Below are 288358 nucleotides of genomic sequence, written 5' to 3' on the forward strand. Positions count from 1 at the left end.
ACCTATCTATCTATCTATATATGTCTCACATGGAATATTATTCAAGCCTTGAAAAAGAAGGAAATCTTGTGATTTGTGACAACATGGAAACATGAATGAACCTGGAGGATATTACTCTAAGTGCAATAATCCAGATACAAAGACAAATACTGCATGATCTCACTTACATGCAGAATGTAAAATAGTTCAACTCATAGAAGCAGAGAATAAAATGGTAGTTGTCAGGGGATGGGGCGAGGAGGAAATGGGGAGATGGTTGGTCAAGGAGTACAAAATGTTAGTTATGCAAGATGAATAAGTACTAAAGTTCTAAAGTATAGCAATGTGACCATATTAACAACACTTGATTGTATACTTGAAATTTGCTAAGAGGGTAGATCTTAAGTGTTCTCACCACACACAGACACAGACACACACACACACACATACCTAACTATCTGAAGAGATGGATATGTTAGCTTGAATGTGGTGATTATTTCCCAGTGTATATCAAATCATCAAATTGTACCTAAATTAATCATCTTAAGTATAGAAAATTCTTAATTTTCAATTAAACCTCAACTTAGAAATTAATTTTTAAAAAAGAGAGTGAAAAGACAACCCACAGAACAGAAGAAAATATTACAATTCATATATCTGATAAAGGTCTAATATCCAGAATATATAAAGCACTCTTATAACTCAACAAAAAGGACAAACAATCCAATTTAAAAAATGAACAAAGGGCTTGAATAGACATTTCTCCAAAGAAGAAGAAGATATACAAATGGCCAAGAAACACATGAAAATATGCTCAACATCCCTAATCATTAGGAAAATGCAAATCAAAACCACAATGAGATGCCACTTCACACCCACTAGGATGGCAATAATAATAATAACAACAGAAAATAACAAGTGCTGGCGAGTATGTGGAGAAATTGGAAAATGATGCAGTCACTGTGGAGAACAGTTTGGTGGTTCTTCAAAAAGTTAAACGTCATAACAGTAACATGGCCCAGCAATTCCACTCCTATGTATATACCCAAAAAAGTTGAAAACAGGTACTCAAATAAATACTTGTACACTAATGTTTATAGCAGCATTATTCAATATGGCCCAAATGGGTAAATAACCTAATGTCTGCCAACAGATGAATGGATAAACAAAAGGCAGTTTATGAATACAATGGAATATTATTCATCTAAAAAAAGAATGAATTGCTGACACTTGCTACAACTTGGATGAACCTGAAAAACATTATGCTAACTGCAAGAAGCCAGATACAAAGGATAACATATTGTATTCCATTTTTATGAAAAATCCACAATAGGCAAATCCATAGAGATAGAAAGCAGATTAGTGGTTGTCAGGTGAAAGTGATTAATGGTTTCCAGTGGCTGGGGCCAGGGAAGAATGGGAAGTGACTGTTAATGGGTGCGGGGTTTTCATTTGAGATGATGAAAAAGTTCTGGAACTAGATAGTAGTGATGGGTGAACATTATAAATGTACTTACTGCTACTGAAATGTATGCTTTAAAATGGCTTAAATGGTAAATTTTTGTGTATTTTACCACAATTTTTAAAAAAGTAAAATACGAATCTATCTTATGATGCGTCCCTTCCATGATCAGTAGTCAGGGCTCAAGTCCTTGTTCCTCCACTTCCTTGTGGAAGACCCTGTACATGACCCACCTCTTAAGTCTCCTCTCTGAGACCCTCAGAGATGACAAGTGGGATCAGCAGAAAGCTCTGTTAAGCCTTAAAGCCATACTTAAATGGGACATGAGGGCCCAGAACCCTGACAGTAGGGTTTGAAATCAGATCATGGGGTAAGAATCGAGGAAGCTGGAAGTGCAGTCACCTGTGCAAGCCTGTAAGGGTTTGGCCTCAGTTTCCTGTTCTAGAAGTCCCAGAGGACACCGTAGAGAGAGACAACCTGGTGAGGGCTGGTTCTTCATGTCTGTTTATCTTCAGTGCCTGCTCCCCAGAGCCTGACCCCAAAGACACAGATCTGGGTTAACATCTCAGCTTTACACATGAAACCAGTAAACTTAGTGAAATTCCCAATCCCTTGGAGCCTCAGTTTCCTCATCTGTTTCCCATCTGACATGGGGATAATAATATCTACTGTGGACTCATGTTTCCTCTGTATCTTCATGTTTCCCATCTGACATGGGGATAATAATATCTACTGTGGACTATGGTGAAGAAATGGTGAAGAGAGATTTTATGCCGTGCCTCATTCTAAGGTTTTGAGGTAGCAGGATAACTTGTGCCAAGGACCTAAACCAGTAAGTCTACTTTATTCTATTCCCTCTCCCCTCTATGGGCCCTCCCTTCTCCCCTCCTTCTCCACCCAAGATTTCAGGAGAGGGTCTGACAATCTCACCCTAGTGGGGAAGGCCTGTCCGTGTGTAAGCACAGAGTTCCAAGACTGGCGGAGAGGGGCTCTTGGGAGAAATGGGGCAAGGACAGGGCTTCCCAGTACCCCTGAAAGCCCAGCTTTGCCCTATTGAAAGTCGCTGTGCTGGATTCTCAACAAGTAATTAATCACAAGCCACTCCAGGCTCACAATCCATTTCCAAGGAAGTTATATTTGTGGCCAAGATAGCAGGGTACCAGCTTGGAAAAACCTCCAGCGCCTGCTTCCCAGCAGGGCTGCCCCTTCGCCAGACGTGGCAGTACTCTCACTCTCCTGGCTCTCTGCTGGTGTGGACCCCAGGCACACGTGCCTTCGTGTGGCTGTAATCACAGTGCATTGCTCAGGCCTCCAAGTTGCGACACAGCTCTTAGCACTTTGCTTTCCAACGCCATCAAGCCAAAGTATGTAAGTCAAACAGCCACGCCTTGCTGTGAGAGGTTCCCCCTCTTTTGGATTATTTCATCAGAGTAAATTCCCAGCAGTGAGATTCTTGGGCTAGAGGATATAAACAAACATTTTTATGGCTCTTGCTGCTTATTGCCAAATTATCTTCCCATATGCTTGTACACTCTCACTATCAGTTAATGAATATACTTGGTTTCACTACAGTATTACTGACTTTGATTCTTATTTAACTTTTCAAATTTTTTGCAAACAGCTTTATTCTTCCATTTTTAGAAATAAAAATTGCTTCTTATAATATTCTTACACTATGGATGAATAAAGAGGCCACTGGTAATTAGACATCTTACAGAAAATAACTAAAATCCTAAAATCCCCTATATACCTCATAAGGACATTTTCCTACATAAATACCATTATGACACTAAGTAATCAAGAAGTCTTTGGTGTCATTTAACACCCAATCCGCGATCATATTTCCCTGTTGCCTCAGAAATAAAGTCTCTTTTCTTTTGGGAAGAAAAGATCTCACACAAAGACCATACAGGATATTTGGATGTTATAATTCTTTTTTTTTTTTTTTTTAAATAGTTACTTTATTTATTTATTTATTTTATTTTTTTGACTGTGTTGGGTCTTCGGTTCGTGCGAGGGCTTTCTCTAGTTGCGGCAAGTGGGGGCCACTCTTCATCGCGGTGCGGGGACCGCTCTTCATCGCGGTGCGCGGGCCTCTCACTATCGCGGCCCCTCCCGTTGCGGGGCACAGGCTCCAGACGCGCAGGCTCAGCAGTTGTGGCTCACGGGCCTAGATGCTCCGCGGCATGTGGAATCTTCCCAGACCAGGGCTCGAACCCGTGTCCCCTGCATTAGCAGGCAGACTCCCAACCACTGCGCCACCAGGGAAGCCCGGGATGTTATAATTCTTAATTTCTTTTAATCTATAGTGCTCCTCACCCTTTTGCTTTTCTTGCCTTTGATTTACTGCATGAACCAGGTCAGTCATCCTCTAGAGTGTCCCCTCCTTCCCAGTTTGTCTGGGCTGTCTTGCAGTGTCATTTAGCTGGAATCTTTATCTCCTCCTCAAGGCTCAGATATGGTCCTGACTGGCAAGGGGGCCCAGAGCTGGGAAGAGGTGGGGCAGGATGTGACTCAGGTTTCTTGCCTTCTGCAAGGCTCCTCCTTGAGGTGCAGGCTGGGTCGTGTATCACAGCTGGCCCTGACATTGGCTGCCCTCCACAGTGGCGATCGAGGAAACCTTCGGTGTGTAAACATGCTCCCCTAAGGCTGCCCTTAAAAATTTCTTCTAGAAGGACACCTGCCCTTAAAAATTTCTTCTAGAAGGACACAGCATGACCAACAGTGTCTGGCTCGACAAATGTTTATTGGCCACTGTCCCTTATGAAACGTAGAGGCTAGTGTGTTGGCAGCTATGCCTGGAGGCAGTCCAGTAGAGGTGGCCAGATAAGGTTCCCAATGGAGGTGGAGATGTGGGCTTGCTGGCACAGAGATAAAAGCTGAGGCAAGGCAGTGGAGGAACCGGCCATGGAGCAGGTAGAGAAGAAAGAGCCAAAGGGGCTTGGAGATGCCCTACAATAATGGAGGAGAAACCATCTAACCCAAGGAAGGGAACTGCAGAATCTTACCCAGACCCCAAATATCCATCAGTAGGAGAAACACTCCACCAGCCAGTCGGTCATACTGGGGAGTACAGCAGCCATTAGATGAATGGCAGAGAGGCATGCACTAACATATACTCCACTCAACAAGACGGTTGATGTTGAAAAAATCAAGCTGCAGAAAAATAGGGACAGATTATGCTATTTATAACGTACACACAGAGATGCTTGCATATGCTACAGGTGGATGCACGTGTCTGTAAATGCATAGGGAAGATCTGCAAGGAGAGTCAGCAAATCCAAACAGTGTTACCTGGGGCCTGAGATTCTGCAAGGGGCAAGTGGTCAAGGAGTCTTGGCTTTACTGAAATAATTTCATTTGCATAAGAAAAATGTATTCATGTATTACCTGAGTATTTAAAATTAATTTAACAATATAACTGGCAAGCTGCTCAGGGATTTTGTGGTAGCTGCTGTTACCTCAGCATAGAGGCTGCCAGGGCTGGGGATGCTCCAGGGGTAGAGGAAACCAGGATGGACAGCTCCCTGGGTCCCAGGCCCTGGTTACCACCCCAAGCACTGGGAAATGCAAGCAAGGACACATGCCAGGCTCCCAACACCTGTCCAGGCCTGCAGCAGGCCCTCCTGCACAGTGGCTGGGGCCCTTGCCCTAGGCCTTCTCTCCCTGGCTTTCCTCCCAAGGATAAGGACACTGGGGACTGAGGGGTCTAGACTCTGGCTGAGTGTGTGCTGGGAAGGGCTCCCCAGTCCACCTGTGTCACGGAGAAGTCTCGAGGTGACTCTGACCCTGGGCTGGGGACACTGGTGCATTGGCTGCCACAGGCCCGGTCTAGGGTCACTCCTCCAGGTCTAGAGCCCCTCGAGGTTGTGGCCAAGGTGTAAGAAGGTGCTACCAACCCCAACCCAACACCACCACCTTGGTCAGAACAGACCCAGATCTGGCCTCAGGGACACTCGTTGGAGGCAGAGCCTGGGGAGAGATTTCCTCCCTCACAAGAAGGCGTCTTCCCTCCTGAGTCGTGCTCTGGACCCTGGACCCCAGCTTGGAGTGGGTGCTCCTCAGGCTCTGGAAGGCTGGGGCAGGACTAACTGACCAAATGAAGCTGCAAAGTAAAAGAGAAGAGCGAGCCCAGGCACTCAGCAGCTTCGCAGGCCCTCTGACAGCTTTGACACTGAAATTTGGTTTCCGTTCACTGCTGTGGTTTGAGTCTTGTGGGGGGACATCTGTTCCTCACAGCTAAAGTGGCCCATTGCTAAACTGCCCTGCAGAGAGGAGGTGCCAACTGGCCCCCACCAGCAACCACATGATCTGTCTAAAATACTTCGATATGAGGCGGGAAGTAGGGCATGATCACGGAGTAAGGCTGATTGCCGTCTCTTGCATCCCCTGGTCCGCCCCTTTCCAGGAATGGAACTGTACAGACACTGCCAGTGGGTGCCCTGTCCACAGCCAAGGCCTATCCTAAGGTCACATGGCATCCCCAGGTCTCTGTCTCTGAGGTCATTTGATTATTCCAGACATATCTCTGCCTCTGGGTAGTGCAGGCCTGAGGTGTTGAGGAAGTGACCCCCCAGGATGAGAGTGGGGGTGTCAGTGTCCCAGCCTCCTTGCCCCTCAGTGAGACCTCTCAAAGAGTGTGCCTCCAAGTCTCTGGAAGGTCCCCAGGGGACTGAGCCCCAGCAGTAGCCTGCTCATTAACACACTGTTTATGGGTGTTCCTCCCTTCCCCACTCCCTCAGAGTGCTTCCCACAGACTTGCACCCAAATAACCTACCGCAGCACTCAGTTAACTATTAACACTTGTGCACAAATCCTTGTCTCAGAGTCTGTTTCTGGGGAAACCAAATAAGACAGCAAACTTTGGTAAATGGCTCCCCCTCTCAGTGCCTCAATATCCCCATCTGTAAAGTGGACATAATGAAGTACAGGTGCCCCAGTGTCAATTCCTCCTGCTTCAAGTCACGGTACTCCACTTTCACTTGGGGAATCACCGTGCCCCATGGGTCTTAGTGGCACCTTTGATCCTGGGCCCAGCCTGCCGTGGCCTGGAGGATCAAGGGCCAGGCAGTCATGGCCAATCGGAGCAGCCCTCCTGGGCTGTGAATCTTGTGGGTTTTCTTTCTTTCTTTTTTTTGAATCCTGTGGGTTTAAGGAGAGAACAGACAGCCCAGTGCCCTGCTGAAGCTACCTACTCCAGCAGGCCTGGCTCCTGCTCCCGCCCAGCCCTGGTTCCAGCCGTCCCACCCACCCCGTACGCTGCCCCTTAGCCTTCCTATCACCCCACCAAGCAAGCCTGGCTCCCATGTATGGAAACTCCAGCCCTGGTCGTCTGCATTTCTGGGGGCCTCCAGGAGCATCTTACTTGTTTGAGCCTGTGACTGCTGAGTGACACTCTCTCCCAAGCCCTCACTAGCAGTTCCCACAGGTACTATGGCCCCCATGTCTTTGGAGACTGATGTGTTTGCAGCCTCCTGTTCCGATTCCTGTCCTGCCTCACTGGGTACCTGTAACCTGAAAAGCATGCACTTTAGTTCTCACAAAATGCCTCTTGAAGACTCGGCCTCTGCCTCTCCCCACAGGAACCCCAAAGACTTGTACCTCCTGCATCCTCCACTCACTCCATCTGCACTCTTCTCTCACTCCAAGACTCTGCAACCCCAGAAACTAAGAAAAGTGCAAATAAGACAGCCATCGATGTGAATAAGTGCACAAGGCCCCTGGCCAGCAATTCAGCTGACAGCTGCGCTCTGTATCCTAGTTTGGGCTCATCCTAGATGACGCACCAGGCATGCAACTGACCCCATACAGTCCCTGGCACATGGAAACGTAACCACCAACAACAACTCCAGCTTCATCAACTCTACCTTCTCCCTCCAGCACCTTCCAGCACCACAGTCCCCACCCCTTCATTTGCCAATTAGTATAACACAGCAGTGGGAAAATAGAGACTGCCTGTCGATAGGGAAGAGATACAGTAATGTGTGGCACAACTATTTTATGGAAGGTTAAGCAGCTTAGAAAAATGAATTAAATTCAAGACAATTTACTTGGAGGGACTTCTATGGTAAACTTTTCAGTGAGAAAAGCAGGATACAGAGAAGAAAATGCAATATCCCACTTTCATAACGTGAACAAAACAAAAGAAACAACAAAAACCCCTGGGTGAGTAGGACCTTCAAGATGGTGGAGGAGTAAGATGTGGAGATAACCTTCCTCCCCACAAATACATCAAAAATACATCTATATGTAGACCAACTCCTACAGAACACCTACTGAACACTAGCCAAAGACCTCAAACTTCCCAAAAGGGTCTTGGTGCTCCAGCCAGCTGTCAGGCCTGAACATCTGAGGTGGGAGAGCCGAATTCAGGACATTGGACCACCAGAGACCTCCCACCCCCACATAATAGCAATCAGCGAGAGCTCTCCCAGAGATCTCCATCTGAATGCTAAGACCCAGATCCACTCAACAACCAGCAAACTCCAGTGCTGTACACCCCATGCCAAACAACTAGCAAGACAGGAACACAACCCCACCCATTAGCAGAGAGGCTGCCTAAAATCATAATAAGCTCACAGACACCCCAAAACACACCACCAGTTGCGGTCCTGCCCACCAGAAAGACAAGATCCAGCCTCATCCACCAGAATACAGGCACCTGTCCCCTCCACCGGAAAGCCTACACAGCCATTGAACAAAACTTACCCACTGGAGGCAGACACCAAAAACAACAGGAACTACAAACCTGCAGCCTGTGAAAAGGAGACCCCAAACACAGTAAGATAAGCAAAATGAGAAGACAGAGAAATACACAGCAGATGAAGGAGCAAAGTAAAAACCCACCAGACCAAACAAATGAAGAGGAAATAGGCAGTCTCCTGAAAAAGAATTCAGAGTAATGATAGTAAAGATGATCCAAAATCTTGGAAATAGAATGGAGAAAATACAACAAACGCTTAACAAGGACCTAGAAGAACTAAAGAGCAAACAAACAATGATGGACAACACAATAAATGAAATTCAAAATTCTTTAGAAGGAAGCAATAGCAGAACAACTGAGGCAGAAGAACGGATAAGTGACCTGGAAGATAAAATAGTGGAAATAACTACTGCAGAGCAGAATAAAGAAAAAAGAATGAAAAGAATTGAGGAGAGTCTCAGAGACCTCTGGGACAACATTAAATGCACCAGCATTCGAATTATAGGGGTCCCAGAAGAAGAGAAAAAGAAAGGGACTGAGAAAATATTTCAAGAGATTATAGTTGAAAACTTCCCTAATATGGGAAACGAAATAGTCAATCAAGTCCAGGAAGCACAGAGATTCTCATACAGAATAAATCCAAGGAGAAACATGCCAAGACACATATTAATCAAACTATCAAAAATTAAATACAAAGAAAAAATATTAAAAGCACGAAGGGAAAAGCAACAAATAACATACAAGGGAATTCCCCATAAGGTTAACAGCTGATCTTTCAGCAGAAACTCTGTAAGCCAGAATGGAGTGGCAGGACATATTTAAAGTGATGAAAGGCAAAAACCTACAACCAAGATTACTCTACCCAGCAAGGATCTCATTCAGATTCAATGGAGAAATTAAAACCTTTACAGAAAAGCAAAAGCTAATAGAATTCAGCACCACAAAACCAGCCTTACAACAAATGCTAAAGGAACTTCTCTAGGCAGGAAACACAAGAGAAGGAAAGGACCTACAAAAACAAACCCAAAACAATTAAGGAAATGGTCATAGGAACATACATATCGATAATTACCTTAAACGTGAATGGATTAAATGCTCCAACCAAAAGACACAGGCTTGCTGAATGGATACAAAAACAAGACCCATATATATGCTGTCTACAAGAGACCCACTTCAGACCTAGGGACACATACAGACTGAAAGTGAGGGAATGGAAAAAGATATTCCATGTAAATGGAAATCAGAAGAAGGCTGGAGTAGCAAGTCTCATATTAGATAAAATAGACTTTAAAATAAAGACTATTACAAGAGACAAAGAAGGACACTACATAATGATCAAGCGACCAATCCAAGAAGAAGATATAACAATTGTAAATATTTATGCACCCAACATAGGAGCACCTCAATATATAAGGCAAATGCTAACAGCCATAAAAGGGGAAATCGACAGTAACACAGTCATAGTAGGGGACTTTAACACCCCACTTTCACCAAAAGACAGATCGTCCAAAATGAAAATAAATAGGAAACACAAGCTTTAAATGACACATTAAACAAAATTGACTTAATTGATATTTATAGGACATTCCATCCAAAAACAACTGAATACACTTTCTTCTCAAGTGCTCATGGAACATTCTCCAGGATAGATCATATCTTGGGTCACAAATCAAGCCTTGGTAAATTTAAGAAAATGGAAATCGTATTATCTTTTCTGACCACAACACTATGAGACTAGATATCAATTACAGGGAAAAAAACTGTAAAAAATACAAACGCATGGAGGCTAAACAATACACTACTAAATAACCAAGAGATCACTGAAGAAATCAAAGAGGAACTCAAAAAATACCTAGAAACAAATGACAGTGAAAACTCGATGACCCAAAACCTATGGGATGCAGCAAAAACAGTTCTAAGAGGGAAGTTTATAGCAATACAATCCTACCTCAAGAAACAAGAAACATCTCAAACAAACAACCTCACCTTACACCTAAAGCAATTAGAGAAAGAAGAACAAAAAAACCCCAAAGTTAGCAGAAGGAAAGAAATCATAAAAATCAGATCAGAAATAAATGAAAAAGAAATGAAGGAAACAGTAGCAAAGTTCAATAAAACTAACAGTTGGTTCTTTGAGAAGATAAACAAAATTGATAAACCATTAGCCAGACTCATCAAGAAAAAAAGGGAAAAGACTCAAATCAACAGAATTAGAAATGAAAAGGAGAAGTAACAAATGACACTGCAGAAATACAAAGGATCATGAGAGATTACTACAAGCAACTATATTCCAATAAAATGGACAACCTGGAAGAAATGGACAAATTCTTAGAAAAGCACAACCTTTCAACACTGAACCAGGAAGAAATAGAAAATATAAACAGACCAATCACAAGCACTGAAGTTGAAACTGTGGTTAAAAATCTTCCAATAGGGGCTTCCCTGGTGGCACAGTGGTTGAGAGTCTGCCTGCCAATGCAGGGTACACGGTTTGAACCCTGGTCTGGGAGGATCCCACATGCCGCGGAGCAGCTGGGCCCGTGAGCCACAACTACTGAGCCTGCGCGTCTGGAGCCTATGCTCCGCAATGAGAGGCCACGACAGTGATAGGCCCATGCACCGCCATGAAGAGTGGCCCCTGCTCACCACAACTGGAGAAAGCCCTCGCACAGAGAAGAAGACGGAACACAACCAAAAGTAAATAAATAAATTAATTAAAAAATAAAAATCTTCCAACAAACAAATGCCCAGGACCAGATGGCTTCACAGGCGAATTCTATCAAACATTTAGAGAAGAGCTAACACCTATCCTTCTCAAATTCTTCCAAAATATAGCAGAGGGAGGAACACTCCCAAACTCATTCTACGAGGCCATTATCACCCTGATACCAAAACCAGACAAAGATGTCACAAAAAAGAAAACTACAGGCCAATATCACGGATGAGCATAGATGCAAAAATCCTCAACAAAATACTAGCAAACAGAATCCAACAGCACATTAAAAGGATCATACACCATGATCAAGTGGGGTTTATCCCAGGAATGCAAGGATTCTTCAGTATACGCAAATCAATCAATGTGATTCACAATATTAACAAATTGAAGGAGAAAAACCATGTAATCATCTCAATAGATGCAGAAAAAGCTTTTGACAAAATTCATCACCCATTTATGATAAAAACCCTGCAGAAAGTAGGCATAGAGGGAACTTACCTCAACATAATAAGGCCTTATATGACAAACCCACAGCCAACACCGTTCTCAATGGTGAAAAACTGAAACCATTTCCACTAAGATCGGGAACAAGACAAGGTTGCCCACTCTCGCCACTATTATTCAACATAGTTTTGGAAGTTTTAGCCACAGTAATCAGAGAAGAAAAAGAAATAAAAGGAATCCAAATTGGAAAAGAAGTAAAGCTGCCACTGTTTGTAGATGCCATGATACTATACATAGAGAATCCTAAAGATGCTACCAGAAAACTACTAGAGCTAATCAATGAATTTGGTAAAGTTGCAGGATACAAAATTAATGCACAGAAATCTCTTGCATTCCTATACACTAATGATGAAAAATCTGAAAGTGAAATTAAGAAGACACTCCCGGGGAGAGGAGAAGATGGTGGAAGAGTAAGACGCAGAGATCACCTTCCTCCCCACAGATACATCAGAAATACATCTACACGTGGAACTGCTCCTTTAGAACACCCACTGAACGCTGGCAGAAGACCTCAGACTTCCCAAAAGGCAAGAATCTCCCCACATACCTGGGTAGGGCAAAAGAAAAAAGAAAAAACAGAGACAAAAGAATAGGGACGGGACCTGCACCAGTGGAAGGGAGCTGTGAAGGAGGAAAGGTTTCCACACACTAGGAAGCCCCTTCGCGGGCGGAGACTGCGGATGGCGGAGGGGGAAAGCTTCGGAGCCACGGAGGAGAGCGCAGCAACAGGGGTGCGGAGGGCAAAGCGGAGAGATTCCCGCACAGAGGATCGGTGCTGACCAGCACTCACCAGCCCGAGAGGCTTGTCTGCTCACCCGCCGGGGTGGGCGGGGGCTGGGAGCTGAGGCTCCGGCTTTAGTCGGATCGCAGGGAGAGGACTGGGGCTGGCGGCGTGAACACAGCCTGAAGGGGTTAGTGTACCAAAGCTAGCCGGGAGGGAGTCCAGGAAAAGGTCTGGAGCTGCTGAACAGGCAAAAGACATTTTCTTGCCTTTGTTTCCTGGTGTGCGAGGAGAGGGGATTAAGAGCGCTGCTTAAAGGAGCTCCAGAGGCGGGCGTGAGCCGCGGCTAACAGCGCGGACCCCAGAGACGGGCGCAAGCCGCGGCCATCAGCGCGGACCCCAGAGACTGGTAGGAAACGCTAAGGCTGCTGCTGCAGCCAACAAGAAGCCTGTGTGCGAGCACAGGTCACTATCCACACCCCCCTCCTGGGAGCCTGTGCAGCCCGCCACTGCCAGGGTCCCGTGATCCAGGGACAACTTCCCTGGGAGAACGCACGGCACACCTCAGGCTGGTGCAATGTCACGCCGGCCTCTGACGCCGCAGGCTGGCCCCGCCTCCTCCGTACCCCCCCCTCCTCGCGGCCTGAGTGAGCCAGAGCCCCCGAAGCAGCTGCTCCTTTAACACCGTCCTGTCTGAGCAAAGAACAGACGCCCTCAGGCGACCTACAGGCAGAGGCGGGTCCAAATCCAAAGCTGAACCGAGGGAGCCGTGCGAACAAAGAAGAGAAAGGGAAATCCCTCCCAGCAGCCTCAGAAGCAGCGGATTAAAGCTCCACAATCAACTTGAGGTACCCTGCATCTGTGGAATACCTGAATAGACAACGAATCATCCCAAATAGAGGAGGTGGACTTTGGGAGCAAGATATATTATTTTTTCCCCTTTTCCTCTTTTTGTGAGTGTATATGTGTATGCTTCTGTGTGAGATTTTGTCTGTATAGCTTTGCTTTCACCATTTGTCCTAGGGTTCTGTCCATCCATTTTTTTTGTTGTTGTTGTTGTTTTACTTTAAAAAATTTTTTTTCTTAATAATTATTTTTTATTTTAATAACATTATTTTATTTTATCTTACTTCATTTTATTTTATTTTACCCTCTTTCTTTCTTTCTTTCTTTCTATTTTTTTCTCCCTTTTACTCTGAGCTGTGTGGATGAAAGACTCTTGGTGCTCCAGCCAGGCATCAGGGCTGTGCCTCTGAGGTGGGAGAGCCAACTTCAGGACACTGGTCCACAAGAGACCTCCCAGCTTCACATAATACCAAATGGCGAAAATCTCCAGAGATCTCCATCTCAACACCAAGACCCAGCTTCACTCAACGACCAGCAAGCTACAGTGCTGCACACCCTATGCCAAACAACTAGCAAGACAGGAACACAGGCCCATCCATTAGCAGAGAGGCTGCCTAAAATCATAATAAGGCCACAGACACCCCAAAACACACCACCAGACGTGGACCTGCCCACCAGAAAGACAAGATCCAGCCTCATCCACCAGAACACAGGCACTAGTCCCCTCCACCAGGAAGCCTACACAACCCACTGAACCAACCTTAGCCACTGGGGACAGACACCAAAAACAATGGGAACTACGAACCTGCAGCATGCAAAAAGGAGACCCCAAACACAGTAAGATAAGCAAAATGAGAAGATAGAAAAACACACAGCAGATGAAGGAGCAAGTTAAAAACCCACCAGACCTAAGAAATGAAGAGGAAATAGGCAGTCTACCTGAAAAAGAATTCAGAATAATCATAGTAAAAATGATCCAAAATCTTGGAAATAGAATAGACAAAATGCAAGAAACATTTAACAAGGACCTAGAAGAACTAAAGACTAAACAAGCAACGATGAACAACACAATAAATGAAATTAAAAATACTCTAGATGGGATCAATAGCAGAATAACTGAGGCAGAAGAACGGATAAGTGACCTGGAAGATAAAATGGTGGAAATAACTACTGCAGAGCAGAATAAAGAAAAAAGTATGAAAAGAACTGAGGACAGTCTCAGAGACCTCTGGGACAACATTAAACACACCAACATTCGAATTATAGGGGTCCCAGAAGATGAAGAGAAAAAGAAAGGGACTGAGAAAATATTTCAAGAGATTATAGTTGAAAACTTCCCTAATATGGGAAAGAAAATAGTCAATCAAGTCCAGGAAGTGCAGAGAGTCCCATACAGGATAACTCCAAGGAGAAACACGCCAAAACACATATTAATCAAACTATCAAAAATTAAATATAAAGAAAACATATTAAAAGCAGCAGGGAAAAACAACAAAAAACACACAAGGGAATCCCCATAAGGTTAACAGCTGATCTTTCAGCAGAAACTCTGCAAGCCAGAAGGAAGTGGCAGGACATATTTAAAGTGATGAAGGAGAAAAACCTACAACCAAGATTACTCTACCCAGCAAGGATGTCATTCAGATTTGATGGAGAAATTAAAACCTTTACAGACAAGCAAAAGCTGAGAGAGTTCAGCACCACCAAACCAGCTTTACAACAAATGCTAAAGGAACTTCTCTAGGCAAGAAACACAAGAGAAGGAAAACACCTACAATAACAAACCCAAAACATTTAAGAAAATGGTAATAGGAACATACATATCGATAATTACCTTAAATGTAAATGGATTAAATGCTCCAACCAAAAGACACAGACTGGCTGAATGGATACAAAAACAAGACCCGTATATATGCTGTCTACAAGAGACCCACTTCAGACCTAGGGACACATACAGACTGAAAGTGAGGGGATAGAAAAAGATATTCCATGCAAATGGAAATCAAAAGAAAGCTGGAGTAGCAAGTCTCCTATCAGACAAAGTAGACTTTAAAATAAAGACTATTACAAGAGACAAAGAAGGACACTACATAATGATCAAGGGATCGATCCAAGAAGAAGATATAACAATTGTAAATATTTATGCACCCAACATAGGAGCACCTCAATACATAAGGCAAATACTAACAGCCATAAAAGGGGAAATCGACAGTAACACAATCATAGTAGGGGACTTTAACACCCCACTTTCACAAATGGACAGATCATCCAAAATGAAAATAAATAAGGAAACACAAGCTTTAAATGATACATTAAACAAAATTGACTTAATTGATATTTATAGGACATTCCACCCAAAAACAACAGAATACACGTTTTTCTCAAGTGCTCATGGAACATTCTCCAGGATAGATCATATCTTGGGTCACAAATCAAACCTTGGTAAATTTCAGAAAATGGAAATCGTATTATCTTTTCTGACCACAACACTATGAGACTAGATATCAACTACAGGAAAAGATCTGTAAAAACTACAAACGCATGGAGGCTAAACTGTACACTACTTAATAACCAAGTGATCACTGAAGAAATCAAAGGGGAAATCAAAAAATACCTAGAAACAAATGACAATGGAGGCACGACAACCCAAAACCTATGTGATGCAGCAAAAGCAGTTCTAAGAGGGAAGTTTATAGCAATAAAATCCTACCTTAAGAAACAGGAAACATCTCAAATAAACAACCTAACCTTGAACCTAAAGCAATTAGAGAAACAAGAACAAAAAAACCCCTAAGTTAGCAGAAGGAAAGAAATCATAAAGATCAGATCAGATATAAATGAAAAAGAAATGAAGGAAACGATAGCAAAGATCAATAAAACTAAAAGCTGGTTCTTTGAGAAGATAAACAAAATTGATAAACCATTAGCCAGACTCATCAACAAAAAAAGGGAGAAGACTCCAATCAATACAATTAGAAAAGAAAAAGGAGAAGTAACAACTGACACTGCAGAAATACAAACGATCATGAGAGATTACTACAAGCAACTCTATGCCAATAAAATGGACAACCTGGAAGAAATGGGCAAATTCTTAGAAATGCACAACCTGCCGAGACTGAACCAGGAAGAAATAGAAAATATGAACAGACCAATCACAAGCACTGAAATTGAAACTGTGATTAAAAATCTTCCAACAAACAAAAGCCCAGGACCAGATGGCTTCACAGGCGAATTCTATCAAATATTTAGAGAAAAGCTAACACCTATCCTTCTCAAACTCTTCCAAAATATTGCAGAGGGAGGAATACTCCCCAACTCATTCTACGAGGCCACCATCACCCTGATACCAAAACAAGGCAAAGATGTCACAAAGAAAGAAAACTACAGGCCAATATCACTGATGGACATAGATGAAAAAATCCTCAACAAAATACTAGCAAACAGAATCCAACAGCACATTAAAGGGATCATACACCATGACCAAGTGGGGTTTATTCCAGGAATACAAGGATTCTTCAGTATATGCAAATCAATCAACGTGATACACCATATTAACAAATTGAAGGAGAAAAACCATATGATCATCTCAATAGATGCAGAGAAAGCTTTCGACAAAATTCAACACCCATTTATGATAAAAGCCCTGCAGAAAGTAGGCATAGAGGGAACTTTCCTCAACATAATAAAGGCCATATATGACAAACCCGCAGCCAACATCGTCCTCAATGGTGAAAAATTGAAACCATTTCCACTAAGATCAGGAACAAGGCAAGGTTGCCCACTTTCACCACTATTATTCAAAATAGTTTTGGAAGTTTTAGCCACAGCAATCAGAGAAGAAAAAGAAATAAAAGGAATCCAAATCCGAAAAGAAGAAGTAAAGCTGTCACTGTTTGCAGATAACATGATACAATACATAGAGAATCCTAAAGATGCTACCAGAAAACTACTAGAGCTAATCAATGAATTTGGTAAAGTAGCAGGATACAAAATTAATGCACAGAAATCTCTTGCATTCCTATACACTAATGATGAAAAATCTGAAAGTGAAATTAAGAAAACACTCCCATTTACCATTGCAACCAAAAGAATAATATATCTAGGAATAAACCTACCTAAGGAGACAAAAGACCTGTATGCAGAAAATTATAAGACACTGATGAAAGAAATTAAAGATGATACAAATAGATGGAGGAATATACCATGTTCTTGGATTGGAAGAATCAACATTGTGAAAATGACTCTACTACCCAAAGCAATCTACAGATTCAATGCAACCCCTATCAAACTACCACTGGCATTTTTCACAGAACTAGAACAAAAAATCTCACAATTTGTATGGAAACACAAAAGACCCCGAATAGCCAAAGCAATCTTGAGAACGAAAAATGGAGCTGGAGGAATCAGGCTCTTGGACTTCAGACTGTATTACAAAGCTACAGTAATCAAGACAGTATGGTACTGGCACAAAACCAGAAATATAGATCAATGGAACAGGATAGAAAGCCCATAAATAAACCCACACACTTATGCTCACCTAATCTATGACAAAGGAGGCAAGAATATACAGTGGAGAAAAGACAGCCTCTTCAATAAGTGGTGCTAGGAAAACCAGACAGCTACATCTATAAGAATGAAATTAGAACACTCCTTAACACCATACACAAAAATAAACTCAAAATGGATTAAAGACCTAAATGTAAGGCCAGACACCATCAAACTCTTAGAGGAAAACATAGGCAGAACACTCTATGACATAAATCACAGCAAGATCCTTTTTGACCCACCTCCTAGAGAAATGGAAATAAAAACAAAAATAAACAAATGGGACCTAATGAAACTTAAAAGCTTTTGCACAGCAAGCGAAACCATAAACAAGACAAAAAGACAACCTTCAGAATGGGAGAAAATATTTGCAAATGAAGCAACTGACAAAGGATTAATCTCCAAAACATACAAGCTGCTCATGCAGCTCAATATCAAAAAAACAAACAACCCAATCCAAAAATGGGCAGAAGACCTAAACAGACATTTCTCCAAAGAAGATATACAGATTGCCAATGAACACATGAAAGGATGCTCAACATTACTAATCATTAGAGAAATGCAAATCAAAACTACAATGAGGTATCACCTCACACCAGTCAGAACGGCCATCATCAAAAAATCTACAAACAATAAATGCTAGAGAGGATGTGGAGAACAGGGAACCCTCTTGCACTGTTGGTGGGAATGTAAATTGATACAGCCACTATGGAGAACAGTATGGAGGTTCCTTAAAAAACTAAAAATAGAACCACCAAATGACCCAGCAATCCCACTACTGAGTGTATACCCTGAGAAATCCATAATTCAAAAAGAGTCATGTCCCAAAATGTTCATTGCAGCACTATTTACAATAGCCTGGACATGGAAACAACCCAAGTGTCCATAAACAGATGAATGGATAAAGAAGATGTAGCACATATATACAATGGAATATTACTCAGCCATAAAAAGAAAGGAAATTGAGTTATTTGTAGTGAGGTGGATGGACGTAGAGACTGTCATACAGAGTGAAGTAGGTCAGAAAGAGAAAAACAAATACCGTATACTAACACATATATATAGAATCTAAAAAAAAAAAAAATGGTTCTAACGAACCTACTGGAAGGACAGGAATAAAGACACAGACGTAGAGTATGGACTTGGGGACACAGGGAGGGGGAAGTGTAAGCTGGGACAAAGTGAGAGAGTGGCATGGACATATATATACTACCAAATGTTAAATAGATAGTGGGAAGCAGCCGCATAGCACAGGGAGATCAGCTCGGTGCTTTGTGATCACCTAGAGGGGTGGGATAGGGAGGCTGGGAGGGAGGCGCAAGAAGGAGGAGATATGGGGATATATGTGTATGTATAGCTGATTCACTTTGTTATACAGCAGAAACTAACACAACATTGTAAACAAGTATACTCCCATAAAGATGTAAAAATAAATAAATAATTAATTAAGTAAAAAAACAAAAAACCTGGGTGTGTGTCTGATTATAGAATGTGGAGAGAAAGGTAAGAAAGGTTAGATACCATATGGTTAGAAATGGATGCCTGGTTGGGGAGGGAGGTGGGAGAGGAAAGAAAGGGCATGAGGAACATAGCCTCTGTGGAACACTAACAGCCCAGCAAATTCCTGTACCTGTGCAGGGAGGTCCTGTCACACGCAGAGGGACCCCCCGTGGCCCAGGTGGGACAAGGTGAGGAGCTGCTTCAGATCCTCTCCTGGGCTGCAAGGGTGAGGGAGGTGGCATCGAGACAGATCCAGGACACGGGAATGCCCATCCTCTCTGCTTGTATATACCTGTAAGTTGTATAGAACTTGAATTTAAAATGTTCTCTTTAATGCACAAATAAACACATTGTTCAAAAAGTATTTAAAGTAGTTCCCTGCCACCTTGGGGGTCAGAACCAGACTGCCCAGTCTAGAGTCAGAGGTCCTCCCACTGGCCCCAGCTATCTGCCCAGTGTCTCTTCCCTACACCAGGGTTCAGTCAGGCTGTGCCCACTAGGCAGACACAGCACCGATCACGTCCCAGATAAGCCCAAGGAGGGAGCCCAGGTCGCCCTGGTAATGGGTCCCTAACCAGTCACACACCTCTGTTCCAAGAAGCAATGGGGATTATTCATTTGCCTCCTTTCCCCAGAGATTTTCAAGGCTGTGACACAGGGGGCTCATATCAGGACAAGCAGGATCCCTCTGTCTCAGCCTCTTAGGTTTCAGGAGTCTCTCACCACTGGCCCATCAGTTCCCTTTGGTCATCATCACTGTCACCATCTCCATCATTGTTATTGCTCTCATCATCACATCATCAACGTCATAGTCATTGTCAATATCACCATCATCGTCGTCATCATCAGGGCAGGAGTGATACGCTGATGATGCTGCCAGGTGCACTCTGCTTACTTGATCTCTTTTGATCTGTACAGTGACCCTGTGAGCTACGTATTGTTATCCTGTATTTCAGATTAGGAAACAGGCTCACACCAGGAATGGGGACTTTTCCAAAGTCACATGGCTCCTTGGCAGATGGTCTGACCCCACAGGTCCCTAAACCTGGGCAGTCCTTCATCGTGTGGAGTCCTTCTCCTCTGCTGGGCTCTGATGGCCACGTGCTACTGCTTCTCACTGCAGACTGGCCCTGATGGTGTCCAATTGTTCATCTGCTGGATTTCTAGGATCACAAGACAGGGGGAGCTGGTTTGGAGCAAGATGATGCATTCAGGTGCCCTAGCAGTCTGGAGCAGGATCCAGCCCCGACCATCTCTGCAGAGGGAAAATCCACACTCTCCACTGGTAGTGGTGGTGGTGGCAGCTAGGATTCTGGCCGCATTGTCTGTTCCTGAGCTAGGACAGGGAACAAGCTTGCTCAGGCTTGCTGCTCTGGGGAACCAGTAATGGGCCCCACTTCCCTGGTATTGCTGATTGTCTGAGACCCCTGCTGAGTAGCCCCCATTGGGGAGCCACCATGACTGCATCCCAGCTGGTGCCGCCCCCATGGTAAGTGCATCACTACATTATCCCTGGCTCTTCACATCAGCCTTGGAGCCAGCCCTACCTACATTATTCCCAGTTCATGGCTGGGGGAACTATGGTTAAGGATTAGGAAGTTGCTGGGGTCACAAAGTTAGGAAGTAGGTAAAGTGTTATTCAAACCCACTTCTGACTGATTGTCTCCAAAACCACTTTGACAGAATAACTGGGGTTTTTTTCCTCTGTATTTCCTGCTCCCTGCCTATCTCTTGTTCAGGCAGTGCTGCAGCTGTCTATCTTCATGGCCTTCTGAGGGGGGTGTTTCCTGGAGAAATGACCAAATGAAGTCACAGGGCTCAGTCAGGTACTTGCTGCGGGACTTCTCAAATCAATGGCTAGGGTCATCCATGGTTCTTAGAGGAAGGTCTTCAGTTACAAAAGACAGAAGATGTTGAATTCCAAAGCAGCGTGTGAGCCCTTAATGGGCAGGTTGCTGAGGAGGCCAGGTCTCCCAGGGAGGTATGGAGCCTCCTGGGGATGTAGGCAAGTATAGTTGAGACCAGCTGGTATGAGCCTCTGAGAAGGGACCCTGATTTCAACTTCCCCCACCTCCCAGGGGGCTACCCAGAGCACAGGCTGGGCCAGAACTGAGAGAGAGGACACCTGGTCTTGCTTCCCAGACGAGTCCAGGGACCTGGGAGTCCACCAAGAAGGTCAAGTCTAGCACTGCAGACCAGAGAGCAGCAAGCGCTCTGGGCCTGAGTGCAGCCTCTAGGGAGACATGTGGGCAGCCACTCAGAGTTCTTGGGCTCCAGGAGGGATTAGGGGGCAGGTAGGCCTGGGTGAGCAGCACCAAATGAAGCGGGATATGGCTGGGTCAGTGTGGGAGTGTGGGCGACCCAGAAGCTGCAGGAGGCACCAAGGCTGAGGAACCAAAGTGGCTACTGCAGTAGGCATCTTGAAATCAGTTCCTCTCCATCACCTCTGCACCCTAGAAGTTAGATGCCACCCTGGCCGAAGGGTAGGAGAAGAACTATGAATGCACTGGTTTTAAAACATAAGGTGGTTGAGAAATTACAGAATTGGAAAAATTTTACCTGAGAGTGGCTTGACAGGGGTTCTGCACCACAAGTCTCAGGTCAGAGGTCAACACAAGCTATGGAAAGTAGAGTCATGGCTTTGGTACATCAGACTGGGATACTGTGGTGTTTATGCCTTGCTTCTCTACTTACTCATGTTTGATGCCCCACAAGCGGCAGGGCATAGGCCTCCTTTGTTCCCCACACTGCCCAGCCAGGTCACACACATTATACGGGTCAAATAAGGACATATTTAATGTCTAGGTAATTGGAGGAGGGAGTTCAGCTTCCAGCTTTGGGGAAGTCTGGCCGTAAGCACAATTAGAATACAGAATAGTTTTGTCACCCCTAAAAAACACCCCCACACAACCCCCTTGTAGAAAACCCAGCCCCTGTACTTAACTCCTGGCCACCACTGATCTGTTCTCGCTTCCTATGGTTTTGTCTTTTCCAGAATGTCATATAAATGAATCATTACAGTTTGTAACCTTTTTTTTTTTAACATCTTTATTGGAGTATAATTGCTTTACAATGGTGTGTTAGTTTCTGCTTTATAACAAAGTGAATCAGTTATATATCTACATATGTCCCCATATCTCTTCCCTCTTGCATCTCCCTCCCTCCCACCCTCCCTTTCCCACCCCTCTAGATGGTCACAAAGCACCGAGCTGATCTCCCTGTGCTATGCGGCTGCTTCCCACTAGCTATCTATTTTACGTTTGGTAGTGTATATATGTCCATGCCACTCTCTCACTTTCTCCCAGCTTACCCTTCCCCCTCCCTGTATCCTCAAGTCCATTCTCTACTAGGTCTGCATCTTTATTCCCGTCTGGCCCCTAGGTTCTTCTGACCAATTTTTTTTTCTTTTTTTAGATTCCATATATATGTGTTAGTATACGGTATTTGTTTTTCTCTTTCTGACTTACTTCACTCTGTATGACAGTCTCTACGTCCATCCACCTCACTACAAATAACTCAGTTTCGTTCCCTTTTATGGCTGAGTAATATTCCATTGTATATATGTGCCACATCTTCTTTATCCATTCATCTGTTGATGGACACTTAGGTTGCTTCCATGTCCTGGCTATTGTAAATAGTGCTGCAATGAACATTTTGGTACATGACTCTTTTTGAATTATGGTTTTCTCAGGGTATATGCCCAGTAGTGGGATTGCTGGGTCATATCGTAGTTCTATTTTTAGTTTTTTAAGGATCCTCCATACTGTTCTCCATAGTGGCTGTATCAATTTACATTCCCACCAACAGTGCAAGAGGGTTCCCTGTTCTCCACACCCTCTCCAGGATTTATTGTTTCTAGATTTTTTGATGATGGCCATTCTGACTGGTGTGAGATGATATCTCATTGTAGCTTTGATTTGCATTTCTCTAATGATTAATGATGTTGAGCATCCTTTCATGTGTTCGTTGGCAATCTGTATATCTTCTTTGGAGAAATGTCTATTTAGGTCTTCTGCCCATTGTTGGATTGGGTTGTTTGTTTTTTTGATATTGAGCTGCTTGAGTTGCTTGTATGTTTTGGAGATTAATCCTTTGTCAGTTGCTTCATTTGCAAATATTTTCTCCCATTCTGAGGGTTGTCTTTTGGTCTTGTTTATGGTTTCCTTTGCTGTGCAAAAGCTTTTAAGTTTCATTAGGTCCCATTTGTTTATTTGTGTTTTTATTTCCATTTCTCTAGGAGGTGGGTCAAAAAGGATCTTGCTGTGATTTATGTCATAGAGTGTTCTGCCTATGTTTGCCTCTAAGAGTTTGATGGTGTCTGGCCTTACATTTAGGTCTTTAATCCATTTTGAGTTTATTTTTGTGTCTGGTGTTAGGGAGTGTTCTAATTTCATCCTTATAGATGTAGCTGTTCCGTTTTCCCAGCACCACTTACTGAAGAGGCTGTCTTTTCTCCACTGTATATTCTTGCCTCCTTTATCAAAGATAAAGTGACCATATGTGCGTGGGTTTATCTCTGGGCTTTCTATCCTGTTCCATTGATCTATATTTCTGGTTTTGTGCCAGTACCATACTGTCTTGATTACTGTAGCTTTGTAGTATAGTCTGAAGTCAGGGAGCCTGATTCCTCCAGCTCCGTTTTTCGTTCTCAAGATTGCTTTGACTATTCGGGGTCTTTTGTGTTTCCATACAAATTGTGAAATTTTTTGTTCTAGTTCTGTGAAAAATGCCAGTGGTAGTTTGATAGGGGTTGCATTGAATCTGTAGATTGCTTTGGGTAGTAGAGTCATTTTCACAATGTTGATTCTTCCAATCCAAGAACATGGTATATTCCTCCATCTATTTGTATCATCTTTAATTTCTTTCATCAGTGTCTTATAATTTTCTGCATACAGATCTTTTGTCTCCTTAGGTAGGTTTATTCCTAGATATTTTATTCTTTTTGTTGCAATGGTAAATGGGAGTGTTTTCTTAATTTCACTTTCAGATTTTTCATCATTAGTGTATAGGAATGCAAGAGATTTCTGTGCATTAATTTTGTATCCTGCTACTTTACCAAATTCATTGATTAGCTCTAGTAGTTTTCTGGTAGCATCTTTAGGATTCTCTATGTATAGTATCATGTTATCTGCAAACAGTGACAGCTTTACTTCTTCTTTTCCGATTTGGATTCCTTTTATTTCTTTTTCTTCTCTGATTGCTGTGGCTAAAACTTCCAAAACTATTTTGAATAATAGTGGTGAGAGTGGGCAACCTTGCCTTGTTCCTGATCTTAATGGGAATGGTTTCAGTTTTTCACCATTGAGGACGATGTTGGCTGTGGGTTTGTCATATATGGCCTTTATTATGTTGAGGTAAGTTCCCTCTATGCCTACTTTCTGCAGGGCTTTTATCATAAATGGGTGTTGAATTTTGTCGAAAGCTTTCTCTGCATCTATTGAGATGATCATATGGTTTTTCTCCTTCAATTTGTTAATATGGTGTATCACATTGATTGATTTGCATATACTGAGGAATCCTTGCATTCCTGGAATAAACCCCACTTGATCATAGTGTATGATCCTTTTAATGTGCTGTTGGATTCTGTTTGCTAGTATTTTGTTGAGGATTTTTTCATCTATGTTCATCAGTGATATTGGCCTGTAGTTTTCTTTCTTTGTGACATCTTTGTCTGGTTTTGGTATAGTCTGTAACCTTTTGAGCATAACTTCATTCAATATAATACCCTTGAGATTCATGTCTTCATAAATTTAAAAGGATTTAAGTTATACAAACCATATTCTCTGACTACAATGGAATTAAATTAGAATTCAACGACAGAAAGATACCTGGGAAATCTCCAACTATTTGGAAACTCAATAGAACAATTCTAAATAACCCATATGTGAAAGAATAAATCAAAAGGAAAATTAGAAAGGATTTTTAAAACTGAATAAAAAGGAAAGCACAACATATCAGAACTTGTGGGATGCAGGTAGAGCAATACTTAAGAGGAAACTAGAAAAGGGAGAGCAAATTAAACTGAAAATAAAAAGAAAGGATATAATAAAGATCAAAGGGGAAATCAATTAAGTGAAAAAATAACAATAGATCAGATGAATAAAGTTAATAAATTTCTAGCCAAACTGATTAGAATGGAAGAGAGGACTCAAATACCAATAATAGAAATGAGAGAGCTTACATCACTAGGGATTTCTACAGGTATTTGAAGAGTAATAAATGAATATTATGAAAAAAATTTACGTCTATAAGTTTGAAAACCTAGATGAAATACACAAATTCCTTGAAAGCCACAAACTACCAAAGCTAACTCAAGAAAAAATAGATAATCTAAATAGCACTATATTCATTAAAGAAATTAAATTTGTAGTTCTCACAAAGAGAACTCCAGGCCCACATGGTTTCACTGGGGAATTATACCAAACATTTAAGAAAGGAGTCATAACAATTCTATACAAGCTGTTCCATAAAATTGAAATGAAGGGACTATTTCCCAACTACTTCATTAGGCCAGTATTATCCTGATATCAAAACCAGGCAAAGACATTGAAAGAAAAGAAAACTACAGACTAAAATTCCTTATCAATATAGATGCAAGATTCTTAAACAAAAGTTTAGCAAATCCAATTTAACAATAAAATATTAACACATCATGACCAATAGGGGTTTAGCCCAAGATGGTAAGTTTGATTCAACATTCAAAAATCAAACAATGTATTTTGTCATATGTAGTGGGTTGAAATATTGTCTCCTAAAATTCATGTCCACTCAGAAATTCAGAATGTGACCTTATTTGGAAATACTTTGCAGATGTAATTAGTTAAGGGACTCGAAATGAAATCCTCCTGGGTTTAGGGTGGGCCCTAAATCCAATGACTGGTATCTTTATAAGAAGAGAAGAGAGGTCACAGATAACAAACATGTAGAAGGCTATGTGAAGATGGAGGTGTGTGGAGATTGGAGCTATCCAGCCACTACACTATGAACTACTGGAGCCTTGAGAAGCTAGAAGAGGGAAGGAAGGATCCTTCCCTAGAGCCTGCAGAGTGAGCATGGCTCTGCTGACACCTTGATTTCAGACTTCTAGACTGCATTACTGTGAGAGAATAAATTTCTGTGTTTTTAAGCCACCAAGTTTGTGGTAATTTGTCATAGAAACCCTGGGAAACTAGTACAACATATTGGGAAACTAGTACAACATATTAAGAAACTGAAAAAGAAAAACGATATGATCATTTCAATAAATGGAGAAAAAGCATTTGACAAAATCCAACAACCATTCCTGATAAAAACTATCTCAGCAAACTAGGAATAGAGGAGAACTTCCTTAACTCAATGAAAAACCTCCAGCTAACATCATAGTAATAGTGAAAGATTGAATGCTTTCCCCCTATGATCAGAAACAAGAGAAGAATGTTCACACTCAAGAGTCAAGATTGTACTGGAGATTCTAACCAGTTCAATAAGGCATGAAAAAGGAATAAAAGTCATCCAAATTGGGAAACAAGAAGAAAAACTGACTTTATTCACAGATGACATGATCCCCTATGAAAATCTGATGAAATATATAAAACTACTAGCTACCAGAACTTATGAGTTTATCAAGGTTGTAGAATTCAAAGTCAATATACAAAAATCAATTATGTTTCTACATACTAGGATTGAAAAATCAGATATTAAAATTAAAAACAAATATTTAAAATGGCATTAAAATATGACATCTGAAAAAAAGATGTGAAAAACCTATATATTGACTCTGCTAAATATTTCTGAAAATTAAAGAATATGTAAATAAAATAAATGGAGAGCTATACTTTGTTCATGGATTGGAAGACTCTTGTTATATGTCAGTTCTCCCAAAGTTGGTCTAGGGATTCAGTGCAATCTCCTTCATAATTCTAGGAGACACCTTTGTGGAAATCAACTAGCTGATTCTAAAATTCATATGGAAATGCAAAGGACCTAGAATAGTCAAAACAACTTTGGGAAAGAACAAAGTTGAAGAGCTAACCCTGCTTTGTCGATTTATACTAAAGCTTCAGTAATTAAGACAGTGAGGTTTTGGCCTAAACATGCCATCTTTTGGATTATTTGGAAAATGTTTAGTATTCCATTTTAATATATTTATTTAATTTATCTTACATATGTCTTTCTATAGATGTTTTAGTGGTAACTCTAGGGATTATGATACACATAATTAACTTTTCACAGTCTACTCAGAATCAATATTTTATTTTTATTTATTTTTATTTTTTTATTTTTTTAAAAATTTATTTATTTTTTATTTATTTTTGGCTGCATTGGGTCTTCGTTGTTGGGTTTTCATTGCTGCACTCGGGCTTTCTCTAGTTGCGGAGAGCAGGGGCTACTCTTTGTCGTGGTGTGAGAGCTTCACACTGCCGTGGCTTCTCTTGTTGCAGAACACAGGTTCTAGGTGCATGGGCTTCAGTAGTTGTGGCACGTGGGCTCAGTAGTTGTGGCTTGCAGGCTCTAGAGTGCATGCTCAGTAGTTGTGGTGCATGGGCTTAGTTGCTCTGCAGCATGTGGGATCTTCCTGGACCAGGGATCGAACCCATGTCCCCTGCACTGGCAGGCAGATTCTTAACTACTGCACCACCAGGGAAGCCCAGAACTAATATTTTAAATTCAAGTAAAATATAGAAAACTTCACCATACCTTCTCCCTTTACATTGTAGTCTTATGTATTACATCTATATCTACATACATTGAAACCCCATCAGACAATACTATAATTTTTACTTTTAACATCAAACATGTTTTAAAGAATCTAAGAGAATAACTTATTATATTTACCCAGGTATTTACCATTTCTGTTGCTCTTACTTTATTTCTGATTTTCCAGGTTTCATTTTCATATCATTTTTCTTCTGTCTGAAGAAATTCCTTTAGCAATTATTTTAGTGCTGGCAACAAATTATCATAATTTTCCTTCCTCTGATAATGTCTTTATTTCAACTCATTCCTAAAGGATATTTTTGCTGGATCTGAAATTCTATGTTGACAGTCTCTTTAACAGCATAAAAATATTCTTTCCATGAACTTCTGGGTTCCATGGTTTCTAATATAAAATCTTCAGTCATTTGAATTGTTATTTCTCTCATCTAGTGTGTATATGTACATATTTCTCTACATATTTCCCTACATAAGTTTTCAGCTGTTTGATTATAACGTATCTGGGTGTGAATTTCTTTAAGTTTTTCCTGTCTGGGATTCACTTAGCTTCTTGATTTTTTTTTTTTTTTTTTTTTTTTTTTTTTTTTTTTTTTTGCCAAGCTTGGGGAGTTTTCAGCCATTATTTTTCAAATATTTTTTCTGCATTGTTTCCCCTCTCCTTTTGGGACTGTGATGACATAAATGTTAGACCTTTTGATATTGCTTCATAAGTTCTGGAGACTCTATTCATTTTTTTCTACAATTTTTCCTCTGTTGTTCATTTTGGATAAATTTTACTGATCTATCTTCAGGTTCAGTGACTCCTTTTCTAATCAGGGAACTTCTTTATTTTGGCTATTGCATTTTCCAAATCTAAAATTTACACTTAGTTCTTTTTAGTATCTTTTATTTATCCACTGAGACTTTCTTTCCATCCATTTCAAAAGTTGTTTGCCCTTACCTCCTGTAGCATGAATATAATCATTGCTTTAAAGTTTTCTTGGAGCAGCATCTGTGTCACCTCTGGGTTGGAGTCTGTTGATTGTATTGTCCTGTTAATGTCAATATTTTCCTAGTTCTTCATATGTCAAGCACTTTTGTCTCCAGGATATTTTGAATATTACATTATGGGACTCTAAGTCTCTTTTAAATGCTGTAGAGAATGTTGTTGGCTTTTATTTATTTGTTTGTTTGTTTCAGCAGTGTTCTGAGGGTTGTGGTTCTAATCTCAGTTCAGTTTTCAAGGCTTTTGCAGTGTATTTATACCTATCCTATATATGCACCACCCAGTGGCTAATCTGGGACCTGGATGGTGGTCTACTATATGGTTCAGATCTCAAAGCTATAGATTTGCTGTTTAGAGTCAGATTCATGTGTATACATGCACAGATCAGAGGTGAGTCCAGGAGTTCATACATAATTTTATGGAATCAGATGGTTTTTTGAGCTTCTACCTCTAAGTAATCTCACAACACATTCCTGCTTCCAGTACCATCCCCTACACTACCTAGTTTTGGCCCCACCTCTGACCACTCTCAGGCGTCTGCTCCCCACCCAGGTGAGAGGGGGTGAAGGGAGCAACTGACTGAGGTGCACTTCCTTGCTTAGGTGGGAGGGGCCAGAGGTGGCAACCAATTGGGGCGCACGTGCTTGCTTAGGCAGGAGGGGGATAAGGTGGCTATGACTGGGGCACACACTAGCTCTGTTTCGAATCTCTCCCAATGCCCTTGGAAGCAGGGGCTGGCGTGTGGGGAGAGTGGCCACAATGGTGGCCCTGCCCCTTGCACGCCACTCAACAATGGTGCCTCACTTCCAAGTCAGTCCACGCTTCCTCCAGGAGCATTCCTAGCTGCAGAGCTCCTCAGTCCCATCCCCTCAGGCTATCTCCGCGCAGCCAACAGCAGTCCTCTCCCGGGGTCCACTCTCCTAACCCCACGCTTCAGCACCCAACCAACCGCCACCCGCATTGGCAGACACCTGTCTCAGGCTGGGGCGCACAGGGCTCTGGTACAAACCGTCCATGCAAGTCTCACTCTTTCCTGCCTGCCAGACGAGCCACTGCACTTTCTTCCAATAGCCCCTGAAGCCCCCCCCCCCCCATTTCCGTGTATTTCACCTCCGGTGAGGGGGCTTCCCATTTGCGGTAACTTCTGCTCTCCTTCAGCTGCCCCACAGGGGGGCGGGTCCCATCCTGTTTCCTTTTTTCTTTTTCTCTCCTTTGTCCTACCCAGTTATGCGGGGATCTTTTCTTGTCCTTTTAGGTGTCTGGTCCTCTGCTAGTGTTCAGCAGGTGCTCTGTGTGAATTGTTCCACTTGTAAATGTATTCTTGATGTATTTGTGGGGAAGTGAACCCCAGGTCCTCCTATTCTGCCATCTTGACCGCTCTCTGGGTATTCTCATTACATATATGTTACAGCTCTTGTAGTACCACAGTTCTTGAATTTTATGTTCCATTTTTTCAGTATTTTTTCTCTTTGCTTTTCAGTTTTTGAAGTTTCTATTGACATGTTCTCAAGCTCAGAGATGCTTTCTTCAGTCACGTCCAGTCTACAAATGAGCTCATCAAATCATTCATTATTGTTACAGCAATTTCCATCACAAACATTTCTTTTTTACCCTTTCTTAGAATTTCCATCTCTCTGCTTACATTGCCTATCTGTTCTTGCATGTTGTCCTCTTTTTCCATTCATGCCCTTAGCATATTAATCATAATTGTTTTAAATTCTCAGTATGATAATATCAATATCTCTGCCATATCTGAGTATGGGTCTGATGCTTGCTCTATCTCTTCAAACTGTGTTTTTGCCTTTTAGTATGCCTTGTAATCTTTTTTGTTGAAAGCCACACATGATGTACTAGGTAAAAGAGACTCTGGTAAATAGGCCTTTAATAATGTGGTAGTAAGGTGTGAGGGGAGAGGCAAGTGTTTCATAGTCTTATGATTAGGGCTCAGTCTTTAAGTGAGCCTGTGCCACTGGACTGTGAACTTCACAAGTGCTTCTCAGTTTTTCACTGCCTTAGGTAGGACAGGATGACTAGAGAGGAATAGAATTGGGTATTTCTCTTCCCCCAGGTAGAAGGCTTAAAGGGAGATGATAATAGGTATTTTCCTTCCCCCAGGTCAGTCAGATAACTCCAATAGGTAAGGCTCTGGCAAAATAGTTACACTTGAGGACAGGCCTTTTAAGAAGAACAGAGAGTTCTGACATATTTTTAAATGGTTACTTTTCCCTCTCTCTGCAGGAAGCGCAAGGGGACTTTTCTCTGATATTCACGGTGAGAATCTAGTAGAGCTCCTGGAGGTAAAACTCACAAAAGTATGGGTACCCCCCGCCCCGGCAAGACTGGTTTGCCTGGAGCTTTTAACTCTCAGACTTGTCCACACTGTGCTTCCAACTTGTCATTTGTAGTTCAGGCACTGGTTCCTCTGTAGGTTTCTGCTCTGCAGTTTCTACTCTGGTAATTTGTGATTGTGTATCAACCTGTCTGTCTGTCCAATTTGGGGGACAGTGGTTTGCCCTATGACCTTATTTCTCTGACAGATCTAAGAAGACTTGTTGATTTTTCAGTTTGTTTAACTTTTTGCCATTTAGGTGGAGTGATGGCTTCCAAGCTCCTTACATTCCAGGCTGGAAACTGGGCATCTCATTTGTTTTTCAGAGTCCTCAAGCTGCTCCACTCATTCTGTCCAAAGTTTTCATTGCATTTAGTGGAGAGGTAGGATAGTGTGCTTATTCCATCTTCACCAGAACCTATGATGTCCCCAATCTGATTTGGGAACAAAGTGCAACAAATATATGGTTGGAGTAAATACTGAGAGGATATTTAACAAAATCTTACCAATTAATTCTGGATGGTAGGATTTGGGGAGGTTTCTTATTCACTTTTCGGTCATTTCCAACATTTCTCTAATTAGCATTATTGCTTGTAAAATTAGAAAAAAAAATCAATAAGCACTCTTAAAATAACCCAGGTAATAATGAACTCACATTCAGTAGTCAGAATCATTTCTAAGGCATAACTTTTGGACTACTTGGACAGATGGAGAGTTCACATGAAGTACTGTTGTGGGGAAAAGACAGCACCCTGATTATGTGAACATTCTCATTCCAGCCCTGGACACCACATCTACTCAGGTGGAAGGAAGAGAACTAGTGCAGATCCTGGCCCATGTTCTTTCAAGCAACAGAGTCCTGAGGCTTTGCTTATTTTACTTTTCACTGTCTATTTTATATTGCCTAAACATTCCGTTAAAATAAAAATGTGAAAACCAAACAAAAGAGTCATTGTCTTAGGCTCTGACATTCCCTTACCCCGCTCTTTGGGATTGGGGACACATGTAGGGTTTGACTGGTGGCCCCCCAAAAGATATGTGTATGACCAAATCCCTAGAACCTTTGCATGTGACCTCATTTGGGTAAAAGAGTCTTTGCAGATGTAATTAAGTTAAGGATCATGAGATGAGGAGCTCATTCTGGATTATCTGGGTGGGCCCTAAGTCCAATGACAAATGACCTTATAAGAGACACACAGAAGAGGAGACAGACACAGAGGAGAAGGTGATATGAACATAGAGGCAGATTGGAGTGACATGGTCACAAGCCAAGGAAGATATCAGCAACCAACAGTTAGAAGAAGCAAAGAATGTATTCTCTTCTAGAACCTCAGAGGGGAGTGGGCTCTGTTTGGCCTTGGTTTTGGTTTTCTGGCCTCCAGAACTGCAAGAGAATAAATATCTCTTGCTTGTGGCAATTTGTCACAGCAGCCCTGGAAACTAATACATCTTCAGAGAGGCCCAACTGTTGGCAGTTAATCCTGCCCAGGCCTTCTCAGTCCAGAAGTCAGTCCCCAGGCAGACTGATGAGAAGTCAGTTGCAATCTGCTGTGGGAAGAGCAGAAGCATGCAGGCAGAGGCCCTAGCAAGAGAGAAGACTTATAACCAGGGAGGAACCCAGCGTTTCTGAGGAGGTATTCTTGGTATAGCTGTGGAACTACCCTATGGAAGTACCTCTGTCGTGAATGCTACTCAACTTAATATTACATCCTTTGGCAAATGTGTGTATCAGTCAGGATAGGGAAGGCCATGCGGAAATAACGAAGAACCCTAAACTCTTAGTGAATTATAACAACAAAAGTTTATTTCTTTCTCATGTTACATGTTTTATAATGGGTGATGTATGGGTTCTGCTCCATGTTTTCTTGTCTCCATGACTCAGGCTGAAGAAGCAGGCACCATTTGAAATATTAATAGTCACCATGACAGTGGGAAGAAGAGCTTTGGCAGATCCTGCATAAGCAATTAAATTCACAAACTCATTTGTCTGACTCATTAGTCATTCAAACCTACTCAAACAAGGAGGGGAGGAAGTGTCACCCTATCATCTGCCCAGAAGATGAAAAGCTAAAAATATTTAGTAAACAGCGTTAACAACTAGCACACTTTCTGTGAATCCAGAGCCCCTATGTCCCACTGATCTTTCAGTGATCACTACAGAGCACAAGGCCTGGCTGAGATTATGTACAGATACTGTTGAATAAAAGAAAGGCATAAAGGAAAGAAGGAAGAAAGGAAAAAAGGAAGGAAGGAAGGAAGGAAGGATGGAGGGAGGGAGAAAGGATAAAGTCCTTAACATGCAGAAAGTGTTTAAGACAGTTTTTCCAAACCAGCAATGAAAATGGAATACAGTAGGAGCACTATAAGCATGTGCTAGATGCAATTGAATTGACTTTTATTTTTGTCCCTTCCAGTTTTGACTTGCAGATTTTTGTCACATCCAAGCCCACAGTCAGACATAGCCCAGGAAAGGGCAGCCTGAAAGCCTGAGGTCAGGAGCAAGGTCAGTGCTGGTGGAGCTGACCTGAGCAGTCGGAACACTGGCTGGGCGTCAGAGCAAGCCTTGGTGCAGTTTCGGTGCCAGGGCTGCTCTTCCCTCCCCCATCCTTGAGGCTGTGTTCCGGTGACCCAGGGCATGCCCAGTTCTGCACACTGTATCATTTGTGTGCCCACCTGACTGCTCTGGCAAGCTCTGTCTGGGCCGATATCTGCACCCTATCTCTAAAAGCCCATCCGGATGACAACACAGACCTGTGACATTGCTTTCATTTCAGGACTACCCTTGAATTAGTTATGACTTATTACATGCAAGTGTCAGAAACCCCACTCAAAATGGTTTAAGAAAAAGAGTGCAAGTAGTTACAGATATGGGTGGATCCAGCAGTCTAAATCAATGCTCTGTTTCTCAGCTTGGCTTTTTTCTGTTAGCCTCATTCTCAGACTTGCTGTTCCCCACTGTGTAGCCCTGGCCTGTGAGACTAGACTGGTGCCAGGAGTATTTTGGGGGTTCAAGAAAAACTTGTGGAATGAATGAATGATGGGCTTAGCATTCCAGGTTTAGATCCTATAGTAGCTTAGCAATTCCAGGAAAAAGAGAGTAACTCTTTCCAAACTAGAGTCCTTAGAGCTGACTCTAATTAGTCTGGCCTGGGTTTGGGTCATACGTTTGTCAGAGTAGGCTAGACTTTGCCATGGTAACATGTAAATCCTGAAGTCACTTACTCCTTATTCATATGACAGTCCAACATGTTTGAGGGATGGGGGCTTTGCTCTAAGTCACCAAGGTGTCCAGGCTCCTCCCATTTTGTGACCATTTTCCATGTGAGGTTTTATGGTTATCAGGGAAAGGCAAAAGAGAGACTATCCCATGTGAGAGATGTGTTAGGGTGCAGGCCTAAAAGTGGCATCCATCACTTCTGCCCGTATTCCACTGGCCAGAGCTGGCACAGGAGGAGAATAAAGTGGTTTTTAAACACATAGTATTACAGGTTGCTGAGGGCTATATGACTCCCTGAGCCAGTTGCCAAGGCCAGGAGGTCTCACTGCTCTGGTTGGCCAGGTCTAGGTTACACACTCAGCCCTGAAGTGGGGGAAGTGGGTCAGCCCATCAGACCTCCTGGGCTGACTGTAGAGGAGGGCTGCTTCCCTGTGGAAAAACAAGGGCATAATTACCAGAAGTGGGGAGGGTACTGGGCAAGCAGAAATAATGCCAACCTCTAATACCTACGTCTTGCTTCTTGACCATCTTCAGCTCCACTCGGGGCCAGCAGACTCCTTCTGAGCACCCTCGTAGGGTCAGGCTGGCAGAAGGTCTCAGAACAACTTTTATTTTACTTGAATTATTCTCAGATAAATTTCAGACCCCTGTGGTCAATCAAACTCTAATTCAGTGAGACTATCCAAGGCTTGTTTTCATAACACAGACTCTGGACAGATAAAAAGATTTAGAATAAAACACTAAATACCTAGAGAGTAATATGTATTTTAATAACTTTAGAAACTGATTATAAATCTCATGCATATTACTTGTAGAAAGAATTAGTCAGCTTTCACCGAGATATGCTACAGTAACAAATGATCCCCCAGATCTCAGTAGCTTACAGCAACAAAGATTTATCAGTATTTCTCACTCATGTTTTATGTTGGCAGTGGGTCAGCAGGCTCTGTTCTATGTATCTTCACTCCAGGATACAGGCCGAAGGATCAGTCCCATTGGGACATGCTGTTCTCATAGCAAGAAAAACAGATCTGGCCAAACCACACAATGGCTTTTAAAGTTTCTACTCTGACATTGTACAAGTCACTTGTGCCCACACTCCATTGGCTGAACAAGTCAATGTCATGTTCAATGTCAGTGGGGCTGGGTAGTATGCTTGTCCTAGAGGGAGGCACTGTAGAGTCACGGTCAATGGGCAGAGACATTTCACAGGCCAAAGAGAGTAAAAAAGTAGGAACAAAATAGTATCTATGACAAGTATAAAAAATAAAATATAATTATCATAATCTCATCATCCAGAGATAACCACTATTACCCTTTGGTGGATTTCTTTCAGTGTATGTTCCTAGGCACATATAAACTAACATTCCTGTCTAACCACAATTTGCATGAATCACTCAAAATATTCAAACAAAGACAATCAAATCCAGGTAATCTAACAAATTGGCATTTCAAACCCCAATCAGATGACCCAATCAGCCTCCCCCAGTCAAATCCAGCCCCCCACAAATCAATTGCCCAGACCAGTTAATTGATTTGGCTGGAGAAACGGATTAATTGACACAATACTGGTAGAGTGTGTACTGCATGCCAGACATTGGTATTTGTGGCCTTAATTGTGTTGATTTGATTACGTAAATTGAGTACAGCTGACTTCATATGTTCAGTACTGTGATTTACAAGAAATATGTATTTGGTCATTCAGATGATGATCAAAGTATATTTGTCCATGGTTCCTGACTCACAGCTCCCAAAGCCCTTGGAATTTTCTGAATGATAAAAGCAATGGGAGCATCTTTTGTTAAAATATTTGACTTCTGGTCCTCAGTTCCTGAAAACAGATTCATAAAGCTGAAATGGGTTTCCTGTTATTCATAACAAGTACCTTTCCATCTCAACTGTGTTTATGTTAATGAGGTGACTTTTGGAAAGCACCTAAGGATGGGGGCTGGTTGCCCAGGGAACCAACTGGAAGAGGACTGGAACTTTAAGTCCCAACTCCTGATTTCCAGGGAGGGAAGAGGGACTGAAGGTTGAATCAGTCACCAGTAGCCAATGTTTAATCAACTATGCCTATGTAATGATGCCTTCATAAAAACCCAAAAGGTGAGGGGGTTTGGAGAATTTCCAGGTTAGTGAACCAGAACACTTTCCTGCGTGACCCTGCTGAATTATATGGAGACAGAAGCTCCTTCATTTGGGACCTCCCCTGTGTATCTCTTCATTGGCTGTTGATTTGTATCTTTTAAAATCCTTTGTAATAAACTGGTAGTCTAGTGAGTAAACAAGATTCCTGAGTTCTGTGAGCCCTTCTAGCAAATTAATCCAGCCCAAGGAGGGGGTCATGGCAACAACTGGCATGGCAGCCAATCAGTCAGAAGTACCGGTAACAACCTAGACTGGGAACTGGAGTCTGAAGCAGAGGGTAGTTTGGAGGGACTGAGCTCTTAACCTGTGGAATCTATTTCCAGGTAGATAGTTTCAGAATTGAATTGAATTATAGGACAGCCAGTTGCTGTCGGAGAATTGCTTGGTAGTGTAGGGAAAACCCCCACCCTCCACACATTGCAATTGGAGCCAAATTTTAATGTGTAAATGAAATTATACCTAACTTTTTATTTTATAAGGATTTCCCTGTGTTGTTAAAAACTTTAAAAATTTTTTCTGTGCTGCTAAAAACTTTTTAAAAAATTTTTGCAAGCACAATTTTAATGACCACGTAAAGGTTTATTGTATGGCTATATCATAATTACTTAACCCAAGTCTTGAATATTTTAAATGCTTCTAATGTGTGGTTTTTAAATAATAAACTGCTACAATCTACATATGTGTTTGTAAAATAATTTCTTAGTACAAAAGTAACTCATTTTCATCATAGTGTATGCAGATAAAAATTAAATTTGCATATAATTTTACCTCCTAGAGATAATCATATGAATATACTTAAATATCATATACATTTATTTATAAACAGAAGTGAGATCATTTAAAATGAATGTTGTGTGATTTTCTGATTTGTCCTCATGCTTGAGTCTCAGAGAAGGGGAGATAACAAGGCAATGGGTAGGTTTAAATCTCTTAATACGTTTTGACGTCCAAAAACGTTGCCTTAATTTGTACTTACTCTGAAAGTGTGTGGGTGTGCCCTCCCATCCCCCACCCCACTACCGTTAACCCTTGAACAACATGGGTTTGAACTGCACAGGTCCATTTATACCTGGATTTTTTCAGCAAATATGTACCAATCTGCAGTTGGTGGAATCCACAGCTGTGGAACCTTGGATACAAAGGGCCAGCTATAAAATTATAAGCCAGTTTTCCACTGGGCCCCTAACCCCTGCATTGTTCAAGGGTCAACTATATAGCTGTTGTGTTGTGATAATCACTTGCTTCCACCTTGCCAGAAGAGACCTTGGGTTGAATCCCAGTGATGGTGGCTGGCTAGCCCCCAAGAGGCAGGGTGCTTTGAGACATCAGCCTCTACCCCACAACAACGGCTGTGGGAGCAAGCTCTGGCCCTTCTCTGGATCTGCAGTGACTGGAGGTCACTGTCACTTTTGGTTCTCGTCTCTGCCTGGTGAATTTGGGTGTGAGCACAGTCCTGTAGCTCACTTCATGGGAGGGCTGGTCATGGTGATATGCTCCTAAAAAATAGAACACAGCAAAAGTGATGCATGTCATTTCTGCGATCAGGCTGTAAAAGAAGGTGACATCATCTTGCTCACACACTCTCTTTCGCTGGCACTTTTTTCTCTATTGCTCTCTTTGGTGAAGCCAGCTGCCGTGTTGTGAGCTGCCCTATGAAGAGGCCAATGTGGTAAGGAGCTGAGGATGGCCTCAGGCCAACAGCCAGTGAGAAACTGAGGCCCTCAGTCTAACAGCCCACAAGTTCTGCCAAAAACCATATGCGTGAGCTTGGAAGTGGATCCTTCCCCAGTCAAGCCTTCAGACACCTTGACCACAACTTTGTAAGTATCCCTGAGTCAGTGACACCAGATAAGCCACACCTGATTCCTGACCCACAGTAACTGTGAGATAATAAATAAATATTGTTTTAAGCCACTAAGCTTTGGGCTCATTTGTTACACGGCAACAAAAAACTAAGAGCTCCTACTACTCAAGGAGTATGAAATGCTTGATTTTTTTTAAATGAAAATACTTTCTAATAGTAAAAGTGTTAAGAAGCATTGCTCTAGATGAGAGGTTACAAAATGATAAACCACAAACCAAAATCAACCTGCAGGTAGATTTTCCTTTTTTTTTTTTTTTGCCTTTGGAGGAAGGGTATATACACAGAGTTTAAAAAACATTTTGAGTCAGAATTTAAAACTTGGGAGATTTCACATGCACTGAAATTGCTAACCTCTCTTGACAAATTGAAAGCTGGGCAGCCGTGGTCCTCATTTCCGCCTGGCAACTGACACCTAAGGCCAAGCAGGGCTGTGCTTAGTTGGGGCATGTATTCACCTGTTTGTTGTAGAATGCACTATTCCTCACAGTCTCCATATCTGAGGCCAGAGCCAGCTACAATCCATCACTGCATTTCCACCATTTCTTATGGTAGAGTAAGAGAAAGTTAAGAGAATGTTAAGATACAGCAAAATATTGTTCCCACACCTTCATCAAAGGAAAATAAACGCCACGAGGATCAGGAGTTCAGACAGAGCACAGTTCCACATGATGTCTGCTGAGGCCAAATATTCAGGATGGCTTCTTCATTCATCTGATGGGGCTTCAGTTAGTATGGCTCAAATTGCCAGGAACTGGCAGGTGTGGCTCAGCTGCAGTCATACTTCTGAAGCCTCCATTCTCACTGTTGTCTGGTTCCTTGTTCCTCCTCCTTCCCTCCATGTGGTCTTTCCCACTAGGCTTTCCAGCAGGAAAGCCGGACTTCTTACATCCAGCTCTCAAGAGTGCAAAAGTGGAAAGGCCTTCTTCAGACTCAGGACTGTCACTGGCCCAGAGTCACTTCTGATTTATTCTGTTTGTTAAAACAAGTCACAGCACTGCTGCCGGTTCCGCCGCGCTCCAGGTATCTTTTTCTGAACAAAAGCTGCCTCATCGTATGTTTCAAGGATGGCTCTTCCTATCATTGTAAAATGGGGTGGACAGGAATATTCAGTGACCACACTTTCAGAAGATGATACTGTGCTAGATCTCAAACAGTTTCTCAAGACCCTTACGGGAGTGCTACCAGAACGCCAGAAGTTACTTGGACTCAAAGGCAAACCTGCAGAAAATGATGTTAAGCTTGGAGCTCTCAAACTGAAACCAAATACTAAAATCATGATGATGGGAACTCGTGAGGAGAGCTTGGAAGATGTCTTAGGTCCACCTCCTGACAATGATGATGTTATTAACAACTTTGATATTGAAGATGAAGTAGTTGAAGTAGAAAATAGGGAGGAAAACCTACTGAAAATTTCCCGCAGAGTAAAAGAGTACAAAGTGGAAATTTTGAATCCTCCCAGGGAAGGGAAAAAACTTTTGGTACTAGATGTTGATTATACATTATTTGACCATAGGTCTTGTGCAGAGACTGGGGTAGAATTAATGCGGCCATATCTTCATGAATTCCTAACATTTGCATATGAGGATTAGGACATTGTTATTTGGTCTGCAACAAATATGAAGTGGATTGAAGCTAAAATGAAAGAGCTGGGAGTGAGTACAAATGCAAATTACAAGGTTACCTTCATGTTGGACAGTGCTGCTATGATAATAGTGCACACTCCAAGGAGAGGATTGACAGATGTAAAGCCTCTTGGTGTTATATGGGGAAAGTTTTCAGAGTTTTACAGCAAAAAAAACACCATCATGTTTGATGACATAGGAAGAAATTTTCTAATGAACGCACAGAATGGACTAAAGATAAGACCTTTTATGAAAGCACACCTAAATCGAGATAAAGACAAAGAACTTTTAAAATTAACCCAGTACCTCAAGGAAATAGCAAAGTTAGATGACTTTTTGGACCTAAATCACAAATATTGGGAAAGGTATCTCTCAAAGAAGCAAGGACAGTAGTTACAAGCTATACTGGCAGTTATTGAAGATACTTGAGATCCATGAACTTCTTTTTGCTTTTATGCTAAAGATCATTATGATAGTGCTGGACACTGCAGCAAATATCAGACTGCTTATACTTGGTCTTCCAGTTTTTTGTAAATTTAGTTTTATATTTTTTGAAGATCATAGCAATACGCCAAAAAAAAAAACACACCTTTTTCCCCCTGTATGAATATACTGTAACTCTTGAAAAATATTTTCTCCAGCATAGAGTACTAAATTTTATTCCCCACACACACACACAAAGTGGACAAAAATGTATGCTTAACAAGGTCATTTTGTGACTTTGGAAATAAGTATGTCTTGTGTTTTTGTCTCACTGTGTTGTTGTCTAAGCCCAAACCCACCTTGAAACTACTGTTTTTAAAACCAAAAAAAGAAAAGTTTTTAGTAAGGAACCTAGTTTAGTATGCTTAAAACCACCGAGAGTTTTTCTTATTCCTTTGTCATAAACACAATTTCTCTTATTACTCCACTACTTACATCTCTAAATTCTGAGCTGTCTCAGTTTGGTGTGTATGTGTGTCAGTGTTCTTTGAGTAAAACTGGAAAACGTCTGCTCTGATACAGATATGTCATAGTGTGACAAATAGAAAACATGAGATTGAGGAATGAAACTAAGGAACAAGAGTGTGTTTCTTTGTGGTGGCCAAGTAGAAGCACTCCTGCCTAAAACCGTTGTCCTAAAAGAAGTTAAAGGCAGTACATTTTAAAATGGGACGTATCACTGGTTCAGTCCTAAAAAGCATGAACAAAAAGTTTTTGTTCTGTTCCAGCTCTGTCTTCTCTAAGTGCAAACACTGTGTTGCAGTGAAAATATCTAGCCATAAGATTTTTTAAAAAATTTATTTGCAATGCTTATGCCTGCAGATATGTAATGTGATCACTGTTTTGTGTTGACAATATTGCTTTATACAGTTCTTCTATTTGAAAGGAATCTGATTCTTTCAAATAAACATGGTATGTATTGTTCTTACGGGGGACTATTTCAGTGGTGTAAATAATAAATTCCTTTTCTTAAAAAAAACAAAAAAAACAAAAAACAAGTCACAGGCTCAGCCCACATTCTGAGGAAATGGACTGCACAAGATATGCACGCTGAGAAGTGTGATACATTGTGGGCCACCGATTTCCAAAATGAGTCCATACCTCCTAAGAATTCTCAGAAATATGCCAGCAGGGACCATCCTAGGTTATTTCACCTAGAAACTAAAGGAGGTGGAGAAAGGTAGCCCCAGAGAAGAGGAAAATATGGAATCACTTGGATGACACACCAAGAACATGAAAAATGGCCCGGCAGCTGGCAGCTGCCACAGAGGCTATATTGTTCCCAACTGAATACAAACAACCTCTGTAGAATACAACAATAATCAGGCAAGGCCACCCCATGAACATGGTGGAACTAGACAGAGAAAATCACACAACCACACAAATACCAACCGTCCCTCTCCTGGGATCCCTGAGTGACTACTGCTTCTTTACTAATGACAATTCTAAACTTCTTTGTTCCTCCTATCTCCTAAATAAATGTTATTCAGAATCGCCAAAATGCCCCTGCATCCAATCTAGAGCTGATCTGTGTTCCCCAAAATGCTCCTTAGAATCATCCAGCACAAGCCCACGTTCTACAAGTCCCTCCCAGCTCCCACGGTCCTTTTAGAATGTGTGCTCTCCCTTTGCTGTAGACCGTCTATGACTGTGTATTCCTGGTGGTCTTTGACTGGTGGGCTTTAACACCATTCATTCATTCAACAATATTTACTGTCTGTCCACATACTTTTTCCTTTCTTCCACAGGTTTCAGACCTGCCCCACCCTCCCAGGGCCTGATTCCGTTTCCTGCACTCTGGCACCATAGAACTAAACCAGTTACACTGACCCTTTCTGGGACAGGGAAGCAGTGTCTTAGCATTGGCCCCAGGAGACCATGAAAAGACATGGCCTCAGCACGTGCAAAGGGAAGAGCTTCATTCAAATCTTATAGCCTTCTGGACCCTTCCCTTCCCTTGCAGGTCTGCTCTCCTGCCTGGACAATGTAACTTATCACCTCTCAGGGGTAGGCTGGGCTGTGGAACTGACTGACCTTACCCATCAGGTCATGGGTCACCATCTTCACTTTGTACCCCCAGCCAGGGACAGGGCCCAGCCCTGATCTGGGATGTTCTGGTGGAATCTCTGAAGAAGTCATGGGGGAGTGAATGCTAAATCCAGTTAGGAAAGCAAAGAGCAGAGCTGAGGGTCAAGGTCAAACCCCACCAGTGGTCAGAGGAGAGGATGAAGTCAACAGAAAAGTTGGAAACAGGCTGAAGTCCCAGAAGTGGTCATTCCGGCCACCATTGCTGAGGCCGTCTCTATGTTCCAGCCATGGGTGACACTTTACATAACTTCCCTCTGAGCTTCTGTTTTCAGGGGTCTCAAGACCATCCTAGAACTCACAAGACTCAATACCAGGTTATATACATGTCTAGGTTTATTACAGAAAAGGACACAAAGTAAAAGCAAAAAAGAAAAAGATGTGCATCAGATAAGGTCCAGGAAGGTCAGGCTCAGGCTTCCAAGTCCTTCCCCCACTGGGGCCACATAGGACACACTTTTCTCTGTAGCAGAGAACTACAGGGACCTGTGTGAAGTATCTCTGCCCAGAGAAGCCCATTCAAGTCTCCAGATCCAGGCTCTTACAGAGAGCTGGTCACATAGGCACATCCTGCTCTGGCAACCAAAACTCAGGATCCCAGAGAAGAAACCAGATATTGGATGGGCCAAAAAGTGCCTTCGGTTTTTTAAGTAAAAATAAAGGACCCATTTTTCATTTTCACCAAGAACTTTATTGAACAACATATTCACCGTTTTGTTCCACTACCTTCTGCCAGTTTTCAGGCAACTTCATAATTCCATCTTCCCAAAACTTTTTATCATTTTGAGCAAAGAACCGTTCCAGGTGCCTTTTACTGTCTTCCAGGGAATTGACATTTTTTCCATTAAGAGAATTCTGTAAAGACTGAAGTCAATGGAAATCCGAAGGTGCAACGTCTAGTGAATACGGCCGATGAATCAGAACTTCCCAGCCAAGCTGTAACAGTTTTTGCCTGGTCATCAAAGAAACGTGCAGTCTTGCATTATCCTCATGGAAGTTTATGGGTTTTCTGTTGACTAATTCTGGACGCTTTTCGTCGAGTGCTGCTTTCAGTTGGTCTAATTGGGAGCAGTACTTGTTGGAATTAATTGTTTGGTTTTCCAGAAGGAGCTCATAATAGAGGACTCCCTTCCAATCCCACCACACACACATCACCTTCTTTGGATGAAGACCGGCCTTTGGTGTGGCTGGTGGTAGTTCATTTTGCTTGCCCCACGATCTTTTCCATTCCACATGGTTATAGAGTATCCACTTTTCATCACCTGTCACAATTTGTTTTAAAAATGGAACGTTTTCATTACGTTTAAGTGGAGAATCGTATGTGGAAATACAGGCAAGAAGGTTTTATTCACTTAACTTATGTGGAACCCAAACATCAAAGCGATTAAACGTAACCAAACTTGCGTGAATGATTTTCAGCGCTTGATTTGGATATTTTGAGTATGTCGGCTATCTCCCAAGTGGCATAACATTGATTGTTTTCAATTTTTGTTTCGATTTGATCGCTATCAACTTTAACTGGTCTACCCAACTGTGGAGCATCGTCCAGCGAGAAATCTCCAGCACGAAACTTCGCAAACCGTGTTCGATCAGTCACAGCACCTTCTCCATACACTGCACAAATCTTTTTTGTGCATTTCAGTTGCATTTTTACCTTTCTTGAAATAATAAAACACAATATGCTGAAAATGTTGCTTTTTTTCTTCCATCTTCAATATTAAAATGGCTAGACAAAACTTCACCTATTTTGATGTCTTTTGTAAATGCATGCTGATATGACAGCTTTCACATACAATCTAACAAAATTGTTTCGATTGAAGTTAAAGACAACTAAGTGCTGCTAGAGCCATCTAACGGGAAAAAACGAACAAATATTTTGGCCCACCCAATACATCAGCTGTCTTGATGCTTGCACAGAAAAATCCTGGATGGTACTTTTCAGCAGTGCCCCATTGATCCAGGCATACACAACATCATCAATCAGTAGCAAAAAGAAGATTCTGAGGGCCACATTCCCAGGAATTGGCCAAGGGTCACTCTTGATTCTAGGCTCCCCCAAAGACATATAAGGATTGAGCAACTAGACCTGCTGTGTTAATTCTTTGCTCACAGCTTGATAACAAACTTGCACATGGGGATTGCTAGCCTATGTACAGAGGAGGAAACCAAGGCTCAGGGGTACAGAGTGACAGTTGGGGCAGGGACTTGAACCCAGGACTGTGTGGGAGGGAAGACACATACTATTAATAAGCAAGGACTCTGAGACTAGATAGGTCTGGGTCCCAGTATTGATTCTGCCATTAAATTCCAGTATTGCCACAGGCAATGTCAGCCCATCCGTATAACAAAAGCAAAAATGATACCTCTCTCAGAGGACCGTAGCTAGGAATGTGTGAAATGGTGCAGGAGAGGTGCTTAGCTCTGTTCATAGCACACCATGAGTGATATGTAAACACGAGTGCTCCAGATTTCAGTGATGATGACATGAGGAGGAGGCAGAACTGTTCACCTGATTCCAGCCAGAAGCACAAAAATTGCTCCAAGGGAAGTGGCAAGAGGTGCACTTTCAGTCCCAAGAGGCTGCCACAGCTCAGCTTGGGACACTATGGCCTTGGACTCCTCAGGACCCTTCCCTGCTGCGTCAGGAGCAACAGATAGGAAAGGCCCCAAAAGGTGATCCTGGCAGCCTCCTTGAGACAGGTCCAGGCTGTGGGTCCCATTGCTGTCATGTCAGCCTTGACGGGATCCCTGGGGCAGGCCCAGGGCCTGCAGACTGTTCCGAGTGCCAGGCCTGGCCTTTGGAAGCCCCTTTCCAGGTGTCTATTGTTGGCAGGACTCTGACAAGGTCCTCTGTATCATGCACCAAGCGGGGGCAGCAGCAGCTGCAGCTGTTTGGTTTGCGGCCACCATCAAACCCTCAGCGAGGCAGCCAGACTGGGAAGGGGACCAACATGTGGGGTAGAATGTATAGACCTGGATCCCCATGGGGGCAGTCACGCAGGTCTCTGGGCCTGAGTAGCCTCATTTATAAATTGGGTGCAACATTTTAATGAAAGGCTGCATGATTCAGAGGGTGTAACGGTCACTGGAGGCCACTCTAGCCCATAGATTTGTGTTACCTGGTCCTCACAGAGCAACTTAACGTTTTAAACTGATTGCCAACATTTTAATATCAGAAGAGATTTGCCTAAAATCTGAATTTCCAGCGTCTCTTTAAAGGTGGAAGGGGACTGTGGCCTGCCACCTGTGAACTGCAGCCCCACAAAACCACAGGTGGCTAAAGCCAGGCAGCAGACACCCCTTCAGACAAGGGCCTCGCTCCCCTCCCTGGTCAGCCACAGGCCCAGCTTCTTGCTCCTCTGGCACGCAGCTGTGTCTGGACCTGCTAACTGCATGGCATAGGCTGCCAGGTGATGCTCCTAGAGTGCCAGGCAGGCCAAGCCAGACTGGGGCCTTCCCAGGCCAGATTCTGAGTTCTAGCCCCAGCTCCACCATATCCCAGCTGTGGCCCCAAGCAGGTACTGTCCCCAGTCCTGCATGGGGGAAGTCACTCTCCCTGCCAGCCAGCTGTGGACATGAGCAGGATGACTGGGAGTGAGGTGAGGGGTGGCAGGGGAGGCCCAGAGTAGGGGCTACACTGCCAGGTACTCACCCTCCTCCTTCATACCCAGGCAGGGAACCTGAAGCCACATCGGGGCCTGACCCCGACCCAGGAGATGCTGGTTGCCTGCCCCCTGACTGGGAAAGAACAGTCAGGGTGGGAAGCACCTGGAAATTACAGCCATGGGGGGAGGGGTGGCTGCGGGAGCTCTGCAATCTGGGGGCTCTGGGTGGTGCAGTCAGAGGTCTCACAGAGGCCTTTCTACCAGTCAGGACCACTGGGGCTCAGGGGCCTGCCTGGGGGTAAGGGGTGTCCCCATCATAGGAAGCAAAAGGGAGGGCGGCGCTTGTCATCCCTACATCTGCTTGCTCTGGAGCGTGTGGGGGCAGGAAACCAGGCATGCTCAACTGCACTGAATCTGTGAGGCTCCTGGGGCCTCTCTGGGAGGCGGAAGGCAGGAAGCAGCAGTCCTCCAGCCCCTGCACCTGCCCTCCCCCTTCTAGCAGCCTTCTCTGACCTCCCCTCTTGAGTCCTTTTCCTGGGCTTTCTCTGGCAAGCTCCTTCAAGACACAGCTGAAAAGTTTCCTCCTCCCAGAAGCTTTCTTTGACCCCTGGGGAGAAGAACTCCTTCTTTCTGCTGGGCGTCCCCAGGGCCTTGGACATGGCTGGGTTGTCCCACCAGCCGCCCACTCTGTATTGTGATAAGATAGTTACAAAGCTGAGTTCTGCACCAGGCCCTGAAAGCCAGGGACAAGGGCTACCTCCTGTGTCCCTGGTACTCAGGCCAAGACTTGGCACAGAGAAGTGACTGGTACTTCCACAGTTCATGGGGCAGGGCCAGTGTGTCGTCTCAGAGCGGCCCACATTCCTACGATCCTTGCACAAGCCACAGGCCCACCCCCAAAAGTGCGCAGCCCCGTGGTGTCAGGGCCTGTGTGCAGCAGGCCCAGGGGACAGGCGGGGTCTGCATGACCTCAGAGGGGTGTGTGCGGGACAAGCATGAAGTCATGCTTGTTTACGAGGCTCTGACACAGCACTCGTCATTTCCTCCCTGCTGAGCTATACAGTGCTTTCCCAGCCCAGCCAGCCTCTGACTTACTCTCTGGCATCACATGTTGTCACCCTTGCAGCCCATTTCAGCAGGGATGACGGGGTCTGAGCTGTTTGTCTGCACTTTGGCTTCGGGATGAGAGACCCTCCCAGGAGCTGTCTTCTTGGGCTTGGCATGGTGAAGGCTGTGAGGTGCCCCAGCTGCAGCTCAGCATGTCTGTGGGGGGCTTGGGGCAGGCAGAGCTGGGATCCCAGCCAGGAGGAATGATCACAGGGACAGAGAGGGGATGCCTTCCTGCCCATGAACCTCCCAGTGAAGTGCCTGCAGGGCCAAGAGTCCCAAGTGAGGAATACCAGGGAACAGCCAGAAGGGCTTCAAAGAGAGAGAGGCAGGGAGCGCTATGAGCCCACATGGATCAGGTGGGGGCAAGGGGCTAGCAGGGGTCACCAGAGAGGAGGTGAAGCAAGCAGGCCTGGAGCTTCATCCCCCAAGTGCTGGCCCTGAGGCAAAATGCCCTGAGGGGCCAGACAATGGAGAGACAGACTTCACAGACAAGAGTGTGCCTGTCCTACCTAAAGGCATTGACATTCAAAAAGCTTAAAACACACTTTGCTGGTCAAAACAGAAATGTGCATAAATACACAGGAACACACACACACACACACACACACACACACACACACACACACTCTCTCTCTCTCTCTCTCTCTGCCCCATTTGGCCCCAACAGTTACTTTGTGGTCCCTGGCAAGAAGCTGTCAGATCCAGAGCCTCACAGCTTGAGAGCAAGTTCTTTTGTCTTCAAGGGTCAGAGACTAGGTCAGGCTGTGCTGAAAAATAAGGAATTTATTGTAAGGATAGTATGGGGGTCTAGCTATTCTCTGGTTCTTGCTTTCTTATTATTGCCTTATTGAAATATAGTTTACATACAGTAAAATGCACAAATCTTAAGTACAAAGGTAGTGAGTTTTTATCTATGCCTGTACCCATGTAACCTCCACCCAGATCAATATAAAAACATTTCCATCACCCCAGAAAGTTCCCTCATGCCCCATCCCTAGTCAATCCATACCTGTCCCACCCCCAGAGGCAACCACTGTTCTGAATTCTATAATCATGCATTAGTTTAAACTGTTCTTGAACTTCATATACATTGAATCATACTGCATAAACATTCTTGTACAAGTCTGTGTGAAGTTATGGTTTCATTTTTCTTGGGTAAATGCCTAGAGTGAGACTGCTAGGTCATAAATTATCAGTATGTTTAACTTCATCAGAAACCACCAAGCAGTTTTCTAGAGCAGTTGGACCATTTTACACTCCCACCAGCAATGCATGTGAGTTTCACTTGATTCATATTTTCATCAACCCTTGGTACTGTCAGTCCTGGAAATTTAAGCATGCGAAGGGGTGGGTAGTGGTATTTCGTTGAATTTGTATTTTCCTGGTGATTAATGAAACTAAGCACATTTTCATATGCTTATTGATCATTTGCATATCCTCTTTTGTAAAGTGCCTATTCAAAATTTTCTTTTCATTTTTTATTGGGTTTTATTATTTTCTTTTTTGATGGGTAGGAGCTCTTTATAAATTCTAGATATTCTATATATTCTAGTCCTTTGTAAGATATATGTACTACAAATATTTTCTCCCAGTCTGTGGCTTGCCTTTTCACTTCCTTAATGGTATTTGTGGGTGAACAGAAGTTTTCTATTTTACTGAAGTCAAATTTTTCTTTTTTTTTTTTTTTTAATTTTATTTATTTATTTATTTATGGCTGTGTTGGGTCTTCGTTTCTTTGTGAGGGCTTTCTCTCTAGTTGCGGCAAGTGGGGGCCACTCTTCATCGCGGTGCGCAGGCCTCTCACTATCGCGGCCTCTCTTCTCGTGGAGCACAGGCTCCAGGTGCGCAGGCTCAGTAATTGTGGCTCACGGGCCCAGTTGCTCTGCGGCATGTGGGATCTTCCCAGACCAGGGATCGAACCCGTGTCCCCTGCATTGGCAGGCAGATTCTCAACCACTGCGCCACCAGGGAAGCCCAAATTTTTCATTTTTTTCTCTTATGATTAGTGCTGTTTACAACCAGTTTAAAAATCTTTGTCTACTCTGAGATCATGAAAATATTTTCCTGTTTTCTTCTAGATGCTTTATTGTTTTATCTTTCACATTTATGTCTATGATTTATTTCAAAGTAATTTTTTCTGGATGGTGTAAGGTAAGGGATCAGAGTTCACTGTATATAAATTTCCAGTTGACCCAGCTCCGTTTATTTAAAAGATCTTCCTTTCCCCATTGAATTACACTGGAGCCTGGGTTGAAAACATATGTGTTAATCTATTTCAGGAGTCTGTATTCTTTCCATTGGTCTGTGTGTCTGTCCTTACACCAACACTACAATGTCTTGATTACCATAGTTTTGTAGTAATCTTGATGTCACATAGTGTAAATCCTCCAGCTTTGTCCTTCTTCAAGTTTGTCTTGGCTCCTTATATTTCCATATCAATATTATTTTATTTTATTTATTTTTTATGAAATAATGTTTTTCTTTAATCTTTTTCTGATGTAAAAAGTAATGCATGCTCATTGTATTCATATAAAATTTAGAATCAGCTTATTGAGTTTACTGGAATTTTCAGATGAATAGCAATGCACCTATAGATCAATTTAAGGAGAACTGACATCTTAACAAGAATGAGCCTTACAATCCATGAATATGTATACCTCTCTATTATTTAGAACTTTATTAATTTCCTTCAGTAATGTCTTGTATTTTTAAGTGTATAAATCTTGAACATTTATCATTAAAATTTTTGATATTATCATATTTAGTATTTTTTGTACCACTTTGGTCTCTTTCTAATGGTAACTCTCTCTGTTCTTATCTTTCTCTCAACCATCGTGTACATATTCTCAATCTAAACTTTGAAAGGAGCCAGTCTGCTTGGCCTATTCATCACCACAGTCTCCCTAAGCAGATGACTGCCCTTGAGTCTGATGACTAACCTGAGCAGGAGACTTCAGGCACAATATTTTTTCACAGGAAGGAGAGACTGTGTGTGGCAGCCACTGTGACTGACACACCTGCTACAGTTCTATAGAGAGTTGAATGGTGTTCCCCCAGCCCAAAGATATGTCCACCTAGAACCTCAGAATGTGACCTAAATTTGAATAAAAACCTTTGCATATGGAATTAAGGTAAAGCTCTTGATATGAGAACACCTTGGATTAAGATGGGCCCTAAATCCAATGACAGGTATCCTTATAAAAGACAGAAAGGAGAAGATACACAGAGAGTGTACAGAGGGCAGAAAGTCATGTGAAGACAGAGGCAGAGATTGGAATGATGCTTCTACAAGGCAAGGAACACCAAGGATTGTCCACAGGCAGGCACCAGAAGCTGGAAGAGGCATGGGATGGATTCGTGGAAATTGCCCCTGAACTTCAATGGGACCAGCCTCATGCTGGGATTCCTGTGGTAGAAACTGAGGGGCCTGGCCAGTTCCTTCACTGTTCTGTGTCATGTTTTTCTGACTCCTCCAGGGTTGGAGGGGTGGGAGAGGAGGGAGGAGAAGTACCATTTTTACTTTGTGTTGATGCCCTCTGGATGTGGCAGATATCCAAATGCTAATTATTTCCTTGGCCAAGTGCCTCTGGAATTCTCTCAGCAACCTCTGGCTACCGTTTCCTTACACTGCCAATGCTTCCTTGTTTGGCTGTGAAAGACCCTCCCTCTGCCCCTGATCTGGAAATTCATCCTGCAGACATGCTCTTGGGTCTTGGCAACTCAAGGCCAGCCACCTTTCAGATATCCAGTGGCCACAGGAAGCTCACTCATCTTGTTGTGCCAGACTATAAATACGAGCCATTCCCAACATGCTGTTTTAGTTAAAGTGACTTTAAAGTAAGATTTAACATCTGGTAGGTCAATTCCTCCTAACCTTTTTATTTTAATAATTTCCTTGTATACTTACTCTTTGCTGTAAGCTTTTAAAGCATTTGTCTAGCTCCCTATCTCCCTTCCCATCTCTTTCCCCCAGCCCCCAAAAGCCAAAATACATTAAACTTCTATTCTGATTTGAGGAAAATGACATCTTTAAGGTATTACATTTTTTGCATCCAAGAATTTAAATGTTCTCTATCTGTTAAATTTTGGGTCTTTCTATTCTGTTTCATAGTTTTTCTCATATAGGTTCTGTATCTTTCTTTTAAAAATTTTTCTAAGATTTTAAAGCTATTGTGAATGCATTTTTGCTTTCTTTTCTAGCTGTTTTAGAAAAAACAGATTTTTTTTTTATATATCATATTTTCAGCCACCTTAAATTCTCTTATCAATCTTAGTAGTCTGTTCCCAAAATGTCTTGGCTTTTCTGGAAGTACAATAATTTTGTTTGCAAATAAAGATAATTTTGTCTTTTTTTTCAAATATAACCAATTAACCAATTAATTATTTTCTTTTCTTGCATTATTTCTTTAGCACCTCAAAAATAGGCTTGAATTTAATGGTGATGGCAGAAATATACTATTTGCTGGTAATTTTAATGAAAATGATTTCAAACTATCAGTAAATAGCATGATATTTGGTTTTGATTAATATGTTTGATTAATACGTTTAACATTTTTTTCCTTCTATCTATTTTATTTGAAATTTTTATTAGGAATGATTGCTAAATTGTATTAAATGCCTTGTTACATGTCTTGATATAGCCACATGCTTTTTCTCCTTTATGTAAATATTTTCTGATGTTGAATAAATTTTCATTTTTGGAATAAGCCCTGTTTGGTCAATGTGTATGTGTATATATATATATATATATATATATATATATATATATATATATATATATATATATATATATATAGTATTATATTTTATATGTAATATATTATATAAAATAATATGTAATATATATAATATATAATATAAAGTTTACATGTGTATAATACATATGTAATGACAAATACAGTTTATTCCAAAAATGAAGTTATTCAAGATCAGAGAACATTTACACAAAGGAGAAAAAGCATGTGGGTATCTATATGTGTATATGTATCATGTATATATATAATATATGTATTTATATTATATGTATATAACTGGTTTCAATTTTCTATCACCCTGTCATAAAACAAATGTAATCATATAAACAAAGTAAAAACAAAATGGAAAATATTAAATTCTAGTTATACACCATTGCCTTTGGAAGGCTCTACAGTGTAGTGGTTAGAGCACAGACTAAGGAGCCAGCCTCACTGAGTTTAAATACCTACTCTACCACTTCATGCGTCCAGGTGAGAAGCTTCATTTCCCAGCCTCACTTATAGATGGAGGTGGCTAAAGAGTTGTAGGTGGGCCTTTTGAGAAAGGCTGACTTTTCATATTTCTGTTCCTTATGTTTCTTCCCCCTTCTTTCTATTTAGACACTGGGTATGATAGCTGGAGGCCCAGTAGCCATCTTTTGACCTTGAGGATGAATGCTACATGCTGAGAATGGTAGAACAGGAAGGTGGAAGAAATCTGGGTCCTGGTGACATCATGGAGCCACCACCCCAACTGTAGCCTGCCTAGGCCCAGGCTGCATTTACGTGGGACAGAAATGTACTTGTCTTGTTTAAGTCACTGTCATTTCCTGAATACAATTTCCAGCTGAAAGAAGTATCAAAGGAGCCAGCTACCCCACTGTAAGGATAGAGTGGCTCTGTGGAGCTTTGCATACAACAAGTCACCACCCCAGCCTTTCCTGTCTGCTGCAGATCAATCCTCAGGAAAGCAGGAGAGGGGGGTCACAAGGGAGTCCCAGTCCTGTGCTTTCCAGCCATGCAGCCAACATGAGAATGCATGAGGCATCAGCCATGATGTCCTGGGAGCCCCCAGGCTGGCTAAGACACCTGGTTATCTTTAGGGGGTTGACTCAGATGCCTAAAACCTAGCCCTCTTGGAACCTAAAGGCCACAGATGTCTTCAAAGCCATCAAGACTCAACTTCCCTGTGTTCACCTCCCTGCTGGCCAGCCCCTCAGCCAAAACCAGTGCCTTAGGCTCTGAAGTGGCCACCTCCCTCCCCCAAAGCCTGGCCTCATTTCATAGAGGTTGATCTTTCCACCAGGAGAATAGTTACCCATGGTTGGAGGCCCTGCCCTGAGGCACCAGGGCAACATGCATGGCCATTTGCAGCCAGAGCTGTTGGGTCCAGGAAGTTGGGCACATGTCAGAAGAGGGACTGCCTTATGTGAGCTCTTCAAGTTTCCCATATGTTTTGTTCAGTGTTCAGAACCACTGGGCAGACCTTTTCTCCCAAAGCCTGTGGGTCGGGGGGCTGCTATAGTCTTTCCCAACCCCATATACCCCATAATACTGTTGCCTGGGAGTTTGTCCAAGTTTGCACACTCACAAACACTGCCCCCTTTCTGTGGGTACCACAGACACCAAGAAGGTGTCTTCTCCCCTGCCTAGTGCTCCCAGCAACGTTGGCGCTGCTTTCCACTTCTCAGTAAGAGCTTCTGCTTCATCCAACTTCTTGCACACCCCATTTCCCACCTTGACCCATGTTTGTCTCCTGGTTTGAGAGGGCAAAATTATCTAAGTTAGGGATGAAGGTGGCATCAGACTGACCTAAATAGCAAAAGAATGTCTCAGATTATGTACCTGAACAGTCCAGGAATGGATTTCAGGTGAGACTTGCTCTAGTTATTCAGACTATATCACCAAGAACCCAACTCTGTTCTCTCTACTCTTCCTTCCATGGTGATGGCAACCTCCTGGTGATCCCATTTCCTCCAGCTTCTTCTCTCATGTTAACAAAACAGCTGTGACAGTTTTATACTCATATCCTTTCCCCACAGAGGTGTCTTCTAAAGTTCCCACAATAAAGAGAGGAAGGGTTGCATTCCAAGAATTCTCAGCAAACAGCTTATGTTGCATTGGCCCTGGTGACTCAGTGAGATAGTCTTAACAAGCACCTTCCTTAGAGTGAAAGTTTTCCTGGCTTTCATCTGGAGAACAACCTTCCCTCTTGTGGTTCAAAGGGGCTGACTTCACCAATAGAGATAAGCAAGTGATCTGGGGCACGGAGGGTATTCAGCCACTGCCCCCTCCTTACTCTAGACCCTAGGTGCTCATTCCTGTTCCCTGGCCTCATTGGGGCCAGGAGTCTGAAGGCAGAAGAGATGGGAAAGCCTTGGGGACATGGGGCCCACAGAACAGGTGGAGGCTGGAGGGGTGAGGGTTCCACTCCACCAGCACCCCCTGAAGGCTATAGCCTGGGGCCAAACTGGCCCACAGACAGTGTGGGCCAGGAGAGGAGGCCTCAGAAGATTCTGTGAAGGGCAGGACCTGTGAGCCCGATAGCCATGGGCACAGAGAGCTTCCCAGAGTAGGTCTTGAAAGAGAGATGGGGTAGAATGTTTCCCACAGAGAGCACGGCCTGGAAAGCAGGTATGCAGGGACAAGTGGCTGAGATCCAGCTGCTGGCTGGACAGGTTAGGGTCCATCCGAGGACCACATGGAATAACAGACAGTGTCGCAGGGGAGGGGTGCACAGAGGGGGCCTTGGAGCATAACATCGGCTTCAGCAGACACATCTGGATCTTTCTTCTTGGATGCTAAGTCCCAACCACATGACCCTTCTATAGCTTCTCCCCTCTCTCAAGTGACCTGTCTCTCCTCCACCCCACCCCTTCCCTTGCCAACCCTGGCTCCCACCGCCTGCCTGGTCTGGCTGCTCAACTGTGCACCAGGCTGCATCTGGTAGTCATTAGTGAACAGTGGGGCCCACCCTGCTTTCTGCACCCAGCCAGGAAAGCACACCGAGCTGGGGGTTGGTGGCATGACAGTGTCCCCAGTCCCAGGCCCAGAAGGAACAGGAGTGGAATATAGGAGGATGTGCAGATTTGGGGCATGTGGACATTTTTGCAAAGAAGAAAGGGGTCTGAGCCAGTCCCTGCAGGGGCTAGTGGTGGGGGCAGCAATGATGAGGGTGGCCACAGGTTTCATGGCCACCACTCTTTGCAGTGGGCACAGCCATCCTCCCTCACAGAGGACGCAGGGCTCGGGGAGGTTAAGGAGCACCCCCAGGTGGACATGGGTAGGGATGGAGCGGAGCTCTGCTGGTCTTCCTGAGACCTCCTCTGGCCCTTGGGATACTGAGGCATTGGGGTAGGTGACCCACCAAGAAGATGGAGTAGAGAGGTGGCTATAGGAGTGGAACCCAGGGGGCCAAGCTGAGAAGGGACCTGGGGAGGAGCACTGAGGCCTGGCCTGGGGGTGCTGGAAGCAGGCGCACATCTCAGACCCTCTTACTGCCCTGAAAAACAGCACTGCTTGGACTTTCTTGTTGCACAAGAAATCCAAAGGTTCTGGTTGCCAAACTGAGCTCATGTTTAAGGGACTACACAGGTATGGAGCAGGAGCAAGACTCTGGCCTGGCTGGAGGGCTAGCCTGAAGCAAGTGCCTTTTACCCAGGGCTTACTGAACTGTCACCACCACCTGGGGTACTATTAGCCCACTGTACAGATGGGAGGCTGCGACTCAGAAATGAGGCCACCTGTGCAAGGTCACAAACTGGGGACTCCTGCTGCAAGGGCCCTCCGCCTAGGGCTTGCCAGTCCTGGGAAGGATGGGGAGGAGGCAGTGGTGCAGGTGTGTTCCTGCAGAGCCTCCTCTGAGAACCCAGGAGGGGGTGGGGAGGCCAGCCTGCTGGGCTGCAGAGTAGAAGCCTTTACTCCAGGATAGGAAGCCCCACTCCTGCCCACTTCCCTGCTCCCGCAGGGTGCTGACCTATTTCTCCAGCACATTCTTGGCAGGGTCTTTTTCCTGCCCCCAGAGAGGCAGACCTTTCCCAGTGACTTCCTGTTCAAGTTCACGGGCATGGGATGCAGACTCACAGTTGAAAGGACCAGGTGTGCAAACTTGGCTGAACAAAGTTTCTTTTCTTCCTCCACAAGAAAAGTGAAGGCCAGACCTCAGCCTCCTACCAGTGAGGGGAGGGGTTTGGCCCAGCCTTCGGCTCAACTGGGAGAAAAAAGAGCACAGCATTCTCAGACACAGGACCTTCTCTATTTCAGGGACTCAGAGTTCCAAGTTTCAAGCCAGTCTCTGTGTTCATGGCAAGGACTGGCTTTGGGTTTCCAGGACAGGAGGCCTCACATGTGTTACCAAGATGGCTCCAGGGTTCTCTGAGCTGCTTCTCTGGCTCACAGATATCGCCCCAAGGACCGAGACAAAGGAAGCCTAAAAGCTCACTGGGGTTCTCTCTGAAAAGACCTTTTAGAGTACTTGGTGAATTTATTCTTTATTGTTATTTGTTTTGCTTTAATTTATTGCCATGAATCATGCTTTCATAAAAAATAAATGGAAACAAAAAAGTTATTTTAAAAGGTAAGTTCTCTCAGACTTCCCTGGTGGCGCAGTGGTTAAGAATCCGCCTGCCAATGCAGGGGATACAGGTTCGAGCCCCGGTCAGGGAAGATCCCACATGCTGCAGAGCAGCTAAGCCCGTGCGCCACAACTACTGAGCCCACGTGCCTAGAGCCCGTGCTCTGCAACAAGAGAAGCCACTGCAATGAGAAGCCCGCACACCACAATGAAGAATAGCCCCCACTCACCACAACTAGAGAAAGCCGGCTTGCAGCAATGAAGACCCAATGCAGCCATAAATTAATTAATTAATTTAAAAAATATATATATATATAAGTTCCCTGGTTGGGTTATTTAGAGCTTTGCCTAAAATGAAGCACAGGGCAACCGTGAAGAAGTATCTTAATGCGTAAGCAGACAGAATCTTCCCCTTCATTCTATTCTAAGAAGAATAAAAGAAGCAAGGCATGACTCTTGAGAAAAAGGTGGACAGAGAGCCTGTTGCAGACCAGCATGGAGACAGGAGTGATTAGACGTGGCAGCCAACCAGACCCTGCAGGTCCTGGGTCTCCATCTCCATTCATCCAGCTTGGATGGACCTAAGGGCCCCTCAACCTCACTCCACCCTCCATCCCATCCCCACGCACTTTTCAACCAACATAAACAGTGTCTACGCATCAGGCACTGTTCTAGAACTGGGCCTACAGCAGTGGACAAAACAGACAAAAATCCGTCCCCTTCTGGAGGACGTTCTCATGAGGGAGATGGGCAAGGGACACAAACCAAGTGGGTGGCCAGCTGACAGAAGCTCTGTTCTGAAGAGAAATAGAGCCAGGAGTGAGGGAGGGAGATGCTGGGATGTGGAGTGTGTGTGGGGGGGGTGCTTCATTATTGAGCACCATGTTCAGGGAAAAGTTTCATTGAGAAAGTGACAGGGGATCAAAGACCTGGAGAAGTGAGAGAGGCTCCCACAGGATTCTGGGTGAGGAGAGCACCAGGCACAGGGAACAGTGTGTGAGGAAACAAGCTGACATGTTCCAGAAACATCCAGGGGGCTGGCCATTCTGTGTGACTGGATGAAATGATGGGTGGGAGAGGGGCAGGAAGTGGTGGGAGGGGCTGAGATGGTGGTTCTGAGCAGAGGAGGGACCCACTTGTAGTGGGATCCCCCAAAAAAGAGATACGTCCCTGTCCCAGAACCTGTGAATGTGACCTTATTTGGAAAAAGAGTTTTTGCAGATGTAATTAATTAAGGATCTCAAGATGAGATTATCCTGGATTATCCAGGTGAGCCCTAAATTCAGTGATAAGTGTCCTTATAAGAAACACAGAGTAGAGACACAGACACAGAGGAAAAGCCAATGTGAAGATGAAGGCAAAGAGAGTGATGCAGGCACAAGCCAAGGAATGCCTGGAGCCACCAGAAGCTGGGAGAGGAAAGAAAGGATCCTCCCCTAGAGACTTCAGAGAGTGTGACCCTGCTGACTCCTTGATTTCGGCCTAGTGAAACTGATTTTGGACTTCTAGCCTCCAGAACCATGTGCGAATAACTGTGGGTTGTTTTAAGTCACCAATTTTGTTATGGCAGCCACAGAAAATGAATGCACCACTGCAACGGGCCGGGGTGAAAGTGGGACCAATGTGGCGGTCATTCCAAGACCCAGCCACCCAGATGACTCCCAAGTCCATCAGGCCTGCCCATATCCAGGGTTTGCCATGTTTACCCACCACCTGGTCTTTTTTTTTTAATGTCTCTTCTTGTTTTAATTTAAATAAACTTATTTCAAAATGCCATATTAGATCACTAAGTTAAATATAAAACTAGATCCATTGTCCATAAATAGAAGGTAACCATGAAAATAAATTCAAAGAAAGCCAAACTGTTACCACATTCTAATGACATGCTCCACCACCTACTGAGTCTGTAGCCACCTCTTTGTGTCAAAAAACATAAAATACCTCTAGTGTCAGAGAAGCGGCAAAGGCCTTTAGCCTCAGAGAGAGCTGCTCCAGCAGCGCCCCTCCTTGTCCCTGCACCCCTGCGGTCTGCATGGCTCTGCTTTGCACGGCCCACCACATGTGGGCCAGCACAGCCTTTACCTCCCAAGTCCCCAAGCCCCCACGAACGGCAGTTTGTGTGGTGTTGGTCTCTGTGTCAGACCCAGTGGGTGGGGGGAAGGATTCCCATAATGGGGGCAGGGACTTGCACCCTAAGGAGGTTGCAGGAAGGTTCATTCCCTGGAAATAAATGGTTAAATTGATGTGAGCTTCTCCCTTGGACGATGGACAGTCTGGGGATGAGCCCAGTTTTATTGGTATTTCTAAATGTTGAGGTATCGGTGAACAAAGTGCACCAATATTGAGTTACAGATTTGTTTTGCTCCACATGGTTTTTAAATCATGTGCACACAGAACTCTGGCTTGAGTTTTTCAAGACACAGGGAGCACACAAAGGAATGACACCACAGGCATGATGTAAACACTTACCAGGTTCAGAAACAAGTTGTAGGAGACCCAAATCTCCAGCTGTGAACTCAGAAGTATAGGAAATGAGTGTCGGTGACTTTGGTTTGCTCTGCAGAATGACTCTGCACCCTGCTTTGTGCTTCAAGAGCCTGACCTCTGTGTAAATCATAAACCCACATGCCTTCCTCAGCAGGGAGTGCAGGTCGAGGTATTTCTTCCCCAGGGCTGTCTGTCTTCCTTTGCCAGAGGTCATAGTTCCTGGCTGGCAGCCCCTCCACATAGCCCCCTCCTTCTGAGTTTCTGGTGCTGCACAGTGTTCCTGTTCCTGTAGGCAGAGGGTGGTGGCAAACCTCGCCATTACAAAGCCTGGGGCTCTGCACTCTCCCTCATGGTTTTCCTACATTCTCCCCACACCTTGATGGAGTCCTTTATTAAACTCTCCTTAACTTACCCTATTGGAATATACCTCAGGAAACACATCCTCAGAATGGTCCCTGGGACCCAGCTGTTTACGTATTCGAGGAACACAGACCACACCTCCTTGCCAGGGAGAAGGGGGATGTGGGATATCTGGCATGCAGTGGCATCATGAGTCCCCAAAGGATGGCTGGTGGTGGCATGAGATAAGTGCATGTGGAGGGCAAGGCGTTGGAGCATCAAGTGGCTGTGATACTCAGTTGCTTAGCAACTATGATCCAGGGAACAGTAACAACCCTAGAGCATCATTTGTCAAAATGTGGCTTCTGTCCACGGACTGGTGCCATCCACTGATTGATTGTTGCTGGTCAGAAATTAGATAAATTCATAAATTGAGCACATTTGGAAATCTTTGTAGCATTTTGATCTAGCTGCAACATTCAAGTGCATACAAGGGCATGACCAATGTTCTTATCGCACAGGGCATAGACCTGTTGGGGCATTGTCAGAGACTCACGGTGAGTCACACGTGGTGCAGGAGTGTCCTTAATGTGTGAGCAGAACCGTGTTACCATGTGTGAGTTTTTAGAATTAGTCTTTTCTATAACACGAAAGTATTTAAAATACGGAATCCATTTCTTTCTTTGAAAGATAATTTAAGTTAACTATAACTTGTAGAATTAATTGTTGTGATTTTGATTAATGAAGAATTACAGATGAATTTTTAAAATATGACATGACTTGCTCCATTTTAGAGAAAAGTTTAAAATGGACATCCTGAACTTGCTCACTTTAAAATCTCTGCATTCATTTCTGTCAACATACCTCTGTGTAAGACTGCCTTGGTTTCTCTACTATTAAAATTACTAAAGCAAAGAATAGAAAAAGCTTAGATGTATATTATTCCCTACATGTAGCTCTGTGTCAACTCAATCTATTAGATTAACAAGCAAGAAGCAAGTCCATTTAAAACTTCAAAAATGGGAATCATTATTGGACTCTTTTTTATTTGCAGTTGCAGAATGACGGAGTTATTAATGTAGTTGCGATTCTTTATATTAATCATCTGTAAGTACACTTTCAGTGAAAGGTTCAGTTGTGTGATTTTAATTTTTTCTTAGGCAATATTGGTTCTAATTATATTTACTGAAAGTAATTTATGTATGCTAAATCTAATATTTTCTATGTCTTGGTTTTTAATCTCTTTTTTAGTAAATCATTTTTACTGTGTTTTACGTAAGTACTGGTCTGCAATGGATTGGAAATTTTTTAAAATGACCCTTCCCCACAGACAATTTGAGAAGCACTGTGCTACAGAGGGAACCTAGGGGCAAGGAGAAGTTCAGAACTGAGAATGCAGGTGCAGGGTCAGGAGGCTCCGCAGCAGCCTTGAAGATGTTGTCATCTCCTGAGAAGCAAGGCAGATGTGAGGGAAGACCACACCTGGGGCCCTAACTGTGATGACAGTTAAATGCTCAACACGGCTGGTACTAGTTACACATGGTAAGGGTGTGGGGAAGAGGGGGACCCTGAGCTATGGTACAGGGACAGTCAGACAGGCACAAATGAGACTGAACTCTGAAATCCCCAGGTGCCCCCCAAGGCTCCCTTGACAACAGAGGCACCCTCCCGCTCCAGGAAGTAGCCATCACTGCACAAAGGCCTCTCAGTGGCTGTGTCTGGGCCTACCTGTACCCCTCAGGACCACTGGACCCAGAGTGAGTCACAGTTCACTACATCCAGACAGAGAAGTCCAGGGCCTAATCTCAGAAGGGGGATCCTAAACCCCCAAAAAGTTACATGGTCTTGCCAATCAATCCAGATGGCCAGGAGCCCAAGGAATATGGAGGCAGGGGCTGTGGCACAGATTCTAATGCATTCATTAAATGTAAGAATATATATAAGAATCAACCGGTTCCTGTTCATTCATGGACGTACCTTATGGTAATGTACTTGCTTGGGTTAAGGGAGTGATGCTGTTGGCTAGCCAATGGAAGTCTTGAAGGAATATGGTTGAGAAGTTGGAAACCTCTGGCACTCTGAGCATAGCGTTTGGAGGCCTAGGAAGATGGGCGTTTGGAGTCACGTAATAGGTGTAACCTGCTCCACTGCTCTCCAGCCACCACCCCTGGAAAGGCCTGGAGTCAAGCCTTTCACAAAGGCACTAAGTAAGGCTTTGGTGAGGGGCCACCCACAACCTTGGAAAGCTCGGTGGTGGCTATCTCTGCAGGCTGGAAACACAGAGGGGGACCACGCAGTGGAACTGGGTTTCCCACCCTCAGTGGGAATAACGGTACCCTGGAGAGGCAGAGGCCAAGTGACAGCATGTAATCAGCTCTAACAATATCCAGGTGGTACAGTTACTACAGGCACAGAGTGGTAGCAGGGTGATCTGACCATGGGAACCTGCGGTGGGGGCTAAATAACCATAGAGCCCTTGAGATGAAATTAATAGGCAAAATGTAACTCCAGTGAGTACAGAGGGGATTCGTGGCCTCTTACCAAGTTCCTAGACCAAGAGAGCCGGGACAGAAGGAGAGGCCATGTTCTTTGAGGAAGAACTCTGAAACATCAGCATTACTTTAAGTCTTCCCTTATGCCTTCCCCAGTGGGACTCACTGTCATTTTCCAGAGCAGCTATGCACCGGGCGAAAGTACCTAGACCTTCTAGGAATTCGATACTGGCTATGAACTGATGCTTACCCTTGGAGACCTGAAATGGTCCGCTGGTCAGAGTGGGGCTTACGGAAGTGAGGTGACAGGTGGAGTCTTGGCTAGGTCCATCTCATAGTGGGTCCAGTCATTATTTCATAAGTCCCAGCATGCACAGAGTGAGAGTAACATGTTTCACACCTAGACGAATCCCCACAGTGATTCCCTGACTCAAGGCCATTATGTGAAGTATGAAGCCTTGGCATAGTCCCATATCCCACCAAGATAGTAAACGGAAAGCAATGCTGTATCACTGGGGTGTACAGGCATTGGCCCACCCTCAAAGACTTGAAAAATGCAGGGTGGGGACTCCCACAACATCCTCACTTAACTCACCTGTGTGTTCAGTGCAAACGCTGGGGGCGGCGGAGAATGCAGTTCCATATGTGGTATCTTTACCAGAGCAAATAAACTCAGCTCCTGGCGCCTATTATCCAGCTAATAAATGTGTCTTTCCTATTCCTGTCAAGAAAGAAAACCCAAAGCACTTTGTCCTCACATACCTTGGAGGCATGTCACTTTCTTCTTGAAATCCCACAAAACAAAATGCTGGTCCATTGCACTGATCACATTATGCTACAAGGGTCTGAAGGGCAGAGAGCAGCAAGCATCCTAGAAACCCTAGTAAGATACATTCCTGCCAGAGTGTATGAGGTAAACTGTGGGAAACTTCAGGGACCTCCACAAAAGCAAAGTTTCTAAGTGTCTGATGATCTTGGACAATGCCTCTAAAGTGAGAGATAAGTTGCTATACATTGCTTCACCCACCAGAAAAAAGAGAGGTAAAAATGTTTGGATTTTGGAGGCAACATATGCCACCTTTGAATAACTGTTCCAACCATTTCCTGGGTAACCTGTGGTTGTGAGTGAGGTCTGGAACAGGAAAGAGCCCTCCCCGGCACAGAGGCCAGGGTCCTGGAGTAAAGCCATGTCCTCTTCTGCCAACATGATTCTCCACTTGAAAACAACTTTCTGACCTACTGCTGGGCCCTGGTAGAGCATGTACATTTGACTTTGGGATAGCAAGTGTTCCATATGACCCAAAATACCCATCAGGAACTGAGTGCTATCTGACCCAACAAATCACACAATTGTATGTACAAAACAGCCTTCCGGTAAGTGCAAGCAGGTCTGGAAGGCACAGTGTGCTTCCCTGCCTCTGCCCCAACTCACTTCGGGTGTTTCGGGGAGCTGCTCCATGACCAGTTAACAGGGAGTTAAAGACCCTGTCTCATGCATAGGTTCTATAGCAAGCCAGCATCAGAACGAAGTGAATGGCAGCTCCCCTACAGCCCCCTCCCCCAGCTGACCCAGAAAGAACATGGTGAAGGGAAATCCTCTCTGTGGAGGCCATGTATAATGTGGCCTTGGTGAGAGGGATGGAGACATGCATGGGCTCAACAGCATGGACTTTGCTGCACCAAGGCTGATCTGGCCACTGCCACTGCTGAGTACCTACCTACCAACAACAGGAGCCAGTGCCAACACCCTCGCATGGGACCACTCCCTGAGGGACCAGCTGGCCATTTGTTGGCAGATGCTGGGTCTAGACAGTAAATGATGTGGTGACCTACATAGAAAGTGCTGGGCTAGTCTAGGGGACAGTCTCATTCTTTGTCCAGACTATCCAGCTGGCATCAGCCCCCTTACCTAGTCTGGCACTGAGCTTTCAGTCCTTTCAGTTTCCAGTAACATCCTACTCACTCCTGACCACAGAGCCTTCCCTGTTCTGCCATTCTCTCAGCTTCTTCTGCCCACTCTTCTAGCCTCTTGGGATTTATCAGTGAACAAAACGGTGGTGGGGTGGGGAAAGCCCTGCTTGCAAGGGTTTTTCGTCTTTCTGATTTTTGAAAAGGTATTTGTAAGACTATGAACTTTCTTCTGAATACCACTTTGGATGCATCCCCCAGGTTTTAACATGTACATTCTTACACAATTTCTAATTCTTCTTCTTCTAGGGTTATTTAGAAGGATTTTGGTTTTTATTTTCAAGTAGTTTTTTTTTTTTTACTATCTTTTTATTGTACTCAGAAAAGTATTTTTCTTGGCTTCTGCTTTTTGAAAAATCTTTAAATTTATCATAAAATTTCACCAACATTCCTGTCACCTTCTCTTATTTAATCCTCACAAAAACTCATCAAGCTAGAGTATCATTCCCATTTCACATGAGAAAATGGAGGTCCAGAAAAGGCCAGCAGTTTAGGGTCTTAGGGACAGAGCAGGGATTCAACCCTAACCCAGCAGGCTGGAAGCTGCTTCCCTGCCATGAGAAGAGTCCCTTGGGAGCTCTCAGCAGGAAGAGTCTTCTGGGCAGCTGCTTCTCAGCACTGGCTTGAGCTTTGCTTCTTCTCAGTGAGTGATAGCAGAGGAACAAGGTTGTCCAGTCAGAGATGTGTGGTCACCCTCTCAGGCCAGAGAAGCCACCCCCTTGGATCCCAGTGGCAGCCAAGGCCCCACTTCGCCCTCACTCCAGTGCAGCAGAGGAAGCAAGGCACTGGCAGGGAGGCTACCTCCAGCCTTGCTCACTCAGTCCTGTACTCCCAGAGGCAGCAGGGTGAGCAGTGGCCAGGCATTGGGTGTCAGGCAAGTAGCCAGGACCATTAGGTGTCCCCTTTTAATAGGGGCAGGCAGGGGAGGGTTCTCTGAGGGGTGACATGAGCCAGTCCTGTGTGGCAATTATGGCAAGGGAACTTCCAGGCTGAGGGAAGAGCAAGGGCCAGGACCTTGAAGATGGAAAAAGTGACTTCTTGTGATGTCCACTCCTTGTCACTAGAGAATCAAGCTCACACATTTGAGCACAGCCCTTGAGGTTTTTCATACCATCTCCTGGCCTCCAATTTGCTCTTTGTTCACACATACACATACAGACACTCATGCACACATACATATATATACACGTACACACACTCAAATACATACACAAGTTCACATATGCACGTGTGTGCGTGTGCGCACACACACACACACACACACACACACTTCCCAGAACATGCTGGACCCCTCTGATAACATTCTGAACTAATGTGGGCCATGGATAGTTTTTTTTGTTTTTTGTGTTTTTTTGGCTGCTTTGAGTCTTTTGTTGCTGTGTGCGGGCTTTCTCTAGTTGCGGCGAGCTGGGGCTACTCTTCGTTGTGGTCCGCAGGCTTCTCATTGCAGTGGCTTCTCTGGTTGCGGAGCACGGGCTCTAGGCGCACAGGTTTCAGTAGTTGTGGCACACAGCCTTAGTTGCTCTGCGGGATGTGGGATCTTCCTGGACCAGGGCTTGGACTCGTGTCCCCTGCCTTGGCAGGTGGATTCTTAGCCACTGTGCCACCAGGGAAACCCCCATGGATAGTTTGGAGGAGTGATGGAGCATGTGCCAAACCTGGGAGTGCCACCCCACCTGAAGGGCCACTGTCAGCACCAGCGTGTGGTCACTTGAGGGCCCCCCAGCTGACAGATGACTCTGCACAATGCCCTGAGCTTCTCTGGCTCCTCTCTCCATCTGTCCAGTGGGTGGATTGGCCCAGAAGGCCTCGGAGTTCCCAAAGCCAGCCATAGCCTGACTCACCCAAACTCTGTAAACAAGCAACACACAGCTTATTTTCTTCATCTGTTAATGACAAGATGAAAATCCAAAAATCCTGTTGATCTGGGAGGGGTGACAGAAAGCCCATCTGGCCAACACCCATCCCCATGGCCAGTGATCTTTCATTTCCCAGCTGTGTTTTTAGGAGAAAATAAATAAGACTCCAAAAGCTGCCAACAGGGTGGCTCTGCAATTGTCCTTGGCAGTGACCCCACAGAGAGCCCCCAGTGATTATGCTCCCTTGCCCTGGCTGGAGCCCCACCCATTGGTCCCTGCTGGGGCCACTTTAGTTCAGATCATGGGGCAGCAGCAGCAGTAGACCCCTTTCCATGGATGGCCCAGCCTCTGCCTGGGCTATAGCTCTCAGACCCTCTCTGGGTTTCCCCCCTGTCCTCTGAGCACCTACCCTATGCTTCATGGTTTGCAGAGCCCATCCTCATCTGTCCTCATAACTGCACAGGAGCTATTATTTCTCAGCCCCTTTTTACCCATGAGAAAACCGAGGCTCAGGAAGATGAAGGGGCTTACAGGGTCACAGGCCAGCAAGAGGGAGCACCAGAAGTCTGATCAAACCTCTGGATTTGGATTCCTTGGCATTCTCTCCCTTTCCCCCTACACCTTCCATCTCTTCAAATCCAGGTCCCCAGTTCCAAACTCTGTCTCCAGCACAGTCCCCTCTCTGAGCTCCAGACTCATGTCCCACAACCTATAGACCCCTCTGCTGGGTGTAGGTGTCCACAGTCACCTCATGTTCAACAGATCCCAAACAGTTGTCCTCACCCCACTCACCCTGCTACCATCTTGTATTCCAAAGACCAGCAAATTGCTCTCCTGTTGCCTCTAGAGCTGAATACTGGGGGCCATACCAAGGCTCTCTTTCTCCCCACTATCCTCTTCTGGTAACTCTGCCTGGGCAACCTCCCAGGTCTCCCGCTCACTTCTCCTGTCACCCCAGGCCTGCACTGAACCTACCCACCCAGCCTCCTACTGCTGCAGAGATCTTTCTAAAGTGCAAAGTCCACTGGGTCACTTCTGCTTAAGGACTTCCACTGAGCCTCTGTGAAGTTCTGAACTTCTGACTGAACTTCAGAAAGCATTTTTATGATTCTCAGCTGATTGAAGATCTTATTTATATTTTTCAATTGTATACTTTTTTTCCAAGCTGAGGAAAACATTGGCCATCTAAGAAATGGCCCATCCTACAGCTTAAGTATAGTCAGGGTGTTCAACATCACTTCACCTGAAGCTGGAAGCATTTGTTTTTGAAGTTGTACATAGTAATAAAATGTCATTGTAGATGTTGAAATGTTTCTATGGTACTAAAAGTTGTATTTTATCAAAAATTAATAATTGGACAGTAAAATAAACTTTTCTTCTTGTCCCCCCCCAAAACAACAACAACAACAACAGAGGAAACCCCAGGCCCCTGTGCTCCACCTACTAGCCCAACCTGAGGTCTGGTTCCACGTGGGTGGGCTTCCAACATACCTCTCTTCTGCCTTACCTGTCCTACTGGTTTGTGAGAGACAAAAGACTACCCCATTAGCCATGCCCGTAGTCTGGTAACAGCACCTCAGATTTTACTTGGGTATGTCCACCCCTACCCTCACTCCCTCAGACACTCAGCAAGTGTGATGGATGGATGTGGACCACCTAGCATCTTCCCCCTTTCCCATCTGGGGACCTTCCCTTTTGCCTCTCATTCCAGGTGGCTCTGGGTTGAACCCTAGTCCCCAGCTCCCAGTTCAGGTCCATGACTGGGGAAGTGAACTCACTTCTCACCCTTCACCAGGGTGGCTCATTGTATAGACCCCAACCACCAGGAAAGGGCACCTGCCTGAGCCCTGAGACCACCCAGAGGCAGGCTGAGTGGGAGACAGCACCGTGAAGACACTGTTCAAGCCCCTGGATCTACTTTCAGAAACAGTAAACTTTCTTTCTTTTTTGCTTAAGCTGATGTTGTAGTCAGATCAGCCTGCTATAACAAAATCACTGTAGACCAGGTGGTTTGAACAGCAGACATTTATTTTTCAGAGTTCTGGAAGCTAGAAGTCAAGATCAAGGTGCTGGCAGATTTGATTCTTCTGGTTCCTGGTGAAAACCCTATTCCTGGCATGAAGACAACTGCTTCTCAGTGCCCTCACATGGCCTTTTCTTTGGTGCATGTGCATGGAGGGAAAGAACGTTCTCTCTTCCTCCTCTTGTGAGGGCATTTATCCCTCAGGAGGATCCCACCCTCAATGACCCTTGCTAAACCTAATCACTTCTTAAGGGCCCCACCTCCAAACACCATCACTGAAGGTCAGGGCTTCAACATATGAATCTGGGGGGACACAATTCCGTCAAACGTCCAGTTTGAGGTACTTTCCTGCTCCATGGACTGAGCAGAGGCCTGAGGCTTGCACTGTGTGGGACTCCAGGGTTGGCGACAGAAGGCAGGAGGCAGACTCAGGCAGAGCCCTGTGCTTGGCAGAGACCTCGGGGGTCCCGTCACAATGAGATGTCGAGGTGCCCAGTCAGAGGATTATAGGGATTTCCTTGTTGACAAATGAGAGAACACAGCATCACGTCCCAATCATCTTCAGTCAGCCAGGTATGAAAGGCACCTGGCACAAAGTCACATGATAGCCAGGACCCCTGGCAGGGACAGTCACCACAACCTGCCTGTGTGCTTAGGGAGCTAAGACAGGGTTAGCATGTCCCTTCTAGGAAAGGCTTCTGTGGTTAACTGTTACCAGCGTCTCTGCCACGATTCCACATATGCACATGGACATGCCCGGCTGGAGGCAAGGGATTCTGATGTCAACCTGTTTTCAGTTATTTTTGCTCATCTGTGTCGGCAGACCCATGAGCATTTCCAAAATATTTCACTCCACAGACTGAGCCCAGTCAGCTTCAGGACATGGGATGATTTGCACCCCTGTAGGACACAGAGGCTCTTGTACTCCTTGCCCCAGCTTCTTTGTTTAGGCGCTGGCTGGCCAGGCAGGCTGTGCCAAGAAGGCCAAGACCTCAGCTCAGCAGACACACAGGTGAGGGAAGTGCCAGGGGCCACCAAGAAGAGCTGGTGGTGTAGGGGATGCTGGCCCCATCATACCCCGTGGGCACTGTCCCTCCCCAATGAGCCTCTGAGGGCCCCAGAACTCAGGGACCTGGTCCTGGAAGGCCTGCATGTGCCCCACAACCCTCAGACTCACAGCACCAGCTAGGCCTGAGTCACAGACCTGCCATCGGCCACTTTCCAGGCAGGACAGAAGACCCACACTGCTACTCCCAGGCGAGGGGCCCGCCTCTCTGCTCCCCAGGAACACCTCAGCCTTAAGGACAAGGAGCCTTTCCTGCCAGCCTTGGAGGCTCTTGATTTTATTTTTGAAGGGAATGATGAAAATGTTCTCAAATTGATTGTGGTGATGGTTGCACAACTCTGTGCATAAGCTTAAAACCATTGAATTGTACGCTTTACACTAGTGAGTTGCGTGGTGTGTGAATTATATCTCAATAAAACTGTTACATATGAAGCAAAACACAGTGAGGATTACACACTACATAGCATCTTTGTAGCCCTCTTTTCTACTGAACCACCGAGCCTGTACCTACCTGTGCTGCCATTTCATGGTGGATACTTTCCACTCTTCATGTAACCAGTCCCCTGTCTACATATATTGCCAAATTTCTCTCTAGAAAGTTGTACTCATTGACACTTTCTCAGGCAGTGTGTGAGAGTGCCTGCCGTCTCCATCTTATGGAAGAAGAGATTGATTTGCTCAAGACCACACCATGAGGCTGCAGAAAGCCAGGGCTTATAGCTAGTCAGCCCAACTCTGGGGCCAGTGTCTTCTCTGCTGTCACAGCTGCCTCTGGTTTGCACTGGCATCTCCATTCCCTCCTGGTCTCCACATCTCCTGCCTGCTCCAGGCCCTGGGGTGCTGCTTTTCCAGTAGCACATGGTCCCCACACAGCCTACTCTGTCTGCTCTGAGCCAGGCAGGAGACAGACATCCAAAGGAGCAGTTACGCAGGGCCTGGCAGGGTGTAAAAACACTTGCTGTTTTCAGACCATCCCAAGTGGTGGAGGCAAAGGTGTGGGGGAGATTTTGTATGTTTTATGGATTACAAATTTAAAAGTCTTAGAGATGTATAACACAAAGGCACTGTGTAGACATTGTTAGTATACTGATTTGAATCAACAAGTTATAAAAAAATATTTTTGAGACAATCAAGGAATATTGACTACATTCCAACATACATCAATGTTGAAAATAAGTAAGTGTCTGATAATATTAAGGTATTGCTATTAATTTTGCTTGGTGTAATAATGGAACTGAAGTCATAAGAGTCTTTATTTGTAAATACACATAATAAATTTTAAACAAATCAAATCATATCAGGACTTGTTCCAGCAAAACAAAACAAAAGCTGGAGGGATAGGTGAGACAAGGTCAGCTACATGTTGTTAATTCTTGACTCTGTGTGATACGTACTTGGGGATTCATTAGACTATTTTTGAAATTTTTCAGAACGAAAATATGTGTATATATGTGTTCATATCTGCTAAGATCAAAAAGATTTTCTAAAGATAGTATTGTTAAGGAAGGTAAGTTAAAAACTGCACAATCTGGTTTCCATTTGCAGGAAAAGGAAGAGCGTTTTTTTCGACGGGTTATTTCAGAACATATGTAAGACATTGCCACGCCAGCAAAATGGGGAGCCCTGCTTTATCGTCCCGCTTGTCTTGTCTCTGAAGGAGGTGTTTTCACCAGTAGAGGCATCAAGGTCTTTCTTTGTGTCAGCTCAGGCTGCATAGAGTACATCTCTGTCCCTAGCAACAGAGCCACTTCACCGATGCAAAGGTGGAGAACAGACACCCAGCCAGGGCTCCTGCATTCTCTGGCAGCTGGTTTCCTGGAGCACTGGTAAGGTGTGAGACCCCCAACTCCCCATATTGCACAGAAAGTCGAAGTTTCGGTAACAGTTGGCTCACAGGCTATATAAACAGGTGGTGGTGCTACCTGCATCCCGTGAGAACCCTCAGTGCATTTCACAAAGATCAGTACTTGGAGGACCATGCCCAGTACATGGAGGACAGGAGGACCTGCCCCCACAGTGTACTGCACGGGAAGGTAGTGAATGCCTACTCAGTGAATGAGCAGGCTGTCTGGAGCCCTCCAAGCAGGGGCCAAGGAGAGGGCACACAGGGCAGCAGTCGTCCTTGTGGGCAAGGGTCACCCTCACCAGCTAAGGCAGGGCCCCTACGCAAGCAAGGACTACGTGCCTAAGAAGTCCAGGCATGCACAGCTTCAGGCAGGACTGGGTCCACAGGCACAGATCTGTTTTCCTCTGTTTTATTTCCACTCCTGGATCTTCCCCACCGGGGTCAAGCTGGTTACAAATGGCAGCCCAGTCTTACACTCTAATACCTTAGTAAATTCACCGGAAGCAAAGTCCCTCTTTTCTGATGGGTCCAGCAAAACTCCTCCAGTATGACACTCACTGGTTCTCATAGACCTGATTTAGGTCCCTTGTCCAGCCCAGACCCAACCCCTGTGATCAGAATATGGTGCCCTCATTATCCAGGCCTGGGTCATGTGCTCACCCCAGGAGCCAGGCGGCCAGCCAGCCCCTGTGATCCAAAAGGCTGAGAGTAGAGAAGGGGTAGTTCCACAGAGGAATCCAGGGTGTTGTCCCCAAAGGGGAGGGAAACAGGCCCAGACGTCTCCTCTGCCCATCGGTCACTCCAGAAGGCACCTTTGCCTGCCTACCTAGTGAACACCCAGACAGTCCCTCCCTGAAGCCTCCTTCCTGCGCCGGCAGGGTCTGGGAAGGTCTCACATCCCACTCACCTCCACCTTCTGTCCTTTCCCGGGGCTCTAAGAATCACAGCCAAATGCCGCTGCTAGACTGGATGACTTGGAGGGACACTTGCACTACCCTTGGAGAGCCCCCTTCTCCACTCCCCCACCCCCACCCGGGAATCTGTAGAATATCAGCAGTGTGAAGGAGAATCTGGCCCAGCTGCCTTCGGGGCCAGGCAGGAAACCCAGGCAGGTAGGACAGGCAGCACCAGCCTAGGAGGAGAGACAGGGAGAATATGGGGGTCAAGCTCTTCTCGGGACACTGCCACACTCAGTGATGGGCAACTGTTCCTCAGCGTGGGGCCCGGATTGCCAGCTCTTCTAATTGGTCACAAGAAACTGGAAGTCCAGGGCACAGCCTGGGCCCTTTTTAATCTTGGCTTAGTAGAGGGGAAAGCAAGGAGACAAGAATGCATATCAGAGTCTCTGCAAGGATCGGTGGCAGCTAGAGTGACCAACTGTCACAGTTTGCCCAGGATTGAGGGGTTCCCAGAACGTGACAACTTCAGTGCTAAAACCACAACAGTCCCTGGCAAACTCAGACAGCCCAGGTCACCCTGGGTTGTGCCCTTGGAAGGAGGGATTCAGAGCATTTCCTGAAGGGAATGTGCAGGGTTAAGGAGATCAGTAGGGCTGGGTCAGCTTCAGGGGGTACTCAGCCCAAGCATAACCACTCTGTCAGGAGCCGGAGAGGGCAGCTGTGGGAGAGGCCGCCAGACAGAACCTGAGGCTTTGGGGAGAGGATGGCTACCCTGACCGTACCCCCCACCCCAGGCCTCCTGCTGGGTTTCTCCCCCTGGCTAGAGCCAACCAGAAGTCAGAGGGCTTGGGACCCCAGATGAAGGCCAGCTTCCCAGGGCACAGAGCAGGGGGAGGGATGAAGAGTGAATCTGGTGCCTTTTTGTCTCTGAGATGCTTGCCTGAAATAATATACTGCTTGGCATGGGTTGAGCCCTGGTAGTGCCATGCAGGCGTTACCATCACCAGCTCCTGTGTCTTGGCCAGAGAGCCTCCAAGGCCTGCACTCTGTGGGGTGGGCCCGCTGCTCACCACTCACTGCCATCCCACAGCCAATGCTTGATGCAATCTCAGATTTTTGCTCATCCCACACAGAACCACACCCTCTCCTGGCCAAGCAGAGCAGAGACCCCCCAGCTTTCTCTGGGTGCAATGGCACCAGAGGTACATCGGGTGCAAAGCTGGCATTCCTGGGTCAAATCCAGTCTTCACAGGACAATCTGAAATTCTTTCTAATCAGAAGTCAAACATCAGCTATGAAACAATTTTTGCAGTAGGGTGTTTTGCCAAAAGCCCGCTTTTGGTTTCAATGTTTGTTGGATTTGCTGGCAAAATAACCACTCGTTTCACACAACTGAACAGATTTAATTAATTTTTTAATAGAAGATTATTAATTTATATAACTTCAATATACAGTCATTAAAAGGGGAAAAAGTATGAGAGACATAACAGAGTATAAATCACCAGATTGGGCCGACACCTACATCCAGATTCAAACAGCAGCTGGGAAGTCCCGCGTAACAGTAATCTGGAGTCCCAACTGGGAAGGATCCTGGGCGGTGCGTCCACCCCACAGGTGAGATTTCAAATTGCAGTTCTGGGGACTTCCATGTATAATCCCAGGCCGCAAACTGTTATCATCAGTTTGCGCGCAAAAACGCAGCTTTGGTTCAATCATAACAATGCTGTTGGTTTCAACGTGTGAGTCACAGGATTTTCTAGATCCGGGGGGACTGGCCAGGTCCCCAGGGCTCAAGAAATTCTAAGACCCACTCCCTTTCTTATCGTAAGTGCTGCTTGACTTGTTTATAACAATTGTGTGTGGGCAGGCACGCGGTCCAGGCACAGGTCACAGGTTGGTCAGAGGCCTACTTCTGCCTCTGAAGCCTGAACAAGACTACTTTACTAGTTTTCCCAACATAGGGCCATGTTGTTGTTTAAATAATGACTATATATGCAAAAAAAAGAGCGTTTGTAGTGGGGGCAGAGGGAGGTGGCATAAAACGTTGACAGTGATTAACCCTTAAAAAAATTTTTATTCTGTATTTCCTAAAATGAATATGTATTTCTTCCGAAGAATGAAATTATAAAGATTTATAATTAGCCCTATTTTTTAAAAAATTAACTTACAATTATAAAAGAATACACAAGTTCAGCCTTGTGGCAGACCTCCTCCTCAGTACCTGCAGGAGAGACAAGGTGAAACAAGTTCTCCAAGGAACTCCTCAGGAAGGTCAGCTCTGTGCAGCCCCAGCCTGTGCTGAAAGGGTGGTCTTCTCTTGCCTCAGAGCTGGGGTGAGGTGGGGGTGGAGTGGAACCATCTGGCGGCCAAAACTTGAGCTGCACAACCCTCCCTCTTTCCCTTGCCCTAGCCAAGCTTCTGAGGCCTTCCTCCCCCAGGCCCTCCCTCTGTAGAAGGATTCCTGCCTCACTTTCCCACCTAGCTCACCATTTTTGGCTGTCCTTAAACCCTGGCCCTTAGCCAGTCTCTCAGACTCTCCCTAGCCATGGGCTTTTTGTACCCCACTCATCCCCCATCCACCTACCCCAGCTCCCAGGAGGGAGGGGGTGGAGGGCTGGTGGGTGGCTTCCTGCTCCACAACCAGGTCTGGTCTCATGCTTTGCTGCTCCTTGTTCTCCCCATCTCAAGTCTGAGCCGAGGCCCAGCTGTCCTGAGTCAGGGTACTCCATCTAGGTATGCCATCTGAGGTCTGGCCCAGGCTCCCTGAACCCCATCTGCTGTGGGTACCACTCAAGGTGCCCTTAGAATCTTGTGCCTGCCCCCAGATGGACTGATCCAATGCAGGGCTCCCAGCTGCAAGCACCAGTACCCTGCATCCCCAGCTCCCTGGACCCTCCCGAGGCCTGGGAAGCACTGTATTCCACAGCTCTGGGCAGGGTTGGGTCTCTGGACAAAAGGAGCCAATATCGAGGTCTGCCTGGCATTTCTGCTCCCAGAGGGGTACAAAGAGATAAGGAAGAACAGGTCATCATCCCAGGTTGCCCAGTGGCCACAGCCCAGCTGGGGCAGTTGGAGACTGGAGGCAAGGTCCCTGATGGGAGTCCTTGGGAGCTGGTAACAGCCCAGCCAGAACTCCTGCAGGAGTTAGAGAGTGGCTTCACCATACCACGACCCTGTAACACTCCCTAGGCCCCAGCAGAAACGTCACAGGGAAAACAGCTTAACAGGGCTTATATCAGCCTTCTGGGAGATAGCAGGCACCTTCTGTGTCTTCCAGAATAGCCATGGGACTCAGCTGTACTGTGTATGCGGTGCAGGAGAGCAGATCTTCGGGTTGTTTGGGAGAAACTAGATCAATGGCCAAATCTTCTGACTATAAAAGTTGGCTTGAGGTTGGAAAAAATGTGCAGGTGAAGAAGCCATGTCTGTGGCAGCAGTTTGCAATCCCAGTGTGAGGTCCCACCCTGCTGGCCAGAGGGGTCAAGGTCACTCCCAGCAAGTGGGGTCATCAAGGTCACTCCCAGCAAGTGGGGTCAGAGCTAGCCAGGGTGATCAGTCTGGGCACTAGACACCTAGCACCCACTGGGAGTAAGCTCAGAGCCCTGCTCCACCAGGTCCTGTGGGCTTCTGGCTCCAGCTGCTCAGGCTTACCCTTCTGGAAGCACAGGTATGGGGCCAGGCTGGGGAAGGTGTCTATGAATGGTCCCACATCCTCCCTCCTCTGAGAGGGACCAAGCCTTGGTCTCTGGATCCAGACCAGCCCCCCACTTCCTGGCTTTGTGACTTTGGTCAGATTGCTTAATTTCATCAAACTTCAGGGGCCTTCTGGGCTGCATCCGGACAGGTCCCAGACAAGGCGAGAGCAGGAAGGGGGTCCAGCCAGCAAGATCTTATGGGCTGGGGCCACCAGCTGCCTAATTGCTCCCCTAGACCTCAGATCCCAGTTCCGACAGGTTGAAGGAATCAGGACTCTACTTGGTTGCAAATGATAGAAGTCACTTCAGAGTGCCTCAAGTGAAGATGGGAATTTATTGAGCTCTGATACTGAGAAGCCTAGCGATAGATCCTGGCTTCAGGACCGGGTGAACCCAGGGCTCCAAAAATGTGTATCTTTCTCCATCCTAGGGATCTGCTTTGCTCTGGATTCTTCACTCTCAGACAGCCTCTCCCCACCCAACCCCAAAGGCGACAAGAAGGTCCCCGGCATCACCACTCTACCCTCTAGCCAGCTGTGCCACTGCGCAAGGGACAAGCTCATCTTTTCTGCTGAATTTCCCATGTCCATAAGCAGATTGATAAGGGCCCAGCATGGGCCACACACTAATCCCTGAACCAATGCCAGGGCCAGGGGTATCTAGTGGTTATGGGGCCAGGCCCAGGCCACTGTCCTCCCAAAGGTCTCTCAGGGGCTGGTCCCAAAGGCAGGGCAGCAGCTACAGATACCTCCACAGGGGTCCTAGCATTCATGCTCCTCCCCACCAGAGAGCTGTGAACCCCCGAGGAGGAGAGGGGGCAGATGTGGACCCTGCTAGGACCTCAGGGTTCCTGCTGTCTTGGTGCTAGCAGAGAGCCTAAGAATATCATCCTATCCCCACCTCAGTTACAGAGGGTAGAGGCCCTGGGGCAGAACAGCCTGATCTCCCAACTCAAGCTCTAGCCCTCAGCCATGGGACCTTTGCACATACCAGTACCTCCCTTTTCAAGTCTGTTAACTTCCTCTGGCAACTGCCCTGACTCTATACTGACCTGCACCAGCCCCAGCCTCAGGCCCAGCCAAGTTCCAGGCAGCCTGGCACCCTCCACATCAGCCAGGCCTGTCCCTCCTCCTTATATCCCATTTGGAACCATCCGGCTCGCTGTGACACTAGACTAAGTGTCTGCTGCCCACCACTTTTTAAGTGCCAGGAGGGCCCAAGCTGGATCTATTTTCACTCACCATTAGGTCCCTAGTACCAGGACAGGCATGAAGCCGGCTGCTTAGGAAAGAGGGAACGACTGAGTGAAGGTGACAGTGCACTGTGGAGGGTGAGCTCCTGAACCAGCTCTGCTGTTTCCTAGCAGGATTACTCAACCAACCCGCTCCTTACTGTCGTTGAGCCTCAGTTTCCTCAAAGGTCCAATGGGTGCAATAAACGCCTACTCCTGGCAGGGCCTGCAGAGCCTTGAGAAGCTAGAGACGGATTACATTAGGAAAAATGCTCTAGAGAAGACGTAAAAAGCTTCGTTTTTTCTCTAACAACACAACTGAAGAGTATCTGTATAGAATTTCAGGACTTTTTTTTTTTTTAAGTAAAATAAAAAACACCAGATGGCTTCGAAGTACGCAAATGTTGGGCCCGTTCTCGTGACCTTCCTCGTGAGACCCAGCCCAAACTACAGGGGGAAGGGGAGGGAACGGCCGGGAACCAGGCGGGGGAACGCAGGCCTCTGTGACTCATGGCGGGGCCAGATTAGGGCTCCCGAGATTAGGCCGGCCGAGCTCAGGCCAGCTGCGCGGAGAGGTCAACCAGCGCCCCTCTGGGAGGAGGCGGCTTCCTGGGTTCCCCCAGCTTTGCTCAATACTTGGGCAATCCCGGCCTCCGACTTCCGGCTCTGCAATAAATCCCAGGTTCGAGTTCTGACACCGCCTCGGCTGCCCAATTTTGGCAAAGTCCCTTTCCATCTCTGAGCCTACCTTGTGCTACGTCTCTGGTGCCCTGAGAGGAGTCTGGCACACAGAGGGGCGCACACCCGGAACACGTGTTATTATGCCCGACATTGTACTCTGTGACTTACACAGACTGCCTTAAACCACATTACGACCCGGGAGGTAGGTTCCATTGTTATCCCTATTCTACAGACAGGAAGGCTGAAGCGCAGAGCGATTCAGTCCCCTGCCCAAGGTCCCACGTCTACTCACTGGTTGAGTCTGGGTCTAAACTCAGGAAGCGTGCTGCCCCCACCAGCCCGTTTCCAGAACCTAACGCCGGACGCCCACGTGCTACAGCCGGGACTTGCGCCTGGGAGCCGCCCCTAACCCGCTGCCCGGACTCCTGGGGGCCAAGTGCCCGCCGTTGTCACGACAACCGGGGGCCAATGGGAAGCGGGCAGGCGGGAGGAGGCCACGCCTCGACCCCGCCCATAGAGGAGGGCTACGAGCTATAAGGGCCAGAGGCCGAGCGGCGGGAGCTAGAGTCCAGGAGCGCGAGGAGCGCACGGGGCTATCCAGTGTCAGCTGAGCGTAGAGGCCCGGAGCCGGGAAGGGCGCGAGGAGCGGCCAAGATGTGCGGTGAGTGCAGCGCTCACCTGCGGCCCCCTCCGTGGCGGCCGCGGGTTCCGGCGCCCCGGCCTCTCAGAGCCTGGGCCCAAGAGCCGGGCCCTGGGGACTGGAGGCGGCGCGAGATGGGGGCGTCGATTTGCCTTGGTCCCCGACAGAGGGACTTTCACGGGCTGGGCCTGCTTCCCCTTGCCCCGGCCGCCGAGTGGGTGTCCCAGGGAGGGGTGAAGGGGAGGGTGTCCAACCCCGTTCTCGAACCCACAGAGGGGAGGGAATTGGTCCTGTCCTAGGCCTGGACCCTCGAAACACAGAGGTGTGTCCGCACCCCATGTCCAGTGAGGAAAGCGCCCCCAAGTCGCCCACAAGGCGGCCAGGCGCAAGCTAGCGCGCATCCCGGGCGCGGGGTGCCCAACGCGGCTCTTAGCCCATCGCGAACACCGATGAGAGGCGACCACACCTGCACCGTCCCCGTGGTGTCTGGAGCAGCCCCTGGTGCGCTCGGGAAGGGCCTGTGCGTCCTCCTCGCGTCCCAAAGTGAACTTCTTGTACCTAGAAGGGTTGATTCCGGATTGCCGCCTCTTCGCTGGAAAGAGCTCTCGGCGAGGCGCGGGGAAGAAGCAGCACCTACCGCCGAGCTTCGGGCGGAATCTGGGAGAGGGAGCCCTGGACTGGGAGCGGGGTCGGGCCCCGGCGTCTCGAATACCGCGGTGACTGGGCGCGGTCCCTCAAGGCTGCGGGACGGTGGGGAGGGCGGCCCGGCCCTGCGCGCACATCTGCAATTCCTTACTCTCCTTGCTGGACCGCCTCCGCTGGCTGGGGAGAGGGCCGAGAACTTCTGCTGGGACAAAAGGTCACTGTGCATTTTTTTTTTTTTTTCCTTGAGTGGGATTCAGTTTCCCATTCCAGCCTCCTGTGGCTGGAGGACCTGGTGGAACTTTTGAAGCCATGAAAGGCCTCTGTCTGACCGTGCTCAGGGCTGCTGGGGTCGGGTGTGCCAGCAGTGAGCCGTGGGCCAAGGTCTGTACAGGCCTTGTTTCTGAGGCCAGGCGCTCCTGAAAAAGTGAAAAAGGACCGACTGACCAAGGAGCAGACAGCTGACTTTTGGGGTGCAACCTCCCCCAGGCCAAGCAGACATCAATTTAAATTCCTGAACCTTCAGCAAAAATGTCAGGACTCCCGGGCGTCATTGGTAATATACATATAGGGCTGCCTGTAGGCATTCCTGGGGAGAGAGATAAGGCAAAGGTGGCAATTTTGCCAAGAAGCTTTGGGTTCCAAACTCCTTAGTGTGGCATTCAAGGCCCTTGGCCACCTGGTGGTTTTAGAGCCAGACTGGTGCGCCAAGACCCTCCCACTGGGCCTGCCCCTCCATCATGAGCAGCTTCCTCCTTCCTCCTCTCAGATGCCCTTCCGCCCCTACCACCACCCTAGCCATCCTGCTTCCTATGTACGTCCACCTTTCTCTGTTGTCCTTCTGAGCCTGGGGGCGCTCAGACTCTCAATTCTGAGTTTGTTCTGCTTTCCTAAAGGGCTGCTGTGTTTTTGGTCCCTAGGGAAAGGATGAGCTTTGGTTTGTAACTACCTGTGTCCTCCCAACAGGGCTCCCTGCTGGCACACCCCACCCTCCAGCCCTCAGTGAAGTCGGGGAGTCTTGTGGAGTTCCTGCATGGGAAAGTTATTTCCTTTTCAAGTAGCCAAGAGAAAGTCTCAGCTGGGTGCTAATGTGCCTTTAACATCTTTCTGACACTTGCCTGAGCACCCCTTGCACAGAGGAAGCTGTCCTGGGCTCAGAGCTCAGAGCAGCAGATGGCTAAAATTGAACCCATTGGTTTGGTTTGTTTGTGGTTTTTTTGTTTTTTTTTTTTGGGATTATGATCTGATCTGTGTATATACGGCAAGTGATAATTAGTTTTCCTTTATGTTTGTTTTCTTTTGTAATGAATTTATTTAAGTTTTAAAAACTTTGGTCAATTTTATAGAAAAATATTAAAGAAATGATTGTGCATTTGGTACAAGGATAGTGCAAAAACTGTGAGGGTGCTCCTGGAATAAACCACTTACCCTCTTCACTTTACATTTGGGGAAATTGAGGCCCAGAGAGGTCTGTGCATACCTTTGTCTGTTGTGTTAGGTCTTTTCTCTGGACTGGCTGTAGCCCTGCTGGGATTTGCCACCTTGAAGCCACCTCAGAGCTCAGATCTCTGGGGCCGGTTCCGCAGTGGTCAGCAGGGGTTGAGCTGAAGGCCTTTCCTTATCAGTTCCTGATGACCGGGCTCAGAGTGCCTCCTGCTCTCCCTTGTCTTTGCTGCTTCTCCCACAGGAAGCTGGACCCAGTTCTAGTTGACCCTCCACACACTAAGCAGATCACCCTCAAAGTTTTAATGAACTGAGAGTTTATCTGAAGCGACACATAGGTACTCATGGGTGGTTTTGTTGACATCTGGGAATTGCTGGCATTTTGCTGACTTTCTGCTGATAAAAAGGCTACTATATTCCCTCTCCCTCCCTCCTTTCCCCACTCTAGAGAATAACTGCTCCTGGAGAGGCCCTGTTTTCCAGGCCCTGGAGCTCTGTGGGCATGGTCCTCCCCTCAGAGAAGGGGCAGGTAGTTGGAGGGGCAGTCCAGAGGCTGACCAGGGACGGAGTAACTCATGAGGTAAATGCTGCCATAGAGGGAAGACCTAGGGCACGAGCTGCAGCCTGGCAGCCCCATGCCAAACCGGCAGCCAGACATCTTTCTGTTTGGTGCACAGAATTTAAACTTTGTTTTTTTTTTTAATTATTGTAGTTACCAAGTAACACAATTGGGAGATTTCACATAAATAGGTAGGACTTTGACTTCTCTTGAAAAAATCCGAAGATGAGCAACTCTGAGTCCATGTTTCTGAATAGTTTACAGTGATCCCTGGGATGACAGGTGCAAGCTCCCCATTTCTCCCACCCTGACCCAGCTGCACCACTCACTGATGGTACCTGATGGCCCCCATGCAGTCTGAGGTTGGGACCCCAGCACAATGGAGGCAGAGACACTGACTTTCCCCAGAAGAGAGAGAGGGACCTGGGAGAGTGTCACAGGCCTGATTTCAAGTATGAGCTCTACAGAGAGAAGAGGGTGATAGGTGTGCCAGGCTGAGGGCACAGCATATGCAAGGGCATGGCGGCATGCATGCTTGGGGATGTGACAAAACAGATTGCATGTCCCGTCTATGAATTCTTAAATCTTCCCTGTCCTTCATTACTACACTTAGTCATCTATGAGGTGGGAAAAAAAGACTTGAAGAAGAAAAAATTCTTAGTTTTTGCTAGAAGGTAAAGCCCTTGCCTTGAATTCATCATCTTTTGTATTAGCTCCTCTGGCTGCTGTAACAAATTGCCACAAACTTGCTGATTTAAAACAACATAAATCTATTTTTCTCACAGTTCTGGAGACTAGTTGTCCAACAATCAGTTTTACTGGGCCAAAATGCAGGTGCCAACAGGGCCCCACTTCCTCCAGAAGCTCTAGGGGAGAATCTGTTCCTTGCCTCTTCCAGCTTCTGGTGGTTGCCGGCATTCCTTGGCTTGTGGCTACTCATTCCAGTCTCCTCTTCCATGGTCACATCACTTTCTCCTCTTCCATATTAAATCTCCTTCTGCTTCCCTTTTATAAGGACACTTGTTATTTCATTTAGGGCCCATCTGTATAATTCAGAATAATCTCCCATCTCAAGATCCTTAACTTAATCACATCTATAAAGACACTTTTCCATTTACAGATACATTCTAGGAGTTAAAACCTAATTTTTTTTTTAATATAAATTTATTTATTTATTTATATTTATTTTTTGGCTGTGTTGGGTCTTCGTTTCTGTGCGAGGGCTTTCTCTAGTTGCGGCGAGCAGGGGCCACTCTTCATCGCGGTGCGCAAGCCTCTCACTGTCGCGACCTCTCTTGTTGCGGAGCACAGGCTCCAGACGCGCAGGCTCAGTGGTTGTGGCTCACGGGCTTAGTCGCTCCGCGGCATGTGGGATCTTTCCAGACCAGGGCTCGAACCCGTGTCCCCTGCACTGGCAGGCAGATTCTTAACCACTGCGCCACCAGGGAAGCCCAAGACCTAATATTTTTGAGGACGATTATTCATCCTGCTACAGTTGGGTTCTTGCTTTCGGATACCTTCTGCAAGAATAGTCCAGTGTTGCCAATCCCAGATGGCTACAAGAATGTTGACCAGAGGGCTACCAGCATCGCCTGCACCACACACACCCAACTCCTCTGGTCCCAGTCATAAGGTGAATGTAGGCATCCGTTAAATACCCCTTCCTTCACTGGCATCATGCCACACACCCAGATGGACCAAATAGTGTTCATACTTTCTCTAGAAGTCAGTTCCCATGTCATATAAATATCGTGCATCTTGCTCTCCGTGTGTGTACGTGATACCCTTCCCACTCATCTCTTCTCTGCAAGAAACAGGCATGGTTTTATTCCCCAGAATCAAGAAGGGCCAGGGCACACACACACACACACACACACACACACACACAGTGTGTTTACTGCACAGCAGTCTTTCACGAGCACTTGTCAAATGCTTACGGGGGCTCACTTGCCTCTTGTCTTAGGTGAGGAAACAGCAATCCAGGGAGATTACTTGGCTCGGGAGAGCTCATCCTTTTGTCCCAAACTTCTTTTGGCTCTCAGAACCCTGTCATATTTGACACTCCCTTCCTCCTTATAACAGTTCAGTTCATGGGTGGATGCCTCAGAAGAGACTGGACTGGAGTTGATGGGGCACAGACTCTGGGGTCAGGACGCCTGGCTTGTTGCCTCTCCAAGCCACAGGAGCCTTGAGAAACAGAGCCCCCTACACAGTAGTGTGCAGATAAATGTTTAACCGCCGGCTCTTTGGTTTGCCAGTTTCTATGGTGTGAATACTCTCACCATGGCTAATTTCAGGTCACCAGCATGAGGTCCCTGAGCATGGAGTTAGGAAGAGATGCACACAGTTGGCTCTTCGGAGCCAGTCTTAGCAGCTCTCTAACACCCCTGCCCCTGCTTATGGGACTTTTGTGGCACTCTCTGGAGGGCTGCAGAGAGGCCAGCTGGGCGGCCAGCTGGGCAGGGGCTCAGCACGGCCTGCCACCCTCCTCCACATCCTCCTCCTCCTCCTCCCCATCATCATGCCATTTCCCCATCAGTCTTATTCATCAGGGGTTTCCCGAGTTCTGAGAAACCTTCTGGAGATTTTGTGATATAAGATTAGTAAATAGTGCTTTTAAATTGAGGAGTTATTTTTATATTTAGCAAAATTTGCTTATAAAGGAATAGTAACTTGAGGTTACAGACACTCTTGGGAGAACGTTCTGAAGATTCATTAGGTGCAAAGCCAAGTAATTTAATCTAGTCATCTCCCTCTTTTTAATTTTCAAAGGAAATATTTCACTGGAAAAAAGAAGTCTGGCTTTTTCATAGCTGAATTTGGCAGTTTGAACTTCTTTCTTTTTTCTTGAAAGTTTTTTTTAAGTACAATTAAGAGTATTTGTATGTTGCTTCCCCTTTGTTTTGGTGAAACCCTAACAGGACAGGGACACCAGGAATTTTCTATTAAAAAGAAAAATGCCTTGCCCACATTTACTGCAGGAAGCAGAGTCCCCTGTTATCTCAGGGATTAGAGTGTTGTGGTAACTTTAACCCTTGGAGTCCCAAGGAGGCCTGAAACAGGGTAAGGCTGTCCCCAGAAGAGCCAACCCCCTCCTGACCCTGAGCCAGGCCTGGGGACTCCTCTGCCTTTGTGAGAGGACCCAGCTGTGCGATCTCTGCCTTTACTCTCACTTCTGTGAGGAAGCAGCAGAAATTGTCCTTCCCACTTCATGAATAAAGTGGCCTTCCCCAGTCTGCACAAGGGAGATCTGGACATCCAGAGAGGCCATAGCTTCCTTTTGCAGCCCTTGCTCCTGGCCCAGTGGCCTTCCCTTCCTGGGGGCCTCACCTGGAAGGGTATACTGCCCACCTCCCCTGGCATGCCACACACACACTCACACACCCAACACACTCACACACACCTGACACTCAAGCACAAACTCATGCACATAAACGTACTCTCACACACATACACACTCAACACACATACCTGACACTCAAACACACACATACACACACACACACACACACACACACACATACTCAGGAATTTTATGAGGCATAAATCCAACTGGCCATGTCTTCCAATTTGGGACTTAGAATAGTATCTAATCTCTAGTAGACTCATGGACTAAGGAGGTCAACCTCTTCAATTCTGAGAAGCATTGGATGGTGGTGGAAAGAGTGACCTAGGTCTGGAGAGGGTCCCATCCTGGCTGGGTGACGATGTAGCTCCAGTGGAGCGAGCCCTACCCTGTATGAGGTACAGGTGGTATCTCTGCCTGGGACTGTTCACCCTCAATCACAGTGAAGGCAGTGTCTTTCATTGGGAAGCTGATCCTTGGAAGGATGGAGAAGTTTTCCAAAACGATAGGCACAGAATCATAATGTGGACCCTGGCCCACCCACTGTAAACTTAGACCTTCTTCCCTCATCCTCCAGGCCCCAAACAACCCCTCCCCCCATCCAATACCCCGAGCACCCCAGGGGTTGTAGAGAAGGTTCCAGGAGTTCAGTGATCCTAGTTCTATCTGGGAATCCAGAGACATTGCCCATCTTGTCATTGTCATTATCTGTCACTTGAAGGTCAAAGCGCCCCTACCTGCATGGATGGACCTCTGTGGTGCTTTTGGTCCTGAGTTCCTATATGATCTCTCAAGCCATATTTGGAGGGAACATTAGAATTCCCAGACCCCCAAGGTGGGCTGGGCTAAGGGACCACAGTCCCCTCTTAAAGGGCTCGTGTCCATCCTGCATCACGTCTGCAGTCTCTTCTGGAGTCCCTCTGAATTTATCTGGGTTTTTCTACCTTTGGAACCTTTTCTCACTCACTTTTCCCATCAGTTTTAAGAGTGGGACCCTGAAAAGCTGTTTCGAAGCTCTGAATGTTAGGATGGCAGTGTAGGCAAGGGGTATACACTGAGCTGCAGTGGTTGGGCCAAGGCAGCCTCTGCCCCAGGGCTGGGCATCTCTCCAACCAGCTTGGAGGTATTTCGCCATCCCTCTTGGGCAAGGGAGGTGTGTAGTGGGAGCCAGCCTTGCTGTGGTTGGCTCTGCCCTGTGGGGAGGGGGCTAGATGGGAAGAGAAAGGTGGAGTTAGAAGCAGGAGTGTCCCGGGGAAGGAGTGACCTCCCAGGGGTCAGGGGAGGGTGTATCAACATGGTCTGGACCTCACCAGGGGAGCTCTGAGTGTGTCCATCAGGGGCCAGATGGGCATCTCCCCACGGGCCAGGCCCCCTCTGCAAGCTATTTCTCATCCCTTGGAGTAGGATTCTAAGACAGGTCTTATGCTAATTTGGGGGGCATTAGTGATGAGCCCCCTGCAATCAGGTAGACCTGGTTGTGAATTACTCAACTCTTTGGACTTGGAGCCAGAGATGCCCTGTCTGTCCATGGGAACCACAGCCTGGATATAGGCATTGTGAGGATTAGACAAGATGAGGTTCTGAAAGTATTGGCACATGGGAAGGCTTCATGAGTCGTGATAGTGGTGGTTGTGATTTACTTTGCAATCCCACCCAGTGGAGTTCTGGGATCCTTCCCCAGGACCTGGTTCATTTATCTAGAAGGCTCTCCACTCCAGTCCTAGGGTCCTCACCGTGCATGATGGTTGGGGGTGGGTAATGCTGGGGCATATACGCCTTTGTGCTTGAGTGTCTTAGGGTTACCCTTACAGCAGTGCCTCACTGCCCTGGTGAAAGGAGCTAACACTCAGGGACACCAGACTCAGCACTACCCACCTCTCTGGCCTTTCTGTCCCTCGTGCTTACACTTGGGGGTTCTCTCTTTTTGTGCATGGTTGAGGGTGGCTGTCTCCAGCCCAGCTCAAAGGCCACCTTCTCTGATCAACACCTCCCCCCCAATCCATTCATTTATTCATGCATTCATTCATTCAAAAAGTAGTTACTGAGCACCTAAAATGTACCAGGCTCTGCACTGGGTTCTGGGAATATAGCAAGGAATAAGACAGATAAACAAGACACGTGTGGTCTCCATCCTCATGAAGGTTACAATCCAGTGGGGAGTCAGACAAAAGACAAGAAGGGAATGCTATATAGGAAATAAACAGGGCCATGTGACTTTTTAAAAATCTGGAGAGGAGAAGGCCTGTAATAGGCCAGGTGGGTGAGCTGTCGGCCACCTTTGCAGAGAGCCGGTCCAGGAGCCTTCTGCCCCTTTCCCACCTCTCAGCTCTCAGCCTCTCCGCCTGCAAGTCTCCCGAGGGGTCGGGTGGTCCCTGTGCATCATGTCCTCTCATGACTCGCCCTGCAAGGCCCCCTGACTGGTCCATCTCGGCACTTCACAGCACGTAGCACAGTGATGAAGCCCCTGTGGGCCAGAGAAATGTTTATGGGATGATTTACATCTTAATCAATCTGTAACCAGATCACACATTTGATTTAATCATCATTTCCCCAAGTAGAAAGCCAAAAATAAATACCAGTAAACTGGTACTATTTTCCTTGTGGTTTTATTTAATGATAATTTCTCAAGGGCTTCCCTTGTGCTGTATACATACCTGCATTTGTGCCGCGTGCTCCCCAGGAGGAGGAAGCTCTTTGCCTGCTCCATTTTCACAGATACAGACACTTACTATGCAGCAGGCACTGTTCCTCTTGCTTTACAAAGACTCCCATGAATTCTCACAACAACCCTAGGAAGTAGGTGCTGCCATCACCACGCTCCACTGGGAGTTCAGTGACTTGCTCCAGGCCACACAGAAGCAAGGAGTGGGCTGGGATTTGAAATCAATATTTGGCAAAGGTGGTAGGCCGTAGCTGCCACCCTCTGTGCTTCTTGCTGTCACAGACCAGTGAGCAGGCGAGGGAGGAGGAACCCAGGCGGGGTGACCCTGAGCCTGTCTTTTTACGCATTGGACCGTGTGCTCAGACTGCTTTCTGCCTTCTTGTGGCTGTTGTCCCTCCAGGTGAGCAGAGCTGGGGAGCCACGGTGAAGTTGATTGGGCTAGCTGACAATCCTGTACCCACCACTCTCTAATTCATATAGCGGCACATGGTAACATACTACATACAGGCACGTGGCAAAATATCCTGACTGTACAAAAAGGACACATGCAGTGGGAAAGGAGTTTCTGCCTTCGGTCCAGCACCCTCGTCAGTGGCAACCACTGCTCCTTGGGTCTTCCAGAAACACGCTATGTGTCTCCCTGCCCCACCTTGGGTAATTTACAGATGTTCTGCAGGCCACTTTTTCCCCTTGACACATCTTGGAGATGTAGCCTGTTTTCCAAGAGAACACACAGCTTCACCTTGTTCTCTGTATAGGGCTGCCTGCATGTGGCCCTACAGTGGCCACGTGTGACCGTGCCATCACTTACCTGGGCCCTGCCAGGCATCAGGCTGTCCCCAGCCTTCAGCTACCACAGACAGCGCTGAGCAACTATCCTAATGCACGCACACTTGAATCCCTGCACAGATATCTGTTGGATACATTCCTAGAAGTGCAGAAGCTTTGTTCAACAGATGTGTACATTTTAATGTGAGAGATTGCCAAATTGCCTTCCAAAGAGAGTGTACAAATTTAAACTCTCACTTGTTGTCAAACTGGTGGATCTTTACTGATTTCATAGGTAAAAAAATGGATTCTCACTGCAGCTTTTATTGCAGATGAAAGGGATTCCAGAAGGGAATTCTGATATGAATAGCAAACAAAATTCCTGGGAAAGCAGCTTTATTCTATTTCATTATTTTGTTAAATAGTAAGAGCACAGTATAGGTGCTGTTTTATTCACTTTCATCTGGTGGCGTGCAGGGAGAATCCAGCCAAGAGGAGAGAGGAGAGAGACAGTGCTTAAAAGAATTTACTGAACAGAGGTTGGTATGCAAGAGATTTCATGTTAAAAATTAGATTTATGCCTTCTTGCGCAAAGACCTTGAAAACCACTTCTTGGCAGCCCCTCTCACCACAGTAATCAACCAAACAGTGCTTGAGTGGCTGCCAAGCCTCCCAGCTGGGTGTGGACACAGCTGGTGGTCCTGATGGCAAGGACCCTTTAGCCGTTCCAGCCAGTTCCAGCCCACCAGGGGCTCTGGCAGCAGCACCTCCCACCAAGGCGGCTGTTCTGGGTCTCAGAGCCAGAGATGCATACGTGCCTGACGTGAGTTCAGAAGTGAAGTTTGGCCCAGAGGATGGGGAATTGCAGGGAAGAATCGGCAAACATACAGCGCTCTTGTAAAAGAATTTCGGATTTAAAAGAGTTGGTATTTTTCCTTTCAAAACATTTAAAACAATTTATGCATATATTTGTTTGATGACCACCTCTCATTCTGACTATAAGGATCATATATGTTTTATTTTCCTTGATATTTGTAAGACCTAACAGAGTGAATGCCACGTAGGAAAAAGCCTCTAGATATTTTGAAAAGAATGAATAAGAGGATGAATCCTGGCCAAACAAATAAATAAAAAGAAGTTGGCGAACACAGTAGATTGTATATAAAACTATGTATTATTTTTTTAAGGCTTAAAGCCAACAAAGGAGACAAGGCCACTGAACAAAATAGAATAAAAAAATATATATCTTTTATTCCATGCTTATGGGAGAAAAATAGACAATAATTTGACTTTTGGAAATATACATTGTCTCCCCTCAGCCCTCCCCCCCCAAAAAAAAAGAGTTGGTGTATGGGCCTTTGTGTCATCTGCAATGCCTGTTAGCTCCCCTTTGTGAGGGTGCAGGTATAACTCTAGAACAATTCCCAAGGTGCCAGGAGAGTTTTGCAGTTTAAAAGACTACAAAAATGGTTTGTGAGTTGCTCCATCCTTCATATAGCCATCTCCCATAGCTATGTGCTCTTTACATTGACTGGAATTTGACGATATCCCTCCAGGGAACTTCCTGATTTTTTTGCAGAAAAATTAATGTTATAGAAAGTTTTACCTAAGCACAGATTATGGTGATGGCTACACAACTCTGTGAATATACTTAAAAACCATTGCATTGTACACTTTAAATGGGATAATATTATGGTATGTGACTTGTATCCCAATGAAGCTGTTAAAATTTACATTAAAAAGTAGCTGTCTTTTTTTTTATATATATGTAAGGTGACAAAAATACATCCTCTGACCAGAAGTGTTTAGGTTTGAAGCGTAGGGTAAATTGTGAGCTCTTGAAGCACAGATGCTCAGCTGGGGAAGCGCTTCTCACCTGACCTGGAAGACAAAAATAGCTGACTGCCAAAATTATCCTTGGCCATTTTTAAAAGAAAACGTCTGTAACTGCTCAGAAACCACAGTGTGCGTGTTTTTAAATATAAACCCTGCCCCTTAATACTCCTGTGCAAATATATCCTGTGTACAGTAGCATACAGTACCTAGGAATGCAAAATATAATTTTTAGCACTGTATAATTTCATCACCTTTTTTTTTGACTGTGTCTAGATTAATTTTAGCAAGTTAAATTTCATATGATGTGACCCTACTTACTGCTTAGGAATATAATATTTACTTTAATCATTTAGTTTAAATCATTTAATCATTCATTCAAATATACTATATTGACTTGAATATAATCTAGAGACATTACAGATATTACAGAGATATGACATGTGGTTTGCTGTATAATCGCGATCATCCCTTAGTTATCTGCAGGCAGGTTGTCCTCTCCAAGGTTTATCTCTGGCAAATTTTTTCCCCAGTTTTATTGAGATATAATTGATGTATTACATTGTATAAGTTTAAGATATACAACATAATGATTTGTATATGTATATATGTATTGGTATGTGTTACATATATATGTGTATATGTATATACATATTGCAAAATGATTACCCCAATAAGATTAGTTAACATTCATCACCTCACATAGCTAAAAGTTTTTCACTGTGATGAGAACTTTTAAGATCTGCTCTCTTAGCAACTTTCAAATATACAATAGAATATTAACTATAGCCACCATGCTGTACATTATATCACCAGAATTTATCTTATAACTGGAAGTTTGTACCTTTTGACCACCTTCACCTAATTCCCTCACCTCTCATCCCCCAACTCTGGCAACCGCCAATCTGATTTCTTTATCTATTGAGTTAGTTTTTTTGTTAGATTCTATATAAAAGTGAGATCATACAGTATTTGTCTCTCTCTGTCTGACTTATTTCACTTAGCATATTGCCCTCAAGATTCATCCACGTTGTCACAAATGGCAGGATTTCCTCCTTTTTTATGGCTGGATGATATTCCATTAATATTACATATATAGGGCTTCCCTGGTGGCTCAGTGGTTAAGAATCCGCCTGCCAATGCAGGGCACATGGGTTTGAGCCCTGGTCCAGGAAGATCCCACATACCGTGGAGCAACTAAGCCCATGTGCCACAACTACTGAGCCTGCTCTCTAGAGCCCACGTGCCACAACTACTGAAGCCCATGCGCCTAGAGCCCGTGCTCCGCAACAAGAGAAGCCACTGCAACGAGAAGCCCACAACCAAGAGTAGCCCCCACTCGCTGCAACTAGAGAAAGCCCGCCCACATCAACCAAGACCCAACGCGGCCAAAAATAAATAAATAAAATTAATTAATTAATAAAAAAATATTACATATATATTCCATGGCTACTTTATCCATTCATCCGTCAATGGACACTTAAGTTGTTTCCATGTCTTGGCTATTGTAAATAATGCTGCAATGAACATGGGGGTGCAGTTACAGGTATCTGGCAATTTTTAAATTTTGCTCAGTCCTTTCTGTCATCCCAGAAAAATGTAGAGAAAACTTAAAAATAATAAAAATTAAAATTGAAAAAATAAACCTTCTTTTAACCCTATTCATCCCCGAGGCAGTGCTGCCCAGAGGTTAGGATCATTTAAGTCCTAAAATCAGGTCTCTTTGGTTCCACTCCTGACTCTGGCCCAGTTCCAGAAGGTAAGGGGAGGGTAATGGCAGGTCCAACCTCTAAGACTGCTTCGAGCTTTGATTGATACCTGTGTAGCAATGCTTAGCCCAGTGCCTGGCATATAGTGAGTTCTCAATAAGAGTTCCCTTTTCACGATCCATACTATTGCTTCCCTGCTTAATACAGATTCATGGTCATTCTATCCACATACATTTATTGAACAAGGACCATGTGCCAAGACGCCTGTGACCTTGTCAGGGGATGTAGATGTCTCAGGATGTAAGTAGATGTCTCAGGATGTAAGAGCAGGTGAACACTTCTGGCCGGGGCCTGGACAAGCCTGCCCTGGGAGGTGGGGTTGGACCTGAACTTTGAGAAGGGAAGGTTTTCCCATGTAGGGCAAAAGGACAGAGGGGTAATGGGATGGGACACTCACAGAGCAGGATAGAGACAGACCAAGGGTCTGTAGTCTCACGCAGGGGAGTGGAGGAGTTTGGAAAGAACCAACATGATGACTGTTTCCTCCTATTTGGGAAAATGTTATTTTAATATATGAATGCAGAAAATAAAGCCAAACAAAATCTTCTAGGCTGGTGGGCCTCCCTTGAAGATAAGGATTCTCTATGAGGCCAAGAGATGATTTTATGTTTGCTGTCATAAAAGTAGTGCTTATTGATGGTAATGCTCCAAGCAGTAGGGCCAAGTGGAAAGTGGAGCAAAGGCCCCAGCCCCTGTTCCTACCTGTCGCAGGAGGCTGGGGTGACCTCCTTTTGACTCTTCTCAGGTGTGTTCTGTGCAAACCAAGGAGTCCACATAGCGGGGACTTCCAGATGGCCCTAGGTGGTTGCTTTGTTTTGCTGATCTTTTCTATTATAAATGTTGCCACAATGAAAGGCGTCTTCTGCGAGTATGTCCATAGGAGAAATTCTCCACGGTGGAATTGCAAGGCCATGGTGTGTGCGTGTGTTCTTCACATGCTTTGTGAGTCCTTTTGTCACTGCAGGAGGGCTGCATACAATGTCCTTCTAGAAGCAGGAAGGGAGTTCTGCTCTTCTTCCATTACGCCTGGGGAAGGCCACACCTTCTTCTGCAGGCAGCCTGGAAGCCCTTCAGTGATGCGCCTCCAGTGGTATCTGTTTCCCCAGAAGTGTTTTCTTCTAAACATGAACCAAGTGTTTTGTAAACATATGGTTTTCCCTTCTTTTAACAGGAATCTTCGCCTACATGAACTACAGAGTCCCCCGGACAAGGAAGGAGATTTTCGAAACCCTCATCAAGGGACTGCAGCGGCTTGAGTATAGAGGCTATGACTCAGCAGGTAGGCTCTGCAAGCTGCTGCCATATAAACATAATGCTTGTTCATTAAAGAAATTTGAAAATTCCTATAGAAAAGTAGAAAGAAAAAACAAGGGTAAAAAAATATCTATCAAAAGCACCCCCCATCAATATCTGTGTCCCTCCTCTGGTCGTCTGGGGTCTGGGGACGGTAGAGGTGTCATGCAGATATTTATTGTTTTATCTAATTATAATTATGCAATTCTGTAATTTTGTATTCTTCTTCTTTCACTTACCTTGTTTTTTTCCATTACCCTAAACACTTCCTAACATAATCTTTCTAAGTGGCTGCACAGTCCTCCACTGGATGCCTATCTCAGAGTTTACTCCTTCATCCACATAACAGGTGGATATTTAGTCTGTTTCCCATTTTTAATTAAGCAGCCTTAGGAGAAAAAGGAGAGCCAGATAATTATATATTCCTATAAATTCTTAACAGAAAGCAAGTCAGATGAAAGATTGCAGGAACACTAGTGCAATGGAAACACCAGCTAAAGTAGCAGAATGCAAAGTGCACAAATGTCCTTAAATGAGCCCGCTGCCTTTGGCGGCAGACGTGGTGGCACCTCTCCTGCAGGCAAACTCCAAGAATTACCCTGGTTAGAAGCCGAGGTGAGGCAACCACAGCCTGGGTTTCAGGCACATGTTCCCTGATTGCTGGTTAGCACTGTCACAGTCACAGCCTCCTCTTTCCAAGTCAATATCCTAACACTGTCTAGTTCTCTTCTGGGCAGCAAGCCTGGGGAATAAGAACTAATAAATCCACAGTTCTGTATAGCCCTCACCCAGGGTCATTCCCTGTAATGAAGCATGGGAGACAAAACTTAAATTCCAATACAAAAAAATCATGTTTATGTTACAGGTGTGGCAATCGATGGAAATAACAACGAAGTCAGAGAAAGACATATCCAGCTAGTCAAGAAAAGAGGAAATGTCAAGGCTCTTGATGAAGAACTTTACAGTATGTGAAAGACATGCCAAGTCAGAGTAATAAATGCAGCCTGGGTCACTTTAAAATCTTGAATTCCAACAGCATTGGAGACTAAAAATATTAACCTACCCAAGCATGGAAAAATAGGAGGGTTAAGTCCATGTTGCAAAACTGTTTCCCAGAGTGTGGGATGGTTTATTTCAGGTGATGGTGTGCTGAGAATTTTTTTTTCAATATTTAGTACTTATGTATTTTAATTTTTGTGGCAAATGATACTGCTTTTCCATTTATGGTAGGGACCTGTAATTTTCTTTTTAGAGTAAGTTTATTTCAGTTAAGTGAGTTAGGTTACTGATAAGTACTAATTAAAGCAAGGGTCTGGCAGAATTCTCCAGAATGGGGCCTTTGTGGTTGATGGTGGGATGTACTTTTGGTGTAGCTGATGTGTCTTCATGTAATGAAGTCACCTCATGTAACAGTACCATGTCAATGCTTAAAGTGCAGCAAACTTATTTTTCCTTCATCTAGAACAGGACAGCATGGACTTAAAAGTGGAGTTTGAGACCCACTTTGGCATTGCCCACACACGCTGGGCCACCCACGGGGTCCCCAATGCTGTCAACAGCCACCCACAGCGCTCAGACAAAGGCAACGGTATGTAGTATAGCCTTGCTCCCCTGTCCTAGTGGTTGTGCCTGGCCCTGACCTGTGCCAGGGTTGATCCACACCCACCACCAACTGGCTTCTCAGCGTCCCTGTCTTCCCCGAGTATCCAAACTGTTGGCACTGGGCCCCAGAAAGGAGGCAGATTCAACCTGACCCCTGGATAGTGCTGACCCCGCAGGCATCCACAGGAAAACAGTGGCACTTCCCATGAATGCCTTTGGCTCTGGGGACCCAGCCTGAGTGGGACTTGGTGGTGTAAAGGGTTGAAGGCCTGGGCACTGTTCCTCAGTTAGGGACCAGGGTGTTCCAGAGGGCTGGGCACTTGAGGAAAGATTGGGGTTCCTTCCTCGTCCAGCTATACCCATCCCTGACCCTGAAGAGAGTGGTCCTGAGCCAGGGCAGGTGGCAATGCTGATCTTGTTTAACGTCTGAGGTGCCTGCTCCAATCCTGGTTCCTGTAACGAGGGCCACCCAGTTCTCCCAATTCCCCCCTCACCATGTCAGCCCCAGCCCATGGGTCCACATCACTTGCCTGAGCCCCCAGGACAATTCTTTTTGTGGTGGTTCTTTTAAATGATGTCCCAGTCTCCTCTCACGGGGGAAGGACTGGTAGGTCTGGAGTTCCCACTGGAAGCTCTCAGGGACTCTGTGGTCAGCACCCAGGGGTGTCAGGGCCTCTGGCAGTAGGACACATGGGCATATGAGGAGAGAGGGCATAATCCCTGACTCCTCCCAGGGCTCCAAGGGCAGACGAGGGTCTAAGACATCATCTGGGCCTTCTAGTGGGTCTGCACTCTGGGTTGGGCCTGGTCAGGTCAGAAGCCCCCATGACCCACACCTGGGCATGATGCGAGAGGGTGTCCAGTGGAGAGAATGATTTCTGGAGTCAGCTGGGATCCCCCACCCCAAGCCGACTCCACTGGAGTCAGCTGGGATCCCCCACCCCAAGCCGACTCCAGAATGTGGCATAATGCAGGTTCTTGCCAAGCCTCATATTAGAGTAGGGATCAGACACGTAAGAGTAGTTGTAGGGTATTTACTATTAGCTAAACACTTGACAAGCCTCACTGCCATGAATTGTCTTGGAAGTCAGGCCACAGGAGAGAGCAGCACCTCCCTGGTCAGTGTCCTTTGCCCCTGTGGACACTGCAGTGCCTGGAGGCAGCTCACCCTGCCCGATTTGGAAAGGAAAGCCTCCCGGAGAGAACAGGAGGGCCCCATGCACCTCTCTCATCAGAGCAGCCAGAGATAGTACAGGGACCAGTCTATACATACACCTACATGGTCAGAGACTTGGGTAGTGAGGTTTCTTTGCTGGGGACCATTCCTTGCATCTGGTCCATGCCCTGAGCCATGAGATGCCCCACTACAGGGGCAGGCACCCTACGCTCAGGAGGGGGACAATAGACCCCACGGTGCTGAGGATCTAGGATATACATCCAACCAAACCCCAAGCCAGATGCAGAGGCTGGTCCCTGGAGCAACAGTGTTACTGAGGTAACACACTGTACCGAGACCATGTGCCCTGAAATGTCGCCACCTCAACCCCAGCCTCCTGCCCACTGAGATGATAGGGTGAACCCCCGCTTCACTGCAGACAGTGATTCTGTGTCCCCAAAGCAGCTAGGCTCCAAGGAGATTGCCCCCACACCCAAATTTGGAAATGCCTGCCGTGACTCAGGATGAGTAATTGAAGAAAATAAAACAACATGGGAAATAAGAAAAGATTTGTAAAATTTCTCTAACGACTCATCAGTGATATCTGAAAAGCATACTTTTAAGGAAGACTTACACCCAGCAACTACATTGCATACAAAAATTACACAAAGAAGTTTTCACAAAGAAAACACAGATTCTAGGAAACAAATTAATGATGAGAAGTTGACAATAGGCTGAGATGAAAGAAAATGTGACAGGGTTAAGAAAAAAATGTGAAGAAACACAGTCACAATAGATATGAAAAAAGTGGAGGACGGGATGGTTGTGAAGACAGTTAATAGATAATGAAGGCTTAATCATCCCTTTTGACATAAATACCAAAGCCTATTTCATGCTACTGTAGGCCACAAGTCAGAGCTCAGTGCGCGGCCAGGTTGGTGGATGCTTTTTATCAAAAGAGAAATGTGTTATTTCCTCGGGTTTAAATTGTAGTCATGGCAGATGTCAGCTCTAATCTCTGTAAGTGAAGTTTGCTTATCACAAGTGTCTGTATGAACAGTTTGTAGGTTTCAAGCTGTCAAATTGTCTTTCTTCACATCTGACTTGAACTTCATTTCTTCATAGCATTTCTCTCTTGACTAAACTTTTCTTCCAGAATTCGTGGTCATCCATAATGGGATCATTACAAATTACAAAGACCTGAGGAAATTTCTGGTAAGATACTTCCCCCGGGTGACATCTAAGTCAAGTGGTATTGGTCTTTCCCAGAAATTTTCCAACCAGCTCATTTCCCTCCAGAAAAAAAGGCAGAAGCTGATTGAGGTCCACTCTTGGCCACATCACCACATTAGACACAAAACTCATCCCCAGCTCAGGCTCCTCCCCAGATCTTGTTGGAGGAGAGAGCAGGGCATTCTCATTTACCTCAAAGGCCGCTGCAGAGTCAGAGCAGAATCAAAAAAACATGAACTTCTTTTTATTAAAGTGTCTGCACTGAATAACATACCAACTCATGCACCAAATGGAATGTGGGGTGGGAAGGCAGGCGGCAAGTGCTTCAAGTATGAAGAGGTTGTGGTATTGGTTGGGAGGTGGGTGGATTTGATTCAATGTATTTGATCATTTTGATTGCTGTTATTTTGCAATGTCCAGATTAATGGCAAGGACAAGCTTCTGAGGTGGGATGATCTCAGGGAAGACTACAATGACTCAGCTGTGTTAGGCTGTGGGATTCAGGCAAACATTTCTCATCCCTTCCCCATTTTCCTTGTTCTTGCCTTAAGTCACTCCAAGGACAAGTCATAAGGGAGGAGAGGGAGCTGGCCAGGCCAGCATTGCACAACAACCATTATCTGACACTCTGTCCAACCAAATATTCCAGGAAAGCAAAGGCTATGAGTTTGAGTCAGAAACAGATACAGAGACCATCGCCAAGCTGATTAAATATGTGTTCGACAACAGAGAAACTGAGGACATTACATTTTCAACACTGGTCGAGAGAGTCATTCAGCAGCTGGTGAGTTACAAGTCTCACCTATCTAAATCATCCCTTCATTCCTTCAGTTTTTATAAACACTTATTAGGCAAACTTGCACCAAGTACCTGAGGATTAAAGATGGCTCATCTACAGTGCCTGGCCTTAAAATGTTACATCCTTGTAGAATTGGGAGAAGTTCTGAGGTTTTGGTAGTAAACATCAAATAGAAACTGCTTTGCTTCATTTTAACATCTCTGAAATGGTGATAGGCCTTCTGATCTGTGGCTTCTACCAATGGTGTGTTGCACAAGGGACCTTGATTGTGGCAGTTCATGTTGTCATCTTATCAGTTGACTTGTGTGCATTGTTGACTTGTGCGCATACATACCCAAGATGAATTTAACTGATGTTGGAGACTTAGAATTGTAGTCTTTCCTCCTGTTTCAGTAAAGCAGTTATTCGTCATGTGGGAGAAATGCCCACAAGTCCTTACTGAGTGGAGTTGGAAGGAAGGAAGAGGAAATAAAGACAGCAGGTGTGGACTTTTGAGAAGTTTGGTTGTAGAAGAAGAAGGGTGCAAAGAAATGGCCCAGTGAAGGGAGAGGGTTGCAGTTCTGAGGCAGGATTGTATTTTTGTGGTAGGAGATATCAGATCATGTCTGTGTGCTGAAATGAATGATCCAAGTGGGAGAAAGAGATTGGTGATGTCCCAGAGGGTTGGACCTATGGAACAAGGTCCCTGCAAAGGGGCACATGGTGGAGGGATTGTCCAAGAGAGACACGTCCTTGGAGGAGGAGGTAGAGCAGACCCAGGCCTTCCATGGGACGGTGGAGGGAGGAGGAGAGGGCTCCAGACTTCCTAGAATCCATCCTTCTGAGCATCAGAGCTGTCCAATAGCTCCCCTGAGATGGGGACAGCTTGGAGAGAGTGTTCAGGGCCGAGGATCTAGAACATCTGGGGTCAGAGGCTGCTTTGGGTACAACACTGTGGTTTAAAATATATGACCCTTTGGTGTTTTCAGTCTTTTTTTAAAAGTAAGTCAAACCCTTTGCCCTGTGACTCCCATTTTGGGGGACCTTAATTTAGAGGACATATTTATAAATAAAAGCCTGTCCCATAACTAGTGTACAGTAAACCAATTTAGTTTTGCAGCATAGTACTTCCTCTTTTCCATCTGTAATTTTAAATTTTGGAAATGTCTCTCAGTGATGGCACTTTTAAACTTCAGCGATATATCTGAAGCAACACAGGGCTCTTTTTGGCAGAGAACGGGAAGAGTTTTTCTATTTAGTCCTACTTCATTGCTGACAAAACCAGCAGGGTGAATGTCAGGCTCCTCAGGTTCTGTCTAAAGCCCCTTCATTTTGGGCAGTTTGAAAGGCCCTTAGGGACCTGGAGATGCTGGCCCCGGGGTCTCTCTGGTTGTGTGACTGAGTTGGCAAACTGGCCATAGCATGAGGCCATGAGGTCTGCCTAGGTTTCCAAACCTTGGAAATCCAGATTTATAGCTGGCTGTACATAAAGTCAAGTACATGATTAGTACAGGATGGTCAGAATGTAGGAGAGAATTTTGCATTGAACTTTTAAATAGGAAGAGCATTTGGAGTCTTGAGTTAGGAGAACTATATTCTAACTCTGGTTTGTACAAACCAACAAGCTGAGGCACAGAGCACAAATGGCAGTCATTGCCATAGAAATAATAATTATAACAACTCATACTTCTGATGTGTCTCTATTATGTCAGGCACTGTCCTAAGCACTTAAAATGCATTAGCTCACAGAAGCCATACAAGGTAGGACTATTCTCATTTCCATTCACCATGAGGCACAAAGAAGGCTGCAGTGATTGCCCAGTTAAGGGGTGGAGCCACGATTTGAACCCAGGCACTAACGTGTGTTGAGCTAAACTTAGGTCGTGGATTAGCCCCTTTAATCCTCACAATTGCTCCCTGAGTAGGTACCATCCCTGAGGCCCAGGGCAGGACCCCTGGCTACGGTTCTCATTTCCTGAGGTTCTAACTGCAGCAGTCCACCCAGGTCATCACAGAGCTGGGAGCTGTTCCTTGTGGACCTGGACAGGGAGGTTTATATTGCTCACAATGAAATCCACAAGTTCTGGTCTTTGATACTTGATTGTGGTACTGCCTGTTTCACTTTCCCCTCCTGACATCACCCTGCGCAAGCTGTCCTATATTCAGCACCCTGAGTGAGTGACCCCAGGACTGCCCGCAGTGAAGAGGCTCCCAGGGAGAGCTGTCTGGGGTAGTGGGCTGAGGTGCAGCAACCTAGCTTAGCCAGAGTAAGTTGTTCCTCACTCTCCTTTCCCGTCTTTTCAGGAAGGCGCATTTGCATTGGTTTTCAAGAGCATCCACTACCCCGGAGAAGCCGTGGCCACAAGGTGAGACAGAACGCATTGACATTTCCAGCAACAAATAAATAAAATAAAATCACTTAGCTTGAGGCACAAAGGAGAAGTAGGGCCCCTGGCAAAACAGAAGGTGCTCACTCTATCTAAGGGACAACTGTGGCTTAGCCACAGAGAATGTACCCCACCATCTCTGTGGCTGGAGCTTCTGATTTTTTTAAAGAGAAACTAGAAAGTTGGATTTTTATTTGAAATCTCTACACTTTTTTTTTTAGAAATTGACAACAAATTCAAACTAAAAATAAAGTTGTATAGCAAGGGCAGGTCCAGGTTTCAGGTCAACTTCAGAGATTCCCTTTAGAAAAAGTATGCAAAATTATGAACATGAAATTAGGAACAAAAATGAATGTTGACTCAGAGGCAAAGAATATACAAATCAATTTTCACTGCAAAGTAAAGGAGCTGTTACAGTGGAGGATTACTGGGCTGAATGTCAATATTATGACATAGTATGAGTGTGTTTCATGTTTGGTAATTGCAATCATTGTTGCTTTTGTTGTGGTCATCCATGTACAATGCCTGGTGTCAGTCTATTTATCTCTTGTAAAAATAAAATATAGTGTGTGTGTGTGAAAAAAAAAAAAATGAATGTTGATTTGAATCCAGTAAAGAAGAGGCCTTGAAGGCCAAGAGCTCAAGCTTTATCACCTTCATGCCAGGTGTGATCCAGGAATCAGCTGAGAGGGCCTGGGTCAGCCCACATGTCCTTCTGTTAGAGCCCTGTGGCCCCCAGCAATGTGTGGATTCACACAAATGGGCATGTGAGTGCCATCCTATAATTTTATATTCAGATGGGTGGATTATCCACCCATCCATCCATCTGTCCATCCACTCATTTGTCTATCTACCCATTTATCTGTCCATCTATCTATCCATCTGTCTATCCATCCATCAATCAATCTGACCATCTATCTACCCATCTATCTATCCATCCATCCAACTAATATTTGTTGAGTATTTACTGTGTACTGGGCCCTGGCGACCTAGTGACACCCAACCTGGTCCTACCCTTAAGGTAGCAGTCCCCAACCTTTTTGGCACCAGGGACCAGTTTCATGGAAGTCAGTTTTTCCACAGACTAGTGGCAGGGGGAATGGTTTCAGGATGATTCAAGCACATTACATTTATTGTGCACTTTATTTCTATTATTATTACATTGTACAACTCACCATAATGCAGAATCGGTGGGAGCCCTGAGCTTGTTTTCACTTGCCACTCACCAATAGGGTTTATTTATTTATTTATTTTCTAATAGCTTCTTCTTTTTTTTTTTTTAAACATCTTTATTGGACTATAATTGCTTTACAATGGTGTGTTACTTTCTGCTTTATAACAAAGTGAATCAGTTATACATATACATATGTTCCCATATCTCTTCCCTCAGGCGTCTCCCTCCCTCCCACCCTCCCTATCCCACCCCTCTAGGTGGTCACAAACCACCGAGCTGATCTCCCTGTGCTATGCGGCTGCTTCCCACTAGCTATCTATTTTACATTTGGTAGTATATATATGTCCATGCCACTCTCTCACCCTGTCACATCTTACCCCTCCCCCTCCCCATATCCTCAAGTCCATTCTCTAGTAGGGCTGTGTCTTTATTCCCGTCTTGCCACTAGGTTCTTCATGACCTTTTTTTTTTTTTTTTCCCTTAGATTCCATATATATGTGTTAGCATACGGTATTTGTTTTTCTCTTTCTGGCTTACTTCACTCTGTATGACAGACTCTAACTCCATCCACCTCACTACAAATACCTCCATTTCCTTTCTTTTTATGGCTGAGTAATATTCCATTGTATATATGTGCCACATCTTCTTTATCCATTCATCCGATGATGGATACTTAGGTTGCTTCCATGTCCTGGCTATTGTAAATAGAGCTGCAATGAACATTTTGGTACATGACTCTTTTTGAATTATGGTTTTCTCAGGGTATATGCCCAGTAGTGGGATTGCTGGGTCGTATGGTAGTTCTATTTTTAGTTTTTTAAGGAACCTCCATACTGTTCTCCATAGTGGCTGTATCAATTTACATTCCCACCAACAGTGCAAGAGGGTTCCCTTTTCTCCACACCCTCTCCAGCATTTATTGTTTCTAGATTTTTTGATGATGGCCATTCTGACTGGTGTGAGATGATATCTCATTGTAGTTTTGATTTGCATTTCTCTAATGATTAAGGATGTTGAGCATTCTTTCATGTGTCTGTTGGCAATCTGTATATCTTCTTTGGAGAAATGTCTATTTAGGTCTTCTGCCCATTTTTGGATTGGGTTGTTTGTTTTTTTGTTATTGAGCTGCATGAGCTGCTTGTAAATGTTGGAGATTAATCCTTTGTCAGTTGCTTCATTTGCAAATATTTTCTCCCATTCTGAGGATTGTCTTTTGGTCTTATTTATGGTTTCCTTTGCTGTGCAAAAAAAAAGCTTTTAAGTTTCATTAGGTCCCATTTGTTTATTTGTGTTTTTATTTCCATTTCTCTAGGAGCTGGGTCAAAAAGGATCTTGCTGTGATTTATGTCATAGAGTGTTCTGCCTATGTTTTCCTCTAAGAGTTTGATAGTGTCTGGCCTTACACTTAGGTCTTTAATCCATTTTGAGTTTATTTTTGTGTATGGTGTTAGGGAGTGTTCTAATTTCATACTTTTACATGTACCTGTCCAGTTTTCCCAGCACCACTTATTGAAGAGGCTGTCTTTTCTCCACTGTAGGTGCTTGCCTCCTTTATCAAAGATAAGGTGACCATATGTGCGTGGGTTTATCTCTGGGCTTTCTATCCTGTTCCATTGATCTATGTTTCTGTTTTTGTGCCAGTACCAAACTGTCTTGATTACTGTAGCTTTGTAATACAGTCTGAAGTCAGGGAGCCTGATTCCTCCAGCTCCATTTTTCGTTCTCAAGATTGCTTTGGCTATTCGGGGTCTTTTGTGTTTCCATACAAATTGTGAAATTTTTTGTTCTAGTTCTGTGAAAAATGCCAGCAGTAGTTTGATAGGGATTGCATTGAATCTGTAGATTGCTTTGGGTAGTAGAGTCATTTTCACAATGTTGATTCTTCCAATCCAAGAACATGGTATATCTCTCCATCTATTTGTATCATCTTTAATTTCTTTCATCAGTGTCTTATAATTTTCTGCATACAGGTCTTTTGTCTCCTTAGGTAGGTTTATTCCTAGATATTTTACTCTTTTGTTGCAATGGTAAACGGAAGTGTTTTCTTAATTTCACTTTCAGATTTTTCATCATTAGTGTATAGGAATGCAAGAGATTTCTGTGCATTAATTTTGTATCCTGCTACTTTACCAAATTCATTGATTAGCTCTAGTAGTTTTCTGGTGGCAACTTTAGGATTCTCTATGTATAGTATCATGTCATCTGCAAACAGTGACAGCTTTACTTCTTCTTTTCCGATTTGGATTCCTTTTACTTCTTTTTCTTCTCTGATTGCTGTGGCTAACACTTCCAAAACTATGTTGAATAATAGTGGTGAGAGTGGGCAACCTTGTCTTTTTCTGATCTTAGTGGAAATGGTTTCAGTTTTTCACCATTGAGGACAATATTGGCTGTGGGTTTGTCATATATGGCCTTTATTATGCTGAGGAAAGTTCCCTCTATGCCTACTTTCTGCAGGGCTTTTATCATAAGTGGGTGTTGAATTTTGTCGAAAGCTTTCTCTGCATCTATTGAGATGATCATATGGTTTTTCTCCTTCAGTTTGTTAATATGATGTATCACGTTGATTGATTTGCGTATATTGAAGAATCCTTGCATTCCTGGAATAAACCCCACTTGATCATGTTGTATGATCCCTTTAATGTGCTGTTGGATTCTGTTTGCTAGTATTTTGTTGAGGATTTTTGCATCTATGTTCATCAGTGATACTGGCCTGTAGTTTTCTTTCTTTGTGACATCTTTGTCTGGTTTTGGTATCAGGGTGATGGTGGCCTCGTAGAATGAGTTGGGGAGTGTTCCTCCCTCTGCAATATTTTGGAAGAGTTTGAGAAGGATAGGTGTTAGCTCTTCTCTAAATGTTTGATAGAATTCGCCAGTGAAGCCATCTGGTCCTGGGCTTTTGTTTGTTGGAAGATTTTTAATCACAGTTTCAATTTCAGTGCTTGTGATTGGTCTGTTCATATTTTCTATTTCTTCCTGGTTCAGTCTCGGCAGGTTGTGCATTTCTAAGAATCTGTCCATTTCTTCCAGGTTGTCCATTTTATTGGCATAGAGTTGCTTGTAGTAATCTCTCATGATCGTTTGTATTTCTGCAGTGTCAGTGGTTACTTCTCCTTTTTCATTTCTAATTCTATTGATTTGAGTCTTCTCCCTTTTTCTCTTGATGAGTCTGGCTAATGGTTTATCAATTTTGTTTATCTTCTCAAAGAACCAGCTTTTAGTTTTATTGATCTTTGCTATTATCTCCTTCATTTCTTTTTCATTTATTTCTGATCTGATCTTTATGATTTCTTTCCTTCTGCTAGCTTTGGGGTTTTTTTGTTCTTGTTTCTCTAATTGCTTTAGGTGGAAGGTTAAGTCGTTTATTCGAGATGTTTCCTGTTTCTTGATGTAGGCTTGTATTGCTATAAACTTCCCTCTTAGAACTGCTTTTGCTGCATCCCATAGGTTTTGGGTCGTCCTGTCTCCATTGTCATTTGTTTCTAGGTATTGTTTGGTTTCCCCTTTGATTTCTTCAGTGATCACTTCGTTATTAAGTAGCGTATTGTGTAGCCTCCATGTGTTTGTATTTTTTACAGATCTTTTCCTGAAATTGATATCTAGTCTCATAGCATTGTGGTCGGAAAAGATACTTGATACGATTTCAATTTTCTTAAATTTACCAAGGCTTGATTTGTGACCCAAGATATGATCTATCCTGGAGAATGTTCCTTGAGCAACCAATTGGGTTTTGATATGAGTCTGCAAGCAGTTGATTTATTACAGTCTCTGTGCAGTCAAACCTCTCTGCTAATGATAATATGTATTTGCAGCCACTCCCCAGTGCTAGCATCACCGCCTCAGCTCCATCTCAGATCATCAGGCATTAGATTCTCATAAGGAGCTGGCAACCTAGATCCCTCGCATGCGCAGTTCATAGTAGGGTTTGCACTCCTATGAGAATCTAATGCCACTGCTGATCTGACAGGAGGCAGAGCTCAGGCAGTAATGCGAACGATGGGGAACGGCTGTAAATATAGATGGAGCTTTGCTCACTTGCCCGCCCGCCAGTCAGCGCCTGCTATGTTGCCTTGTTCCTATCAGGCCACGGATCGATACTGTGGCCCGTGGGTTGGGGACCCCTGCCTTAAGGACTGGACAGTTGTGCAGGAGGACAGAGCAGGGCAGAAGATGGTGATGTTCTGTGATGAGGGTTGGGAGGCAGTGCACAGGGGGCCTAAGGGGAAGTAGGTGTCAGCCTGGGGAAGGCAGGCAGAGAAACCAGCGTGAGCAAAGGCAAGGAGCCCAGAGTGACTGTGGCGCTTTAGGGATCTGCAGTTAGGCCAGGATGGTGATGGGGAGGGGCACTGGTGGGACTTGAGGCTCTTCTAGTCTCAGTGTGTGCTTACTGACACCTTTTGTATGCCAGGCATGGGTGACAAGAGCGAACAAGATTGTAGGGACACTGCCCTATGAAACTCGAGAGCTGGTGGGGAGTGGGGAGGTGGGCAGAGGCCCAGCTCTGCAGGATCTAGGTTGCCCTGTAGTTGCAGGCTTCATTGTGAAGGCACTGGGGAGCCACTGAGAATGCACCTGTGGACCAAACTGTCATAGAATCTAGGCAGGAAATTATGTGAATATATTATGATTTTATTTTTTTCTGGGACAGGAACTAATTTACCATTTGGAATTTAAGTCTTTCAAATCATAGAATTATAAAATGCCAGTTGGTCCCTATCAAATTTTGAAACTCCTTTTAAAATCTATTATCATGTTATTACTAGTTTGCAGAAGAAGATAGTGTGAAGAAGCAGTAAAGCTTTACTTTTCGAAATTGTCTATAATTAATGGCTCTATAACTTCTGGGACAATCTTTGGGATGTCTTGGGAGCACTTTGCACTGGGGACAGGGCTAGATGCGGGGACCCTCTCTTCAGTGCTCAGAGGACATCCAGCCCGGCCCAGGGTGTCAAGGCAATGGGTAACTCGATTCCCTGTTGTCCCTACAGGAGAGGCAGCCCCCTGCTCATTGGAGTGAGGAGCAAATACAAACTCTCCACAGAACAGATCCCCATCTTATACAGGACACGTAAGTTTCTTGAGAAGGACGTGAACAGCGCAGCACTGTTCTGGTGCCGGCAGCTCCCCTCAGAGGCAGGATGCCTTCCTTCACTCTGCTAGGGCCAGGTCCAAAAGGTTTTCATGCAACTGGGACTTGGCTCCAGTTTTTCAAAAGCTTTTTCTTGTGGATATTTTCAAATACATACCAAGTTGAGGGAGCTGCTGCTGTGGTTCTGTTATATAAAGGCACCTGTGCCCTGATTGGAGTGTTGATTTGGTTTGTTTTGTTAATAGCTGATTCAGTGCTCTTACTATTTGGGGATCTTTTACACAATTCGGCTGATGCAGCCAAAGCTAAAAATTGCACATTTCTCCCACACATATTCAAAGGGGAAGTTGGCTTCTTCGTGTTGTTCCAAGAAAATAGTCTAACGGGATTTGTGATCCTTTCCTTCATTTGCTAGGCAATATTGAGAATGTGAAGAATATCTGTAAAACAAGGATGAAGAGGCTGGACAGCTCGACCTGCCTTCATGCTGTAGGCGATAAAGCAGTGGAATTCTTCTTTGCTTCTGATGCAAGGTATCTACACCTTGTTTCCTTTCTTTCCTAGGATTATGTAATCAAGAATGACTGGCTAAACACCCCCATTTCTTACTTACTCCCCCGTTTGAGCTGTTTTCTCAAGGGTCAGCAAGGGGAAGCGGTGATGGCAGATTTCAGCTCTTGGTGGCCCTCCTGAGGGAATCCTTGCCCAGTGAGCACTTTTTACATGGCTGTCATCAGCAGCCCTGGTGGCCAAAGGCAAGGTCTACTGATCTACACAATTTTTTGGGCCTGTACAGAATAAATGAATTAGTTGCCAACATTTTAAAAATGGGAAATTTCCCATAAAAATCTGAATTTCTAGCTTTTCTAAAAACCCAGCAGATCTGAGCACACCAGACTGCTCCCCCCAGCCCTCTTTGGGGCCATTCAAAGTCTGCTCCCTTTAGATGGGGCAAGTGTCTCTAGACCTTTGGTCCTTCCTGAACCTTGCCTGCCTTTGCCAGAGTTCTGACCATTCATAAAAGACAGAGCCAAGATTGAGGGTTTTGGTCCAGTAGATTCCAAAGTGCATGTTCGCATCAATACACCAAACAGTAATTCTGAAATTTGAGAAAGTCGGCTTCATGCCCCTTTTAGTACAAAAAAATGTATACACACACAGAGAAAAGACCAAAACATTTTCCTGCTAGTTGAAATAGAAAACCACCATAAACACCACAATTACTACCTCCTTTATCCAAACCTTTATTATGCCTCTTTCCCACCAGCCTCTGGTAAGGCCTTGCTGTGAAGCAGGGAGGACACCAGGTGAGGTCTCCTGGGACACATGAAGTAACGAGAACCTACAGCCCAGGCTGCAAGGCCTATTTCAGCCCACAGCCAGCATTGTACTTAATGCTGATAGGAAAGGTCAGCATTTCCCAAACTGTGTTCCTTAGGGCACCATTTCAATGAGAAGCTAATATTATTTCAGTGATTCTAGGACATGCAATTATCCTATAGATTTTAGCATCTGTAAGTGGCATCTGGCAATTATAATTTGCTACAGTTTTTATATACTTCTTAGAAGTATATAAAATAATCACGATCTTAAGATCAATGTTACCACTCTATGACATAAATCACAGCAAGATCCTTTTTGACCCACCTCCTAGAGAAATGGAAATATAAACAAAAATAAACAAATGGGACCTAATGAAACTTAAAAGCTTTTGCACAGCAAAGGAAACCATAAACAAGACCAAAAGACAACCCTCAGAATGGGAGAAAACATTTGCAAGTGAAGCAACTGACAAAGGATTAATCTCCAACATTTACAAGCAGCTCATGCAGATCAATAACAAAAAAACAAACAACCCAATCCAAAAATGGGCAGAAGACCTAAATAGACATTTCTCCAAAGAAGATATACAGATTGCCAACAGACACATGAAAGAATGCTCAACATCCTTAATCATTAGAGAAATGCAAATCAAAACTACAATGAGATATCATCTCACACCGGTCAGAATGGCCATCATCAAAAAATCTAGAAACAATAAATGCTGGAGAGGGTGTGGAGAAAAGGGAACCCTCTTGCACTGTTGGTGGGAATGTAAATTGATACAGCCACTATGGAGAACAGTATGGAGGTTCCTTAAAAAACTAAAAATAGAATTACCATAAAACCTAGCAATCCCACTACTGGGCATATACCCTGAGAAAACCATAATTCAAAAAGAGTCATGTACCAAAATGTTCATTGCAGCTCTATTTACAATAGCCAGGACATGGAAGCAACCTAAGTGTCCATCATTGGATGAATGGATAAAGAAGATGTGGCACATGTATACAATGGAATATTACTCAGCCATAAAAAGAAATGAAATGGAGGTATTTGTAGTGAGGTGGATGGAGTTAGAGTCTGTCATACAGAGTGAAGTAAGCCAGAAAGAGAAAAACAAATACCGTATGCTAACACATATATATGGAATCTAAGAAAAAAAAAAAAAGGTCATGAAGAACCTAGGGATAAGATGGGAATAAAGACACAGACCTACTAGAGAATGGACTTGAGGGTATGGGGAGGGGGAAGGGTAAGCTGGGACAAAGTGAGAGAGTGGCATCACATATATACACTACCAAACGTAAAATAGATAGCTAGTGGGAAGCAGCCGCATAGCACAGGGAGATCAGCTCGGTGGTTTGTGACCACCTAGAGGGGTGGGATAGGGAGGGTGGGAGGGAGGGAGACGCCTGAGGGAAGAGATATGGGAACATATGTATATGTATAACTGATTCACTTTGTTATAAAGCAGGAACTAACACACCATTGTAAAGCAATTATACTCCAATAAAGCTGTTAAAAAAAAAAAAAAATTCAGAGGAGAAGTCACAGAGAAACTTGTCTTTGACCTGAACTTGAGTTTCCATTAAGATTGCAATGCAGGGATATTACACATGAAGGTAATCACATAAACTTACTATACTGAAACTTGCAGAGGTTATGAGTGTTGTTCAAGGTCCCACAGCAAGTGCATTGTGGAATCAGAATTTTAAGTGAGGCCTTATGAACTAAAAACAAACAAACAAAAAAACTAGCCCTTTCTGTGATACCATGTTGCCTTTGAAGTAGTTTTTTTGGTGGGTTGGTAGAAACTGGTTCCAGTGTTTCTTGCAGGAATGACTAGTTCTGTCCCCCCACGGCCCCCCACCCCCGAGTTGATCCACAAAGTTTCCTTTAGAATGGACTTGGTAAAATGCAGACATACAAGTATTCATGACGCCTGTGTCCAATCATTTCTCCTGCCATTGACTACTTCACTTCTAGGATTATATGAACAATTCACTGTCTTGAATATGCTTTTCCCTCCTCCAAGAATTCCTTTCTCCCTATGGGGCATCTGGGAAACCCACTTCATTTTTCAAAACTCAATTTACATATTGTGTCTTTTGTGCAGTCTTCTTTTTAGTGTTGTGATCACATGCTCCTTTTTGCTACCCTTGCACTTCTGCATGCCTGATTGTTGCACTCGCTACACTGTATTGTAATTGTATTTTTTACATATCTCTGTCTTCTCCTGGGCAACATTCCTTGGGACCAGGGACTACCTTTTTTCATCTATTGATGTTGCCTTAGCATGTTACTTGTTGTGAAGTAGTTAGTTATAAAAATGAGATTTGATTACATTGAAAATTGTTATGTAAAAAAAAAAAAAGATCAATGTTACCTTGTATTCAATGAAGTATGGTAGATGTTTCTCAAAAAAAAAAAAAAAAAAAGACAAATGCTTGAAAGGAGATTAAAGAATTATTTGTAGGCAATACAATTATATACTTTAAAAATCCACCTGAAAGGCTGTTAGAAGTAATACTCGTGGCTGGTCAGAGTATAAAGGTGTAGAAATTCGACATTCCAGCAGTAGCCACTTTGCTGTCAGCTTAGTGAGGTGGGTGGTAGGGGACCACATCTATCCTGTTCCCCTTCATGTCTCCACAAGTGACTGGCACAGTAGGCTCTCAGCAAACCTTTGTTGAACTAAAAAAGGAATCTATTTACCACAGCTGAAAAAAAAGTTTTAATCCCTTAAAATAAATTTAAATAAAAATAGTCCCAGAACCTGTTTGGAGAAGACTACAGAAGTTTACCATGAGAAATAAGAAGAGATTTGAATAAAGGGAGAGATTCCACATTCCTTGGTAAGAAGCCTTAATATTATTCTGAAAACATTAATTGGTTTAAAGTTAATTTAATAATTAGAAATTATTTTTAAAGATATTGACTCTTCTTAATCTGTAAATTCGATGCTATAATTAAAATCCCTGACATTATTTTGTTTGTTTAGGTTTTTGGAACTTAATAAAGTGATTCTATAATGTATTGCATGTAGATGAAAAAGCATATATTGAAAAATAAGAGTGACAAAGGTGACCCTCTCAGGTACAAAGGCACATAGAGCTCTCGTGACAACAGTGGCCAGCATTGCTGTGCACTTACGGCTGGACACTGTGCTGAGGGCTTCACCAAGACTATCCCATTTAATAATCACAACAAACCTCTGGTGAAGGCACAGTGGTCATCTCCCAGTTTAAAGCAGAGGAACCCGAGACGGGCTCAGAGGGGTCATGTCTGTGTTGCCCGAGGGCACAGGCTGGTAAGAGACAGGGATGAGGATTCCACCTCAGGTCTAATTCCTGGGCCAGTAATTTTGATGACTGCCATCCATTTTGTAAATTAAAACAGTAATTATATTTAAACATGCAGATGTACACACACATGTGAATACAAACAGACGTATTAAGCACTGTCTGAAGGACAGTACAATGTAAGTAGCATTTATCTGCTGGAGATTGAATCGGGCCGTTTTTACTTCTTCCTCTTGTTGCCTGTGTTTTCTGCTTTTTATTCAAAGAATGTATATTGTTTAAAATATTTTTTCCAGTGCAGTGGCTTTCCGTCCTTCTTTGTCTTTCTTCCCTAGGATCTGGAGACACCTCTCTTAGAGCCATAGAACTTGATTATTTCTCTTTTTAACTTTGCATCAGGAGTTTTAAATGCTCATTTTTCTGCACAGGGCACATGTTGGTGTAGCACTTGGTAGAATGAGAGTTTTTTTCTCCCATGGTCCTTCAGGTACCACCTTCATGGTTTTTACCATATCTATGTACCACCTGTACTATTGATTACCTAACTTTCTTTTTCATTTACCAACTTTTCTAACAATTTTATTTTTAAAAGAAACTTTCCGTTTCCATCTCAAGGGAAAAATCATTATTTCAACACAGAGAAAGCTACTATAAAAATAAACACAATGACTGCACATTTCATTAGTGGATAGATCTTATAGTTTGCTTTTAAGTCCCCCCCCCCTTTTTCTTGCCTTGTGTGTGTGTGTGTGTGTGTGTGTGTGTGTGTAAGAAAAGGAGTCATCTGTCCTAATGAGTTTCCCACTATATGGATTTTGTTGAGTGTCTCCTCCATGTTCTTCTGTTCACCGTATTTCCTGCAAACAGAAGTTTACAGGTGTCTAGAAGCTTGATCTTCAGGTTTGATTTTTTCTTTTTTGGCAAGACTATTTAATAGGTAGTGTGTCCTTCCATCAGGAGGCACTATGTCTCATTGTCTTTTTGTAGTACTGTTAAAATTGAACAGGGAGTTCAAAGATCAGGAGCCTTATCCATCCATTATAAAGCTGCTCTTAGCTTTTCATTTCTTCATTTCATTAGCCACTGATGGACCTTGATTAGGGCTATTAATGATTAGGAATTCATAAGTTGATTATTATAATTCTATCATTCCTTCTTTATTAGCTATATTTCACCTATAAAGAGAAACTTGCCTTCATAAACTGTGGTTATTCTGAAAGGTCATTTGGAAAGGCAAGATAAATGTTTCATTCTTTCCCTTTATGATTCAGAATGTGTTGGTTCCTGAGCATTCTCCAAAGGTGACATTGTTTGGATCCTGATTCGAGGAAAGCAATTATAAAAGAACATCTATGCGATTACTGGGGAAATTTGAACATACTGGGTACTTGATGTTATGAAGGAATAACTATTACTCTTAGACGTGATAGTGGTATTATAGTAGGGTGAAAAATAATCCTTGTCTTTTAGAGCTATAAGCTAAAAGGTTTACAGATGATTTGATGTCTGGGACTGGCTTCGAAATAGTTCTGGGTGGAGGGGAGGGGCGGAAGGTATGAATCAATGTTTATATGCCATATCCTAAAATGCTATTCAGTGTTACTGATATGGACCCACATCTTGTAACTGTCAAGGACAGGCCCTATCTCTGACACCCATATTTTCCCTGCTCCAGCGCTATCATAGAACACACCAACCGGGTCATCTTCCTTGAGGATGATGACATTGCTGCAGTGGCTGATGGGAAACTCTCTATTCACCGGGTCAAGCGTTCGGCTAGTGATGACCCATCTCGAGCCATACAGACCTTGCAGATGGAATTGCAGCAAATCATGAAAGGCAGGTGTCCTCTGAGGGTCCCTGTGCAGCAGCCTCATGGGGCAGGTGCTCTGTGGGGGAGCTCCTGAGACTCTCTGCCCTGTCATGGGTGGGCACTACCGCCTTCCTGCCTGCTGTGAGCACCGGAGTCGGGCTGCAGGTGGTCTGTGGTTCGTACATCTCAGGGGATGTGGGGCGCCTGGCCTGGCTACTCCAAAGGGGGCTTCTGACCATGTCCCGGCACCAGGTCTCCCTGCTTGAACTGACCCCAGTCCATCAACTACCTCCCTTTACATATTCTCTGGGACACATTCCTACACCCCAGGCATCATTGCTTCTCTGGATGAGAGGCCTGCAGTAACGGGGGGCTGTGGACTACTTTCTCCTTGTGAGGGGAGCCTATCTTCCTGCACCCACACTTGTGTCCCTACACCCTCCTCTCCACAGGGCAGCCTGGGTAAACGTTTAAGAATGTGAATCATACTCTCTTATCCTGCTGGGTAAAGCCCTCCAGTGGCTTCCCACTGTTCTTAGCATAAAACCCACACTCCCTGCCACAGCCCACAGCCATCCACACGCAGCCTGGCCCCACCTTGCACAACCCTTCCCCACTGTGCCCCTCCCCGCCCACCCTGGCTGCCTCACTGTTACTCAGACAGGCGGAGTGCTTGCTCCCCTGGGGGTCATTGCACTCACTCAGCTTCGCACAGGACCAGCTCCTTTTGATCATCTCCCCTGAAACATCACCCCCTCAGAGAGCCCTTCCCTGGTCCGTATCTGCAATGGCCCGACCCCTCCTCACTTGCTCTGTTTGCTTCATGGCACTCTTTCTACAAGTTCTCTGCCGAGGGCAGCAGACAGGGACACTGTGATGCTTGGCATCACGTGTGTGTGTATCCCAGAGGACACTCCCACCCTGTCTGTGGACACCTGTCGACAGGCATCAGGCACAGCACCTGTCGGGGGTCTTAGATGTCATCCGGTTTCATTCACATCAGAGCCCTAGAAATATGTGGCTGAAAAGATTTTTTGTTTTTTGTTTTAATACAGAGTATAGGAGGGTATTTGGATTAAAAAAATTGCCTATTTCCTTAGGCTCGCTTAATTTGTACTTCCCTAAGTAGGTGGGTGTTAGGAAGTAAAGCATTTTACTTTCCTCTGGCCTTGCCAAGAAGAGCGTGGCCCAGAAAGGCCAGCCATGCATTTGTTACTTACATCCCTCCCTTCCTCAAGTTGCAGGATCTGATATGCACATTGAAGATAATAATCATACCTTACCTGGCTTGTCACCATGAGTATCAGGTGGGACAATACCTAGAGACACCTTTTGTAATCTGCAGTAGCCTTTACATGTGTCTCTGTGACTAACTGCATAACAACTGCTCTTGATTAAAAGCTAAGCAGTGAAAGTGTAACAAAATTAAAATTGACATCCTGTTGATGTTTGTTTGATCAGGTAACTTCAGTGCATTTATGCAGAAGGAGATATTTGAACAGCCAGAATCAGTTTTCAATACCATGAGAGGTCGGGTGAATTTTGAGACCAACACAGGTAATCCCTCGTCCGAGCCCTGGGCCAATGCACAATCCCTGTGTCGTGTCAGCATTAACACACTGCATGTGTCCTGCAGTGCTTCTGGGCGGCTTGAAGGACCACTTGAAGGAGATCAGACGATGCCGACGGCTCATCGTGATTGGCTGTGGAACTAGCTACCATGCTGCTGTGGCTGTAAGTGCAACATGCTGGGCCCTTGATAGTGCCTGGGAGGCAGTGTTGGCTAGGACAAGATGAGTCTTAAATGCTGTCATGCATTTGGCCTTCCAAATTTGGTGCCATGAGCCAGTATGAGAACTGGCATGGAGCCCTTTCTCCTGCAGTTTGGCCTGTGAATGCCTGAAGTTCCCTGCTCACCTGGACGCAGAGGTGCCATTTCATAAACTGTCTTAGAAGCCCAGCCGCCTTTGTCCCTGCGGTGTTCATGGCTGACTTTAGTCCCCATTCTTGTTGGCTTCAGACGCGGCAAGTTTTGGAGGAACTGACCGAGCTCCCGGTGATGGTTGAACTCGCTAGTGATTTTCTGGACAGGAACACACCTGTGTTCAGGGATGACGTTTGCTTTTTCATAAGCCAGTCAGGTAAGGGTTACAGGTTTTCATTAGTTCATCTCAGGGCTCTGTCCTCTCGGTGACACACCATGCAGCTCCCTCCCTCCTTCATCGCATGAAGTTCTCTGCACACAGACAATGTGCCACAATCTCTCATGCACAGGGTCATTCAACCCTCAGAGCCATCAGCCACTGTCCCATTTTATGGGGAGGGCCATGCAGCCGGGTTCTCTCTCCTCCTGCTGTTCCAAGTCCAGGACTTAAGGGACCACTCACCGAGATACTCAGAAATGTGTGCTGGGTTTAAATTAGAGGGGAGTTTAATTCTGCTGGTTGAGAGTCACTTCAAGAACTGTGTGGGCACCATACAGTTGCAACCCAACAGTGGGAGGCATGGAGAGACACTACTCAGGTGTAGAGAGCCCAGGCTACCCTCAGCTCAGGAAACCCTGCCTGGGTGGCATTCTAACACTAGGCTTGGGTGTTTGCTCCAGCTCAAGGCAGGACGGAGGGTCAGGGAGATGATCCATGGCCATATGCTTGGAGACCCCATGAGCTCTAGGAGGATTTTTATAACACTGAATTATGGAAAATCCCAAACTTTTATAAAAGAGAGACTTGCATAAAGAAGCACCTAGGCTCAGCAGTTATGTTATGGAATAACTCACCCATCTTGTGTTCATATTCACTTTAACCCCTCCCCTTCACTGGGTTATTTTAAAGTCAGTCTCAGACATCATGTTATTTCATCCATAAATATTTCAGAACGTATCTCTAAGTGATAAAAGAAAAAATATCACACCAATGTCACTATCACAGTTGACGCATTAACAGCGATACCCTAATATCTTTTTATACTGCTTTCATTATGAATTTTCAATACCATTTCCATTTCAGTAACAAGCTAAGAAAAACTAACACAGACACACCCACCATCTAGCTGACCACCTCATACCCAGGTGCTGCCCTCTGACTTCAGTTGCCACTGTTACCTTTGGGTTTACAATCCCGTCAGAGCCTAAAAATGTTTCATGAATTGGTGGAAGCCACTAACCAAAGAACAGAGGTGGTTTTAATGTGAACATAATGCAGTGGCACCTCCTGAGTGACTTCATAGAAGGGGTTTAAAGTTTCATTTTGTTCAGCCCTTTACATTAAATTTTTTTTAGCTGTATCAAAAATGGGGGCGTTGCCGATGAAGATAGAGCTCCCCCGCTCCCATAGGCGCCGAGGAAAGGCCGTGTGGCACCCCAGTGCACTGGACGCAAGTCTGAGCAGAAACAGGAGAGGAGAATTGGGCCATAGTAGCACCAGCCTGCACTGCAGAGAAGTTAGGACAGCACAGCCAAGAGTGGTGGCTGTGTGAACATTGAATGTTTGGTTTTATGTTCTGGATCATATTTAATTTACCTTGAATTCTTTAGGACTTACAAACCTAGGAAGTTTGTGCTGGTTTATGCATGAACCTATTTAACCTTTTTTATAAAAATAATTTGAGTACACACTAGGACAAGAAATGTTTTCCTTTAAAACAAGATCTGTTTGAGAAACACCATCTAGGGGCATTCTTGCTTTTTAACTTAAATCTCAGCCCATTCTGAATGACGCAGTTTAGAGTCCAAGAAAGGGCACTGGGAGCCAGGCCCACTCTATCACCCACAGCTACTTGGCCTTGAGTGAGTGAGGCATTGATTTCCTCCATCTCTGAGTACCTCATCCTCAAGGGAAAATGGGGATGACGCCCCCTACAGAGTTGTCATGAGAGTTCAGTGAGACAGTGGATGAGCAAGCACTCGCCACATAAATAGTAGCAAAGTCATGAATCTGAGTGAGAATCAGCCAGGGCACAAGGCCAGACTGTAGTGTGTTGAATAGGAAATGGGAAGTGAGAAAGTGGAGGAGTATGTATAAACCACTCTGTCTTAATATTCAAGAGAAATTAGATTAGAGAAGAGCTGGGACAAGAGAATCTTGAGCCATTTTTAGAAAAAATAATCTCACATATTTTTCCTGAAAACATCAATTGTAGAACTTAAATGTTCTATTCAACACTTAATCATGAACAAACTTTTAATAAATTCCTTCCAAATTAGTTCCACTTACTAATCAGCTTTCATCTTCTAGTTACATAAATGATCACAATGAACCACATTAATTGCATTACTAAACACCCAAGTGATCGAGTGACTCCCATATGCCTGTGCTGTCAGGGTCCCCACGTGGAGGCCCCATCCAGTTGAACAGTTTACCAACTTTCATGAGAAAGGTCTTAACATCCCCTAGAACATGCACTTCACACTGAGTGGTAAAATGAGAAGTGATAAATTAATTTCAACCTTCAAATTCAAATCCCTATGAATGTTTTATTTTCCTATTTACTTTTAAACCTGAAGAACTTTCCTTTTTCAAGATCTAAGAGCTAACTGTGTTTTTGGCATTCATAGCCCTTGAATAAAGAACATCTTACATAAAAAAAAAAAAAAAAGAATCAACCAGAAAAATTGTTGAGCATGCATTTTCCTTTCTGAGCACACACCGACTGTGTCTGGACATCAATTTCTGCCTAAGGACCAGAAGTAAATGAGTTGGGGGCTGGGGGTTAAGGCTGGCAGAGCCCACATACCTGTGAGCTGAAAAGAAGGATCTGTGTGGCAGGTGAGACCGCAGACACCCTCCTGGCACTGCGCTACTGTAAGGACCGCCGGGCCCTGACTGTGGGTGTCACCAACACTGTGGGCAGCTCCATCTCCCGAGAGACTGACTGCGGAGTCCACATCAATGCAGGACCGGAGATCGGCGTGGCCAGCACCAAGGTAGAAGGAGCCATGTGGGCACCCGCAGGAGGGCCTCTGCTGGGTGGGTGGACAGGGGGCCAAGAGGGGAGCCCAGGGATCTGTCTCGTCTTGAGTGGTCACCACATGCACATCACCCTGCCTCTGCTAGCACCACTGTTTTGTCCTCAGGCTTACACCAGTCAGTTCATCTCCCTGGTGATGTTTGGTCTGATGATGTCCGAAGACCGCATTTCACTACAAAACAGAAGGCGAGAGATCATCCATGGCCTGAGATCTTTACCTGGTATGTTCCAGAGCTAAACTGCTCATTATCAAATCCTGTGGACTGTTCCTGGCTGCTCTCTTACTTGACTCTCTCCCATAAACAATGCTGTTAATCATTCCCTTCTCCTCAAAACTTTTACTTACCACTGAATCCCTGAAGCAGCCCCCACTGGGCCAAGATTAAAGTCCACACTCGTCACCAGGCCATGGAGCCCTGCACTCTGGGCCCCTGTGCCTCTGACCTCATCGAGCTCCCTCCCGCTCCCTGAGCTGCCTCACTGACCTTCTGATCCTCAGCAATGCCAAGCTCTTTCCACCACAGGGCTTTTGCACTGGTTCTTTCCTCTACCAAAACCCTCTTCCTCCAGCTCTTCATATGACTGACACCTCCCATCACCCAAGTCTCAGCTCAAATGTCACCTCTGGGACCCTCCCTGGCCACCCTAATAGGGGCACTAATCCCCTGCCCAGCTCTCTAAAAAACATTAGCCCATTTCTTTTCTTTATAGCACATACCATGATCTGAAATTACGTGTTCTCCTGCGAATTGGCTTGTCTTCCCCAACCGTGTCAGCTCAGTGAGCACACAACCATGTCTGTCAGAGTCACTGCTGGATGCCAGGTGTCCAGCCAGGGCAGACATTCAGTAGTTGCTCAGGAAATACACAAGAAGGAGTGAATGGCCTCACACCTCTTCCTGGCCCAAACCTCTCCTTCACAGTCTCACCAGACTTTCTTCTGAAACCAAGGGCAAACCCCAGAGAAGGCAGTGAGGGAAAGCCACCATGTAACCATACAAGGTCTAGGGGTCTGAATCTGACCAAGACAACATGCTGAAAATTTATTGACAAGAAAAACTTTCTTAACTTTAAGCCAGATAATAATCCTGCAAAAACAGGACTCTATTCTGCTAAGTAGGCAGTTACCAAGATGTAGACCCAAAGATCCTGGGGTCCCTTTCAGTCAAAACTATTTTCTCAGTAATATGTTATTTATAGTGAATAAGATGCTTTTGCCTTTCTCTCTGTGTGAACATCTGCAAAGGCAATGGTGGCCACCGCTGGCACTTTAGCACATTTCAAGGCAGAGGCACCACACTGTTCCCATGACAGAAATGCACATAGCTTCACTTAGGAATGTCTTTGATGATACGGTAAAATGCATTAGTCTTATTAAACTGCAACACTCTTTAATATTCTATGTGACAAATGGGAGGTATGCAGCACCCTGAGGTTGTTCCAGAGAAAAGCGCCCTATGATTGATTGAGTAACAAGCTGAGTTGGTACTTGGCAGACATCTTCTCAAAAGTGAACCAAGTTATCCCGACGCTTTGAGAAAAACAACTGATAACAGTTTTTGTTGCTAATGATAACCTTCGAGCTTTCAACCGAAACAGGATCTGGAATTCTTGTAGCTGTCAGCTCGAGTTTGACCTCCTCCCAATACTCAGAAACATCTCTGATGAGATCACAGTGATTTTAACAAATATGATTTTTTTAAAAAATACTTTATAATGAAATGTGTCCATTTTTAGAAGATTTGCATAACTCAGTGAACCAATATTTTGCAAATGGCCAATGCAGTGTTATAAAATTATGCACATGTAAAAGACCCACTTAAGTAAGTGCAAGATAGACTAATACATTTTAATGTTAACAAGGTAGGAAAAGTTTGTTGATATGATCTCAGATTCCACATTTGCACCTAGCCTTTTAAGAAATTGTCACTTCTTAAGTTTGGTGTACTATCAAAGAACATTCACAATTATTTGAAAAAGTTATTTAAATATGCCTTCTTTCTCCAACTACAAATCTCTGTGAGGCCAGATTTTCTTCCTATACTTCAACCAAAAAACGTATCACAACAGATTGAATGAGGAAGCAGATAGGAGAATCTGTCTTTTATGAAAAGGTCAGGCATTAAATATTTGCAAAAATGTAAAATAGTGCCACTCTTCTCACTGATTTTTTTCATTTCATGGGTTTCTTGTTATTTTTAAATAAATGAATAAGTATCTTTAATTTTCTCAGTTTCTAATCTGGTAAATATTGATAGCTATAACCCACAAAAATAAAGGCTCTTAGAAATTCACAGTAAACGTTAAGAGTGTAAGGGAGTCCTGAGACCAAAAAGTTTGAGAAGTACTGGTCCAACCTACACTGGCTTTGTTTCCAGACATGGCATGTGGCCCAGATGAGGGGCATTAATATGGAGTGTCAGCTGTGCGGCTGGTCAGCTGGGCATTTAGCCTCTCTGAACCTCTGTTGCCTTGCCTATAAAATGGAGCTAGAAATAACACTTCCCTTCTTACCTTATGTGCGCAGGAAAGTATAAACACAAATACGCATCACCGTCACAATAAAATCCTGGCCGATAACACAAGCTATTTCCCATAATCTACATTTAAAGTCCTTTTAAACTAATACAAGGAAGGCAAGTGTGCAAGTGATGTGAGTTCCAAAACCTTGTCTTATACACCATGACTTTTCTTTGTGAATCTTGTTTTATAATTGGTGTGACTGGCTCTCCCCCTCTGCTATGTGCTTGACTTAGAGCTGATCAAGGAAGTGTTGTCACTGGATGAGAAGATCCACGACCTGGCCCTGGAGCTCTACACACAGAGGTCGCTCCTGGTCATGGGGCGGGGCTATAACTATGCCACGTGCCTGGAAGGAGCCCTGGTGAGCCCCCTCTGACCAACCCCCACCTCCACTGGCCCCTGCATGATGGCAGGCATGGGAGACACCCTGAGAAACCAGCAGGAAAGAGGGCAGGGCATTGGGCTAGGGGAGGGGAGGGTGTCGCTCACTGACCAGGTGTTCTAGCCCTGGCGACAGGGAGATGAGGGCTCCTGATTTCCTGAAGAGAAAGGGGCAGGGCACCCTTATGAGAGCCCCTGAGGTGTCAAGCTGCACCAGGCTCCATCTGGAATCGCTCATTCTTACCTCATGAGTATCTTCTGAGAGGCTGGCAGTTATTGTTTACGTTTTACCCAGGAGGAAACTGAGCCTCCAAAAAATTCATCTTGCTCAAGATTACATAGTGGAAGTGATCAGCCTAAGATTTGAAATCAGGTCCATTTGGACTTTGCTTTTTTCCATTGCCACAAGCTGTCTGCATGGGAGGATTTGGGCAGACCAGAATTGCAGGGTTGGGTCTCTGTAGAGTGTCCCTGTTACTCCTCAAACTTCCAAGGGGAGCTGGGATCCTTCAGGAATGAGCATTGAAATTCCTGCATTTTTTGTGTCAGTGATTGGCTGTTTTGCCCACTGCAGCTATAAAGATCCATACCGGCTCGAGAGAAAGCCGATGGAGTAGGGGTAAGATGCCAGGACCGCAGGGCTACTGAGAGGGCGGGAAGTGAGGTCCAGGGACCCGAGCCTAGTGCTTGCCCTTTACTCACTATCCACCTGCTGTTTATGGATCAACAAGCAAGGTAAATGGGAGACAGTGTCACAGGTGAGGCAGCATTTGGTACCCACACATGGGCATCATCTATAACTCAGCTTGGCTGCCCTCCTCTCCCTGTGGGAGCAAGTGGCTGCTCCCCACCACCACCCCCATTTGGAAGAACGATGCCAGTTGTGGGAAACATTCAGAGTATTACAGGAAGTGGGGAGTGGGTTTGGGGTACAAGCCATGAATTGCCTGACTGCAGTGAGCTTCAGCTCCCACATCCTTCCAGTGGATATTCTGACCCCTGTCAAAGGAGTGAGGGGCCAGGCACACTGCTTCTCAGGGGTAATAGAGGCAATGCCTCGGTGGGGCACACTTTCGGCTCCCCCAGCCCCGTGCCTCTGCCATCTGGTGTGGGGTGCTCAGCTGCAGCTCCTGAGTGTGCTGGTGAAAGATGAGTATTCAGCTGTGTCTCCAAGTTAGTCTTGGGGGAAAGAAAGAAGCTTTTACGCTGCTGCTGGCACAAGTCAGTGGCCCCTCTGTGGTGACTTGGGTACCAGCACTCCAGCCGTCTGTGGCATCCAGGATGGAGCCGCACTCCTGACAATGTTTCCCTGACCCAAATAAATAGTTCTAGGGAGTTGAGAAATGTTTCCTTCAACACTCTCACCAGTTCAATGACGTGGGTTTAATGGTATCTGAAAAAAAATGTGTCTCTCTAAACATAGGGGGAAAACTCCATTAACACCCCAGTGTGTGTGTGATTTTGCTTGACAGTTAAGTTGGAGCAACCCTTTGGAAGTTATTAATGATCTAGAATTGGGGGAGTGATTAATCAGATAATTGAATGAAGGTGTAGAGTAAAATGCCATCATTACAAATTATAACTGTTAGGGAGGCCATGGGGCTGGCTACAGAGGGGAAGGGGGAAAGCTAGATTGACACTGACTTGTCCATCCAAGGGGGGTGGCTATGTCCCAGAGCTGGTCTGGGTTCACAGGCTGTGTGCTGGGCTTTGTGCATGCTCTGGGCAGCAGCCAGCCGTCTCCCCTGGCCCTGGCCTTTTCAACTGCCCTCAGTGCTGTTGACCGCTCCGTGTGTCCATCTGCCTCGTGGCCCTCAGCTCCCTGCTTCCTGGAATCGTTCCTTCCCAGCTCCCCTTTCTCCCCTCTGGCTGATCTGCTCCCTGTCTTCCCAGTGTGACACTGATCCCACCTCGTGTTTCCCCAGAAAATTAAAGAGATAACCTACATGCACTCAGAAGGCATCCTAGCTGGGGAGCTGAAGCACGGGCCCCTGGCGCTGATTGACAAGCAGATGCCCGTCATCATGGTCATCATGAAGGATCCTTGCTTTGCCAAATGCCAGAATGCCCTGCAGCAGGTCACGGCCCGCCAGGTGAGGGCTCTCTGCCAGGCTGGGCCACTGTTCTCCTGTTCTCTTCCACACATGCCCACCTCACCCACCGTCTGCCAGCACCAGCTATGGGCGTTCCTGCTGGGGAGTAGTCATGAGCACACACTCTCTCCTGGGGCCCCTCACGCGTGGTGCACATTCAGAAAGGGACTGGCCAGCCTGCGGCCATGCCCACAGAAGCACGTAGGTGAGGCCCAGTGATCCAGATTGCCCAGAGGGGTCCTGGATCCCAGGCGTGGAGACCAGAGGAGGTCTGGTGGAGAGCCCTGGGGGTAGTTCTGATATTGGCCACCCAGAGTTAGTCAGATTTCACAGGTGAAGGTCACTGTCCTCCACAAGACCGCCCTCACTTCAGCCACTAGCTGCAATCTTTGGGCTTCCTAGGCCACCCACACTTCTGACCAACTGGATCCAAATTCAGGAGTTCCCACCACCCCCTCAGTTTCAATAATTCGCTAGAACTTGTAGAACACAGGCTGCTCTCTCTGCCCCGAACATTCTTCCCACACTTCTCCGGGGAGTTGGCCTCTCATCATTCAGGTCTCAATACAAATGTCTCCCTTTTAGAGAGCTCCTCGGACCTCACCACTGTCTCCCAATCATGTTAAAATCAGGGTTTTACCGCCCTGGTGGCTTTTATCTGAAATTCATTGTTATTTATCGGTTTGCTTATTTACGTTTTTGTTTTCCTACCACTTGACTATGAGCCCCTGGAGTAAGGGGTAAGATCTCCTGCTCTTTGCAAGGCACATGGGAGCCACTCAACAAATGGGTGCTGCATGAACGCAGCAGGAGGTGACCCCCTACCAGGGAAGCATACGAACCTCGCCGAAAAGCCTCCAAACTCTTTGTCCTTTACACAAATCGGATACATCGCCTCACCCATAACTCCAGCAAAAACAAAAGATCACTGTTATGATTGCAATATGTTTATCTCAGAAACTCTGCTGTGTGTGAGGGATTGCTTCTTTCAGAGATGATCTGCGTCTTGTGATCACATTTCTCTGTCTTAGGGTCGCCCGATCATACTGTGCTCCAAGGACGACACTGAAAGTTCCAAGTTTGCATATAAAACAATCGAGCTGCCCCACACCGTGGACTGCCTCCAGGGCATCCTGAGTGTGATTCCACTACAGCTCCTCTCCTTCCACCTGGCTGTACTCCGAGGATATGACGTACGTCTAAAAATTGCACATCACCAGCAAAGGGGAGAGACATAACCCCAGAGTTCCATTTGGTTCTTAAATACTTATTTGGCATAAAAATTCATAAGAGAAATATTTTCATTTAAAATAACTCTTTTAAAGTAACCTATACCCCCTGAAAACAAGATGGGAACTGCAAGATGTATGAAGGCCACATTAAACCATAAGCTTCTCACCCAGAGGCAATGTTAATTAGCAAATTTAATATTTTATTCCAGTCTTTTCCTTGTGCCTGTGAATTTTTAAAGATTTTTTTGAGATAATATCAAGGATGAAATTTTATAACTTTCTTTTTAATATATTACAAATACTTTCTCACATCTTGAACTTGTAAGCAACATTTGATCATTGCACAATATTCCACCGCAGTCTTACAACATAAATTTTAACAATTACTTAACTAGTCTTCTATTATTTAAACTGTTTCTAATTTTTTGGAATATCTGCATAAATAACAATTGCAGTGAATTATCTTTGTACATACATCTTCCTCCCACATTAGAAGATTTATTCTTAGTCTAGCAAATCATTCAACATTTTGGAACTCCTATATTGTCGATTTCTGTTCCAGAAAAGAACCAATTTATGATCTCACCAGAAAGTGTGTGTGTAAAGAAATAGTTTTATTACAATTTTGAGAAGCTTTAAAAAATACATATCAATACCAAAAACAATGTAACAAACATCCGATGGTATATATATCATCCAGCATTGACATTTGCCAACATTTTGTCATTTTTGTTTCTTCTCTTTTTTAATGTTATTGTAAATGAAATAAGACCCTGTAGATAAAGTTGAAGGCCACTTTATCAACCATCCTCAGTCACATTTCCTTCCCAGTCCGTACCCTTAACCAATAATTTAGTGCATCTACTTCCAAGAAAAGTGAATTTTTAACAGTACAAATTGAGCTAGCTGTTTTTAATAGCATGAATCATATCCTTTTAATAGTGTTAACACTGCATGACACATAGGTGCACCATAAATATTTATTGCATAAACTAAACATTGTACAGTTCAGTAAAGTTTCTGGAATAAGGAACCGCTTCCAAGATGCAGGTCTCAAGGAGCTCATGATTGGAGGTGCCCAGGAACACCTGTCTCCTTGTTGTCAAGTACTCTGAGAGTAGGCTTTATAAACACAGTGTGTTGCTGAGACCTATGGGGTCCTGAGCAGCTACTTTCTGTCATTTTAGGTTGACTTCCCCAGAAATCTGGCCAAGTCTGTAACCGTGGAATGAGAACAAGAGTGTGAGGAGACCATCACCACCTTTAATCTGATTCAAGACCTGTCCCAGTGACACCAAGTGGGAAGAAAAGCTGGCATTCTGCGTGTTCTGAGTAGATTCCAGTAGAGCTTGACAGCTTTGACGTGCCTTGTACCCAAGTGCTTTGCTTACAGCAGATAGTGTTTCTCTGTGTCCTGAAGTTGCCAGAGGAGAAGGGAATCATTGTTTACACATGGGATCTGAGTGGACTTTTCCAATACCGTGCAATAGAGATACAGCTCTCTTCAGAGTAACTGTGAACCTTTTTTAACCAACACTAGTTAGTTTTAAAGACAAAATATTTATAATGACAATTGTATAGCTTTTAAGTTATTTTTCTAGTATGTGGCTTTCTGTAGCCGAGGTAACGCCCAGACCGTGCCCTCAGGCTACCCAGTGCACCCAGTCTCCTGGCAGGGGGCATTCATCTCAGATTTGAGCGCCAGGCATTGCCCCTCTGGACTCCTTTCTCCTTTCCCATCCTCTCTTGGCTGCTCTTGAGTCCTGTCCCCTGACTTCAGGGAAGCCCCCTCCCACCATCTTCCTATGCCTCCTATAAGTCCTGTCAAATCTCAACTCCCTTCAACAGTGTCTTCTCATCTAAATTTCTCCGACAACTTCTCTCTGATCATGGTTCTTTTTAAGATCAGGCAGCATTTTGGTCCCTGCTCCTGCCCATAGTAAAACAGCCTGAAAAATCCCATGCAAGAGAGTAGTTTCAAGAGGGCTACCTTGCCCTCTATTTAAAAGCATGCACAATCAAAGTACTATGCAATTTTAAGACAATAAATACAGTACAATTTTTTTGTTTTGTGCGTGTGGATTTTTGTTAATCTCATTCTTTTCGCATGCTTTTGAGGGCTCCTCAAAACAAACTCAGCAATGTCTCATGGGGGCAGCCCTGTTTGTTGGTAGCCGCACCCGTGACCTATGTGCTTCTAGGAGGAAAATGAGGACTATTTTACAGATTGGAACAAAATGCAGGAGATTTGGGACTCTGGAATGAGAATCCACTGAACAGCTCTTGGAGGGGGTTGCCCAGAGCCTAAATGCAGCATACAGAGGTGAAACTCAAATTTGTACTTTTTTCCCCCAGTAAGCCTATAAAGTCACCAATTTTATTAATAGAATCAGGCAGGAAGATAGAAAGCCAGAGACAGAATTCTTGTGGAGTTGGAGTTTGGCTCCCTATGAAAGTGCTATCCCAGACAGCTCGAATGGTGTCTTCATGGCAACTAATTGGTATGTGTAGCTCTAGAATCCCATCAGATCTTTGTTCTGGATTACCTGTGGGCTATTCAGTGACTTTTCCATCCTCTTCTATGCTCTCCTCTGTATCACAGGGGTTGGAAACCGGGGAACTACATTTCCAGGTTAAATTCCACCAGTGAGAGGCACTCCTGGGAGATTTGAAAGACAGTTTAGAAGTTATATTATTCAATGAGAAATTCATATCACTTATTCATATAACTTATTTCTGTGCTGGCAGAGGCAGACAGGAGGTCCTGTTGTGGCCCTTGGCACCAAAATACCCTCTATGGTGGGGCTCCCTAAAATTCACCCATCACTCAGTGCTCCAGGCTGTGGTGGCCACCAGCAGAGCTTTCCTGTGGCTCCTCCAAAATCCTAATTCTGAAGAGTTGGCAGGAGCCCAAGGGGCTGCGATGGCATTCTCTGACCTTCCTCCTGCCCTTCTCACAAATTAACAAGGGTGTAAGTCCTGTTGGAAATGCCTGCTCTGGTTTCTGTCTTCCTGACCAAACAATGACCAATACAACTTCTGAGGTTAGGAGACTACAAACTAGCCAGAACATTTTTATCGGAACAAGAACCAGAAAAATGTATTTCATCCTTAACACCTGAGAGGTGATGACCATCCTGACTGCTGTGCTCATTGTTCCCTTGCTTTTCTTTATAGTTCTACCTGTGTATCTACCCCATACAATAATACTCAAACAATAATACTGCCTAGTCTTGAAATCGGAGGGCAAGCACACACCAGCCACGCCAGGAGCGGGCAGCACTGTCCCTGCTGGGCAGAGGCTCCAGGAGGAGGTGAGTGGAGCAGCCTTGGGTCATGGTCTGACTTCCACTTCTCTGGGAGGTGACAAGGCCCTTTCTGGGGGACTCATGAGCAAGGTCACGAGTGAGTCTTGGGAAACACTGGGCTCTCCACAGTCGGGTGCCTGGCAAGACTGAAGTGTAGACCAGGAGCTGGACATGCAGCAGAAGTCCGGTCAGTGAGAGTGGGCTGCTCTGTCCTTTCTATATCTGAGCCCACCGTGGTCTACCTCCTGCTCTCAGGGAAAAGCTGGAAACTTCTGTGAGTGACATGCGTGTCCTCAGCAGAGCCTGAGGGGAGAGACCCTCATCAGCACATGGTCAAGACAAGCCAAGTACTGATGAGAATCTGGGCCAAGTTCTCCTGGGCTTTCTGTCCTCGGGTTAAGAAGATGGCCTGATGGAAGGGGGGTCTTGGTGATGACAGTCTATGTGCCGGGTCACACGGCTGCAGTGTGGCTCAGTTGCCCTCCACAGCTGCTGCAGAGCTGTCACCTTGGGATCACCTTTCACCATCCTCCAGGGGATTCTCTCCTCATCTCTCATGTCTCTTGCTTCCTGTCTCTGTGTCTTCCTTCTTCTGAGTTTCCTTTATTGTTTTGGTGGAGCACATACTTCTTGAGTAAAGATGCTGGGAGATAAATGTTTTGAGACCTTGCATGTCTGGAAATGACTTTATGACTCACACTTGATTGAGGGTTTAGCTAATTATAGAATTCTAGGTCAGATAAAAATGTTTCTTTCAGAATCATAAAGGTAATGCTCCCTTACCTTGTTCCCAGTATTGCAGTTGAGTCCAAAGTCACTCTGGTGTGCCTTTGTCAGTGACCTCTTTATTTCCTTCTTTTTGTTCCCTGTGTTCTGAAATATCACAACAAGGTGCCTGGGATCTCTTTTCATTTAGTGTTGATTTCAGTCTGGTTACTCATGAACTTCAAGTCTGGGATGTTTTCTTGAGTTACTGTTTTATGGATTTCTTTTTGCTTCTCTAGCCTCTCCGTTATTTGGAGGTGAAGCTGCTGGGGGGTATAGCTCAAGGGTAGAGCATTTGACTGCAGCAGTGAAGCTGCTGGAATGGCCTGTAATTTCTTATCCTTTCTATTGTTCATCTTATCTTTTTTCTCTACTAATTGGGAGATTTCTTCAATTTTCTCTCCCAACCTGTCTACTACCAAGATTTTTCATTTCTGCCAAATGATTTAATTTCCAAGAGCTCTTTTTTTGGCTCTGAATATATATATATATATATATATTTTTTTTAATACATATAGTATTTTTAATTAACTAAAGCCCATAATTTATTCATATCTCCTTAATTTGTATCTAATTCCCTTTTCCTATTCAAGGACATCACATGTCTCCTTGGGCTCCTTTTGGCTGTGCCAGTTTCTCAGACTTTCCTTGTTTTCGATTACCTTGACAGTTTTGAGGACTGTTGCTGGGTATTTTGTATTGATAGAATGTCCTGGGGCTTCCCTGGTGGCGCAGTGGTTGAGAATCTGCCTGCCAATGCAGGGGACACGGGTTCGAGCCCTGGTCTGGGAAGATCCCACATGCTGCAGAGCAACTAGGTTCGTGAGCCACAACTACTGAGCCTGCGCGTCTGGGAGCCTGTGCCCCGCAACAAGAGAGGACACGACGGTGAAAGGCCTGTGCACCACGATGAAGAGTGGCCCCCGCTTGCCGCAACTAGAGAAAGCCCTCGCACAGAAATGAAGACCCAACACAGCCAAAATAAATAAATTAATGAAAAAAAAATGTCCTACATTTGGATTTGCCTGGTGCTATTCTTGTGGTTAGACTGGCGCTCTGTGTTTTGGGGAGGAAGACCCCAGAAGTAAAATGCCATTCTCATCATTTCATATCAAGGGTACATACTATCAACATGTCTTATCACTGTTATGTCAGGTGACCCCTGACTGAGGTAGTGTTTGTCGGGTACTCTATTTTTCCCCCCTTTCCATACTGAATTTTTTGGAAGGAAGCCATCATGCCTATCCCACACTTAAAGAGTAGGGAGTTATGCTTCACCTCCGTGAGGGAAGTATCTACATAAATTATTTGGAACTCAGTACAGATTTGTCTGTTCTCCATTTTTTTGTTAAATCATTTATTTCTGTTACTGTGAAACTCATGGATATTTATTTTACACTTTGAGTCATAACCCAGTGCTATGTTACTTATTTTGTTGTTCAAATTGTTCCAGCTATGGCTATTGGGAGCTCTTTCAGTTGGCTCTTGTGACATGCCCCCTCGTTTGTGTGTGTACTTTGTAAGCACTTCCTTTCTTGCACTACAACTTGCTCTAGGCTCATCTTGTATATTCCCTTCCCCTGCCCTAGAATCAGCAATTGCTCCAAGGACCCCTGGTTTCCTTTATTTGAGAATGGCATTAGAAAACAAGACCTGGGCTCTGGCTGTGTTTTCACTCCTGGGATGTCATTGCTTCTAGGCCATCTCAGCTGAGAGAGCAAGACATAACTTGTGTGCTGAATTTTTTTAATGGTGGCTCTTGTTACAAGGATGCAATATTTTTTCATACTCTTTGAAGCCTGCAATGATTTTTTTGTTCCTTTGGAATTTTCTTCTCTACATAGTCTCTGTTTCTTTCAAGATGCAGTTTTCTGTTTGATTGTCTTAATTTTCTTTGCCATGTGACCTTGGGCTGTCCAGTCAGATTCAAGGTAGGTGGAAAGTCCTGAGCACACAGTGGGGCTTATTTTGATGCCGAGATTCACTGCCGGTCAATCTGGAAGGGGGCTTGTGGGGGGATGGAGGTCAAGCCTTTACTTTAGGCTTCAGGGCTGGTCAGACTTCCAGGGAAGAGCTTTCCAGTCCCTTGCCTTTGAGCAAGGGTCCAATGGCTGGTGCTCTGGGAGATACCTGGAAGAGGAGGGCTGAGGGTCACCGCATTCAGCATTCAGTCATACAGTCATGGGTCAACCCCATTTTCGTACAGCCCCATGCCTTCAGCTGTGCCCCCAGCTCAGACATGCTTTTTTTTTTTTTAACATCTTTATTGGAGTATAATTGCTTTACATTGTTGTGTTAGTTGCTGCTGTATAACAAAGTGAATCAGCTATATGTATACATATATCCCCATATCCCCTCCCTCTTGTGTCTCCCTCCCACCCTCCCTATCCCACCCCTCTAGGTGGTCACAAAGCATGAGCTGATCTCCCTGTGCTACGTGGCTGCTTCCCACTAGCTATCTATTTTACATTTGGTAGTGTATATAAGACACCCTGTTTCTTATTACCAGAGAATAAAACCCAGACTTCTGTCTTTCCCAACTGTTTTCTGCCCTTTCGCCTGCCACGTCCTCACATGAGCCTGACTGACCAGCAAAGGGTGGGAGCCGTGCAAGGGGGAGCCATCAGAGTCCTCCTATGGGGGTTTTCAAACTTGACTTGAGACAGAGGGTCACCCCCTTAGGTGGTGGAAGAGCAGAAGGTGACATGGGGAGAAGGAAGCTGACACAGAGGAATGGGATGGGTAGATAGCCTGTCTCTGGCTTTCAAGGCCTCAGCCTGGCTCTCAAGCCTGCAGTACTGAAGCCAGCTCTACCCCTGCTCTCCCTCAGGTGCAACAATGCAGGAAACTCCCCCAAATTGTCCCCATTGGTTTAAGTGCAGTGTGGCTTTCTATAACACACAACTAAAACAGTCCTAACTTGAATCCTTTGGCACATCTCTGGCCCTGGTAAGGGCTGGGGAGAAGAGAGAGGAGGGGTTAATGGACTGGGGGGAGAGCAGGCAAAGTCGAGGGAGGGGGCCGAAAGCGGCCAGCATGAGAACACTCACATACCCCGTGTGTAAGGTCGGCACCCCGCGTTTGGTACTTTGCTCCTTGAGTCCTCGCAGCACCCCCATCAGGTTGGGGCCACCACCGATGCCCACTCCCCATGGAACTGAGGCTCTCTGAGCCTAATCCCTTGCCCAGAGGAGCACAACTAAGTGGAGAGCCTGACTGGAACCCAGGTGAAGAGGCCCACATGGGGTGGGGAGGTGGGCAGTGTCTGCCAGCAGCAGCATCAAGGGCAGGGAAGGGCAGCCAGAAACGCTCTAATGAGCCTTGGCAGAAGCATGAGCAGGCCAAGGGCAGAAGTCCCCAGCCAAGAATCAAGCCAGGTTTTTCTCTCTGACTACTCCTCCCCTCTCACCCCTACATCCTACCTGTAAGACCTGACAATTCCATCTCTTGAACAGTTTTTTTTTTCCTTTACATCAAGTTTGTTTTGTATAATTTACACACATTAAAAGTCATCCTTTCTTAGGTGCACAATTCTGAGTTTTGACACATATAAAGTCATATGAGGACCACCATAATTAAAATACAACAGAGTAAGCCCATCACCCCAAAAAATTCACTCGTGGCCCCTGGGAGTCATTCCCCTCCCCACACTTGACCTTTGGCAACCACCGGTGTGACTCTGCTTTTTCCAGAAGGTCATATAAATGGAATCATGTATAGTTTTATGTTTGGCTTCTTTCACTTACCATGTTTTTAGTACTTATCCATGCTGTGCTGTGCACTTGCCACCAGGCCAGTCCTTTCTGTGTCAGGTAATATCCTACTGCATGGATGTACCACAGTTTGTCTTTCCATTCACTGAATTATGGACACATGGGTTGTTTCTAGTTTTTAACTGTTTTGAGTAAAGCTGCTATGAACATTCATGTAAGCTCTTTGTGTGAACATGTTTTTATTTCTCTAGGGTATATATCGAGGAATGGGATTGCTGGGTGGTATGACAGGTATGTGTTTAATGTTATCTGAAACTATCAAACTGTTTCCAAAGTGGATAAACCATTTTGCTTTTCCACCAGCAGTGTATGGGAGTTCCATTTGTTCCACATCACCATCAACACTTGCTATTGTCTTTTTTCATACAGCCATCCTAGTGGGGTGTGTAATGATAGTGGGTTGTAATTTAATTTGAATTTCCCTAAAGTCTTGAAACAGTTTTAAAATCAGATCCTTCCTTTTGACACCTGCTGCCTTGGCCCCAGACCAGACCTCATCTTCTCTTACAAGGACCTTTGCAATAGCTCCCTAATTGGTCTTGTGGTCTTAAGCCCCTCATCCCTGAAACTTCATGTGCCCTAGTGATCTTTCCAAAATAAACATCTAACCACACTGCTCACTTCCTTTCTTAATACTCCACAACAGCTGCCCTTTACCTCCACAGCCAGGTCTCCACCCTGCGATGCCCCAAGGCCTAGCAGGTAAGGGATGAGTGAAGTTGCAGGCAGATGTGGGTAATAGGGAGTTGTGGAGACTGTGGTGAACTAGGGGTCTCACCTAAAGGGGCAGCTGCCACTCAGTTCCAGCTGACTACTATGCGAATGTGGGCCCCACGTTGTCAGAGTTTTAACTATTCAAGAGAAACCAACAATTGTTTCCAAGGTGAAAGCTCCCAATTTTTAAATGTTGGCAACTAAAAAACTTACAACACAAAGAAACAAACAACTCTCAGGGTTAAACAAGGCATATCACTTAGCTGAAGCCAGCCTATGGGCCTCCAGTCAGCTGTGCCAGTCCACGCACCTCAAAGCCCTCAAAACTCTCCAGTCCCCCTTCTCCATCTCCAGCAAGACTAGGTGATACATGGTTCCCTGAACATAGCATGCATGTGCTCACTTCTGAACCTCTGGGTCTGAGTGTGCTTTCTGCCTAAAGCACTGGCCCAGTACATTCCTGCTGGTTTTCCGGCCTCAGCTGGGGCTTCCTCCTGTCCAGGAGGCCTTCCTCAACTGCTCCTCTCCACCTGGCAGGCTAGATCAGCTGTCAGTGCTCATGTGTTCCCCCTTCCCCCACCCCTGCAGTTCTCACCACACTTGTGGCAGGATCTTCTCACTTGTTGGCCTCAACCGAAATCCTGTGCACTCTTCCAAGCACAGACCAGCTCCCTGGCCCCCACCCTGTCGCCTCAGCTCTGTGTTCTTAAATGTTCGTTGTACTTCATAAGCCAGAAAAAAGCAGAATCCTTCCAGAAAACTCAGCAGGAAATGCATATAGGTGTGTACGTGTGTACAATGATTTTTGGTACTCACTTTCCATGGGGTGAGTGCTGCCAAGTCAGGGTTGGAGTGTGTGTGAGAATGGGTGTTCCTTCCTAATCTGAGGAGAAGCACCCATGAGTGCTCCATTGTAAAACCACAGCTCCGACAGTTTCCCATAATCCTTGACGGTGGCAATTTTTGTTCCCTGTTTTCTGTTGTGCACCTGGGGCAGGTGGCAGTAAGGTTGAGTGTGGGCAGGAGCCTATCAGGTGGGCCCTCCTCAATCAGGCAACACTCAGGAGTTACAATTTCAAGCAGGGATGGGCCATACTCAGTTTTAGAAAACTTGTTCTGGTGGCCAAGGTGGGGGTGGCCTAAGGGGGACACCGTACCTGGATCCCTTCCTCTACCCTACCTCTCTTCTGAGGTCCTGGTGCCCCCAGCCTGGCCATGGGTCACAGGCTTGCCACCTTCCCCCAGTTCTGCCACCCTGCTCCATGCCCCTCCCCCCCTGCTGCAGAGTCCTGCTCCTTCCCCCAAGTTTGGCCCCTGCCCTGGCCACCCTGTGGTCCTGGCCACCCTGTGAGGGCTGTTCCTCCTTCACAGTCCACCAGTCTCCCCATCCGCAAAGTCCAATTCCCCTCACCCCATCCACGGACCTCTGAGCTTTGCCCCACTGTGTCCAGCCTCCTTGCCTCACTTCCAGCCTTGCTCATCCAAACACAGATCCGACAACACCTCTCCCATAATTTCACACGACTCCAGACATGGTGGAACTAGATCCAGAGGCTAGAGGGTTGTGGGAGATGCCTGAAAAGAAGGTCAGTGTCTATATGTCAATGCTACTCTCTCTCTTCGTCCTAGCTTACCCTTCCCCCTCCCCGTGTCCTCAAGTCCATTCTCTACGTCTGCGTGTTTAATCCTGTCCTGTCCCTAGGATCATCAGAACCATTTTTTTTTAAGTTTCCATTCACTTTGTTATACAGCAGAAACTAACACAACATTGTAAAGCAATTATACTCTAATAAAGATGTTTAAAAAATAAATAAATGCCGCGATGAAGAGTGGCCCCCGCTCGCCGCAACTACAGAAAGCCCTCACACAGAAACGAAGACCCAACACAGCCAAAAATAAATAAATTAATTAATTAATTAAAAAAATAATAATAATAAATAAATAAATGAAGTGATCGGATAAGGGGGGAAAAAAAGGTCAGTGTAAACAAACCCCAGGTCCTAGGGGCCCTCAGCACTGCACTCCCTTCCCTCCATTTACGACTCTGCCATTCTCCTCTGAGACATAAGCTTGAACTCTGCCCCAGGCGCACCATCCTGTCCTCTCCTGCCCTGTCGCTGACCTGCCGAGGATACTTGTCTAAACATGGCCATCTCCTCGCATCTCCGTCCCCGACTTCTGGGAGCACCCCTACAAACTCGTTCACAGTGAGCAGAGGAATCCAAGGTCCTCTCCTCTCGTCCCCACTCCCTCGCCGCCTCCGCCTCCCGGTCCTGGACGCCAAGGCCCCAGCTTCCCCTCGCCCTGGCCCTCGCCCTCACCCCGGGCTCTCCCCCAAATGGGCCGGCTCCGTCTCCCTGCAGGCCAACTCGCCGCTGCCAGTCTGCACCTGCAACCCAGTGGCCCGGCTTTCGGTCCCGCCAGCCCGCCCTCTCCACCGTCTCCCGGCTCCGTGTTCGGCCGCCGCGCCGTGGGCCCCTGTGGGGGCAACGAGCTCAACTAGCGCGCCGAACCGTGCCTGCGTCAATAAGGCGCGGTTCCGATGTGCCGCGCTGCCGTCGAGCGCCGCTCCCCCGGCTCTGAGGGCCCTGGCTCCGCCCGCCGCCCCGCCGCCCCGCCGCCCCGCCCGAGCCGCCCGAGCCGCCCGAGCCGCCCGGCAGTAGTTCGCCCCCACCACCCCACGCGCGATTGGCTGTACCATCCCGGCTTACCGCGCGCTGATTGGTCGGCGCGCGGGTCGGTCAGGCCGGGCGCCGCTGCGGCGGCGGCGGCGGAGGAGAACGGAGCCAGACCGGAAGGGTTCTAAGCGCTCCGGCGCCCCTCACACCCACTGCGGCGGCGGCGGCGGCGGCAGCGGCGACGGCGGCGGGGCGGAGCGGCGCAGAGCGGGGCGGGGCGGCCGGCCGAGCCCCGGGCAGCGGAGCCGCGAGCCGCCAGCGCGCAGCGCCGCCAGTCCGCCCGCCTGCCCTCTCCTCTTGGCGCGGCGGCGGGGAGGCGAGGTGAGCCCGGCGGGCGGGTTAGGCCCAGCGGGGACTCTCGGGCCGAGCCTCGCTGGGGAGGGACGGCGGGAGGGCCGCGCGGCCAGGATCCGCGGAGAAGGGGGGGTTGCGGGGCTGGCGGACCGGGTTCTGTGGGGCCGACTGGGGTCTGCGGGGTGCTGGTGACCCCGGCCGCAGCCCCTCGTCCCCCGGGCTGCCGCAGTCACCCCCGCCCGCCCGGCTGTCAGCACCCCAAAGCTGAGGGCCCGCTCCCTAGTCTGGCCCCGGCAGACCTACCGTAGGGTCTGTGGGCGCCCCCCCTCCCGATTGTTTGGCACACAGCAGCACACCTGCTCCGGGATGCTCAGAAGCCTGGGATTTGGTTCCTGCGACCTTAGCAAAGGCACTGACACTTGATGTTCCTCGGTTTTCCCCTCAGCAAAGTGGGAGAAATGTCTGCCCTTTGGGTCAGTGTTGTTGTCAGTCTATATGAATGTGTGTGAAAGCGCCTGGGCAGGAGCCCAGTGCACATTTGTGAAAAATTGGGCGGCATACTGCTCCTTGCTGGTTTGAGTGTGGCAGGAACCCCCTCCCCATCCGCCCAGAGTCCCCCATACTCACGCTGCTCCAGTGCCTTGTCATTGCACACTCAGTGCCCAGCAACGCCAGAGCAGGCCCTGCCCAACCCACCCCGCCAACCCCCCACCACTCCCCCAACCTAGAGCACCGTTCTCCTGTCCCACCCACCTTACTTGCCTTGAACGTTTAGCCCTGTTTACCTCAGGACCTTTGCACTTGCTCTGTCCAGTGATTGGAGTTGTCTCCCGGATCTTTGCACAGCTGGCTCCTTCTGGTTCTTCTGGTCAGATGTCTCACTTTACACAATACCTTCCTTGACCACCCTCTTTCTTCCCTTAGTCATTCTTTCTCATTATGTTGTTTAATTTTCTTCCTAGTATCTGGTTTGAAACTATTCTATTGATTTGCCTGTTTATTTTCTGTCTCTCCCACTAGGATGTAGCTTTATGAAAACAGGTAGTTGTCTGATTTGTCCACTGCTTTATCCCCAGTGCTTAGAAAGCACACAGTAAGTACTCAGTAATATCAGTCGAGTGAATGAATGAATGACCCTGCCCGCCTGTTGCTTCTCCTTTATGTTTGTTTAGTGACTTCTGACTAACTTGTGAAACTAGTATGCAGATGGAAGCTTGCTTTCATTTTGTGAAACATTTTAATGTCCTTGACCCCTTTATTTGGTAACTGTCAGAACAAGCTGTGATATAAAATCTTACATTTTTATAATGTTTTAGCTGTAACTTCCTTCCACGCATTCAGGAGACATTTACTGAATTCTACATTATCTAGGTCAGGCTTTCTGCTTGGCCCTGAGGACACAAAGGCAATAGCAACAGGGTCCCTTCCTCCAGAGAGCCCAAGAGCCCAGTAGGGAAGGCAGACATGTAGACAGTATTAGGACAGCTGGCTGTAGAGGAGGGGCTGTGCCATGAAAACTTGGAGGAGGTGATGGGTGGTGCTGGAGTTGAGCCTTGAATGATGATGAGAAACTTGTCAGGTGGGGGAGGCAAGAAGTGGGAAAGGGCAGGGTGAAGGAAGAACTTTAGCCCAATGTGGGGTCAAAATCAGCCTGTTGGGCCAGGTGTAAGAGAGCTTGGAGTAGTGGGGACCCTGGAAAACCAGACCCAGCTCACCCAGCAATTTTTAGAAAGAAGTCAGAACTCGACATTTGTATCTACACTCTCTTGATTTTGAAATGTTGGCAGTAGCTAATTTTAAAATGTTTTAAATGCTGTGAACCAAGCAAAATACAGACCTCATTCAGCTTTGTTGCAGGATTGTCGACCGCCAGTGCAGGTTGTATAGGAAGGAAGAGTTGCAATGAGCTGGAAAGGTAGCCCAAGGCCAGAGGAGCTAGGCCCTATTTGTCCAGGTACTCTCATTTAATTGTCACTGGAGCTCTGTGATAGCAGCTATGAAGCCCATTTCTGCAGAGGAGGAAACAGAGGCTCCCAGAGTTTCAGCAGTCTTGTTTCATAACAAGCAGCTGGAAAGTGAAATTTGAACCCAGGTCTCCCCCAGATCAGCATTCTTTCCTGGGTCCCTCAGCTCTGAGTATTCTCTTTTGGCTCTTCATTTGTTCTGGAAGAACAACATCCAATTTAGATAATGTTTCCCTTCATTTAACCCTTTTTTTCCCCCTTCAAAAGGATCCTGCAGGGTTAAAAATAATACTATTTTGACATAGTCTTCTCTGAAGAGTTTTGATTCTCCTGAGTCTCCTGAGGAGAATCCACTCCTGAGGATTTAATTTTCAGGATACCACTTTAAATAATTTGTTGACAGATTAAAATGTGTTTATTTGGCCTCTCTAAATAAATGTTAGAGGATACACCTCAATTTGTCTATTTAAAATAAAATTACTTAATTTTCTGGATAGAGAAAAGTGCCAGATGAAGCAATTAATAGTGAGTAAACCAATTTATTTCATGATGCATAAGGTAAAACAAAACCACATTTTTTTCTTAACACTATTGATTTGGCAGTAGGGCAGCTATTTCTAATCTAAATATGTAGTTATACTTGGTTAAGAAGGTGACATTTTTACATAATTTTCCTTAAGAATTAAGGAAAAATTAAATTTGTATTTGGCCTTCTGTGATTGTATGAACTAGTTTCAACATCAGTCTTTATTTTAACTGTTTATTGTGAGGAATTTCAAACATATACGGAAGTAGACAGAGTAGTGTCTGGCTTTAACAATTACCAACTCATGGCCAATCTTGTTCGTCCCTAATCCCATCCATACACCTCACCCCACCTATTATTTTCAAGCAAATCCTAACTATGATGTCATTTCATCCATGAATTTTTCAGTTTATGTCTCTAAAAGATAAGGATTCTTTTAAACTTTGAAAAGCAATAATTCCTTAATATCATCAAATAGCCAGTCAGCATTCAAATTTCTAGTTGTCTCACAAATTTTATAGTTTCTTTAATAGTTTCTTCATTGGAATCAGGATCCAGATAAGGTCCATACATTGTGAAAAGTTGATATGTCTTTTAAATTTAATCTGTAGATCCCCCTTTATTTCTCTTTTTCTTTTCCTTGTAGTTTATTTGTTGAAGCAATAGCTTTTCCATTATTGGGATTTTACTGATTGTACCTCTCCAATGTAATTTCTTGTGTTTCTGTGTATTTCTTGAAAAGTTGTAGTTGGATCTAGGCGAGGTTTGGTCGGATCCAGGGTGCCTTCCTAGGGGAGTGCACGCTCCCTCTAGAGGCAAGTAGTCCCGGTTGGCTCACACTATGATGTTAGCTGCCGTTGATGCTCAGTGCCTGGACCCATTGATTCATTAAGAGGGCATATTATTTCGGGGACAAGTTTGTATATCTTTTGCCCAGCAAGAACTCATTTTTTTAGAAAGGACTGTGGATCTTTTCACATTTTATATTGGCCTTTGGATTGCCAGTTAAAGTATTGTTAAAAGGTGCCTCAAATCCTCTTTGGAAAATGTTGGGGTGTAAACTAATAGATATGAAAATAATGAGCAAGAATTGTCTCCATTTTAGCATAGGAATTCCTTACAGCTAAGGAAATTTACTAAACATTTGAAGGTGAAATTCAACAAATTTGATTTTATTTAATGTCATTTGGTTTCTTGGTTCTTTTTTTGTTTTTGGATTCTATAAAGTATTCTACTCCTTTTTTCTCCCCAGCTAATTTTACCTTAGAACCTTTCTTAAGCAAGGACTACATACTCTGAAACATTTCAGGAATAGTAAAAATAGATTCTAAGGATATATGGATTACAAATGAAGCAGTTTTTTTTTTCCCCTTAAAAGAGAGGCATTAATATTAACTCTCTTTATGTTAAATGGGTTCTTGCCTGTTGTGAAATTGTTATTTGAATATTTCTATAACTGAATTATTTGGCTATTAGGAGAATGAACAGTGTGAAAACCACCTGTTAGTTTCTCTTTCCATAAGCCAGTGTAGGAAAAACTTGGGGATTTGTTTTAAAAACATATTGTTTTTTTTAGAACAATTTGTTTAAAAAACATATCTCCACTCCTCTACAATGATTTTAAGAGAAATAATAATTGAGAATGATTGCTTTTAAAAAACTCCTTTTCCTTAAAAAAGAAAAAAATATATATATACACACACATAAACATACACACACATGTATTTCTACAGAACTGTAAATGATTTAATTTGTTCGACTATTTAAATATTGTATATCTAAACTGATGCTGCTACTAGTTTGATTTCAGCATATCTAGGCATGAGCGTGCAACCCAGGTCATAAATCCCCCAGCTCTGAATCTAGAATCAAATCCATTTTTCCAATTCTTAATTCTCAGAAACATAACTACTATTATATGTTTGAAAGTGGGTGTCTTCTAAAAATTTCCTGAGAAGATGGCAGAGTAGAAGGATGTGTGCTCACTCCCTCTAGCAAGAGCACTGGGATCACAACTAACTGCTGAACAGTCATCAACAGGAAGACAGTGGAACTCACCAAAAAAGATACCCCACATCCAAAGACAAAGGAGAAGCTGCAATGAGATAGTAGGAGGGGTGCAATCACAATAAAATCAAATCCCATAACTGCTGGGTGGGTGACTCACAAACTGGAGAACAATTATACCACAGAAGTCCACCCACGGGAGTGAAGGTTCTGAGCCCAGCATCAGGCTTTCCAACCTGGTGGTCCGGCAACAGGGGGAGGAATTCGCAGAGAATCAGACTTTGAAGGCTAGCGGGATTTGATTGCAGCACTTCGACCGGACTGGGGGAAACAGAGACTCCACTCTTGGAGGACACACACAAAGTAGTGTGCGCATCAAGACCCAGGGAGAAGAAGCAATGACCCTATAGCAGACTGAACCAGACCTGCCTGCTAGTGTTGGAGGATCTCCTGCAGAGGCAGTGAGCAGCTTTGGCTCACCACAGGGACAAGGACACTGGCAGCAGAAGTTCAAGCCTGTAGGCTCCAGTACTGGGTTGCCTCAGGCCAAACAACCAACAGGGAGAGAACTCAGCCCCACCCATCAAGCAGATTAAAGTTTTACTGAGCTCTGCCCACCAGAGCAACAACCAGCTCTACCCACCACCAGTCCCTCCCATCAGGAAGCTTGCACAAGCCTCTTAGATAACCTCATCCACCAGAGGGCAGACAGCAGAAGCAAGAAGAACTACAATCCTGCAGCCTGTGGAACATAAACCACATTCACAGATAGACAAAATGAAAAGGCAGAGGACTGTGTACCAGATGAAGGAACAAGGTAAAACCCCAGAAAAACAAATAAGTGAAGTGGAGATAGGTAACCTTCCAGAAAAAGAACTCAGAATAATGATAGTGAAGATGATCCAGGACCTCTGAAAAAGAATGGAGGCAAAGATCGAGAAGATGCAAGAAATGTTTAACAAAGACCTAGAAGAATTAAAGAGCAAACACCTTGAAGAATTAAAAAACAAACAAACAGAGATGAACAATACAATAACTGAAATGAAAAATACCCTAGAAGGAATCAATAGCAGAATAACTAAGGCAGTAGAATGGATCGGTGACCTGAAAGATAGAATGATGGAATTCACTGCCGCAGAACAGAATAAAGAAAAAAGAATGAAAAGAAATGAAGACAGCCTAAGAGACCTCTGGGACAACATTAAACGCACCAACATTCGCATTATAGCAGTCCCAGAAGGAGAAGAGAGAGGGAAAGGACCTGAGAAAATATTTGAAGAGATTATAGTCAAAAACTTCCCAAACATGGGAAAGGAAATAGCCATCCAAGTCCAGGAAGTGCAGAGAGTCCCAGGCAGGGTAAACCCAAGGAGAAACACACCAAGACACATAGTAATCAAATTGCCAAAAATTAAAGACAAAGAAAAATTATTAAAAGCAACAAGGAAAAAACGACAAATAACATACAAGGGAACTCCCATAAGGTTAACAGCTGATTTCTCAGCAGAAACTCTACAAGCCAGAAGGGAGTGGCATGACATATTTAAAGTGATGAAAGGGAAGAACCTACAACCAAGATTACTCTATCCGGCAAGGATCTCATTCAGATTCGATGGAGAAATCAAAAGCTTTACAGACAAGCAAAAGCTAAGAGAATTCAGCACCACCAAAACAGCTTTACAACAAATGCTAAAGGAACTTCTCTAAGTGGGAAACACAAGATAAAAAAAGGACCTACAAAAACAAACCCAAAACGGTTAAGAAAATGGGAATAGGAACATACATATCGATAATTACCTTAAACGTGAATGGATTAAATGCTCCAACCAAAAGACACAGGCTCGCTGAATGGATACAAAAACAAGACCCATATATATGCAGTCTACAAGAGACCCACTTCAGACCTAAGGACATATACAGACTGAAAGTGAGGGGATGGAAAAAGATGTTCCATGCAAATGGAAATCAAAAGAAAGCTAGAGTAGCAATACTCATATCAGAGAAAATAGACTTTAAAATGAAGCATGTTATAAGAGACAAGGAAGGACGCTACATAATGATCAAGGGATCAATCCAAGAAGAAGATATAATAATTATAAATATATATACACCCAACATAGGAGCACCTCAATACATAAGGCAAATGCTAACAGCTATAAAAGAGGAAATCGACAGTAAGACAATAATAGTGGGGGCCTTTAGCACCTCACTTACACCAATGGGCAGATCATCCAGACAGAAAATTAATATGGAAACACAAGCTTTAAATGACACAATAGACCAGATAGATTTAATTGATATTTATAAGACATTCCATCTAAAACAGCAGATTACAGTTCTTCTCAAGTGCACACAGAACATTCTCCAGGATGGATCACATATTGGGTCACAAATCAAGCCTTGGTAAATTAAAAAAACTGAAATCATATCAAGCATCTTTTCTGACCACAATGCTATGAGATTAGAAATAAATTACAGGGAAAAAAATGTAAAAGACACAAACACATAGAGGCTAAACAATACGTTACTAAATAACCAAGAGATCACTGAAGAAATCAAAGAGGAAATAAAAAATACCTAGAAACAAATGACAACGAAAACACAATGATCCAAAACCTATGGGATGCAGCAAAAACAGTTCTAAGAGGGAAGTTAATAACAATACAATCCTACCTCAAGAAACAAGAAACATCTCAAACAACCTAACCTTACACCTAAAGCAATTAGAGAAAGAAGAACAAACGGAACCCTAAGTTAGTAGGAGGAAAGAAATCATAAAAATCAAAGCAGAAATAAATGAAATAGAAATGAAGAAAACAATTGCAAAAAATCAATGAAACTAAAAGCTGGTTCTTTGAGAGGATAAACAAAATTGATAAACCTTTAGCCAGATTCATCAAGAAAAAGAGGGAGAGGACTGAAATCAATAAAATTAGAAATGAAAAAGGAGAAGTTAACAACAGACATCGCAGAAATACAAAGCATCCTAAGAGACTACTACAAGCAACTCTACGCCAATAAAATGGACAACCTGGAAGAAATGGACAAATTCTTAGAAAGGTATAACCTTCCAAGACTGAACCAAGAAGAAATAGAAAATATGAACAGACCAATCACAAGTAATGAAATTGAAACTGTGATTAAAAATCTTCCAACAAACAAAAGTCCAGGACCAGAGGGCTTCACAGGTGAATTCTATCAAACATTTAGAGCAGAGCTAACACTCATCCTTCTCAAACTCTTCCAAAAAAATGCAGAGGAAGGAACACTCCCAAACTCATTCTATGAGGCCACCATCATCCTGATACCAAAACCAGACTAAGGTACTACAAAAAAAGAAAATTACAGACCAATATCACTGATGAATATAGATGCAAAAATCCTCAACAAAATACTAGCAAACAGAATCCAACAACACATTAAAAGGATCATACACCATGATCAAGTGGGATTTATCCCAGGGATGCAAGGATTCTTCAATATACGCAAATCAATCAATGTGATACACTATATTAACAAAGAATAAAAACCATATGATCATCTCAATAGATGCAGAAAAAGCTTTTGACAAATTCAACACCCATTTATGATAAAATATCTCCAGAAAGTGGGCATAGAGGGAACCTACCTCAACGTAATAAAGGCCATATGGGACAAACCCACAGCAAACATCATTCTCAATGGTGAAAAACTGAAAGCAGTTCCTCTAAGATCAGGAAAAAGACAAGGATATCCACTCTCACCACTTTTATTCAACATAGTTTTGAAAGTCCTAGCCACGGCATTCAGAGAGGAAAAAGAAATAAAAGGAATACAAATTGGAAAAGAAGTCAAACTGTCATTGTTTGCAGATGACATGATACTATATGTAGAGAATCCTAAAGATGCCACCAGAAAACTACTAGAGCTAATCAATGAATTTGGTAAAGTTGCAGGATACAAAATTGATGCACAGAAATCTCTTGCATTCCTATACACTAACAACGAAAGATCAGAAGGAAATTAAGGAAATAGTCCCATTCACCATTGCAACAAAAAGAGTAAAATACCTAGGAATAAACCTACCTAAGGATGTAAAAGACCTGTACTCAGAAAACTGTAAAACACTGATGAAAGAAATCAAAGATGACACAAACAAATGGAGAGATATACCATGTTCTTGAATGGGAAGAATCAATATTGTGAAAATGACTATGCTACCCAAAGCAATCTACAGATTCAATGCAATCCCTATCAAACTACCACTGGCATTTTTCACAGAACTAGAACAAAAAATTTCACAGTTTGTATGGAAACACAAAAGACCCCAATCTTGAGAAGGAAAAATGGAGCTGGAGGAATCAGGCTCCCTGACTTCAGACTATACTACAAAGCTACAGTAATCAAGACAGTATGGTACTAGCACAAAAACGGAAATATAGATCAATGGAACAGGATAGAAAGCCCAGAGATAAACCCATGCACATATGGTCACCTTATCTTTGATAAAGGAGGCAAGAATATACAATGGAGAAAAGACAGCCTCTTCAATAAGTGGTGCTGGGAAAACTGGACAGCTACATGTAAAAGAATGAAATTAGGACACTCCCTAACACCATACACAAAAATAAACTCAAAATGGATTAAAGACCTAAATGTAAGACCAGACACTATGAAACTCCTAGAGGAAAACATAGGCAGAATACTCTTTGACTTAAATCACAGCAAGATCTTTTTTGACCAGCCTCCTAGATTAATGGAAATAAAAACAAAAATAAACAAATGGGACCAAATGAAATTTAAAAGCTTTTGCACAGCAAAGGAAACTGTAAACAAGATGAAAAGACAACCCTCAGAATGGGAGAAAATATTTGCAAACGAATCAACAAAAGATTAATCTCCAAAATATATAAACAGCTCATGCAGCTCAATATTAAAAAAACAACCCAATCAAAAAATTGGCAGAAGACCTAAGTAGACATTTCTCCAAAGAAGATATACAGATTGCCAACAAACACATGAAAGGGTGCTCAACATCACTAATTATTAGAGAAATGCAAATCAATACTACAATGAGGTATCACCTCACACCAGTTAGAATGGGCATCATCAGAAAATTTACAAGCAACAAATGCTGGAGAGGGTGTGGAGAAAAGGGAACCCTCTTGCACTGTTGGTGGGAATGTCAATTGATAAGAGCCACTATGGAGAACAGTATGGAGATTCCTTACTGAAACTAAAAATAGAATTACCATATGACCCAGCAGTCCCACTACTGGGCATATACCCAGAGAAAACCATAATTCAAAAAGACACATGCATCCCAGTGTTCATTGCAGCACTATTTACAATAGCCAGGTCATTGAAGCAACCTAAATGCCCATTGACAGACAAATGGATAAAGAAGATGTGGTACATATATACAATGGAAGGAACGAAATTGGGTCATTTGTAGAGACATGGATGGAGCTAGAGACTGTCGTACAGAGTGAAGTAAGTCAGAAAGAGGAAAACAAATATCGTATATTAACGCATATATGTGGAATGTAGAAAAATGGTACAGGTGAACCCGTTTGCAAGACAGAAATAGAGACACAGATGTAGAGAACAAACATATGGACACCAAGGGGGGTAAGCGGGGAGGGGGTGTGATGGTGGTGGGATGAACTGGGAGATTGGGATTGACATATATACACTAATATATATAAAATAGATAACTAATAAGAACCTGCTGTATAAAAAAAAATTCAAAAATTTCCTGAAACATCATCTGCCTACCACACCCTTGAATGAAAAGTAAATTCTGTGCATTGCCTCCTGTCTATTGTGTCTTTCACTGAGGTGCTCACCAGCATTAACCATGTCATCAGCTTTTGCACTTACCAGATTTTAATTCACATTTGCAGAATGCAGACATTTGTTGGGATAAGTAGAATGGGTGTCCTAAGGTCAGCTGACATTGAGACCTTGCCCTGTGCTAGGCACTGTGCTAGTTTTCCTCTGAGGTTGATTCTGCAATTATTCCTGTTCTACACATGAGTGTAATTGCTTGCCCAAGTTCACTCACCCAGATAAACGGCAGACCCACTGCTCTCTGACTCCAGAGTCCTAATCTTAACCATTGCACGAAACTGCCTTACCACATTTACTCTCCCACTTAGTTTTGCCTTAACATATATTTCCTGGGCACTCACTGTGTACTTAGTAGAGGATTGAGAAATAGATCTGACACATTTTCTGCTCTTGAGGAGCTCACAGGGTAGAAGTAGAGATAGACTTGCAATGCAAATGAATACAGGATGTGGTGCCAAAAAAGGGACATGCCCGGCACAGTTTGAAAGGAAAGCCTATAGAGGAAAACTTGCAGGAGAAGCAGGTGCTTGCACTAGACTTTGGAGGATGAAGTTTGTCCAGGAGAGCAAAAGGGGGAGGGAAGTCATTTCAGGCAGATGGGACGGCTCAGGCAGAGACCTGAGGTATGCAGTAGCTGGGGTCTGCTGCTCCCAGGTGGTTTGATAGTGCCGAAGAGTGGGCCAGAGGCCCTGCAGAACTCCTCTGCTGTTCTAAGAATTAGAATTTTACTGTCAAGGCAGTCGGTCACTACTGAAGGAATTTAAACAGGAGAGCAGTATGATCACTGCATGTTTTCAACAAATCTCTTTTAATTCCTTATTTGAAATAATTATAGATTCACAAGAGGTTGCAAAAATAGTAGAGAGGTCCTGTACACTCTTCACCCAGTTTCCACCAATGGTTGTATATTTATGTAACTATAGTACAATACCAGCATCAGGCAGTTAGCATTGGTACAATGCTTGTACAGTTCTATGTCATTTTATTACATGTGGAGGTTCATATAATCACCACCATCGCCATCAAGATACAGAACTATTTCATCATCCCAAAGATCTCCCTTGTACTACCCCTTTATAACCACACCACCCGCCTTGCCCCCCACCATCCATAACCCGTGGCAACCACTAACCTGTTCTTTATAATATAGAGAATTTTCATTTCAAGAATGTTGTATAAATGGAATTATGTCCTATGGACCTTCTGAAATTGGCTTTTATCACTAAAAATTGTTACTAAAATTTCATAATACCCTTATGACCCACCCAAGTTGTAAGGTATATCAGTAGTTCGATCATTTTTATTGCTGGGTGATGGTCCATGGTATTGACATACAGCAATTTGTTTAACCACCCACCCACTGAAGGACATCTGGATTGTTTCCAGTTTTGAACTATTACAAATATAGCTGCTATAAGCATTCATGTAAAGGTTTTCAAGTGGACAGATCTTTCTTTCTAATGTGGTATGTATACAGTGGTTTGGAGGTATCAGGAATGGAGGCTGGGAGAGCACTTTGGCTATTGATATGTCTGGGGAGCAATGAGGGCTTTACTCACAACACTGGGTATCAGGCATTGGGCCTGGAGATGGGGAGACTGACGACTACAAGGGGCCGGCAGGAAGAATCCTTGCTGGAGTCACTCACGTCCCTGAGAGTGACATAATAACCAAATTCTGTATCATAGTATGTACTGTAACTTAAGAACTGATGTTCAGAAGAATGGCCCTGAGGCACTGTGAAGTGTTTGGTTATCCAAGAAAGATTAAGTTGTTGTGCTATGCTATTTTTAATACGAATTGAAGTAGGAAAAAAGAACAATTTGATTAAAACTTACAGCAGCAAGCATTGAAACAAAAAGGGTGATTGTGAAAATCTGCTTTTAATCACAGCAGTCAGTTAATTTAAATATTGAATGTCCTGGGTATTCTGAAACATTAGTGTGATTAAAGGTTTGAGTCTATGGATCACTGAATTATCTTCATCATCAGAAGAAAGTGTCTTAGTGGGGTGAAGACAACAAGATGAGATGTGAAGATCTGCGTTATTCTGGCCTGGTCTTGACCAGCCCTTGGACAGTCACTTTACTTTCTAAGTAAAATTAGAGATATTACAGTAGTATATTGCGAAAAACATGGATATAGTAGTCAAATACACCTCAATTCAAATCCAGGCCGTGCCACTTTCCAGCTGAGAATTTGGGCAAGTTCCTTACTATCTCCAAGTTGTTTCCTCATTTGCAGGGTGAGGAGAGTACTATGCACCTCACAGGCTGTTAGGAGAAGGTATATAACTGTGTACTCAGAGCCTGGCCCACTTGCCTTCCTGCCTCCAGTCTCATCTGCCTCAAATCCATTCTCTGTAAAGGTGTCAGAGTGACCATTTTGCAGCTTTTCATTTAAAAGTGTTTGTTTAGTTTTTAAAATGTGAAATATGTGCATAGTTTAAAAAAAAAGAACAAAGTTATAATGGCAAGAATGAAAGTCTCATTTCCCACTGTTTCTCTGCACTTGCTAGCATATTGTGTGTGTGTGTGTGCATGTGTTTGTGTATTTTCCCATACATTGGCATTTACCGTATGCACTCTTCCTTAACTTGCTTTATTTCCTTATATATCTTAGACATCTTTCCATATCAGTGCATAAAGTCCCTGCATTGTTTTTAATGGCTTTATTATACTTTTGTGCCATAATTTATTCAATCATTCCAAGGGTACTTTTTAGGTTATTTCTAGTTTTTTACCTGTTACAAGCAGTGCTACAAACATCCTTGCACAAATATCTGTGAATATTTGTACACATGTATTTGTCAGATACATTTATAGAATTGTAGTTGCCAGGTTAGGAGTCTTGTGCATTTAAATTTTTCCTTAGGTATTACCTATTTTGCTTCCAAAAAATGTTTTACCGATTTATAGTTCTCACCATCATGTGTGAAAGTACCTGTTTCGTCACACCTAGGTTGATACTTAACTTGCACGCAGGTCTTGCCTCCTCCAGGAAGCCTTCCTTTACATCCATCTCTCATTCACACATTCCACTTGTTCTCCTGCTCTGCCCTCTAGACACTGCTCTGCTGGGCTTCTCCCATGCAGCCTGTGCATACCCCTAGCACACTTCCTACGTGGTGTGATAATTATGCAGTTGGTGGTTTGAGGGAAGAGACTGTCCGATTAGTACTCCATTGACAGCCACTACCTCATGCTTGGCACACAGGAGGCCGTCAGGAGTTTGTTAGGAGAACTCAGTAAATGGTAGCTGTCATCCCCACAAGACTCAGACTGTATGCTCTCCACTGTTCTTTCCCACTTTAAAATTTTATAACTATGTAAAGCTGTAGTTAGAGCTAATTTTTCTATTTAGAAAAATTAATCAGATTTAATATTTATAGTACCTGAATTGCTTATATTTAGAATACTAGAGGTAGAGAAAAAAATTTTTAAAGCATTTCTTACTCTAGGCTCTAAACAGGTAGGAATGTTCCTCCTGCCCAATGTTTATATATAGAGTGGGTAGATTTTACAGGTCTCCAGTCTTGGAGAAATAGAGATTTTCGATTAGAGCGTTTCATTAAACAAGCATTCATCAAAGCAGCATGGTAAGTGGGGAGAGTGTGCACATGAGCCAGATGTCTATAGCAAAGGCCGTGCTGATTCCTAACCTCGAGGCACCCACTCACCACACTTAGGTCTGTAGGAGCAGTGTGTTCTTCTAGGAGCTTTTTCAGTGGAAAAATGGTGGGCATTGAACAATGTCGTATGAGAGGGAAGACAGGCCCTCCCTGCTTTTGAGGAGCTCCTGACCTGGCGGAGGGAGGCAGAGGCAGACCTGCAGAAGCCAAGTGAGAGTGAACACGGTAGGCACTGGGTCCCACTGCTGGGAACCGAGGTGAGGAACCAGCACCTTCTGGTGAGGGAAGTTAAGGCAGGGACTGCACCTTCAGTGTGTTGGTAATGTGGTTGCATGAAGAATTCTTAACACCTCTCAATTTGTAAATTGTCTTCTGAAACCAGGTTGAGGTCCATTTTGTTGAAGTACAATCTCAAGAGAGAGTTGATTTCATTAATAGCTAAATTACATGCTTTCTTAGTTTGGTTTGGGGTTCTTTCTCTTGCTCTCATGAAGCCCATGAAGCCCAAGCTTGACAGAGGAGGTGGCTTTGACAGATTCTGTCTTAGGTGATTTTTTTTTCTGCCTAATAAGGGAAACTTATTTTAATTTTAAAATTATTTAAAATCTTGAGATGAAATTATGTTAATTATTGACCTAATGATGTAATGTACTTCCCAAATTCACAAAAGCTAACCTAATGCTGTACCAGTCTGAGTACAGGTTATAACAGCTGTAGCAGAGAGAGTTCCAGAGTTGTTCAACAAGGTTGAGATTAATTTGTGCCAATCTCAATGTGGGCAGGTGGACCAGAATGGGGGCCAGCTCAGTGCCACAAGGTCGTTCCAGACTCTGGCTGGTGGGTGACTCTAGCATCTTCAGCATGTGACTTCCATCTCTGGGTCTGTGACTGCTGATCCCTCAGCCAACAGCAAGGGAGAAAGATAGATTGAAAGGCAAGCAGCTTTCTGTTTAAAAAAATGATCTGGGAGTAGCATACATCACTTCTGCTCACATCTCATTAGCTAAAGGTTGGTCATCTGGTCACACCTGGCTGCCAGGAAAGTGGCCATATGTCATCTCTAGTTGAGTAGCCATTTGTCCAGCAGGAACAGGGTGGCTTCTGTTACTAAAATGAAGGGAGGAGTGGATCCTGGAGTAGGTCAGCAGCCTGGGCCTGTCATGCTGTCCCTTGGCCACTTCAGACTTAACTTGTCCAAAGCCGAACTCTCCGACTCAGCTATCTCCTGCTTACCTCCAGCTGTTTCACCTTTGTTTCTCCCCATCTCCTGGAGGGCAACAAGTCACGTACATTCTTCTTCCCAGCCATGCATTTCCTTCTTTTCCCCACCTGCCACGATCCTGCCATTTTTGTCAGGTCTGCCTGTTTTGAGTCCTACCCATTCGAATCCAACCCTTTCTCAGCTTCCCGAACGATCTCTCTGAAAAGCAAGTGTAAGCCCATGCCTCTTGTGCTTTGATGGCTCCACAGCCCTCAGGCCCAGGCCCAGATGGCTCCGAGCGGCTTCCAGGGCCTGGGGTGATCTGGCCTTGTTTTCTCTCCAGTTTTTTCCCCCCGTGACCCAGCAGAATCAAATCTCAAATGATTTGTCATGCTTAGAAGGCACCTCCAGCTCTCTGCACATGCTACTTCTTATCCCCGCACCCTAAACCTCCATCCTTCTGGGTTTAGGGCTCTCCTTGCATCCGATCTCTTCTGAGTTTACCCGCAGTGAACGCTCTCTGTAAGCTCGAAACGCAGAAGGCAGGCATGCTGGCTGTTCTGGCAAGGGACCTGGTCCACAGTGGTGCTCAAGAAATGCTTTATGAATGACCAGCATTGCTGGTGCATTACAATATGGCCAAGAAATAGACTTCTCTGAGTCTGTCTCTGATCCTTTGCATTTCTACTCCACTTGTCAAGCTGAGCAATTCACCATGTCTGAGCACAGTCAGTTTGAGTTCTGTGCTTCTACTCTGTCTCTGGCAAAACTATCCAGGGCAAATGCCACCTCCTCCATGAAGCTCTTCTTGTTTTCTGCACCCCTGCTCGTGGGTAGGACCTCTTTTGCCTTTCAGCTTTGTTTCTATTTTGCTTATGGCCCTTACCTCTTTATAACTTATATTACAATGTAGATAATAGACTCATTCCTCACACTTATCCCCCAAATAGTGAAGTAGGTGCTGCTTCAAGACCAATACCTCTTTGATCTTGATATATGTCTTCTATATTATTTATCACTTTCTTGTACAAAGGTACCCTGTAAATGTTGAGATGAATTGTCTCAGCCTCTTAAAAACTATAAATAAATTAAGAAAAGGATACTCCTTCAGATGTCAGTAAAATAGAGCAGCATCGTGAGGGAATCATTAGCTACAGTGTTATGGGTCAGATCAGCAGAGGTATATTGAATGGTCACTCTGTCCCAGGGGCCAGGCCTTCCCTTTCCTCCTGTCCTGGGAGTACAGGGTGCCACCGTGAACAAAACAGACCTGTCCCTCCCCTCCTAGAGCTTAGGGCCCCCTTCTCACAGCAGTATGGCTTGGCCAGCTCACTAAGCCTTGGGTCACTCCAGTGTAACACAGGGCTGATAATTCCTGTGGGTCGTTGTGAGCAGTGTGTTACTTTATCTAGCGCAACGTTGGCCTCCCAGACGCAATCCCCAGCCAGTATGCAATGGCTCTTGGTCAGAATGGCAGCTGGTACTACCAGCTGTGCCTCAGCCACTGCCCTGAGAATGGTAAAAAAGCATGAAGCAACAGTCAGTTGGAGAAACTATCCATTTGATTTAAATTCTTTGTTCAGTCTTGTTGTTAATCAATTTCCATGTTTAATGGAAGTCCTAGACGTCATTGTGTTGAAACACATATCATCACTCTAAAAAACCCAGTGGGTAGATATTAAATATTAGGTGTTAGAACAAGCAGGCAGGAATTTGGGGAAGCTGTAGAATAAAATTTAAATTCTGTGTTTGTAAACAGTGTAGAATATTTACCTAAATGGTTTTATTGTTGGCTTTTTAATTTTTAAGAAATGACCAATATAAATAGCTTGCTAACTTTTGAATAAACATTATCAGACAAGAGCCAGGGAACGGAGTAAAGGTAGCTGCCTGCCGATTTCTGTTTGCTTTGTTTTCTGTATAAAATCATACAGGCTCCTGCAGTGTAGGAATCTCAGCCTACTGTCTAAACCACAAAAAGGCTGCTCTGGGGCTGCCAGTTTATACTCATACCTTGTGGATAACATAGTGTCCATGTTATTGACTGTAGCTTATGACAGAGTTCTCTGTCTATGGCTGTCTGTATTGAAGCCCACTAGTGATGTAGGGTTTGGGGAATGTAGGCCAGCTCCGGGACCACCTCACAAAGTAGGAACGCACTCACGAGCATCCACGGCACACACAGGTGTCACCAGGCCTCCAACACCCTGCTGTTCTTTAACTTACCACTTTTACAATCACTTTGGCATCGGACTTGCTTTCTGGTTCGTCACTTTAACCTGAATTTGTGGACACAGCAGAAGACTGGTCCATTTGTTTTTCTGCATGAATGAATTGTAGACATGTTCATTTTGCAGCATCTCCAGAGTGCCTCCATCTCTGGTTGAGACAGCACGGTGTAATCTGGTCCCACCGGAAGCAAGCTGATGAGAATCACATAGTGATGTAGTCTTGTCATGGCTAATAAAAATGTACAAATTCTTTTCTGCAAAGGTTGTTATTTCCTAATCCAGTCCCTTAAGATGTGGTCATGCAGGGTCTCAGAATTCCTTCCTTTCATGATAATCTTGTACCATTAAAATGTCTTTGCATTTTTTGCATGTTGCTTAAGTTCAGAACTTGGTCTAACTGAGTTTACCAACTTACAGCCACGTTGTCTTATATACCGATAAATCTGAAACACTATTAAGTGAGCTATGCATGTATAATTTCAGTAAGAATGCATGTTCATTCTGTTTCTCTTTCAAGGAATCTGACGACTGTACCAGCTCTTTGGAATATCATATGACACTACATCATGAGTGACAGTAAATGTGATAGTCAGTTTTACAGTGTACAAGTGGCAGACTCAACTTTCACTGTCCTAAAACGTTACCAGCAGTTGAAACCAATTGGCTCTGGAGCCCAAGGAATTGTCTGGTAAGTATGGTCTGTTTCAGTAGTGTAGATTGAGTTTTTGTTGTAATAAAAACTTAATAGATCTAAGTCGTCAGAATTTAGAAACACTGATGATAAAAATACCCTTTTCTTTGCTATAGGTTTATAAGCTAAATTGAATCAACCTCTTGCTTTAGTTACATATAGTCAGATTGTAGGATACAAGCTCAAATTCTTAGAATACTGCGTAAATTTAAATAGGTAGCAATTTTTCTTTTTTCTTTGTTTCTTTTCTCTTTTTTTTTTCTTTTCCATTCCCCCTGTCATTATGATATTAGAGTAATAGGTATGACAGTGAGTTGTAACAGAAATTTGGAGTTTTATTCATTTCTTCATCCTGGCCACCTTTCCCCCCTCCCCCTTTTATTCCCAATCACTCCTATTCATTTCTAGGCGCCGTCATTGCAGTGCCTTGCCCTTCATTGGCAGGATGAGGCCAGTCAGTGTCATTATCACCCCATGGATTAACCAGGAAGGGATGCCGTATGAGGGGTTGGGCTGGCCGTCTCTTCCTTGGTGTCTCACTTCAACTATGTGTCCAGCCCAGGACGTCAGAACTGTTGGTCTGACCCTGAACCTTAGTCTCTTGCTTGGTAAGACAGTCAGCTGCCGCGACATCACTGGCCAGCTAAAGGTAAAGTTTTTCACATGTTTTCTAGACTACAGTTATCAGCACTTCCCAAGCTTTTTATCCCTTAGTTTTTTGGCGAAATCTTTTCTTCTTTTTTTGGTCAGTAAAAACAAGATTGTCTTTGCATCTAAAAGGAACTGTGGTAAAGCTAAACACCCAATGATTACAGCTTGTAGGTAAAGGGGATTCAAGATAAAAGAGAACTCTTGGATGTGCTGGTAGGAGAGTTTATATTTTTATTAGAGATGTTGAGTTTAGAGAATCTGCATCAGTGGTTAGTAATTGATCCTCTGTTGTAGAGATATGTGATCAGGGAAGTTAGTTGTTTTCTTCGGCTTAGGTAGTTAGAGGCCCTGGAAGCTGAGAGGAGATGGTAGTTCAGAGATTCCCAGAAAAACTAATGAGGGGGAAGGGGCTGTTTGGAAGGAATGCCTGGCTTGCATCTAAAATAGTGGTGATCTTAACTTCCAATTGATAACATGCTATATTGGTACTTAAATCCAGTGTGCCAGGAAAGTTTTAAAGTGAATGGATGGTTCATATTAGGATACTTTGATGTTAATAAAAAGTTCTAGACAGTAAAATATTCTTTTGATTTATAACCCATCTCTTATTTGGAACTGGATGGTAATTTGATATAGGGAATTAAGCAAGACTGATACAAGGACATTTAATGTAATAACCACATTAAGAGCTTGACTAGAAATTCATAATTAATTGTATAATAGAGAGCTTTACAAGGGTTACGCAGTTAAAATTAATGACTTCATTACAGCATGGTAAATGACAATAAAATTACATGCTACTTTAAAAAATACTGTTTTTCAGAGATTAGTTTTGATTTCCAGTTTTCATATACTACTTCTCATCTTTGTTTTTTAAAGAAATGTTTAATAATGAAATTACTCATTATGGATGTATATTTTTCATTAAAAAAATTCTAGTTTTGAAATGAAAGTTCCCAAATAAACAGTTATAAGCTAAACCTCCTCTGGTAAAAGCAGTGGTAGAATTATAGGATGGAAAGTTCTGAATTTTTAAAGACTAAGAGTCCAGAAATAAACCCATACATCTGTGGCCAGTTGATTTTCAAAAAGGGTGCCAAGATTATTCAATGGGGAAAGAACATTCTCTTCAACAAATGGTGCTGGGACAACTGGATACCCACATGCAAAAGAATGAAGTTGGACTCCTACCTCACATCATGTAAAAGGTTAACTCAAAATTGATCAATGACCTAAATATAAGAGTTAAAACCATAAAACTCTTAGAAGAAAACAAAGGGGGAAGCTTCATGACTTTGAATTCTTAGAAATGACACCAAAAGCATGAGCAACAAAACAAGAAATTGGACTTCATCAAAATTAAAAATTTTTGTGTATCAAAGAACACTATCAAGAGAGTGAAAAAACAACCCACAAATGGGAAAATATTTGCAAATCGTGTATCTGGTAAGAGTCTAATATTCAGAATATAAAGAACTCCTACAACTCTACAGCAAACAGACAAACAACCCAATTTATTTATTTATTTATTTTTGGGTAAAAGCATCTTTTTTTTTTTTTTAAATTGGAGTATACTTGCTTTACAATGTTGTGTTAGTTTCTGCTGTATAACAAAGTGAATCAGCTATACGTATACATATATGCCCTCCTTTTTGGATTTCCTTCTCATTTAGGTCACCACAGAGCGCTGAGTAGAGTTCCCTGTGCTATACAGTAGGTTCTCATCAAACAACCCAATTAAAAAAAAAAAAACAAAAAAACAGGCAAAGGACTTGAATAGACATTTCCCCAAAGAAGATTTATGGCCAATAAACACATGAAAATATGCTCATTGTTAGTCATTTGGGAAATGCAAATCAAAACCACAATGAGGTACTACTTCATACCCACTAGGTGGCCATAATCAACAAAATGGAAAATAACAAAGGTTGGCAGGGATGTGAAATTACAATCCTCATACATTGCCAGTGAGAATGTAAAATGGTACAGCCACTTGTGGAAAACAGTTTGACGGTTCCTCAACAAGTTAAACAGAATTATTATATGACCCACTAAATATCCCTAGATATATTCCCAAAAGAATTAAAAACGGATGTTCAAAAAAGACTTGTATACAAATGTTCATAGCAGCACTATTCTCAATAGCCAAAAGGTGGAAACAGCCCAAATGTCCATCAATAAATGAATGGATACACAAGCTGTGTTATATACATACATGGAATATTATTCATAAAAAAAAATGAAGCACTGATATATGCTACAACATAGATGATCCTCAGAAACATGCTAAGTGAAAGAAGTCAAACATAAAAGGTAGTATTATTATATGAGTCCATTTATGTGAAATATCCAAAGTAGGTAAATCCATAGAGAAAGATGCAGATTGGTGGTAACAAGGGCAAGGGGGAGAGAGGAATGGGGAGCAACTTCATAATGGGTATGGAGTTTCCTTTTGGGGTGATGAAAATCTTTTGAGGTTACTTAAAGGTGGTGATTGCACAACACTGTGAATGTGCTAAATGCTACTGAATTGTTCACTTTAAAATGGTTCATTTTATGTTTATGTGAATCTCCCCTTATTAAAAATTTTTTTGAAAAAAAATGTAAACTGAAAGGTGCCTTAACTTAAGGATATTTGTCATTTTTAATGGATATTTAACCCCTAATACTAATAATATTTTCATGTTATGTTATGCATTAAAATATGTTGTCATTTTCTTGTAACTTAAGTTATATATTATATCAATATATTTTAAGTGTACTTTCACTTACTCTTAGTATTTTCATTTAAATAATTTTATGACAATTTTATTAACGTTTGTAGGAGCAACTTTCACCTCACATACATGTAGAGGCTAAAAGTTTAACACCATCCTAAATGTCACGTCTTGGAAACCCCGATTTCCATAGCCTGAATTTTGATTTTAAGGAAGGATCAAAAACTGGGTTTCACCCTTTTCTGCTCAAGAAAGAAGTCTTTGAACTGATTAAAATAGCTCTTAATGAGCCTCTTGCACAGCTAACAGTTTAGTTTGTGATCTTTGATGTAATTATTCACTTAACTTTGTAACCCAAGCCAGTTATTCATTACCAAATCAAAACCTTTTAGTTCGGTTAACTTTACTGTTGCATGGAAAAGGGGTTAGTTAACTTGATTCAGATTATTGATACTTTTTTTTAGAAATGTTTGTGCAATTATGAAAATTATTCTTAGACTTCTGGGATGTTTTCTGGCTTTTAGACGAGGTGCCATCACAAGAGCTGGGCCTAGATGGTTGGAGACCTGGTTTCCATTATTACTTTACTGCTACTTTCTACCAGAGCCTGTGCTGGCTTCCTCTCAGCCAGGAAGGTGGGTGACTGCGCCTCACCTTCCTTCTAGGCTCGAGGCTTCGTGGTCCCATTGAACTGCAGCAGTGGTGGTGCAGGCAGTGGTAGTCCCAGACGGACAAGAGAGAAACTTTTCCCGTGATACTTCCCCCACATGTCTTCAGAGGATTTTTTCTTGGCGTGTAGATAGAGCAAGAAACTATGAATGGTGCCAGTCAGACTCCTTTCTTCCTCATCAGTGATGGAAGGGCTTGAGTATACCCACCATCAAGCCCTAACTTTTAGAAAACTTCTTATCTCCAGTGGTCCCTTCTCTGCAAATATGGCAGGTTCTTTCCCACGCCCATCACTTTTGTCCCCACTGCATCTCCTGGTTGGAGTCTCCTCTGAAACCCTGCTCTTCTGTCCCTGTTCTGACACTATCCCTGATCTTTTTTTTAATATATAAATATATTTATTTATTTATTTTATTTATGACTGTGTTGGGTCTTCGTTTCTGTACAAGGGCTTTCCCTAGTTGTGGCGAGCGGGGGCCACTCTTCATCGCGGTGCGCGGGCCTCTCACTGTCGCGGCCTCTCGTTGCGGAGCACAGGCTCCAGACGCGCAGGCTCAGTAGTTGTGGCTCACGGGCCCAGTTGCTCCGCGGCATGTGGGATCTTCCCAGACCAGGGCTCGAACCCGTGTCCCCTGCACTGGCAGGCAGATTCTCAACCACTGCGCCACCAGGGAAGCGCCTAACCCTCATCTTTTGAGACTTATCTGTGGAACTCCAGATAATCTCAGCTCATGCTTGGAATAGAGCCTTCTCTCTGATCGAACCAAAGAGTGTGTGATTGGTTTGACGCACACGCGTGCACGTGCGCGCACACACACACACACTCCAGAACTGTAAAATAATAAATTTGTGTTTTAAATCAGTAAATCTGTGGTAATTTGTTATAGCAACAGTAGGAAACTAATATACATGTGTTTTTACATTTTTGAGAAGTAAAATATCATAGTAGCAATAATGCATGGTTTACAAAACTTGTTAATCATCTATTTAAACTAGAGCTTGATAAAGATATAGGGACAGGTGTGCAGGTAAACCGAAGTGCAGGTATTGATACAGGATTAAAATGAGGAGCTGGGATCCAACTAAAATATTCTGACTCCTAATTTTGAATTATTTTTACAGTTGTCTGATTTATTTGTTTCTATGTTTTAGTTCATTAAAACTGTTAATAAAATAATTAGGAAGTAAGTTTTAAAATGTTTATCATTTGAAGTATTTATAAAATTAAGTTATTAGTAGAATTAAGTAATTCAAGGTTTTAAAGCTCTACAGGGAAAATGTGTGTACATTTCTTTCATATATATATATTCACTTTTTCTCTCTCCTTCTAAAATCTCAAGCTGTTTAACCAAAGTAGTAAGGACTATTTGTTTTACAAAACAGTTCTACAATGTGCTTAACTGTTTTTTTTTTTTTGCTTTTATTAAAAAAATTTTAATTGAAATATAGTTGATTTACAAGTTAATTTTTGCTGTACAGCAAAGTGGTTCAGTTATATGTATATATGCATTCTTTTTTTTACATATTCTTTTCCATTATGGTTTATCGTAGAATATTGAATATAGTTCCCTGTGCTATACAGTAGGACTTTGTCATTTATCCATTCTAACATATAATAGTTTGCATCTGCTAACCCCAAATTCCCAATCCATCCCTCTCCCACCTCTCTCCCCCTTGGCAACCGCAAGTCTGTTCTCTATGTCTGTGAGTCTGTTTCTGTTTCATAAAGGTTCATTTGTGTCATATTTTAGATTCCACATATAAGTGATATCATATGGTATTTGTCTTTCTCTTTTTGACTTACTTCACTTAGTATGGTAATCTCTACTTCCATCCATGTTGCTGCAAATGGCATTATTTCGTTCTTTTTTATGGCTGAGTAGTATTCCATTGTATATATGTCCCACATCTTCTTTATCCTTTCATCTGTAGATGGACATTTACATTGTTTCCATGGCTTGGCTATTGTGAATAGTGCTGCTATGAACATAGGGGTGCATGTATCTTTTTGAATTATAGTTTTGTCTTTATATATACCCAGGAGTGGGATTGCTGGATCATATGGTAGCTCTATTTTTAGTTTTTTGAGGAACCTCCATACTGTTCTCCATAGTGGCTGCACCAGCTTACATTGCCACCAACAGTGTAGGAGGGTTCCCTTTTCTCCACACCCTCTCCAGCATTTGTTATTTGTAGACTTTTTTTTTTATATATATAAATTTATTTATTTATTTATTTATTTATGGCTGTGTTGGGTCTTCATTGCTGCGTGCGGACCTTCTCTAGTTGCGGCGAGCAGGGGCTGCTCTTCGTTGTGGTGTGTGGGCTTCTCATTGCGGTGGCTTCTCTTGTTGTGGAGCACGGGCTCTAGGTGGGTGGGCTCAGTAGTTGGAGTTCGCGGGCTCTAGAGCACAGGCTCAGTAGTTGTGGCGCACAGGCTTAGTTGCTCTGCGGCATGTGGGATCTTCCCGGACCAGGGCTCGAACCCATGTCCCCTGCATTGGCAGGCAGATTCCTAACCACTGTGCCACCAGGGAAGTCCCTTGTAGACTTTTGAATGGTGTCCACTCTGACTGGTGTGAGGTGGTACCTCATTGTAGCTTTAATTTGCATTTCTCTAATAATCAGCAATGTGGAGCATCTTTTATGAAGTGTTTAAAAAAGAAGTGTAATATTAGATCTGACAATGCTTAGAAGTGACAGTTACAACCTTAACATGAAATGGTTGGTATAGCTCTTATTCCTTTTTGCTTCCTCTAGTTCTGTACAAGCATGAATGTTGGCCTGTTCTTATACTGTTTTATTTTCTATTAGTATATATAAATAAACATAATGTCCACAACAAAATTTTTGTGATGAAGATATATGCTATAAGGCATAGGAAGGCTATGATTCAGGAGAATTGAGTTCTAAGTCCAGCTCAGATCCTCATAGCAGTAGTTCTTGGGCAAATCATTGTGTCTTTATAGTTACACCTCTAAAATGTATGGTTTGGAAGTTCTAATTTAAGATTGTGGATCAGACACCTAAACAAAGAGACAGGAGAGCAGTAATCAGTGGATATGGAGCATTTAACAAGTTTCTGCAGAGGAAGTGAGAATAAGTAGATAAGACATTTGGCACAAAGAAGAGAACCTATCTATAGTAGAACTCCAAAGAGATTGTGAGTATACAGATGCCAGATACAAAAAGCGAAGATGAAACGGGTGGCTAGAAGTAGGAATGTTAGTTAAAAGTGTGTCTATGAAACAGTTTTGCTAGTTGGCTCCCAACATTCCCACCCCCACCCCCATGCTCAGCATTTGCCCTTAGAGAGCGAGTAAGTAAATGAAGAATTATTAGGCCAGTATCTGGGGAAGGAGAAGCCTAGTAAGAGGAGCCCAGGATTTGGGGTGTTCTTTCCCTTGAGGGCATTTGAAAATTCTGGAGTGGGCAGCTGAGAGACTGAGAGTCCTTTGGACTGCTTTGTGGGGCTATAGGAGACAGGGATTGGAGTCCAGGGCCCTCTAAAGGGGCTTAGTGAACTTCCTTTGCTTTAACTGGGTCCAATAAAGGGCTGCCTCCTAGAAGTAAGGATGAACCAAAATGAAACAGGCCCTTGCAGGAACTGCCACTTAGCTTCACATCATCTCATTTGCTGAACCCAAAGTGAGGTGAGCCCAAATTGCTAGTGCCCCCAGGTACCCAGCAGAAATAAATGTAAATTCTACCTGGAGGAAGATAGCATCATACTGGATATCAAATTATTTCTAGATAGCAAACAGTTTTGCAAGTTCAAGGTACAGCACGTAATTAGAAATAACTAGTCACACAAGGAGATTGGACAACATTCACAAAATCCAGCACAAACAACAGAGAAAAGAAACAGATCCACAGGGGTTATTGGCATTATTGGATCCAGACTCCCAAAGAGTTATGATGTTATGTTCGGGATGATAAAAGACAGTATGAAAAGTTTTTGGTGGAAAATGAAAACTTAAAAAAACTAAATAGAAATTATAGAACTATAAGACATAGTTATTGAATTATGAAGTTAATAGGTGGGTTTAAAAGCATATTAGATATAACTGAAGAGAGAATTGTGATCTGAAAGATAGGTGAGGAAAAAAGTATCCAGAATGAAGCCTGGGGAGACAAAAGGGTAGAAAAATATGGAAGAGAGGATGTATTTATTTTCTATTGCCACATAACAAATTACCATAAACTTAGTGGTTTAAAGCAAAACAACAACCATTTATAATTTCATAGTTCTGTAGGTCAGAAATCTGGGTGGGCTTCCCTGGGTTCTCTGCTTGGCATTTCACAAGGCTGAAATCAAGGTGTCACTGGACTGGGCTCTTATCTGGAGGCTCTGGGGAAGAATTTGCTTTCAAGTGCATTCAGGTTCTTGGCAGAACCCAGTTCCTTGCAGCTGTAGGTCAGAGGTCTCCATTCCATTCCCTTGCTCTCTATCAGCCAGGTGCCACCCTGCTCCTAGAGGGTCCCACATTCCTTCTCACGTGACCCCCCTTCCATCTTAAAGGCAACAACATGTCTAGTCCTTCTCAGGATTCAGATCTCTCTGACTTTCCCCTCTTCCCACCAGCCAAAACAAACTCTGCTTCTAAAGGGCTCTCGTGATTGGATTAGTGCCCCCCCACCCCTTCCCTTGTGATCTCCCTTTTGTTAAACTTGGCCCTCTTGCAGGACATAGGGTCAATATTACTACAAAAAAATCAAATGCCTAGAAATTGATAGAACAAACCACTTCAGAAAACAGTTTGGCATTATCTACTAAAGTAAACTATATGTAATACCACTTTTAGCTATCTACTCGTCAGAAATGCATGCCCAGAACCATGTACAAGAATGTTTATGACCATGTTTTTTGCTTGCAAACTGAAAACAACCAATGTATCTATCAACATTATGTCATATAATCATAACAAAGGAATATTATAGCAATGACACAGAATGAGTTATAGCTTCACACAACAACAGATGTACCTCACAAATATAATGTTGAGTGAAAGAAGTCAGACATAGACAATTTCAAAAACCAGGCAAAAATAAATGATGCAGGGGCTTGAAGATACATGTTTAGCTGGTAAAAGCAAGGAAGTGATTATAAAAGTCAGAAGTAGGGGACTTCCCTGGTAGTCCAGTGGCTAAGACTCCGCGCTCCCAATGCAGGGGGCCCAGGTTCGATCCCTGGTCAGGGAACTAGATCCCACATGCCACAACTAAAAGATCCTGCATGCTGCAATGAAGATTGAAGATCCTGCGTGCAGCAGCTAAGACCCGGCACAGCCAAATAAATAAATATATTTTTAAAAATTATAGTATAAAAAAAAAGTCAGAAGTAGTTATCGTCTTTGGGGGGCAGGAAGGATAGTGATTAGTGGGGGGGGAGCGCTTTGGGGTTGTTGACAGAACATGGTTCTTTGTAATAAATCATTGAGAGGAATAAAAAAGGAAGCAAAGGAATGAATATCAGACAGGCATACGCCTTCTCATCAACAACACTCAACTTTGGAAATCATTGGAGTTCTGAGAGAAAATTGATTTCGAGCTTAGAAGATAAACTATCAATCAAGGATAAAGGAAGAGTAAGATAATTTATCTTCCATGCCCTTTTTTTCTGAGGAAATTCCTTGAGAATGTACTCCAACAAGAAAGAATACAAGAACGTGTAACACCAGAAACAGTGGAAGCCAGAGAAAAGAAATACCAGGGCGATAGCTACACATCAGGCCTTGAAACCCCAAGAAAAATGTCTTCCCCAAAAATGGAATAGATTCCAAACAATAGATAATGTGAGTAAGAAGGTAAGAAGTACTAGTGACAGGCTCTAAAGAGGTATATTTGTCTTCTCTTAATAAGAAAAAAACGTTTATTAGAAACTTGTGGTAGAAAAGTTAGAAAAAGTCATGATCTAAGAAAAAACAAATTTAAAGTGGCATGATGTTTGAGAACTTATGGAATGTTAGAAGAGAATCCATTTAACCTTAATGGTGGAAACAATCACATTCTCTTATGAGTGGCAAGGGTCATGTGATCTTTAGAAATGAAATGTAATCCTCGCTCTGAAATTAGTAATGTTTACATGTGTGCACATACATACATACACTCTGTAAGTTGATTTTCAACTTTTAGACACATCCTAAGGAAGAAACACAGAAGATTTAATTATAGAGATTGAAAGATGTGTTATTAAACTTGACCATTTAAGACAGAAATTGGAGGAAAAGAGATTAGAGAGCTGGAGGAAAAAGGAGATGAAGTGTAATATTCTCATTTTACGTAGTGGGGAGCAAGAGATTCCTTTGAAAGTTGATGCAACAAGTTTAGGCATGTTATTTAAAGTTACAAGGGTGACCAAGGGAAAAGTTAAAAATAACATGAGAACAAAAAACTAGGAGGAGTTGGGGGTTTCAACTAAGTGACTAAATCCTCAGTTTTCATAACGGGGAGTAAATAGCTAATTTCTGAAGTTGATAAATGAGGAAATAGTGATAAAAGTATATTCTTTGGAGTTGAGATATTACTAAAAGAAGTAAAGCCAGGAATAACTGAAGGTAGCTACTCCTGGAGTTGGAACTAGGAATGGGGAAGCATGAGTCCGCTCAGATATTCAGAATTGGTCCATTTGGCTCATTGGACAAAAACTTTTGAGACCAAAAAAGGGGTGTCTGTTTTTAAATTCTCAAGACTGAGAAATATATATATATATAAGTACAAATCACATGTGTATGTATTAATTAATGATTTGTTTCACAAATAGATTTATTTTTAACATTTTATAATCCATATGAATATTACATTTGAATATGGGCATGTGATTTTAATTAATTTATTTATTTTCTTTATTATTTTTTTGGCTGCGTCAGGTCCTGGTTGTGGCACACAGGGTCTTCATTGAGGCGTGCGGGATCTTTCCTTGTGGCATGCGGGCTTCTCTCTACTTGTGGCCCATAGGCTCCAGAGCGCGTGGGCTCTGCAGTTTGCGGCACATGAGCTCAGTAGTTGTGTCACACGGGCTTAGTTGCCCCACAGCATGTGGGATCGTAGTTCCCCAACCAGGGATCGAACCCAAGTCCCCTGAATTGGAAGGCTGATTCTTTACCACTGGACCACCAGGGAAGTCCCTGGGCATGTGATTTTACATCTGTGTATACATGAACACATAATGTGAACTGAATTAAAGAAAAAGTAATCCAAAGTAACATGAAACTTCTAATAATTCTTAACCAAATGCTACAGCAGACAGCCTTCAATTTAAAAAAGTTAAAATTGAATTAAGTTTGGGTTTTTTGGCAAAAAAAAATTAATAGAAGTGAATAAATGCAAACAGTGTTATAAACTGAATAGAATAAATAAACAGAAACAGTATTTTAAATGGTGCTTAGGTTCTCAGATGGTCTTTAGCAGCTTTTAACCCCTGATAAGGAGCCAAAAGGTAACAGTGACAGCAATCATACTGTTAGTGCTAGCTTGAAACTAGTACAGAAGGTACTCAATTTTTCCTGTCTATTTTCTGGAGGAAAATCAATCATAAATTTCAGCTGGGAACTTGAGATTCTGGAAACACAGCCCCTAGAAGATTTTATTTCTTACCATAGTAGTATGAGGAGGTATTTCTAGCAGAATTTTATATATAGCAATTGCTTATGTTAGGGATTTTGTATCTTGGGGATTTACCATGAGCTGAGATTTTGGCTTCTGTTTTCTTTTTAGATTCTTACATCTGGGAAAAACACAATCAATCAAAACTTAGATTTATTATATCCGTCTCATGAGTTCAAACCATTTTCTCCACTGTGATACTCCAGAATATACTTATATTTTACTCTGTGATACCAGTGACTTTTTTTTCAACTTATTGGCATATTTAAACTGAAGATTTTGTTTCCTGAGCAGTCTTACATGCTCTGTATTAAATTACTTGGTTCTGAACATAATGATCTCAACTAATATAATGAGACGTCCATGTGCAAAGGATTGCTGAATCCCATCCTAGCTTCAGCTGCCATGGTGGCGCCTCTGCAGAGGAGTCCGTTTGTCCTGCACTCTCAGCCAGCTCACCTTGCTCTTAATGTGCAGAAGTACCAGAGTGGAAGCAAGCAGATTTTTCCTTATTTGTTATTCATTTAAAAAAATAATACATTGAATGTACATTCTGCATTGCTGTATATTCCAAAATCATCCTAATGGGTTGCCTATTATATTTCTTAATTATAGTGCTGCTTTTGATACAGTTCTTGGGATAAATGTTGCAGTCAAGAAACTAAGCCGTCCTTTTCAGAATCAGACTCATGCAAAGAGAGCTTATCGTGAACTTGTCCTCTTAAAATGTGTCAATCATAAAAATGTAAGTTATGTCTATGTTTCCTCTAATACTTTAATGTTGTCAATGCTGTCATAATCATCTGGGTCTTTGGAGATACAATGAGCTTAGACCTAGGGTAAACTAGTGATAAAAATACTATTTAAATGCTTATATTTTATTGACAGAATTTTTAATCAACATTGGGGATATTGAAGTCAGCAAGAGGCACCATGGTCCATAGGAATTTAGGTCACTCAACACGGATGGGAATGTCAATTAACCTTGTGACCATTTGGTTTTCACTGTTTCCCTGTGTATAAAATGGCAACAGTATTGACCTGGCAAATTGAGAAACATCTAAATACTTTTTAGAACAACGTTGTTCTATAAGTAGCTTTTACATATTCACATTTATTCAAATAAATGTTATTAGATGATGTTATATTCAAGATAGTTGTACTTGGCATCTCTACAGAAATCAAAGCATTGTAAATTTTAAGGAAAAACAGTGTATCTCTAGAAAATGAGGTACTCAGGCACATTTTATGTTCTACTACTGATGCCTGAGCATTATTTTGAACATGATTTTGATAACCTTGCCAGGTTATAAAATTATAAAATGTTAAGTCTGGCAGGGGCTTTGGAGATCCCCTCCCATGTGACCTCTTTTTATTATGGGGTGGGGGGGATAAGTATTTAAAAGTACACTCAACTCTATATGGCTCCTTTTGTTGTAACATTTATGCTGGATTTTTCTGGTGTAGGGCCATTAAACACAAAACTAAGATAGGTTCAATCTTTTGAGTCTGTGTTTTGAGTTTGTTTTTAAATTCTCCAGTGCATGCTTTATTTTACAGGTTTAAAAAAAAAGTAAAAAAGTTTTTTTCTCAGGTTACAAAAAAATATGTTTATTATTTTTTTTAATTCAAACAGTATAAACAAGAAAGAAAAATCCTTGAATCCCACCACCCACAGGTCACTATCATTAACATTTTGGTGAGCATTCTTATGCATATATGTACACACATACATAAATAAGCGCAGTTATGTTATTATGCATCCTGCTTTTTCCCTAGTGGAATGTTGCTAGATCTCATATACATTAATGAACATAGATATAAACCATTTTTTAAATGGCTACATAGTACAGATGCACAGTAATTCAATTAACCAATCACCTATTATCAGATATTTAGATTGTTTCCAGTTTTTTGCTATTATAAGCAGTGCTGCAGTGAACATCCTTATACATTGCATCTTTGCACACTTGTCCAGGTGAATTCCTTGGCCAAGATTGCTGGGTCAAAGACTATGCACACTTTTGGTTTTAATAATATATACTGACAAATTAACCTCAAGGAAGACTGTCAATTTTATACTTTTATTGAGTATCTGAGTATGTCTTTTATTTCAAAATACCCCAGAGCTACATATTGTTGATTTTTTGTTTTACCTTACCAAACTGATAGATGACAAATGATACCTTATTTTTATTTGTGAGGTTGATTTTCTTTCCATATCTCTATTAGCCATTTATTTTTATTTCTTGAGAGTTTGTTTTTCATGGCCTTTGTCCATTTTTCTCTAGGACTGTTGGTTTCTTTCTTATGCATTTATAGAAGATCTTTGTATATTAAAGCTGTCAACCCTCACTTCTTTTCCATCTGACCTAATTTAGGTTGTTTTTGTCATACTGACTTTTGTTGTTGTTGTTTAACATAATCAAATCTCCTAGGTTTCCTGCCATGCTTAGAAAAGGCTTTTCTACACCAGAATTGTATAAATGTTTATTCATATTTTAATGTTTCATGGTTTCATGTTTTAGATTTAAATTTTTGTTCCATTTTGAGTTTATCTTGGTGTAAAGATTGAAGTATGAATCTAGTTTTTTTTCCCCTTGGCTAGCCAGCCACTCCAATCCTATATACTGAATAATTCATCTTTCCCTCAGTCATTTGAAATGATTGAGGACGTGTGTTTGATGCTCAAGCAGCAGAATTCATTGTTTAACTATTGGGGTGCCAGGACCAAGGCCTGTGGTGGGGTCAGTTCTTGAATCCTCCTTACGTAAAGGTAATGTAAATAGGTAATACTATGAGGCATTTCATCTTTATCATACCAAAAATATAAGCTTAGCCTTCACATTTCAAAACTTTTTAGAAATTTGCATATTGTATTTAAGTTTTCAGAGTTAACATATTGCTTTATTTAGTGTTTTTCTACTTGTAATTGCTACTTTTTTATGTTCAGAGCTAGAAAGACATTATGTGTTAAAATTCTATAATAATAAGTTACTGGGGACACATAAACGTGATTTGATTAAAAGTGCATATTATTTCCAAGATGAGAATCCTAATCATTTAGCTTTTTTCAAATGCTGTGTAATAGAATGTTTTGGTAAAAGCAATAACAATAATAATAAATACAAAGCTCTGCTGTGATTTTTTTTGTAGTTTTAATACACTTTAATGTTAAACTTAATTTTTATAATCAAGTAGAGTCATTTGACATGCTGAGATATAATTTTCTCTTTTCAGATAATTAGTTTGTTAAATGTGTTTACACCACAAAAAACTCTAGAAGAATTTCAAGATGTGTAAGTATAATTTTTATTCAGTAATACACTGCTCATCAAAGACTGAAAATTTAGAAAAGAAAGTAACTGCTTTTTTTACTTAGGAAATATAGGTGAGAACACATTTTTAAGTGCTATCCTAGCCACTTTTCTCTGTGGAAGAGAATATTAAGGAAAATGAATAATAATATTCAACTATTTGTGCCTAGATGGTTATCATTTCTACAACAGATAAAGGATGACTGAAAATAATTCTTCAGAGCAGACAGTGCCATTAATGCTGCTGATTTCCTTTACTGAAATATAAAATATAACATGTTTTTCTCTAGTCCCCTGAAAGCCAAGATTGTAGGGTTTAGGTGTTTATAATTATTATTTGAAATGGGTAAGTCATTAAACTTCCAAAATCTGAAATAGAATTATCTTAGTAATGATGAAATGAAATATTAATTTATTATTGAGATATAATGCACAACTTTATCCTAAATTTATTCATGTATTCATTCATTCATTCAACAAATATTTGATTGCCAGGAATTCCCTGGCAGTCCAGTGGTTAGGACGCCATGCTTTCAGCCCGCAAGCCACACGGTGAGGCCAAAAAAAAAAAAAACAAACAAATATTTGATTGCCAACCGTGTGCTAGGCACTCTCTTGAACCTGACATACTTTAGTGACCAAAACAGCAAAAATCCCTTCCATTTTTTAAGAATTGCAGGTGGTCATATTTCTTCCTAGAGCTTGCAGGAAAGCCAGGGAAGATAGACAGTCAACATAACAAATAAGGAAATGATGTCATTCATTAGGATGTGTGGCAAATGTAGAAGAAATGGAGCTGGGTAAGGGGGATCAGAAGTGCTGGGCGTTAAGAGTCAGGTTGCAACTTTAAGTAGGGTAGTTAGGGAAGGACCTCACTGGATTGGTGATATTTGAAGAAAGCCTTCAAGGAAGTGAGGGGGTTAGTCCTACAGATATTTGGGGGAGGGTAGTATCAAGATAGAAGGAACAGGCAGTGTAAAGGAGCAGAAGGGGGAGTGTGCCTGGTGTGTTCTAAGAACAGCAAGAGCCAGTGTGGCTGGATCAGAGGAAGCAGAGGAAAGTTGAAGAGATGGGCTCAAAGAAGTGACAGGGCCAGACACTGCTGGGCCTCTAGGCCATTGTAAGGATTTCCCTTTACAAGTCAGTAAGACTTTCAGCAGGAAGAGTGAGCTTATCTGACTTATGTTTTAAAAGAATAACTTCGGTTTCTGGGTCGAGAACCCACTGTTAGGGGTAGAACACAGAAGACCAGTCAGGAGGCTATTGCAGCAATTCAGGTGAGAGATTATGATGGCTGCATTTAGACCAGAGGGGTGATAGTGATGGTAAAGGCAAGAGATAGGATGCTGACGCTGTTTTGAAGGTAGAACCCCAGTGTTTGCTCCTAGAGAGGATGTGTGGTATGAGAGAAAGAGGAGCTGAGAACAACACTTCGAGTTTTGGCCTGAGCACCAGAAGGATAAAAGTGCTCTCAACTGAGATGTGGAAGGCTACAGGAAGAACAGATTTCGGGGTAGGGTAGAATCAGGAACTCAGTTTTAGTTCAAGATGTCTATTGGACACCCAAGTGGAACTATGAAATAGGCAGTTAGATAAATGAGCCTGGAGTTCAGCAGGGGGGTCTGGGTTGAAGGTATTAATTTGGTAGTTGTCAGTCTATAGATGGTATTTAAAGTCTTGAGACCAGAGACCAGAGATCACCAAGATTGTAAGTACAGTTAGAGAAAAGAAGACCAAGGACCGAGTGCTGGCACTTCAACAGTAAGAAGCTGGGGATAGGAGAAAGGCACAGTCAGCCAGGATTGTAGGACTGGCCATTGGATTTAGCAGCACGGAAGGCCAACATGGAGCCTTGAGGACAGTTTCAGCAAAGTGGTGGGGGCAAAAGCCTGATTAACGTGGGATTAAGGAAAAATGGGAGGAAAAATTGGAGATGATAAGTATAGACACCTCTTTGGGGAGTTTTGCTTGCAGAGGGAGCAAAAATATAGGATGGTAGCTGGTGGGGGAAGTAAGGTCAAAAGTTTTCTTAAGATGAGAGCAATAACAGCATGGTTTCTATGTTGGTAAGAATGATCCAATAGCAAAAATTTTTAAATATAGGATAATTTGAATGTTTGAGATTCTATTTACTATGATATAAAAATTGTTTTGTATTTAACTTGAAAGGCATTTTGTTGTTAGTTGTTTTTATTTTTTGAAAACTTTTACAAACTTTCATTATACATTTGCTTCTTTTCAAGATACCTTATAAATGTTAAGGGAAAACAAGTTATCTTTTTACTTTAGCCAGTGCAGTGACTAGGTGGGAAGTTATTACTATTTCATAAAAATTCTAGTTCAATAACCATAGAGGAATTTTGGATAATTTTCATGTGTACATGGCTGATCATTTATTTCCTCAGGTATTTGGTTATGGAATTAATGGATGCTAACTTATGTCAGGTTATTCATATGGAGTTGGACCATGAAAGAATGTCCTACCTTCTTTACCAGATGCTCTGTGGTATTAAACATCTACATTCAGCTGGTATAATTCATAGAGTAAGTAGTGATACCATATTGTTTTGTTTTGTTTTTTAATCACAATCATTTCGTTGTCATAATCTCCAGTTACAAAAGAACATAATATTCTTTAAAAGTTTGTCAGTGTTGAAAATCCAAATAAACTATGGGATCATGTTACTCTTCCAAATATAGTTGAGATTAGAAGACATTTGTGGAATGCCTGGTTTGCCTGGGCCCATGTGAGCCACCCTGGATGCAGGCATGAGCCAGCTGTTTAGACTAGTACTGCAGAAGAATACTTCTTTTTTTTTTAAGTTTTTATTTGAAAGTAACTTAAAACTTAGAGAAAAATTGCAAGAATAGGACAAAGAACTTTACTCGTTACCCAGATTTACCTGGTGTTAATAGTTTTTCCATATTTGAAATCCCATTTTTAGTGAGCAAGGAATTTGGATTTGGGGTGGGGGAAAGTTAGAGCCAAGTAGTATATGATACAGTTGCTTGAGAAGTCTTACGTGAATTATGGCCCAAGTGTTCATTGCTTACATCGTAAAATTCTACCACTCCAGCATCCCAGCCATACTGGTGGGAGCTTTTGGAAAGGCTCCAAGCAGACCTCTTGACTAGGCCAAGGCTGGAATTTGAATGATGGTGTTGCCTGTCAGGGGGTACATATTTAAAACCAGAGAGATATTCTCTAAGCTGGTTTTATGAGTTTTTGTTATTTTCTTCACTTGTACTACTGTGTGAGCAGATTATGATAGAGTTGTGTTTTTTTGTTTGGTTTTTTTGTTTGTTTTTTTTTTTAGCAACTATAATGTTGAGTGAGACTAGAGGCAAAGATAATATAGTTTTATTGAAAACATTCTTAGCATTCCTTAAATTATTACTATACTAATTTTGTTGACAGACTGTCTTTCAATATTATGTTTCAACAGCAAGAAGTTGTATTTTCTCTGAACTGAAATCTGTGGGGGGAAGAAGATAGTGAGACAAAAACAATGAAGCCTTTTCATACAAAAAAGAATAGAGAGATTTTTGATGGTGTAGTAGTAGTAATTCTTTTGGATCTGTTGGGTGCCAGGAAAGGCTGTTTCCATCACAGCCACTGAACAGAGGCCTAACACAGTAGCAGAGCCCACCAATCCAGAGAGGCCCAAACTCTTGCCCCTTGTGAGCATGAGGCCTGAGTGAGGTCTGCAGCCTGAGGCCAGTCCTGGCCCTCTCAGTGCCTGCTGGGGGCCTGGCACAAAAATTCCTGACCAGTCTTCAGTCATTTAAAATACAGCCTTTGCTGCCACCAAGTGTTCAGTTTAAATTATATAAATACTGTTGACAAATTTGCTTTAAAAATAGTAACACTAGTCTTTTTAATTAAAAATAAAGATTTCCCAGCATAACATTCTATTTCTCTTCCTAAAACATTCACAGACCTTTATATAAATTAAGGCACTCTTAATTTCTCTTAAATATATTTTGTATTAAAGTCTTAACCGAGAATAAGTTCCCAGATTATTAGGCTTCGTTATGTTAGGCCTTATTAATTTTGTAAAAGGAAACAGTTTGTCTTGCTTGTATCTCCCCTCTTGGGCCCAGACATACATGGGGAAGCAATATCCTCCCGTTTTAGGGGGCCTTGTAAGAGCTGCAGCATGCACGTGCCTTTGTTAGGTGATGTTCCGTCCCTGCAGTTTAGGCCCATGCCTGCGGACCAGAAGGTCCAAGGAAGTTTTGGTTTGCCCAGCATGATTCCGCCAACCACCTCTCCATCCCATTTACCTCCCCACTGGGTCTCCCTCCCCTTGTCTTATGCCCTCCTGTTCACACATTTGTGGGTCTGCCAGACTTTGTGTCTGCTGTGAAAGTACCACGTGGTCATTGTGGGACAGGTAGATAAGGCACCTGTTTGCACACCCACCACCCCTCCAGGTCCCAAGAGGTGATGAACCGCAGTTATCCCTTTAGCCTGTTAACGGTTTTCTGTGAACTTTTCCTGTCCTTTTTTCTGTATACTATACCATAGGCATAAATACAAACATTCGGTTTTGCTTACTAAGATGGTTTCGTTCTAAACATAAAATTTAATTACTTGAAAAATAAAACACCTGTAATCCCACCAGTTTTTACCTTGTATAATTCAAAAAATTGAATGGAAGTCCCCAGCCCTCCATTGTCACCTGGAGGAGGCCAGTGATGGCAGTTGGGTGTGTTTCCTTCCTAACTTTACACTGACACATCTTCTTACTGATGCTAATACCAGCATATCTGTCTATACTTACGTCCTTTTTAACTTACATTTTTCAAAAACAGGATCATCTTGTACATATATTGTTCTGCAACTTGCTGAATAAGTTGGTCGATCTGTTTTGTATTTTTATCAGGGATCAAATAGTTTTACAAATACTTACTAAAACAGAGCCCCCACCTCCTCCCTCTTATTTCTGTCTCCCCAGAACAAATTCTTTCAGTTCTTTTAGCTGTTATTTTGGTGTTTATCTCCATATCTTGAAATAATATGATGAGATCTCTATTTGTTGATCTTTCTTCAGTTTGGGACATAAGGTACTGATTTAGCTCTTTTTCACCAATCGTGCCCCTCACCTGCCACCTTTCCTGTCCCCCTGTCCTCCCAGTATAGTTACAATGTAATTGGTTTGGATCAGTGTCCATAGTGTGTTTTACGTCATCGTGACCCTATAAACGCTTTTCACAGCTAAGCCTATATTTGCACCATGATTATATTTCTTCTCCTTTCAACTTTTTGTCCCTAGAGTTAACAACACTTGTCTTTTATTTGTTAGAGTTTTGGTCTTTGTTGTTTGTTTGTTTTAAGGAGAGAGCAGTTTTCCACGTCCTTATTGCTAATTAAACCCTAAGGTTTCTGCCAGGTATCTAAGTCTTCTCTCACTGCATCCAAATGTCTTAGCTGTTCCATCACCTTGATCGTCTCCTGGCGCCTCAGCCCTGCTCGCATCTGGACTGGCTGCCCCCATACCTGATGCAGAGACCTTATCCTGGACCTCGCCCCAGCATTTTCCTGGGGATTTCCTTCACCTCTCTCTGGAGTTGGAGCCCTCTTCCTGATCCCCATCTCTCCTTTGTTTTGGTGGGACACATCCTCCAATAGCTTCCCCAGAAGTGGTGCATGGGAAGTAAAGTTTTTGAGGCCTCAGATATCTGAAACTCTTTATTCTGCCCTATCACATGATTAATAATTCTGTTGGATATAAAATTCTTAGTTACAAATCAGTTCCCCTCTAAGGTGTAAATACAGTACCCTGTTGTAGTGTAGTGTTGTATAGCTTTTGAACTTTCTAATGCCATTCTTATTACTGATCCTTTGCAAGTGCCCTGGTTTGGGTTTTGTTTTATCTCTGGAAACATTTTTTAAAGTTTCTTTATTTCTTGTATTCTGAAATGTTAGGATGATATGCCTTGATATGGAAATTTTTTTCATTAATTGTGGTGGGCACTTGGTGGGCACTTCAGTCTGGAAGAACATGCCATAGAGTTCTGGAAAATTTTTATTATTTCTTTCAGAATGCCTTCTTTACTGTGTTCTTTATTCTGTCTTTCTCTGAAGTACCAGTTAGTTGGAGCTCTTTTTTATCTTTAAAAGTTCTTTTTTATATCATTTTGTTCTTTTTTTTATTGGAGTATGGTTGATTTACAATATTGTGTTAGTTTCAGGTGTACAGCATAGTGATTCAGTATTTTTTCAGATTACATTCCATTGCAGGTTATTACAAGGTAATGGGTGTAATTCCCTGTGCTATACAGTATTTCCTTGTTGCTTACCTACTTTATATATGGTAGTTTGTATCTGTTAATCCCATACCCCTAATTTGTATCTGTTAATTTATATCTGTTAATCCCATACCCCTCTTCCCTCTCCCTTTTGTTAACCACAAATTTGTTTTCTATATCTGTGAGTCTGTTTCTGTTTTGTATATATATTCATTTGTATCATTTTTTAGATTCCAAGTGATATCATATAGTATTTGTCTTTCTCTGACTTATTTCACTAAGCATAATATTCTCTAGATCCATTCATGTTGCTGCAAATGGCAGTATTTCATTCCTTTTTTTATGGCTGAGTAATATTCCATTGTGTGTGTATATACATATACACACACACATACCACATCTTCTTATTCAGTCGTCTGTTGATAGCCGCTTGAGCTGCTTCCATGTCTTGGCTATTGTAAATAGCATTTTGTTCTTCCTGCATGGAGGCACTGTCATCTCTACAAGGCTAGAATTTCTTTGAAGTTTGTTTTTTGGGTTTTTTTGTTTGTTTTTAGGCACGCTGTGTGTGGCATGCGGAATCTTAGTCCCCCGGCCAGGGATCGAACCCATGCCCCCTGCATTGGGAGCGTGGAGTCTTAACCACTGGACTGCCAGGGAAGTCCCTTTGAAGGTTTCTTATTGCTGCCTGCAGTGTTTTTCTTTCCCCTGAGGTTTTGTTTTGTTTTGTTTTGTTTGTTTGTTTTAGTGCATTTGGTCTCTCGCTGTCACATGTGAGGTTTTCCTCAAATGTCTGGTGACCTTTTGTCACTGGTCCTATTTAAGACTGAAGCATTAGAAGGCCAAGTGGAAGTGCATCGGTTGGGATTGTTGAACGAGGGGTTTTTCTCTAGAGCAACACATAGCCACAGGTGTCTCTGTTTGCAGGTCTTTTCTCTGGACATCATTTAGTTTCTCTAGAAAAGGCTCCGGTCTCTTGACTGAGGGAGAGCAGTCTGGCTGCTGCTGGTATGAAAGGCTGTGTGGGGTGGGGCTGAGGTTCTCATGTGGCAAAATGCAGACCTTCACTACAGCGCCCTGTCTTCAGGCTGGGCCCCTCACCCATGCCCTTCCTGTGCCTCATACCAGCAAATCTGTTGGTATTGTGCTTGAGGCCTGAGTCTGGAAACTTGGTTTCAGTTTTTCTAGATAATAGGCCAGTAGGAGTGAAGGAGGAACCAACACCTCTGTGTGGATCTGGGAGGTCTACCTTTACCTTTCTGTGAACCTTCCCCCACCCCAGATCCCTCAGTGTCCTGCTCCCTGCCCCATCCTGCCTTCCACAGTACTTGTCGTTCAATTCCTAAGCCCTTCCCAGGTGTTGTGGTCCACATTATTTCACTGTGGGCCACTCACTGAGGTTGGAATTTACTCCACTCAGCCAAGTCATTTATTCCTCTCTGCTGCCTTCCCTCCCCATAGAGCATGTGGGGTTTTTCATTGAAGACATTAGTGTACCATGATGGCATTAGACATGCAAGAGATGCATGGGGAGAAGGCCTGTGAGGAAGAACAGAGGGAGTGAGTCAGAGGAGGTGGGGAAGCTGACAGGGGTCAGCCCAGTCTGACCCCTTGGAGTAGAGAGGGCACGAAGGAGGGTTGGGAGCTGCCCGTCAGAGGAATCTGGTGTCTCATAAGAATGGACCTCCTTCCCCATGCAGTCATTAGCCAAGAGCCACTGTGGGGTGTGTGACCTTGTCATAAGCAGAGGGGAGGGTCAGGATACCTCAGTGGGGTGTCTGTCAGTTGCACTCCCACAGCAGAGAGCCAGGAAGAAATTTTCATGGCTACCACCATCCACCCTTGCCCCCCTCAGCTCTGCTTCTCCACACAGGTCAGGAGCAGCCCCCTCAGGCTCCCCGTGGGCCTCCCTTCCTGAGGGGAAGGGACCAACTATAGCCCCTTTCACTACAGTTGACCTGGGAGCCACAACAGGTACTCATTCTCTCCATTCTCCATTATTCATACCCTCAGCCATCACCTTGGCAGGTCTCTGTGCCTTCCCTGAGTGTGACCCAGACCTTCATTCCTGAGGGGTCTAAGTCTGGTGGCTCACAATGGGCCACTGGGTCCATGGACCCACCCAAGTCATCTCCCCAGTCCTCGAGTGTGTGATTGGAACTGATAAAGTTGGCAGTTGATACTCTTAGCAGAGTGACCCCTACATTTGTTCTCTGGTCTGTGAGGTAAGAGTTATGATGGGGAAGGCCAAGCGGAAACCTGAAACTGCCCCCCTCAAGATAGTACATCAGAAACATTATTGAACTCTGGGAGGTGGGGGAGAATGGAGGAGATTAATGCTGCCATTAAAACCTAAAGAATGCGAGGATGGTGGTCCCTCATAGCTCAGTTTAATTCACTAGTCCAGCCCTTGAAGAAACTAGATGGATGCTAGACAATGTAGACCATCGAGCCTTAGCTGATCAGCAGGCCTGATTGCAGCTGCTGTGCTGGACACGGTGTCGTTGCTAGAGCAGATTAATACGGCCTCAGGTGTGGCATGTAGCCTTTGACTGGGCAGATGCATTCTTCCATACTGATTAGAAAAGACGATCAGAAACCATTCATACTCATGTGAGATGAACAGCAATATTCTTTCACAGTTTTGCCCTAGGCCTGTATCATAATATAGCTGGAAGAGATCTGGACCAGTCTCCATTTATTACCTGGCCTCCACAACTCACCCCCTACCACCAGCTAGAGGAGGCATGATGTTGCTTTGAGTCTTTGACTTTCAGTGTCCACTTAGAACTTGTGTCTAATACTTCTCCAAATGTCTGCTGTTCCCAGGTACAGTCACCTGAGTAAGGGGTCATAGGTACCTGTGGGGAAATCAAGGCAGTGGACGCTTGTTACAATGTGCAGGGTTCTCCCTCTTAGGACACCTCTTCAGTCAGTGGGTTCTAGACCAAGAACTGACCAGGAATAGCAACGGCCTCAACCTTCCACTCCTCTGCTCTTGCCCTTTTTTGGTTGCAGATATTTCGTGCACCCTTATTGGCTGCCCCAGGGATGCCATCCCCGCACTCTGGGTCAAGCCCCCAAATTTAGGTGTCATTTTTATTTTAAAGTGTGTTTCTTGTTTTCCTTGTTCGGGATGGTTTTCAAGATTTGAAGGGGCAGAACTGTCTTTACTCTGCCATCTTCAAACTACAAGTCCAGTTCGTTTATGGAAAGCTGCTTCTGGTTGTGTGTGGAGACTGATGGGAGAGCAGCTGTGCATGTGGGGAGCCCTCAGGCGCCCTGAGACCTCTTTAAGCACCTTCCCATCGGCAAGCGTTGGGAGGCGGGGCTGCCTCTCCCAGTCCTGCCAGGACAACAATCCACACCTTTGACAGCTTGGTTTGCATTTTGTTATCATAGTTTTCCAGCAGATGGCAGTAAAGTGCATTGTTCCAACAAAATCAGTGCAAGAGGACAATCTTCTGACAGGTGGAGGTGGCTGGAATGGGCATGTTTTCTAATCACGCAGCAGTTCATCAGACTGGCTGGCGGCACTACTCTGATCATCCTTGTTCATGTGGCTCTGTGTTAGTTCAGGGCCAGGTTGGATTTCAGGGGCTGCTGGTGGTAAAGTATAGACATCTCAAATTTTTTAAAAAATCAGTCTCCTAAAAAGAAAGCACTTATTGACGTCCCCACCAACAGTGTAAGGAAGGGTCTGTTTCTGCTTCTTCCTCCAGCACTGGATATTGCCATTCTTTTCCTCGTTGCCAGAAGAGAGACTAAAAATTGTTCCTTGTCATTTGGGTTTTTAATTTTCATGAAATTGAGCATTATTTTATGTGTTAGTAATTTGTATTCTGAAATGCCTGTTCTTGCCATATTCTTTGGTTTTAAAAGGGGAACCTAGAAACAGATTGGTTTGCTTTACCTTAGCTGCATTATTGCCTTCTCACAGGAAGGGGTCACTGGTTTGAGCGTGGGGCTGATTCTTCGCTCACTTTCCTTTGTGCAGAATAGCAGCTGTGGGTGAGTTGGCAGTGCTCCCCGCAGCACATCTCCACATCGGGACATGCACAGCGGAAGTGCTCTGGGGCCAGCCAGGGACCAGTGCATCTGCATGGGCTTGGTGGGAATTTTAATTATGTTTTTAAGTGATATATATTTATAAGTTATATTTTACTGAATTCCGGATGTTTAGAAAGAGAGCGCTTAGCAGTAATGAAACATAATTTTAGCTGATGTAATTTTTAAGTGTTTTTCTGCTTATCCCAATAACACTTGGCAGCCGTCACTCAAGGCACACCTATGCCCGTTGGTGACACATCGATTGGAACGTTTCAGCCAGGTGCTGGGCCTGAAACGTCACTAAAAGTGACGGCCTTACTGTGTGGTGTGACTTGGCAGTTTGACGTTGTAGCTACACGTTGGAAAGCGCTTGTGAAAAGAATAGATGTGGATTGTTTAGAAGTCATAGTTTCTAGGGTGAGTTTGCAGGCTGGAGTCCAAGGCAAGAGTCAAATTCCTGTGGCCTGAGGAAGGGTCTGGGATGTGGGGGATCACCATGGAGAAAGTCCCTAGAGTTATGAAGGAAAAAACTGCAGAAGTGATAGGTTGTGTTGAGAGTGTGGTGGAGTATGATGTGTACACTCAGCAAACATTTTCTGAGAGTTTGCTGTGCCGGACTCTGGGCTGAGAGCTGAGAGCACAGAGAGGCCCTTGAGGCCTCCTCTTACAGAGCCCATGCTCGGAGGGGCAGAGGAGGGACTCTGAGGGTAGTATGTGTGGTGGGGAGTGGTAGGTCCCAGGGAAGGGTGGGAAGTTGGGGTTGGTAATCATGAGATTCTTCTTCCAAGGAAAGAAGAAGCCTTTGGAAGATTCCAGGATCAGAGAAGTCTAGCCATGTGCTGTCCAGTATTATAGCCACTAGCCACCTGAGGCTAGTAAGTACTCAGAATGTGGCTATAATTGTGAATAAACACTGGATTTCAAAGACAGTACCAAAAAAAAAGAATGTAAAATATCTCATTAATAATTTTTATATGTTGGTTACATTTTAAAATGAATACTCTGGAAATATACTGTATTGGAGTAAAGGAAAATATTAAAATTAACTTTACCTTTTCTAGTCACTTTTTTTAAGGTGGCTATTAGAAAATGTAAATTACACATGTGGATTGAGTTATATTTGTATTGGACAGCAGGGAAGAGCCAGAGTGTTGGGAACTGAAGGATGACCAGGCGTGGAGCGAGGGAGGAGAGGGTGTTGTGGAAGCTCTCAGAAGGTTTTAAGCAAAGGAGTGTCATGAAGGTTTCCACACAGGGGTAAGGGCAACCATCTGGCCTCTCTAGGCTGATTTGTATTAGTTTCAATATGAGAGTAGGATTTTCCAAAATGGTTCCAAAATCCCAGGGTTCAATTCTAACTTTCCTCCTTCTCCCAGCACTCTCATATACCTCACAAATCCTTACCAATGTGAGATTGTTTACTTAGCATGCTTTTGGTTCCTTTTATTAATTTAAACCATTTCTGCCCTAGGATTTGAAACCTAGCAACATTGTAGTAAAGTCAGACTGTACCCTTAAGATCCTTGACTTTGGCCTGGCTCGCACAGCATGCACCAACTTTATGATGACCCCCTACGTGGTAACGCGGTATTATCGGGCACCTGAAGTCATCCTGGGCATGGGCTACAAAGAGAACGGTGAGTACAGACAGAACTGGAAGAGGCCGAGATGTGTAAAAATAGTGCTATTCATCATCACTAGTTTTTTTCTCTTTCCTGTGAACTGTATGAAGTATAATGTGGAGACTGTGTTATACATAGATTATCATAGTTCACAGATGAGAAATAATTAATTTTATATTTCCACTGGCTAAAATTATCCACTTTAAAAATTCACTTTTAAAATTAATATTTTTGAACATTTATCAAAGTATAACATACTTACAGAAAAGTGTGCAAATCCCGAGTGTGCAGCTCAATGAGAGCACACCCACATAACCAGCAGCACCCAAGGCCTCCCCAGCCCCCCTCTGGGTCTCAACCCCCAAAGGAAGCCATTATCCTGATTTCCAGCAACATAGATTGATTTTGCTTATTTTTGAACTTGATATAAATGGAATAATACAACATGTGCTTTTTGTGTGTAAAATTGGTATTTTTTTCACAGCAAAACTTATTCAAGCAATATCAGATCTCTTTGAAACTTAGCTTTTGAAAAATTTGTCAAAAAGAACTAAATCACATTCACATGTTAAAAAAAAGAATCTGAAAGTTTGCCTAAGTCATCTGAAATGAGCTGTGCTTCAAGTTTATTCAGATGTTTTATAACCTGTGCTCCCATTCTGAGAGACACAGCTCTGTGGGCTTCCAGTCCTCTGTGGACATGAGAGAAAATTAGGTCCCCTGTTAGCTTCTCTCACCCCACCCCCAGCAGCAAGGGCAATAAATAGCCCTCTGCCTGGGCATCTGAGGCCTGTAATTCAGCTGGGCCCCCACAGAAGACGGCGAACAGCCAGAAGCTGGGACACCTCTGGCCCTCACCTGGAGCCCAGACAAGCCTGTCCCTGTGAGGCCCTGCTGACTTGACAGTTTAAAAAAGGATCATTCTGGAGGTGTGGTGTTCATATTTTACAAAAGTCCCACTGACAAGCTGGGTTTGTCTTTGTTTGGGAGGGGGTTTGAGAAAGGACGTGTGTGGGGGGATCTCTGGCTGGTTTTAATCACCTGGTGTTTGGTAGTGGACATCTGGTCTGTCGGGTGCATCATGGCAGAAATGGTCCTCCATAAAGTCCTGTTCCCAGGAAGAGACTGTATCCTTCACAGGGAGAGACCCAGCACTGACCACGAAGGCTGGGGGCAGGGGTGGGCATGTGCCTGGAAACAGCTTTGTGGGGACAGGCATTTCTTGTTTCTGGGACTTTGTTTGTTTCTGAAGCTGTAAAGTATTGGACTCTTTGGCACTAAAAGCCCAGATTGCTGCAAACTGAAGGCCAAAATAGAGGTCAGCAATATTTCATACTGTGTAAAAAAGTTCACCCGTTACTAGCAATTTATTTTCCATGTTTGTGTGTTTAGTACACTGTTAGAATCCTTTTCCTCACCTTTGTTTTGTTCATGGCACTTCATAATTTTGTCATTTCACTTTATTTTCAGTTGATATCTGGTCAGTGGGTTGCATCATGGGAGAGCTGGTGAAAGGTTGTGTGATATTCCAAGGCACTGATCGTATCCTTCCCGGGGGACCTTCCCGGCCATGTTTTCCATAAATACCAAGGGCAACAGGAGGTCAAAAGGAAAATGTCATAATTCTAGAGGGTATTCTAAGGGGGTCTTGATTATGTTTGTTAAATTAGTGTCACACACCAAATGGTTCAATTTTATGTTTCTTTTTTACTTGACTACCTGTAACAATTTTATTGAGGCATAGAATTAAGTTAAACCAATTTATATTAGTTCTTAATTTTATTAAAAATAGCTTATAAGAATTGTATTTACTCTTTGACAAATGTACCCTGATATTTAAATGAAAATACTGTTTAGTTAATTCAGTTAATTTAGGTATCTAGAAAGTTGTTGTCTATATTTAATAGGCCAATAATTTGTAATTTGTTTAATTTGTTTAATATACTATTTCATTAGTTACCAGGATGAATTAAAATATTTTCCTCCAAAGTAAGAACTGAAGCACACTACATAAGACCTAAATGAAAAAGATTAAAGTAAAAAGTTTGTGAGGAACAATATTTGCTATATTTTTTTGTTTTGTTACTCTTCTGACATTTTGTAGAAAATTTTAGAAGATCCACTTAGAAGGTTATTTTGTGACACACTGGGGAAGTTTAACACACATTTAAATAAATATAAAATGCAAAAGGTTAACTTACACTGTGGTCAGCAAATCATATTAATGACATATAGCATAAAGGAGAATAGATAGATGATAGTTTCAATAGCTTTCTTTTCTCATATTCCTCATATTCTTCCATCTTCAATATTTTTTGCTCTAACATGGTTCTTCACATATACCCTTTTTCATTTGTGTTCTAACCACCTAAAATTTTCATTAGTCTTTTGATTTTGTTTTTTGTTATGAAAGTGGTCTCTGTCCGCTGGCAGATTGATGGTTATCTTTAAAAGAAATTAAGTTGTATAGTCATGTTTTATATGTATTTTATTAAAGTAATTTTAGTTTTTTATAATTTTATGAGGGTGGTTTATTTGTAATATAAATTCTTCACAACACAAACCTGGAATGAAAAGATTTTATTACTATCATTTTATTTACCTCCCTTGACATTTTTCACATCACAGATTTTATGTGAAGTTAAATACAGCATTTTATTTTGTTCTAATGAATTTTCTAGCAGTTTTCCATAGCCTTACCTTAGATTCAGTTGTTTCAAAATGTAAATAAGGAGATCTTTAATTTGCAAATAAATTCATTTAAAAAAGGAAAAGTTGATATATTCTAAAGATTGGTTGATTGATTGATTGATTGATGGCCATGCCACGAGGCTTGTGGGATCTTAGTTCCCCGACCAGGGATTGAACCTGGACCCACAGCAGTGAAAGCAGAGAGTCCTAACCACCAGACTGCCAGGGAATGCCCTAAAGATACATAATTAGAAGTATCTACTTAACATTGTTTGTCTCAATTTTTAATTCATTTTGTGACTTTCCTTTCTTTAATTAATTAAATGTTTTCTTCAGAAAGTACAGAAATGAAAAGTGTAGGAACTCTTTGGTGCACTATTAAGTAATTTAAAATTCTTAATTTACATGTTAACATCTTGCAATGTCAGTAATAATAATTTTATGTATAAGGTCACCTACTGTCATTCTCAGAACACACAGAGATTACATCATTTTCCAAAGACAATTTTGCTAACTTTTTCCAACATTAGATAGAAAAAGATTCCAGAAACCAGATTGCAGTTCTCAGAGATTTGTTTTAGATTCGTAACCTGAGGTAGAAAAGGAACTCCTGTCCCCACATGGCCTATGAGAAAGAGAAAGCTTTAGGCAGGCACCTCCCAGAGAGCAAGGGACCCCGGAGGCCAGGAAGCAGGTTACTGAGGGAGGCTCACTGACACTGTCAAAAAGGTGAGGACTGAGAATTGAGGGATGGTCACCTGCAACTTTGATGGGTGCAGTTTTCATGAAGTGATGGGGGAAAAGTCTGATGAGAGGATGTTTAAGAGAGAATGAGAGGCTGGGAGTTAGAGATACAAGTATAGACAACTCTGTTTTGCTGCAAGTGGGAATGGTAGCTAAGCTATGGATGTTCAGCCGAAGGAAAGTGGCTGTTGCTTTAAGATGGGAGAAAAAAAATTTGTTTGATTGGTGATGGAATCCTCCAGTGGATGGTGTACCAGCAAGAAGAAAGACATTACAGGAAGCAAGAGGGCCTCCTCCTTTGTTCTTTAAAGAACATGTGTCTGTTCCCTAGGTTCTTTCACAGTGATGTCATTTTATTTTTCTAAGACATACCTCAATTAGTCACTTTTTAAAGATGCTGTTTATTTGATTCCTCTGGCTTGCGTTCTCTTGTATAATTTTTATGGTTTTATCAATAGAATCCCTTTCCACATTCATCTTGCCAGTTATCTCAAGCCCCAAGTGAAAGAGGCAAAGCTGGTATTGTCTGCATTTTACAAATAGGAAGGTGAGACCCAAGGGAGATTGACTGCTGGACACCTAGTGAGTATCTAATACACAATGGAGTCGGAAACCCAGGTCATATACTTTGAAAGGAAATAAAACACACTCCTTTGTATTGCAGTGATGGTCCGGGTCAGTGCCAAGTAAAACAGAATGACCTCTCAAAGCTGTCACTGCTCAATGTAAGCACAGCTACAGTGAGAAAGGACATGGTGAGGGCTCAGAAAGTCCAGAGCCTTGGCTCCTGCCCACCCCCTCATCCACCCCATCCCGCCAGGCCTACCCCGCAGGGGTGGCTCCCAGCTGTAAATTGAGCAGTCAGATAGGTCTCTCTACTTCAGGGAGCTTTAGATCTAACATAGTTTTATTATGAGAACTGATTTCAATTTGCCTATATAATTACTACCTAATTTCATGTTTAAGCCTTTCAGTCATAGGTATTCTTCAGTTACAAGATAACTTTATTTTGATCTAGAATGGGAAGGCATACAGACTTCATCGTGTTGATTTAATAAACTGTGATCAGAGTTTATAAAGATGCAGAGTTTTTTTTAAATAGTCTTAACTTGGAGCCCAAACCTTTTTTGAATATTATTTCAGAATGCTTCTGCTGACCCAGTGAGGTGGCCTGGTTAATTACTTGTTGATAAGTATAAATATAATTTAAGTTTTTCCTTGAATGATGCTACTTTATGTAATATGAATATAAGGCATTTCAGTTGTATTTTCCTCAAGAGACTCCTTAGATATTGATCAGTGGAATAAAGTTATTGAGCAGCTAGGAACACCATCTGCAGATTTCATGAAGAAACTTCAGCCAACTGTGAGGAATTACGTAGAAAACAGACCAAAGTATCCTGGAATCAAATTTGAAGAACTCTTTCCAGATTGGATATTTCCATCAGAATCTGAACGAGACAAAATGAAAAGTAAGGTATCCTTTTTTCTTATACTGGGTGAAGCTTTCACTTTATGTTTGCATTCTAAAACCTGTGAACATTGAGAGACAAAATAGTTGAAACCCTCAAAGTCATTTACAGGCTAGAATGAAGGCATTTCAGAAAGAAAGCTTAAAGACCTAGAAATTTTGTCCTCAATAAAGTGACATAACTGAAGCCTGTGGTCAAAATATTTACATCAGTCTGAAAGACTCATGTTAATTACAGCAAATGGAATTCAAACCGTTTTCAGGTATAAAGAATACTTGAATAAAGATTCTAGCCCAGTTGAAGAGTCAGAAATTTTAAAAGGCTCCTTCTCCCCTTCTCCTGTGCCTATCACTAAGTGTTTTAAGGGAAAGAATAGATTTGTTTCTCTCTACAGCAAGATAAACAGTGCCTCATTCAGAAGAGCCCCATCTCTTCTTTGCCTATACTATACATGTGAATTTTAATTGCTGAAACCTAGGTGAGCCTTGTATTTAACCAAGTTATTGAACTTGTTGGATTTTTTTCTAACTACTAATCTCTAGATTTAAAAAAAGTGTATGTTGCCAACATTGTATACAGGTAGGCAAAGCAGAGGCATCTGTGAAGTGTTCTATACTGTGCAAATATGAAATCACTGTGTGGCGTAGTCTGTTTTAATTTCACTTTGATGTGGCATCAAGAAAAAACACTTGCCTATGCTTCATGCCTGCATTCTTGGCAGTGCCACCCTTAGCTTAGCTCCTGCACCCTCCCTGGACGTGGCTTCTCAGCCTTGTGCCCTGTCCTTCTCCCCTCCCAGATTCAGAGGCTGAAAGCACATTTGAAAGCCTGGTTTGTAGTGGAAGTGGCTGCTTGACTTACTGTTAAAGAAAAAGACTCTAATAATCTTGAAGCTATCAACAATTTCTCAAAGTTAATATATTTTTGTTCTGTCTATGCTATCACATTTAGTTCTTTATTGTGTGATTTTCAGGCTAACACTATTACTTTATAAATCTAATATTTGTTTTTACCCTAGCAAGTCAAGCCAGAGACTTACTATCAAAAATGTTAGTGATAGATCCTGACAAGCGAATCTCTGTAGATGAAGCTTTGCGTCACCCTTATATCACTGTTTGGTATGACCCTGCTGAAGCAGAAGCGGTAAGCATCTATTTTGAAAAGGCTTATGTGTAAAGGCAGGGCATACATTTCCTTGGACCTCTGTCTGTTAGTCTGGAATGGCTACGTGAAGTCCTAGATTTAAAAGGACTCCTGATTACAACGAGGCCATGTAACATGGGTCACAACCCCTTTGGGGACTCTTGTTACTGGGGCTCTACTCAGAGTACCTCAGGAGTGAACATGCTTATGCTGTGGTGATATAATTATCTTCATTTATGCAGATGCTGATGTGTGATCATAATATCACCTTTTTTAGGCATCCAGTCAGGCTAAGAAACTTGGTGAAAATCACAAGTTTGTTCATCCTTTCCCCAGAGGTACCTGCTCGGGGAGTTCCACTTCTGAGTTTAGTGCTCATGTGCATTTTTCTGTAGCAGCATTGGTATGGGTGGTCTTTAGGTGGAAGTGAAATAGCCACATAGTGGCATGCTCATTATTATGTCTTGGCCTATGCATTTAACCACCATTTTAAACATTGTTTTATATGAAAAGAATTTGATTTATAAACACCTGATTTTAAGCAAATTTTTGAAGCAGTCCATTTATGAATTGGGGATTGAGTTTGGGAGTTCTAACAGGAAGAAATATAAACCTGAAATGTGTTTTGCAGCTTCTGTATTTCATAGCACAGTACCTTGTCCAGGGTGGATCTCTAGGAAGCAGCCTGTGATTACTAATTTTATAATTACATTTGGGCAGATGTCTTTAGAGTGTGATTATTAAGAGGACTATAATAGCTCTATTTTTTTGGTTAATTTTTCCTCAATTATTTTGATTCTGAAACTGATGGAAAATCATACTTATAAAGAAATCTTTAATAAGCCAAGTATTTAATGAAACTACATCCGTATTATAAATATTTTAGAAGTCTTACAAAGTGATTCTTTTTCTTCATGCCTCATTATTCTTTTAACTATTGACTTTACCTGTAATTTAATTTTTAGCCACCACCTCAAATTTATGATGCCCAGTTGGAAGAAAGAGAACATGCAATTGAAGAATGGAAAGGTAAAGACGGAACTTATTTTGATTGTTACTGATGACATTTCTTGCAACAGGGTGACATCACTTTTTGACAATAGCCTTTCTAAGAGGGGGCAAGAAACCCTGCAGCCCATTTATCCTCTCTCTTCCCACTTCCCAGTAGAAAAAGAACTTGAAGATAACAGAATTAGAGAGGAACGTGTATGAATTGCATATTATTTGCTTCAAAGGAGAAAAATAAAGACTTTTTCACACAATCTTACATTATCAAATCTTGGTTTGTAAACTAAACTCAGTGATTGTATCACACTTACCTTGACAACATGTTGCAAATCGTTGAGTAACCCCAATTCACAGGTCCTTGTAAAGCAGACGTGGGAGACCCCACTGGGGTCATGTGAACTTCTGCTGTATTTGTAAGCCATGTAGTTATATATGTGTTTTAAAATAAGAGTTTAGGGAAAATTGCAGTTCAAAAATATGCAGATAGTTATTATTACCACTATAAGATTAACCAAACAACCCACAGCAAACTAAACCAGTAAAAAAGAGGCTGAACTAAAAATTTTTCATTAAAAAGCAGAATCAGTAGTAATTGAGAACTATGGTCAGCGCAAGTCAAACATGGTGATGTGTCCTTCCCAAGAGCCCCTCCCCGGGATATAGGGATACCAACGACCTGCATGTGCACACACCCATAGGCCTCACTAAGTGCTTGCAATATGCTAATTTTGTTTCATGAATAGCAAAATTTTAGGAAGCTGCTTAGTTAATAGGTAATTAGTTTTTCTTACAAATGAAAATTGAGGAAAACTGAGATTGAAGCCAAGAAAAAATTTAGGTAATTAGATTAATTTCTGACCAATCTGAAGGGGTTATATTTGGAGAACCACAGTAATGATGGAGGAAAACATGTGCAAAAAGATGTGAGAATATCCAGTACTTAAACTGTTCTGTTAGAGCCACTTTGCTAGTACTTTCCCTCCCTCTCTCCCCACCTCTCTCCCTCTGTGTGTCTCTCTCATTCTCTCTCCCTCACCCCCACTTTGTAAAACCCCCATTGTGGATCCAGAGCTACTGTACATTTTTGGCTGTCTTTTTTTTTTTTTTTTTTTTTAATTTATTTTTGGCTGTGTTGGGTCTTGATTGCTGCACACAGGCTTTCTCTAGTTGTGGCGAGTGGGGGCTACTCTTTGTTGCAGTGCGCAGGCGGTGGCTTCTCTTGTGGAGCACAGGCTCTAGGCGTGTGAGCTTCCGTAGTTGTGGCATGCAGGCTCAGTAGTTGTGGCTTGCGGGCTCTAGAGCACAGGCTCAGTAGTTGTGGCACACGGGCTTAGTTGCTCTGCAGCATGTGGGATCTTCCCGGACCAGGGATCGAACCCGTGTCCCCTGCATTGGCAGGCGGATTGTTAACCATTGCACCACCAGGGAAGTCCCTGGCTGTCTTAATAGCTGGGTTGAAAAGATATAATGGATCAAATTATATTTTGGTCTAGGTAAACTATATTACTTAATTGTCTATCACAATTAAAAATAGCACATCACAGTGCCCTTGGAGTGGTTCCAATTGATTTGGAAGCAGGATTTTGAGATGCAGAGAAACTGATGAAGCATTTTAACTTGCATTTCTATTTGAAGAGCTAATTTACAAAGAAGTAATGGATTGGGAAGAAAGAAGCAAGAATGGTGTTGTGAAAGATCAACCTTCAGGTTAGTGATTGCTTTAATAGTTTGATTGCATAATATTTTTCTTTCCCTATTCATTTTTTTATAAGTGGCAACAGTGTGTTAAGTGCCAGCTTGACCAGCATTGGATTTGAAAACTCTTTATGTGAAATAGTCTTCTTTTTGGTTTATCCTGGTGGTGGCAACTAACATTTTACTGATGTGCCAGGCAGCGAACCAACTATATTATGAACATTCTTGTTTCATCCTTGTAAAAGCTGCTGTCAGTTTCGTTAATAGATAAGGAAATTGAATTTAAAGCCTTTTCAATGTGCATGACCCTCTTTGTACTGCCCCCAACCAGTTAAAAAAGAAAATTAATGTGAATCTAGATAAAATGGAATTGGGTTTTCTTTTGAGAAAATTGTTCATATAATTCTCTCATCTTTCTACGTGTTCTACTTAGTGGTAGAAGTCTGACTAACAATTAGGTAACTGTATGAGTATTAGAGACATAGTATATATGGTGTCCTGTAGGGTTCTACTTAAACAAAACTCTTTAGTTATATTTATTTTCTCACTCCACTCCCACTGGAAAGCGCATGCACACACACACACGTAAGTACATGTTGGACTGCTTTTTATTCTTGAATTTTATATTCAGCATGACAAATGTGTCAAGTGTCTAGAGATTATATAATTTCAATACGAATTTAGGTGCTCGTTGTTAACTCAGCACAAATTTAAGACTTACCTCTGAGAGCCTGGATGTTTTGTTTTTGTTCAAACCAGACTAAAATATAGATAGTAGGAAATAGGATAGTTTCATTTGCCTTAACATGTCAGTTTTGGGGATTTAGAAAGCAAAAATAAAATGAACGAGAGTCCACTAATTTTTTTTTTCCTTTTTTAATTTGTATGCAATCCTTCTTTTAGAAGGTATTTTTATTGCAAAAGAATTTTTCAAAGGTTGATGCTTTTTTCCTTGGACTAAGTGTTTATGATTATAATTGAAATGTCTGATGACACTTGAATCCTACTTGGGCTTAAGCCTTTTGTGATACTGATAGTTTTAGGATAAATTCAGCAGTTTTCTTTTAATATCTTTTTAAAACCAGCAGGTATTTTTAAAGTAGTTAATAACATGATTATACATGAGTACATATATGATGTTTAGCCACTGGGAAGAAAGAGAATATTGCAGGGAAAGACGGAGGAATAATTGGGATTTTGAGCCTAAAGAAAGACTCCAGGAAAAGTTCAAAATGTACAGTCAACTAACTTCTTGTTTATACTAATAGTATAGGAAACTACAAAAGGACAGAACTGAGAAATGACCTGAAGTCTCATTGCCTGGATTTGCAGCAGTGTCGTGCCTCAGATTTTATTATATTTGGTTTTCTTAGCACAGATGCAGCAGTAAGTAGCAACGCCACTCCTTCTCAGTCGTCATCTATCAATGACATTTCATCCATGTCCACTGAGCAGACGCTGGCCTCAGACACAGACAGCAGTCTGGATGCCTCAACAGGACCCCTTGAAGGTTGTCGATGATAAGTTAGAAATAGCAAGCTTGTCATCAGTGAAGGAACTCTCACTTCCATGGGCCTGAAATACTTGGGAGTTGATGGAACCAAATAGAAAAACTCCATGTTCTGCATGTAAGAAACACGATGCCTTGCCCCTACTCAGTCGTACTAGGCTTGCCTTGCTTAGATTATAAAATGAAGCAGATTATGTCTAAAGAAAAAAAGTGCAAACCACACTTTTAGAGATTTTGTTCAAGGTCATTTCAGGTGAGCAATTAGAATAGATGAATTTTTTTTTTAAGTTGTACAGTAATAGTGACAATTTCTCATCCTCAGTGACCGTTGGGACTTTTATGCATGTGACCACAAATGCTTGCTCAGACTTGCCCTCTAGCACTTTGGAAATCAGTATTTATAAAGCCAAATAATCTTCAAGGTAGTGCTGCTTCTAGAATTGTCTCTTAATCCTCTTAAGTAATTTGGTGTCTGTCCAGAAAAATAGATTTATGTGTATTAATTGGCCGCCATCATATTATCATATCTTACCTTCTTTTAGGGTATGAGTTATTTTCTTTCGTATTTCAGAAGGAATATAATTCAATCTATATAATAAATTAAAAATGTAACTTATCTTAAATTTGTCATGTTTTGGGCTGAGAATTACCACTGCTAAGACCAGGACACTTTGTTTTCTCTAAATTGTCTTAGTCTGGGTGACTGTACATTCAGCTTTACTGCATGATAAAATTTTAAGTTTTGTTATGTGCTGCTTAAAACATGTATACCTTTAAAATCCTATCTTCCCTATCTCTTTTTTCTTGCTCTTCTGGACTTATTAATTTAAAATGCTACCTAGAACTTCACCTTCTTTATTAGCCACCTAATACCTAAGTCAATAATATGATGGCAAATAGATTCTTGAACCCATCACCTGCTGTTAGAGTAGAATTTTATGAAGTGATCACTAAAGATGATTGCAGTCACTTACTAAGTGCTTGCTTTGCTTGAGCCTGGACTGGGTCCTTTCTTACCTTCTGTCACTCAAGGTGAGATACGTGATTTCATAAGGCAGAGTTTCCCTCTTCCAACACAGCATTCTTACTCGACTTTCTTTCTTCTCTGAAAGAAACCACATAAATCCCCCTTTGGTCTGTTTTAGGAAGCAGACTGGTTCAGAATGCCTGTTTGTGGTTTGTTTTCCACTTTGTGGAGGCATTTCCTTTTCCTAAGGGAAATCCATGAATGTTCTGGAAAAACTCTTCTGAGGGATATGGAGGAAATATCCTAAAGGGTAATAATTAACTATTGAACATTTTCTGATTTTAAACTGCTCACCTGAAATTGATACTTTCAGACTGATACGGAAATCATTCAAAGTTCAGTAAAATACTGAGTATTGAAGTGTCATTGCAGAAATGGAGTTACGATGGTCACATACGGCTACCTGTGCTCATAATGCTTTTCCCTTGAGCTTATTCTGTTACAAATTCATATCTTGTGTTTAGTTATTTTGGAAGCTATTGGATCAACATTGTTCACATTCTATAGAATGTGTTCTGAGGAGGAACTTTGATAAGAAAGTTTATTATAAATATTATCTAAAATATATGATTATCTCTACACCAGTTGTATCTTATTGGTCTTATCACTGGAAACTGGAACCCTTGATGAACAAAATTAATATTGAAGTAATAAATAGTTTTATATTGTGAGGTTTAGACACATTCAACTATAAGATGCGAATACTAACTTGAATTGAGGCAGAAACACCTATTACATGGCTTAGGGTTATTTTGGTTTTGGAGGCCTGATGGTATTGTGAAGCAAGTTATCACTATACATATATAAACATCTTAAAATGGCCTCCTCTCTAATACACATTCTTTAAAAAGACTTTACTAAATCTATCTTTAAAGAGAAAAAGAAAGGTGAGAGTTTTAAAAATACATTATCTGTCCTAGGCTTATGTATATGCAGCACAGGGATGCTGAGGGTGCATCGAGGTTTCACTGGGTGATTGTACGTTCAGCCAGGCGCCATTTGTAAGTGGAGCTAGGTGCCGCACAGACTGGCTTTCTGCTCACTCATTCCTCTGTGTGTTCACGGATGGAGTCTGTGATGGTGTTGACGGGTTTCCTGCCAAGACCACCTTCCATCAGAGACCAGTGAGTGCACCTAGGACAGGCCACAGGGCTGCACACAGCCCAGCTCCATAGAAATACCTCACCCCACTTCAGGGTCCTCCCTCCTGAGCCGAGATGTGCCAGGGCCCTGGTGCAATGCAGATGGTTTCAAACTGCTCTCCATGGATAAATGCTGATGTTGGATAAAGAACTGAAAAATTTGCTCAGTTTTTCATGTTTTCTATTTTATTTTTGTAATTTATATTGTACACAACCCTGAAGTAACTATTTTGGACACATATTTTTATAAACCAGGTAATTTATTATTAGCCTGGAATTTGGACTAGGTTCGTTTTGTTTGTTGACTTAGTTTTTTGTTAAAAAGGAAATGACTGCCTCCCCTATGTCGGGTCTTGATTTCAAGTACAGGTTCCAGAGAGCAGACAGAGTCTGTCAGAGTAGGAGAGCATTCTCGAAACACATCCTGCTCAGTGTTGATCAGCTGTGGAAACAGGAGATGGAAACAGGGCTCTGTGTTTATCTCTGCACCATGAAACTCAGAGCTGCAGTGCTGAAAGGAGAAAACCCTTGGCAGGGCCCCTTACTGACACCCAGAGTCCATAGTTGAAACACTGAATGGGATACTGGTTTAATCCAGATTTGATGCTGTGTAAGTCATGGTAATGATGTATGATGAATTCGTCTGGTTGATTTCTAATGTAACTCCTCCGGTGTTTCACACTGGTAGTAAACACAGGTGTGACCTTTCAGATTGCATATCTCAAAAGTAACATTGCCTAATGTTTTATAATAAAATATATTATGTGTGTTTTGATTGGTGAAAATAATACAAATACATTTTAAAAGAGAAGTGTATAGCATGTCCAATTTTTGTGGTGTGTTTTTAAGTGACAGTTGACTGTGTATTTCTACATCACCATCTCTGATTACAGATTTAACATGAACACAGGTAGATATTGGAGTGTCGTCATTTCAATCAATATTAGCATATGTTTTTAAATTGAAAAGCAAAGCAGTTCTGTTAGATCTCTTACTGAAAATATTCTGCAGATTCCTGAATCTGAGTTTTCAAAAACATGCAGTGTAAAATTGAGTATTCGGAGTAATTGTTTTCTCACAAGGTGTGACCAGAAGAATCCACCAATCAGTCAGTCTTTCCTTGTATTACTTCAGATCCTTAATGGCGGTTGTGTGCTTGTGGTTTTGTGCATGGATGAGCCTCTTTCATTTTGCTTCTGGTTTTGAGGCACTTTAGGATGTTTACTACTTAAAGCCATAGGAATAGAAGGGCCCACAATGACTCACTCTCTTCGCTGCTTAAAAGGACTAGAATCATTGCAGATGGATGAGTATCAATCTTAATTTTAAAGGTTCCTAGAAAAGGAAAACATTTCTCTTGATAATGATCTGGGTTCCATTTCTCTATCTTACCCCCTTCCCACTTTCAGTGTAGATAGTACTAAAATACTTTTAATTTGTTGACTTAAATGGTACATGTAGGTGGCTGGGATTTTTTTTTGGTGGGAGGAAGGGTAGTATTTCAGAATAACTTAGTATATACTTTACTGAAGATTCTGTAGCTACTTGTGTGAATTTAAGCGTAAGCTTACCTTTGACAATAAGGCGGTTATTTGATATTTTTGGTCTTTAATCAGGAAAGCTGGTAATAAAATCCATAATAACAGTGACGGAGTGGCCAGTGACGTCTCTTTGAAGCCAAATGTGACCATGATTTAAGAGGGATGTGCCTGTCATGGCCATTGGGAACCTGTCATTCGCTGTGTCCTCAGGGCCCAGGGGTCCTTGTGAACAAGGGTGTTTGCTATGCCATTTCTGTGCTGTGGGGCTTTAGTGTTGGAAGGGAAATCCAGAATCAGTTCTCTAACCCCCTGCACAACAGTGAGGAAGCTGCAGCCCCTGACCCACATCAGGAAGGGAGCAGCAGGATTGCCCTCAGAGTGCTGTAACACTCGTGCAGATCTTACTCTTCTTATAGTCATGAACACCTTTGAGAGTCTGATGAAAACTGTGATCCTCTCCTTAGAAAAAGGCCATGAGCACAAAATTTTGCCAGACTTTCTGAGGAATCCTGAACCCTGGTGGATACCGTGTTAAGAGCCCCTTTCTAGAAGCAGCTTCTAGATGCTTCGTGGTCTTAGAGGGAAGCAGAGCCTGAAGGAGGGTCTGCTGGCCTTTTCTGCTCTTAGTGGTTCTGCCACTTTTACATACAGATCTTGGGTATAAATAGGGACATTTTTACTCTGAGCCCCAGCACAAGTCAGTGTTCTTGTTCTGTGTCAAAAAGAGCATATAGAGGCTCAGTTCAGTGAAATGGATCGTTTACAGTATTCCTTCCACATGGAACTTAGGTGCAAGGTAGGAACTATAGGCTTATAATACAGACTTCATAGAAACATAGATGTGATTAAATGCATCTCTTCATTTTAAAGAAGTAGTTCTGTGCTGAGCTTTGAAATAAACTCTTGGCTTTATTTTGTCTATGCACTTAGATTTCATAGAGAGTGGGAATGGACGAAGAGGTTCTCTAGTTCATACTGCCATTCAGGGCAGGAATCAACCTGAAGAGGTTACCCAGCCTCTGCTCAGATGGATTTAATGAAGAGAATGCTCCTCCCACTGAATTTTTTGTAGTTTTGACTGTTAGAACGTTCTTTCTTTAACTGAACCAAAACCTGGTTCCCACAACTTCCACCCATTGGTCCCCAGGTCTTTCCTTCTGGTGAAATAGAGTGAGTCTGATCCACCTTTATGAGACAGGCTTTAATACATTAGTTGGAAAAGTAAGCTCCAAAACTTCCCTTCTGTAGCTTAAACTCAAAGTTCTCCCAACCCTCTTTCATATGAAAAAGCCCCCAGAGCCTCACCACCTCAGTGCACCCTAAGAACATGGGCCCAGAAGTGAATGTAGTATTTCAGATACAGCCTGAGTACACGCCCTCCAAACAAGGCCCCACTAATGAACACAGTCTCAGGTGGCCTTAGCTTTAACAGCCACATCACACTCACAGCCTGTAATCCAGCAAAATTACTGGATTTTGTGATGTTGCAGTTAATCCTGATTCTGTCATTCTTCATAAGCATTCTGTCTGCCAGCTTGTGACATCCGTCAGTTTTATGAGCATGAACAGGCCTTCTGAAAATTTATCCACAAGGTGACTAATAACCTTGAGCGGCAGGACGGAGCCTTTAGGCAGACCCAGCAGTCACAGTGACAGAAGCCATGTGGCCAGCACTTTGCCAGCCTCCTCTGTAGGGTTCTCAGCCCAATGGCTTGTCATTCAGCTCATGTGGAGTGTTACCTGGCCATGAGGTCAGGAAGAAGAATCTTAATGGACACCTCAAAGAAATCATGAAGACACTTCAGCAGCTGTCTCTGATCTACTTACTTCAAGAAAAGAAATGAGTTTGGCACCAGGCACTGGTTCTCAGAGTTCATTCTTTTTTTTTTTTTTTAGAATGCAGTTTTAAATTTTATTTATTTATTTATCTATGGCTGTGTTGGGTCCTCGTTTCTGTGCGAGGGCTTTCTCTAGCTGCGGCAAGTGGGGGCCTCTCTTCATGGCGGTGCGCGGGCCTCTCACCATCGTGGCGTCTCCCGTTGCAGAGCACAGGCTCTAGACGCGCAGGCTCAGTAATTGTGGCTCACGGGCCCAGCTGCTCCGCGGCATGTGGGATCTTCCCAGACCAGGGCTCGAACCCGTGTCCCCTGCATTGGCAGGCAGATTCTCAACCACTGCGCCACCAGGGAAGCCCCAGAGTTCATTCTTTTATTTTCTCTTGGGAGGAGAAGGTGGTGAGCTCCAGCTTCCCCTTCATGTCTACACCTTTGAGATTTTGTGGCCACTTAGAAATGTGACCAGTTGCTGTCTCGGTGTCCACAAGTGAGTGAGTGGGAAGGGGAGCAGGGTGGAAACAAGTGTTGGCCTTATTTTCTTTCCATGTGAATAAAGAAGTGATGTTTTGAAGTGCACGCAACTGTGATTCCACAAGGGGCCAAGCTGCCCTCCAGTAGCCTGTTGATTACAGAATTGTGTCCATCCAGCACAGCTTATCACCTTGAACATACCTTGCCTTTTTTCAGCTAATAGCAGTCAGGCTGCTTTGTTTTTATTTGATTTTAATCTGGGCTAGAGTTGCATACAGAATTTCACTGATAGTTAAGTTTGTCCACCTCTCCACATTAAACTTGATTTCTTGGGTGTTTTTAAGCAGCAAATTATCATACTAAAGATGCTATTTTAAAAAATAACTATTTGACCAGAACATTCAGCTGTACGTGTTTGTTCTCAGGTATTCTCAAAGATGGCTCCCTAATGGTACTTGACAGAGGAATAGAATGCAGCAATTGAAGGCCTGCCTCTTCCTCCCCTCACCCACCCTCCCTCCTCCCACAGGAGCTGACCCCCGGCCCCTTTCAGGAACTTCACTCCTACAATCATCTCTGTCCTGTGTCGTCACTCTCCCCACCTCTGCTCCATCATTTCCTACCTTTATGTCACCTGTGTTAAAAAGAAAAAGCTGCTTAACCCTTGAGTTGCTCCCCTTCACAACAGAAATGAAGAGCAGTCTATACTCATTCTCTCCACCTCCTCTTGTCCCATCTGCTCCCTTTTTTAAATAAAAAAAGATATGTGTGAAAACACAATCAAGAATGAGAAACTAAACACAACATATTCCCCCATCCAGAGATGACCACTTGATACTTTATTGTATATCTTTCAGATAGTTTTCTATGGACACATACATATCTAGATGATTTTTTGTTTTGCTTTTTGCCCAAATGAGGTCACACTGTACATGCTTTTTATAACCTACATTTTCCAGTTAATGGTCTCTAGCTGTCCATGTCGGTAAGTTTTCATCTGGTTTAATACCCAGGGCCTTGGGATTTCCCTAGTGTCCCCAAAGTCCTTTTAATAGTGTGTCCTGCCAGGATCTAGTTGAAGCTCTTGCATTCCTGGTGTCTGGTTTCTGGTTGTCATGTTCTTAAGAATCTTTTAATCCTCCATGACACCAGGATTGTCAGGCAGGTTGGCCTGCAGGATGTGCACCCTCTAGCTGTGTGTGGCTGCTTCCACGGGGTTGCATTGACCGTGCTCTCCATCTCCAGTATTTCTTGGATCTGGAATGCATATCCAAAGGTTTGATAGATTCACCCACATCTTTTGGTTATAATACATTTAAGTGATAGTGTGTTCTTCATATGAACTCACACCAGAAGACATTTCATATCTTTTTGACCCACTGTCACCGATGCTAAAATTGACCTCTGGGTTCGGATGATGCCAGTCCAGTCCTCTGTCACACAGTTGTGTTTTTCTCATGACTAGAAAGTCATCCACGTGGGCTTACTTTGGCAGGGGTCCCATCCACCACATATCTCGTGCAGTTAACCCCAGGTGATAATCCTTGCCATGAGCAGGAATTTCACAAGGGCTTAGTTCAGCCATCCCACTGACATCATTCGCTGTCACTCTGCTCTCAGGGAGAGCTTCCCGGATCCGCTCTGGCTGAAAGGCAGGCTCCACGTGTTGTTCCTTCCCTTCAGCAACCAGTGCTCAGAGTAGGGTGTGGGTTCAATCCCTACCTCAAATGGTATCACAAGAAGGTTTATATTTCTGACTCTCTTTGGGTATTTCCAGTCATTCTTTTGGAGACTTAAATTGCTGTAACTGTGGCCAGGGAAGCTCCTTAAAGCTGATTCCTTCCAGTCCTTTCTACTGACTTCATTAAGTTTTTAACTTTTTATTTTGAAATAATTTCAGGCTGACAGAAAAGTTGCAAAAATAGTCCAAAGGATTCTTGTATACCTTTCCTCACCCCAATTCCCCAAAGGTTAACATCTTACCACATGTGCTTGAGCCTTCTCTGCATACATACAGCTATACATGCATGCATGCACATTTGCTTATATAGATGCATGTGTTCCTGTCTACACACATTTATGCTGCCATATAGTCACTAATTTCCCCCCACTGATTGTTTTTACATGCAACCAGATTTTTTTTAAACAAATTATTTATTTATTTATTTATTTATGGCTGCATTGGGTCTTCGTTGCTGTGCGTGGCCTTTCCCTAGTTGCGGCGAGCAGGGGCTACTCTTCATTGCGGTGCACAGGCTTCCCTCTGTGGTGGCTTCTCTTGTTGCAGAGCACGGGCTGTAGGCGCGCGGGCTCAGTAGTTGTGGCTCGTGGCTCTAGAACACAGGCTCCGTAGTTGTGGCGCATGGGCTTAGTGGCTTCGCAGCATGTGGGATCTTCCCGGACCAGGGCTCAAACCTGTGTGCCCTGCATTGGCAGGCGGATTCTTAACCACTGCACCACCAGGGAAGTTCCCCAGACTTTTTTAGTGTCTGTAAATTCGTGTATAAAGAGGTATATGCATGTACTTTACAGACAAAGACACAAGTATACATAGACATATACATAAATAAATACTTTATTAAATGTGGATGTGTTAGTAGTGTTTATAATAGGCAGCATTCGTGTGGGTAAATGTATCCACATGGCTTCAGAGAAACCTACTAAAGAGTGTGTGTGTGTGTGTGTGTGTGTGTGTGTGTGTAATGACTGACAGTACCATGGGGAGAAATAAATTTTAAAATGTAGTGGAAATTTGAATTCACTCCTCTCAGAAATTGACAGGTCAAGCAAGTGAAAAATTAGCAGAGATCTAGAAGACTGGAATGCCACAGTTATTAAACTTTGACTCATAGAGAATATTATACCCAATAGGCAAATTCCTTTTGATCACACATAGAATTTAAAGGAAATTGACTATATACCAGGCCACAGAGGACGCCTCAATAATTCCAAAGTTAAAAATACACAACTTTTTCTGTGATACTGCAATAAATTTCAAAATAAATTTGAAAAGATCTCACACATCTGGGAACTAAACAGTACTCTAAAAGCAATCTAGGTAAAAGAGGAAATCATAAGAAAAATTATGAAATTCCTAAAAGTGCATGACCTCAGAAAAACACTGCATGCCAAATTTGACCCAGCTAAGGCTTAAATACATTTATGAAAAACAGGACAGTTTTTTTTTAATGAGTTCAATGTTCAAGTCAGGAGATTGACAAAAGAGCAACAGAGCAAGCCTAAAGACAGAAAAGGAGTAATAATAAAGATAAGGACAGGGACAAGAAACTGGAAAATAAAAATGAGAGAAAAAAATCAGCAAAACTGAAAGATTAATAAGCTAGATAAACCTCTGGAAATACGATCAAGAAATAATATACAAGTGACAGACAAAGTGGAAAAGGGAAGTTATTATAGACATAAAAGAAAATATACAGTATTCTAATAAATGTGATAATCTACAAGAAGTAGACAAATTTCTATAGAAATATAAAGCACTGAAATTGTCTCAAGGAATGATGGTACTATGCACATCATACATACGAACTTATTTAATCTTCTGAACAGTTCCATGAGGTCAATATCATCTCCATCTTAAAGTCGGGGAAATGGAGGCAGGAAGAAAACATAAGCTCCCACAGCCAGAGAGCATGCAAAAATGGGGTCTGAGGCCAGAGGAGCAGGTGTGCTCTGGATGGCCTCCAGAAAACTTGAATGGATCAGTGGCTGTCACAGAAAGTGAAATGGTAATCAAAGGGTACCCTCCCACCCCCAAATACTCTCCAGGAAAAATTAATCTTACAGATCACTTTTCACTAATTTTCAAGAAACAAACTAACTTATCCAAGATTTTCAAAGCCACCCAACTCAGTTTAGGAGGCTGGATTAATCTTGATTCCAAAATTGAATAAAGACAGATCAAGATGATACCCTTTTCATAGATGCTAACTGAATCCAAGATTGTATTGTTTATTCTTTATTCGCGAATGCAAGGGTGTTTATTGAAACTGTTTCAATAAATAACATATTTTTGTTTTGGTTTTAGACTCTCAGAAAACTAAATAGAAAAGAGCTTCCTTTGGGGAGTGGCAGGGCTTATTCTGGGAAGAGCAGGAGGCAGCAAATGTCAAACGCGTGAGGGTGAGCTAGCAGAGAAGTGCAGGGTGTGACAGCCGTGAGGGGCCACCTCGGACCCATCAGACCAGGAAAGACTAAGGCGGTGTGGCGGTGGCAGTGAGAGGACTTGGGGCTTGTGTGTGCTGTGGGCCTGTGGAACGAGGCTGAGCCCTGCTGAGCATAGGCAGACAGCCTGGCCGAGGCTCTTCCCAAACCCACTGGTCTAGAAACAGCCCAGCAGCCTAGCTGGAGGCAGAAAGCCCCACTCCCCATGGACACACTGCCGCCTCTGCACAAAATCAAAATGCATCCTTCTACAGGACTATGTCGGGACTCCTCAGCTGGACCAGGATGCTTCCCAGGGGTCTGCACTTCCAGGACCCCTCCTGTCCCCTCTTCCCCTCATGCAACTCCTTCATTTTCAACAAACGCCTGCTGAGAGGCTCCCGTGTCCCATTAATAAGACACAAATACTTAATCCAGCTGAGTTGACAACTAAGGACAAGAAGTTGCCTGGGCAAAGGAGGCTCCAATCCTTTTGGCTCCATCTCCAACAGATAGCTCAGCAGTGACTGTGATGGCCTAGAGGGGCTCCTGGCTTCCACCCTTGTCCAGCCACAGCCCGGCCTTTACCCCACACTGGAATGAGCCTGCTACGATGCAGCTGTAACCACACATCACTGCCTCTGTGGCAGCCTCCGTGGGTCCCACTTGACCACATGGGTGTTAAACCTGGGCTCCACTGCCACATTGCTCACACACACTTTTACATGATCAAGGTTGCCAGTGTCACATTTGGGATATTTGGATGTCCTAAAACGACCTTCTGTGCTTTTTCTGCTGGTAAATTCTAAATAATTGAAGGTCGGTAAACCATTTTGATGCCGTGATGCAGATTCCTGGGCCCCACACAGCCGCTCTGAGTCCAAGGTCTTGGGCATCTGTGTTGTAAATGAGCTCCCAGGGAAGGCCCATAACACATCCACTCTGCCCGGTTGTGGGCCCATCGGCGGGCAGCAGCTTGATCCTGACCTGCCTGCCTCCCACCCCGCCCCCAGGGCAGTTAATGGGAAGCATGCAGGGTTTGGGCCACCGCCCTGTTGTGCCACCTGCATAAGTTGCCTGCCTTCTCCATGCCTCTCTTGCGGAATGGTGTCCAAGTTTCCCGTTACCACTATTGCAAATTACCACAAACAGTGGCTCAAAACAATGCAAGTGTATTTTCTTACGGTTCTGTAGGTCAGAAGTCTCACATGGGTCTCACTGAGCTTAAAGCAGGTGTCGGCAAGGCCAGTTCCTCCTACAGGTTCTAGGGGAGAATTCGTTTTCTTGCCTTTTCCAGCCTCTAGAGGCCACCCACATTCCTTGGCTCTTGGCCCCTTGCTCCATCTTCAAAATCAGCAGAGTAGCATCTCTCTGACCCTGCTTCCATACTCACATCTTTCTCTGACTCTTCTTCTGTCTCCCTCTTCTGCCTTTAAGCACCCATTAATTATATGGGGCTCACCCTGATAATCCAAGGTAACGTCCCCATCTCAAAGTCCTAAAAGTCACACCTGCAAAGTTCCTTTTACCGTGTAAGGTCACACATTCACTGGTTCTGGGGATTAGGACTTGGGCATCTGTGGAGGCCATTATTCTGCCCACCACAGATGGAAGGGATCACCGTGTACCCTTTTTAATCAGCATTTCTTGAAGTTTGACCCATCTTCGGGCTGCATCAGCATCACCTGGGGCTCTTGTTACAAGTACAGACTGTGGGGCCACCTAGACCCCCAAACCTGAGTCTTGATGGGGGTCTTGGGGCACTGCCTCTCCTCAAGTGCTCCAGGTGATTCCTAAGCACAGTGACATTTGACAGCTTGGATAAGTGAGATCTTAAGTTGTGGCAGGTGCCAAGGGCACTTAGGATGGAAGGGGAGGTTTATGCCATCAGTCCCCTGAGAAGAACCTGGTGGGCCCATCATGTCACATACTTTCCCCTAAGCTTGGGAGCTGAGGACCCTCAGGAGGTGTTTTCCAGGCCTGCAGATTTAGGCTCTGCTGGACACTGCCCCCAGCACCCAATAATGCCTCCTCTGAACCTCAGTCTCTCCTTTGGGCCACTTTGGGCTCCTCGTGCCACTGAACCAGTAGGCAGTGAAAGGAGTCGGCAGGGGTGGCCACCCCCAGCTATGCCGCCTAGCTGGCAGAAGTGCTGCCTGCAGGCAAGGGGACTCTGGGAGGGGTGGGAAAGGGGGGTGACCTGAGGGAATCTGAGTGTCCCACGGGGGGCCTGTGGCAGGCAATTTTTGCACTCTGAGACTCAATCTCACCTGCTTGCATTCAGCACAGGTGGGTGGATGGCACTGTGCGCGTGTTGGGGTGGCCAGCCTCAAGCTCATGCTTTTCTGCCTCAGGAATTTTGCTTGAGATGTGGATGTACATTCAGCCTTCATGCAGGAGCAACCTGGAAGTATAGGGGACATGGATAAATTTCTCTGCCCCGCAGGAGAATGCTGAGACACTTCCTGTACAGTTCCTTAAAGGGTCTAGGCCTTTATCAGCCATGACAGTAACCATCTGAAAAGTGCACCCTTTATGGGCTGTCCATCCTTCCCTATCTCACCCTCCCTCTTTTCCCCAGCTCCCTGGGATCCTCTCCTACATGAACCACCTGCACCTTATCTCAGGCTCCGCTTCCAGGGACCCCCCCAATCTGTAATGCCAGCCTTTGTCCTCAGCCAGCCAAGCCTGGAGCTTTGTGATGGGGGACCAGACCCACACTCACCTCCCACACACATGCACCACACGTGCCACACACACTCACATATTACAAGCACACTCACTCTCTCTCTCCTCCCTGATCCCTGCCCAGACTCAGTGGATGGTCAGGGCCCTGGTCTATACACAGTCATTAAATGTGACTGTCTTAGTCCACTCAGGCTGCTGTACAAAGTACCACAGACCAGGGGGCTTATAAATAACAGAAATTTCTCTCTGACAGTTCTGCAGGCTGGAAGTCTGAGATCAGGGTACCAGCATGGTCAGGTTCTGGTGAGAGCCCTCTTTCAGGTTGCAGATGGCCACCTTCTCACTGTGTTCTCACCTGGCAGAGGGAGCAAGGGAGCTCTGTGGGGTCCCTTTTATAAGGGTGACAATCCCATTCATGAGGGCTCCACCTTCATGACCTGTTCACCTCCCAAAGGCCCCACCTCCAAATACCGTCACCTTGGGGCTTAGGATTTCAACATATGAATTGTGTTTTAATTGAGGTATAGTTGATTTACAATATTATATTAGTTTCAGGTGTACAACATAGTGATTCCAAATTTTTATAGATTATACTTCATTTAAAGTTATTATAAAGTATTGGTTATATTCCCTGTGCTGTACAATATATCCTTGCAGTTCATTTATATTATACATAGTAGATTTTTTAATTGAAGTATAGTTGATGTACAATATTATGTAAGTTGCAGGTGTACAATATAGAGATTCACAATCAACATATGAATTTGAGTGGGACACGTTCAGTCCATAACGGTTACCCCCCACCAGGGGCTGGCCATGTGATGACTTTCTCCTGGAGATTTGCCCTCATAGTTAAGTTTGCAGAGTTTTCACCAGAGCCAGCTCGGCTCAAGGAGCTGCTAGGAGGTGATGACTGCAGCACATGCTGTACCCTCAACACAGATCTGACCTCTGACCTCTGGGGGCAGCGAGAGAGGATGAGTTTTCACCAGACCCAAGAATGGATGAGTTGTGGGTTTCACTAATAAAATGCACTGGCCAGAGGCCAAAACTGTCCTCGCTGTTCTCTGATTATTGGTGCCAGTGCTTGGCAGCCCGCTTGGTGTCAGGCTCGTTCCTGAGTCACCTGCTCCAGCTGGGCCAAGAGTTGGGGCAGACATGCTGCAGGGGCCCTCACAGGCTCTGGCCACTGTCTGAGTATCTACAGCAGCTGGGACCACAGGATCTCCTTCCTTCACCTATGAGGGCCTACATCAGACTGCACCCACAGGTCCAGCTGCCTCCAGATGTCCCCTAATAGCTCCCTGGCCCCGCAGTCTCAGCAAATCCCCCCATCCACCCTGGCCAGACCCCAGCTGCCTCTCATTTCTCATACTTTCTCCTCATCTTCCCATCACCCAGTCCCCCAGCCCCCTGCCCCTGCCCAGGGTCTGTGCTTCTCAGATGTCCCCTGCCTGCCTCCCTCCCTCATGTGCACTTCAGTGCAGCAGCTCCAGCGGTGGCCTCCTCAGTGGACAAGGACCCCAGCCCCGCCATCCCAGTGTTGGGCTGGTGGGACAAATTCAGGTGGTCCCAGAGCCATATGTGGGTGGGAGGTGCCATCTGGACCATGGGCAACCAAGGCAGCGACTGGGGGTGCTGGGAAAGGTCTCATGGGTGTCACGACCAGTACACCTCCTGCTGGAGGGGCTGCTGACAGAGTTGAGGTGGAGCCCGCCCCTGGGCCACACGCAAAGAACAGAGTTCCAGCTCCTTACCCCCAGGAGGCCCTGACCTGGACCTGGCCCCTTCCACCTGGGCTTCTGTACTCTCCCGCACCCTCTCCTCCTCTCCAGGCACAACTGCCTCCTGTCTTTCTCACAAAAGAAGAGTGCAAGCTGGCCACAGGGTCTTTGCTCCTGCTATCCTCTCTGCCAAGGACAATGTTCCCACAGACCTTGTAGGGCTGACTCCTCCTTTGGGTCTCAGCCCAAACCCCATGTGTCCAGAGAGGCCTTTCCTGAGCCCTTCCATCTAAAGTAGCCCCGGACACACTCAAAGACCTCACCCTGTGTTGGTGACTTCATGGCACTTAGGATTCTCTGAAATGATCATTTTTATTATTCTTTTGTTTGTATGGTTAGTTTTCAGTCTCTTCTCTCTAAACTGTGGGCTGTGAGGTGGCAAGAACCCCATGTCCAGCTCTCTGCGGTATCCTAGCATCCGGCATGGTGCAGAGCACACATAGGCCCTCAGGAAATATCCACCAGAGGTGTGTCCCAGGGCGGGGCTGGGGCAGAGTAGACTGAGATGATAGCTCTCGGGATTGCTCACCCTCTGTTCCAACACCGGACACTCCGGGGACTAGTCCCTGGGCATATTCTGGAGTGGGAAGTTAGGCTGGGGCAGCACAGGCCAAAGGGACTTGATGGATGCAGGTAGGCAGGGGAGGGGCCCGGGAAAATGTGGTGCCTGCATGGGGCCAGACCTCTCCCAGGGTCTAGCCACGGCACCTGCAGCCAGTGTCCCCCAAGCTGGGGACAGCTCAGAGCAGAACTCGCTGCTGGCCTCGAGGCTCGGCTGAAGGAGCTGCTGGGAGGTGGTGACTGCAGCACGTGCTGTACTCTCAACACATACCTGACCTCCGGGGCAGTGAGACAGGATGCAGGAGACCTCAGGAGACACGGCCTTCTTCCCTGTCACGGGCATAGCCCTGCCTCGCTCAGGCAGCTGGGACATGTGCTGTGGCCACAAGCAAGTCCACAGGTTTCAGTTCCTCCACCAAGCACTGCCCCGACTCCAAGCAGCCCCAACCCTGCACCCAGCGTGACAACAGTGCCTCAGGGGTCCCCAAGCCTTTGCTCACAGAGAGGGGTGGGGTGGGATAGGGAGAGACTGGCCCTCCTCCTCTGAGCTACAGTCTGCCAGGGGGCCCTGAAGTGCTGCTCGGGCCTCAGCGTGTCACGGGTGAGTGGGCCAGCTCTCCTGAGTCCTCTCATGCAGCCCTCTCTCCCTAGAACCCCAGCATGTCTCTGAGGCCTGACCTGAGGGTTTGGGCCGTGGGGTGAGAATCAGAGAAGACCCACTGGCCTCAGGACTGGCCTTAGCGCCTAAGCCCCAAGGCGAATCTGCATGCTGGGAACCTCCCCCAACCTGCCTCTGTTTCTTCTTCCCCTTCACCACAGCCTGGTCGTTGGCACTGGTTTCAGGCATGACCCTCACTGGGACCAGCCTCTGGCCCTAGCCTTGTCACAAGGCCCTGCTGCCTCCCTGCCCAGCCCAACCAACCCACCTGCCCTAATACATCTATGAGCCCCAGGCAGATGCCTGCTGTCTCCAGGCCTCAGTTTTGCCAACTGTGCAAGATACCGGCTGGACTCTGTTGTTTTCATTTGTCCAGTCTTCTGGAAACAGCCCTTGGGGCATGCTAGAGCAGAGCCCTACTCCATCCTCAGGCTTAGCACAAGGGCTACTTCACCCTCAGCACCAGGGAGGCAACACCCAGGCCTGTAACCCTCATTCTTCAGGTCTTTGGAAATAGCCAGAGCTGGCCTCCTCAGAGCCTCTGCGGCAGCTCTGGACTCTCTTGGGAATATCAGGCACGTGTGCTCTTTCTGAGGGTGTCAACCCAGGGCTGCTAGGGGCCATTCTGCCATAGAAGTTCTGGGAGATGGGAGAGGTGGATTCCTATTCATAATGTTTAAGCGTCTGCATCTAACTATTCCTGAAAGCAGAATACCTGGACTTCTAATGCTTCATGAGCCAATAAATTATTTTTGCTAAAGCTAGTTGGGTTGGGTAACCTGCCACATCTCCTCAGGCAGGTCCTGACTAAAGCAGAAGACAGATATCCTGACCTCTACACTGGGACAAACCAGGACACTTTTAATGTCCAGGTGGAGCCAGCTGAGAAAGGTCACCGGATCTTGTTCAGGCGCCCTCCTCCATTCTAAAAGTGAAATAGCACACCGGTTATCCTCTTAGTTATCCTCTTAGTAGCTCAGTGTCTTCACAGTGGTGACCCACCCTCCCAGTGGGCCAGTTCCCGGGACCACCTCCCCTACAGAAGCCGCTTGGGGGTTGATGAGCACTCCTCCCCACCCTTTGATGCCCACCCTGTGCCCACCAGGCACAGGGGCACAGACAAACCACAATTCAGTAGCCATCTCAGGAGGAGAGACCAGAGGGGCGGCCAGAGCCTAGCCTTGAGGAAAACAGGTGAACCAGATTTTAGGGTGCCAGGGGTTTTCCAGGTGAGGGAGTCGGCGGGGGTCAGTTCAGGTGCAGAGTCCAGCAGAAGCCATGCTGGGGCGGAGGGGGTTGGCATCTGATGCTTGTAGTGGGTCCCCCTCCATGGGGGTGGGAGGCGAGTCACAGCTGAGGGTTCTGAATGCAAGGCTGCACGTGTGGCCTTGACCCTGAGGCCTGCAGCAGAGGAGAGGCCTGGTGAGCAGGGACACCTCGGGTATGGGAGGCCTCAGGAGGGAGCGGGAATGGGACCGCCCGGCAGGGGCTTCCGCAGCCCCTCCCCTCGCCCTGCCCGCCCTGCGCTTCCCCATGCTGCCGCGAGGGGGCGCCGCGCCGCGCTGCTACAGGGCCGGCCGCCAGCGCACGGCGGGCTGCGTCCAGGAGCCGGGCGCGCGGCAGGCAGCGGGCAGCGGCCCGGCTCCGCAGCGCCGCGGCTGGCAGCGGGCGCGGCGGGCGCTGCCCATGGGTTGGTCTCCGGGGTTGGGCGCACCGGGAGCCGGTGAGTTGGGGCACGGCCGGGCGGGACACGGGCGCTGCGGGCAGGGGCGCTGGGAGGGGCTGCGGCGGCGGCGGGGCGCGAGTGCCTGGTAGGTCGCGACGCGGAGGTGCGGGGCTGCGAGCCTGGCGGGACGGCGGGTGTCCGGGCCGCTGCCCGGGGACGCGCAGGGCTGACCCGGGGCACAGGTGCGCACGCGGGTGACAGTGCGCGTAGCCGGCCAGCCGGAAAACCGCGGCGCGCGAGAGTGTGCAGCCTTCGCGGCAGGGGTGGTGGGAGGTGGGAGGGGCTGCGAGGCGCGCGGAAGTGTGCCCCAAGGGGCGCGGGTGCGTGGGCAGGGGTGGCGACCGGGAGGGGACCGGCGGAGGGCACACCCCCAGCCGCCGTTGCCAGAGACCGGCTGTGCCGCGCGCGCCCCGCCACTTGATTCGGCGCGAGCAGCTAGCTTCCTCAGTTGTTCGGGTGGCAGGAAAAGCCAGCCTGGACCCAAGGCCTTCCCAACACTAGACCTCAGTTTCCCAAGCTGCGAAATGGGAACAGCAAGGCTGACCTGCCGAGTGGTTGCGAAGAAGGGAAAGGGCCTTGTCTGTGGGAGAAGAGGGTGGTGGTGTCTGTGAAGCTGGGATCGGATTGAGGAAAGGATCAATGCTGCCGCCAGAGAGCCTGCAGGGACAGTGGGGTCATCTCCGGGTTCTGGGTGTGTCCCTCACTCAGTGACGGCAGGCAGGGCCAGGGAACCCGTAGTCCACTCCTCTCTGTGTTTAGGTGGGGAAAGGGAGGCCGGGAGGGGAAGAGGCAAGGGGAGGCTCCCGACCCTCCCCCAGGCTCAGCGTGGGGAGCGATGTTGAAAAGACAGACAAGCCAGCTTGGGGTGGTGGAGGGGCTCACACCTGCTCCCCCGCCCCTGCCTCCTGGGCCCCTGAGGCAGGTGTTCTGCTGAGCCTCAGGAGTCAGAGAAGTGTCCTGGGAAGATTTTCCTGCAGGGCAGGTGCTGTGTCCCCATCTTAGAGTTGAAGTAACCGAGGCTTAAGAGAGGTGACACGACTTATTCAAGGTCTCAGGACCATGAAGTGGCAAAGCTAGGGTTTCAACGGTGGTAGGACTGGTTCCAAAAGCCATACTCCAGCCACTGAGTCAGGGGAGTGGCTGGAGTTGTTGGCTCACTCGCCTAGAGCATCCGTTGAGCTCCTACTGTATGGTATCTGCTCCTGGCCCCAGTGAGTGCTTACAAGCAGGTGTGGGAGAAGGAAGCTGAACAAGTAATCAAAGGAAAAACCAAGGTCATGGCAGAAGATAAGTGGTAGGAAGAAAATAAAACCGGGTAATTAGGGTAGAGACTAGGGGAGGGGGGAGGGGAGCCTTATCCTGGTCAGGGAGTGTGTCTCTGAGCAGTGACCACTGGCTGTGATGTGAACTCCCACAAAAAGATCTGAGGGTGCAAGGCCCCTGAAGCAGGCACAGGTGGTGGGTGGGAGGAGCTGGCACAGAGCCAGTTATGTGAGCTGTGGAGTTTGAATTTTCCTCTGGGTGCAGTGGGCAGACCCTGGAGGGTTTAGAGTTGTGAGTATTGAAAGGACGTCCCTGAGGTGGGTGGAGAGGACGGCAGGGGGCAGGAGAGGGAGCAGGGGTTTTCAAGGATGAGCCAGGGATTTTCAAGGATGAGCCAGCTGGCTGCTGGATGTGGAGTCTGCCATCCTGGCAAGGCCAGGGGCATGAGAAGGGCAGGGTCTTCGGCAGGTGGGGGAGTTGTTAGCTGTGGTGGACAAGAGAACCTGGTTTGGTCTCAAGCACTGCCCCACTTCCTGCATCCTTCCGGGTGCCGATCTCAGATCTCCCTGTGCCCGGCAGGGGAAGGAGTGCCTGCCTGCCCCGAATGTGTAGAGAAGAGATGCTGGCTGTTTGGGCTGGGTGTTCAGGTTGGTCTCTGCATCCTCTGACATGTTCCCATAAGTCTTTGAATATTATTCCAACTCTCACTTGTACTTTGACCCAGACCTAGAGTCAGCCATTTCTCAAGAAGCCTTGGTGTCTTTCAGTGGGGGTTGGGAGTGGGGCTAGAAACCAGTATCTGGGCATTAGATGTGCTCATTGCTACCTTGGCGTCATTGGCTCTAGGCCTTCTCAGTGGACTGAGCCAAGCGCTCTTTTTTTAAAACTAAAAGTTAATGTTTCCATCTCCTTTCTCCCACAGTAAGAACCTGCTTCCCACAGAATATAAATATATGTAATAATTTGCTTAATCCTAGAATACACCCAGAATAGTTTCAGAATCACTACATCCAAACCACTACCAATCAAAACCTACCAGGTCAAGTTCAGGATTTCTTTGGCTGTAAAGTCATCACTATGTGAGTATGTTCTCAATTTGATATACCATTAGTTTCATCTGTTTGTGTTTGCACACAGTTTGGTGGTTTTTTTCCCTTTAGTCTTTATGATATACTTTTATTTTTTGAATATGTAAAACATTTGTTTTACATGGTCCAAAGGTCAAAACTAAAAAAAAGAAAAAGAAAAAAAAGAAAAGCTGTACTTAGAAGTCTCAATCCCATCCCTGTCTCTTCGTTCTTGTTCCCATACCATGGGTAATCATTTGAAATCATTTCTGGTTTATTCTTCCTGGGTCTCTTTTGCAAAATAAGCCGCTCATGCGTTATTACAAAAGTTAGCATGTACATCTTTTTTGTGCCTTGCTTTTTTCAGTTAAAAATGTCTTTTTACCAGTTCACAGAGACTTCCCGCATTCTTTTGTAGAGCCACATAGTACTCCATTCTGAGGCTGTTCCCTACTTATTCAACTGTCTTATGGATGGGCATTTGGTTTTTTTCAGGCCTTTGCTATTAAAAATAGTGGAGTAATGGATAACCTTGCCTAGAGATTGCTTGTGTTTGTGGAAGCATATTATTAATTCCAAGAAGGAAGAGTAAATAAATATTTATTTTGTTAACTATTCTCAATTCCCCTCTTCCCAAATTTTGCACTCCTACCAGCAAGGTATCACAGTGTCTATTTCCCCCACACCCTCGTGGATCTAAGAGCCAGGAAATAGTATTTCAGTGCATTTTAATTTACATTCCTATTATTATGAGTGAAATTAGACAGCTTTTCATTTGTTTACGAGTCATTTGATTATCTTTTTTCTGCGAATTGCCTGTCCATATATTTTGTCCATTTCCTTTTGCATTTGGGGGGATTCTTTAAATTGGATTTAAAAATTTGTTCAAAATACATATTAGAGATATTTATTTAGTGCTTTATCTTTGTTATATTGCAACTATTTCTCCCAGGTTTTTTTTAACTTGTTTATGGTGGGTTTTGCCATTAAAAGCTTTCTATTTTTAGATAGTTGATTTAATCATCCTTCATTTATTGCATCTAAATTTTGAATCCTAATTAGAAAGGCTTTTCTCACACTCAGTTGTAATGGAATTCACCTATGTTTTCCAATACTCGTTTGGTTTTGTACTTAGTTTACAGATCCAATTTAATCTTTTCCCAAATGTCTATCCCTCTATCCCAACACGATTTATTTAAAAGGCCATCTTTTCTGCAAGTGATCTGAAATACACCTGTATCATACTAAACATCCAAATGCAGTTGGACCTATTTCTGGGCTTTCTAGTCTGTCTCACACCTCTGTCCGTTCATATGCTGGTCTTACACGTAGGAATTACATTGTGTGTGTGTGTGTGTGTGTGTGTGTGTGTGTGTGAACAGCAAGGAAGACTGTATCTACAACTATTGCAACAGGGGAAAGAGACTGAACTCAATACCCATTATTGTGTTTTGATATCTGGTAGGGCTAATCCTCCTTCCACTGCTTTTAATTTCAGGGATTTCCTAGCTATTCCAACATGTTGCTGGTAGCTCTTGTTAGGATCCTGTTAAATTTATGTATAACTTCAGAATAATTGATGTTTTTATGAAGTTGAGTCATCTTATCCAAAAACAAGGAATGTCTTCCTTTGTGTTCAAGACTACTTAACCTTTTACTTGTTCAAGACCTCTTTCAGGAGCATTTTGAAGTTTTCTTCACGTTCTTTGTCAGGTTTATTCATGAGTATTTTACCTTGTTTGTTTATAAAAGTTTTTTTCCCATTATATCTTGTAACTTGTTATTGTCTACGTGTATGTTATTTTATATCTATCTACCTCATTAAATTTATTTTGTTGTTAGACTCTGTTAGATAGTTCAGATATTCTGTCATCTGAAAATTGAAATACTTTTACTACTTTACTGATTTTTATGCATCTAATTGCTTTCTCTTATCTAATTAAATTAGCTAAATACCTCTAATTCAGTATTAAATATTGGATATAATAGGCACCCTTACCTTGCTCCTGACCTTAGTAAAAAGACCTCTAATGCTTCTTCCATTAAGAAAGATGCTGACTTTAGGGTAAGAATATATATATATATATGTACATATATATATATGGAGTATCCATTAATTTCTATTTTATTGGGTGGTTTCTTAAAGTAAGGAGTGGATATTGATTTTTGTTGAAGACATCTGTGGAGACAATTATGATATTTCTCCTTAGCATAATTAATAAGGTGAATGATATTAATGGATTTCCTAATATCAGGTCTGGGATGAGAGTGAGACAAACAATAAGACACAAAATTTATTAATATGAATAAGCCATCTTTGCATTCATGGAATAGAAACCACTAGGGCATGATATATTTTGATATGGTTGGATTAGCTATCTATTGCTCTATGGCTGTGTAATGAATTACCGTAAATGTAGTGGCGTAAAACAACACACACATACTATCTCATAGTTTCTGTAGATTTGAAGTCCAGGCGTGGCTTAGCTGGGTTCCTGCTCGTGTTGGCCAGGACTGGGTTTTCATCCAGAGGCTTAACTAGGAATGGATTCGCTTTTCCACTCTTATGGTTGTTAGCAGACTTCAGTTCTTTGTGGTTGCAGGACTGACAGCTTAAGTGTTTGCTGGTGGTTGGAGTCTGCTCTCAGCTTCTGGAGGCCACCCACAGTTCCTGGGGACCACCTGTGGTTCTTGCCACATGGGCTTCCCCAGCATGGCCTCTTTATCAGGCCAGCAAAGAGAGTCTCTAGAGTAAATCTGCTAGACAGAGACCTATGCAGGGGAATCAGGAGGTGATATCCCATCACTTTTGCGATATTCTGTTGGCTAGAGGAAAGTCAAAGGTTCCATCTGCACCCAAGGCATGAATACCAGGAGATATAGGGATCATGGTCACCCTAGAGTCTGTCCACCACAATGGTGTTGGATTCTGTTTGCTAATCTTTCTTTTTGCTAAAGTTTCCCCAGTCATCTCTTGGTTTGATAAAGCTTAGCTTTCAATGGGTTTTTCAGGAAGGGCTCATGAGTACAATAGTCCCCGATTTCTTTCATGTTGAATATGTTTTCTATAACCCTGATACTTGAAGGATAGCTTGGCTGGTTATAGGATCCTCACCTACACTTTCTTTCCTTGAGTTTGTTAAAATGCTGCTCTGGATGGTATTTCTTACATGTTGTTGACAAGAAGTCTGAAATAAACATGCTTTCCTTCCCTTTGTGAGTGACTTGATCGTTTTTCTTAGAGCTCCAAAGGATTATTTTTTTCTTTACCTTTAACGTCTAATCACTTTACTAGGAAAAGTCTTGGAGTTGAGCATTTGAGATGTTTTCTCAAGAATGGGTGGGGGCTTTGACTATGCAGATTCAAGTCTTCTTTCATTTCTAGAAAGTTTTCTTGGATAATAATAATTTTAAATGTTAAAATTTTTTTCTTCCAATAATATGTCTGTATGCTAGATCTTTTTTTGTTTTTTGCCTGTCTTCTATATATATCACTTTCTTTATGGTTCTCTTCACTGCTGTTTTGTGGTTGTTTTCATTCATTTCCTCAATGAGCATTTAAAAAATTTTCAGTCAAATCTATTCTCCCTAAGAGAGCTTCTAATTTAGTGTTCATTTCTGAGTTGATTTTGTCTTTCATTTTCTTTCCTGAGTTTGGGAAACTCCAGTTTCACGCTTACCTATTTTTTGGTCCGTATCAAATTTATACTTCAGATTTTTTTTTCATATCTGAATGTTTTCTTAAGGCAGTTCAAGTTGGGGCAGTGTTAAATTGTTCCCCTGTGAACTGATTTGTGGGCAGAATGCTTGTCATTCTTAAATGGTTGTCAACCTTAAATTGGTTTGTATGGGTATTGTCTGTTACCTTCTGTTAACTTAGAAATGTCTTTAGGTTAGCTGGGACTGGTAATAATAAAATGAATGTAGGCAGGAGTTGGGCATATGGATAACATCATGTTTCTTAGTTCAAGAATTCCCTCTTCTGTTGGTTTAGAGAAGTGCAGTATCCTTACTTGGTGTCTTTAAGGCTTTGGGATGGTTATGTGTCTTCTGTGTTTACTTTTGCTTCTGTAGGTCCTTGAATTTCCATGCTACTTCTTCCTATCTACTACCACCAAGCCTCCAAGGGCCTCTACTTCAGAGCCATGTCTCCTAGAAGCAGGACATTTCCAAGACAGCCGCCTCTGGTCCCACACACTTTGTCCCCTTTCAATTCCCCAGTATTCAGTGCCTTGATCCCCCCTGGTCTCAGACCTGCTCTCAGAATTTCCCCACGCAGGTGGGACTTTCTCCTTCTGGTGTTATTTTTTCTAAGGTCTTGGACCTAGCTCCCTGCTCCTCTTTCCCACGTGGTCTCTGCCTGGCCCTCAATACCAGCGGGCTCTGGAGCAGGCTCTGCAAGTTGGGTCTCTTTCATACCAATTTCAGGTGGGCAGCAGCCTGTCTCCTGATCATGTTCCAGGCCTGGGTGTGGGTGGTTTTATTTGCTCTTTTGGTTCATCTTTATGGAGAGGTTTGGATTTAGCTGACTGCTGTTATCTATGGGGACCCAGAGATTTCCCCAAACTTTTTACTTGGAAAGCTTCATAAAGAATGATGTACTCTTCACCTAAATCCATCACTTGTTAATATCTCACAGCATGTGCTTTATCTCAGTGCTCATTACTTTTGCTGAACCATTGAAGAGTTAGTTACTGGAATCATGCCCTCTGCCTAAATACATCAGCATCCCCTTAGAACAAGGATGTTCTCCTACAAAACCTCTATTCAGGTATCACACTCAAGAAACTTAACATTAACACGTTTCTCATAAACAGTCCATATTCAGCTTTCAACAGTTGCCCCAGTGATGTTTTATGGGTCTTATTTTTACATCCAGGATCCAGTCAGTGATCAGGCATTGCCCTTGTTTGTCGTGTCTGTTAGAGTCTGTTTAATCCACAGTGGTTTCTCCATATTTTTTGGTTGATCTTTCCTGTGTTGTTTTGAAGGATCTACATGAATTTTCTCCCATAACCTGTATTTATTGGACTCCCTTCTCAAAATTTGATTCAGGTTAACTGTTTTAGGTTGAAACTGCTTTAAAATTACCAACTGTGATGTGTGTCACCTTCGGCCTGTGTGTCCTGTGCCCTCCTGGAGGCCAGGACGTCTGCCAGGAGCGTGAGGGGAAGGGTTTTGGGGAGAGAGGCTAAGGAACCTGGGGCTGAAGGCTTTCGCCAGGCATCCTGTGGAAATGTTAGGCTCTGGCCTCCATTTCCCTTCCCACCCTTCAGGCATCATTCCCAGTCTCCTTCCTGTCACTGTCAATACACCCTTGGCCTGTGGGCCTGGCCCTGTGGGCCTGGCTCTACCTCAGGGGGTTCTCTTTTACTGCAAAGGTGCCCACCATACCCCTTTCATGCAGGGCCCCCAAAGATTCTCCAGGGAACCAGAGATAGCACAAGGCACCCAGGTCACAGAGACTGGGGTTTGAACCCGCTGCTTCCTCACTGGGTGACTGCTCTTACACTCCCAGGATCACTTTGGATTTCAAACACCAAATGGGGCCCATAATGCTGGTGCCTAGTGCAAAAGAGGAATCCACTCTGTGCTTATTCCCTTCCCTTCCTGGTGACCCAGCATGCATCCCTCACTTTTGGTAATGATGACGAAAGGTGGCCTGACCCTCCTTTGCCCTGCAGAGCTCCCTGGGGCCGGGGCCTGTAGAAAGGAGCCCTCTCGTGTGTGTCATGTCATCTCCGTGATTTCCTTAGGGTCTTACTACCCCAGGCACCGCCACCAGGGATACCCCAAACTGCCAAACCACATAAACTTAGCCAGGAAGAGTCTTATGGACTAACCTGTGAAAGGTCCATGAACTTGGCGGGGGGGTCACCTTCGTTTTATTACTTTTGAGTAAAGCTAACACAGGCTCCAGTGTTGTCAGTTAAAGGCCTTTCAGTCCTGGCACCAGGGATCATCCTAATTGGTGAATTCCTGCCTTATATGCAAGGGATCTCGCCAAGGACTGCAAGGAATGCAGCCCCTTGGAATCAGCTAAATATTGCCCCTGCAGAGTCATTATGTACTTGGTTAATTTGGTCAGTAAATTGTTCATTTTTTGTTTTTAAATCCAGGCAACATTCAAAAGTACATGAGTCTGGCTAAATAATAGTAATTAAATGGCCACTTCTCTCTTTGATGGTTGAAGCACCTGCACAGTGCCAGCAGCTGTGTACCTGTGACCTCACAGCAACTTCCGTCTTTCCTTTCCTCTGAGGAAACAGAGGCTCAGGGATGTAAGTGGACTTTGCAGGGTAATCCAGCCAGTGTGGGCCTTGGCACTTGGTCTATGCTGTTTATGGTCTGAGATGTTTACAGCCTGGGCTATTCGTAAGCAGTGTGGCCTGCCCTCTTTTCTGTCTTTATGAGGTCTCTACTCTCTGCTCAGCCACCTGTCTGTCCATCCATTTGACCACCCACATGCTAAGCAGCTGCCCAGTTTCATGCCTGAGCTGGGCTCAGCCAGGAGTGCCTCTCTGAGTGCTTACTATCTATCAGGCAGGGTGTGTCAGGTTGTTTATAAACATTCTCATGAGAATGGAAATAAGTAAAATAGAAAACTAACAGTAGAGAAAAAAACCTTTTGAAAAGGTTAATAAAATTGATAAATTCCAAGACTAAGTAGGCGAAAATACAATTTATCAATATTCTACAGACATTAAAAGGATAACAAGGGATTTTTATGAAGTACTTTATACCAATACATTTGATAAAAGGAACAAATGCTTGAAAGATAAAACCATAATTGACACAAGAAGAAGTAGAAAATCTGAACAATTCTATTTCTGTTAAAGAAATTGAATTTATAATTAAAAACTTTCCCAGAAATAAAATGTCACGTGGCTTTCCTAGTGAATTCTATCAAATATTTAAGAAAGAAACACTATTGCACACTCATTCAATAAGCAGATTTAATATGTGTGGTAATAAATGCTGGAGACAATGTGGATCAATAGAAACCCTTCTGATCTATGTGTGGGAGTGTAAATTGGTTCGCCAGTTTGCAAAACAGCTGAGAATTATCCAGTGAGGTTGAATATATATACTTGCAGCATATCCTGCAAAGGAGCAGTTCCATTGCTGATGTGTCCCCGAGAGAATTGTGTGTGCATGTACTCCCAGACCCCTGCTCTAAGCAGCAATAACTGGAAGCAACCTATGTTCCATTGGCAGGAAAATGGAAAAATAAATTATGGAACACTCATATATGAACAGTCAGAGAGCAGACTCTTAGAAACATTGTATGGAGGTAATCTTCATCCATCATGGTAAGTGCAAAAAATCAAGTCACTAGTACTGTACAGAATGACGCCATTTTTTTTGGTTTTTTTTTTGGCTGCGTTGGGTCTTCATTGCTGCGCACGGGCTTTCTCTAGTTGCAGCAAGCGGGGGCTACTGTTTGTTGCGGTGCGTGGGCTTCTCAATGTGGTGGCTTCTCTTGTTGCGGAGCACGGGCTCTAGGCGCACTGGCTTCAGTAGTTGTGGCTCGTGACTCTAGAGCGCAGGCTCAGTAGTTGTGGCGCACAGGCTTAGTTGCTCCGTGGCATGTGGGATCTTCCCGGACCAGGGCTCGAACCCATGTCCCCCTGCATTGGCAGGCAGATTCTTAACCACTGCACCACCAGGGAAGTCCACACACCATTTTTTTATAAAACTTAAAAGCAATTAAACGGTACAGTATATTGTTTAGGGATACGTATTTCTGGGATAAATTTTTTTCTTGTAAGATATATACTCTTAGCAACTTGCAAATATACAGTACAGTATTGTTAACTATAGTCGGCATGTACATTACATGCCCAGGACTTATTTATTTTATAACTGGAAGTTTGTCCCTTTGACCCCCTTCACCCATTTCACTCACCCCCACCCCCACCTTGGCAACCACCAATCTGTTCTCTGTATCTATGAGCTCAACTTTTTGTTCTGTTTTGTTTTGTTTTAGATTCCACATATAAGTGAGATCATACAGTATTTGTCTTTCTCTGTCTGACTTATTTCACTTAACATAATGCCCTCAAGGTCCATCCATGTTGTCACAAATGGTAGGATTTTATTCTTTTTTATGTCTGCATAATATTCCATTGTATATATATAAATATACCACATTTTCTTTATCCATTAATCCATTGATGGACGCTTAGGTTGTTTCCATGTCTTGGCTATTGTGAATAATTCTGCAATGAACAGGAGGGGGCAGATATCTTTTTAAGTCAGTGTTTTTGTTTCCTTCGGGTGAATACCCAGAAGTGGAATTTCTGGATCATATGGTAGTTCTATTTTTAATTTTTTTAGGAACGTCCATGCTGTTTTTTAAAGTGGCTGCACCAATTTACATTTCCACCAATAGTGCACAAGGGTTCCCTTTTCTCCACCTCCTCACCAACACTTGTTATTTGTCTTTTTTATAATAGCCACCCTAACAATTGTGAGGTGATATCTCATTGTGAATTTGATTTGCATTTCCCTGATGATTAGCGATGTTGAACATCTTTTCATATAACTATTGACCATCTGTATGTCTTCTTTAGAAGAATATCTATTCAGATATTCTGCCCATTTTTAAATCAAATTGTTTGTTTAAAAAAAAACATTGTTTTTTGCTGTTAAGTTGTATGAGTTGTTAAAAAAAAATTCCAGATAGTGGGAATGATGAAAGTAGGGTGGGTTGGGAGGATAGCACAGGAGGGGTTGACAACATTCCACCGCCCAACTGGGTGGAGAGCCTCCAGGCATCTAATTTGTTATCATGCTTCATAACTTATATGTTACAGATAATCTTTTTATGTAACAAACATTTCATAACAAAATCACTTTAAGTGAATGCTAAAATGTTGAAAGGAGTTCTCACATTTTCTTCCCAAGTTCCTCATGTTGGTCTTTACTCTGGGGACACACTTCCTACTTTGGAGACCACTAAGTTAATCAAACCACCAGATCACCGGGGTACTGCTCTGCAGCAGGCCCTGGCGCAGGGCGGCAGTGTCCCCTACCTCATGCGTGGGTGAGAGAGGGCCATAGTCAGGGTCAACTCAAGAGAGGCTTCCAGGAGGAGGCTATACCTCAGCTGCTCTGGAAGGTCAAACAGCAGTTAGGCAAAATGTGGTGGTCAGGTAAGCAAGGAAGAAGGAGCCAGGGTCCAGGCCCCTGGCACGAGAGACCCTGGCAGCTCAGTGCCTGCTCTCTATATCTTGGCTGTGAGCAGCTTGAGGATAGGCACTGGCCCACTCTGTCACTGCCATCCTGCACAAGGCTGGAAGCACAGCTCAGGAGGGCTCTCTGGGCCTTCTGAACCAGCCACTGCCCAGTTTCCCTGCCAATCCTCAGCAGGCCCAAAACACTAGAGAGCAAGGCAGAGGAGCCAAGAGGGAGGACCCCAGGCTCCGAGGGGCAGAGCAGGTCACCCTGCACACTCACACACCTAGACACCACCTGGGCAGGCGGATTTGGGTATGTGCCTGGCTCTGATCCTCAGAGAAGGTTATCCATGATCCGGAGCCCTGGTCGGGAGGTGCGATCCACTTGTGACATATTTCCATGAGGATGGTTGAACTCTCCAGTTCCTTCACATTTAATGGCAGTATCCATCAGTCATGTGGGAAAGCTCCCCAGCTCAGGAGTTCTGACAACCGGCTGCTCTGACAAACCCCTTAAGAATAAAACATTGCACACTTGGTGGTTTGTGTGAACGTGTGCAAGGGGGATTGTCGAAAGGGTTAAGGAGGCTGAGACAACAGTGTGTGTGACAGCTGCTCCCCTGATGTCAATTGCAGGCCCCCAGTGGCCTATGCTTTGAGAACAGATGTTTCTGCATAAATGCAGCCAAATTCTTTTAGCACTTTGGATGAAGAAAAGGACTTTAAGTGTCTGCATGTTGCAATTCTGAAATGTTTGCCAGGGAAAATGTACTTATAATTTGCAAATAGCGTGTAAGAAGAAGGAAGAAGTTAGGTTATTGCACCATACATAACCAATTTCATGAGCAGAGTCATTAACAGATGCACATTGCATATAACAAACATGATCAGTGGCCACTCACCTTAATGAGGAATGCCCTCATTCCTTCCTATGGCCATTTTCACCCCTGGCTCAGACAGGGAGGGCAGCCCAAGGTCACATGGCACCCAGGCCCCCTGCAACTTTCAGGGGGAAAGTCACAGACTTTCCTTTTTTTTTTTTTTAATTTTTATTGGAGTATAGTTGATTTACAATGTTGTGTTACTTTCAGGTGTTCAGCAAAATGAATCAGTTATACATATACATGCGTCCACTCTTTTCCCATGTAGGCCATTAGAGTATTGAGTAGAGTTCCCTGTGCTACACAGTAGGTCATTATTAGTTATCTATTTTATACATAGTAGTGAATATATGTCAGTTCCAGTCTCCGAATTTATCCCTCCCCCCCCTTACCCCCTAGTAACCATAAGTCTGTTTTCTACATCTGTAACTCTATTTTTGTTTTGTAAATAAGTTCATTTGTACCCTTTTTTTAGATTCCACATATAAGCGATATCATATGATATTTGTCTTTCTCTGTCTGACCTACTTCAGTCAGTATGGTAATCTCTAGGTCCATCCATGTTGCTGCAAATGGCATTATTTCATTCTTTTTTACAGCTGAGTAATATTCCATTGTATATATATATACCACATCTTCTTTATCCATTGCTCTGTCGATGGACATTTAGGTTGCTTCCATGTCCTGGCTATTGTATGTATAGTGCTGCAATGAACATTGGGGTTCATGTATCTTTTCAAATTATGCTTTTCTCTGGATATTTGCCCAGGATTTGGATTGCTGGGTCATATGGTAGCTCTATTTTTAGTTTTTTAAGGAACCTCCATACTATTCTCCATAGTGGCTGCACCAATTTACATTTCCACCAACAGTGTAGGAGGGTTCCTTTTCTCCACACCCTCTCCAGCATTTGTTGTTTGCACATTTTTTTGATGATGGTCATTCTGACCAGTGTGAGGTGACCTCACTGTAGTTTTGATTTGCATTTCTCTAATAATTAGTGATGTTGAGCATCTTTTCATGCGCTTTTTTGGCCATCTGTATGTCTTCTTTGGAGAAATGTCTATTTAGATCTTCTGCCCATTTTTTGATTGGGTTGTTTGTTTTTTTGACATAGAGCTGCATGAGCTGTTGTATATTTTGGAGATTAATCCCTTGTCGGTTGCTTCATTTGAAAATATTTTATCGCATTCTGTGGGTTGCTTTTTCGTTTTGTTTATGGTTTCCTTTGCTGTGCAAAAGCTTTTAAGTTTAACTAGGTCCCATTTATTTATTTTTGTTTTTATTTCCATTACTCTAGGAGGTGGCTCCAAAAAGATCTTGCTGCGATTTATGTCAAAGAGTGTTCTGCCTATGTTTTATTCTAAGAGTTTTATAGTATCCAGCCTTATATTTAGATGTTTAATCCATTTGGAGTTTATTATTGTGTATGGTGTTAGGGAGTGTTCTAATTTCATTCTTTTACAGATAGCTGTCTAGTCTTCCCAGCACCACTTATTGAAGAGACTGTCTTTTCTCCATTGTATATTCTTGCCTCCTTTGTCATAGATTAGGTGACCATAGGTGTGTGGGTTTATCTCTGGACTTTCTCTTCTGTTCCATTGACCTATATTTCTGTTTTTGTGCCAGTACCATACTGTTTTGATTACTGTAGCTTTGTAGTAAAAATTTTTTTTTCTTATGGAAATTCTCAAAAACTTAAACATGTAAAGAATAGGATAAACATGAACCGCATGCATTCATCTCCTGGCTCCCACACTATTAGCTCATAGCCCATCTTCCTTTATTTGTACTTCTGTCCTGTTAGGTGTTTAAAGCAAATCCAAGACACCCTATCATTTCCCCTGTCATAATTATGATATGCATCAAGGAACTGATAGGGATTTTATTTATTAGCATCATGCCATTGACACACCTAATGAAATTAATAATAATTTCTGATTATTGTCTAATAGCCAGTCTATAATCAGATGCCCCAATTAATTCAGAAATATTTTTTTATAGTTGGTTTGTTCAAATCAGGATCCTAGCAAGTTTCACACATTGGACTTGATTTTTATAACTCTTAAGTCTCTTTTATTCTATAAATAGTCCTCCCCCCCCACCTTTTGGTTTTTTTGGGGGGTTTTTTGGTCTTCATTCCATTGATTTCTTAGAGAAAAGGGGACATTTGTCCTGTAGAGTGTCCCATGTTCTGAATTTGGTCTCCTTCTGATGTCAGTGAACTTGTTTGTCTATCCCCCATACTTCCCTAACCAAGCAGTTTGATCTAGAGCAGCACTGTCCAGTAGAAATATCATGGAGCCCTATGGGTAATTTGAAATTTTCTTGTAGCCACATTAAAAAAGGTGAAATTAAGATTAGTAACATACTTTATTTACCCAAACATATCCAAAGTATTATCATTCCAACATGTAATCAATATAAAAGTTAGCAATGATATATTTTACGTTCCTTTTTCATATGGTCTTTAAAATCAGATGTTCATTTGTGCTCATAGCACATCTCAGTTTGAATATTGTGTCATCGTAAATAACTAATCTGTATTTCAATTTCATAAAAATTAGTTGAAAAGTTGAAAAACATACTTAAATGTTTTCTAACAACTATCAAATATCACATTTTATAAACTTCTTTTTTAAACATGTGTATAACTGACATACAGTAGACCCGCATGACACATGTAAACATGTAAACACTCATGAATCCATCACCACAATCAAAATATCTATCTACCTACTTTCACTCAGCAAAATTATTTTAAAGTATATCCATGTTGTTGTGTGTATCAACAGTTTCTTCCCTTTCATTGCTGAGCAGGATTTCTTTTGGTTGGATGTGCCACAACTTGTTTATGTGGTAGACAGCATTCTAAGATGGCCCCCAGGATTCCCACTCCTTGGGGTACATGTGCTGGATAATCCCCTCCCCTCGACTGTGAGAGGGACTTGTGAATATGAGATTTTAGGCTATTAGGTTACATTATATGCCAGAAGGGATTTTGCAGATGTAATTAAGGTCACTGGCTAGTTGACTTTGAGTTAATGAAAAAGGAGATTATTCTGGGTGGGCCTGACCTAATTGGGTTCTTCTGGAAGTCAGACAGGTTTAAAGCCTCTCCTTTTGGCCATGAAGGTGCAAACTGCCATGTTGTACAGAAGGTGGGTGGCCTCTTAGAGCTGAGGGCCTCAGTCCTGCAACTGCAAGGGATTGAATTCTGCCAGCCAGCAGTGAAGTAGGAAGAGGAACCTAAGGCCTAGATGAGATGGCAGCCCTGCTGGCGCCCTGATTTCAACCTGGTGAGTCCTTGAGTGGAGGACCCAACCAAAATGTTCCAGGATCATGACCCAAAGAAACTGAGAGATAATTAATTTGTTTAAGTTTTCAGTAATTGTATTCTAAGTTTATGGTATTTGTTACAAAGTAATAAATATCAAATACATGTATCCATTGCATCTGCTGATGGACATATGGGTTCTTTATGCTTTGGGACTATGATAAATAAAGCTGCTATGAACACTTACATGCAAATCTTTGTATGGATACCTGCTTTCATTTTTCTTAGATAAATACTTGGGAGTGGAATGGCTAGGTAATATGGCAAGTTCATGTTTAACTTTTAAAGAAACTGCCAAATTCTTTTCCAAAATGGTTGAACCCTATAACAATGTATGGAAGTTCCACTTGCTCGACATCCTTGCTACACTTGGTATTGTCAGTCTTTTTCATTTTATCTGTTCTGATAGTTGTAGAGAGGGATCTCATTGTGGTTTCAATTTTCATTCACCTAATGGCTAATTATTTGGACATCTTTCCTTATGCCTATTTGCCATCTGTGTATCTTCTTTGATGAAATGTCTGTTCAGATATTTTGCATATTTAAAAATCAGGTTTGTTTTCTTATTACTTTTTGAGAGTTCCTTACATGTTCTGGATACAAGTTCTTTTTTTTTTTTTTATAAATTTTACTATTTATTTTTATTTTTGGCTGCACTGGGTCTTCATTGCTGCGCGCAGGCTTTCTCTAGTTGCAGCAAGCGGGGGCTACTCTTTGTTGCAGAGCATGGGCTCTAGGCCTGCAGGCTTCAGTAGTTGTGGCACACGGGCTTAGTTGCTCTGTGGCATGTGGGATCTTCCTGGACCAGGGCTCGAACCCGTGTTCCTTGCATTGGCAGGAGGATTCTTAACCACTGCGCCACCAGGGAAGCCCTGGATACAAGTTCTTTATCAGTAAGTGACTTATAAATTTTCCCCTTAGTATGTGACTGTCGTTTATTTTCACAGTGTCTTTTGAGGAACAGAGTTTTTAATTTTGATGAAGTCCACTTTATCCATTTTTTCTTTTCAATTATGTTTTGGTGCTTAAGGAATTTTTACCTAACCCAAGGTTACAAAGATTTTTCTCCCATATTTTCTTCTAGAAACTTTATAGTTATAGGTCTTACTCTTAATCTGTGGTCCATTTTGAGTTAATTTTTGCTTATGAGGGGAAGAATGTATCAATATCAGTTTTTTTGCATCAGATAACCAATTGTTCCAACACCATTTATTGAAGTGACCATCTTTCTTAACTGAATTGCATTTGCATTTTCTTAAAAAATCAATTAACCATAAACTTGTGGGTCTGTTTCTGGCCTCTCTATTGTATTCCAGTGATCACTTGGTCTATCTTGATTTCAGCACCCCACACTCTTGATTACTATAGCTTTAAAATAAGTCTTGAAGACAGGAAGTGTAAGTACTCCAACTTTGTTCTACTTTTCCAAAGTAGTTTTAGATGTTCTCGTTCCCTTGCATTTTGAAATAAATTTGAGAATCAGCTTGCCAATTTCTACCATCTATAGATCAATTTGGGAGAATTGACAAGAATATTGAATTTTCTGATCTATGAACAAACATTTATTTAGATCCTTAATTTCTCTCAGAAATGTTTTATACTTTTCCAGGTACTCTTGCACATCTTTTCTCAACTTTAGCCTTCAGTACTTTTTTATCTATTGTAAATCATATTTTTAAATTTCAATTTTCAATGTCTTGTTGCTGGTAAATAGAAATGCAGTTGATATTTGTATATCGATCTTGTACACAGCATCCTTGCCAAACTCATTTATTAGTTACAGTGCTTTTAAAGGAATTTCAACATAGATGATTGCATCATTTACAAATAAAAATAGTTTTATTTCTTCCTTTTCAATCTGGGTGCCTTTTATTTCCTTTTCTTACCTCATTGCACTAGTGAAACCTCCAGTACAGTGTTGAATAGCAGTAATAAGAGTGGACATCCTTGCCTTTTCCTGATCTTAGGGGGAACACATTCAGTTTTTCACTATTTGGTATGATATGAGCTGTAGGTTTCTCACAGATGCCCTTTATCAAGTTGGGAAACTTCCTTTCTATTCCTAGATCGCTGAGAGTTTTTTATCAGGAATGGATTTTGAACTTTGTCCAATACATTTTGGCATCCTTGAGATGATCATATGGTTTTTCTTTTTTAGTCTGTTAATATGGTAAATTACAAAGGTTGTGTAACCACAACCTCATCTAGTTCCAAAACATTTTTATTACTGCAAAATAAAACCCCATGCCCCTTAAGCAGTTGCTCCCAACTCTGCCCTCCCCCAGCCCCTAGCAGCCACTTATCTGTTTCTAGCTCTACAGATGTACCTATTCTGGATATTTCATATAAATGGAATCATACAGTATGTGACCTTTCGTGTCTGGCTCCTTTCACTTAACGTTTTTGAGGTTCATCCATGTTGTAGCATATATCAGTACTTCATTGCTTTTTATGGGTGAATAATATTCCATTGTATGTATATACCACAATTATTTATCCATTCATCTGTTGATGGACTTTTAGGATGTTTCCACCTTTTGGCTATTGTGAATAGTTCTGCTATGATCATTCATGTACAAGTATTTGTTTGAGTACCTGTTTTCACTTCTTTTAGGTATATAACTAGGAGTAGAACTTCTGGGTCTACGATTAACTTACTGAGGAAGCACCAAACTGTTTTCCATAGTAGCTGGCCATTTTACATCCCCACTAGCAATGAGCAAGGGTTCCAGTTTCTTCATATCCTCACCAACACTCATTACTTTCCATTTTGTTGATTATGGCCATCCTGTGGATGTGAAGCGGTATCTCATTGTGGTTTTGATTTGTATTTCCCTAATGACTAATGATGTTAACCACCTTTTCATTTGCTTTTTGGCCATTTGCAGATCTTCCTTGGGGAAATGTCTGTTCAAGTCATTTGCCTGTTTATTTTTTAAATTGGGCTGTTTGTCTTTTTGTTGTTGAATTGTAGGAGTTCTTTATATATTCAGGATACTAGACCTATATCAGACATATGATTTGCAAGTATTTTCTACCATTCTGTAATTTGTCTTTTTAATATTCTTTATTTTATTATTTTTTTTTTGTCTGCATTGGGCCTTTGTTGCTGTGTGCGGACTTTCTCTAGTTGCGGCAAGCAAGGGCTACTCTTCGTTGCAGTGTGTGGGCTTCTCATCGCAGTGGCTTCTCTTGTTGTGGACCACAGGCTCTAGGCACACAGGCTTCAGTAGTTGTGGCTCGCGGGCTCTAGAGCACAGGCTCAGTAGTTGTGGCACACGGGCTTAGTTGCTCCGCGGCATGTGGGATCTTCCCAGAACAGGGATCGGACCCGTGTCCCCTGCACTGGCAAGCGGATTCTTAACCACTGTACCACCAGGGAAGCCCTCATATTCTTTATAATGCCATTTGCTGCACTCAAGTTTTTAATTTTGTTTTATCCATTTGTTCTTTTGTTGCTCATACTTTTTGTGTCATATTTACAATTCCACTGCCAAACCTAATGTCATGAAACTTTCCCCTTATGTTTTCTCCTAAGAGTTGCTTACTTTTAGCTTTTATATACAGGTCTCTGATCCATTTTGAGTTAATTTTTGCATATGGTGCAAGGTAAGGGTCCAACTTCTTTTGCATTTGGATATCCAGTTATTCCAGCACCATTTGTTGAAGAGACTGTTTTTCCCTATTGAATGATCTCAACACCCTTTTCAAAAATCAACAGGCCATACATGTATGGGTTTATTTCTGGACCCTTGATTCTGTTTCATTGATCTGTATGTCTGTCCTTATGCCAGTACTGCACTGTTTTGATTACTGTAGCTTATAGTAAGTTTTGAAATCGGGAAGTGTGAGTTCTCCAGCTTTGTTTTCACAATTCCATATGAATTTTAAGATGGGTTTTTGATATCTGCAAAAATGGCCATTGGAATTTTGGTTGGGATTGCATTAAATATATAGATCACTTTGAGTAGTATTGCCACTTTTATGATATTAAATCTTCTAATCTATGAACATGAAATATCATTCCTTTTATTTAGGTTTTCTTTCATTTCTTTTCAACAATATTTTATAGTTTGCAGTGTACAAGTCTTTCACCTTCTTGGTTAAATTTATTCTCAGATATTTTCTTCTTTTGGAGGCTATTATAAATTGTATTCCCTTACCATCACATCAAAAAGAATAAAATACCTAGGAATAAACCTACCTAAGGAGACAAAGGCCAGTACTCTGAAAACTATAAGACGTTGATGAAAGAAATAGAAGGCAACACAAACAAATGGAAAGATACACCATGTTCTTGGATTGGAAGAATCAATATGGTCAAAATGACTATAATACCCAAGGCAATCTACAGATTCAATGCAACCCCTATCAAATTACCAGTGGCATTTTTCACAGAACTAGAACAAAAAAATTTTAAATCTATATGGAAACACAAAAGACCTCAAATAGCCAAAGCAATTCTGAGAAAGAAAAACGGAGCTGGAGGAATCAGATTCCCTGACTTCAGACTATACTACAAATCTACAGTAATCAAAAGAGTATGGTACTGGCACAAAAACAGAAATATAGGTCAATGGAACAGGATAGAAAGTTCAGAGATAAACCCACGCACCTGTGGTCAATTAATCTATGACAAAGGAGGCAAGAATATACAATGGAGAAAAGACAGTCTCTTCAATAAGTGGTGCTGGGAACACTGGACAGCTACATGTAAAAGAATGAAATTAGAATATTCTCTAACACCATACACAAAAATAAAATCAAAATGGATTAGAGACCTAAATATAAGACCTGATACTATAAAACTCTTAGAGGAAAACTTAGGCAAAACACTCTTTGACATAAATCGGAGCAAGAGTTTTTGGAGCCACCTCCTAGAGTAATGGAAATAAAAACAAAAATAAATAAATGGGACCTAGTTAAACTTAAAAGCTTTTGCACAGAAAAGGAAACCATAAACAAGACGAAAAGACAGCCCTCAGAATGGGATAAAATATTTTCAAATGAAGCAACCGACAAGGGATTAATCTCCAAAATATACAAACAGCTCGTGCAGCTCTGTGTCAAAAAAACAAACAACCCAATCAAAAAATGGGCAGAAGATCTAAACAGACATTTCTCCAAAGAAGACATGCAGATGGCCAAAAAGCACATGAAAAGATGCTCAACATCACTATTATTAGAGAAATGCAAATCAAAACTGCAATGAGGTATCGCCACACACCGGTCAGAATAACCATCAAAAAAATCTGCAAACAATAAATGCTGCAGAGGGTGTGGAGAGAAGAGAACCCTCCTACACTGTCGGTGGGAATGTAAATTGGTACAACCACTATGAAGAACAGTAGGGAGATTCCTTAAAAAACTAAAAATAGAGCTACCATATGATCCAGCAATCCCACTCCTGGAGCTATATCGGAGAAAACCATAATTCGAAAAGATACATGAACCCCAGTGTTCACTGCAGCACTATACAATAACCAGGACATGGAAGCAACCTCTGTCCATTGACAGGAATGGATAAAGAAGATGTGGTACATATATACAATGGAATATTACTCAGCCATTAAAAAGGATGAAATAATGCCATTTGCAGCAACATGGATGGACCTAGAGATTATCACACTGAGTGAAATAAGACAGACAAAAAAAGACAAATATAGGATATCACTCATATTTGGAATCTAATTTTAAAAAATGATACAAATGAACTTGTTTACAAAACAGAAATAGAGTTACAGATATCGAAAACAAACTTATGGATACTAAAGGGGAAATGTGGGGGGAGGGATAAATCAGGAGTTAGGGTGAACATACACACAGTACTATATATAACATAGATAACCAACAAGGACCTACTGTATAGCACAGGGAACTCTACTCAATATTCTGTGATAACCTATATGAGAAAAGAATCTAAAAAGTATATGTACATGTATAACTGAATCACTTTGCTGTACACCTGAAACAAACACAATGTTGTAAATCTACTATACTCCAAGAAAATTTTTTTTAATTTAAAAAATAAATAGGGATGTCCCTGGTGGTCCAGTGGTAAAGAATCTGCCTTCCAATGCAGAGGATGTGGGTTCGATCCCTGGTCGGGGAACTAGGTTCCCACATGCAGCGGGGCAGCTAAGCCCACATACCACAACTGCTGAGCTCACATACCTCAACGTGAGAGCCCACATGCCGCAAACTACAGAGCCCACACACTCTGGAACCCATGCGCCACAACTACAGAGCCCACGTGCCCTGGAGCCTGCGCACCACAACTAGAGAAGGGAAAACCCACACGCCACAGCTAGAGAGAAGCCCACATACTGCAATGAAGAGCCTGCTCACCGCAATGAAACATCCCGCATACCTCAACGAAGATCCCACATGCCGCAACTAAGACCTGACACAGCCAAAATAAATAAATAAATAAATAAAAATAAAAAATAAAAGAATAAAGGTAAAAAATAAATTGTTTTCTTAATTTCTTTCAGAGTATTAATTGCTAATATATAGAAAAACAACTGATTTTTGTGTCTTGAGCTTGTACTTTTGCACCTTTACTGAAATTTTGTTTATTAGCTCTAGTAGTTTATTTGTGGATTCTTTGGGATTTTGTATATAGGGGATCATGTCATCTCTGAATAAAGATAGTTCTACTGTTTCCTTTTAATTTAATGCCTTTTATTTCTTTCTCTTGCCTCATTGCAGTGTCTAGCATTTCCAATACAATATTGAATAGCAATGGTGAAAGCAGACATCCTTGTCTTACCCCTGATGGGAAGGCTTTTAATAACAGTTTCAATTTCTTTGATAGATATTGGGCTATTCGGGTTATCTATTTCGACTTTCATGAGATTTGATAGTTTGTATATATTAAGAAAATTTTCCGTGTTATCTATTGTCAATTGTCAATTGATTGGCATAAAGTTGTCCATGATATTTCCTTATTATCCTTTTGATATCTTTAGAACTTGTATTAATGTCACCGCTCTCATTTGTGATATTGGTAATTTGTATATTCTCTCTTTTTTCCTGATTAGTCTGACTAGAAGTTTATTAAATTTTTTTATCTTCTCAGAGAACAAGGTTTTTGGTTCATTGTTTTGCTGTATAGTTTTTCTGTTGTGTACCTCATTTATTTTCTGCTCTGAATAGTATCATTTCCTTTCTTCTACTTACTTTGGGTTTCATTTGCTGTTCTTTTTTCTTAAGGTAGAAGCTGAGGTCATCAATGTGAGTATACGATTTGAGATCTACTTTTTCCTAATATAGGCATTTACTGCTATAAAATTTGTTCTAAGTACCACTTTAGCTGCACCCCACATATTTTGATATGTTGTTTTCATTATATTCAAATCAGAATATGTTTTAATTCCTTTATTATTTTTTCTTTCACCCATAACTTATTTAGAAGTGTATTATTTAGCTTCCAAATAATTGGGGATTTTCCAGATACCTTTGTTAATTATATCTAATTCAATTCCTTTGTGGTCAAAGAACATACTTTCTGTGACTTGAGTCCTTTTTTTTTTTTTAATTTTATTTATTTATTTATTTATTTATTTATTTATTTATTTATGGCTGTGTTGGGTCTTCGTTTCCACATGAGGGCTTTCTCTAGTTGCGGCATGTGGGGGCCACTCTTCATCACGGTGCGCGGGCCTCTCATTATCGCGGCCTCTCCTGTTGTGGAGCACAGGCTCCAGACGCGCAGGTTCAGCAATTGTGGCTCACGGGCCTAGTTGCTCCGCGGCATGTGGGATCCTCCCAGACCAGGGCTCGAACCCGTGTCCCCTGCATTGGCAGGCAGATTCTCAACCACTGCGCCACCATGGAAGCCCCTTGAGTCCTTTTAAATTTACTAAGACTTGTGTTATAACTAGCCTAGAATATAGTCTATCTTGAATGTGCATTTGAAATGAATGTGTATTCTGCTGTTCTTGAGTGTGCATTTGAAATGAATGTGTATTCCGCCGTTCTTGTATGTTCTTCTATAAACAGCAATCAGTTTAAGTTGCTTGGTATTGTTGTTCAAGTGTTCAATATTCTCCCTGATTTTCTGTCTACTTATTCTATTATTGAGTAGGGGGCGTTAAAATCTCAGCTACAGTTGTCGATTTTCTTCTCACAGTTCTGTTCTTTTTTTTTAAACATCTTTATTGGAGTATAATTGCTTTACAATGTTGTGTTAGTTTCTGCTGTATAACAAAGTGAATCAGCCATATGTATACATATATCCCCATATACCCTCCCTCTTGCGTCTCCCTCCCACCCTCCCTATCCCACCCCTCTAGGTGGTCACAAAGCACCAAGCTGATCCCCCTGTGCTATGTAGCTGCTTCACACTAGCTATCTATTTTACATTTTGCAGTGTATTTATGTCAGTGCTACTCTCTCACTTCATCCCAGCTTACCCTTCCCTTCCCCCCACCATGTCATCAAATCCATTCTCTACATCTGCATCTTTATTCCTGTCCTGCCCCTAGGTTCATCAGAATCATTTTTTTTTAGATTCCGTATATATGTGTTAGCATACGGTATTTGTTTTTCTCTTTCTGACTTACTTCACTCTGTATGACAGACTTTAGGTCCATCCACCTCACTACAAATAACTCAATTTCGTTTCTTTTTATGGCTGAGTATTATTCCATTGTATATATGTGCCACATCTTCTTTAGCCATTCATCTGTCGATGGACACTTAGGTTGCTTCCATGTCCTGGCTATTGTAAATAGAGCTGCAATGAACATTGTGGTATATGACTCTTTTTGAATTATGGTTTTCTCAGGGTATAAGCCCAGTAGCAGGATTTCTGGGTCTTATGGTAGTTCTATTTTTAGTTTTTTAAGGAACCTCCCTACTGTTCTCCATAATGGCTGTATCAATTTACATTCCCACCAACAGTGCAAAAGGGTTCCCTTTTCTCCACACCCTCTCTAGCATTTATTGTTTGTAGATTTTTTGGTGATGGCCATTCTGACCGGTGTGAGATGATATTGCATTGTAGTTTTGATTTGCATTTCTCTGATGATTAATGATGTTGAGCATTCCTTCATGTGTTTGTTGGCAATCTGTATATCTTCTTTGGAGAAATGTCTATTTAGGTCTTCTGCCCACTTCTGGATTGGGTTGTTTGTTTTTTTGATATTGAGCTGCATGAGCTGCTTGTAAATTTCAGAGATTAATCCTTTGTCAGTTGCTTCATTTGCAAATATTTTCTCCCATTCTGAGGGTTGTCTTTTGGTCTTGTTTATGGTTTCCTTTGCTGTGCAAAAGCTTTTAAGTTTCATTAGGTCCCATTTATTTATTTTTGTTTTTATTTCCATTTCTCTAGTAGGTGAGTCAAAAAGGATCTTGCTGTGATTTATGTCATAGAGTGCTCTGCCTATGTTTTCCTCTAAGAGTTTGAGAGTGTCTGGCTGTACAATTAGGTCTTTAATCCATTTTGAGTTTACTTTTGTGTGTGGTGTTAAGGAGTGTTCTAATTTCATTCTTTTACATGTAGCTGTCCAGTTTTCCCAGCACCACTTATTGAACAGGCTGTCTTTTCTCCATTGTATATTCTTGCCTCCTTTATCAAAGATAAGGTGACCATATGTGCATGGGTTTATCTCTGGACTTTCTATCCTATTCCATTGATCTATATTTCTGTTTTTGTGCCAGCACCATACTGTCTTGATTACTGTAGCTTTATAGTATAGTCTGAAGTCCGGGAGCCTGATTCCTCCAGCTCCGTTTTTCTTTCTCAAGATTGCTTTGGCTATTCGGGGTCTTTTATGTTTCCATACAAATTGTGAAATTTTTTGTTCTGGCTCTGTGAACAATGCCAGTGGTAGTTTCATAGGGATTGCATTGAATCTGTAGATTGCTTTGGGTAGTAGAGTCATTTTCACAGTGTTGATTCTTCCAATCCAAGAACTTGGTATATCTCTCCATCTATTTGTATCATCTTTAATTTCTTTCATCAGTGTCTTATAATTTTCTGCATACAGGTCTTTTGTCTCCTTAGGTAGGTTTATTCCTAGGTATCTTATTCTTTTTGTTGCAGTGGTAAATGGGAGTGTTTTCTTAATTTCACTTTCAGATTTTTCATCATTAGTGTATAGGAATGCAAGAGATTTCTGTGCATTAATTTTGTATCCTGCTACTTTACCAAATTCATTGCTTAGCTCTAGTAGCTTTCTGGTGGCATCTTTAGGATTTTCTATGTATAGTATCATGTCATCTGCAAACAGTGACAGCTTTACTTCTTCTTTTCCAATTTGGATTCTTATTTCTTTTTCTTCTCTGATTGCTGTGGCTAAAACTTCCAAAACTATGTTGAGTAACAGTGGTGAGAGTGGGGAACCTTGTCTTGTTCCTGATCTTAGTGGAAATGGTTTCAGTTTTTCACCATTGAGGACAATGTTGGCTGTGGGTTTGTCATATATGGCGTTTATTATGTTGAGGAAAGTTCCCTCTATGCCTACTTTCTGGAGAGTTTTTATCATAAATGGGTGTTGAATTTTGTTGAAAGCTTTTTCTGCATCTATTGAGGTGATCATATGGTTTTTCTCCTTCAATTTGTTAATATGGTGTATCACATTGATTGATTTGCATATATTGAAGAATCCTTGCATTCCTGGGCTAAACCCCACTCGATCATGGTGTGTGATCCTTTTAATGTGCTGTTGGATTCTGTTTGCTAGTATTGTGTTGAGTATTTTTGCATCTATGTTCATCAGTGATGTTGGTCTGTAGTTTTCTTTTTTGGGACAAGTTTGTCTGGTTTTGGTATCAAGGTGATGGTGGCCTCATGGAATGATTTTAGGAGTGTTTCTCCCTCTGGTATATTTTGGAAGAGTTTGAGAAGGATAGGTGTTAGCTCTTCTCTAAATGTTTGATAGAATTCGCCTGTGAAGCCATCTGGTCCTGGGCTTTTGTTTGTTGGAAGATTTTTAATCACAGTTTCAATTTCAGTGCTTGTGATTGGTCTGTTCATATTTTCTATTTCTTCCTGGTTCAGTCTCGGAAGGTTGTGCATTTCTAGGAATTTGTCCATTTCTTCCATTTTATTGGCATATAGTTGCTTGTAGTAATCTCTCATGACCCTTTGTATTTCTTCGGTGTCAGTTGTTACTTCTCCTTTTTCATTTCTAATTCTATTGATTTGAGTCTTCTCCCTTTTTTTCTTGATGAGTCTGTCTAATGGTTTATCAATTTTGTGTATGTTCTCAAACAACAAGCTTTTAGTTTTATTGAACTTTGCTACTGTTTCCTTCATTTCTTTTTCATTTATTTTTGATCTGATCTTTATGATTTCTTTCCTTCTGCTAACTTTGGGGTGTTTTTGTTCTTCTTTCTCTAATTGCTTTAGGTGTAAGGTTAGGTTGTTTATTTGAGATGTTTCTTGTTTCTTAAGGTAGGATTGTATTGCCATAAACTTCCCTCTTACAACTGCTTTTGCTGCATCCCATAGGTTTTGGTTTGTCGTATTTTCATTGTTATTTGTTTCTCGGTATTTTTTGATTTCCTCTTTGATTTTTTCAGTGATCTCTTGGTTATTAAGTAGTGTATTGTTTAGCCTCCATGTGTTTGTACTTTTTACAGATTTTTTCCTGTAATTGATATCTAGTCTCATAGCGTTGTGGTCAGAAAAGATACTTGATACGATTTCAGTTTTCTTAAATTTACCAAGGGTTGTTTTGTGACCCAAGATATGATCTATCCTGGAGAATGTTCCATGAGCACTTGAGAAGAAAGTGTATTCTGTTGTTTTTGGATGGAATGTCCTATAAATATCAATTAAGTCCATCTTGTTTAATGTGTCATTTAAAGCTTGTGTTTCCTTATTTATTTTCATTTTGGATGATCTGTCCATTGGTGAAAGTGGATTGTTAAAGTCCCCTGCTATTATTGTGTTACTGTCGATTTCCCCTTTTATGGCTGTTAGCGTTTGCCTAATGTATTGTGGTGCTCCTATGTTGGGTGCATAAATATTTACAATTGTTATATCTTCTTCTTGGATTGATCCCTTGATCATTATGTAGTGTCCTTCTTTGTCTCTTGTAATAGTCTTTGTTTTAAAGTCTATTTTTTCTGATATGAGAATTGCTACTCCAGGTTTCTTTTGATTTCCATTTGCATGGAATATCTTTTTCCATCCCCTCACTTTCGGTCTGTATGTGTCCCTAGGTCTGCAGTGGGTCTCTTGTAGACAGCATATATATACGGGTCTTGTTTTTGTATCCATTCAGCCAGTCTATGTCTTTTGGTTGGAGCACTTAATCCATTTACATTTAAGGTAATTATCAATATGTATGTTCCTATTACCATTTTCTTAATTGTTTTGGGTTTGTTTTTGTAGGTGTTTTCCTTCTCTTGTGTTTCCTGCCTAGAGAAGTTCCATTAGCATTTGTTGTAAAGCTGGTTTGGTGGTGCTGAACTCTCTTAGCTTTTGCTTGTCTGTAAATGTTTTAATTTCCCCGTCAAATCTGAATGAGATCCTTGCTGGGTAGAGTAATCTTGGTTGTAGGTTTTGCCCTTTCATCACTTTAAATATGTCCTGCCACTCCCTTCTGGCTTGCAGAGTTTCTGCTGAAAGATCAGCTGTTAACCTTATGGGGATTCCCTTGTATGTTATTTGTTGCTTTTCCCTTACTGCTTTTAATATTTTTTCTTTGTATTTAATTTTTGATAGTTTGATTAATATGTGTCTTGGCATGTTTCTCCTCGATTTATCCTGTATGGGACTCTCTGCACTTCCTGGACTTGATTGAATATTTCATTTCCTATGTTAGGGAAGTTTTCAACTGTAATCCTTCAAATATTTTCTCCACCCCTTTCTTTTTCTCTTCTTCTTCTGGGACCCCTATAATTTGAACGTTGGTGCATTTGATGTTGTCCCAGAGATCTCTGAGACTGTCCTCAATTCTTTTCATTCTTTTTCTTTATTCTGCTCTGTGGTAGTTATTTACACTATTTTATCTTCCAGGTCACTTATTCATTCTTCTGCCTCAGTTATTCTGCTATGTTCTATCTGTTCTTGCTTCATATATTTTGAAACTCTGTTATTAGGTGAGTACGCATTTAGGATGTTTATGTCCTCTTAATAAATGGACCTCTTTGTCATTATGAAATGCCCCTCTTTATCTACTCTGTCTGAGAATAATGTAGGCACACCAACTTTCCTTCCTTTTTTTCATCTTTTTACTTTGCCACTATTTGTGTCTTATATTTAAATAGAGGGTTCTGTGTGGTTCTAGGTTTATATCTAATCTGAACATCTCTGCCTTTTCATTCGGTTGTTTAGAACATTTACATTTAATGTGATTATTGATATTTTTGGATTTATATCTACCACCTTGTTATTTACTTTTTATTTATTTCAGATGTTCTTTATCCTTTTATGTTCTTTTTCTGACTTATTTTGGGTTAATTGGGTATTTTTTAGTGATCCCATTTTATCCCCTTTGTTGATGTATTAGCTATATTCCTGTGTTATGTTATTTTAGGGCTTGATTTAGGTGTAATAATATACATTGTATTACTTTTTTGTTGTTACCTAAAGCATTAAAACACTCTTGGCAACATAAAACAACACACATTTATTATTTTAGAGTTTCCATGAGTCAGTTTCCAGGGACAGGTTAGCTGGGTCCTTTCCTCAGAGTCTCAGAAGCCTGGGGTTGGAATCTCATCTGAGCCTTAGGATCCCCTTCCAAGCTCATGTAGATGGTGGCAGAATTCATTTCCTTGCAGCTGTTGAACTCATAGTGGCTTAGTTTCTCAAGGACATCAGGAGAGCTTCTGACGCGAGTCTGACTTCTAGACCTTTTTTTTAAAGAGCTCACCTGATTAGGTCAGGCTCACCCAGGAGCCTGAACTAATCTAGATTAGCTGTAAGCCAACTGATTAAGGTCCTTAATTAAATTTGCAAAATTCCCTTCACCTTTGCCGTATAACATAATCTAATCATAGGAGTACCATCCATCATATTCATGGGTCTCACCCACACTCAAGGAGAAGCGATTACACAAGACATGTACACCAGGGGCTGGGAATCTGAGGGGCCATCTTAGAATTCTTCCCGCCACATCTTTAACTTAGCACAGTCTACCTTCAAGTGATACTATACTACTTCACATATGGTATGAGGACCTGATGCCAGTGTACTTCCATTCTCTCTCAGCCTGTGCTGGTATTTGTTTCTTAGAGTTGTGTAACAAAGTACTACAAACTGGATTGGCTTAAAACAACAGAAATTTATTCTCTCATAGAGTAGAAGTCCAAAATCAAGGCATCAACAGGGCCATGCTTTCTCTAAAACCAATAGGAAAATCCTTCCTTACCTCTTCCTAGCTTCTGGTGGTTTGCCAGAAATCTTTGACATTACTTGGCTTGCAGCTCCAATCTCCACCTTCATTGTCACATGATTTCCTCTCAGTGTGCCTGTGTCTTCAAATGGCCATCTTCTTTTAAGGATACAAGTCAGATTAGGGGCCCATCTGACTCTAAGACCTCATCTTAACTAATTAGATCTACAGTGACCCTATTTCCAAATAATGTTACATTCGGAGATACTAGGGGTTAGAAATTCAACATATCTTTTTTAGGGGGAAACAGTGAAACCCATAACAGTGCTGTTGTCATACATTGTATTTCCACATATTTATAAACCCCACACTATGTTATTTTTGCTTTGAACAGTCAATTACATTTTAAAGATATTTAAATGAAAAAAAAATGTCTTTATATCTACCCATATATTTCCCTTGTTTTTGCTTCTTTTATGTAGATCTGGGGTGGGACTGAGGCTGAGCGGGCTTGGTGTATCCCCAGGCAGCGGCCTCCTGACCACCAGTGACGAGAGGGGCAGAGTGGCCCCAAGCTGGGTGTACAGCCCACCACGGCCACACAGGCAGGGCACATGGGGCCCCTCCTCATCTCCTCTCTCTGCATTTAGGAGTAGCCCTCTGGGTACTGCACGTCTCAGGCTTTGTCTTAACAGTGATGGTTTCGTACATGGTGATCCCTCTTCATTTTTCTTTCCAGCTGAAATTAAGGGTTAATGAGAGGAAAGGGGCCCAGGCTGGACTTCAGGGAGCTGGAAATGTGCTGTTTCTCCACCTGGGTGCTGGTTGCACAAGTGTGTTCACTTTGGGAGAACTCACCTAGCTGCACACTTCAAATGTGTGTGCATTTCAGGATGTATGCTATACTTCATTAAAAAGTTAAAACACAAGTAACAATAACTAAGGCTGAAAGAGAAGCTAAGGGCCCCAGGTGCTCTGCTTGTGGGAGTGAACTTGGCGGTCCCTTGGGCAGGAGCTGGGTCCTGGGCTGCTTGCTAGTGGCCAGCCTGGGGTGGGGGCTTAGCTCCCTGAGTGTATAGGCAGGGACCTAGGACTCAAAGGGAATGACATCTGTGAAAGGACTCTGCCAACTGTAAAGAGCTGTGCACATGCCAGTGTGAACCCCCAAATGGCAGTTTGTATTCTGAGTATTTGGGTCTTGGAGCTCATCTCAAAGAGCAGTGGTGGCAGCACTGGTTTTAGAAAAGAGTTGGCCTTGCAGCTGTTGGGTGTCGGAAGGCAGCAGCCGGGCCATCCCATATGCTGGCTTCTGCTTTGAGAAATGACTTGGAGTCAATCATCCCTGCTTTTTGTTAAACTAAAATGTGCCCTGCATGCTTCTGTGTGTTATTACCTCCTCAGGCTAACGAGTGGCTGGAGAGAGAGGAATTGGCTGCCTTCCCCAAAGCTGCAGGCCCCAGCAAGCTGCCTCCTCCTGGCGTCTGCTGGGGGACCTGGAGCCACGCTCCTCCTCCATCACCTGTCTGCTCTCTCCTTGTCTTTCCTTTCTTTTTTCCCCAAAATGAAAACTCTCTGATGCTTCTTTGTAAGAGTAATACAAGCCATTGAAGGGGAAAATGTCAGAAATGCAGAAAGTGGTAAAGGAGAAACCAAAACCACTCACTAGCCTATTAAAGTACAAGATAATCCCTCTCATCGTTGACTGTGCTGGACTTTTTCTCTGGGTGCATGGGGATATATTTTTCTTTTGCAAAGCTTCGCTCATTCTAAGCATAGCCTGAATTATAACTGGCTTTTCTCACTCCTTAGCTGGCAGACATTCTCAGCATCCCTTGTGCTCCTCTGACTGCTGCATGGTATTCTGTTGAAGCGAGGGACCACACTTCGCTTAACCAGTGCCTGTTGCTGGGTGCTGCACATTCTTAGCAGTGTGGTGAGGCTCCTTGCCCTTGGCAGGTGCTATTGATCGTTGCACTCTCCCTGGTTAGGGTCGCAGAGTAATTGCTAAGGCCGAAGGTGAAGATCCACGCTAGCTTCTGCCTTCATGCCACCCATCAGTTGCTCTGGAGCGGGTCCTCAAAACCTTGGGGCATCCCCTCATGCTCTCCTCTGCTCTCTGTGTGGTTGGCCCACTTATCAGCCCTTCCTTCCTCCACTGTTCCACTCTGGGCTTCCCCCCACCCCTCCCACCTCTTCTCCCTACAGTCTCCCTCATCTCAGTCAAGTCACCCAGATGGCCAAGTGCCAACCTGAGTAGCTGAGTGTCCTTTTCCATCAGCCACCCCCTTGCCATCCAAACATCAGCATGGCCCGTGGGTGTCAACTTCCCAGTCTGTCCAGAATGCAGCCACTTCTCTCCACCCTCTGATTCCAGCTCATCCCACAATCATGCCCATTCTTCACCCAGCAGAGACCCACCAGGGCCATCCCACAACACTTGACCAAACCTACCTCTTCCCCATCCCGTGCCCCATGGTGAGGATTCTCGTCACCCGCTCTAGCCACAGCGGCCTCGCTCTTCTTGGCTTGCTCCCTCCTCTGGGCCTTGGCACTTGCTGCCCCCCTACACAGCCCTTCCCCAACTCCCAGGATGTCCTTCCCATATCTGGTCCTTCCTGCCATTGAGTTCCAGGCCAGATGTCACCTTGGCACATCAGCCTGTGAGCTGGGGTCATTAGATCCATTTTACAGAAGAGAATGTGAGAGGGAAAGTGACCTCCCCAGGAACTCACAGCTAAGGACCAAACCCACATCTGCCCTGGTCAGCCTATGTGTAAAGCCAATGCACTTCCCACAGCCCACAGTGGTGGTGTACTCCAAAAACATGCCTGTCTCGAGAGCCTGGGGCATTAAGGTTCTTTCTATTGCATGTGCAGAAACTCAGCTCAAGCAGACGTAAGCACAAAAAGAGAATGTATTTGCATCTGTAAATAAAAAGCCCAGGGGTAGACTTCAGGCATGGCTAGATCTAGGACATGGTCTCAGGCTCTCTGCCTGTTGGCTCTGCTTTCTCCACATGGGCTTCTTTTATAAGAAGGGTCTCAGCAACCTTGCACTTACCTCCTGTCCTTTACTTTCCCTAAGCAGAAGACAAAGTCTCTGCTCCAACAGTTCAAATAAATGTCCCAAGAACATTTATCTGTCTGGTGGCCCACCCAAGTGACATGCCTACCCATGAATCTATCCCAAAGTCTGGAGGTAGAATGCACCGAGTGGCCGGGCCTGAATAGCATGCCCATCCCAAAGCACTGTAGGCCAAGCTTGTTCCTACCCCAAGTAGCCACTAGGGCCACGTGCCTTTATTACCACAGGCAAGAGAGAGAGGACAGAATGGGTTCTGTTGCCAGAAGGAGGAATGGATGCTGGGTAGGCAGAAGCCACAGAGGCCCGTGACCTTGGACAGCTACAGCAGGGCCAAGTCTTGGTGTGGACCAGGAGGCAAGCCGGGGTCTTTCTCTTGCTTACTGCGCTCTAGCCTCACTTGGTCCATGTACTGCTGCAGCCTGGCCAGAGGGATCGTGCAGACACTCATCTGAGGGCCTTTGCTGGGGCTGCTGGAACTGAGAAGAGGCTAAAAATGGAGCCAATTAACAGGCTGCTTCCTTAGGGAAACTGCTAGGTGAGCAGAGCCTAAGCACTCAGTGAGTTCACCTTGAAATAAGTTACTAAGGCAGGCCAGGCCCTGCGCCGGGTAGGAGGTGGGCCCGGAGAGGGAAGGGATCAGGGCTGCTGAGCCAGGGGTATTATGTGCAGACAGCCCCAAAGACATCCTTTCCTAGGAGGGATGTTTCTGGAAGTAGCTCCAGTTGCTCTATGGCCCTTAGGCTACCATCCCCCTCACTGCCCCTTACCTGGCCACTCCTTCTCTCGCTGAGGGTCTCACCCCGCACAACTCGGTCCCCCACATGCTGGCAAAGTCACCGTCCCTGGAAGCCCCTCTTCTCTGTAGCCCCCTCCTCCAGGAGCAGATTGGGGCCAGGAGGATACTCACGTGGGACTGGCCTCTGCCAGGCCCTGACAGCTGCCATCACCAGAACAGTGTTTTCATAGTGTCTGTGTCTTTTTTTGAAGAAAAGTATTAGTCCCAGAAAGCCAGGGCCCCCGTCCCTGGAGCAGCAGGGCCCACCTGCACAAGCAGTGATTCCTCCCTGCCACATCCTGGCAAGTCCTGGAGGTGTGATAGGTGGTGCCTGGGCTGGCCTGGTGGCCCGTACAGAACCTGGAAGTCATTGTCCTGATGACAGGATTGACAGCCACTTAGGACAGGTCTTTGCAAGATTAAAGCAGCGCTCAGCATGGCTGGACCATTCACTGCCCTCCCAGGCCCTCCATGGACTGGAGACCACAGCGAAAGTGTGCTGAGGGGAGGGCGTGGCCTGCGTGGCCTCTGCCTCAAGGGCCACCTGCCGCTGGAGGGTGTAGCCAGCTGAGGCCCAAAGACATGGGTCCCTGTGGGTCTCAGGCATGTCAAGGAGGCAGCTTCGTTCGCCTAAGAGACCCCAAGATTTTAGAGGTCCTAAAATCCACCTCACCCGACAGCCATTGTCCTCAGGGGCCTGCAACGCTGCCTCTTCAGGCTGGGCTGAGGATTGACTACAACAACATTTGTTCACTATTCAGTCACTGTTATGTGTTGACATGTTTATTTTAATGCATTTTAAAAAGCACACAGCCAGCACATTAGACCTATGAGTTCATAGATATTATTGGTAAGAATGATGCTAATTTTAAAATGTGAATTGATGTGAAGAACATGATTAAGTGAATAGCTGTGCAGAGAGTAGTCAGACCCGGAAATAGCATGAAAGTGATCCTGGAGTGTGTCGTTCAACGAACGTTGAAATGGAGGGTTTCGTGTCCTGAAGGTCCTGAGCCCAAGCCAGGCTCTTGGAGGGACCCAGGGGGCTGCACAGGGCAGGTGTGCGCAGGGGGGCCCCACCCTTATCACCCTGCTGGTACCTGGCATGTCGGTGTCCCTAGCCCTGTGAAGACTCCTCCTCCTGGTGGGTGTCCTCACTTCTCCAGCGCTCCCTCTGGGGGATTCCATGCACTGACACATGTGGCCCAGGGCCCAGCATGGAGGAGGTCGGGTGAGCTGGGTTCTTGGTCACATGCCGTGCCGTGGCCTGGCTCCCCCAGCTCCCCACACTGCAGCGGCAAGTCACTCAACCAGGGTCACCTCATGTGGAACAGGGAGGATGAGAGCAACGGCGTGGTGGGGGACAGAGACTGAATGAGGAGTCCACGCAGAGGCTGAGCAGTGAGTCCGGGCTCCTGCTGTCGCTGTGATCCCTCTTACTGCTTCCACCATCACTACTGCTACTACTAGAAGGACTGGTGAATCTGTCGGAGGGAAAACTGGCTCTCCCCTTTCTGCCAGGGCATTGTTGGGCTTTCTTAATATTCATGTGTTTATTTTCAAGGATGTGTGCGTTAACCGTCTTTGGGCTGTGAGTTTGGCGCGTGGCGGCTGGTTCACACCTGTATCCTCCTGTCCGCAAGTGAGGCGGTGCACTGTATCCACTTTATTAGGAAGCTCTGAGGGGGATGGGACTTGCCCGAGGGCTCCCAGATGGGTGGTGGTCTGTGGGTCCCCACATCTGGGACTCCTCTAGGTGAAGGATCTGGCTGGTTGAGCATCTGCATTTTCCAGGAGCAACTCCAGTGACTTCCAGCCTCCCCCAGATGCTGAGGGCAGGGACAGATGTCCAGTGCCCACATCTGACCAAGATGGCCCTACCCCCAGTGTGGGAGGTCTCAGCCTCAGAGGCAGAGGCTCACTGCCTTCTGCAAAGGTGGCCATGGCCAAGTGGCCTCTTACACAGGACTCAAGTTCTAACACCATTACCTCCTTTACTGTCTTTTAGGACAGTGGCTGGGGAGGCACTGATCTGCCTGGGCCCCCGGGGTTGACCATGCACACCGGGGCAGCCTCTAGTGCCTGTGATCCGAGTAGCCCACAATCCAGCCTGGGCCTTTTCCCACACGAGCTGCCGGGGGTCTCTGTGTGGAGACCCTCCCAAGTCAGAATCAGTCCCGGATGTGGGCTACCCCGGACCCATTTCAGAAGTCCATAAAAGCCCAATATCAATTTGAATCCCTGGAAGGGGTGGGGGCCATCTTGGTCCCCCCCTCCTCAATCCAGCTGCGTGACCTAGCACAGGTCAGGCCCTCTCTCTGAGCCTCAGTTTCCCCTTCTGTGACAACCACAGGACCCCTTCTGTGTCCCCTGCAGGTGACAGTCAAACTGCTTTTCAGCAAGCCTGGAGGGAACCAGATTCACAATTGTGTTTGTGCACATGCTGCATGGTGTTGGCCGTGGACAAGGGCCCCAGTGGTCCAGAGGCTACAGCCCAGGATGGGGAGTGACTCAGAATGCCAAATGGAGCCACCAGCTACGGGGCTCAGACACACACATACATCCTCCCAGCCTCTCTGACAAGGGCCTTTTCTCTGTCTACTCGACATTCCTGAGAGAAGCCAGAGAAAAACAGTATGTTTCTTTGTTTTATTGTAACACTGATGACTTCATCTTCCCTTGTCTTCCCAGAAAAGACAATGACGAATTTGTTAAAGTTCAGCTGTGAGAGCCTCCTCTTATAGCAAGAATGAGAAGTATTTAGAAGCAGCTTCTTGCTTCTCGGAGTTATTTTCAGATAAGTGGCCCTGCTGGGTGTCACTCAGGCCCTACTTCTCCAGTTCCTACCGTCCGTGGGGGGAGGGGAAGAGGTGGGAAGGCCGCAGCGCCCTCCTAGTCATTCAGCTGCCCAACTCTCTGGGACCATCCCACAGATTTTAACTCCTTCCTCCAGATTTCCAAATTCAGGGGGAAATGAAATGATTTCTCTGTTCATTAAGATTTTCCAGACCCTTAACAGACATCTCTAGCTAGAAGGAAACAGCCCCAGGGAGTGATGTCCATGTGGCTTCCACAAGTACAGTCAGTGTGAGGGTCTGGTCTCCAGTGTGCCCCAGGACAGCAGGACCCCTGCCCCAGGGTCCCCTGAGGTGCCCAAACCCCAGGCGACCACAGAGGATTTAATCAGGCCAGGCAGAGCAGGGGCAGGCGGCTGATGGGGACAGTGAGGTGGTGGCATCCCCGGGTAGAGGGACAGGTGCCAGGCGGGAACACAGGCCTGATGTGACTGGCTCTTCTGAGCTCTTGAGCGAAGGCAGAAATGCTGATTCTTATGAAAGCCCTTGTGTAAATAAGGTCAGCAAATTCACCATTTAAAAGGGCAGGACACCTGGGCCTCTGCTTGTCAACCTCAGGTGACTCACCTGGAGTGACCATTGAGCATGCACTTGGCCTGTGCCCACCAAGACCAGTACCGGGGACAGAGGGGTGAACTGCACCCTCCCTAGCCATGAACAAGTAGGTGAGAGAGCCAGACAGGGAACACAAGCCCTGCCCAGGGACAAATGTGCCCAGAGGACTGTGCGAAGGGCATGGGAGCCCAGAAAGGGAGCTCTGGCCACCAGCGGAGGGGATTGAGTCAGGCTCCCTGGAGGAAAGGACAGCGGGTTGAACTTCAGCCTCTGCCATCCAAGAAGAGGGTACAGCAAGTGCAAAGGCCTGGAGGCAGGAGGGGTCCAGAGAGGTGGGAATGGAGTGTTGGTGGGCAGGTGGGAGGGCTATAGGGTGAGAGGCCACACTTGTGGGGAGGAGATCCAGGTGGGCTTCAGCTCCACGGTGGGGCCTGGCAGGGATCCTAGAGAGAGGAGGAGGTGGGTCCAGTTCTTTTCAGGCTGGGGCAGGAAGGCCCTGGCTGGGCTTGGCGGGAGGGTCTGAGAGGAGCCAGTGGGCAGCAGCATCTGGGAGTTGTGCACACCCCAGACCGTCCTGACTGCTGGAGATCCCTGCACCTCCATGCCCCCACTTCCTTAGCCACCTCGTGACTTCTGGGGCCTGACCAGGATGGCATAAGGTGCACTTGGCCAGGCCCTGAGGTCTGAGAGAGGCCAGGATAACACAAGTGGCAGTGGAGGGCCGGGCAGCCTGGGCCAGGGGCAGTTCCTGCCTGAAGGAGGCAGGGGAGCAGGCTGGGGTGGCCTCCCGGCCATCGTGAGCACCATAGGATCCTGAGTGCCCCTTGTCAGAGAGTGGGCAGGACCACACTGATAGAGCACTGACTCTGCTCCTGACCCCAGTAGACCCACCTCAGGGTGGCTATTATCATCCCACTTTATAGATGTGGAAACTGAGGCTTATACAGGTGAGGGGACTGTCCCAGTGCCAGACGGTGAGGAAGACCCCACCACCACCACCGCGTAGCCCACGGGGCACGTCCCCAAGCCTCCCAGGCTTGCCTCCCCAGACACTCTGAAACGAATCCCAGAAGCCACAGGGATAAAAAAACAAAGTCTTTATTTTTGCCAACCATTTCCCATCCTTGAAAACGCCTGAGAGGTGTTTGTCAGGGGGTGCGGGTGACTCATGCAGACACTTGGAGATGCGATTAGCTATTTTTGCCTCAAACTCCAAGGAGATATGGGCAGCGTCCCTGCAGGTGCGCAGGCAGCCGGAGCTGACCCACAGCGGGGAGTCAAGGCAGTGGATGCCGAGCACAGTGGACTAGACATTCCAAATGTTTTCAGCGTTAACAAAGACAAACCCCTCAGCCCCGAAGGCTGGCTCTGGGTTTGCTGGGGTGTTGTCATCTCCAGGGTTATGTTGGGCTCCAGGGCCATGCAGGGTGGGGACCGTGGTCCTTGTTGATGTCCCCTTTCTTCCAGTCTTCAGTGTCTGAACATGAGGCTCCCCCTGCCCTGCCACCTCCAGGTGAGCAGGCCCCAGGGCCCATGACCTCCTAGATGGCTCACACCTTCCAGAGTCACCCGAGGCCTGCCTTTGGAGCTCAGCTGTGGAAGCTGAAAGTCCCAGGCTCTTGCAACTCAGAAGCCACAAAACCTGAGCTGAGAATGGTTTTCCTTCCCTGTAGCCCACTGGGTACTCCCTCCCCAAGGAGGTTAAAGAGGTGAGGATCCCACTCCTGGGCTGGAGGAGGGCCCCAGGATGCCTAGGATGGGGGCCATGGCCTGTCTCTCAAGGTGTGGCCCCTGCACCTGGAACCAGGGCTGTGGCCTTCTGACCCGAGCTGTCGCCAACTCTCTGGGACTCAAGGGCCCCAATTTGGAGCGGCTCTACAGTGCTTATGAGAGCCAGTGCTTATGAGTGCTTATGTCCAGGCTCTCGCTGGACAGGGGCCACAGAGGGGTGATCCTGACCCCACCCATTGGAGGGAGACACACACATCACAGCCTGAGGTGAGGCAGGGAGCCAAGATCAGGGGTCCCAGCCTCGGGGCAGCTCCCACAGCTACCACCATGTTCAGGACTCAGCTCTGATGATGCGGGGAGCAAGAGAGGGCCATGACCTAGCTGCCAGTGCAGCCCCTTTGGCTGCAGCACAGAGAGGGGCTCAGCTGAGGGCTGGGGCCACAGGAGCCATCAGGAGGTTCAACAGGAGAGAAACCTGGGGACAGCTGACTCTGGTTAGTCACAGGAGGGTGGTGAGCCTGCCTGGGGTGGTGGCCTCCAAGGGGACGAGGTGGCTGGGCCTGGGCAGGGCAGGCAGGGCTGTGCCTCTCAGCTGGTGGGTAGGGGTAGCTAAAAGAATCTCAGCTGAGGAACAGTTAGCGCTTTCATTCCTGGGTCCTTGATTCACACATCTCAGTGACAAATGTGTTTTTCACACAGTCTGATAGTCATTGTCTTTGGTAAATAAGACACTTGTTTTCCCCTCACACAACAAGCCACACTCTTCCCCGGCAGCTGTCGCCTGGCTGGCCAGCCCCATGAAGAAGCATGGTCACCACTGTCAGCCTCAGCCCCTGGCCAGGCACCACTAAGCACTTTCTCTGCCCTCCTCTGTCTGGTGTTGCATCCAGTCACCGCCTAGTGACTGTTGTTCGTTTGTTCATTCATTCATTCAGCAAGTGCTTGCTGAGCCCTGTTCCAGATGTTGGGGGTGCAGCCATGAGTAGGACTAACAAAGCTGTGCCCCCAAGGAGCTCACGGTCCCATGGGGAGAACAGGAGACAAATAAGACGCACGATAGCTTCATGCCACAGGAACATGAAATGAGGTCCAGGGTGGAGCATGACTGGGCAGTGAATGCCATGTGGACCTGCAGTCAGGGAAGGCTCTGATGGGGGACGAGAGGGAGGCATCCGGGAGGAAGGGTGTTCCCAGTGGGGAACAGCGAGCACAGAGCCCCGAGGCAAGAATGAGTGCGGTGTGTGCAAGGGGAGAATTTAGGACGAGGTTGGAGTGGTGGGCTTGGAGCCCAGTCGGGGGGACCTCATGGGCCATGAGAAGGACTTTAGAGGAGGGCCCAGCCATGTCATGGGATGTAGCCGGGGATGGTTCTGACCAAGTTCCAGTGCTGTCCTGGGCACAGTTGCTCACAACCTCTCCATGCTTATGTGGGCTTACCATCCCCATTGTTCATGGGGGGAAACTCAGGCTCAGGGAGGTGTCCACACACACCCTTGCAGCTCACGCCCACCTGCCACCCGCTCCCCCTGTCCCAGCCTACCAGCCCTTCCCAAGTCTGTCTCTATAACCCCAGCTGCTCAGAGGACCCTTTCTTTACTCTGTTCCTCTAGTGGCCGCCTCCAAATGCATTTGGCCCCAGCCCCCTATCTACTGCATTTTTGAAGGCTTCTTCCAGGAGGGGACACTGCAGCTGGACCTTCAAGAGGAACAGAAGACGGGTCCTCTAAAATGGAGGAAACAGTTGAAAACCTGACTCAGTGGTGGGAGTGTGGATGCATGTTTGGGGCACAGCAGGCAGGCAGATACTGGTGTAGTCTTGCTTACTGTTTTTTATAAAATCAACTCATTTATTAAAATGAAAATATTCTGTAATGAAATTTTACATTCCTATCTAAATCACCAGTATCACTTCCCATCAATTGAAAGCGACCATAAAATTAATGTAATGAAAACAAACATTATTGATTTTTAAAAAGAATAAAACTACAAAATGTAGTATAAGCACCAGCTTTCAGGTTCTAGGATAGTATAAGCATACTCCATTCTGTCTCTCCCACTGCAGCTTAAAATCTAACAGTACACATGGAGCAGCTAGAGGACTTTGAAAACTGAATAATAGCAGGCAGATTGGGGAAAAAAATCAGAATTTGAAGTACCACCTAACTGGCAGTGAGTTCACCATTTTTCCTTCACTGGTGTTCACTAGCCTGAGCTCAGGGCAGCCTGAAACCTAAAAGGGACATCAACACTGACACAGAGAGCTTCAGGAGACACCCACTGGTTCTGACTCAAGGAGCAAGTGAGAGGCCTCTTATTTCTGAGAGAGCAGGAAAATCAATTTAAAAAATCTTTCCTGTGCTCTTTTATACTCCAGCTCACAAGCAATCCCACAAGACCATTTCTTAGACCCCGCAAGAACCTAAAACTCTGAGGGAGGGGAACATTTCTCTCTGAGCAGAGGAGTTGTTGCCCCACTGAAGGCAGGGTGAACTTGCCACTTTTCTATCTCTCTCTGTCCTCCTACCACTTAGCCATGGATGCAGGCATAGTCATAGGAAGTGCATAGCAGAACGGGGTAAGTAAAGCCCTAGCTCTCTGCCTTGAAGACCAAAAAAAGGGAGCCCCAGGACACTGGAAAATACCATAGATTGTAGAAAGGGAGGAGGTCACGAAAGCAACCTCATAAAGTTGTTTATGAACTCCTGGGCTCCTACCCAAGCTGCACATGTGGGGATCTGACCCTAAAGAGCACATCATAGGCTTTGATAACCAAAGTACAAAACAGACTGTTGCCCACATCTCAGATTAGCCACTGCATGACATACAGATTTGAACATCAACTCAATGGCTTTGAAAATAAAACTAACATTAAAACCGCAACCCCATCAGAACAAGCCCAAATTTTGGAACAAGCCCAACTGGATCAATTGCCTGCTAAAACAGAAACATAAATATTCTCCATGGGATTTTTAAAAGAACCAAAATTCGTAAACATAGTATTCAATATGTCTAGAACACCATCCAAAATTACTTGAGATGTGAAGAACTAGGAAAATCTCAACTCACATGGGAAAAGACAATGAATAGATGCCAATGCTAAGATGAAACTTAGCAAATTCAAATTATCTGACAAAGACTTTAAAGCAGCTATTATAAAAATGCTCCAGCAAGTAAGGGCAAACACTCTTGAAACAAATGGAAAGATAGAAAATCTCAGCAAAGAAATAAGAGATATAAAGAACCAAATGGAAATCTTAGAACTGAAAAACGCAATAACCCAAATCTAGAAACTCACTGGAAGGGCTCAGTAACAGAATGGAAATGAGAGAGAATGATCAGTGATACTGAAGGTAGTTCAATAGAAATTATCCAGTCTGAACAACAGAGAGAAATTGAAAGAAAAATTAACAGAGCTTCAGGCATCTATGGAGTAATAATAGCAAAAAGTCTAACAGTTATGTCACTGGAGTTCCAAAAGGGCAGGAGAAAAAGTGTAATGCAGAAAAAGTATTTGAAGAAATAATGGCTGAAAACTTCTCAATTTAATCAAAGATATAAATCCACATATTCAAGAACCCCAAAACAAGGTGAATCCCAAACAGAATAAAACACAAAGAAATTCATGCCCAGACACATCATAATCAAACCACTGAAAACTAAACACAAAGAAAAAAATCTTAAAAGCAACCAAGAGAAATGATGCTTTACTTAGAAGGGAAGAGTGAGTCAAATGACTGTGGACTTCTCATTAGAAACCATAGAGGTCAAATAATTGGAACAGCATTTTTTAACGTGCTGAAAGAAAAGAACTGTCAACCCACAATTCTAGATGCATTGAAAAGATCCTTCAGGAATGAAGATGTTATAAGAAACACTCAGCTGAAAAGAAGCTAAGAATTTATTGCCAACAGACCTGCTCTTTTGTATTGCTACAGGAAGTTGCTCTGGTAGAAGGGAAATGATACCAGAAGGACACTTATAACATCAGGAATGAAGGAATAGTAACAGAAATGATAAATATCTGTATAAATACAACAGACTATTCTCCCTTTGAATTTTTAAAATATGTTTGGTGGTTGAAAACAAAGATGATAACATTGTCAGATGTTGTTTTCAGTGTATGTAGATGTAACATATAAGATGCTTACAATATAGAGGAGAGAGGGTAAAGCACCCTAGTGGTGGCTAAGTTTTCTATATTTCACTTGAAGTGGTGAAAAAATATTGATTCTAAATAGACTATGAAAAGTACCTACAAGCATACCTCATTTTATTGCACTTTGTAGTTACTGCATTTTTCACAAATTGAAGGCTTGTGGCAACTCTGTGTCAAGCAATTTTTCCAACAGCATTTGCTCACTTTGTGTCTCTGCAATATATTTTGTTAATTCTCACAATATTCCAAACTATTTCATTATTACTATAATTGTTAGGGTGGTCTGTGATCAATGATCTTTGATGTTACTACTATAATTGTTTTGAGGCACCACGAACAGCACCCATAAAGACAACAAATTTAATCAATACGTGTGTGTTCCAACTGCTCCACCAACAGGCCATTCCCCTGTCTCTCTCACTCTCCTCCGGCCTCCCTATTCCCTGAAACACAACAATATTGAAATTAGGCCAATTACAACCTTACGAGGGCCTCTAAGTGTTCAATAAAAGGAAGAATCACATGCTTCTCACTTTAAATCAAAAGCTAGAAATGATTACACTTAGTGAGGAAGGTATGTCAAAAGCCAAGATAGGCCGAAATCTAGATCTCTTGTGCCAAACAGGCAAGTAGTGAATGCAAAGGGAAAGTTCCTGAAAGAAACGAAAAGTGCTACTCCAGTGAACACACAAACGATACAAAAGTGAAACAGCCTTATTGCTAATATGGAGAAAGTTTTCATATTCTGGAGAGAAGATCAAACCAGCCACAACATTCCCTTAAGCCAAAGCCTAATCCAGAGAAAGGCCCTAACTCTCTTCAATTATGTGAAGGCTGAGAGAGGTGAGGAAGCTGCAGAAGAAAAGTTTGAAGCTAGCAGAGGTTGGTTTATGAGGTTTAAGGAAAGACGCCGTCTCCCTAACATAAAAGTGCAAGGTAAAGCAGCAAGTGCTGAAGAAGAAGCTCCAGCAAGCTATCCAGGAGATCTAGCTAAGATAATGAATAAAGGTGGCTACACTAAGCAACAGATTTTTAATATAGCTTTATATTGGAAGAAGATGCCATCTAGGACTTTAATAGCTGGAGAGGACAAGTCAGTGCCTGTCTTCAAAGCTTCAAAGAGTAGGAGAAATCTCTCATTAGGGGCTAACGCTAACTTTAAGATAAAGCCAGTGTTCATTTACCACTCCTCAAATCCTTGGGCCCTTAAGAATTATGCAAAATCTACTACAGAACAGCAGACGCAGAACCGCAGATACGGAGTGCTGACTGTAAAGTTAAATGTAGATTTTCGAGTGCATGGAGGGTCAGCACCGCTAACCCCTGCATTGTTCCAGGGTCAACTGTATAATGACATAGATAGGTTCAAAGAAAAAGAATGGGAAAGGATATACCATGAAAATACTAATCAAAAGAAACCTAGAGTAGCAATATTAATAACAGAATGAACTCCAGAAAATCACCAAAGATAAAGAGGGATGTTACATGATGATAAGAGGGTCATTTGCAAAGTGTACGTAACAGTCCTAAATGTGTATGCCTCTAACAGCAGAGCGTCAAAATACATGAAGCAAAACTGACAGAAGAACTGAAAGGCAAAATATACAAATCCACAAATATAGTTAGGGACTTCAACACTTCTCTCTCACTAATCATGAGAACTAGTAGACAGAAATCAGCAAGGATACAGAACCAAACAACGCCATCAACCAACTGGATCTAATTGACATTTATACAACACTTTACCCAACAACAGCAGAATACACATTCTTCTCAAATGCACATGGAGTATTTACCAAGATAGCCTATGTCGGATCATAAAACACACCTTAACAGATACAAAAATATTGCATTAATACAAAGTATGTCTTCTGACCATAAAGGAATTAGATTGGAAATCAAATATAGAACAGTAACAGAAAAATCTCCAAACACTTAGAAATAAAACAACACATTTCTAAATAATTCGTAGGTAAGAGGGGAAGTCTCAAGGGAAATTAGAAAATATTTTTAGCTGAATGAGAATGAAAATACAGCATATCAAAATTTGTGGGATATGCCTCAAACAGTACTTTAAAAAGAAATTGATAGCATTAAATTCTCACATTAGAAGGGAAGAAAAGTCTTAAATAATAATTAAAACTTTCACCTTAAGAAACTAGAAAAAGAAGAGCAAGGTAGACCCAAAGCAGACAGAAGGAAGGAAATAATAAAGATAAATGTAGAAATCAATGACATTAAAAACATACTGTGCTCATGGGTTGGAACACTCAACATAGTAAAGTTACCAGTTCTCCCCAAATTAATCTACAGATTTGCTACAGTTCCAGTCAAAATCTCAGCAGGGTTTTTTGTAGATATAGACAAGGTCATTCTAAAATGTATATGGAAAGGCAAAGGAACCAGAATAGTTTAAAACATCAAAATATTAGTAAAATCATAAATCTATTTATGACAATGCATGCCTGTAAAAAGTTCCTTAATGAGATAAGGGGAGCTGATCATCAAATGTCACTAATGAAATGCTGTTTGGCTTTGAGTTGCTCAGGGTGACACAGAGGAGATCTAAGTCCAGAGGACAGTTCTGTTTTCGGCTCTGAGAATCTGAGACACCCACCTGGGTCTGCCGTGCATGGTGGCATGTGGACTGTGGTCCCTCCATCCACCACCCAGGACTGGGAATCCTCCAGGCTGGCAGCCAGAGCTTGGACCTATAGTGTGAGTGTCCCCTCTCCAGTCCTCAGTTTCTCCATCTCCTGGTCCAGCTGGATTCTCGCCCGGCACTTTGAGACTCAGGGATGAATTTCCAGCCTCTGCGTGGGACCTCTGTGGCCCAGAAAGATGGAGGGATCAGGTGTCTAGAGGCACGCAAACATCATCCTGATTTTCAGAAAGAAGGCAGGACCTCTGGGCAGGAAGCTGTTGACTTTGGACAGTCCTCTTGCCCCTGTGCAGACCAGAGCTAGACAAGGTCAGGTACCTTCCCACCCCAGTCCCCTTAGTTCAGTGAGGAAATGAGGCCCAGAGAAGGGAAGCGTTCTGGCCCAGGCTATACCACAGGTCAGTGGCCAGATAGGACCAGACTCTAATAGCCATCTATCTGCTTACTCACTTCTTCGTTTAAATGTGTTTTGGGGTAACTACCATGTGCCTAAGCACAGTCCAGGCACTGGGGATGCTGCAGTGGATGTGAGAGACCATGTTCCAGGGCTCTTGATCTTGTGGGGAAACAGAGGAGAAATAAGTAAACAAACAGACATGAGAATTTCAGTAGGTATCAAAGACTGTGAGAAAATAGCCCTGGTGATGCAATGTCTAGGGGCCTCCAAAGGAGGTCTGCATGATGTGATCTGAGATGATCCGGTGCGTGTTTCTCCTTTACTCTCACACTCACGACACCCCCAGCACCAGCTGGGTGTCCTACAATTCAAATTTGTTTCCTAAGCACTCTTCTCAAGAAGCTACTGGAGGATGAGCTCCATCGAAATGAAAGAATAAACCAGAAAAGAAGAAGACATGAGCTACAGAAAGCAGGAGACCCGACACAAAAGAAATGACAAGGGAATCATCCTTTGGAGGATGGTGAAAATGGTTCCAGGATAGCAGCTCTGCACCACATGTGGAGGGCAACTGAGCCACACTGCATCAGGGCAACCCAAGAGACAAACTGTCATCATTAAGACCCCCCTTCCATCAAGCCATCTTCTTAACCCAAGGACAGAACGCCCAGGAGAACTTGGCCCAGATTCTCATCAGTACTTGTCTCGTCTTGACCATGTGCTAATGAGGGTCTCTCCCCTCAGGCTCTGCTGAAGACACGCATATCACTCACAGAAGTTTCCAGCTTTTCCCTGAGAGTGGGAGGTAGACCACGATGGGCTCAAATATAGAAAGGACAGAGCAGCCCACTTTCACTGACCGGACTTCTGCTGCATGTCCAGCGCCTGGTCTACACCTCAGTCTTGCCAGGCACCCGACTGTGGAGAGCCCAGTGTTTCCCAAGACTCACTTGTGACCTTGCTCATGAGTTCCCCAGAAAGGGCCTTGTCACCTCCCAGAGAAGCGGAAGTCAAACCAAGACTGCTCCACTCACCTCCTCCTGGAGCCTCTGCCCAGCGGGGACAGTGCTGCCCGCTCCTTGCATGGCTGGTGTGTGCTTGCCCTTCAATTTCAAGACTAAGAAGTATGTTTCTTGGGATAGATACACAGGTAGACCTATAAAGAAAAGCAAGGGAACAATTAGCACAAAAGTCAGAATGGTTATTGCCTAGAGGTTAGGGAGTAAGGAGTGGATTCATCAGGGAAAGTATGTAAGGGATTTTAAGGTACTGATAATTCTCTTTTTCTTAGCCTGGGTAGCAGTTCACAGATGTTCATTCATATTGTTTTAATAATAATAAAAATAATTCTTATTTAAATTATAGATGTGTTCATAGAATCTTTTGTGTTTAGTTTTTTTTTAAGTGAAGAGAGGAAAAAGTATCAAGGGAACATCTCTCTGTGGCGGTCTCCAAGCAAGGCCCCATATTTACTCTGATTGGATAACCTGGGTCTCTCACTCAGGGGTGAGAGGAGGGGATGCTTCATTTTCATTTGCCAGGGCCCAGTTTACCACCTGCCCCAAGCCCACCTAATCAGGGTTCCAGCCAGTGGGGAGAAGTGGTTCCTGGAAGTAAGGAAGCATGGCGGTTGGAAGGGTAAAACAAAACCCCTTCACTGTGGTTTGGGGGAGCAACTGGGCAGTATAGTTTGATTCCCTTGTAAGGACTGGTGTCTTTCAGCCCAGTCTTGCTCCTAGAAGTGTGTCCTCAGGAAACAATCAAGAATGTGGACCAAGAGTAAGGGACTGACTGGATGGATTATGGAGTGAGAGAGAGACCAATTTTCCCTCTTTAAAGAGCTCTATTTTACTTACTGACCTGTGGTGGGTCTTGGTGCTGTCAACCTGCACTTAACAGATTGCCTGCAAGCTGGGCTCTAGGATCTCAGAAACCCGAGCTTCCCAAGATATGGAAGCAGCAGGCTCTGTCAGCAGGAGCTGAGGGCCATATGGAGCACAAAAATAACCCATGCCAGTCCTCCTCTCACAGCCAAGTCTGTTGGATGGCCTCCCAAAGGCAAGGCCAGGCTGCGCATGTGCCACCTCTGCGCTCAGGTCTGAGGGAGACCCTAGCACCCCCACAGTATCCCTTCAGACAGTAGGAAACAGGGAGGAGCCCTTCATGGGACCCAAACTGGAATGAGATGAGTGTCTCAGCTCCAGGCTTTGTTAGGGAGGGAGGGGAGGAGGACCGCAGAGTTTTTTGGGCCCTGAACAAATGATGCCACTGCTCAGAGCAGCCAAGCATGAGATGGCATGGTTAAGGCCCCTACCCTTGGACCCTTTCCTCCTCTGAGGTTCCAGTGAGGGTGGGGGAAGGGCTTGCCCATGGGCTAAAACCTCTTCTTCAGCTGAGTCCATTAGGGGCTGCTCAGGGGGCTTCCTGCCTCCTGGAGGCTGGGCCATGTTGGGATTCCCAGTAATCAGGCTGCCCTCCTCAAGCTCTCAGCCCCTGAGCCCAGCTCCCCTGCTGAATCTCTGGGCCATGTCTGTCTTCCGTTCAGCATTTACCAGTTTCCTTCCCAGGGCCAAGGGTAGGAGCTGGGTCTGGAGTCTGTGATCTGGGTAATAGTCAACAGCTAGTAACCTTGTCCACTCCACTTTACTATGTAGGACCCAGGTTTGCTCATCTATGAAGTGGGCAATCATTCCCATATGGTCGTTTTAAGGATTAAGTGACATGTGAGAACAAAAGACCCATGAAACATGACACAGAATCTGTTTCTTGAAATGAAACCCCTGGGGGTCAGAACCTGTCTGGGTCAGATGGGGCAAGTACTTCATCCAGGACCCTTGGAAACAGCCCCAAGTTTAGCTCCCCTTCCCCTAAGGGCACAGAGACTGTCCCTATTCCTGCAGAAGCAGTCCCAATCAAAGGTGCCCATTCAACTCTCTCAATCATGCCTTGGGCCAGCTGAGGCTCCAGATGCCCTACCTGGGTAGGAGGTCTTGTCTGGACCCTGTGAGAAAAGTTTGGAATTTAGGCCTCTTCTCAGAGCTTCTGGTGGCCCTGCACAGATAGAAGTAAAACTGAAACATGGTCTCTGAAGAGACCATCTAGACAGGCAGCTCTTTCTCATGGCAGGGGAAGGAGGATGCCTGGGTCTTGCAGGGCACACACAGATCCAGGAACTGTGTGTGGCCCCAAACCCTCCCAAAAAGCTGCAAGGGGACTAGGAGCATCATCGTAGAAGGGCTCTCATCTCTGTCCCTGATGGAGAGATGGAACAATGTAAGATGTTTATTCCCACTAGAATTGTTTTTGCAGGAGTTTTGTCCAATACACTATGACAAGAAAAAGGAGTGAGGTTTAACCACCAGAAAGGAAGAAATGAAATTACTATTAATTGTAGACATGATTGGTTTCTGGAAAACCCAAAACTATCAGAACTAATGAGATATAAAAATCCATATACAAAACCCCATAGCAGGGACTTACCTGGTGGCGCAGAGGTTAGGTATCCACCTGCCAATGCAGGGGACATGAGTTTGAGCCCTGGCCCAGGAAGATTCCACATGCCACGGAGCAACTAAGCCCATGCACAACAACTACTGAGCCTGCTCTCTAGAGCCTGCGAGCCACACCTACTGAGCCCGCGTGCCACTACTACTGAAGCCCACAGGCCTAGAGCCTGTGCTCCGCAACAAGAGAAGCCACCACAATGAGAAGCCTGTGCACCGCAACAAAGAGTAGCCCCCATTCACCACAACTAGAGAAAGCCTGTGTGCATCAACGAAGACCCAACACAGCCAAAAATAAATAAATAAATTAAATAAATAAATTTATAAAACAAAAAACAAAAAAACTAAACAAACAAAAAAAACACCAAAAAGCAATACCCAGTTAAAGATATAATGGGGGGGCATCAGGGAAGATAGTGGCATAGGAAGTACCAGGATTCCATCTCCACCTAGATGACAGTTGAACTGGCAGAATCTGTCTAATGTAATTATTTCAGCACTCTGGAGTCTATTTAAAGGCTTGCAGCTCCCAGAGGAAGGCTTAAGCAGTAAATCTCAGTTAATTTTGGTCAGTTTCAGGTCTGAGCATGGTAGCAGCATCCTCCACCCTTCAGCCTCATGGCAGGCAGCCATGCACATATTCCTGGAGCAGCTTGAACACAGCTGATGGGAGCCAAGGTGGGCAATAATGCCCTTGTTCTCCAAATATCAGGGATCTGGGTTCTTATACCTATTGCTTCTGATCATGGAGGCGCAGATACAGAAGCAGGCCGCCATAGTTGCAATTCCTGCTGGCTGAACAGGCTTTAGGGGATTTAAAGGGCCAGAGCCTGGTTCCCCCTCCCTTCTTTTTTCTCTTTTTCCCCTTTTGAGAGACAAACATTTAAGGATTAGAACTTTTGAGAACAACTACATATAGGGGAGAATTTCTAAAGTTACTGAACATGCCTATGGAAAGGTGCAGGCTCATAAAAGACCCAAAAAGATCTTAATTTTACATGTTAGTCTGATCCCAGCACAAAGGCACCCTGAAGAAATTTTTTTTTAAAATCCTGAGGAAATCTGATTTCCAGATTTTAGTTACTACTTTATAAGAGTCAAACGTCCAATGTTCAACAACAACAAAATATCATAAGGCATACAAAGAAACAGGAAAGTATGGACCATTGAAAGGAGAAAAAAATCAACATAAACCATCCCTGAGAAAGACCAGATGATGGACTTATTAGACAAAGATGAGGTGACCAGTTGAGAAAACTATGCATGAACAAAATAGAAATATCAATAAAGAGATGGAAAACATAAAAAAGAACAAAAAAGGAAATTCGGAGCAGAAAAGTACAATACCTGAAATGAAAAATTCACTAGATATATTCCAAAGCAGATTTGAGCAGATAGAAGAAAGAATCAGTGAACTTAAAGCTAGGATGATTGAAATTATTGAGTCTTAAGAACATAAAGAAAAAATACTGAAGAAAAGTGAACAGAGCCTAAGGAACCTGTGGGACACTAATAAGAAAACAAACATACATGTTGTGAGACTCCCAGAAGGAGAGGAGACAGAGAAAGGAGCAGAGAGATTGTTTGAAGAAATGATGGTTGAAAACTTCCCAAATTTGATGAAAAACATGAATATAAACATTCAAGAATCTCAACAAACTCCACGTAAAATAAACTCAAAGAGAACCATGATGAAACACATTGTAATCAAATATCAAACGATAAAGACAAAAAGAATATGGAAAGCAGCAAGAGAGAAGCAAATTATCACATACAAGAGAACCTCAATAAGATTATTGGCATTTTTCTCATCAGAAACCTTTGAGACCAGAAGGCAATGGGTTGATACAGTCAAAGTTCTGACAGTAAAAACATTGCCAACCAAGAATTCAATATACAGCAAAACTATCCTTCAAAAATGAGGGAGAAATTAAGATATTCTGAGATAAACAAAAGCTGAATGGTTTCATTATACCAAAGCAAGAAATACTCAATGGAGTCCTTCAAGTTGAAACAAAAAGACACTAATCAGTAACTCAAAACCATATGAAGAAATAAAGATCTCTAGTAAAGATATATGCATGGGCAAGTATAAAAGTTAGTATTATTATAACTTTGGTTTGTAACTCCACTTTTTGTTTTCTACATGATTTAAGAGACTAATGGATTTTTTAAAAAAAAATAATTATTAGCCTATGACACTAACTGCATAAAGATGTGGTTTTGTGACATCAGTAACTGAAACAGTGTAGGGACAGAATGGTATAGGGACAGAGTTTTCGTATGCTATTAAAGTTAAGCTAGTATAAATTCAAATTAGAGTGTTATAACTTTAGGATGGTAAATGTAATCCCCATGGTAGCCACAAAGAAAATAACTATGGAATATACACAAAAGGAAATTGGAAAATAATTTAAATGTTTCACAATAAAAAATTAACTAAATACAAAAGAAGACAGTAATACAGGAAATGAGGGATAAAAAGCTATAAGCCATATAGAAAAAATAGCAAAATGGCAGAAGTAAATTCCCCTTAACAGTTATTATTTTAAATCTAAATGGATTAAACTCTCCAGTCAAAAAGAGATTGGCAGAATGGATTTTAAAAAATGATCGAACTACGTGCTGTCTACAAGAGACTCATTTTAGATTCAAAGACATAAATATGTTAAAAGTGAAAGGATGAAAAAAGATATTCCACGAACCAAAAGAGAGTGGGGTGGCTATACTAATAGGAGAAAATAAACTTTAAATTTAAAAAGGTTACAAGAGATAAGGAAGGACATCATATATTAATAAAAGGTTCATTACAGCAAGATATAGCAATTATAAACATTTACATAACTTTAAAACAGACCATCAAAATATATGAAGAAAAAAAATTACAAGAATTAAGGAGACAGTTCTACAGTAACAGTTGGAGACTTTAATACCCCACTCTCAATAATGGATAAAACAATCAGACAAAAGATAAATAAAGAAATATAGGATTTGAAAAACACAATGAGCCAACTAGATCTATGAGACATATACAAAACACTCTATGCAACAACAATAGATTACACGTTCTTCTCAAGTGCACAGGGGACATTTTCCAGGATAGACCATATAATGGGCCACAAATCAAGTCTCAATATATTAAAAAAGATATCTATCATACAAAGTATCTTCTCCAACCATAACAAGGATGAGTTAGAGGTCAACAATAAAAGGAAAACAAGAAAATTCAAAAATTTGTGGAAACTAAACAATGCACTCTTAACCAATGGTTCAAAGAAGAAATCATAAAGGAAATTAGAAAATCCTTAGAGACAAATGAAAATGGAAACACAACATACTAAAACTTATGGGTTGCAGTGAAAACAACGTTAAGAGAGAAGTTTATAGCTATAAACACTTACATTAAAAAAGAAGAAAGAGAGCTTCCCTGGTGGCGCAGTGGTTAAGAATCTGCCTGCCAATGCAGGGGACATGGGTTCGAACCCTGGTCCAGGAAGATCCCACATGCTGCAGAGCAACTAAGCCCGTGTGCCACAACTGCTGAGCCTGCGCTCTAGAGCCCGTGAGCCACAACTACTGAGCCCATGTGCCACAACTACTGAAGCCCGCATGCCTAGATCCCATGCTCTGCAATAAGAGAAGCCACTGCAAGGAGAAGCCCGTGCACCACAACGAAGAGTAGCCCCCACTAGCCACAACTAGAGAAAGCCTGCATGCAGCAACGAAGACCCAATGCAGCCAAAAATAAATAAATAAATAAATACATACATACATTAAAAAAAAAAAAAAAAGAAGAAGAAAGATCTCAAATCAACAAGGAACTAGAAAAAGAAGAGCAACCTAAACCCAAATCTAGCAGAATGGAGGAACTGATGAAGATTAGAGAAGAGATAAATAAAATATAGAATAGAAAAAAATTACAGAAAATGAATGAAACCTAAAGTTGGTACTTCAAAAAGATTAACAGAATTGACAAACTTTTAACTAGATTGACAAAAAAAAGAGAATTACTCAATTACTAAAGTTAGAAATGAAAGTGGGAACATTACTTCCAATTCTACAGAAGGATTATAAGAAAATACTATGAACAATTGTATGAGAACAAATTAGATAACCTCGATGAAATGTACAATTCCTAGAAACACAAAACCTACCAAGATTGAATCACAAAGAAATAGAAAATCTAAATAGGCCTGTAACTAGTAAGGAGATTGAATCAGTAATCAAAATCCTTCTGACAAAGAAAAGCCCTGGAGCTGATAGCTTCACTGGTGAATTTCTACCAAACATTTAAAGAAGAATTAACACCAATCCTTCTCAAACTTTTCTCAAAAAGTAAAGAGAGAACACTTCCTAACTTATTGTATGAGGCCAGCATTGCCCTGATATGAAAGCCAGACAAAGACACTGTAAGAAAAGAAAACTATAGACCAATACTCCTCATGAACATCGATGCAAAGATCCTCTACAAAATACTAGAAAACTGAATTCAGCAGCATATTAGAAGGACCAAGTGGGATTTATTCTTAGAATTCAAAGATGACTCAACCTATGAAAATCAATTAATGTAACACATCACATTAACAGAAAGAAGGAAAAAATCGTCTGATCATTTCAATTGAGGCAGAAAAAGAATTTGAAAAAATTCAGTACCCTTTAATGATAAAAACACTCAACAAACTAGGAATAGAAGGAAACTACCTCAACATAATAAAAGCCATACATGAAAAACCCACAGCTAACATTATACTCACTGGTGAAAGACTGAAAGCTTTCCCTCTAAAATCAGGGACAAGACAAGGATGCCTGTTTTTGCCACTTCTATTCAACATAGTGCAAAAAGCTCTAGCCAGAGCAAGAAAAAGAAATAAAATGCAACCAAATTAGTAAAGAAGTAAAATTAGCTGTTTGCAAACAAATGACCTTATATATAGAAAGCCCTAAAGATTACATACCAAAAAAAAAAAAAAAAAAAACTGTTAGTACTAATTAACAAATTCAGCAAAGTAGCAGGCTACAAAATCAACACCAAAAAAATTAGTTGTGTATCTATATACTAACAATGAACAATCCAAAATGGAAATTAAGAAAACAACTCCATTTACAATAGCATCAAAAAGAATAAACTTAGAAACTTACACTTAGGAATCAATTTAGCCCAGGAGGGAAAACACTTATACCCTGAAAACTACAAAACATTACTGAAAGAAATGAGAGAAGTCACCAATAAATGGAGACAACTTGTGTCATGGATTGGAAGACTTAATATTGTTAAGATGTTAACACTATCCAAAGCAATCTACAGATTTAATGCAATCTCTATCAAAATTACAATTGGGTTTTTGGTCAAGGTAGAAAACTCCATCTAAAGTTTATATGGAATCTCAAGGGACCCTGAATAGCCAAAACAATCTTGAAATGGAAAAACAAAGTTGGAGGATTTTACAAAACAATCTTGAAATGGAAAAACAAAGTTGTAGGACTACAGAGCTACAGTAATCAAAACAGTGTGGTATTACCATAAAGAAAAACATATAGACCAATGGAATAGAATAGAAAGCCCAGAAATAAATGCCAGTGTATAGAATCAAATTATTTTTGACAAGCATGCCAAGACCATTCAGTGGGGAAAGAAAAATCCTTTCCCAAATGGTGCTGGGAAAACTGGATATCCACATGTCAAATAATGAAGTTGGACCCTTTCCTAACACCATATACAAAAATTAATGCAAAATGGATCAAAGACCTAAACATAAGAGCTGAAACTATAAAACTCTTTGAAGAAAACATTGGAAAAAAACTTTATGACATTGCATTTGTCAATGATTTCTTATATATGACACCAAAGGCACAGGCAACAAAAGAAAAAAATAGATGAATTGGACTTCACCCAAATGAAAAACTTTGGTGCATCAAAAGACACTATCATCAGAGTAAAAAGGCAACCCACATAATAGAAGAAAATATTTACAAATCACAAAGCTAAGAGGGATTAATATCTGAAATACATAAAGGACTCCTAAAACTCAACAACAATAAAAACAGCTCAATACAAAAATGGGCCAAGGACTTGAACAGACATTTCTCCAAAGAAGATGTATATGAATGGCCAATAAGCACATGAAAAGATGCTCAACATCACTGATCATTAGGGAAATACAAATCAAAACCACAATGAGATACCACTTCATACCCTAATGGTGACTACCATCAAAAATAAAGAAAATCGGTATTAGCATGGATGTGGAGAAATTGGAACCCTTTTACATTGCTGGTAGGAATGTAAAATGGACAACTGCTGTGGAAAGCAGTGTGACAAAGGTGGAAGCAACCCAAATGTCCACTGATGGATGAATGGATAAAGAAAATGTAGTATAAATATACAGTGAAATACAGTATAAATATCCAGCCTTAAAAAGAAAGGAAATTCTGACACATGCTACAACATGAATGAACCTTGAAGACCTTATGCTAAGTGAAATAAGCCAGTCCCAAAAGGACAAATACTGCTGTGCAGTGTTGGTGGTATAGTGGTGAACATAGCTGCCTTCCAAAAGGACAAATACTATATGATTCCACTTATACAGGTACCTAGAATTGTCAGATTCTTAAAGAAGAAAATAGAATGGTGATGACCAGGGGCTGAAGGGAGGGGAGAATGGGGAGTTATTGCTTACTGGGCATGGAGTTTTATTTGGAGAAGATGGAAATTTTCTGGAGATGGATAGTGGTGATGATTGAGCAACTAAATGGTTAATGCCACTGAAGTGTACACTTAAAAATGGTTAATACGATAAATTTTATGTTAAGCAGATATTACAACAATTTTTGAGAAAGATATAATGGGGGGGAAGAAATGATGGGATGCAAATATGTATATGTGTAAACGTATGCTACATAGGAAGGCAAAGGCAGAAGTGGCTCTGATTTGAAGCTGTGGCCAACTACATCCTTCAAGAGTCAATTGGCAGGGATAACCCCCAGCAGCTATTGATAGCTGGTTTCAGAAGCTCCAGCTACAAGGCTGGAGGAGCAGGGTAGAGGGCCATCAGGCCACAGCCAGCTTGGAAACCCTGGTGAAACACAGGAGTGCTGTTCGGAATTTTGGCACAGAGCTCCATTAGCAGTTGGAATTGCTGCTCATGTTGTGTTCTAAGCCCTTGCAGGTGGTGAGCACCCGTGGGGAGGACTGGCCTTGGTGGTCCTTTCTTCTCCATGGCAGGTATTGTGCTGAGTGCTTTGTGCACTTAATCTCACCGGTTCCTCTTCATAAACTGAAGAGGAGGGATTCTTTTCCCTGTTCTCAGTGCACAAAGGCACTTTTCAGGGCTGTTTTCTAGCAGTGTCCTTTCCCTCTGTCCCCTCGGCCAGGCCTGGCCCAGTGCCCACCCAGGAAAGAAGGCTGGAGAGAACATCTCCTCTCCAGTCCCCAAGACATGTTGCACTGACCAGCCACACACATTCCTTCCATAGGGTCTTTGGATTTCCATTTTTGGCAGCTTTTTTATGCCAATCACCAGCCCTGTGGTCTGGGCCAGCAGAATGAGGGTTGTAGACTGGCCACCCAGGAGCCAGAGATGTCGTTTCTAAATGTGCTTTCGTCACACAGTATGGTCCCCACTGTGGCTTTTTTAAAAAAACAAATTTAATTAAAATCAAAATACAAAACAAAAATGTCAGGAATTCTGGGCTCTCTTAAACCTGGAAGGTCTGAGCACGTGGTCAGCCCTCGGGGAGCCCAGCGGAGCTGTGTTTTCTCGTGCCCACAGCTCTGGCCACCCTCTACCAGCCTCACCTGCAGGGTGGCTTGCTGGGGGTCCTCTCCCTGCATCTGCCAGTCTTCCTGCAGATCAGATCCATGCAAAGCAGGCTCGCTGCCCGCCCCCCATAACTGTCATGGGAGTCCCAGGACCTCCACATGCGGGGCCTGGAGACTTAAACACGAGGATCCATATATACGCCTGAGGGGCAGGGACTGGGCAGGGGAATAGGAGACATGGGCAGAGAAACTGAGGCAGGAGCGCAAGCCTAGTTTGGGGGGAAACTGTGACTCAGAAGCCACCCCTACCCCTCCCAGGCCTGGCCTGCAGCAGGTCAGGCCTGCTTAGGTCAGGTCCCCTCCCAACCCAGGTGCATTTTCCAGGGCAGTGGCATCTGATTGGCCCAGGCTGGGCTGGTGCCGCCCCTTGGCCAAGTGAGGGTGGGCCTCCCTGTTAGTCCCACCAGGACTGTTAGTATTCATCAGAGGGTGTGGTTATTCCCCAAAGCAAAACTCCTCTGTTTGTAGCCAGAAGGAAAGGAGATGGAGGCCAAGAAAGCAGACCCAGCCAATGGAGGTGCCAAGAGGGGTGGATTTGATTCTGGAGCTCAGGTCTGGGCTGGGAAGGAGATGTGGCACCTGGGAGAGGAGGTCCTCTGTGCACCTGGGCCCACAGGCCAAAGTTAATACCTGGAAGGGATGGCCTGTTCCCGTAGGGGCCACTGTGACCCTGGGCCAACCAGCATGGGCTTTTTCTCTCTTCGTGTTTTGGGCACTGCTGGTCACACCTCAAGTGTCTGACCGAGTCCCTCTGACACTGTGGCCTGGGGATACCAGCATCAGTGCCCAGGTGGGCTGATGGTCAGGAACAGGGCCTGGGGTTCAGACACACCTGTGCTCAAGTCCCAGCTCTTCCATATACTCAGCATGAGCGCTGGGTACCTTCCTTTCCCACTCTGAGCCTCAGTTTCTTCATCTGTAAGATGGGAGGCCTAAGGGATGAGATGGGGCATCAGGCAGGGAAGATTGGCCTTCCCAGGTCAGGACCCAGGCTTCTCCCCAGCCTCCCTCCCACAGACTCTAATACTTGAATGCCTGGTGTGTTGGCCACACCTCACCATCCCTTTTTGCACTGTTCAATTTCAGGCTTCACTGCCTCTCACCTGCACCACTGAGTCACTTGAATGCCACCTATCTTGACCGAGCACCCACTGTGCGTGTACGTCAGGGGGCCGGGCCCTAGAGTACAGCAGTGGGCGAGCCAGCCTCCTCCTGGAGAGAACACAATGCCAGGAGACCAAGGCCAGTGTGAAGTCTGGGGGACTGGGGAGGCCCAGGGGTCCCAGGGGTCAGGAGGCATGCCAGGCAAGCAGGTGCAGCGTGTTCGAAGGTGTGGTGTGTGGCTAGTCCTGGGGTAAAGGGGCCCTCACCAGGACACATCAGAAAGTGGACTTTGCATTCAAACCATGGCTGGGCCACTGTTGGTTGCGTCCCCTCAGGGGGTCACGGCGTGAGCATGCCCGCAATCCCACCACCCGCCATAGCCCTGGGATGTGTTCAGGTGTTCCAGGGGCCTTTCGTCTTCTCAGCTATGTTTGATGACTGAGCTCGACCTTCATTCAGCTTGAATGGATAGCACCAAGACAATAACAACATACATCGGGACAAAGGGGGCATGCACATCAATGAAGCATTTTTTCAGTGTCCCACTGTAATTTTATTCATTGGAATAATATTGCTTGTATCGTGTCATATGTGCAGTTTTCTCTCCTGCCATTTTCACTTCGTTACATCATAACCATTTCTATGTTATCACTGAGTCCTCATAACTGTCATTTCAACGGCAACAGAAACTCCACTAATGGGTATGTGACAGTGTCCTGTCCGTTCTCCTTCTGTTCATCATCTGTGGCGTTCTGCATTTTGTTCACTGCTTATAATTAACACCAAAGCAAACTCCTTTCCAAAACTTTTCCTCTTTAGATTATTTTCTTGGGATAAATTTCCAAGGATTTGATTAAGGTGAAAGAACACTCTCAAACATAAGGCTCTTTGCACATCGAGTCAAATCTTGTCCTATTCAAAGGGGCTGTGATGGTGTATAGCCCTGCCCAGCAGTGTTTAAAGGGCTGTTCCAACATGCCAGACAGCACTGGTTGTTTTGTTGTCTTGTTCATTTAGTGGCTATAAAGCAGACACCTACTGGAGTCATACCATGCAGTTGTCTATCCACACACACACACACACACACACACACACGGAGTCCCAGGCCCCCAGGCAAAGCAAAGAGAGATAACTTGAAACAGCTCTTTAGATGGGGCACAGACGGAGCAGCCCGCCAGCCCGCCAGCCCGCTCGGGACCTCTATGCCGGCCCTGTACTCCCAGCTGCTGCTCGTGTACACCATGCAGGCTGTGTGCTTAGAAGCACACATTGGGGAACTACTGGTGATTTCAAGGATTCTCAAGGGAAATTGTGACAATAAACAATTTTCCCAGCATCATTGGCTTCTTTTAAAATTGTGGTAAAATACACATAACATGAAATTTACTATCTTAACCATTTTTAAGTGTGCAGTTCAATTGCATTAAATACATTCACATTGTTGTGCAACCACCACCAGCATCCATCTCCAGAATTCTTTTTAGCTTGCAGAACTGAAGCTCTCTGTGAATAAAAGTAACTCCCCATGCTCCTCCTCCCCTGGGAGCCACCTTCTACTGTCTGTCTCTATGAACTTGACTACTCTAGGAGCTGCATGTAAGAGGAATCATACAGATTTGTCCTTTTGTGTCTGGCTTATTTCACTCAGCATTAGAGTCCTCAAGTTTCACTCATGTGGTAGCACGTGTCAGAATGTCCTTCCTTTTTAAGGCTGAATAAATAGCCCATCGTATGTATACATCACATTTTGTTATCCATTCATCTGTTGATGGACAGTTGAGGTGGCTTTTTAAAATTACCCCGATAGCTAGTGGGAAGCAGCCGCATAGCACAGGGAGATCAGCTCCGTGCTTTGTGACCACCTAGAGGGGTGGGATAGGGAGGGTGGGAGGGAGGGAGACGCCTGAGGGAAGAGATATGGGAACATATGTATATGTATAACTGATTCACTGTGTTATAAAGCAGAAACTAACACACCATTGTAAAGCAATTATGCTGCAATAAAGATGTTAAAAAAAAAATTAGCACTGGACATCCAAACAATGGATTACTGTGGGACAGTTAAAAAATAAAAGGCATGAGCATGCTCTGTCCTGCCATGGGAAGATTTCCAAAATGTACTGTTAGTGAAAAGAGCACAGGAGAGTGTGTGCAATACACTACTTTTTGTGTAATAAAGAAAGAAACGAGGGAATATATATATATTTATATTTTCTTGTCCTTGTATACAGAAGGACAGAAAAATAGGTAAGAAATTAATAAAAGCAGTTACTATGGGAGAGGGTGAATGGGGGCCACTTCCGCAGCCCGTCTGTGTTCCCAGTAGGCTGGAGCCCCTGCTCAAGGGAGGAGGATGAAGTCTGTGCCAGCACACCTTCGGGGAGGGGCGGGAGGAATGTGAGGGCAGTACCGTGGCTCTGACCACACCCACCCTATCTCAAAGGCATACCCAGATGCAGGAAGTCATCATCCCCTCTCCCCTTGCCCGGGCACACCCTTCAGAGCCTCAGTGGTCCAGTCTCTCTGCATGCCCCAACCCCTTGCCAGCTCTGAGAGGTCCTGTCCATCTGCAGCCACTCCATGCGTGCACACATGAATGACCGTCAGCAACAGCAGGAGACACCAGAGACTGCAGCAGGGAGACAAGCCCATCCATCCACTGATACTCAGGCCAGGGCCCAGCTGGCAACACGATGGGTGCTTGGAGGTGGGAGGGCAACATTGGCCACCCATCTGCTCTCTGGGCATCCCTGTGAGTCATAATGGTTCTGGCCCCCAGCTCCACGCAACCCCTGACCTCCAGTGTAAACTTGCTGCTTCGGAACAGAGCTGGGTCCAAGCCCTCCCCCCTTCCTCGTGTGTCCGGCCCCCCCCACCCGGCCCCCAGTACCAGGCCAAACCTGAGGTGTTCTGGATGCTTCCCAGCTCATCTCTTGAAGTTGTGGCTTCCCGGCTTCCCCAGAAAGGCCCCTCTGCAGCCCCTCTCACATTGTCTGACAGACCACCCTGAGCTACAGAGAGGTTTCCAGAATCGCCTCCACCTCCACTACTGGCTCATCTTTCAGAAAACTGGGATCTGGGACAGGCTACAGGGAGGAGGTGCCAGGCGTCTGGCAGGAGAGAGCGGACCTTGCCGGCCTCAAGAGCGTTCTGTCTAGTGGAACTGGGCTCCGGTTCTGGGCTCTGGGTGTGGGGCAGAGGCAGCGCCCACCCCAGAGTTAACCACCATTCCCTGCAGGGCAGCCCCCGTGTGCCCTCATGTGCAGCAGCTTTCCCACTGGGATGGACAGGAGACAATTTTGTGAAATTTTACAGTTTCATCAACTGAAAATTGAACACTCACAACTTTGCTGGAAAGGTGAAATAAAGCTGCGGCTGTCTCTAGGGCTGGGACTGTCCAGGCCGCTGTCCAGACTGGTTCCCACACCCTCCCTGCACCGTAACCCAGTCCCTGCACGCCCTGGGGACGGCCCTCTGCGGGGCTGCTTCTGATCCCCAACATCAGCTTGGACTCTCCAAGTCCCTCTGTCTTTACTTTCAGGGCCAGGTCACCAGGGAGCAGGAGAAGTCAGAAACAGGCTGGGGCCAGGCTCTGCCATGGGGACAGCAGGGGTGAGGTGAGAGGGGCAGTGGGGAGGCTGCTTCCTGGAAGGCCCCTGTGGTGAGCCTGCAGGACTCCACAGTTAAGGCTGCGGGGGCTACTCGAACATCGTGTGGGAGATGGTTAAACAGTCACAGGCTTGGCCAGGACTCGTCGCCACGAGTGCCCCAAAGGCTTCGTTCAGGAAGACTGGCCAACAGGCATATGTGCAGAGCCCGAGGGAGGAAGCACTGTCCAGTGCACACTCGTGGACGGGTGCCTGCTGCAGGCCAGGACCTTGACTCAGGGCTGGGTCAGAAGACATGTGTGCTCTGGCCCCACCTGGAGGAGGTCTGGCTGGAGACCTTTCTCTGTACCAGGCACCAGCAGCACCCCAAGCACTCCACAGTGCCGACAGGGAGAATCTGCTGATGCCCACCGGAAGTCAGGCCCAGCCTTGAGGGGTTGCTGCAGGGAAACAGGGAAGGTCCCACGTAGCGGGAGTCACTTCAGCCACGTGCAGAGGGATGGAGGATTGAAGATGGTGGGAGAGCCTTCCTGCAGTGGGGGAATAGCTGGACAGGTCAGTGGGCCCCAATCACAAAGAGCCTGGAAGGCCAGGCTATAGAGGACAGTCATTTGGCTGCACCTGAGAGAAACTCAAACAGACTCATGTAATGGAGCAGTCCACAGAGCAGCTTCGGGCACAGCAGGATCCAGGGCCTCACCCACTGAACTCAGGAATGTGCTCACTTTCCTGGCTCCTTGAGGGACAAGATGGTCCCAACAGTGCCATTCCACTGCTCAGGGACCCAGGGGAAAGAGCTTTCAAGTGCCACAGAAGTTCTAGGATTGCATCTGAGCCCTCTAGTTTGGATCAGGTCCACCCCTAATTCATTCCTGTGGCCAGCGGCAGGGCAAATATGCTGATTGTCTAACCCTGGTCAAAAACAACCTTCACTGCGAGTAGGAGTGGATACTGGAAACAGTCAGTCCCTAAACGGCTAGGACTGGTAATGGAAAAGAGATGATTCCTGGGGACGCAGTGGCTATGGGGTGGGGGGCATCCCTCCCTGGCAGCCCTCCCAGGAGGTGATCACTGGGCTCAGGTGGGCACAGAAGAGCCTATGGGAGGCAGGGCCTGCCCAGCCAGGATCCCGGGGGACCAGCAGGTCCAAATGCCCCTTGCCATTGCAGGTAGGCATGCCCCGGACACTGGGCACCTCCGACATGGTCACTCCAGGCAGCCTCGGCCCACCCCGCCCTGAGCCCACGGATGGTGAGCAGGCCGGGCAGCCCCTCCTGGATGGAGCTCCATCCTCAGCCTCCCTGGACGCCCTGATCGAGCAGCTGGTGCCCAAAGCTGACTACTACCCTGAGGTGGGTGATCCACCCAGTGGGGAGGAGGGGTAGCAGACTGGGCTGTCTTCCACCAGGCATGGGGGAGACAGCAGAGCTGGGGCTGGCTGGGCCTGGGGGTGGAGTAGGCTGGGAGGCACGTCCTTCCATGCCCTTGTGAGCACATGCTGCCTTTCTCCCGTATCCCCCCAGAAAGCCTACATCTTTACCTTCCTGCTGAGCTCCCGCCTCTTCATCGAGCCCCGGGAGCTCCTGGCCCGAGTCTGCCACTTGTGCATCGAGCAGCAGCAGCTGGACAAGCCAGTGCTGGACAAGGTGAGAGGCAGGGCAGGGCCGGGGGCCCCCGAGTGTACTGGCTCTCCCCTGACATGCACTTGTGAATCAACATCTTGGAGAGGCAGCGATTGCTCCCGTTCTCCTGACAAGGAGCCCACAGGGGTTTCTGACTTGTCTGAAGCCCAGAGCCAGAAGGGACAGAGTCAGAACCTTTAACCCCGGTGCTGTTTTCCAATGCCCTAGGGGAGCCCTTGAGCTCACACAGCCCAGACCTGGGCCCCCAGAGTCCCATGAGTAGGTCCCCATCTGTGGCCTGGGATGGCCCTGCAGTGCCTGCTGGTCTCCCTGCCCCCAGCACCCTCTGTTCCACCCTTTCTTCTTCTGCGGGTCCACTGTTGGCTCAGCCTTCCCTCGGTTCCCCGTATCCTTTCCTCTGTCCCTCGCCATATCCCATGGGCTGCAACTGTCCATTTATACGTGTGTCAGTAGGGTTCCACTGTCCAGTGATAGAAACCCAGTTTCAACTGGCCTAAGGCAAAGGGACTTTACTGGCTCATGTAACTGCAAAGTCTCAAGCTACCACTGGCTTCAGGGGCTCAAACACCATTAAAACGTGGTCTTTCTCCCTAAGACCCCTTGCTTTGTTTTCCTCTGGGCCAGCCTCACTCTTGCTCAGGCAGGTTCTCTGCACGGTGACTGGTGGCCTCCGCGGCTCCAGGGTCATGGTCTACCCTTCCCAATCCTGTGGAAAGAGGATCCCGATAAATAAAAGCCCCGATCTCATTGGCTTAGCTTAGGCCACATGCCCCTCTGTGAGCCAATCACGGTGCATGATGGGGGTGTGCCATGCCCTGATTGGCCAGCACTGATCTGGGACCATTCCTGGAGCCCTGGGTCAGGATCAGCTGGGAAGGATGGAGAGGGGGACCCCACAGGAAAACTGAGATGCTGTCACCACAGAAAGGGAGATGGGATGACTGGCAGTTACAAACAAGAGATGACCCCCATTCCAAACGTGTGTCTGTCCCCCTCTGCTCCGCTGTGGTCAGCCCCCATTCCCATGTCCCGTCTCTGTCTCCTGGCGCAAAGAAGGCACGAGACCCACCCCGCCTCGGCCATTGCTGCTGCCCCTCGGACAGCCCAGACGCACAGTGAGTGGCTGAGACAGTGGCTGCTGTGACCCCCACCTCCCAAGCAACCCTCACCAAATGCAGACGACCCTTGGCTTGCCTTGCAGGCCCAGGTCCGGAAGTTTGGCCCCAAACTGCTCCAGTTGTTGGCCGAGTGGACAGAGACGTTCCCGCGGGACTTCCAGGAGGAGTCGACCATCAGTCACCTGAAGGACGTGGTGGGCCGCATCGCCCCCTGTGACGAGGTGGGCAAGCCAAGCGGGATTCTCTTCACCTTGTCTACACCCTCACACCCCAGATCTGAGCCTGTTCCTGGGCTGGCCTCAGGGTCCTCATCTCCCCACCAGCACACTGCAGCCCCTCTAAAATCAGCCCCTTTCTGCCCCATCAGAGAATCAGGCACTGCAGAGCTGGCAGGGAGAGCAGGCCTCTGGCTCCAGGCCTGGTCTCTTGACCTTCCTCCTGTCCTGCTCTCCTCAGTGGCATCAGATGGCAAGTGAAGGGCTCTTGTGGCTGCGTGGTCGGGCCATTGGTCAATGACCCATTAGGATGGCCTGGCAGAACCCTCTTCCCCAGTAGCTTGGAAGGCAGCCAGTGTACTGGCATCTGGTGCCTCTGCGCCCCACACCCTGCCCTGCTCTCCCAGCTGCATTACTCTGGGGAAGGCACTTAAAGGTGAAAGAGGAACAAAACTCCCTACTCCCTACCTCCCAGGATTAGGGTGAGAACACTGAGGGGGAGTGCATGTAGCTTGCCTTGGGAGGAGACTGAATGTGGCAAGCTGAGAGCTGGTGACATGCCCCACAGTGGGTCTGAACACAGAGCCAGCCAGAGCAAAGGAGAACTGCCAAGGCAGGCTGGGCACCAGGAAACTGTAAAGTCCAAGGCCTCACTGAGGCTCAGAAAGGGATGCCCTGCCCTGAGGTCATCTCACGTAGCCAGCAAGTTAGTTGTTCTGAGAGCTCGGTGACATGAGGGTCATCTCCTCCTCCTCCTTTGCATCCCCGATCCATCTGGGGATTATAACACTTGGCTTAGGTTGCAGCAGAAAGGAGGCTCAGGGAAGGCTCAATGATTGGGTGGATCAGGAGGATGAAGCGGGAAGGGGAGATGCTGACTGACTGGCTTGGTACATAGTTGGCTACGTTGATGGATGAGTCGAGGGGGAAAGAAAGATGTTTGGGCAGTTGGGTAGGCAGGGAGATTTATGGGATAAGTGGATGTGGAGAGATTGATGGAAAGAAGTGGAGGAGAAAGGTAGAAATGATAGCTAGATGAGTGGGTAGATGGATGACTAGATGGATGGGAAGGTGAGTGAATGGGTAAGTGGATGGGTATGTGTGGGTATGGATGGGTGGGTGAGAACATGGATGGGAAGTTGGGTGGGTGGATGGATGGACGGACGGTGGATGGATGGATGGATGGGTGGGTGGATGGACGGATGGTGGATGTATGTATGAATGGATGGATGGTGGATTGATGGTGGATGGATGGATGGATGGATGGTGGATGGATGTATGAATGGATGGATGAGGGCAAATGTTAGAATGGAGGGAGGAAGGATAGATAAGTGAATTGATGGATCTGTGGGTGGGTGACTGTATAAAAGGGGAGGTGCGCAATAACAGATGGGTGGGAAATAGATGGTTGCAGGGACAGTAAATGGATTGATGGATGGATGGAGCAGAGGGTATGTAGTGGGATGAGAGCCCAGTCCTCTGCTTTATCTCCCTCCCCCCCCCCACCCCACAGTAGGCCTTCAAGCAGGTGAGGTCTAAGCCATTGACAAGATGGATTATCTGCCCTTATCAGGCCTGCCTCTGCCATTGGCAGAGCAATTTCAGAGGCAGACCCTGCCATTCTGGCCATGGTGGCATGGCATGGGTGTAAGTCCTGGGCTTGTTTCCTTGAGAAGCTGTGCCTCCTCACTGAGCCCTCAAGAATCTGTCAGGACTGTGCCGGGAAATCTTTTCTAACTACCCAGTGGATGAAAACAAGATACAACCAAGACCTATGAATGGGCTACTGAAAGCAGTCATCCACCAGGTGTGGATTTTCAAAGCAGAAATAACTCATTCAGGGCATTTCTCATTCCTTCCCTTGGAATCCAATTGGGTGTGCTGAGTGGTGTGCACTGGACCTGGGATTCCCTAGTCCCCATGCCACCCACCCAGGCTCAGGCCAGGGGTGCCCCATGTGTCTTTGTGATCCCCAAGTTGCCCTTCCCCAGAAAGCACCTGCTCCAAGGGGATGTCCTGTAGGTGCTGGTTTCCCTCCCCTGGATGCTGCGGGTGGACTGCAGGCTGCTCCCCTCCCAGCACAGGCACAGTCTCAGCTGGGAAAGGAGCTGGTGAGCCCTGAACCAAACTGATGAGGCCGGGCCCACAGGACTCAGAACATGAGGTCTGGGTCAGACCTTCTGAGCCCAGATCCCAGCTCAGAAACCACAGCTGTGTGACTTTGGGCAAGGTGCTTCCCCTCTCTGAACTTCAGTTTCTTCATCAGTCAAATGGAGACGATAACTGCTCCCACCCACACAGGTCTGCGGCAAAGGCCCTGAAGTCACGTGTGCTCGTATTTCAGCACTCGGTAAATGTGAGCTATGATGAGGAACAAATTCTTTCCAAAATTCAGGTACATGGGGATTATTTTTAACTTTTTTGAAACTTTTGTTATGGAACATTTCAAACATATACAAACATAGATAATAGTAACCATGAACTCCTGTGTGCTCACAGCCTAGCTTCAACAATTATCAACATTTTGCCAAACTTGTTTCTTCTATCCCCTCACACACTTCCCCTCCCTCCAAATTATGTTTTTAAATCATAAGCATTATATCTTTTGCTCCAAAAACATTTCAGAATCATCTTGTAAAAGATTTCTTACACAGAGATAGGATCAAATGATATAAAGTGTTGTGCATAATACAGTGAGATGAGCCCAAGTGTTTTCAGAACTGCGTGTCTTTGGGCAAGTTACTTAACCTGTCTGGACCTTAAATTAATTTCTGTAAGAGGGAAGATGATAAGCCCTCCCTCAAAGGGCTGTGAGGAGAACAATGTTGCTTGGGAACGTGGAGGAGGTGGTACAGGGCCAGGAAGGAGTGGGGTGTCCCCATCCAAGTGGCTGTGGAAGGTGACACCTTTCTCTTTCTTCCTGCCCCCCTGCCACTTCCTGGAAGCCTCATGTCCTCACTGTGCTCCCCACCACCTCTCAGTAACCGGGAACAAGGGGCTGGAGCGGCTCTGGGAAGGCCATTCTCTATGACTGTGGGTTCTGTGCTGCTCCGTCCACCCTCGGCTCCCGTCCTGGTAGGTTGCGCTCAGCAGTTACAGCTCAGGAAGGCCAATGCCGAGGCTGAGGGAGACTGGGGGATCGCAGGAAGGCCTAGAGGGTCACAGCCCCGGTGGGGGAGACAGGACAGGAGGACAGCAGTGCCTTGGCCACACCCACTGGGCTGGCCAGAGGAGGCTGACTGTACGGGCAGCCCTCCCTCCTCGCTCTGGCCTTGCTTTCCCACTCACATGGCTGTCTACTGGCTCCCCGCAAGGGCACAGGTGGTGGACCGCTGACTCAGAGAACGAGCTGGCAGTGGGTGCAGAACTCCTTCCTGTGCAGGTGGGCTAAGCCCGTTGGACATTGGCCGTGGGCTGGCTCAGGTGGGAGCTTTCAGGAACTTCAGAGAACAAGGGCCCGTACTTGTCTGGATGGAAATGGATCCTAATGAAACACTCGGTCCAAGAGAACTTGGAGGCACCTGGAGACCCATGGCCACCACCCAGGCCACCCTTGGACGGCGACCTCTACACTCACACCCGGCTCCGTGCATGCAGCAGGCGGCTCTGTGAGAATGACAGAGAAAACAGCCCAGCCCCCATCCTCCCAGCTCACAGGCGAGCCACTGGGGGGGAGCTGAGCCATGCTGGGCGCACCCTGGCGCTCCGCATGTGGGCTCCTGACAAGGAACACACTGGCGTTCTCAGCGGTAGGTCCCTGGGCCTGCCCGGATTCACTGAGCTCTCCCAGACTGTGTCCACAAGGTGTAGAAATCAGTGAGAGAATGAGGGGAGGTCAAAGAGAAGGTCAAATACCTTCCCCACATTCAGAGGGGGAACAGAAGATTCAGGAAAAAACCAACAGACAAGCTTGAGGTTAACACTATTGGAAAATTTTTAAATGAATTAGCACGCAAGCAATGGCAATTGTTTGGAGTGAATATTGGTTCAATAGAAACAAGTCCTGCTAAATTGTCTGCATATTTTTTAAAAATAGGGCCAGTGCCTGGTTCTATCAAACTGTAGCCACAGACGCACTACATCCTTGACTTCAGTAGGGCTCTGAAGTCTGCCTTGGAGAGGCTGACTGACTAGAAGCAGGTGAAGGCCAGTTTTATCTAATCAGCAAATATGTGTGGGCCCCTCCTGTTCATGCTGGGGACCAGCAAAGAGTGACCCAGTGTTGCCTTCATGGAGCTGGTACTCCAGTGAGAGGCTTGGACAAGGGCTGTGAAGGAAGGGCACGGAGCTCGGAGGGAGAAGGCTGTACAGGTCCTGCCTGGGTCATGGGGCAGGAGGGACAAGGGGTCAAAGGGATGGGGGAGTGGTCTGTGTCTGGAGCACAGAAAAGAGGAGCAAGGGCTACACGGAGGCCATTGAGCATGGCCAGAGCTGACCTCAGGGCCTCCAAGCCATGTCAGGCTCTTTGTCTTTGCAAAAGCAGGGAAGCAATTTAGGGAAGGAGGGTGCAGTGGTCAAATGTGCATTTTGAACAGAACACTCTTGCTACAGGGTGGAATGGAGAGAGGCTGGCATGAATGCATGGGGTCCACTGAGGAGGCCACTACAGCCACCAGGGAAACGACTATGGCCTGGACCACATACACTGTGGTGGAAGACAAGCACGGAAATGGAAGAAAGCAAAATCAAGAGGGTTGGTGATGGCCTGGAGGGCCTGAGGGAGAAGGTGGTTTGAGGATGGCTCCACGTCCAGGTGCCTGACGCCACTGCTCTGTTCACCGGACAGGGATGCAGGTGGAAGAGGCAGCCCTGGGGAGGAGAGCATGACTTCTTGCATGCATCAGGTCCAGGTGGCCCCTTGCCCACATGGCTCTGGAGATCAGAGGAGAAGGTTGTCCGCACACGAATACTGAACGACACTCTGCACATGAACCAGAAAACCCAGGAATGAAGTACAGAGGATGGTGAAGAGAGGAATAGACAGAGGCAGGAGGAACCCAGCATCCAATCACAGTGCAGACAGCCACGCCTGCAAACAGCCCAAGGCAGGAGAAACTGGGGAGCTGAGGCAGATGCTGCCTGAGAAACAGCCCCTGGCTTTCATGACAGGAGGTCCTTGGTGCCAGTGAGAGTTAGTCTGGTGACAGGAGGGGAGCCAGATGGGGTGGTGGAGGGTTGAGTGGGAAATGCGGGATCTCAACAGCCAATGTAGCCACCTCTGGGCTGGGTAGCAGAGAGAGGTTGGGGGTTGGTGGAGGTGTCGGGGATCACCGGTGACTGTGTCACCGGGGCTGGCTCTGGCTGGACCTAACTCACTATCTTCCTGGCACTCAGATGAAGACCTGGGAGGCAGCATGTGTGCTGACCACACTTTTGGATACAGCAAAGCTGATACGGGTTGTTCCTTCCACTGGCGACAAAGGGAAGAGTTGGACCTCAGTTTACCCACACACTGCCCAGCTAACCCATGGGTGCCTTCTGGGTCTGCCCCCCACAGCTCTGGGAGTTAGGGTTAGTGTTAGGGTTTGGGTTCGGGTTCGGGTTTCCTGTGTCCTGAGGGCTCTACCACAGCTGCCCTGGCCACTCCACAGAGAAGCACTTTCATAAGGGGCTGGGATGCCACCTCCATCACCAGAGCTCTGGGCACCAGCAATGCTGGACCTCAGTGCTCCTTTGAGCCCCATCAGAGACTTGAGGAAACACTAAGGTCCCCCAGGCAAGCCCTACGCCCTACGCCCCACCTGAAAAAATGCCTCTGGGTTTGCGTGCATGAAGGATGTGCACTTTTTCTATCTGAAATTACCTGGCAGGACTGACTACCCACAGCCTTCTTCTGAGGCCTCTGGGACCAGGCCCTGCTGGGAACCTGTCTGCCTGACACCTTGCTGTTGCCAGGAGTCCAGGCCCCGGATGCCCACTGCCACTTCCAGGCCAGCTCCTGGCTCGAGGGGGTTGAATCCACCTCTGGGGGATCCATTTGCTGACCAGTCGGGGGCCTGTTCTGTGGGCTACTGACCAAACCTTTGGGAATGGGTGGACATCTTGCTCAGTAAACCCAGCTAGTCTGATGCACCTTCCTTGGAAAGAGGGGTCTCTGAGGGGCAATAATCAGTTTCCCCGTGGGGTGGGACGGTGGTCCCTGCACCAAGCCCAGAGCATCTGAGCTGCATGGTGAGGGGCTCTGTCGGTACAGTAAATGGTTATCAAGTGTCCACTGCATGCCCAGAGCTGTGACGCAGAGAGGTTAACACGGACTTCCCTGCCCCTGTCGAGCTGTCATTCTGCAGGGGAGTAAACAACCCCAATCATCTCCTGCAGTGGTCCCATAAGGAAGTCACACAGGGTGAGCTGGAGACAGAGTGCCAGGGGCAGAGGATGAACAGGAAGGCTGGTCAGGGAAAGCCTCTCTAAGCTAGGCCTGGGAGACAGGAGGGGACCCCCATTGAAGCCAAGCAAAAGACTAGCGCCCAGGGCAGGGCCCATTCCACATCTCCCTCCTCTCTCCCTCCACTCCCTGGCGGTCCCCACCCCACGCTGCCCCCTCTCCCCAGACAGCTGGGGGGGGGGGGCTTGCACACAACCACCCTCCCTAATGTGTGCTCTTCTTGGCTCCCACTGGTGATCCTGCAGCCTTCTCCCCAGCCAGCCTTGACTGTAGGCCCCAAACCCAGCCTGCCCTGGATTGGGTCCTGTTTCAGGGTGGGGGAGGTGCAAGCACACCTAGGAGCAGCCCATCCCTGACAGCTGGGGAGCCTGCCTGCCTCAGATATTAGATATGCGGAGACAGGTTTCCAGGCCTGAGCACCCTCTCTCTACCCACCTCCAGGCATACCGAAGGAGGATGCATCAGCTCCTGCAGGCTCTGCACCAGAAGCTGGCGGCTCTGGGCCAGGGGCCGGAAAGCCTGCTGGGCACTGACAAGCCCATCTCCTACAGGAACAAGCCTCCAGCCTCTATCCACAGGGAGCTCCTCAACATCTGCAGTGACCCCTACACACTGGCTCAGCAGCTGACCCACGTGGAGCTGGTGAGCAGGCCCACACCGCCCTCCACTCAGACCCAGAGCCTGGAACACTGAAAATAGCCGGCCATCCCGCCAACTCCCCATCTTGTCCCCCACCTGGTCTCAGCCTAACCCAGGGCCTGAGCCCATCACATCAGGGCCACCCAGGCATCTCCAGAGCACCCTGACTCTGGAGCAGTCTCTCACCACACCTGGGGCGAGGAACAGGAAGGCTGGAGGTACCAGCCCTGCCCAACTTTGACCTCTGGCCTGCCTGAGAGTCCAGGCCTGGGACAGAGGAACTAGGTTCAGATCCTGCCTCTGACACCATCTGATGTGTGATCCTCCCACATCTAGGGCCTTCCCCACCCGGGCCTCGGTTTTCCCCATCCAGGACTCACACAGTCACATTGTACCCACCCCAGCTTTCCAGAGAAGCGCAGACAGGCCTTCCTGTGTGTGAAAGGGATGCCCTGGCCTAACCTGCAGTATATTGGGTTCCTTGTAGATGCAGAGGCCAAAGGGGCCTGGCCAGAGAGAAGGGAAGCTGGGGAGAAGGGTTCTTTTCTTTTAAACCTCCATCATCTACGGCGCCCTTACTGCTTTCCAGGCATTATATTCAAGATTTACATGCACTATCTCATCTTCCCACCACCTTGCCAGATAGGTGCTATTATTATTCTCTTTTCACAGATGAGGAAGCTGAAGCCCAGAGTGTTTAAGTGACTTGCCAGAAGTCACACAGCAGAAGGGATAGAGCCAGGATTCAATTCTGACCCAGACCCCATGCTCTTAGCCACCAGGCCTACCCTGGAGGGAGCAGGTCATTTCAATTACCCGATTTCGAACCTGGTTTCCTAGGTATCACCCCACAAGCACTCCCTATGGAGACATTGACCCCTGCCCCCATGAAATACAGCAGCCCCTGAGCATGGGAAAGGAGGGGCTGCCCCCTTCAAGATGGTGCTGAGAGCTCTGTGACAACCCAGAACAGGGCTGTAGAGGCCCGGTGAGAAGGGCAGGTGGGCCCATGCCAGGCCCCCAGGGAGCATCCCTTCCCCATACATTTCCCCTTTTCCCGACTCCTTTTCTGTCTCTGGTGCAGGAACGGCTACGACACATTGGACCTGAGGAGTTTGTCCAGGCTTTTGTGAACAAGGACCCTCTGGCCAGCACAAAGGTAGAAGGCCCTTGGACGGACTGTCCCAGCAATGACCCCCGCTCACCGGTCCCTCTGGGGATCCCCGGAGCATCAGATGAGCCAACTTCAGAGGGACCAAGGGCAGATGGGCTTGGAGGGGTCGTGCCCACTCCACCCATGCCCCTAGCCCAAGGCCATCACACCCCAGCAGCCCTGAGTCCCGGGGAAGCCTGGGAGGGCGGGATGAGCCTGGCCGGGTCACCCACCCAGCGAGGGCGGAGTGGCGGTCGAGGAGCAGAAGCCCTGGGTGGGTTAGAGGGTAGAGAGGTTCGCACGGGGCCCGCTCCAAGACGCCATGTGCCCTCCCGGTGCTTTGCGGTGGGCGCCGATGCCCTCTAGCGGCCACTCGGGGGAACGCGGGCTGGTGCAAGCTGCCCAAGGAAGTTAAGGGCATGCTCTTCCCTCTGAAGGTGGAATTTCAGAGCCTGCCCCTCTCTCCCAGAGCCCAACCAGCAGTTAGCCTGGTGCTTATCAAGGAGTTAAATCCGAACCAGAACTGGAAATATCCTGTCTTCTGCCCTGGCACCTAATAAAAGAAGAGCAAACTAAATATGCAATTGCATTTCACCTCTCGGATAAGCAAAGATTAAACATTATGGGTGTGTATGTGCAGGGAAAGGGACCGTCTCATACACGGCTGGTAAGGGGTGAAACTGGCACAGCCACTTTGGAGAGCAGCATGGCAATAGCATCAACACTTGAAATATATACACTCCAGACCCCAACTTTCCACAACTAACAATTTACCCTGCAGATATACACACACATGTACACAAAGATGTATGCACAAAGATATTGGGAATAACTTTCTGTGCTTTATGACCAAAGGCTGGAAGCAAACTACCTTACCATCCACAGGGACTCGATTAAACATTATAATACATCCATACATAGAATGCTATGCAACTATTAGAGTAAGAGCGACTGTAAGAATGGAATAATCACCAAAGGTCCATTGTTGACAGAAGAAAGTAGAGTGAAGAGCAGTGGCAAAGAGTATGTGACCATCTGTGTAACAACAACAGATAGGAGGGTGCATGATACATATCTCCTTGCACACGCGTGTGGACAATCTCTAGGAATACGGATTACTCTGGGGAGCCCAGCCTGGAGCTGGGAGCAAGAGTGGGAAGGAGACTTTGCTACTCTTAGTGACTTGTTTGTTGTTCTGTTTTGTTTTGTTTGGGGTTTTGGCCATTTCCAAGTATTATTTTTTATTGTGAAATACATCAAGATTGCCCGTGACATTTCTTTACCCACACTACTGTAGATGAACATTTTTGTGTTATTTCCAGACTCTTGGCTATTGTAGATATTGCTGCTATGAACATTCTTACACATTTCTAATGTATGTGGGTACATTTTTTCTAGGGCATCAGTTCTCAAATGTTTTGGTCTCAAGATGCCTTTTTTACTCTTAAAAATTATGGAGGACCCCAAAGAACTTTTGATTATGTGCTAATAATATCTACCGGTATTTATTCTATTAGCCATTAAAGCCAATAACTTTTTAAAATATTTATTTATTCAAAAATCATAACTCATTATATGTTAATGTAAGTTTTATGAAAAATAACTCTATTTTCCAAAATAAAAAAAAAAATTAATGAGAAGAGTGATATTGTTTTACAGTATTTTTACAAATCTCTTTAATGACTGACAATAGAAGACAGTTGAATTCTCTTAATCTACTTCTGCATTCAATCTCTTGACCTAACATTATTTTGGTTGAAAATCCATCCTCACACAAATATGTAGTTGGAAAAGAGAGGAGTATATTACAGCCTTTTCAGATAATTGTGAATATTCTTCTTTGATAGTACACTAAAACTCAACAAGGGGTAATTTTTTAAGATCAGCTGCAATTTGGAATCTGAAAATAAACCCTATCACTTTAAAATTCATTGGTCCATCTTGCATCTTGAATGGATCTTTTTGCCCATGCAGGATTTTGTGACATATATTGTCCATTTGGAAAATATGGATTCACTGAATCAAGCAGACCTTCTGAATGTTGGCATGTTTCATTATATGATATTTTAAAATGATATTCATTATATATATTCACTACTGATATCATCCAAAAAGTTCTTAAGTATTGGGAAGCTGTCAAGCTCCAGAGGCAGATACATGTTTTATAAGTTCCCAATTTTCTCTTGAAAACTTGAATTTTATCCTTGGCAATGAATACTATCAGTTGTTTTCCTTGAAGTTACAGGCTCATTTTGTTGATTTTCAAGGAAATATCAGCCAAATACTGAAGTCTGAGTAACCATAATGGGTCAGTCCTTCTGACCCATTAAAAATGGGTAAAAATGGTGCTCCATGAGTAAAGTTCAGCTCACAAGTCAATCACACCAGTGTTTTTCCGCAAGACCACCATCAAAACTCTGTGTGCAGCAGAAGTGCCTATGTCTACAGTCCTCCCTTCATACCTGTAGGTTCTGCAACTGCGGATTCCACCAGCCTCAGGTCAAAAATATTAGAAAAAATTAAAATTCCAGGAAGTTCTAAATAGCAAAACTTGAATTTGCTGCTCACCCAAGCAACTATTTACATAGTATTTACATTGTATTAGGTATTATAAGTAATCTAGAGATGATTTAAAGTATACGGGAGGATGTGCATGGGTTTATGCAAATACTACGCCATTTTACATATGGAACTTGAGCATCCTCTGATTTTGGTATCTGAGGGGGGAGGTGGAACCATTCCCCCAGGGACACCGAGGGACAACTGCACTCCCATTTTCTCACATAGAATACGAAAAAGACATGTACTCAAGGGTTGAGATTTAATAAAACTGAAAAGTTTTGTGTCCTCAAGGACATTCTTAGTCTCACTCACTTTTTTTCTTTTACTGTGAGGGTGTGGTAGTGAAGAACACAATGGCCACTGGTGTCATTTGGTGCCTCTGTCTCGATTCAGGCTAAGGTGGCAGCAGTTTTACCCATCATTCTATTATGCATTGGTACAAACGTCAACACGGTGAAAAGGCAATAATCTATGAATATGAAATTAGGTTTGCCCTTGTGGACCCCCTGAAACGGTCTCAGGGACCCCCAGGAGTCCATGGACAACACTTTGAGATGTTGCTCTAATATATATCTATGAAGGGAATCATTGTGTCCGTCACGGGGTGGGCATATGATCAACCTTACCAGGTGATGCCAGGTGAGGCTGTAACCATTTCCGCTGCCAGCAGGGAGTTATTCTTGTTCCACAGCCTCACTGACACTTGAAATTGTCAGGCTTTTTAATTTTTGTCAAACTGTTAAATGGAGCATCTTTTCATGTGTTTCGGACATTTCTTGTTTTCTCGTCTATGAAATGCCTGTCCCTGATTTTTGTTCGGTTTTCTATTGGTGGTTTGTCTTTTTCTTAAGGATTTTTAAGAGTTTTGTGTGAGTTGTTTTTTTTTTAATTTTTTTATTTATTATTTATTTATTATTTATTTTTGGCTGTGTTGGGTCCCCGTTTTTGCTTTCTCTAGCTGCGGCAAGCGGGGGCCACTCTTCATCGCAATGCGCGGGCCTCTCACTATCGCGGCCTCTCGTTGCGGAGCACAGGCTCCAGATGCGCAGTCTCAGTAGTTGTGGCTCATGGGCATAGTTCCTCCGCGGCATGTGGGATCTTCCTGGATCAGGGCTCGAACCCATGTGCCCTGCATTGGCAGGTGGATTCTCAACCACTGCGCCACCAGGGAAACCCTGTGTGAGTTTTTAAAATGTGTACTAGTTAATTATCCCTTGTCAGTTAGATGTACTGCAAATTTTCTTCTCCTAGTTGGTTGCTTTGCTTTTCGTTCTCATTACTGTGTCTTTTAACGAACAAGTATTCTTAATTTCCTCCTTATAAGGAATTTACCTTTCTGGATTATTTTTGCCTCCATATTTTGAAGCTATGCTATTAGGTGCAGACAAATTTAGACTCATGACATATTCTCAATAAATCAAAACTTTTATCCTTATGCAGTTACCCTTTAAACTCTCCTAATGCTTCTTGCCTTGGAGTCTTTTTTTGCCTTAAAGTCTATTTTGTCTAATATTAATATAGCTATGTGATGATAAATATCACATAAATATCATGTGTATTTTTCAATTTTTTTACTTATATCGTTGGGTTTGGGGTGTATCTCTTGAAAATAGCAGGAGGCTGGATTTTTTTTAAATTACAGTGACTGGTCTATGTCAGGGTAATTACTGCTCTAGATGGATTTGTTTTTACTGTCTTCTGTTGTACCTTGTCTTCTTTACCTCTTGTGCTTCTTTTTTTCCTTCTTTCTTTACTTCTTTTGGATTCTTTGAAATTGTAGTACACTTATACAGTGGAATAGTCTACATCAATTTTTAAAGTTAAGTTTCCAAAGAATATTTTATAGCACATGAAAGGGTTCATGTGGGAAGATGTGGGACTATATATAGAATATAGAGATAGAGATAGAAACATACATACATACACACATACGTACATAAATACATATGGTTGGTCCTCATTATTCACCATCATTATATCCTATAGTCGTTGTGAACACTGAATTAGCAAATACTGAGCCATTACTCCTGGGGAAAATATAGGGTTAGGTTCCTTGCAAGCCTTTCATCACAACATTTTCGTCAACCAGTCAATATATAGCCTTGATTTATGTGTGTTTCTGTTTAATGAGACCTTATTTAATATATATTGTTGATTCAATAACATTGAACTCATGGCCAACAGCACTGTGACTCACGTCTGAACGAAGCTTATGTAACACATATTTTTTTCCTTAGGACACGTCACAGCCTTCATGTGCTTAGGAACACAAGACAGCACAGCAGCGCTGTGCTTGCGACCACTTTAAACAGTGAAATCACCAAGAAAAAGCACAAAAATGCAAAAAAAAAAAAAAAAAAAGACACTAAATAGACTACAAAAAGGACACTTGTTTACAGCATGGGAGCTGAAACCAGAAGTCAGGGCATCAGCTCAACCTCAGCTGGGAACGCACAGGTGCATTGGGTGACTCAAATGTTTTGCCACTCTGCACATGTCCACAAATGACCAAGAAGTGACATGAGTGTTATTTGGGGGGTTACAAATGAAATTTTAGGATGTAGACAGATTCGCAAACACAAAATCTGTGAATAATGAGGATTAATTGTGTGTGTGGGTATATGATATACATATATCATATTAAGTTACGTCTTTAAGTGAATAGAAAAAAAGACTAGAAGGATACATGTCAAATCATGTATTTGTGGAGGGTTTTGAGATATTTGTGGATGGTTTTGAGGTTTCGACATTTCCCAGATTGTCTATAATGATCATGGCTGACTTCAAAAAGTTATTCATGTTCAAAAAGTTATTGACAAAAAGCCTGAGCATGGCCCTTGTGTCTTTCCTAGCCTTGTTTCAGTGACAAGACTAACAACCTGGAAGCTTACGTGAAATGGTTCAACAGATTGTGCTACCTCGTGGCCACTGAGATCTGCATGGTGCGTAGGAAGCCAGGGCCTGACCTGGCATGGCCAAAGGCGGCCAGGGCTTGAAAGGAGGCTTCCTGGGAGGGAACCAGAAGAGCATCATGAGCCTGTCTCCAAGCCCAGGGCCAGGCTGGGCACTCACTGGGACACCGGGTGTCACCCAGCTTGCCTGTAGTGATATCTCCCCTCTGGGTAGAGCCTGGCACACCCCCGTCTTAGCTGCCAGGCCAGTGATGCGGTGGATCCTGGCGTGCCGATGGATCCTGCCTGGCGTGGATCCACCTGCCAGTCACAGAGGGTGTCAGAGAGATGCTTGCTGAGGGAGAGGGGGGCGGGCTCTGCTTCTTCCACCTGTGCCTGGGGCGGACTGGCCTGGCCTGCAGCCGAATTCCATTTGGCTCACTCAGGACTTAGAGGTAGAAATAATCTAACCTTTAAGAAGTGGGAGATTGCACTTTAAAGTCCAGGTCTCTGGCAGCTGGACATGCTCGCCACCGGGTCTCAGCCCCGCCAAGCCAGACCCTGCCCACCCTCTTCCCTTCCTCATGGCAGTGGAACCCTCTCCCAAACCCATTCTCCCACTGTCAGGTGAAGCCCAAGGTCCCCCGTCTCAGGGGAAGATTGGAGGCAGCATATGTGCCAGGGTGGGCTCTCTGGAAGCAGACGCTGAGACAGAGCTTGGGGCGTAAGGTGTTTATGAGGGGTCTGCGACCGAGAAAGGAGAAGAGGCTCAGAAGGAGAAGCTCATCTGTGATACCTCAGCCTGAGACAGCGCTTCCTGTCAGAGTGCCCACATCCACCCTAGTAGTTGGCCCTGATCCCCCACCTTGCTCGGTCACCATCACCATCCCCGTGTGGGCTGTCCCATGAAAGACAGGGCAGGACCTCAGGCGGGCAGCTCTCCGAAGGGGTTTTGGGTGCACAGCTCCTCAGGCACCACAGCAGGCTTCTTGGCAGCAGTAAGGACCACTTCTGCACTTATGGGAGGAGGGCAATCTACGTGGAAAGAACACTGTAGGGTTCCGTGGGCCTTGCCTGCTTCTGACACTGCATCGTTGGCCTGGCAGCTAAGACGGGGGTTTGTCTGGGTGAAGCCCGGACAGAGCCCGCCCCAGAGTCAGGCAGCGCTTCAGCCTGGGAGAGGACACAGTTTGGTTCTGACCCATCAGAGAGGTCAAAGTCTCACGCACTCGACTCGAGCTGGGGTTGAAATCACAGTCAGTCGACAGAAAGCAGTGGTGGGGCTGCTAGCGGACAGGGCCTCGGGGTCACCGTGTGGCCCCCGCACCCCGTGTGAAGTGAAGAAGTTTGGTGCTGGGAAGAGAGGTGAGGGAGCCGTGTTTTCTGCTTCTAGGTGTAGGGGTGCTGGAGCTAGGCCTGAGAGAGCAGGAGGACATGAGGGGGCCCCCAGCACCTCCCATGCTGCAGGTGGCTCTTGTGTGGCCACAGGAGTCCCGCCAGCCCCCATCCGGCCCTCCATGGCAATGGGCTCTGTGCTAGCTCTGCCCGGGGTGCACTGAGAGCCTCAGCCCCTGGGCTACAAATTGCCTTGGCATCAAGCATCTCAGCTGTGAAATGGGCTTAAAGAAGGTTAATGAGGGACAGGACAGGTAAGCAGGGTGTCTGGTCAGGGCAGGGTGGGGACACCTCATCACTGAGGCTCATATGCCCTGTCCCCAGCCGGCCAAGAAGAAACAGAGGGCCCAGGTGATTGAGTTCTTCATCGACGTAGCCCGTGAGTGCTTCAACATCGGCAACTTCAACTCCCTAATGGCCATCATCTGTGAGTGGGCCGGCCAGGCCTGGGGCCCCCGGTGCAAGTGCTCCCAGAGAGGGTGGAGTGGGCACGCCCAGGCGGGTGGGGTGCAAGCCACCTGAGCAGGGGGTGGGTGCAGGCGGGGCCCATGTTCCCCCCACCCCACCCCAAAGGTCCTGGGGAGGTGCCCCTTTTGAGGCAAGCCCAGCCCTTTCAGGGTGCTTGATGAGAGCTTGGCAGTGTGTCCCCGGAACCAGGGAAAGCAGGGGCCCAAAGCAGGCCCCTGGTCACAGTATAGGGCCAG

At 44.3% G+C, this 288358-nt stretch overlaps 4 protein-coding genes and 1 long non-coding RNA gene across 9 annotated transcripts in view; 4 read left to right on the forward strand and 1 right to left on the reverse strand.

Moving 5' to 3' along the window:
* The first annotated feature begins 39211 nt into the window (after positions 1-39211).
* On the forward strand, positions 39212-40400 carry LOC132363955 (ubiquitin-like domain-containing CTD phosphatase 1). The gene is given in 1 exon segment (XM_059919685.1): positions 39212-40400. A coding segment is annotated over 1 exon segment (951 nt). The 5' UTR covers positions 39212-39277; the 3' UTR covers positions 40229-40400.
* A 37155-nt stretch (positions 40401-77555) lies between these two features.
* Positions 77556-125082, forward strand: GFPT2 (glutamine-fructose-6-phosphate transaminase 2). Its single transcript, XM_059917884.1, has 19 exons — positions 77556-77671; positions 91844-91951; positions 92831-92929; positions 93428-93553; positions 95880-95938; positions 96606-96740; positions 99039-99100; positions 105284-105363; positions 105800-105917; positions 111685-111848; positions 113284-113379; positions 113459-113556; positions 113843-113963; positions 116589-116746; positions 116897-117011; positions 119547-119674; positions 121620-121787; positions 122819-122980; positions 124207-125082. Exons 1-19 carry the CDS (start codon positions 77665-77667, stop codon positions 124249-124251), a joined length of 2049 nt encoding a protein of 682 aa, XP_059773867.1. The 5' UTR covers positions 77556-77664; the 3' UTR covers positions 124252-125082.
* LOC132362829 (uncharacterized) lies at positions 123720-134397 on the reverse strand. 2 transcript variants are annotated; one of them, XR_009502504.1, is made up of 3 exons: positions 134291-134397; positions 125566-125678; positions 123720-124433 (listed from the first exon to the last, which is right to left on the reverse strand). It is a non-coding gene; the product is annotated as an uncharacterized LOC132362829 (long non-coding RNA). The 2 variants fall into 2 exon arrangements; XR_009502505.1 differs by lacking the exon at positions 134291-134397 and adding an exon at positions 127111-127482.
* On the forward strand, positions 134369-192763 carry MAPK9 (mitogen-activated protein kinase 9). 4 transcript variants are annotated; one of them, XM_059917887.1, is made up of 13 exons: positions 134371-134578; positions 135572-135644; positions 152461-152631; positions 164892-165021; positions 167517-167575; positions 169999-170137; positions 179370-179535; positions 180991-181062; positions 184245-184427; positions 185446-185570; positions 186536-186599; positions 188214-188285; positions 189652-192763. In XM_059917887.1, exons 3-13 carry the CDS (start codon positions 152510-152512, stop codon positions 189792-189794), a joined length of 1275 nt encoding a protein of 424 aa, XP_059773870.1. In that variant the 5' UTR covers positions 134371-134578; positions 135572-135644; positions 152461-152509; the 3' UTR covers positions 189795-192763. The 4 variants fall into 4 exon arrangements, with proteins under 4 accessions (XP_059773871.1, XP_059773872.1, XP_059773870.1 ...); XM_059917888.1 differs by lacking the exon at positions 135572-135644 and having other exon boundaries at positions 134369-134578; positions 189647-189744; XM_059917889.1 differs by lacking the exons at positions 135572-135644; positions 189652-192763 and adding an exon at positions 189542-189640 and having other exon boundaries at positions 134369-134578.
* Positions 192764-207298: 14535 nt separating this feature from the next.
* RASGEF1C (RasGEF domain family member 1C) overlaps positions 207299-288358 on the forward strand; it is a 95963-nt gene continuing 14903 nt past the window's right edge. The window contains exons 1-8 of the mRNA XM_059919686.1: positions 207299-207374; positions 270823-271005; positions 271177-271299; positions 272498-272635; positions 279456-279656; positions 280738-280812; positions 286221-286310; positions 287979-288081. Of these exons, the coding sequence (XP_059775669.1) occupies positions 270829-271005; positions 271177-271299; positions 272498-272635; positions 279456-279656; positions 280738-280812; positions 286221-286310; positions 287979-288081 (907 nt within the window). The 5' untranslated portion in view covers positions 207299-207374; positions 270823-270828. The remainder of the gene's footprint in view (positions 207375-270822; positions 271006-271176; positions 271300-272497; positions 272636-279455; positions 279657-280737; positions 280813-286220; positions 286311-287978; positions 288082-288358) is intronic.

The sequence above is a fragment of the Balaenoptera ricei genome, chromosome 3 (assembly GCF_028023285.1).
Source record: "Balaenoptera ricei isolate mBalRic1 chromosome 3, mBalRic1.hap2, whole genome shotgun sequence".
Classification (NCBI taxonomy): domain Eukaryota; kingdom Metazoa; phylum Chordata; class Mammalia; order Artiodactyla; family Balaenopteridae; genus Balaenoptera; species Balaenoptera ricei.

Bases quoted from the DNA above. Each gene is read 5' to 3' on its own strand.
- GFPT2 (XM_059917884.1), top strand. The intron at 93,554-95,879 runs GTATGTAGTATA...CTTTTCTTCCAG, and splicing joins GCGCTCAGACAAAGGCAACG to AATTCGTGGTCATCCATAAT. The intron at 121,788-122,818 runs GTGAGGGCTCTC...TCTCTGTCTTAG, and splicing joins AGCAGGTCACGGCCCGCCAG to GGTCGCCCGATCATACTGTG.
- MAPK9 (XM_059917887.1), top strand. From the start codon at position 152,510: ATGAGTGACAGTAAATGTGATAGTCAGTTTTACAGTGTACAAGTGGCA. The intron at 167,576-169,998 runs GTAAGTATAATT...TTATTTCCTCAG, and splicing joins CTAGAAGAATTTCAAGATGT to GTATTTGGTTATGGAATTAA. The intron at 184,428-185,445 runs GTAAGGTATCCT...TTTTTACCCTAG, and splicing joins TGAACGAGACAAAATGAAAA to CAAGTCAAGCCAGAGACTTA.